Raw genomic sequence first — 288,358 nt, forward strand, 5'->3', positions numbered from 1 at the left:
TAAAACCAAACCAAACCAAACAAGCCACTGAGGACTATCTGGAAAAACTAACAGGGCTGTTAAAAGACACTCCATAACACATAAATGAGAGGCCATTTAGAAGAGCAATCTCATGTCTTTATAAGCAAAAGTGGCTCATTTTCCATGTAGTGGCATGCTTCTGAGCCTCCCTCTTGCCTCCCAATTTTATGCTTGTCAAACATAGAGCCAGAAGGTCACAACCACTTTACTCTCCCCACTGTACAAACCAGCCAATCAAAACTTCCACTTCTTAGTGGATTTCAATTATTTATGATACCAAACCTAGTTTGAACAAATACACTTCTAGTCCTGAATCTGGAAGCTAAATAGGAAAAAAATGGCATAACAACTCATTACAACTGGGCAACACCAGACTGGAAAATAGAAAGTTCTCCTAGCATGCCTTTGTTGGACAGCAAGTCATGGGGAACATAAAGCATCTGGCTTTCTTTACACTGTTTGAAGTGTTCATTTGAAACTACACTGTCCTGATATACTTCTTAATGTTCTATTTGGAAGTACAGCTGAGACACATGCAAACACATGAATATCTCCCAAACTAATAGACTTGGTCTAACATGTCAGACTAGATGTGCTAGATATCTCAGCATCTAGCTCCTGCTGAAGCCTTGATGGGAACCAAAACAAGCATCTTATCAGTTATGTCTGACCTGATCTATATACTTGGAAGATGCCTTTGAGAATTTCTCAAAAGCAAGGATTGGAGCAAGCCATTCTTGTTAGGGAGTGCTGAGTCTGGCAGCCCCAGAATGGGGAACTTGCCACAGCTCCCTGCCTCCCGACCATGAATTCATGTGCCCCACTCCCAGAGCCATTCCCCTTGGCTCCCAGGCCAGGTGCCTCACTTAACTGCTGGTCTGTCTTGATGCTGGTCAGGGACAAGCACCAACAATACACCCTTGTTGTGCCCTGCGCTGACACCATGGGCACAGAGTCCCTGGTTCACCCCTGGCACTCAAGCATTGTGCTCTTGGGTCTGCGGATATGAGCTTTTCATGGGCCAGTAACCCTTGAGGCATCTGGATGAGTTGGCCAGGAAGGTACTGGGGTTCCCCAAGCTGTGGGGTTCTTTGAGGGTGTGTGTGCAATGTAACCCCGCATTCCCTATCCTCCCCTATCCAAGAGCACACTAGATGACTGTTGGCTCAGAGGGACTTCCAGTTGGATATCACATGGTTATTGTGGCTGTAAGCCATATGGGATTCTGGATCAAAATTCTCATGTCAGAAGTCAGTTGTAATGAAACCTGTAATGACATGAAACGTCACTGAAAATGAACGAGAGGAGACAGTCTTATGAACCTCTCATTGATATAATTAATTTTTGAAGAAAAATGAACATGCTTCCATCAAAGGAAGCAAGTGTCAGGTCCTGTGAAACTTTCCAGGACAGAACATGTTGTAGCTAAACAGTTGTTCTCTCCTGAACAGCAAAACAGAGTAGAAGGGCTATTCATCAAAGTAGTGACACAGTGTTTTGGACACAGTATTTCAAGTAAAAAATGCAGCAGACCTATTCTCCTGTTCCTGGGAGAGCCCTCACTCCTCCTTGGCTTTGGAAGGACCCACTTACAAAGAAGAAAACCCAACTGTACAATCCAGCTAAGAAGAAGAACCTCATCCCTAATGCCTGTTTGCAAACCACTGATGAGTTGAGGGGACATTCCCAGGATGACATGGGCACAGGAAGTCCCCACCTGCCTTCGTGGAGCTCAGACCCAGTTTGGACCTGCAGGAGACCTGCATGGGAAGGCACAGAGTTTGAAGGGACTGTGGGCTTTTTGATCTTGTTACAGGGGATGTGCATGATGTGCCCGGGAGGTATCCACAGACCCTGGTTAGCCAGCATATGCCCCATGTTCTCAGCTTAGTGCTGGTCAGGGTTGGACTTCACCTGTCACATATTTTCTTCACATTAGATGCATGTGCAGATGATGAGGCTTGTTCCCCGAGCTTTCGTTGTGAGGGTTGTTTATGCGAATTGCTGGGCTTGGGTTTTTCATGTTTCATCTCCTCTCATATGATTGCAGGGTCAGGATCACTCTGCGTTTACCGTTGGTTTTTGGGGGGAATATTGAGGAATGTTCCCACTTTTGAACTGGCTTGCTCTGAAACATCTCCCAGAAAGCTGCTTGTCAGGGAGAGCATCACGTTCTCCACAGTGCTCTGCTGCCCATGGGGATCCACACCTTTCACTGGGGCCGTCCTGCCGGGGCTTTGTCCTTCTCACTGGCAACACTTTTGGAAACTGAAAAAAGCCTATTTATCCCCTTGCTCATTTATATGCAGAGAGGCTAATGCTGTGGCTATTTAAAGTAATGGCAGTCAGCAGAACAGATGCTTAGGACGTGAGTGCTGGACTATCATTAAAAGATATGGTTTATGATTAAAAGATATTTTTCCTATGGGAAACTGTTGCCCTCTGGGACTTTCTGGCTTATTACGAAAGTTTTGAGCTACCATGTCTCTCTAGCAGAGATAAAATAATGCAAACTTGCTACTGATGCCAGGAGCATGTTGTTTTCATTCCCACTAACATTTCTGCTTTGATTCTTGTAGCTAAGTGACTTTAATTAGAAAGACTGAAGCATCTTATGTTTTTGTATATTGAGATCTTAATTTCTTGCAAGTACCTACAGGTAGTCTTGATTTTACGTGATTTCATAATATAACATAATGTAATATAATGTAATGTCATACATCATAATATATAATAAATTATATTTTCCACTCTGGCTTCCTCTTGTACACTATTTTCTAGATAAGAGATCATTCTGGGTGCTTAGATTGATAATTTGAAGGATACAGAATGGATTTGGCTGCACACATTTCCTTGAAATGAGCAGCAACTGAGTTTCTAATTTAATGGAGTGATTCTGAAAAATTCCATACTTACAGCTTATTTTTAACAAAGGAATTATTTCCTTTCAGGAGCAAATTCTCTGTAGCATGGGAAGCTGCAGTATGCAAGCCAGTTCCTAACTACGTCAATTCTCACCAGAAGCAAATCTAGCAGTGTGTGTTCTACATTTCTCTGGTTAATAATGTGAATCAAGTTTCATTTGGTAAATAAAAAGATATGTGTTGCAAAAATTTTCCAACATCTCATTTAGAGTGTAATAAACTATGCACTGTTTGCTAGCCTTGTGGCTCCTCTAAGTTTCCGATTGTATAGTATCAGAAAAATCGATATCTCATTTCTCACATCAGCCAGATGGATAGGCCACGCAAGGGCTTCAGCCAAGCCTTTGTGCCATTCTGACAGGGGAAAAAACATGTTTTCCCTATTTCAAGCTCTACTGTTTACAAGCAGCTATTGACAGCTTTGCAGTACTTTCTCTCAGTAAGATCTATCACAGTAGAACTTTAAAGTCTTTCTGCCTCGACTGTATTTCTTATACCTCCTCACTTACCAAGTACAGCTATAAATTCTTAAAGTGGTTACTTCTGCATGTGCTCACTAAATGTTGAAATTAGCCATGTAATAAAGGAAGTGTTCTGAATTTATGGTCAGCCCAACTTATGCTGATTCTTCCAAAAAAATGTGTCAGGAGATTTCAGCTTACAAAAACCTGGCAAGTACACTGCCAAGCCTGCTGATGAAATTAGTTTCCCTGCATGGCTGTATGGCACAGCTCTTTATATCTGTTGCAAAACAAGTTGGTGGAGAACCAATTGTCAGTAGAAATGGTTTATTTTTCTGCTCTGTGGATGTCACGGCACACATTAAAATAAAGGGTAATTTTTAATACAAGGACTTGGGAGAATAATAATATTCATATAAAAAGTATTTTAAAAATTAGAAGAGATATGAAAAAAGTTATATTTTGTAATTCATTCACTAAATTTAAAATGTTATTAGTGAAAGCATTGATTTTTGACTTGTATACACAATGTATCATAATCACATCCAAATAAGATATTAAAAGATAATCAGATCTTGTGATTGCCAAGTGAATCATGCAATGTATGGGAATATCAAATAAGAATTATCCTTTTAACTCTGGTTGGCAGTCCCACTCACAGTGCTTATTACACATTATTTTTCCCACAGAGACACTGCTTGTCAAAATAAAACCCCTGAAATTACTTTCCCTCTGTATTAACAGTAGCTGAGTGTATGAAAAGTCCTCCACAACAGTTTCTTCATGGTTATGTCACTGCATATGAGATGGTTGTAAAGTTGGCTTCATGAAAGCCAGTGCCGGCGTTTAGTGAATCTAAAGCTCTATCAGTATAGTAATAGTAATAGTAATTCCCATGTAATACAAGAAATTTAAAATTCAAATGCAGGTACTCCATTTTCCACATGTCACCCTCAGGAGAGCTAGAGAGGCATCTAAACTCAAAAAGGGAATTTGTGTGCAAATGCAGACCCTTCATAGACTGGTGGAAAGCAGCAGAATACCAACAAGACCTATGCAACACTTTTATATTAATCCTCTTAAAATGCTGACTGGTCCAAGCCCTGTGATGAAACTGGAACCTCAGTCTGGGTCTTCCCTCTGCTTTGCCACATCCAGCTGGGAAGCCAGCCCGTGTGCAGACCCAGAGTGACAATAGCCCCCATGGGCTGAGCCTGCTCACTCCGGGGCCTCGTCAACGCAACCCTACATTGTGTGTTTTATTACAGTGCAACTCTGTAAGATCAAGGGTCTTACCCTTCATTTCCCATTGAGGTTTTAGGTCCAAAATTTTAAACTGAGACCAGGAAGCTCTAATCCAAAGCAATGTTCCTGTGACTCTCAGACAATGAAACCAGGAGTAAACAATGCCACAGTCTTCTCTGATGCACGAAATTATGAAATGTAGTGGGACTGCATAGAGCTTCTGAAATGACTGAGAGAAAGTTATGGGAGCCAGGTTTAGGTTTAAGGAATTAAATATAGTGAGGTATGGATCCATTTTCCTTCCAGTTGTAACTTCTGAAGTGCAGCTGATTCAGAAGAAAGGTTCTGTTTTGTCTGATATCAGTTGAAAGCTCAAAATCAATGACACCATACATCAACACAGGCAAAGACAGAACATAATGTTCTCTACTGTACTTTTTGAAGCTTACTTTTGTTAAGCATAAACTGTACTGTTCATCTGGAAATGAAATTTAAAGATCATTTTGTCAAAGTCCAAAGAAACAACATTTGCACAACTCATTTTTAGCTGTTCTAAATTCAAGGCAGAAATCGGAGTTAAGGAAGGAAAATAAACCATGATATGAAAGCAATGCTTCCTCCTTTTCTGGATGATTGCATGCTCAGATTGCACTTAAAATTCCCAGGGGGTGTACAGATTGCGATGAAATATTGGTTTGGTGTAATGGCAGCATGGAGATCATAGCTATAAGCTATTTTTGTAAATCATAAATCAGTGTCTGAGCACCAAACCATGGGAGTCTAGCATTCAATTCATATATTATCACTAATTATAATTTTTTACTTGACAGTGTATCATCACTCATGCAAGTAGCTATAAGCTATTTTTTTCACCCATAACCACACAAATTGTGCACAAGACAATGACTCCTGAAAACTGTCAAGCATAAATAAGAAAAAGGATATTTTTGTTATTGGTAATTCTGTACCCAGTTGAGAAACTGTGTCTTCTCACTACAGCCCAGGGCATTGAACAGTTCTTTTCCCAAAGAGTTTATTTTTCAACAAGGCAAGGCAAGCAGAGATTCTGAGAACAAGACACAACAGCCAAGAATTGAGACTGAGTGACAGTGTGCAGTCAGCATGTTAATTCAGTTCTTTATTTTCTTAAAAGAGGAAACACCTGAACATGCTCTAAGTGAGGATGAGGTAAAGAGGCTGTGAAAGAGAATCTTGACAGCCTTGTAACAAGTGACTAATTAGCATGGAGGAGGAAATACTTAAAGTTCATTGTGCGGCTTTGACTTGTTTCCTAAACTGTTGGCCGTCTTCATCAGTTAATTTTCAGCATTTCTCAGCATGTGCCCTCATCTTCAACCTGCATCTGAGAACATTGCCTCTGGAATTGGGTTCTGCAGAGCACATGCCAGCGCTTTCTCTCTGAACTCACAACTCATCAGTCGCTCACAGATGTCACCTGGCATCAGCCGCAGGCAGCCCTTGCTGAAGCTGCCTTTATACCTGCTCCCCTGGCTGAAGATGTCTTTTTGATCTCCTGTGCTGCATCCTTTTTCTTTCCCGCATCTATGTGGGCCTGAGCATGGCACACTTATTCTGTGCAGGTCTATCTCAAATCACTCTTACAGTTTTGGGGTGGGTTTTTTGGGAGGCATATGTCCTTCCCATTAACATTATGATCAAGCTACAGCAGCTCCAGCTAGCTGAAATCACTCTGATATGACGAAGAGGAGCTCAGGAGACAAAATGGGCTGAGCTTTGTCTCAGTCCCTTGCCTTTAGCTGTGTTCACCAAAGCCTCCTACATTACAATAAATCTTGCCAATCATCCTACATTGGTGAGTGAGATCAACACTGCCAGCAGCAGCCTGCCCAGACAGTGTGAGCCAGCTGTGTGCAGCCAGCATGGTGACATCCATGGGCATTGTGGGCTGTGGGGGAATTTGTGGGTGTGTTCTCCTGGTAGATGAATTAGTGGGCAGGGTGCATGTAGAGCACCCATGTTTCCCCAAGGTGGATGCATCAACAAACCAGCACTCCAGAGGAGGGATGGTACACCTAACCATGCATATGTGTGTGTATGTGTGTGTGTGTGTCCCCATGCTTAAAAGTTTGGGGGAATAGTCATGGAAGGGTATTTGGAAATTTTGATGTGTTTCTCAATATTTGCTGTGTCTTGAATGGTGGTTTATCTGCTGTGTCACTGATACCAATCCTAAATGTGTAGTTGAGTGCTTGCAAGTTCCTAGATGCTGTTAATGATCATGTCTTCTATCCTCTCTAACGTATCTTGGAGAGCTGAACATCCTCCTTGTGAGACACACTGCACTGTCCCCCATACTGTAACCTTACAATCCCTGAAGTCACGGAGTGGGGTTGCAGAAGATGACCTTGCAATCCAACCTTAGGAGCCCAGCAGCATCGCTTCCACTCTTCCCTCACTTTGACAGTGAGAGTAACTAACCTGATGCTGTCTGAGATTCAGGAGCATTTGGCTGGCTCCAGCACAGATGGCCAGCTGGTTTTGAATCTCACGAGTACCCTGGTGGACAATGTCATGAAGTTGGAGCTCACAGGGAAGAGGTTTCCTGAGGTGGCTTGAGGAGGATAATCCTGAGCTGGACTATGACTAGAGTACAGCTTGCACCAACCAGGCTGTCTACATCTCCAAAGCTAGGAATTTCCATATAGAGCGTAAAACACTGGAATGAGGCTCTGGCTAACTGAACAGCATCTTTGCACTGGACTAAGAGATGTGGGGTCAGAATTATTCCAATGTGGAGGAGGTCTTCCTTTGCCAGTGTCCCTGCTCTATTTTTATCCCATTCTCCTTTTCACATACATCATATGGCAACCAGGGCTTTGCAATGATCAGTGGTGTTGTACAGAAAGCAGTATTTGACAGTGTGAGTGGTTCCCCACGAGCAGTATCTGCAAAGTGAACATTTGTTGCACAGAAATCTATAACAATCTTTCTAGCAGCAGGTAGGAAACTTTTAGTCACAAGCAGATCACTGAAACATTCTTTGGTCATCTAAAATGCTTGCCTTTGGTGTTCTTGACTAACATCTCAGTAAGTACCACCAGCTATATGGGCTTTGTTTTATTTGCAACTATAGTAAAGGCATTATTAGAGTTACATCTGAATCTTTACTGAGAGACAGGAAAAGTGTGAGACAAACACTGAAAAAAGTGTGAGACAAACACACCTGTAAAAGTGAGATAACTTCACTGAATTGCAGATTCACAAAGTGGTTTAGATTGCAAAAGAACTGTGCAGGTCTTCTGGTCCAACTCCCCTGCTCAAGGAGGGCTATGTAAAGCCTGTTGCCCATGACCATATCCAGATGGCTTTTAAATTTCTCGAAGGAAAGAGACTCTACAACCTTCCTGAGCAACCTGTTACACAGTGAAAAACTGTTTCCTGATATTCAGCGGGAAACTCCAGTGTTTCAATTTGTGCTTGTTGTCTCTTATCTTGCCATTGAAAAGACCCTGATTCTATCATCTTTGCACCTTCCCTTCAGATACTATACAACCCAGCATGCACACACATAAATGTGCTAATTATGAAAATGTACAAATCTAATAAAAAGAGTGAAGTCAGTGGGATGTAACAAACAGTGGGGTGTAAGACAGTGAATTATTCCAGGAGATGCTTAGAGCAAATGGAAGCCTCCTAGAAGGTGCTTCCTCAGCTTCTCTTTTTTAGGGTGTGAGAGACTGAAATGTAATGATTAATGGCTCAAACAATCGACCATTTGCAAAAGCAGGGGTGCTTTGATGACAATGTGCAAGGTAACAGCCCAGATGCAGAGGGGGTGAGCACCAGAGCATGACCACAAGTCAATCTTTGTTTAGCAAAAAGCTGGGTTTTGAGCCAGATAAGGGAAGGGGCCAGTAAGAAGCAGATCCTGCCAGGTGGAATAGTGCTTTTTATCATGTCCTCCCTTACACAACTAGCTCAGGTATGAAAATTCTCCTCTGTGGAAGTACCAGGACATTCACACATAGGTCTGAAGGTATTCATCCCTTTTGATGGGGCTTAACTTGATTAACAACACTGATGTGAGAGGCAGCTGTCATGTCTTAGAAGGTATCATAAATCATCAAAGACCCCTGAAGCACCCACAGACTCATTTCTGGGACCTTCCACAAGAGGCCTGCACATGATCCACAGTGTTGCATCAGACAGTGTAAAACTCCCCCCCAGGGGAGGTACATGGGCATTCCCACCTATACCTGAACATACATTAACCCACTGAACTTTGTGTTTCACAGACTCCCCCCACCCCCACCCTCTACTGGATCAAGGCTGTGACCATTGCTTTGACCAAGGGACATCTAAGTTTCAACAATCAGGTCTCATCACTGGATCCATGGGTGGTAATAATCTTATCCTCTCTTTCTCTCTTTCTCTTTCTCTTTTTCTCTTTTTCTTTCTCTCTTTCTCTTTCTCTTTCTTTCTTTCCTTTCTCTTTCTTTCTCTCTTTCTTCTCCTAACTTCTCAAAATATATTGTAAGCCAGATGTCCTGGGCTGACATTATGAAGCCGCTTTATTCCTCACCCATCCGCTCAATGCCCGAGGACGCTGTGCCTGTAAGAGGGACCCGGGGCCAGAGCCAGGGACCGGAGGGGGCAGGTGAACGGCTCAGCCCAAGGGCTCCAGGCTCTGGGCAGGGCTGGGGAGGGAGTGCGCCGGGAGCACTGTGCTGCTTTTTGGGTTTCCTTTGTGTTCCAGCTAGCTGGGGAAAGGTTCTGTTGGGTTTTTTCTTGCTCTTTTTTCCCTTTCCTTCCCCTTCCTTCCTCTCCAGTCCGGGGAGCCTGTGGGTGGCCCTGGCAGGCCTGCAGGGTGGCCCCGGCTGGTCCAAGCCTGTGTGTCTGTTCCCTCTCTGGGAATTTGTTGTATTTTGAGGGGTTTTTTATCCTGTTCTACCCTGGTTTTTTTGGTGTTAATAAACAGTTTGTTTTTTCCACTTTCACTTGCTGTCACCCACTTGTCTCATTGGTGGAGGCAAAGGGGAGACCCTTTTCCCTTTGGAGGAGACACTCATTCCAGAGCGTTTCCTCCTGAAGTTTTGTCTCCAAAACCAAGACACCAGAGTAAAAAGTTCCAGTCAATGCCTTGTTGTGTCTGGGTAAGTTCAAGTTGGCTAAGTTTAAGTTTGCTAAGTTAAAATTTGTAAAGTGCCTTACATTGTCTGGATACTGTTTTAAAATTTGCCAGGTACCTTATTCTAACTTAATAGTCTAAAGTTTGCAAGTAGAAATTTGTTATTGAGCCTCCTGAGATTTTTTTTGTTTCTCCCACACATTACCCAGAATAAATCAAACTACCTTCCCCTAAACCTGCTGAGTCGACTGGGGAATAACATAGGGTCTGTTGGGAATCCTGAAATTTAGTCTACAGGTCATTGGTGGTCGCTGCCCTAGACTAGTTTAGTACTGAAGTTAGACTGTGCCAGTATGTGGAAACTGTGCTTTCAAGCTAGAAACTCCAGTGGTCAGACTTCATTTCTTCTCTGACTTGGAAGCTCTACCTCATCCAAAGGTCATTTACCTCTTACACATGCATTAGAGTCTTAGCTTTGATGTACTGCAGCAGGCTGATTCTTCCTGTAGGCTGTCAGATGTCACAGTCCTGGCAGAGAAGAGGAAGAAAGGCTGAGAGTTGGAAAATTATTTTTTTCATTATAAGAACAAGTACCTGTAAAACACCTCAGTTCACATTCTTTTCAGCTAAAGTTCAAGTCCGTATTTTGCCATCTACATATACATTCATGTTCTCAAAAGGGTTGAGTACCCAATTCCATCAAGACATGCCAATGCAGTACCCTTTTACAACAGATTTTTACTACTGTAACTCAGTCCTTTTCCTCCGTTTCCAGCATTGGTTACATCTCACCTCCCTGTAGAAGTGATCTAAAAAGTCCAAGAAAGCCATTTCAAAGCATGAAAGAAGTTATGGTCCTGACCCTTCTTACCCCAAATACTCTGTGCCCCTCACTGCTGTTTGAACAGATTGCTGCTTTAGACACTCAGCTGCTGATATGCTCTTGGTAGTCTGTTCCTGTCTGGTGTTTGATCCTCCTACACGCCCTACTTGTGTCACATCTGATGTCTCTCTAAGAAGAGTATATACTTGGATCCAGGTGCCTGCTGACATATTACTTTTTAACCCTGGTAAGCCATGACACTGCACAAGAAATTCAGTTTGGTCTTTCTGTGAGATAAAGACTGCTCAAGCAACTGATTCCTGCAAATCATGGAATATGACTGGTAACATCTCTAGGTTAATTAGATCCAGAAAAGAAAAAGATGAGTTTCAGTGCTACCAGGCATAACCATCCTCATCACTAGGAGAAGCCTCGCAGTTAGAGCAAACTAGAAGTGGGAGCTCACAACACTATGGCAGTTTGAAACTCCTCAGGCACTGCTGTGCAGCTTCAGTGACACCCCAGGAAATCCCTCATGTCCTTCATAGAAAGGTTGTCCCTCAAGTCAGTCCTACCAGCATCCTCTTTGCACTTCCCCCCATGGCTGCAGCCATCAGCTCCCTTGCTGGGATATGCAAGGCGCAACACTTTTTGGATTAGGAAACACAATCAATTATCTGGAATTGACTTAATTTTTCCAGTGTGACTGATGTTCCCAGTGCTGCTGAAAACCAAGTGTACGGTATCCCTGGGTGCCTCCTGGGAGCTAACTCCTGGGAGCACCCTCCAACCCATGCAGCTGCTCAGAAACTTTCTGTGGTGGGATTAATTCTGTTTCATGGTTTCAGGGGGTTTGTGAGGAGGTGCTTCTCTGTAAGGGGGCTCACATCCCTCAGTCAAAGGGCGTAAGGGAACACAAATGCACCTTCGCCTCTGGGGTGAATTCAGGGACATTGCTTAAGGCCACTGTCCTCTTGAGTCTGTGTAGGAAGTTAATCATTGATTAGACAGCTGGTACAATTCAAAGAAGTGATGCAAAACAAGCCAGAGAAAGTGTGATCAAAGCTGTACATAGAATGCAATAAGTATCTGCAAATCCTTTTGCACCACAGGACCTACATCAGCTCCGCACACAAAGCTGGGTTCTCAGGCCACCTGCAGCAAGGACTGAGAAATTTGTTCTTTTCCTGTAAATCCCCAGACTGTACTGGGGGTGCAAACCAGACCGCTCACACCAACCCCAACTGCAGATCATTCTGGGAGGGGAACACTTATTTCTTTCAAAATTAAATTGTGAATCTGCTCACAGTTCAAAGTCATTCCTTCTACCAAAACAAGAACATTGCTGAAATAACTTTGTGTCATAAGATGTAAGCTCTTCAGGTGTCTACAAACTGTAAGACTAGAGAACACGATTTTTTTATATTACAGTTATCTGAGAGGCTGATGAGTTTTAGTTTCCTCCCTTTAGATTCTTTAGGCATTTTTTTTCTCCAGAGTTACAACTCTGATTGAAAATGTTGCTATGCTATCTGGTAGACCTCCCAGGCTGTGAGGAAAAAAATATCCAGGCTTTTCTCTCAACAAGAGTATCCAGTTTACATTATTAAAACTCTAGGCATCAATGAATTAATCTCCAAAAAGATTCAGTCAGTAGGACAAAATTCTAGCAGTCTCGCATCCCCCAATATTATTCAAAGTAAAGTTTCAGCTCAAGCAACTAGGAGGAAGAAAATCTTAAGTCTGGATGATAAAGCTGCCAGCAGATACATGTGTTTAAAAATGTAAGTCCCACCACCTACCTTTCACCACTCTCTCCATCTGCACAGATTGACCTTGATCGGCAAAACGCTCCAGCCTGGCTGTGTGCGGACGGAGATGTAGCACAGTACTTGTCACTTTCTGCTGCTCACATGTGCTCTCACTGGGCTATTGTTTCCCCTCATCTTGTCCCTAAAACCAGTATTTATTACTCTGATACTGGCAGACTTTCACGTCTCACATGAGACTGTGTATCAGGACTCTAGGTGCAGAATCCCATTACAAACAGATTGTTATTTTACAGGATTCTCTGTTTCATCATTCAAGCAAAAATTAATGCATTCACGGTGTACATGACAGGAACAGATTAGCAGAATACTTTCTGCTGCTTGTCTTTTCAACTACCAGCATTGCTTCTCAGTGACACTTGATAGAGTTGAAGGAAAAAAACAATCCAGGATAAATTTTGAAGTTTCCATCACAAAAACACTGGCAGTCCTTGCTATTACTATGAAAAGGAATTTAACTACTTCATTTTTACAAATGTCTCCATTTGAGGGGATAAAAGAATGGCTTTGTAACTTCTTTGCATGTTACTTGCTGTTACTTGAAGCACTGTTGAAGTCTGTTTTCCAGATCACAGTATGTGAAACCAGACTCGTTTCTTCTGGAGGAAATCCCAAAAGGCAGCTGAGGAAGGAGTGAGGTATTTCCACTTCCAGTGGTGGTTACCCTGAGGCAGTTTCATGGCATGACACAATGGGGATCTGATGCTAGCAAAACTGCTTTCTGATTTCAAAACTTTAATTTCTCCATCTGAAATTTATGCAAGGGTGAAATATCCCTAATCCTGTTCCTGGGCTGTTCCATGCCATGTCCATGTGTATGTGAACCACATGTAGCAAAGAAAACATTTGACAGCAACAAACTAAAAAGACTAATGTCCTAATAAAATAGGGAAGCAGGGGTATACCTGACATGTATGACATGGAGCAAATGATTTCATGTCTTAGCCTTTTAATTTTCCTCTCTACTTTTTCATTTCTTTTGCATTGCAAAGTCTTCAAGCAGTTCTTTTCCAATCTCTGTAGTTATATTTGTCTGAGAGACTTACATGTAACAGTGGTGTCATTACAAGTGCAATACAGTGAGTGGGTAGTTTTAGTAAAATATATTTTTCTCGTGACCACAGAAAATGGGGCAGAGAGATCTCTAGGAAATGTCTTGTAAACTGCTTGGTTCACTTCTCCAAAAAGTTGGTGGATATTTCTGTGATGTAAAGTTGGAGCCTTTAAAACAACAGGAGGGACATTTGAGCTATCTGTATTTATTCCTCCGTGTGCACTTTGAAAAGCACTAAAATATATCCAAATGAAGCAGACACCTTTGAAGTCTAGCCTGACCAGTATTACACTGTGTCTTTGTGACACTCCTCAGAGAAACAGGGCTACACGGTTTAGGAGCAGTGCCCTAAGAGAACCATATAGCTCACGTGGATCTGAGCTTCTATCTTTGAATGGTCCTACATGACTTTCAAGGAGCTGTTGGCACAGACTGGTTGCTAACTAAGGACCTGTCACTGTGCTCTCTTAGGTTAGAGAGGTACCACCTGGGCTTGAAATCTGAAAAAAACCCACTCATTTTTTTAAGTGCAACAACACACATTTCCATGGAGGTTTCATTAAATACTACACACTAAGCCTACCTGTAGCTGACAGGTTCAACAAATAATTATACTGGCCCTTGTAGGCAGGCTTGCTATTAAAACAGAGCAGGAGGTTACTGCCGACTTCTGCTGCATCTGCTTTAACAGTTTTTATATAAATAACAAACTCTTATACCTTGGAATCTTTTTTTATTTTATTTTTTTTATTTGAATGAATGATGTCTGAAGTCTCTCCAGGACCCCACAGAAAGTGTTTGATTGCTGACCCCTTTGGGATTATTTTTGAGGAGTAGCTTTACTGTGGATCAGCAGGTCAAAAGTGACAGAAGGGGTGAAAAGGCACTAAAGAGGTGGCACAGATGAAGCAAAAATGGCTATATTGTCTACTCATAATTTAACTTTAACCTTGCAAAGATTTTGGAAGACATTCTGGTTTTTTTATAGCTTCATGAAGCAAAAATAGAAATTTCTCCAGTAACCATGGAAACATGGAAACAATGATTACTGGAAATTATCTCTACTTGTGGGATCAGGTTTGTGCAGTCATGGGATGACACTAAAGTTAAGCCAAATGTGCATCCTGAGCAATGCTGCCACAGACAACAGGGAATGAACCTCGCAAAAGTCCTCAAACATCTGGAGCAGCTGGAGCCACTGTAGTTCTGGAATATATTAACTCTAGCTGCTGTTGGCTCAAGCTATCCCTGCTTTCAACAAATGATTCTGTGAACACTTAAATACTGAACTCTAACCATGTCTGAGTATGTGTTCTGTTGACCAAAAGACCACCAGCGCATCAACTGCCCTTACATGCCCTCAAAGCTCTCAAAGGAAAGGTCAGCAAGGCATGCAGTGTCTCAGAGCAGTCACCATCGACATTTATCCCTATTGAAAGGGAGGGAGAGTTATACAGATGGTACCGAATCAATAACAGCAATTATGGGCCTTTGGAGGGTAACTTGTAGTTTAGGTCACTAACAGTAAAAGTTTATTGGAAATAAAAACAGAAACATGAAATGGACTTTTGGGGGGAAAAACAAAGAGAAAAAGAAAGAGAAGAAGGAATTAGATATGAAGATAAGTGTTCCAGATGTCGCAAGCAGCATGAGAACTGGGTCTATAACCTGCAGGAATCAGATAAGCTGCTCTACTGTACACCCCAATTGCTACATATTAAAGGAAAAGCATGAGATTACAAGTATCTCTGTGACTGTGCTGCTGATAAAAGATACACTTTTGAAAGGATTTGATTTTGCTACTTCACTCCTCTTTGCAAAGCAGCTGGATTCATGCTTTTCCTCTCTCCAAAAAGAAATTTGCTGTGGAGAGTACCAGCCTCATGGAGCTTCTCCCTTCTAATTTCTTCCCTACTCCCTTTTCAGAAAACTACTCCCTTCCCCCAAACTGTGAAAAACTGTTGACATCCCCCATGCAGAGGAATTGTTAGGATGGAATTACGATGGTGCTAAAAACCTAGTTACCCAGAAGAGCTACTCACCCAGAAGTCATCTGGAGGCTGGGAAAAGTTTGTGAGTATTTGGGAACAGGGACTTGCTGCTTCTGTTTGAATATCTGAGGGGGATGGAAAAGATTTCTAGTGATTTCCTGTCTCTCCATTTGTCCCTTTGTGTTCCTATGAAACAGGACTTCTATTTATATTGATTTGCTTCTGAAATGGTCCCGTAAGTGACATTCACCTCAAGGCTGTAAAACGGACAGACCAGACTCCCCCCTTTTGCCTATCCTTTGTTGTCCTTCTTGGAGTTGTATATTAGGCATTGCAATAACATGCCACAGCACACTCAGGGAGCCCAGGCTCCCCATAGGACACAGGGAAAGGAACAACTCCTTTGTCATTTGCAAGTTAGAATGGATGGACAGGACAGAGACCGTATGACAGAAGAGCTGGTCTGTCTGGTGCTGGCAGCGGCACCTCTGTTGATAAAGGGACTGCAACTGTTTGTTAACAAATGCAGTGTGAATCTTTGCATGTCACTATCCATAATCCCAAGCACAGGGCCATGCAAACATCTGACAAAAGTGTGCTTTCTCCATCCTGTGCCAGGAAGCACGAAGTGAATCACCTTCATATTCTTACTCACAGTGTGGTCTAAATTTTATGGTTCTTGCAATCTGCTCAAAGTTTAAGCTGGTTATTTTAAATGCAACCTAAAAAGTTGAAACCCTCTGCTTGCAGGACGTAACTACTTCACATTTATAGTCTGAGATAAAAAGTTCTCTCCCACTGAGCCCCTTCTAGAAGGTTGTTAAAATTAGGGCCAGTATATTAAAAATCTGTTATATCTTTTACTAGTGAGTCATAGCCTGTTCACTTGTGGGAAAATGAGCTTGCCAGTCTACTAAGGAACTGAATTGCTGCCTTCCCAGTCTTTGTGAGGTGTCTGCTCTTTGTTTCCAGGTGGTTGTCATGATGGATGCTATTCAATGCAGAAAAAGCAATAATTTAACACATACTGTAATACAGTCCAGTAGCCCAAAGTATGATAATACTAGCTGGAAAAGAAAGAAATCTTTTAAAACAGAAAAAAAAATTAGTTTCTGCATAAATTAGACAAAGAAATAATCTGGGGAAGCAGATAGTGCAATTAAATGCTCTTTCTTTGGTCTTGTATTTTCTCCGCAAAATAAGTAGAGGCAGAGGAGATGAAACAACCTGGAATAAGTAACTGATGGAGCAATGTAGCATAAAAAGGACAGTAGTAAATTGCCTTGAGAAACTCAGCAGTTTTCCCCAAAAAATCAAGTAATCCCTAGGCTCCTAACATATATATACACATATACATTTTATACATGTGGTTTTTGAAGATATCCATACACTTCCATAAGCATGAATATTTTAATTAAGGTACTTTCTACAAAAATTCTTACCATTTGCTTCATGTCATTTCCATCTCAGTAAAGATAATTGTTGAGACTGCTAAGGCAATTTATGGGCACCTGTGGGGTCATAAATCTTATGTGCTTATCCTAGAGATGTGTCTTCTATATATACACTATATTAGGTGGTTTCTATCATCCATCACTGTGCAATGTATCTATGGTAAAAAAAAGAGGTATTGTACCAAATCTGATCTTTGACAAAGCAGAAACAGGCCAGCCCTGTAGTGATGGCAGCTGCTAGAGGGTTCATTATAGAGGGCAGAAATGAGATGTGTAGTTTGTGAAAAAACTGACACTTCCTCATTTCTCCTCTCCTGTGGATTTTTCAACTTCCTCAGGAAAAGAAATAAAAGCCTAAAAATTTTGTCCAGTATTTGGGCTTTCAGGAAAAGGTCAGATTTCCATATTAAGGTCCCAGTTGTGGGTACAAGACTAGAAAGCCGTTCAGACTGTTTTGAGTTAGCGAAGCATTTCAGAATATTCAAAGTGAACAACAGTTGACAACACTGAATGTGCTTGGAGAGGAATATTTCCATTTTGGGAAGAAGACTGAGAATGACTCTGCATTAGCAGCACAGCTCAGGAATGCAATTGTGATTGTGCTCACTTAGTCTCTTCTAACTCAGATCATGTGGTCTCTGCATGTACCCTGGCCACTATCGTTCAATCACTCTATTAGGACCAAACAAGAGCTAAACAGATGTAAAACCCTGAAATACACAACCTGTGGGCACTGTTGTGCACCAACTGTTTCACTCCACAAACCTGTTCCTGCTGGGTTGCACTACTCAGTAATGCAGAGTTAGGCACTGAATCTTTAGGGTGTTCAGCTCCCAAGTCTCTGCCTCTTTCAGAAGGTGCTTAGGGCAAGCCTGGCAACCTAACTCAGGCTTCTCAACACTGGGAGTGGAGAATGGAAATACTCCTCTCTTCTTCCATCTATGTCTGTGATTACAAATGAGACTCCTATATGACTGAGAAGTCCTTTCTCCATTAATTAACTAGATGAGTTGACCATGGTGAGTGGTTACACTGAATCTTTAAGCTTCTTATGAATTCATGATATAAGCAGTCTCTATGCTTGACCATTAATGTAAATACTCATGCAAAATCTAGGATCACTTGATGCTTTTCTCTCTTTCATGGCGGCTTATAATGACCTTAAAAGCATTAACTCAATACGAGGTCAAGGAATTATTTTAGCTGTGAAATCAGTTGCTTAATAACAGTTTCAAGAGTCAAGTAATCATGCAGGCTGTAAGGCTCAAGTAATTCTTTCATTTTTCTGCCTAAATATTAATGTATTTAACTACTAGTCTGCACGAATAGAGAAATGCGTTAATGAGAGATTTTCAGTACTTGGTTTTACAGTGTTCAAAACATACAGAGAAGCATGTATTTGCAAAATTAAACAGCTATTTCTGTAACTACTTAAGAAATTAAATGCTGTTTGAATATCAAACATCAGTATATCACCTCTTATATAGTACAAGCAGGATCTCACACTGTTTTATCATTACTTATTAATGGCTTGTCTTTGATTATATAGTAAGTCAATTAAACAGATTTATAGGCTGCAGTAGGCAAAAGTGAGTAGATTTTGGTTTAGTCATAATTTTTAATAGATAAAAAATTAGTATGATTATAAAGTGAATTTTTTAGTGATAAAATATTAAATATTTCATAAACAAACTATTTGATTTTGACATCACTGTGATGCTGTCTGTCTTTTTTAGTGTCAGAAATATTTGTGAATTTAAATAGGGCAATGCATGGGTAAAATGTTTTAAAAATTGCAAAACTAACAGAATGTGTTCCTGCCTCATAATAAACAATTGTTGAATGATGGTTATTAAAATTGGCTCTCAAGTGACAGTTAATAAATGCATGGTTCTATTACGCATGCTAAATTCAGTATTCTAAAAACTTAAAAGCAGATAGATCAAAACCAACAGAGATAAAAAAGTCACAAAGACAAAATACAACACCACCAGAAAGTGACAGGGAAATAATTCAGTCTTAAAAGTGACTTATTATTTAGTAACTTGTAACAGCAATTTTATAGAACTAAATTAGAGGCAAATCAGTCCTTCTGATGTTTTAGATATGCAGTTTCTCTAGTGCACATAGTTTGATCATATAACAGAGAAATTCACATTACGAAGTCCCCTTCAAAAAAGCAAAACCCCAGTTTCTCCCTATTTCTGATTCCAGGTTATGAATACTCATGGATAACAAATGAAGGAAAATAAAAGGAAAAAAAAAAGAGCAATAAAATTCAACTATTAATTTATTTTAATTAAAAGCCTTAAACATTTCTTCAGTATTTTGGGAAATTAGACTACATGCAGTGTGTTCTTATGTACGTTTCACATATACCCAGACCATATCTGCACTCGATTGCAAAAATACTGGATTTAATGGGCTTTGTGTCCTTTACTGTAATCACTCCATTGGCTCTTTGATGTTGCATAGGGTTGGTGTGATGATGGAGAGAGTTGCTTCAACCATGTATTTTCACCTCTGTTTCTAAAAGGTGAAGGGCAAAACTTTTAATCAAGGAGCAGTTTATCTTTAATTAAGAAAAACATAATTAGGCATTATCACATAATTGCTATTACTGATGGAGAAACTCATATTTTCACAACTAGTGACCCATGCTGGATTATGCCTCTGCTGTTTACTGCATAATAAATCTGTATTTGTGTTTGGCAGCTAGCCAGAAAAATTAAAAGGTAATAAACATGCTTCTCTGCAGTCTGGTCTTCAAAATCTCTGACTTCACAGATGAGTGAATAACAAAGTCAAGTTGTGACGCCCTAACAGAAAGCCTTCTTTAGGAATAACTACATTTACCTACTCTGTCAAGACATCAAGTGATACTTGAAACAACCATATACAAAAAACTTTGCAAAACAGATGAGAAAAACTGTGCTATACATCTAGTGTTGAGTTAAAAAACAGTTTAATGTCTCAAGGCACCACCACGGTAGAATTTTATACCTGCAAGTAATCATCTAATACACTATTATACAGTTAAGGTAATGTATTAATAAATAGCTTGTGCAATTTTTGGGAAGCAATCTATAAAGGAATGTTAGATATACAATAGGCACGTACTATAATACAAATAAAAAACAAAATTCCTAGAAAAAGCATGCTGAGCACCTCTTGGTATAGGTTGAGTTTCTTATTCTAAACACTATGTAAATCTTAACTTACAAAAGGTAAAACTGAAATCTTAGAGTAACTGCTTATTTAAACTGATTTTCCTGTGCCTCTATGTCACAGGATTACTCTTAGGGACAGAGGGCTCTGGTACTGGCTGTAAAGGACTGTCTTGTTCATTCAGTTGTGCATTCAAGTTTTCAGAAGTTAGGAGAGAAGAATTAAAAACTATTTCACTTAAGTCTGATTTTATGGATACCAGATGGGGTTCTTGAAAATTCAATGGTTCTTCTAACACCTGTGTATTTTCTCGTGTCATTCCCATATCTGATGGTGACTTTCGTTTCATTCTTGTGTATGATTTGTCTAAATTCTCCATGCCTTGGTCAGTTTTCTGAAATCGTCCAAAGAACCAGATGAAAAAACCAAACAAAGCAAAAGCCAGCAAACTTGGAATAAAAGCCAGGCATTTGACATCAAGGCTAGAGCCTGTGAATCTGCTGTGCAGGAACATGTCCCCTTCCGCATAGGTCCGGTTCGTCAATGGGTTAGTGTTATTGGATCTCCACTCCCAAGATAACTTAGTTCTATTAAGGTCTTTCAAGCTCTCTGAGTCCTTCACTGTGTAGATCTTCTGTCCAGGGCCGATATACTGACCATATTCATGAGGTTTGTAAAATATTTGGTTCTTCCACATATTCAGATCCAAGATTAAAACAAGGAAGATAATTCCATAGTTAAACCATTTGCCTGTTTGGAAAAAGAAAGTTCTGTCATCTGATACATCCATTTTAGAAGCAGTACAAATGCCATCATACTTAAAAGATACTCAGAGAAAAAAAGTTCTTTTTTATTAACCTGTAAAGCAAAGTTGTAAATAAATTTCCACCACAGTCAGATTTATGCTGAATATCCCTTAGTATTTCACAGTTAGGTCTGAACACAAAATAATTTTGTAACACAAACACAGCAGTATATCTATTCAATTGACATTACAGTTTGTAAGTGACCTGTTGATTAGATCACCAGGTGTGATCACTAGATGTGTTCTAGATCAATAAACCTAAAAAGCATTGATTCTAGGGCTTTAAAAATATTCATATGGAAATTTTCCATGGAAAGGCCATATTTGATAGAACCACATATTCCAGAAATTACTGAAGTGACTGAGGTTTTTGAGGTTGGTAATTACGTGAATTTTAAGAGTATATACTTATCTTGTTGGATATACCAACCATGGTGTGCAGGTATGTTCAGGTACGGGCAATCAGACAAACTGATTTAGAGATATCACACCCTTGAGAAATAGCAAGGGCTGGTTGTAGACTTCAGAGTCTAATCAGCTTAGCTTTTCTTATAATCTGTGTCTATGAATACACAAAACAAATTATACTATTTTCATAGTCAAAGCATGTCTCACATTCTAGTTGGACATATGTTAAGATCTCACCTCTGCAGTGATGACTGCCACCAGCCAAGAACCTGGAAAATCTACATGTCAGCATTAAGTGAAAATACGTACATGGAGGAATGTTCCTGGTAGTGATGAATGATCTTGGACTCTGCTAGAATCATATTTAAGTATGCTTCAAGTGAAAAAGAAAATGTATCAGAGGATCTATCAAATTACTTAGGCTAGTGACTTGCAAAGAATTAACGGATTCCAGTTCCTGAAAGTATGTGTGCTCAAATTGTATAACCAGAATTCTTCAGGAGGGTAAGGAGACTAATTTCTTGTATTCAGCAATTATGTTTAATAGTTATTTTCAGTTTAGATTAAAGAGATTGAAAATGAACAAGAACATTCATTTTCCTGTGTTATTGTCACTGTCCAGAAACAAAACTGAACTGAAAAGACCTTGACAACCATCCTGTAATTCCTGAATAGCTCCTCTATCAAAGTCAAGTTGGATGGGACTTTGAGCAAAATAGTGTAGTGGAAGGTATCCCTGCTTATGTCAGAAGGGCTGAAACCGAATGATCCTTAGGGTCCCTTCCAGTCAAAATCGTTCTGTGATTTCTCCCTGGGATTTTGTCAATATGATAAATGACATGTTAAAGAAAAGTATCTTTTCAGAATATCATCACCACATTTTATAATATTTAAGTTTCTTAAATCAACACCAAGAGACTGAAAGTGATGCTAAAGTATGAAATAATATAACAAAAAATACAATGTAACTTGATGTTTCCTGTGGATGTTTGCCATGTATTTCATGTTTCTAGTTTCCCCATCACGTCTATCTTTCAACAGAAAGACATAGGATTCATTGATCAATAGCTGCTGTCAAGTAGAATATAATGGCTTACTTCTTGCTTTTTCCTCAGCTGGGCACTAACTTAGATGATTCTTCTTTACCTTACCACCTTTTCTTAGGACACAATGATAATATTGCTATTTTTCATATTCTCACTGTCTGAAAATGTTTTGAAAATGGTTGCGGGTTCAAAAGTTATTTGATGCTGAGTGTTTGACAGAGTGAAACGAGCCCACACACAGAAAAAAAATCACATAATTCTCATTTCCTTAGGAAAAATAGGCTAAACACAAATTACAATAAAAATTAAAAAATCCTCCACCCCTTTTACATTAAGAATTTAAGTGCTCGCCTGATCTAAGAAAGATACACTGTTCCTGTTTCATAAAAACCAGGAACTTGAAACTCCCTCATTCAGCTTCTAGTCAAAATTAGGCAGGCAGAAACAAAGCTCTGAGCTCTGCTGCTGGGATTGTTGGGTCTGTGTGGGCTATACAAACCACTTAGGTCCATCACCCCATCTAACAAAGATGAACGGCGACCTGAATGTCTAAATGGCAGCTCGACTGAGAACAGCTGCTGTTCTATAGTGGATTTTCTCCAAACTACTTAAATTTCTCATTTCTAGACAAGTTTTCCATCCTCTGCATCACTGTCGTGCTTGATGAGCTCTATGACTTTTCCTTTGGAATACTGTTGTCACCAGAACCAAAGGCTGTGTATGAGTAACAGTCTCACTATAACCATATATGAGCACAATGACATCTTTCTGCTCCTACTCAGTAATCCCTGTAGCCAAGGGCTGCATTAATCTCCTTAGACACAAAATGACTGAGTTAGTGCTGTCCTGGGTACTTACAGAAAGTATTTACCTCTTTCAAGAATGCAGCGTCCTCTGCCATCTATCCCTCTCCAAGACATGTACTTCACTGCTGTACTTGCAGGCATGACAGCCAAATAAACCAAGCAAACAATCCTTCTAGATCCATGATGTTTTGGAGCAGAAAGGTGTCATTGTGTTCATTATGGTTATACAGAGACTTAATATATTGAACAAAGTCTCTCAATGTTGTCTCTCAATGTTAAACCAAAGTTTAACATTATAACTTTATATGTGTATAATCTATGTATATTAAATGATTATCTATTGCAACTTAATTTTAGCATAATCATTAGCAAACTTTAAGTCATATATCAAGCTTATATAGGAAATAAGCTAGGTAAATTAAAAGTCAATCATGACCTTTGATTTTGAGCATAAACAAATTCAAGTTTGTAGTTTTGCAAAGGATCATAATAAATATCCTATGAAGCTAGAGATATTAGTTTTATTTAAAAATATTTCAAGCTTCATTCCAGGTGAAAAATGTCACGGGAAAATGGAGCCCTACACTAGGAAGCCATTTAATTTGTCTCTTAGCCAATTTCTGTAGCATTAGTATCACTGCTGCTTTAGGGTTGGCTCTACTTCAGTGAAATTTGTGTGGCCAAGAATACTGGCATATACCTGACCCCACTTAGCCCTTCTTGGGTGGAAAATGATTTATTCAAAGACAAAACTTGAAATGGAAGGATGCAGTAAGATCAGCTCTCAAGACTGGAAGGCTAGTCAACCATTTCAGCAAACTGAAAAGGATTTTATCCAGTCTTCAACGAAGTTAACAATGAAGAAAGTCATGTGGGAAAATAGGTTGTGTCGTTCAACCATGTTCTACCTAAAAAAAAGACCTGGTTAATAATTGGCTTTCACAGCACTGACATTCCTACATGCTACACATAATATTTGGAGAGTTCGGAATCTGATTTGGTGTATTTGGAAATGTGTTACAATACAGCAATTTGGTGCAACAAAGATCCTCTGAAAGAAAAACTGGAGGTATGCAGTTAGACAAGACTAACTAGACTAGTGTCCTTGCCAGGTTGTAACGCAAAATGTGAAATGTTTTTATAGGAATTGTAGACTACAACCAGTATTTGGGGATGAAAATTCATTCTTGTTTTCTGAGAAAGCATGTCTGTTGAAGAGGATTGTATCCTCCTGGCTAGAGCACTCACCAGAAGGGAAACATTGACTCTAGAATAATCTCCACTTGTGGCAGTTTGGACCTGCATCATAGGACCATGCTCTGAACCCCAGCCTTTACAGAACTCTGCTTAGAAACAGTCTCCCCTCCCTGCTGAAGCTGAACAGCTGTACACTGCACATGAATGTCAGGGGCCTTCTCATGCTGAAAGAAGTACGAATTTTTTATTTTCCCCTTTTCCAGAAATTGAACAAGACTGTTTCACCATCAAAAAAGATTTTTGGGCAATCCCACACACAACATTTGGAATATATCCCAATATTCCAAACCAGCTGCTGATTCTGGAGCAGTTTTATTTTTGTATGTATTTTATTTTTTAGTCTGGAACAGACTATTCATTTCCCAAGAAAAGGATCTCACGTAGAAGCCAGTCCTCAGCATCCCTCCTGAAGTCAAGAGGTAATGTGAAAATTCCATTTAATAAGGCTAGATGCAAGCAGCCTCATGCTGTGCAACCACAGCCAGAGGCTAGCGGGGGAAATGTTGACTTTAGACTCCTATCTCAACTGTAATTTCTGTCTAAAACCATTCAGACACTGCTGTAAAACGTTTGAAATGTTCTTCCTATCTTCTGTCACATTAGTGTTATTAGCTAGATAAACGCATGCAGACAGACCACTCGCAGCTGATCTAAGACGTTAATCCTCTGAGGTTTTTTTCACGTCTGTGTGCATGGCCAGCTTTGTTTTTACCTCTAACCTTTCTATTTTTGCCTACGGACTCCCTCAGGCTGCTCTGTGTAGGCAATGCTTGGGCTGAATCTAGACACACTGCTGGTTTAACTCCATGAGCCAGCCATGCCAGGAACACCCCAGCTATGAAGGTGATGATTTCTCCTTTGGGTGGAAGGGCACTTGGGCTAGATCAGCCCTCAGAAACATGTTATAAACAGCCAGAGAAATTTCCCATTTCTTTTCACACCTAAACCTTAACATTTTCTGTTTGAACATTATCTGCATTCTTGAGAGCAGATGCCCTTGGATTTCCAGTGCTGCTATTAAAGGGTACGAGGCAGGCCCCCACAGTGCCTTTTAACCATGAAAGAATCTGAAGTAACAAAATTTACTTTTAAGTTTTACAAATTTCCCTGGGTATTATAGAAACTAGGATAGACTATGTATTTTCATAAACATCAGCCTAAAAAGGAAAACACATACTTTGCAATGAACCATCTGTCAAGGGAAATCTAGATGAGCTAAGCAGATGCAGGAATTGAAGTTATTTTTGATGTTCATAAAAAAAAGTGGCTATCAAAACAGGATGAAAATATTTAATACTCAGTAGATGCTTGCAAGGAGTTCCTAGATGCAATGAAATGTGAGTAAAATGAGGTACTCAGTTACCAGTAAAAATAAGATAAGCTTTTCATAGTAAATTTAAAATTACACTGAATCATATCAGCTAGAGTCAGATGTTAATTCAATATTACCTCCATCCAACTTACAACATTCAGAAATCACAAGTCAGGCCTAAGAAAGCATGTTATGAGTCTAAAGTAGTATGGGTTAAAATAGTATAGTTAGTAGTGTTGTATTTATCTGCCTTTTTGGACATTGAATTATGCAGAAGCAAACTTCAATTTTTTTCTCTGCAATCATGATCTTTATATTATGAAATCTGAAATTCGCATTTAGTCACTGAATTCAGGAGATAAGTCTTTAAGACAAAACAGTAAAAAAAGAAAAAAGAAAAGGAAAAAGAAAAAGAAAGAAACAAAATGAAAAAAAGAAAAAGAAAAAGAAAAAGAAAAAGAAAAAGAAAAAGAAAAAGAAAAAGAAGGAAAAAGAAAAAGAAAAAGAAAAAGAAAAAGAAAAAGAAAAAGAAAAAGAAAAAGAAAAAGAAAAAGAAAAAGAAAAAGAAAAAGAAAAAGAAAAAGAAAAAGAAAAAGAAAAGGAAAAGGAAAAGGAAAAAGAAAAAGAAGAAAAAGAAAAAGAAAAAGAAAAGAAAAGGAAAAGGAAAAAGAAAAAGAAGAAAAAGAAAAAGAAAGAAAAAGAAAAAGAAAAAGAAAAAGAAAAAGAAAAAGAAAAAGAGAAGGAAAAAGAAAAAGAAAAAGAAAAAGAAAAAGAAAAAGAAAAAGAGAAAGAAAAAGAAAAAGAAAAAGAAAAAGAGAAAGAAAAAGAAAAAGAAAAAGAAAAAGAAAAAAGAAAAAGAAAAAGAGAAAGAAAGAGAAAGAAAAAGGAAAAAGAGCAACTGTCTTAAGACTTGTGATAAAATCAGGAGAGCTGGCAACACAGACCAAGCAACTGAAATTCTTCATCTGTACAGAACTTTCACAAAGCCATTAAGGACAGACCAACAGAATGGTGGCTTGAAGTCCTTTACTCCTCTGAGTGTCACTTTCCTTAGAGCTGCTTCTTTGTGGGACCATTGCTTATTTGAAAAAACACTATTGGATAGGGCTGCTTTTATTTAGATCAATCAACAGTGACTAAGACTGTGTAAGAACTAATAAAGAATAAAATTTGCCGGGAAAAAGATGGCAAATGTTATTTCAGCCATGCTTTCTTTCTCCTTGCTACTTGGGAGAATATGGTTTCCAGTTTCTAAAAATTAGAGCACAGGTCATAGATTTACAGCCTAGATTTAGCTATATAGCTAGTGCTAAAATAAATGTTTTTCAGGCCTCAGTGATCTTTTCCTGTTTGTTACTTAAAAGAAGTCCTATGGTTAAATTTAACTTCTTGATTCCATGTATTAAACAGTGCTTAAATAGAGTGAGCTCCCTGCCGTTGTCATTGTCCTACCCCCATGTCACCTGCTGCAGTTGCATTCATTCTCTACCCTCATTTTAGATTGGATTATATTCATCATTATATAGATCTATAAAATATATAATTTTATATAAATATATATATAACCAGCTTTTTCTTTTACTAGCACCTTGATTTGAGTAGAATATTCAAGTATCTGCACATCCAAACAGTAACTAGAGCTTGAAACTTATCCAAGATGATGCCTTAACCTAAGACAAGAACTGATGGCAAGAACAGATGGTTCAAGCAAAACCTACCCAAAGGGAGGTTCTTGTGCCATGTGTTATGGCTGTTTATTAGATCTCCTAAAGGGTGGTGTAGCACTGAGATAAGACAGGCACTCAGTAGACAGGATACGTGATGTGCAATCAAATGGATTGATTTGTCTAGCGAATCTAATAAGTGGATCTTGTTAATGCTGAGCAGGGAAAAATTTTCCTCAGCCTTCATTCATTATCTCATCCTCATTAAAAGAATGCCTTCTCACTAGAAAATCAGGAAGGACTCCAGTCCTCTCTGCAGAAGACTACAATGCATAAATATTGGTTTTATTTGGTTGGCTTGTTTTCAAACAGCAGCACTGCTAGCGGTTGCATTTCCGATCACTAATTTATGTTCTTTGCTCTTGTTCATTCTCTGATTATCCCTGATTATCATCAATGTCCCTGTCTCTATTACAATACAAAAATGTCTTTTGCTCTTCAATTCCTCTTCTACCACCCATTAATTATATGCCAAGTTTCTGTATCTGGTGACACAACCCAACCTGCCATGACTCAGTCATTTTTTCTGCTCCTCTGTGCATCCATTCCACTACTTTTCCCTATACAATGGAATAACAGTACAGCATCTGGGAACTTTGTGGTACTGAGCCCCTCCAAATTCATTCCCTAGTCTTGAGAAAAAAGAAAAAAAACCTATTTTGCTATCCCTGAATTCCATACCTATAATTCACATAAAATATTTGATGCTTAAACATTTTTTTTCCTCTTCTCCTTTCTCTTTTTGCTCATTTGGGAGAGAAAAATGTGTTCATCATGTACACATCATATCTCCTTTCACCCTACAGCTTCTAGTCACTGACTGGGCCATCATTTGCTTTATCCTGTTCCATAAACCACTAATGGCTCGATGGTCTCCCTCCAATGTGTACCTGCTCTTCTTTCTCCTTGCTGGCTGGCTGTTCTCTGTCAGCATTCCAGCAGGGCACCTACATCCGATTTTGAAAAACTTTCTATCCCTCCCTCTGTAATTCCTGCTGGCCCATTTGCCTTCTTTCAGTCAATAGCCAACAGGTAACTTCTGCACTAATTTTATCTTCTTTTCTGTTTTTTAATCTCACTTCTGCATTCTCTGCTGAAAATACCTTTTCTGAGGCCTCATTCAGTCTACCTCAACTCAGTGCTGGCGTAATTCTTTCCTTGACACATTTTCTTCCCTTGGCTTCTGCTGTTTGCTGAGCTTGTGACTCACCTGCTAGCTCTTGGCCTTATCTTTGTATCATCTCTGAACACTCCTTTTGTCCCTGGTCTGCAGGAGTTTCATATGGCTGTGTCCTTGGTTACCCTCATCTATCTTATTTCTGTGTGGCGTCATGTGCTGTGACCTTTTATATTAGCAGTTAAAGACCCCTGCCAATTCACACCTGCATTCTTCTGTTATCTATTATTATCCATCCATTCTCAATGTAGAGAGAGGAGCTATACTCCTTTTGTATAGCTTGAAGGTAAAACCAAAATATTTATCCCTATTTAACCTTTTTCTCTTTTTCATTCCCTACCATTATTAAAATACTGACTCACAATATGCAAGGATCAGGTACTTTTTATCTGTATGTATCATCCATTTGAATAACTGCAATACTATTTTATTTGAGGTTATTTAACTGTCTGCTTCTCGTTAGATGACTGATGAAAGTATGGTTATGAGTGGCCTTTGCCAGATGAGAATGACCGAAGTTATGAAAAGATATTAGCATAAATCATGGCAAAGGCATCTGAAAGCATAAGAGATTTGAAGATGAAATAAGCTGCTAATTTCCCTGGGAGAGTAATTTTAGATGAAAGATGTCTGAAGCTACATTGTGTATTACTTATTGTCACAAGAAGTTGCTGAAATCCATGAAAAACAGCAGGCCTCTCTGATTTGTAAGATATGGGTTCCTCATTTCCTTGAGATGTTTATATATGGAGAATATGGATATGGACAGATAAAGAGAAAAAAAGTCTGGGGCACACACACACAAAATACATGTTTAAGACTGTGGTAGCATACATTTATTACACAGAAGCAGTTCACTCTGTGACTGTGTCACAATCTGTAAGATTACACACCTGTTATATGTATGTGATATTCCTCTTTCAGTATCTTTTGGAAATAAGGTACTTTAAATTGCATGTGTGCTGAGGGCAAGCCTGGAAGATTCACTTCAACATCACCCATAAAATGCGGAAACTCCCAGTCCTGTTAAAAAAGAAAAATAAGAGCATAAAAGTAAGCTTTCATGGTATATTTTTGCCTTTAAAATGGCTTAAATTAATAAAGGAGAAATATTCTATATTTAAACCTCTCATTATTGGATTTTCTTACTTTAAGTTTGACTGACCCACTTGAAATAGAATGCCTTATTTATGTTAGATATTACAATATAATTTTTACCTCAGCTCCAGGTAATTATGTTTTTAAAAGTCCACTTCAGAATGACAATACTGAACCAACCCTATCAGCTGATAGTACAAAACAGTCTATGGATAAGAATATCTATTTAAAACCTGACAATACTACAAATACCTATATAAAAACCTTGCTATGCTACTTACAATTTTAGTTACTTGTAATTTGGCAAACATTTTACAGGTACAAAATTGGCAAAGAAGGCCTGAGCCTTTCAAACATTACATATATTTGTATTCTACTTGTTCAACTTGCAGGGTATTTTCTGTATTTTGCCTTCAAACATTTAAATAAACAATCACTGCAAGTGCAGGCCCTTCAGCATTGTCTGCCTGAATCAACCCAAACACAGTTTTCTCCACTGCCATATTTCAGCTGACAAGGTAATGTTGGAAATGTGGAAGCTCTTACCTAGCAATATGCATATTTTGGTAGTGTGTGGTAACCCAGCTGGGGAAGAGCTGCATTTAAAGGAATTTTTCACTTGGTTATCTGCACCCACCTTCAGTCACTTGAAAATGGGTATGATAGCATGGCTCATTAGAGCCCAAACTGAAAGCCTAGCAATAGTGCTAGAATCAGTATGATTACTGCCAGTGTCATTACTCTGTGCACTGCAGATTGTTGGTGATCTCCTGTTACAAACACACTGACCCTGTTCCCATGCACACCTGGATTTGTAGCCAATAAGCTAGTGCAACAAGCACCTGAATTACTGAAAATAAAGGAATCCGAAATGCGAAGAACTCTGTGAGTGACCTGTGATTCCTTCACAGGAAAACCATTCCAGCACAGACACCTCCCCATGAGAACCAATTCCATGATTTAATTTTCAGTTTTGTAAGGAATGGTAAGCTTCCTTTTTTTTTTTTTTTTTTAATGTAAAAAAATAAATATTCAATGCTAAGAATCATCTACCAAATTGGGAGGAACTGTTGACTCCCTCAAAGGCAGAGAGGTGCTGCAGAGAGACCTTGGCAAATCAGAGGGCTGGGCAATGACCAACTGTATGAAGTTGAACAAAGACAGGTACCAGATTCTGTACCTGGGATAGGGCAATCCTGGATGTACGGACTGGGGAATGAGATGCTGGAAAGCAACGCTGTAGAAAGGGACCTGGGGGTCCTGGTTGATGGGAAGTTGAATTTGAGTCAGCAGTGCCCTGGCAGCCAGGAGGGCCACCTGTGTCCTGGGGGGCATCAGGCACAGCATCACCAGCCGGGCAAGGGAGGGGATTGTCCCGCTCTGCTCTGCACTGGGACAGCCTCACCTCAAGTGCTGGGGGCAGTTTTGGGAGCCACAATATAAGAAGGATATAAAGCTATTAGAGAGTGTCCAAAGGAGGGCAACCCAGATGGTGAAGGGCCTTGAGGGGAAGCCATGTGAGGAGGGACTGTGGTCATTTGGTCTGTTCAGCCTGGAGAAAAGACTGAGGGGAGACCTCATGACACTCTGCAAATTCCTCATGAGGGGAAGAGGAGGGGCAGACTGATATTCTGCTCTGTGGTGACCAGTGACAGGACCGGAGGGTCACAGCCTGAAGCAGTGTCAGGGGAGAATTATGTTGTATATGTCAAAAGGTTTCTCACCCAGAGGATGGTTGGGCACTGGCACAGGCTCTCCAGGGAAGTGGTCACAGCACCAGCCTGACAGAGTTCAAGAAGTGTTTGGACAATGCTGTCAGGCACATGGTGTGACTCTTGGGGTTGTCCTGTGCAGAGCCAGCAGTAGGGCTTCTGGATCCTTTTCAGCTGAGGATATTCTGTGATTATATGACCTCTGAAAGATTAATCACTACATATAACTTAACTTCCAAGACTTGCTAAGCTCTCCAACATTTTCTACAATGGAAGGGAAATTGAAGAGTTTTATGATCTGGGAATAGCACAGCCGAATCACGAACAGCTGATTTGTGCTAACTATTTGTGATACTGAGTTAAATGGATTAACAGGAACACAAGCCAGGAGAAAATCTGACACTTTTTGCCTGGTTCTTAATGTTTACAGCAATGCAGAAAGTGCCAATTTACAAATGTAGAAGATAAGAGAAATAAGGATGCTCTCTTTTAACCTTATCACTAATGCAACACATGCACACCTGGTATACCTGCCCAGCTGCACAGTCCCTTAGCCTGCATCTGTAGACATCCCCTTGCAGGTGGTAGGCATTCAAAAAATACCCAGACATAAAAATTTTATGCATGCACACTTTCATTTCACAGTTTCTAATATACATCTCTGGACTGGTGTCTCTGGTTAACACATACATACTCTCACCCAGGAATAAATATGAAGAAATACATTACATATTCCTGAAAATAAATGAATGGAGAACTGTGAACTCTGCATTAGTTATAAGTAAACATGGGTCTATAAATCTGGCCTCCTGCTCCTGCCTTGCCCCAAGGCTCCTACTGTGCCTTTTGCTGATCTACAGATAAAATTCCACCATGCAGAATTTTGTACTGGACTGTGTCTTTGCATCTGAGTGTTTTATTAAAAAGGCTTTTTTCTCATCTGGATGAGTATTACCTGATAATAACATTTTCTACATATATGCCCCATAGTGTATGAAGCACGCCTGAATTGTATCATGACCTTTACTACCCTGAAGCACTGTAATATGGCGTGGCCATAACTAGAGAGATGGGCACAGGCTGGTGCTGGAGAGCTCACAGCTGTAAACAACTCACTGGTTTTCAGCTAAAGAAATGCAGATCTGGGCTGGGCAAAACTACTTTTAGGGGTAACAAGGAGAGCAAAGAAGTATCTAACACGAGGCACTATCTATAAAACCTTATCTGTAACATGAAGCTTCAGATCAAGGAGGAAACGGCAAGGTCTAAACGTGTGTTATCAAACATAAAGATAGCCCCAAGCAGCTCCTAGCATAAATAAAAATAAACCATCCTGATGAACACCATATCCTTCCCAGCAAAGGACTCCAGATGCCAATGACATGCCATAATGCTCCCACTGAACCCCATAGACTGAAACTGCCCATTTCAGGACCCGCAGGAACAGAGGGAGGGTGGATGAAACATCAGGAAAAGCAATAGAAACTAAGAAGTGTGTGTATAAGAATTTAGACATTATTACTATTATTATTATTATTATTATTACTGCTACTACTACTACTACTGAAACATCTTTCTGCACAAAAGTATTCTTTTCTGTAATGATTCGGTCTCAACTGATAATGATTTTTGGGTTATACTGTTTAAATTTAACACTAAAAATAAAATCTTGGCTTTATATATAAGGGTCCTTCCTCACCCATAAATAACATTTTGAATACAACACCTTTATCAGAATGTTTATACAGTCTGTTCTTTAAGAACAGTCCCATGATATTACAGAAATAAAATAATAAAAAAACCACCCCCAACAAATAATAAAATGTATTTTAAAGCAATTTTAAGAAAAGGAAACTAAAATAATGAGTTAAACCTACTGACTTCCATGGAAGTCACCACAGCTGCAGCAGTTAGGAAAATGAAGCTTTAAGTTAGGGATTAAACAGTCTTTGGAGCTTCATTTGACTCACAGCTTTGGTAAGTGTGAGTAGTGTCACAGAGAGACATTATCACCTGCAGAAACATAGCTGTAGTATTATTACTGTGCCGAAGAAAAGTAGATTATTATTACCTTTTCAGACTAATGCCAATATCAGGCTGTCAAATACAAACCCAACAAAGTGGCCATTTTACTGTCTAGATTCTAAGAAAATATTGTCCAAAATATTTTGACTCTGTTATTTTAATTTTTTTCCTTACTGACAGGGAAAAGACAACTTAATTTCAGCAATATCCAGAAAACCATTTTCCTAAGAAATTCAAGATGCCTTGTAGGTATATTCCATCTCACTTTACAGCTACACTCACAGTGCAAATGTACAAGCCCATAAATCCCACTTCCCACTCTGGAACATAGGTCGGGCCTGCATCATGTTTTTCCCTGCATGATATTTTCTCTCTGTGGCCTCTGATATCAGTCTGTGCTCACCACTGGGACATGAGTGCCATGTGCAATATTCTTAAAGTTCTCAGCTTATAATTATGCAAAGTTCACTTCATCAGCTTTAGTTCTTATTGCTGAAGTGCCTGTACTGTGCCATTTCTGGGATCTCATTAGGAACAGGGCCCAAAATACCAAATTTGGAATGCATTGCAGAATTTGAAAAATAAAGCCATACAACCATACTGTTAGCTCATACATGTACCTTTCATACTGCATGAACAGATTTTTTTCTCCTTTAAATCCATCAGCATCAGATTTCTAATATTCATCCACTTCAGTGGTTTCCAACCTGGGGGGGATGGGACTGTGGCATACATCTACTCAGTGTGTGCACACGAAGCCAACCCAGAACCAGCAGGCTTAAACCAGCTGCACAGAGGTCTCTAACCTCAGCAGAAAGTTTTGTGGCATGTGCAAATCTAATAAGGTTATTGCCTCATTTCACTCCAGTCATTGAGGAAAGGGCAGCCAGAGGAAGAATTTAAGATCACTGAGGGGCTCATCCTGGTGCTTCAACGGGCAGACAGCACCTCTGATTTCTATCAGCCACCTCATTAAACGCAGAATCACAGAAAAAACCTGAGAAGACCACGGTATTTTGATTATCTTCCCTTTGGTTCTAGCTACCCAGATCAAACAAATGCACATACTCTCTGCTGCAATGCCAGGTGTTAGTTTAAGACCCTATGGTGCAGCTGGCAGCACCAGTTTGGTACCTCTTTAAGTAAAGACATTTTTAGCAATGGTAACCAAGCATCAAAGCCAGACTTTCTGATATGATCTGGCCCTTTTCTGCCATCATCTGAGGAAAAGAGAAGGCATATCCTGGGCAGCCCTGCCCTGACCTCAGGCCAGGACACACAGCTGTTCAGGGGTGTATTGGCAATGCCCAGTGCCCTGGCTGGATGCAGGATTGCTCCTTGGTGTTTTTTGTTGCAGGTTCTGAGCCATGTCTCCAGAGCCCAGAGGATGAGGAGCAGGTGCCAGCAGGATTAAGTTGGGATCATTAGCTGTCTGGGAGGGGGATGCTAGCCCTCAGCAAACCACACCCCATGCTTCATGCACACACAACCCCGCATCCCTCAGCCACAAGCCTCTTTCCACCCAGGGAAAACTGCCACAGAGAAGGTGGAACCACAAATAGAAAACATTAGCAATTAATGGTGAACAAATATGCCATGGTTTTATCTCTCTTCCTGTTTGAATATAGCTCTTGGTGTGTTTATACACGCCAAATATGAAATAACACTAAGAATAATATAAATACTGTTCAGATATAATAGAAGAAGAGGAATAATTCACACTGAATATTTCTGCTGTAAGTAGTGATGACGTATACTATATTTAATGCTATGAACACATTTGTACTTTAAAAGTCTCAAAATAATAAATGAAAACAGGGCAGGAACTGAGAAAATGCATATATGAATGTGTATATGTGTTACAGAAACTGCCTATAGCATTTTTTATTTATTTATTTATTAAAAACTTTTTGAGGTGAAGTGTTTTCAGGTATCTTTGCATCTTGGAACATGACAGACAGATATCTAGGAGAAATCTCAGGAGAGGCAATGCTTTTGTATTTTTGCAAGTGTTTGAATTAAGAAATGAACAGCTGGGATTCCTCTGTGGTTTTTTCTAATTTCATTGCAGTGCTGCAACTTGCAGTGATCTCTACAGCTGAGATCTCTGCAGCTGTGAGCTGCTAAAATTCAAATATATTTATAATACTTCATTCAAACATAGGTAAGAAAGGAAGTCAGCAGCCATGACTAGAACCCACTTTCATGCCTGTGAGATCAAACTTACTGCTCAGCTTCTGTTCTTTGACAAATAGAGGAAGAAAGTTTGATAGGCATTGCTGGTTTTAGTCCTTGTTAAACAAAAACTTACATCTACTCTTAGCGTTACCACCTGTATACTTGAATGGCTTCAGTGGGGCTACTTAGCTCCCACAGTGAAAGATGACATGTTATTCTTCAGAAGATCTCCTCCTTCATGTTAGTACTATCAGCGCTAATCGATTCATAGCTTTCAAGTCCAGAAAATTTTATTTGATCTGGTCATCTGTTTTTGCTTCACCTGTCTGGATTGTTACTGACAATAACGATAACAAAACCCCATCAGGAACTGTGGCACCAAGTCCCTTACTGAAGACACTGCTTCACCTTTTATCACTTAGTCTTGATTTAAAGAATTCAAAATATGGAAAAATCACTGTAGTGGTGGAATAACTGCTTTGGTTGAGATCCAAGCTGCTGAGACAGAAGACTGAAGACAACTTCCAGGACCAGACACAGGTATAGAAAGGCTATCCCTGCACTATATGGCAATGTAAGGCATGAACATACAACCCTACTATTGTTCTCCATCATCTTTGTGCTCTTCCCTCCTCAGTCTTCACTTAGCTTCTTCAGGCTCCTGGCCTTTCTCTAGAAAGACCACTACAAGTCTTTCTCTTTTTCTCTCTTATTTGAGAAAATGATAATGAGACAGCAATAAGTCCCTTTATGAGACTTAAAGCAGCAATGCATGCTTGGCCTTGAATGACCTCTTCCATTAAAAAATCATTACAGAATCCTTCAGTCCATTATCCATTTCTACTTATTTAAAGGCAACAATTCCCAGGCCACATAGGATCCAAACAAGCCCTTTGCACTCTGCACTTTGAATCTACACATTAATGCATTTTGAGCACAAAGCAGTGTATGCACGTCCTCAAAACAGTACCCCTTGTTACTGAACTGTCTGAATTGGTATTTAGCCTTTCCACAAGAAGCTCCAAGTAATCTCAGTATTTCAGTCCACCTAAAATAAGAAATGCTTGCATTTCACTGAAAGTCCCATATCTATGCCTGTTTCCATGAGATGGCACCTCCCTCTCTCCCCCCTGTGACTATGGCTTGGGTATCATCATCAATTCACTCCCCAGAACCATGTAGTGCCTTGATATAGCAGATCTGTTTTGCATAACATGTCACAGATATGAAAATTCCTTCCAAACCTCACAGCTAAAATGGTTATCAAGGCTCTCATCATTTGCTCTTCAGTTATGTTGACACTTTTCCTCTGGCCTTCATGGGTTCAGTTGTTCTCCACTGATACAGAAATGCTGCTGCAAAGACCATTCTCCTAGTCTATTTTTTTGACCATGACATCTTCTCTTTCATACAATAAATTACAGGCCACTTCCTTTCATTCAAATTCTTTTAGATTTTTCAATGCCCTATGTACAGACTGTCTATATGACAGCTACTCCTTCAATCAGTCTGTAAGTTCAGGCCATATTTTTTTTCCCTATTTAGAGATTATTTTTTCCCCTGAGCAGTTCTCTATCAGCTGCAGAGCTTTATCCTGTCTCATTCTTCTCTATAATTCTCTTTTGCTATGACAAAACATTAGGATGTCATGCATTAGGTATCCTGGATTACCTGTCATCCTGACCAATAAAGTTGCTATTGCTTGTACCCGCCTGTCTAACCAGTTATAACTCTTGGATTTTCTTTAGCAATGAAATTCTCTAGGACTGGAGTTGTATTTTGGTTGTCTTTGAGCATCATCTAGCACAACACTGCTCTAGTCCTTATTGATCATTGCTAGTTCCTTGATAGGACAAATATTGCTAGTCATGTGAAGAGTTAATGGCTATCCATTCATTTTCTTACATTAGGAATAAATTGCTTTTAAAAACAAGCCTGTGCACAAGGAAGGACGGACACTAGAAGGTCTCAAATCTTGAAATATGTAGTGACCAGGAACAGCAGTGGTCACCATTTCGTCTTGAGGGCAAGGACTGTTCTGTCCTACAGCTACCCTCTAAGTTTTAAGTACTTATTAGTGTCCAACAGGAGCAAGGTGAAACCACTTTATCCATTCCCGAGGAGTGGCAGGCACCATAAAGCACAGCCTCTGTGCACTTAATCCCAGGATGTCCTAGGAGCAAGTCCACCAGTTTTTCCACCAGGTAAATGTGAGATTTCATACATCTAAGATGACATGCTGAGGTTCCTCTTCATTGTAAATCACGCTCACCTGTTGAATAGCTATTCACAACTGCTGAAAATGCTGATTAAAAAAAGATACTCAAAAGTAAATGTTCTTTGATTTTCTCTAAGTTTCTCCAATTTTTGTAAGATTTTACTCTTTTTTTAGTGTCTTAGTCATGTCTGATCTCAGTTGAGATGAACAGGTAATTCATCTGGATTAGAAACACCAGTGAAAACTTTTCCAGTTAATTCTTGGGTCTGTTAAGCTGATAAATAAAGTGGTAATGTTACAATATTGTGTATCTCTAAAAGACAACACCAACTGTGTCTTGCTCTCTACTTGAAACTTCCCAAAACCACCAGTGAGTTGTAATGGTTTTTCTAACTACCTCAGTGACACACTGTTGCAGTGGGGATCCTGCAACACGCATCTATCAAACCAGGAGTCCCGTGGAAAGGAAATATATATGGACAGACAGATTCTTGCTAGATGTTTCAGAGATGTTTATTTCTCCAGCCGCAAGGCCGGAGCTCTGCCCAGGAACTGTTCCAGTCACGGGACCAAGGGTCCTTCTGCCCGCGCAGGGAACACAAACCAACCAATGGGAACGAGGCTGAGCAGGGGCAGGGAAGCCCCGTGTCTGTGCCCTCAGGGCCCCTCTCCCAGGGCTACACGGCGGGGGAGGGACCCCAACACCTCACCCGTTTTATTTTAATAAAAGGAGAATGAAAACAACTGGATAAACATAACAAGAACAGTTTCAAAACAAAACAAGCCACCCTCCTGAGTCTTTAAATGTCCAAACAGATTCTCTGGAACATCTTAGGGCTGACAGAAGGGAGACAGGACTCTCTGAGCATGCTTTGTGGGGAAACTGAGGCAGGAGAGGGTTTAACTTCTTCCCTCCCCCTTTTCATCCCCCACTCGGCATTGGAAAGGGATTTTTGGGGAAACAATTGGCAAAAGCATGGTTTTGTGAGGGAAACCATGGATGAAAAAACGGATTGGGAATACACTGGGGGTAATAGGACATAGGGTAAAAGGGAAAGGTGGGATTAGGAGAGGGAGACTGTAGGGGGGACTTACAATGGAGATACTGTCTAACATGACTACGATTTTTTGCATATATACTGCCTTTTACAGGAACACCATCAGGCCCAGTGACCTGCGATGCTTGTAACCCTTTTCTCCCTAGTACAATATTAAATTCCACCACCTCTCCATCTCCCAAGCTTGGGATGCATTTTTCAGGGTTATTCTTTTTAATAGCAGTTCTATGCACGAATATGTCTTGCTGGTTGTCACACCTTGTTATAAAACCATAATTTTGCTTAACATTATACCATTTTACTATCCCTAAGATCTTAGTTTCTATGATCTTTTCCTTTTTCCGAGTGGCTGCTGTTTTCTGTCTCGCTGCGTCTTTGCTCTCTCCTTCGGTCGCTCCCGTGTTGGAATTGTCGGGGCTGCTGGTGCCTGCGCGCTCTTCCCGGGGTCGCGTTCGGGGCTGCGCGGGCCGGGCCGGGCCGCGCCGCTCAGTTCTCCGTGCGTCGCCTCCTCTGGTCGCAGCTTCGCTGCCGATGCCGGGCGCTGCATCCACGTCTCGGCCAGGCCCCCGAGCGATGACCCCCTCGCGCCCTGCTCCAGCGCGTGTTTCGGTTCGGCGCGGCTCCGTTCCACCGCCGCTGCCGCCAGCCGCCGCCCGCGCGCCTCCCCTCTCAGTCGGGCATTCCCGGGGCTCGCTCCACCACGCGCTGCACGCGGCCGGGCGGGCACCGCCGGGTCCCGCCGCGCCTCGCTCTGCTGCCGACACTGCGGCTCGCGTGGCTCCGCCCGCGCGCGGGAACTGCCTCGCTGCTGCTCGCAGAGCGCTCGGTGCACGTGGCCTGGGCCGCACGGTCCCTGCGCCAGGCTTCCCTTCGCCAGGACACAGCTGACACTGCTCAACAGTCTCAGTAACTAAATAATATTCACGAAAATATTCTTCCATCGGCATATATTTTGACTCCAGTATTAACTGTGTCCAAACGGTTTTCCAAAAGCCCTTGGTAAGAATTAAATCCCAAGAAACATAGAAAAAGTTCTTAAACAACCATGCCAGGAAGTGTTTCAGTTCTTTTTGAGCTTGAATCAAGCTAAAATTTACAAATCGTTGTTCAAGAATCATTTTAAGTTTAAGATAAATGTCCATATGCGGCTCTGAGAGCCAAGAGTCTTCCCACGGTTCCTCCATAGTTTAGATATGGAATAGCAAAGCAAAACCAAGAAGAGGAATCCAAAGTTTCCAGGGTTTACTCACACAAATCAGTCGCTTAGGGATCGGGGATCGTTCTGCTCTCAATTCTCCACCATTTGTTGCAGTGGGGATCCTGCAACACGCATATATCAAACCAGGAGTCCCGTGGAAAGGAAATATATATGGACAGACAGATTCTTGATAGCTGTTTCAGAGATGTTTATTTCTCCAGCCGCATGGCCGGGGCTCTGCTGAGGAACTGTTCCAGTCACGGGCCCAAGGGTCCTTCTGCCCGCGCAGGGAACACAAACCAACCAATGGGAACGAGGCTGAGCAGGGTCAGGGAAGCCCCGTGTCTGTGCCCTCAGGGCCCCTCTCCCAGGGCTACACGGCGGGGGAGGGACCCCAACAACACACTTTATGAAAGCAATTTCTGTGGTGAATAGGATAAATGAACATTCACTAATAATACACAATACTTATATTTACAGATATCCTGAGACTACAGCCTGCTGTCAAGGGAAATCATGATGGAAAAGTCAATCTTTCTGGTACCCTAGAAAACCAAATATCTGACTACGATGTGGAGAATAATAATAAATTTAAAATATATTGCTGTATAATCATCTTCAACAGTATCAGAACATTACAGAAGTACATGCAATGAAACACATACCAGTGCATTGTGAGAAATATACCCACATTGCAGCTGAAGAGTAAAATGGTATCTGGAGCATTTCAGGATTTGTAAACACTGCTAATACCATTTGTACCTATTTGAGAACAGCAAGCTCTATTTAGAGTTCCAAAGTCATTTTGCATTAAGACAACTGTCTCCAGGTAACTTCAGCTGTATTAAAATGTATATTGTTCCTTCTCTTTCCAAATATCCACATACATGAATTTCCTTGTTGCCTGATATTCAAATTTTTATGGTGTTTTTTAGTATTGCCTAAACCTGAGAAGAAACATTTGCTGTAAAATACCTGAGCAGGTATTTCCTCACTGTAAGCTCTGCAACACAATAAAAATGGTGTTATAGAAATAAAGAGCATCTGGAGCAAGGGAATTACTGTATGTTGTTCACTGTAGGTGGAAAGTAAATCAGCTGCATCAACATTAGAAACGGATGACTGAGGAGCCACTCTGCTGTGGACAAAATTCCTTCAGATTATATGTGCTCTAAAGAGTTTTACCATCACCTGTTCTGAGGCCCCAGAATTTGGGTCTGGTTCCAAAGAGAACTATAAACTCGCCCTTGGGTATTTAGTATGATCTGAAGTGGCAGATTTCAACCAATGGTCTCAGTTTGAAACTTTCATCCAACTTGTTTTGGTTTAGGTATAACTAAACCAAATAGCTTGTGCAGGGTTCAGCTTGCTGTGATTAAGGTAGTGAAACAATAATATTACATTTCCATTGAAGAACAAAACAGCATTACGTGCTACATTTGACTAATATTGAAAAACAATAGAGCCTAGGAATATGACTGAAAGTAAAAACACTGAATGCATATGGAACAGAGAGAAATGTCTCATGAATTTAAATGTGGGGTTTGCAAATAAGTCAATGCAAATTCCCTTTTCCTTAAAAACAATGTAATAACTCTTTCCAAAATTATTCTCCTCTTCATAACTTGTGCTAATTAATATATCAGTTTTAATATACAAAGAAAGATAAAGGAAACTGTGTGCAAATGCTGTAGGAAGAAAAGCTGACTTTACAAAACATGGACATCTGTACTTAACTTTTTGTTTTGGGGACAAGAGTAATATGGAATATACTTGGTCTTCCCAGCTCCCTCTTGTTTTTTTAAATTGAAGTTCAAATAATTTTCTGTGTCCTGAGTTTTAGCCTTCTAATAGGACCACCACCAGCAGCATACTGTCTGCAAACAGAACTTCATTTCCTGAAGGCAACTTATCCCATTCCTGAACCCCACCTCCACGCTACCCCTCCACCTCCAGTTTTATCCTCAAAAGCTGTGGTGTGGCCATTAGGCACATCTGTTCCAGGAGCTGAGAAAAATGAGAAAACAGTAAGTCTCCCAATGTAAATACAGGTCTACTAGTTTTACTATTTTTGTAAAAATAAGAGCAACACAAAACTAGTGTGCTGCTGGGATTACTATACTGTATCTTTCATAGAGTGCACAGCATTACATTAGTCACTCGCTGCAGTTCACTGAGATGAAATATCCTCTTATTAGAGAGACTGTATGTCACTTAATAGTTGCAGAATTATTTGCTTAAGCTCTCCTCTTTCCTATCTGCTCTCCCCTCTCTAAAAATCCATTCATTTTCTTATCCCTTGAGGAAGTGATGCTAGTACTCTCTGTATGTTATACATACATAAATTACATCCCTTAGAGAATGAACAATATCATAACCCAAAAGTATAGTCTTCAATGTGAATAAAAATTAGGGAAGATAACTCTTTTCTACAGCCTCTCTGATACCCAGTGCAAAACCTCACTTCCTGAGCCTGAGAGAGGCAAAATGCAATTTCAGCTTTTTATACTGGAGCAATAGAGCTTGCCTTTGCCAAGCATATGCAGAAAACATGAACTTCATCCTAAAAGGTTTTCAGTGTTTAGAAACCTCCTGGGAGAGCTTGTCAAAAACACAGTGAACCAAGTTCTAATTGCACAAACTCACCCTGGTCTTGGCAAACACAACTGTTTGGTCTGAATTTCAACTGTTCCCATCAAAATCCTTGGGAGCAGAGAAAATGTTATTAAGGTGTCTTTTTGAATCTCAAAGACAAAAATCAAAGCCTGGTAGTATGCAATGAATTACAGTGTTCTCCTAGTGACATTTGAATCTAAATATAGCAACTATGCTGACCATAAGGTAAGACTGAATTGAAATTAAAAAAAAAAAAAAAAGACAGATGAGACAGGGTGAGACAGGGTAGACAAGCTCAAAAGATTTGGAAATTCAGTCTAGATAAGAAACCATATATACAGCTCTTGGCAGAAGGTTATCCAAACTAACAGATGCTTCTGAAGGATGTCCTCCTGCAACCCTCCTATTTAGTCTTTACTTTTGATCTTCAAGAAATTCCTTTTGCCCCTTGCTGCTGATGCTACTTTTGGAAGACAACTTGCTAATTTCCATTCAGAGAGAATTTTCTTTGAGGAAAATCATAAGTGCCCCATGAGCCACTCTTTTTGGAAGGGAAGATGATCTTTTACACCATCTGTTGCTTCAGAAATTTTGCTTTCTTTCACCTACCCACATAACCTTGTATCTCTCTAACCTTTGCCACGAACAATAGCACTTATGTGCTTTTCCCTTTACTGTCTTTTCTCCCACAACTTCCTCCGTAACATCTACAAGCGACAGACTTAATTCAGAAGTACATATTTTTAATTTTAGGAACTTTCCTGACAAAAATTTTGGGAAATGATATGTTGCCTGTTCCCAGAGACACTTTTACAAGGGCAGTAAGCAGACACAGTATCTCGCCTGGAGACAAGTGCGTGGCTTCCAAACTTAGAAGTGTAACTCCAAAACTTTTAATTATTGCCATCAATGAATCAGGGGAGCTACATTACAGCAGCTGAGTGATTACTCTGTCAGTCTGATTAACAGGCCAGGTGGGGTTTTAAAGCAAGGTTCTGCTTGTGTATATGCATGCAGATAAGAGGTAGATATTTGTGTTTTCTGGAGGAGTTTCAGTTTAACTAGTCAAAGCCATATAATGGACACAGTTACTGAAACTTTCTGAACAGGAAAGTATAGAAATCAAGCATTATTTTCAATAGTTTAAAGAAATGCTAAATCAATTTTCTCATCAGAGGAGCTGCTTTAGAGCAATTCACCAAGTCAAGATAATGAATGAGCTTTCTTTCACAGCATTCCTCAAGGAGGAATTATCCCAAATGATATGGTTACTTAGTGCGAACATTTATAAAGGGACAGTCATTATGCGAATTATGTATTTTACATAATTTATTTCAACTTTCAGTCTATAGCAGCGCTTTTATCTTTCTTTCATTCAGCGATAAAAAAGGCATCAATTATAATTCTCCTAACATGTCTAAAGAACAAATGTCTGCTGTTGAAGTTGCTGCGCTCATTCAAACATATAATTATTCATCAGAAGGTCCTGGGCAATCTACATTCACCAAAATAATGAATAGATAAAAATTGCACACTTAAATGTAGCAGTTTAGGTATAATAGAAATGCACTACAAAACATCTTCAGAGATGTCCTGGTCTGTAGCAGTGCTACCTACTGTGTGTTGACATGGCTGGGTACTTCAGCTGTTAATTATGCAGATGCGCTTAGAGCCCAGAGAACAATAGACTTGCTGCCATGTTTTTAAAAGAAAACACAGACCATGCTTTGATGATGTCTCCCCAGACACAGTACATTTTTACTGAGGTTTATCTAGCTTGCATGTACAAAGCACGGTTTCAAGATATGCAAGTATGAAAGAAATATGAGCAAACCAGATCATAACAAGTATTATTGCAATTTCAAAGAATCTATAATCAGAGTTGGAGAGTTATAATGCAGGGAAACAATTTAGAACCCCATGATAGGTTATTACAGGAATGTCCTATTTAGAAATTAAAGACTACTGGGCTGTTTGTCTGCATCAGCATGCCTGACAGCAGAGGTTGGCCAAATAGTGTGATCTGCCCAAAATGAAATTTCACTAGATTCTGCAAGCAAAATTTCAAAAGCTGAGTTGGTAATAAAATAACATTTCTCATGTACTATAGTGGAGACCCGCTAGACCCTGCAGATGCTGAAAAGAGCTGAAAGCTCCAGCTCATTGTCTTTCTACTTCAAATCTCATTCACAAAAGACAGACTTCCCTGATCTAGGCTACAAAAACCATTGACCAGAAAATAATTTTTTTTAAGTTTTTGCTCAAGTGAGCCATAGAAGATTAGAAGCTCCTGAGGAATATAGCATAGGGGGATACAGGATGATCAAGGAAACAAAATTAATTTTAACATTTCCCTGTCTCCTTGTATTCTTGACCAATATAAAGATTGATCAAAGTATTGAGTACTCCTTAACAATCACTTAGAATGACCATGCCTTCTGTTAGAAACTCAGAATAAGAACTTAAGGAAACAGTATTAGTAATTAAATGCTCCTTCCTAAAATATTCCTGAATTTTCTCCCTCTCATTCCCAATTCTCTTCTGAGTTTTCCTGCATGCAGTCAGCTGACAAACTTTTTGCTTTAAATGCTGAGTCAAAATACGAGGAAAATATCTCTCATTTAACTCTTGTAGCAACCATTTAAGAAGCAAGCACTACTACTTCCTTCTGATAAACATACTATTCCAGTCTACATTGCCTCATACCTAACTCTAAATACTTAATTGTTTCCTGTGAACTCCTACCAGATACATGGAAACCCTTATGCTAATAAAGAGAGTGAAGCCCCATGAAACACATTCTTTGACAGAAAAGAGAGTTATTAGGGGCTTGCTACTTAATTGGGACTAATGACAACAACATTCTACTTCCCTGGAAAAACACGGAAAGTGTTCACTGATTTTCATGGTATAAGGGCAATTACCAATCATATAACTGATGTCTGCATTTATCTTTTTATGAGTATGATTCTGCACAATGATTTCTACCAGAATTTGTTACCTTTTGGAGCTAAATCACCAAGGAAAACTAAGTGCATGTTCTCATTCTGACTTTAATGTTATAGAACTCTATGATTTAGCCACAAAACACAGTAATAATTTAATTTACTTTTCTTATACAACCTGAAGGCCCATCTAGCCTGTGTGGTTCTGTGTGTGGCTATACAGACACAGTTATTCCATCCCCAATAGAACTTGTAGTTTAGCTATTGGTTTTTAAGATTCTCACAATTTTTCTGAATTTCCAGGAGCAATGTGTATCTTATAAACAAAGAACCATTAATTGACATAGTAGATAGAATGCATTTGCTGGATAATACTGTCCTGACAGATTGCCTCTCACTGTCCCAGTGAGCAGTACTCACTGAAGCACTCTTTGCAGAAGAAACATCAGAATTGTGTATATTTGCATTGGGACACACTGTAGAAATTTGTTTACCATCTCTGTATGGGGAATAAAAACTTCAATTTCCAGATCTTTTGACAGTTCAAAGTTAATTATACCTACAAGCACTGTGTAGAGGAAAAGCGAGATTGTTATGGCTAAAAAAATGAATGCAAAGATTAGGTTGAGAAAGATTGCATGGAAGTGGCTACATAACAACTCTGTTTGGACTCTGAGCATCACCAATATGAACTAGGCATTTTGTCAGCAAATCAACACAGTTGTGTCAAGCTGGGGTCCCTGTCTCAGTGAAGGCTAAAAATGGAGCCAGGATGCTGGAGCACAGTCCTGTAGAGCTGGGAAAAGTCTCACCTCTGCTGATCTGAAATTCAGCAGGTCAAGGGAGCAGAGGCTGTTCTTCCTTCCAGACCCCCCCCCCACAGAGCGACAGAGTGAGAAAACTCAGTTCTTAGGCTCAGAAACAGGCATCTTCCCAAAGTGTGCATCACTCAGCATGCCTAAGTGTCCCCCAGCTCCTAGACCTCATCAGGCTCTAGTGAAACTGCCAGTCTCGGAAGAGAGACAGAGCATCCTCCAACCCCTTTTTTTGCAGCTGCTGCTGGCAGGACTCTGAGCTGCTCTCAAACAGGGACTGAGCTGACCCTGCACAGCAGCCAAGAGACAGAGAGCCAGCTTTCCTCTAATTACCAATCCCAAGTACTCTGTGTGCAGCTGGAGCTAGTCAAGTACAGCTTGAGCTAGGCATCTGGACCTAAGGGAAGATGGAGGCAGAAGGGCACTTGGCTCTGGATCTGAGACTGAGCCTAGCAGGGACTATTTTTTAAAATTAACTTTAATTTTTTTGTCTTTTTTTTTAGAATTCTGCACATAGCACAACACAGCAGTAGGTGGAATCAAAGTAAAGATATTTAAACCTTTTTCTGGTTGTACATAGCTAGAGCACAACTTTGTATTATATGCAGTGGAACAGGTTGCCCAGGGAAGTGGTTAAGTCCCCATCCCTGTGATGCCTGAGATGGCCACCTAAAAACAGAGACTAGACAAGAATAAGGGAATAAAGGTAGGTATTTCTTTGAAAGGCCTTCAAAGGTACACCCTGGGGAGTCAAAAGGCTACACCCAAGATGGCCCCTGGGTCACGAGTTCTTCACACTTTTAAAAGTTTGGTTCATTTACATATAAGGGTTAATTGTCCAGTTATAACCTCAGTTCATGATGTAATTACCCCAAGTTTGCCCCCCTTCAGAGGCTTTTAGTTTACACATTTTGGGGCCTGGTGTCCTTGACGTGGAAACCTAGAGAGGTTTGTTATGTCTAACCAGCATGAGAGACCAGCAGCTAACAGGCCACAAGAAAGTTCAGAGTTACACATTAGGCAGTACACAAGCTTTAGTGGTGGACTTGGCTGTGTTAGGTTAATGACTTGATCTTAAGGGTCTTATTCTACCTAAATTATTTTATGATTCTATCATAAACCCTGTCCTCCTCCCTCCCCACCAGCCCTCTTGAAGAAGTTGAGCAGAAGGATTGGCATATCCATGTGCAGCCACACAGCCTGGGCCATGCTGTGAAAGGAAATGACCACAGAGACACAGGTTTGATAGGGAAATTGGAATAGACTACACAAAAGGAGTGGGAAGAGGGGAGAGACTTAAATCAGGGAAAGAGGGTAGGGATGAGAGCAGGAGGCTGGGACTGGCTGGCTAAGGAAAAAGGGACCAAATTAGGGAGAGAGAGAAGGGGGACAAGGAGTGATTTTGGTTTCAACAGCAGCTGCAGGGTAGATGAGTAGGATTCACTAAATGCGGAGCCTAGAAATGAAAGACATGGAGACTGAAAGCTGGAATTGGATATAAGTATGTCACAGAACCAGACATGAGGAGGACCCAGGATGGGGACAAAAAAGGAGACACAGAGAGAGGATTTTGAAGTGACAGGAAGGAAAATTCACTTGGGGATATGATCAGAAAATGTCAGTGCCTCACTGGCTCTGGAGTTTGGACTGGTCACCATGACTCTAATTATCACCACTCTGTCGTTAACAAGCAGATGTGAAATCCAGAGGCAAAGTATGTTTCTCCTCTTTCTTATGAACTGTCTCATTGAAAGAAGAACCATACACTGCTGTTAGCAGTGCTAACATGGCAAAACATGCTCACATGGCAAACATCCCTGCAGGGGAGGTAACAGTTCCAGTACCCTGATAAGACACATTGGATTCATATGGCAGGCTTTTGATTTTGAAATTGCTATCTTTTTGTAAAAAAAATCAGATTTATGCACACAGAAGGTCCTGCATTAAGGCATCTGCCTGAAGATTTCAATGGTAAAGACTCAAGAACAATGAGATATCAGGCTAAGGTTATCTGTACCTTGTGAGTAGGCATGGTACAGTCCTTTCTTAGTTACTGGATTATACACAGTCTGTTGCAGAAGACATAACCTTTTTTCATTAAAGAGTATCTAACTTATGATTGTGAGGTGGAAATATATAGTGACAGAGACCCCTGTAGTTCTCCTGCACGCTGCATCTGCTGCACAAGCTGGAAGGTGTGTGGGAAGAGGGATGTAAATGCAAGAGACAGCAGCAGATGTGAAAACATTTGCCTCCTGTTACATAAGTCAATTTTTTTTTTTTTTTTTCTGGTGGTATTCCCTCCCCATCCCACCTATGCTTAGATTTGTTCAAGTGGCAAGTGCTCATGGCTGGTATTGAAACCAATGAGAGCTGGGCCTTAATATATCACCACTGGGGAGAAGAGGAAGAGTTGACAAAATATCCATGGGGAGAGCAAGAGTCTTGTAGTGCATGGCACTATCCAGATAGGACTGCACTGTACTCCTTTAAAATCAGCATAAAAAAGTAACCAGACTTTTTATGGAGCTAGATATATGACAGTTATAGGCACCATTCCAAGCAAGCAAAGAAACTGCTTTTAAAATCATTTGAACGCTACAAGAGAAATAGGGCTGTCAATATAATAACAAATAAGATTACATCAAGTAAATATGTGGCTCTGTCTATTACTAATGAAATAATATGCTAGACCCTCCTCTCTCAATTAGGTAAATGCTCAGATAAAAGATGGGTAATAATATGAATTTTCATAATAATGTCCTCAGACATCTCAAATTAGGGGCCCTTTGGCTGGAATTTTTTTGTGCCTCAGTATAAAATGTGGACAATAATGGACAATACTACTCCTGTTGTGAAGGCTATTGTGAAGATAAATACATTAATGCTTAAGAAGCCCCTAGGAAATACAGCGATGAGTGTCACAAAAAAGTCCACAAGGAAATGAACGATTTCATCTTCATATCAAGGTTCTAATCATGTGCAGTAAGTAAGGCCTGAGGCCACAGGCTGCACAGAAAAGGTAAACCAAAATATTGAACAGCTTCTCATTAAGTGAACACCATTCATCCAGGGCAGCAAGTGAGACAGAGATCCTGTGGAAAAATGGAATGTGAATAGATAATTAAAGATTGTATCATAATGCATGCACAAAATAGGGGTGAAAAGTTTATACTGGTGACTTAATTCTGACATCTAATTCCTGAATGCATGACACTGCAGCTTCAGTAGTGTTGCATTTTTAACACCATTTTTTATGTGTCACTGTGTTGCTTAAATTATCATCTGCTCATTTCTGATATTAGGCTTGTTTGTGTGATGCTTTTCTTTCTCTAATCCCCTGTATTTAGAACACATTGTCCAGATATGAAAATCTTTGCAGCCTGACCTTGAGGAATAGTAAAAGTTTGTATAATTTAGATTAGTGCAGTAATTGTTTGGCCCAGATGCCAGAAATATCCCCAAGGGTATTTAACATTCATTCAGAAGATGTAGCTGTTGTTTTTCAACTTAAGGTCAGGACAAAAGCACAACTTACAGCCGAAAGAACATGCTGCAGTGCTTGTCTTGGAGGTGGCAGTTGCAGGTGGCTGGGGCACCACCAAGCAGCTGCCTTCAGAAATGTCACCCGGCAAAGTCTGGGCAGCTTTCTCCAGCACACAGTCTGCAAAAACCAGGCCAAATCAAGACCAAAAAATGTACACTCGTACTCCTGACATGGAACAGCAATCCTTTTTGTTTACTCTAACTCTAGCTGTCTGATAAAGCAGATCACTTAATCACTTCTTTTCTGCCACCTATTCCTAAACAGATTGTGTGATATACATGGGATCAGTACTGCTGTTGAGAATTACTTTTTTCTCCACTTTGGGCACATGGTTCTGAAGTGGAATGAAATTTCATTATATGCCCAATGCGTGCTGCGCATTGTATATAGTCAATCCCAAAAACCACCTGAGTGAAACTAAAAGTAAAGAGCCATCCAAGAAGGATTATAGGATTATATCCTTAAATCCATAGTGAGATACATTACAAAGTGGTCTACACTGTTTTCTCATTTTCATCTATAGGCAACAGAATGGATTACCTAGCCACAAGTTTCCATCATTTAACTCCGTGTGTGGTATGTGATGCGGGAAACAACATCACAGCAAAGCTCAGTGAGAACTGATGGAGAGTGAAATTGAAGCTGGGTTTATGTGAAAGGAAGAGTTTCAATGTCTCCCTGAAAGATGAAATAAAATCACAGCCAAAATGACCATTACCAGCCAGAACAACTACAGTGCGGTCTTCTGACTTACTGTATCACTAAATTATTGCTGGCAGGGGTGCAAGCCATGAATGCACTGAGAAGTGCAGTGCTCCAGAGGCTTCTACGATATTCGAAAAAGATGGAAACAGAGTTGGCCAGGATAGAAAAAAAGCTTCTTGAAGGTGATGGCCAAATTTGGCTGGCCAAAGCAGAAAAGCAGCCCTGCCAGCATCACTGGAACCATACAAGTACTTGCCCAGGAGTGGGGCACCACCAGCAACTGCCTTTGGTCTGTGCCTCCCCCTGTGCCTCTGGTGCACCGTAAAGTGCTGTTGGATTGAGGGAGACCATTTCAGGGGATTAAGGCAGATTCAAGTCCTTCTCTCTGCTGATGTGCTGCCCTGCACAGCAGGACCATCCTGCTGCCACCATTACCTTTATGCAGAGACAGGGAACTGCTTGCAAATATCTGCTATGAGCTGGAGGTGGCCAGGCTTGGACTGCTGGGCCTGGGCTTCTTTCTCCCTTATGACCCTCCTAAGTGCTTCAAACCACTCCCAGCATCAGGCTGCCTTAGGACACACACTGTCCTCTCCAGGGCCAGTTCTGAAAGCAGCTCTTTAATTCAGCTATTTTCATCCAGGATTAAATGGATTCCATGCCTGCTGTGACTGATTTCAGAAGCTTTGACAGCTCCACCTTGCCTTGGTTGCTATTGGATAACCTCCTCCATGCCTGTGGCTGCCCTCTCTGCTAATGAAGTGGGAGATGAAAGCACATGGTACCATCACACACTGCCTGAGACTCTGTCATTCTGGCATTAGAGGTATCAAGCCAAGTTCAGCGTTGCCGGCTACTGCAGCAGTCAAACAAGTGCTGGGGACAGTAAGGTGAAAACTAGAGCTCCTTCCCAGTTTGATCAACATCACCTTTGTCTCTGTTCATACCATTCCAACAACAGTGATGATGTGTTGATGTGCATACAGCACCCATTGGCTCAGGCAGGGATCTAAGGAATCTTAATGAAAAATTATATTGCAAATACTATCTGAGTCCTAGGAAGAGACAAAGAAGAGGTTAATTTTTTGGGGACCAGCCAAGGCGTAGTACAGTCCAAAGTCAGCTGCAGCACTCTACTGAGACCATTTGGGAGACTCTGTAGACATGTTGATTTACTTGTTTTGCTGCTCCAGTGGGAAACACAGATTCACACTGTGTTATGCAGTCCTGGTGCCCAATCTCTCTGTCAGATCTGGTGTTATTCTGGGGTATCTCCTTTTCCTAACAAGCACTACAGGACCGAGAAGAAAGCACGGTCAGATTCCAGAAGAGGGAAATTTTTTAGCTTCTGACCTCTAGGAAACTAGAAACCTGGTTGACTGAAGGCCACACTTACACAACAGCTATGATCCAGAGGGACATGATGTCAAACACAGTATAGCTGAGTAATTAAATGGTAGTTGAAACTCAGAAACCATCGCAGCTATAATTTCAAATCACTACAAGCACTAGGGAATACCTCCCCTCCTCTATACATATGAAAACAAATTATTATTGATGGGCTCAGTAAAGTCTGGATTATAACAGATGCAAAAATATCTAATGTATTTGGTACCTCAAGACACTCAGTGATTCTATGTCTGTTTTGTTATACAAATGAAAGCAGCAGCTTTGTAGCATATTAGAAAAAGTCAGAGGCAATAAAAGTAATTCAGTCTTTTTGTTAATGTTTCATATTACAGCCCTCAAACTTTTCAAGAAAGTATAAAATCTGCCATTCAATCAGCTTTGCAGAAATAACGCAGCTAGACTAACAATATCAAGCATATTTTTGCTTCTTTTCCCATCTGAGGTTTGATTAAGAGCAACCAAGCTAGTCTTCCTCCCTCTTCTTACTTGAACTCAGTACTGTGGATAGGTGGATCTATCTACAGATAGGTGGATCTGTATGCTCTGTACAACCTGTCCCTAAGTCTTGTATATGCAGTATGCCATGTAGCTAAATGTAAGATATGGACAGGCATAACACTTGTCACAAGGCAGTGCTCTGTCTAATGAAGGCAAACCAACGTTTATCTTTCTCCTTTTCATTCACTGCTTGCATTTAAAAATTGCAAGCAATTCTATCACTTAGAAAGAAGCTGAACCTGTTCAGTCTCATCTCAGATTTTTCATTTTCAGATGAAAGTCTGTGTAACACTCATAACAAAGCAGATTTCTACAGTAAAATAATACATTCACAGAGCATTGCTGTGAAGAGTTGAAATTATCTGAATGTCACCATTACTTTTATATAAACATAAATCACTCCAATATACTCTTAAGCAATACAATATTTCTCAGACATACACCCCACAATAACAAAGCCTACCACACACTTACAGCAGAATCTATGAAAAGGCTCTCCTTGCTATTAAAGATGAAAATAGTCCTGTGAAAGACTTGCAACTTGCAAACATTTCCAGATTTTCTTATTCCTATAAGTGCATGGTTTTTTGTGAGTTTGGGCTGGATATGTTGGTTTCCAGGGGCAGTATGTGAAAATGCTGGGTCTACTTTTGGACAACTGCTTTGTTATTTCAGGCAAATACATGCCCTGCCAAAGAAGGGCCTCAGTGTCACAATGTACCCATTGTCAGGGTAAAAGGGAATGACTGTGACAAATGAGAAGCTTTTTCAGCTAATTCATTTTGTGTGTAGTCATCTCAGAGCCAAGAGGCTCCAGCTGGGACTGGTGCCTGATTACACTAGAAGCTGTACCAAGTCAGACAGCTTCCTTCACTGAGCACCTTGGGGGATTAAGCAGACAATCACACAACTAGTGAAAGAAAAGAACTACAGTTGATCCTTTTCCACAAATGAGGAACTAAGTGACAGAGCTAAAGAAAGGGCTCAGCCCTCAGCCAGTGTAAATTGGCACAAGAGGATTCAGGTCAGCACAAATACACCAAGTTACAGCAGCCGAAGAAAACACTGGGGTTGAATTTATGATGCCTGAGATAAATATAATGCATCCGAGCAAGATTTAACCATCTGCAATCAGTAAAAAGGATGAAATGTACGTAAAAATACTGTACTTCACACGTCTTCTTTAATAAAATCCACAGCATAAAATGATGGCACCAGTTATCAAACTAGACAAGCACAGAATGATAACACTGCAAGGAAAACCAGACTGCTCATTAAAATGGTGAGGTATATAATGTGCAATAAGGGACAAGATGCCCCCACCTTTTCTCAGCACAAAATTATTTTGCTTATAATTTCTTTAGTCCCAAAGTAACTGAAAGACTTGAAGAAATAAACTGTACTTTATAGTGGGGTCTGGCAAGGGGGCAAAAGAAGGTTTCAAGGATTTTTAGAAGGAATTTTTACATCCCATTGGATCTTCAAAATATTTCAACAGAAACTTCTGGGTTTTAATTACACATATCAATGCTGCACTTTTTGCCCCTCATCACCCTTTCACATTAACACTACCTACACTTTCATTAAACTCGAAAGCCTTTTCCTTTAAAATAAAAGCATTGGATTATCAATGCATTATTTCATTCTCTGACATATAAGTATAATACATTTCTATTCTCTTTGCCTTGTCCTCAGAAAACAACAAAGTGAAGGAGGTGTGGAGGCTTCATGCCCTGGTTACTCAGAGCCTCACTTCCCTGACAGGAGATGGGCAGGGACATTTCACTCTGTAGGACACTGCACTTCTGTGTGCTTTTTCCTGAGCTGGCCATTTCTGGGACCACACTAACTTGTCCCTCTTAGTACACAACATCCAGGAAATAACTTACTCCCTTGTTACCAGCCACAGGGAGATGATACAGGAAAGTTAAGAGAGAACAGATGCCTGATGGATGAAAGTGGAGCTCAGGAGAGCTACTGTTCTGTGTTCAAAATTGAAAGGTGAGAGACTCGATATCGGTCAAAGCAGTGACTCTCAGGGAAAAAAAACCAGAGCACTTTGGGACCAAGAAATTCAGTGCAGCTATAAATCCATAAGTAGCAGCTGTAGGGGCAGATTCAAGAAAAGAAATCTAGGATAGGCAAGAAAGATCCACATCTGACCCACTACAAAGAAATGCCCATGGTGCCAATAATGGCATGAGAAACATAATTTTTTTGGTTAAATGGTATTTAGGAATATACTCAGGTATGTCACTGGAATTTCATAGTAAGTACAAATGAAGTGAAGCTGTAGATCAATACTGTTCCTTTCTAGTCTTTTAATTCAATTTTATTTTCAGGATTATTTTGAATATTTTACATCAGTACTGATAAGGAACACTTCCACAATCCATAGATAGATGAGGATGTAGAAAGGACAAAAGAAGAGGGAAAAGTCTTTACTGTGTGAGAGACTGCAGGAAGGAAAATCTTTTACTTGCTACAGAAAGGTTTCTTCCAAAGTTACCTCACTTGAACTTGTCCCTTCTCCTTCAGAGACCTGAAGGCCGTGGGAGATACACTTCAACAGAGCCAGCCCTCACAGCAGGATCCTTCGGCAAACATTGCACAATTAGCTTAGTACAAGCGTGTCTTCAAAATGGTTATCCATTTCTGTAATGCTGGTTGACAGGTGTGTCTAAAATCTGCTAGTGAAAAGCAATATACTCTGAGTGGAATGAAACACTCCACATAATTCTGACAAAAGTAGTCCAGGGTATATGGCTCCTCCCTGTAAAACCTGCAGGCACCAGTAATGGAGCTGGATCTGTCACCAGTTTTGTTAAAGGTGAATTTCCATCTACCCTGACTCATCGGAAAAACCTCTCACTGGTCACCTGCCCTTATTGCTAAGTTCACATCTTGAAAGGGCAAGTAGTGCATGAATAAAAACCCATAGCAACCTCTCACATAGAGAAATTCTGAATGTCAGAGATGATGCAAGAGCTATTTGCTAACTTAACACAGATGTTTCTTACAGGTTTGGACTTGTCTTCTATTAAAATGTTTTCAAATGCTACAAAACCTAGAAAAGATACAATGGAAAGTACCTTGACATTCACATGCTTACTTCTTCAGAAGTTTTTGTCCTTAATGGGAGGTTTTTAGAAGGATGTTTTCCTTCAAAGTTTGGCAACTTCCAGAACAAGCTATACATCAGTACTTAACACTTGTTAGGAAACAAAAAAACTTATATACCACTCTTGAATCAAATGTACATCTGAGAGAGTTTACTCTGACAGGAATGAAAAATTATTTTATATATCCTGTTTTGTCTGTGAACAAAAAATCATTTCTTGCTTATCTGTTTCAAGGGAAAACCACTATACCTGTATATTCTGTTTAAAGTGTAAGTCAGGATGCCCTCTGGTTTGTATACATGTAAATGAATTCTATCAAATTACTGAGTGGAAATCCAGTAAGTCGCATCAAATTACATTTCCAGACTTACATAGATTTTCTAAAAAAAAAAACCAAAACAAACAAACAAACCAAACTCTAAAAATCAAGTCTTCATACACTTTATGTAAACAAGACCATATTTCTACTCAATCTTTAACTATCCAACCAAATTATATCTTCTTCTATGCATTTGCTGTTGGGTGCTATGTTTTTTAATGTATTCAAACATCCCACTAGATTTTAATCAAAACATTTTGATTGATAATATTTTTGTGTTACAGTTTAACAATGACATCTACAAAACATAATTAACATTACAAAGTAGATAAATTAAATGGTTGATTTGTGGGGGTTTTGCCTTTTCTTTTGCCCCAGAAGATATAAAGAACTAGAAGCAAACATACAGGAGATCCTAAGCATTTCTTAATCTTCTAATTCCCTTTATAAAACTCTATGACAGACAGAAGACCAAACATTCTGCAGAAAACAAAACAAAAAAGAGAAATTAAATAAGTTGATTTTCAACTGCAGTGTCATGTTAAAGCATGACAGTTACGTGTTAAAGCAATTTACATACAAAAATTCTATGAAAAAGATTTGAAAAATCCACCTGCTGATATCCCTATATCTACATAGGCAGAGATCCATCACTAGTCATAAAGTAATATTGTTCATCATCTCAGTCTCTTTGACCTTCATTTCTTTCAAGCTACCGTGGAGGACAAAATACTATTCTCTTTATTTACAAACGTAATCCCATTTGATATTAATGGAATTATTTTGCTAGTGTAGTTAAAGATTCACTTACAAGAGCCTTTTCAAAGAATCTTTGTGGTACATAAATGCTGTCTGGCTTCTGTCTGTTCCACTCATCAGCTGCAGAGTTTCTTCAGTTTGTTGAAGAATAAATTCTTCTTCTGGTATCAAATACTATTTTCAGGTAGTTTTTAAATCACTCAGACATTGTATCTGATTGTACTGCCAGATAAAAAGTTGCAGTAAGTTTTAAGAGTTGCCATGGGACTTTCAAAGTGTTCAGCAAGTGAGCTACAGTGTGTAACTCCACACAGTACTGAAATACTCCATGGTCTTTCACAAATCTGTAGAAACCTATAACCACTCACAAAAGACACTACAGTGATGAAACTATTCAGCCACCTCGGACACATGAGGTTTAATAATTCAGCCACAACCGTCTTCCATCCATCACCAAAGTCACTAAGAACATGGCATCATAAAAGTAAAAATAAATAAACAAATAAAAGGCAGTATATAGACTAATACATGAGTTACTGTCTACTTGCTCAAATAGAGGTATTTGCAATATGGGATTATAATTCAATTTGTTTTTGTATTTACTCCATTAATTGACAGCTTTTCCTTTACATCTTTGAGAAAGAGAACTAAATACGAGAACTTTTCATTAAAATAGTAAAAAGTTTTATTACATGTTAATAGCATTACATTATACACATATCCAGCTTTAATATATGTGGTCTGGCACGCAGTCTGAAGCTAATGCTAAAAATCTAATGAGGTCCATGCACAGCAGTGAATGCTATGGGGGCCAGGAATATTCATATGTTGGCATCTTGCCATCTCAGTTATAAGGGTAGGCATAATTTGACCCATTGTGAAAATGCCTTCATCACTTCCATACTGTGAAGAAAACCCAACAAACCTGTAGGGTTTTTACTTTCTTACTATAAGCAAGCCCATGTCCTTTAAAATGAACTAATGCTCACCTATATTTGGACTAAGTTTGACCTGTCATTTTTCAGAGAGAAAAGACACAATCTGTATTTATTACGAAATCTCTATAGTTAAGAAAAATCAGTGTTTGTATTTACACTGGATAATATTTGGAAAATCACAACTGGAATATAGGCCTCTCTGCTGCCTCTCAAACAGCCTAAAATAAGTGTTATCTCTGATACACTATCCTAGACCCAGTGAAACTTAAATTCCTTTCAAACCATGGCCAGGCAGCAGAAGGAGAAGTGGAGATCAACCTGTCTGTGTGAATCAGACACCATCTGAAGATCTCAGTGATAAAATACTGGCAGAGAAATGCTACTTTGTCTCCTTTACCAGCAGTGGAAATAGCTGAGCAGAATCCTTGCAGAGCTGCAGCTCTGGACTCAAGCCATGCCATCTTTATAATCCTTTCTCTGGGTTTGACTTAAGAGATGGTTATTGGATTCAACATATCAGTATATTGAGTCTATTTTCAGTGGAGAGAAATGTGCACCTCTAAGAGCCTGCTGCATCTTACCCTACTGTAGATGTTTGAAACCACCCCAACTATACCTCGATGGCTCTGCTGACTGTAAAGATCAGCAAGTAAAATCAGGTGGAGATGTATCTACAGCAGCCACCTAAAATAAGCACTCAGGGTCCCTTTCCTTCATTCCAGGGACAGCAGATATGAAGAGATGTGTCCCAGCAAGGTATGAGCACAGCCTGAGCGAAAAGCCAGTCACACTATCCAATGAGGTCCTGCTGTTGTCCTGAAATCTTCCATGATCTGTTCTCTTCGATTGTCTTAATATTTTTGTAGTCATAACTTTCATATTGACATTTCAGTCACATGTCCCTGTCTTCTACTGTGTTTCTCATCCCTGATCCATCCTGAGAATATCCAGTGGCCCAGCTGGACTAGAGGAGACTTTGCACACTTCAAGAAGGGTGGGACTGAGAGGCAGATAGAGTTTGTTGCAGGATGGAAACCAAAGGTAAATTTGTGCATACACTTAAGCATCACTCACATATAACTGTCTGTAAGATTTAGCTGTCTGTGTTATCCTCTGTACCTGTCTGGCTAGGTTATGTTAAATTGAAAAAAGGCAGCTTTCCAGGGCAGAGATTGCTCAGGAATTAATTTTTCTATGCTCTATGGAGGGCTTAGACAAGTATTAAATTATAATAATACTAAGAAGGCATAACCAACATTTACAATTATGTGAATATTTTTCACAGCTTTAAAAATGGATTTCCAAACTCAGTTGGTTTTCTCTTGCTGCTGAACAGTCACATGCTGAACACACTTGCAGTGTGGATGCTACCATTCAGAGGGACAGAAAATGCCTGTACTCAAAAACTAGAACTGAATTAATCTGTGCTCTTACTTAACATTAGCCTCAAAAAACCCCTTCTTAATACTAAGCATTCCTTTTTAGGGTTTTTTTCCCTAATTTTGCCGGTTTGTTGCTAAAGCTTGTTAAGTTATGAAAAAAATCTGTGAAACAGACAGAATTTCTAAAGACATGTAATTCTATAGCATACTTGAGTCAAAGGATCATGATCCTGATGGTCTTCACTTGTGGAGGGCAACAAAGATGATTAGGGAACTGAAGCATTTCTCTTGCAAGGATGGGCTGAGAGAGTGGGGCTTGTTCACCCTTGAGAAGAGATGACTGAGAGGGGACCTCACCAGTGTCTACAAGTATCTGAAAGGAGGGTGCCACGAGGATGAAGCCAGGCTCTTCTTGGTGGTTCCAAGCAATAGGACAAGAGACAATGGGCAGAAACTGATGCACGGGGAGTTCCACCTGAATATGAGGAAGAACTTCTTTACTGTGCAGGTGACTAAGCACTGGAACAGACTACTGTGAGAGGTTGTGGAGTTTCCCTCACTGAAGATATTTAAGAACTGTCTGGACACAATCCTGTGCAATGTGCTCTGGGATGACCCTTACTTGAGCAGGGAGGTTGGATCAGATGATCCATTGTGGTCCCTTCCAAACGTCCCCATTCTGTGATTCTGTGTGATTTAATACTTTGCTCTCTCAACATGAGATTATTGCAGTAGCAATGTTGAACTACACCATAAATAAAATGTGCCAACATGTTTTCACAGTCCAAATAAATAACTTCAAGTAAATAAATAACTCCATCACACAAAATCACTTAGAAATGAAATTAAACAGAGCCTCTTGCTTTGTATTATAAAAATATGGAAGAGTGCTCAGGACAAGCTCTTTCACATAAGATTCTTCTCTATATTCAGCAACTCCAAAGTCAAAATACTGGAATTTTATTTTTCAAAGTCAAAAGGATAGTTTAATAGTTATTTTGTATGAAGACAGCTCTGCTTTTCTACCCAGCATGCAATATCAAATAGCTTGATACATCCTTTATTTTCATTCACACTTTCATTACGGCTCTGTAAAGTACAATCATTTAGTACACATTCTCCTGAATCTTTTTGAAACATCAAACAAAATGTAAAATTCAAAAGGAGAGAAAACAAAGCACCAGAAATCTTACAAGAAAAACAGTATTTCCTTTCTAATCCTCCCAGTTCTAACCATGAACCACAGTGAGCACTGAACAGTGGTGGACCTTAGGAAACAAAACTGAACTATAGGACTCTATGCAGCTTTAAAGTCCTTGTACAGCAGTGATAAAGTGAGTGTCCCCTTGAGTAACTAATGATAGTTACTCAAGTAACAGATAGCTTTTTAAAGAGAGCTAAGTGTCTCAGAAATACTCTCCGCTGGCAGAGCTAATAATATACTGGAGAGTAAGGACCCATTGGTTCTTCTCAAATTCTTTTCTGACCTTCAGTTCAACAGTCTAACATGTCTAGGATTACGAACAAAAGTCATGGGCCTTCAATGCTCCTCTTCCTTCCCGCAGCCCAAATGACCTAATTTTTCACAGAGCTTTGGGTGAATTCACACAAGGCTCAAACCACAGACAAACACAAAGGGGAGAGCACAGCACCACATGAAGAAGGTTTTTGGCCACATACATGTGACCCAGATTCCTTTCTTAGCAGCTAGATTCAAAGGAGCACACATCAGGCAGATTACAATGAATTATCTTCCCACTTAAGCTTTCAGGCAGAATTCATTACACTACAAGGACCTGCCATCAAGTAACAAAATTTTCACATGAAAGTGGAAAGCTGAATCTTAACAGCAATTACTAATTTTCATCTATTAAAGTATCTTAGTGTGTGTATACCTAATATAAATGCTTGAAATGGGAAAGTCTTTCTTTCTTGTTTGTCCAAATTTAACTCATTTCCTAAGAGAAGATTTGAATTTACAAAACAACCAGCTTCTGTTTCTTTTCCTGATGTAATTTTTGCAGAAAACACTTTCTAATTTGGAAAGACATGCAGTTCTTACCTAGTACCCTAAGAAGAGAAATCAGCAATATTTTCACAATAAAAGGCCAGTGGCCTTTTCTGCAAAGTTAACTGGGAATGATGTTATAAAATGCCCCTACTAATAGTGATTGCAAACTAAACATTTATTTAACTTTTTGTAGCCTTATCTAAACACCATTTGCTCTAGAGGAAATAGAGTGACTAGGCAGCCTCAGCAGCCTGAGTGGAACATTAGGAGAGTGTACCTGCATGACAATAAGAAGGTCAAACACCAAGATGAAAGAAGCCAAGAAGGCTCTTGAGACCTCATCACTTGGCAGAAATCCACGATTCAGCTTGTCCCAGCTGATCCAGTCAGTAGTGATGACAAGCACAACTACAGAGGTCAGAGTAAACAGAACCGTCCTGGAAGGAAGAAAAAAATAGTTCAGAGAGAATACGATAGTAATGAAGATGCATCATTCTATTTTATCTGTCTTCTAATGGTCAACTATTATTTTATCAGTACTTTTCCAAGGATGAAAACAGACCGAAGAAAATTAAGTGCACAAACAAATCTTTTTAATTTAAAAAATTATTCTTAGTGAAAAGAAATTTAGTAGCTAGTACTAAGCACGTTGCAAAATTAGGCTGGAGTATATCACTCTGGTTCTTCATTCCATATTTTTCACTGAAGATGAAAACCAATTAAGTAAAATAGGGGAGAAATAAAATAGGAGAGAAGTAAAATGTACCAAGGCCTGCATGATCTAGGCCAAATTCAAATCAACTAATTGAGAGAACATTGTTTAAGGCACCAGAGACATTAGAACCTTTGCAAATCTTTTCTAAGCTGTAGGAGCTATAAGACTCTAACTGTGAAGTCTAATTTTTATACAGAAACATGTCTTCATAAAAAAAAATTTCAATGCACTAAATTAATGTTTAGCAAATTCTGGGCATTTTAGAAAGATTTTGCTTTGTATTTTCCCAGATGTCATTTGGACAAGTTTTCAACAATTTTATGACTTTTCTGAGAAGTCAGTGAAGAGTGAATCAAAAAAGTATTAAAGCCTCCATATAAAAGCTATGAGAATTCCAGAAGATACATGTGACTAATACATACAATTCTGGAATGCAGTATTTAAGAAAATACCTTTCTCACCTACCCCTGAAAAATACCTCTGCATCATTTCCAGGAGAACTTTGGTGATATCTTAGAGTTGGCAGCAGTGACTGATTGAATTTCTGGTTCTGTGGAAGCTGGAAAATTTAGCTGGTAGTTTAAGGGTGAGCAAGGCTTCTTCCAGTAGCCATAGCTGTCAGTAAATCTGTGCTATAATAGTCTTTGATATGCCCATATCAAAATCTGAATGCGTGCACATGGCTAAATAATTGTGGCAGGGTGGACTTTTTTCTACAGTAATAATATCTCATTTTCTTCATCTACCAAGGGCTGTAAAATAAAGTGAAGAATATTTCCCATGACACTTCTAAACAGGACAAATACTCAGCAGAGGAGAAAAAAATCTGTACACCAGTGCTCACAGGCTACCAGTCTGTATGCATTTCTTTTTATACAGCAGCCTTGTCTGTGTCTGTGAGGAAGTGAAAACAAATATGCATATAGGCAATAGTATAATACATTTGGACTCCTAAACATCATTCTTCTGTGACATGATGGGCTGCACTTCTTCAGAATGTATTGAGACACAAAATTACTTGATTGCTACCACCTTTACCTTCGAACATTTATTTTTGTTCTTAATAAATTAACTCAGTTACATGCAACACTATGGTTGACACCCTAACAATTTCACTCGAAAGAATTATGAGCATCTGGGCAAACAAAAAACCAATGAATTAGGCATATTAGATGTAATTAGACCTAAAATAGTCAAGCTTCTTATCCCAAAACATTTGCTTAGCTACCATCCCAACTGTCAGTACCTGAACCTGACTGTCTTTTCTACAAGCTCCACTTTGGCACAAACCCAGAATAGTTTACTGTGGGAAGACAATTCTCTCTCTTGCATATAGTCTCTTGAGACACCCAGAGGTGTTTTCTCCTACTTATTTCACCTTCATATCTGAAATTCTCATGGTTAACGTTCTCACTTTACCTGAAAAGTTCTCCAGAAAGAAAACAATCCTCAGCGCTTGTCTGCTGGCCAAGGCAGACTGCCCCAGCCACTAGGCACCCTGAATTTCCTTGACCTCATTCTGTGGAACCACCTCTCCTGGGGCAGAGGAAGTTTAGAACCATAATTCAAATTTGAGTATTTTGCTATAGGAAGCATATACCCAGAAGTTATGCTCAAGACTATTCTGCCTCAGTCCTCTTGAATTATGCATTTGCATTTGGAGCAAGAGTTCAAAGCATGGAAGGTCAGACTTTGGCATGTAGACAAGCAAAGCCAGACATATTTTTATTCATGCTTCATTGACATGCATGCAAAGACTGATGTGTGTGCTCAAGTCCTGATTTCCTTGAGGAAATGCATATGCACTTAGAAAACTGCTTCGTTATTCATCCTGAAGTGTCAAATAGGGAGGGAAGGGAGCAGAAAATGGGCTGCTAATAGAATAAGAAAATGTGAGACCAACAAAAAGGTTAGAAATAGACTTTTGAAATGGTTGCACTAAACAGCGTAATTAGCACTTGGTTGTATTTTTGACCTATGATACTGGAACACAGCAAGATATTCAATATATGTTTTCGGAGTTGTGATAAACTGAGCTTGTTTGGGTTAGAGTTCAGTTCACTTCCTGTGAAAGTACAGTGCTCTGGAGATTAAGAAAAAAAAAGAAAAGATGAGGGCTTCATTTAACTTGACATAACTTGTATTGGATAAACCAATGTGAGCTGCCCTGCAATATCTAGCCCAGCGTAATTTGCCCTTTATTCTGCAATGCACATTATTGAGAAAGAGCTACACTGTCAAACTTTTCACAGCATTGCTGGCAGGACCTCTCCTCATTACAGAAGGGGAAAGGCTACAAGGTGAAGGGCAAGAGAGGACTGACTCTTCTCTGTACCAGGCATTAAGAATTGCAATTTCTATCTCTAGTTCACAAAGGAAATACACTTTTATATTTCACTTCTAATTCTAGCTTACTGTATTGAATGATTATGTGCCCTGGGCACCTATTCAGCTGCAATAACACACATTTTACAACCTACTGCATAGTCCTTAAGAGTGTAAATAAACACTATCCAGACCAATAGCATACTGAATAGTTAAAATTATTAGGCAGGTCCAAAAAAGTCACTACTGTGCTTATCACTGCCAGTGATGATTTAAAATCACCAGTGCTACACTGAACGGGGGGGGACAAAAGGGAGGAGGCTGAAAGAGAAGAATTTTTACTGCCAGAAACCTCTCAAAAAATAGGCAAATTTTTAGACTGTATATCTATAATAATCTTTGATTGCCAGGACTGAGTTTGGTCTTGAATTTGTCAAACCAAATCACTCATGCTGAACTGAATCCATACTACAGGCCCTCATTTGTCAACAGAAGACTAATCTAGTTCTCAAAAACTTGGCAAGGTCCAAAACAGATGTATCTGCCTTTCTCCTCCTTTCCACAACACTTTCTTGCACTATAAGCTTTGACCAAACTGACCAACTTTAAATCTATCACCCAGCATATTATACGTTATGAGAGGTTGTGAACCACATGGACCAGAAGCCTGAGAAGGTTTTGGTCACTAGTGGTGGTTCCCTTGTGGCAGACAGGGTCATAACCTAAACCCTGTAGAGAGAAAACACAACGAAATGCTGTGATCTTATGTCCTGGGTGCTTGGAGACACGTTCTTCTGCTGTTCAGCATGTCCTACCTCCCACACCAGGAACTTCCTAAGCAGAGCCCATGAGGTCACGACTCATTCTCTTGCAGCCCCAAGGCAGTACCACAAAACCAGCCATAGCACACCCTCTCCAAACCAACACCAGAAGTATCTTTGACTCCATGCAGACACACCTTCAGGAATCAGTCTGTTATTTGCCTGTACTGAGCGAAAAACTGAACAATCTGGAATTTGTCCCTGGAAAGATAAAAGACAAGCTAATAAATGCATACATGTTCACAAAACATTTAACGTGGGAAACAAGAACTGTTTCCAGTCTGAGTCTCACGATTCTTCATGTCTAAATCAGCAGGGCAAAGTATATCAAAAACGGATTCTGGTGTGTGATGGTACCTCATTTCTCAAACTGTAACATAAAGAAAATGAAGTTTTTAATTCAAATGTTAAATACAATTCTTTGCACAACACTACCTTCTCTTACTTGTGACTTTGAGCTGCTCATTTTTAGAGATATTTAGAATTTTCTTGTCTTATATGACCCTCTGCCATATCTTTTATGATGCTACAGCTTTGATGATCAGATAGTAATTCTGTTGAGACCAACTGAAGAGATGAAAGACAAACTTTAGTTGTTTTCCTCATTTTCATTTTGTCCTTTTTGAGAAGCAAAGAGCATTATCTTGCCCTTTGACTACACCTTTTCCAGAAAAAACCACCTACCTGTGCCTAGTCAAAAGTAGCTCTTAGATTTGTATGACACAGTATTCTGAGAACTTTTCATCATAATTTCACACATAATTGTCACTAAGCTAGATCATTTGGAAAACATTAGACATTGCTACCACGGATTCCAAGTATTGCTTAATACAATGTTTGTTTGGGATGGGACACTTTAGACAGGACCAAAGAAACAGTCACGCTCCTTAGGGCTGCCCTTTGTGGGAATGGAGTGTCTGACATTACTCCTGTCCCCACCCACATCATACTGCCAGCTCCTGGCAGGTCTCTGCACTTCCCTGGGGTTTCCCCAACTCAGAAACCACCCCCCATATGTCACAATCCCTCACTCTGCTGTGGAATGCACCTGCACTGGTGCTGATTGCCTTGGCAGTTTCTCACTACCCAAATAGCTGCAAATACCCTGTGAAAATAGATACAGAGAGGGAACAACAAATTTTACCGCTCTTTATATTTAAAAATGCTTTCCAGTCCTCAGGAAAGAAAGATCATCCATCGAGTCAAATACTCTACATAATTTTTAATCTCAGATTCAGCACTGGCCAAATATACAATTGCACAAGGTACAATAACTATAAAGAACAATGCTCCTGCAGATGTTCACATACAAATGCCAACAATTTTTATTTTACTTGTTTTAATTAAGAAAGGCTCTGTTATTTAATATGTCAAAAATAGCAACTCTAAACCCATTTAAAATAAAATATTTAGTCTGCCTGTTGCTTGGTGTCAGAACCACTTCTGCAACTAAGCAAATATAAGGGACAGATGCTCTGCTGGTGAAAAGCATCTGTGTTCCCTGGAGCAGCATAACTTCAATCCTCCAGCTGGCCACTGCTCTTCTGCCCCCACGGGACAGTCCTCTGAAAGATGAGAGAGCAGGGACTCAAGATTTCTGCCTTTATCAGCAGCTACTGCAGTGCCACAGAGTGACACAGTTGGTGCTGAGGATCCCGTATTCACTGCATTTGTGCAGCGTGGGCTGACCTGAGCACCCATCCATAGCTGTAGCACACCAGGTGTGATCCCAGAAAGCAGTGTCCGCTTCAGATGTATCCAGAAGAAATGCCACTCGTGCACCCCAGAGCAATCCATACTATTAACCAAAGGGCAGGTGGAGAGATAACTGGCAGATCCTCTTCAGAAATCTGCTACTGAAGTGAATTGACAATACAAACAGACCCTAGAAATCTAGGAATATTTGGAGAGTTAATTACATTGGATCTCTTTCGCTAAAATAAGGTGCTTGAACCTGATGGAGACAAGTACATGGCAGACATATGGAACAATACTACTGCCAGATTTCAGAGCACTCCCCATGGCATGCCCTGCAGATGTGAATAAGTGGGAGAAATTATATTAATGCAGATTACCACCAATAAGACCTAATTATCTGAAGTTAAATATCAATTAGAAGAAAATGGTTTATAATTCAAACTTTGAATTGCATTATCTTTTTAAAGTCCTTGTCACCACAATAGTGTATGTCTGACTTCTGTTCTGTTGAAAGTAATGGGTAAGTAATTCAGCATTTGCCACTAACTACCAATTCTGAAACACCTGTTCTGAAACATTCCCTATGTTCTCTGTGGCTCATAACTACTTATTAATAGCAGATACTGCACATTTTGAGAACCATACATTCCCAGTTAAGACTTCTAAACAATGCTTGTTGTCATTCTGACTGGTAAGCTAAAGAAATAGGACACTGCAGAGTATAAAGGATGCTCTGAGTTTGGCGAAACTCGAATTGTTTATTCTGCTTTTTTATACATTCACTTACTAATCCTATGGGTTTTCCAAACCACAAAGATGCAGGAACAGCAAGGTTGGGGCCTTGCTGGGATCGCATTGGCATGCCTTTTCCAACCCCAGTGTTCCTAGTGCTCTAGGCTCTTTGACTCTCTCAACCCTAACTCAAACAAACTTTCCCGCAAACCTTGCTATCTTTTGACTGTAACAGTTGCGATTTTATTAGAGTGTATCAATATGATTCCAGAGCTATCTGGGATTTTGCACAAAGATTTGTATAAAGCCTGAAATTACATTTATGTTAATATACAAAGGAAACATTTTGCTATGTTTCCTGTAATAAAATTAATAAGATTAGGTAATGTAATCACATGGTGAAATATTAGCATTCTAGAGAGCATCATTTTTTTATTACAGGTAGAAGCATCTTTGAGTTTCCTTTTGCCACACCATTAATTTACTAAAATGAAATTGTTATCTATTTCAAACAGCAGCTCATTTAAATTAAACTCATCACCATAAGCTTTAAGTTTCAAATGCCATTTCCTATCTGTGACACAGAAAAGCAAAAACAGTTTATGAAAGTTCATGGTCTTATTTGTAAAAAACATTTTCTTTCACCCTATGTCATATGCAAGTTAGTATAAGACTCACATGAATCATATCCAAGGCACTCTAATTCATGTTCAACTTCCAAAGTTAGAAGTTAATTGCTTAATTCCAATAGAAAGCATTTGGAAAAAAACCCAAGCCAAAACAAAAGACCAAACACAATTCTATATAAGATAAAGAGAAGCCATTTTTCTGTTTTACTTTCAGATGGATACATCACTTATTTTGTCAATGGAATGGGGAGTTGAAGACAGCTGCTCAAAAAACAACAGAAACAGGATTTTGAAAAATATTTTCAGAGCATCAAATGTGCCTTAGGATAGACCTGCCTGGCAATTTTTCAGTGAAAATGGTTTATATTCAGACAAGGGCAGTTCATCAATATGCAAAATTTACCTGCGAAAGGGATGATTTCTGTAACGTGAGGGAAGCTGTGTCAGAACTGGGCACAATTCCTGCACCTCACTGTGGCTGAGGAGCCAGGAGTTCGGGCAGTATCTCAGTTACACAAGATGATACAAACAGTGCGGGGGCCATTTCCTGTTCCGAGTAAGTCAGACCAGCTATTTGAATATTAGTGCTAATGAGACCAGCTGGATGCACTAACAAGTAGGTTTTTGCATGCTGCAGATTACTGTTTGTTCAGACTTTCTCTAGCTGGAGCTGGTCTGCTTGGTATACATGAGTCAACATTAGTCATGACATGAGTCAACCATTCTCTGGACAGAGATTTCCTACACCCACGTGTCTTAGTGCATAGGTATTCCCATGGTAAGTCCCTGGTAAGAGTGAGGTAAAGGCTGTTCATCAGAGCAGCAAGACATGGGATCACATGCCCAAACATACAAAACAGGGTCTTTGGCTTTCAAGTTTCCAGCATCCTCAGCAACTGCTAGAAACTGGTTATGAGAAAAAAACGTTATTGTCCTCCACTTCTCAGTTATCATTAAATACTCAGTAAAGTCTTAAAATCGTTGCAATGTAGAACAGAAAAAAACTTCTGAAATGGAAAAGACATATGTCTTAACATTTAGAAGGAAAATCCTATTCCAAATGCATTTAGATGGTAATTGAAATGCTATTCTAAGAGCCTAAAATTAAGCTTTTCAGACCTAGAGCAGGAGCTAGAAGTATATCTGAACACCGCCTTGATTTTCCTGAGTTGAAACACATTATTAAATTCTAGTTTTAGAAACAAGCAAGACTGTAAGTGTGGATTTAACACCATATTTTCAGTCCTATGATCTGCATTATTTGGATTTCTAGATGATTGATTTAAGACAAACTGATTTTCAGAAGACACAATTAAAAACAACCAAGTCAGAAAAGTGGTAAAAACTAATTAATTAATAAATCAATTCTTTCATTAATAAAGAACTCAATTACATCTCAATTTCTGAATTTAGTGGCACTGTTTGTACTCACGATTTATTTCATCATTAAACCTGATCAATGTTTTACTATATAAACAACACTCTGAATGTTTCCTTCAGGATATTCTAGACTAATATTTATTTTCTGCATTTAAATTATTCAAATTTTTTCCCAAATCACAGTGAGGTCAGCTATATTTTATCTAGAGCCAAGTGAAAAACTGATCATTACTTTTTTAAAAAGAGATTATTTTTTCATATGGGTTAATTTAGTACAATTAAAACATTTTATAAGGAATTCAGAATCAGCCAGAAATTTATCCATAGAGGTTTTTTTTTCAGAAGTCTACATGTGAGTTAACATATCTAATCTTTCACTACAGTCGATAGAGATGTAGTGTGAGATTTTGTTGCCTAAACCAAACTTAGTTTAATATGATTTGGGCCACTGTGGAGTACCTTGGTTGGTCTTCAAACCTTGCAACAGAAGGTCTCCTCTGAGCCCTGTGTCATGTCCACCAGGCCTGTGCATGATTTGAATATACCAAAGCATTTCAAACTGTAGTCAATGCCTGTGTTTAGGCACCTGAATTCCATCTTTATTCAAATGATGGAGTCTGGAAAATGACACAGGTGACTATAGGTAAGTTTCGGCTTGTGTCAAGCTGCATGACCATCATGTGCATTGGCGAGAGCTCCATTGGCTGTGGTAGGAGCTGGCATGTTGACAGCCTTAATCAAGACAAAACCCACCAGGCACCTGAACCCAGAGCTGAATCTCAAAACTGAAGTCAGTTCTTGATTTTTTAATTTCTTTAAAGAAAACAGTGAAAAGCCTGTTTGAATTGAAAAAAAAATGCATTTTATGTAGGAATTAGCAACACTCATATTTGAATAAAATAATGGAAAATTTCCATTTAGAAGCTATCAAATGAAATCAGTCACTGAAAAGTTGGGGTTTACTTGCTTTTTAAAACACATTTTAGAAAACTGAAATGATTTCACATAGAATTTTGATGTGGCAGTCTTAAAATTAGCCTTGCAAGTTTTTGAAAAAAAAACAAGAACAGTCCCCATAAAATTTCCCATAGTATGTGTGATAATAAAACTATCCCTCAGTCACCAATCAAGCAGCTCCAGAGCCAGCACAATTCCCAAATGGAGGAACCTCAGGGGGAGTCAAGAGAGCTGCCAGAAACCCTCAAATATCATAACAGCTGCTGAAGGGACCAGGGCAGGGCCAGGAGCACCAGCATCCAGGCCTTCCCATGTCTGAAAGAAGCTAGGAGGAGCACCAGTGACCAGGAGTGATGCCAGCAGGGTGGGCACACGGGGAGTAGAGCATCAGTTCAGGCAACACTTGTCATGGAAGGATGTACAGAAAGGGCACTTTAGCCCTGCAGCTCAACCAGGGAGCAGTGGCATCCACCCGGCAGAAAGCCACGGCCCCTCTGACCTCTGCAGCCACCAGGAGTGACACACCTGCCCAGACAGAGCTCCAGTGGGAACACGCTGCCGCCACAGTGCCAGGCTGTGCCCGGCTCCCACGCCAGCACCAGAGGGCAGCAGGAGGAGGGGTGTGGGATGAGGGGTATCAGAGAGCGAGCGAGAGAGAGAGACTGCTGAAATTTCACCCAGCCTTCCCTGATAAAGGCCCAACAAATAGACAGGATGCATGATTTGGAGGATTCCCTGTCCTCCCTCTGCCTGTCTGGGCACAGTGACTTAAGGGACAGGGGCAGTGGTGACAAGTCCCTGCCCTGAGCAGCAGGTCTGTCTCCTCTGTGACTGCCCCACCTCCCCAGGTGCAACAGGTGCGAGCCCCTGCAAATGGAACCCATCAGTGACAAGGACAATGGTTCATCCAGCAGGGAGGTGTCACCAAGGCTAAGTCAGCCTATGCCCTGCATCAGTACCACTTTGATGATCTTAAAGGTCTTTTCCAACATGAATGCTTCTATGCTTCTATGAGTTACAAAGAATAAAGGATAAAAATGGGACTTATTTTATCTAAGCAGAACATACAGAACATGTTGTCCTTGCCCAGACACTGTCATGTTGCTGCTCTTAGAAAACATTTATGATAAGTGGGTGGGAGAGCTGTACAGTATACACTTACATTGTCAGGGCTTCTCAGACAACATATTATATCCACAACTAAAATTAAAAAATACAGTTCAATTTTAGAATAAACTAAACATAACAGTTCAATAGCTTTCTAGGTTCTTGATTAGATTAGCTGTATAATTTATATATACAGTACTTCTTTGGAACAAGAAGTTTCTCATTATTTTAGGCTTCATACACCATCATATCTATGGGATATATTTTCTCATTCATCAAGATGTTGTGCTTGTCACAATTATATCTGTGAAAACCCTATCAAAGTAAAACCTAATTGCAATTGTTTTGAACTGCTCTTAATTTTTTTTCCCCCAAAGCATTTTAAATAAATACAGGGTTTTTCATCTAATAGCTTGATTATATTTTGATTAAATGTACTTCCAAAACAACTCCAACATAAAAAAAAAAATCTAAATCTTTAATCTTGCTTCTGGAGCAACACATTTTTATGTCAAAAATCTTTCAAAAAAATATCAATTTCTCCTTAGTGAGAAAAGAGCATTACTAGACAGCAAGCTGAGTGCATGCCGGGCATGTCTGCTGGCAGCAAAGAAGTCCCAACAGTGTCCAGGGCTGCAATAACAGAGGCAAAACCAGTAGATCAAGGGACATAACTTTACTCTACACATGGTAGACCATATCCAGAGTATCACATCCAGTTTTTGGCCAACCATACATAACAAGCACCAATAAAGTTAAGTGGAGTTTTTAAAGTGGAGTATTTTAAAGCTTTACTGGTTGGGAGCTGAAGCACTTGTCCTGTGAAGAGAGCCTGGGGGATGGGAGAACCTAATAGCTTCCCCCCACCAAATGTGTCTGGGGAGGTGAGCAAGAATGTGGAACCAACCTCTTCAAAAAAAGTGAATGACAGAATGACAAGAGAATTGATACCAACTCAAAAGTTGTCTAGAAAATAAAGGTTAATATGCCTTATTTTTCACAAGTTGAGCCAGTTCCTGTATAAGCTTGACATGTCTTCTTAAAAAACAAAGAAACATACCATGCAAATTACTGTGATTTTGACCTCCTGGAAAGTTAACCTTTCTAACAAGAGAACAGGACTAGAAATAAGACTAAGCAAAAAGAAGTTAATGACCACTCACCAAAATACATCCTGACAGCCAGTGCTGTTCCAATAATTATATGCTCAGCTCTGTGAAAATATTCATATTGTCACTTTTTCAGTGAAAAATAAACTTTAGACATTTCCAGGAAGAAAGTGCACAAGAAAACTTGGGAATTGTTATGGCTAAATTCACTAAGATGCCCAGATACACATTTGGTTAAACGTTGAGTTTTCCAGGAAATAGTTATCCCCCTCAAACAGAAACTTTTCAGTATTTTAAGACAAAGTCCTGGGTTCTATCCTGAGACTAATCTGCACTCTTTTCCAAATTGTTCCAGTGAAGAGAAACCAGATAAATTCTGGAAGAAATAGCAATATTCAGGGAACTCAGCAAAGATGCTGTTTTAAAACCATGCAGGCTGAGGCTTGTCCCGCACCTGCCGCACAAAGAGAGGTGCAGGGGCTCAGAACAGCAATCATCCATGTAGATTGGATCCTGATGCTACTGGCTACCATGAGGAGATTGGGGTCTCACTAGTTCTGATCAGGAATTCCTTCCCATGGATGAGAATCATTTATCAATTAAAGTTTAATCAATAATCATGCTTATTTGAAAATTTTGGTTTTCTTACAAAACAGCAATCAAAAATTTTATTGCAGGATTTCCAACAAAGTGTAAGCAAAGATCCCTTTCCTCCAGAAATAATTTGTCATCCTTTACCTTCCATCCTTGGTGTCTTTGACTTCTAACATTCTAACAAGTAAGACAGTGTTAAGATGCTCAGAATTTACCACCTCAGTCACATATAATTTTATATTGGAAAAAAACCCATTTGCTTTTAGCTGACATTCGCTCCTGGCTGTTAGTACTCTTTCAGTTTTAAACCTGTTTCTTCCTTCTTACCTGTCCACTTGACCTGACTTAGTTCTGAATGGATTTCCATATAGTTTGTTACTTGTAATAGAGCCTCTTTGGCCCTAAGATCTGATGGTTTTTTGTTGATCTGAGGCTGATGCAAAGGACTAAGGATGCCATAGCACAATTTAAGGCAGGGGAGTAGTAATGGACTGCTGAATGACACTGCAGAGTTCAGGCAGTAGGGATTGACAGGAAGTGCTAAAAGCCATCAGTTTTCATTTTTTTTTTTTCTGGGGTATAATCAGAGGCATTTGTTTCTTCTCCCATAGTTTTCTCTCGTGGATCTCCTTAAGGGTTATAACCGCCTTGTAGAAAGACTTAAAGAGTGATCAAAATCACACCTCTTATGCCTATCCAGCAAGGTAATTCTTTCACCAGACCCAGGCTACAAGCTGGGGACAGGCCTTTTATCTTGCCCAAGGAATAGATGAGCTGTCTGGACAAGGGGACACATCTAGGTGAGGTTAGATATCCACCCAGTTTATCTCCAGAGACCCAAATACTACATCAGATTTTGCTTTGCCTGCGTGATTATACTGTGCTTAAAATAGTTTAGGTGCTGCTAAAGAGACCCCAAGTTTAACAGAGATTGTGCCGACCAAATTTTATTAAACATATGTTTCATGTTTAATATTCTCTTTTACCCCCCACTGACTGAGTCCCCTCTAGTTTTACAGGTATATGATCCTTTTCTTCCTGTAAAGCACTTCAGCACGTCTGTTTGACAAGCATAAAAGCCTACAGGCTGCCACCCCACCACTTATATGATTGGTCAATTAATCTCCAGCAAGCACCTACAGAGAGAAGCTAGAGGAATACTTTTGGAAGGGCTGTATTTTGGAGTGTGTCACTTTCTCTCTAAACAGGGAACCTTTGTATTGTTGATGAGACTTTGAAACAAATCAGAATTTGGAATAGATGGACGCACTTGGCTTCTTTGATCAGCCACTGGAGAGACTAGAATCAGCCAAATTTCCAGACTTTTGTATTGCAAATAACTACATCCTTTTCACAAAGGTCCTAAGAAGGAAGACAGCTTTGGGAACTAGATATAGCATCTCAGAAAGCTTCGTTTAGTCATTTGGATTAACTTTGTTAGTATTATCTTCAGTTTTCACCTAGGTCATTCAGTCATTGTACAGAGCTGATATTAAACTAATTTGACCAGTTCTTCACTGAGGTTTTTGGTTTTATGTTCTTCCTGGGAGCCCTGAAAATAACTGTCATCTCTAGCTAAGAGGCCGTGAAAGATGAATGTGACTTACAATCATCCCTGGGACTTTCCACCCATTACTGGCAATCTATCACAGACCACAGATGTCTCTGAGTTGATAACCCCATCAATGCCTACTAAAAAAAAAAAGAAATCTATTTCATCTGAGGCAGTGGCCACCTTCAACTAAGTTAAAGCAGGTTTTCACTACACAGTGTGGGTATTCTGATATTTTATTTAGGGAGGAACAGACTTTACATTTAAAACTCCCCAAATATTGTTAAATACTATATTAGATCAACTGGGTTTTTTTAGTTTGAGAAGCGTTCATAAATGCTACAACCAATGGTTGCTATTATAGGCATTTCATTCTGCATTTAAAGGTGGCTTCAGGTATGGATTATGCAGGACTGGGGTGACCACCAGTTGTCTTATGAACAGTAATTGCCGAATGCCACAACATCTTTTCTGAAGCCACCTGCCTGCTAAGCAAGATGTCCATAACTGCATTCAGAATATTCTATGGCCCACAAGTTCTTGAGAATATGCTTCTAGAATAAATTTTAACAATGCTTCCAGACACTAATGTTGTTACCAATTTCTCTGTCAATCAAATTATACTTTCCCTGAATTTGCATAAGTCTAAATGCTGGGAAAACACATATTTAATTCTATTTAGATTTCTGGAATTAAATTTGCATCAAATTTGTTTAAAGAATGGGATATGTGCCCCTGTAATGAATGACACTAGCAAAACCTCTGTTGCTTTACTTCAGTGGGAATGACTGAACATATGAAGGTTTTTGGTTACAAGGCATAATTCAAGGAGAGTATATAGATCACCTCTTTCTTAAGAAAAAAAAAAACAAAAAAGTGGTTTTCATAATTCAGTCGGAAGAATAAAGACTACTTTATATCTGGACTGACCATGTGGAAAAGTATCCTCAAATCTCTTTCAGAAAGATGATAACAGAACAGCTCACGAAGTCAGAAAGTTTGGAACAAACTAGTACCTTAAGATCTGTGAATGCTGATTAAAATCTCAGCTCCTGCTTAACATACTATTCTGGCAGTATACGCCTGCTGTGTTGACACCTTGGACCTTGCCATCAATTTCATTCCAAACAGCTCTGACCTTGGTGCTCTTTAAAAAGGAATTGTTTAAAAACACTTTCAAGAGTTTTGTACTTACATTATTACACTTTGCAGTGATTTTTAAATCCCTCTCTTTTTGCAACCCAAGGCCTGCTAGTGATTGTTTAGTTTTCTTTCATTTATACTGGAAAACTTAATATTAGGTAGCAAATAGAAATTCTTCTTTAATTTTGGGTTGTTTTATAATGTAGTCACACCTGCTGGCAATAGAATGTTATTAATGCTCTTTCAGTTTGTTCATGTTGCAAAGAGAATGACAAAACTGAGCCCTAATTGCCAGTGTCCTAATGAGCATAGCCGTGTCACAAGGCCAAAAGGTTCCTGAAACAATCCAAAGCCCAGACCTTAGATGGCATTTGCAAATGGGATAATAATATCTTTTTTCCTCTTTCTGCTTATGCACGGAGAGACACGAAAGTTGAATCCTTCCTCTCTCAGTTCAAGGAGCTCTGGTTTTGTCCTTGTACTGGGAATTATCTCAATCACAGGAAGTCGTATCACTGCAGATATCCATACACCATGAATGACCTTAAAAAAAAAATGATAAAACTGAGGAGGTAAAATGAATAATAACACTACAAAGTAGAGATTCCTCTCTCCTAAAATTTTTTTAACCTGTTTCTATTTCCAAATTGGTCAGAAAACACAAAAATTGAGCATAATAAGATGGCTTGACAAGATGAATGGATAGTTAAAATTTTCACAAGGTCCATAGGAAGACCTTAACATAAAACTTTAGTTTGTGGCTGAAGCTAGGATGCTAAATCCTTAGCCAGGGAATTATATTTAAATGGTCTGATTATCTGGAGTACTGCAAGCCCCACAAATCTGATGGAGGTCAAATTCAAGATAAATTTTTATATATTTGGATGCTTAAAATAATATTATAGGATAGTAAGTTCAGATGGTTAAGGTATGAATATTTTGGCTATGACTCATTTTCCTGGAAGGGTAAAGCATTTTTCCTATGCATCACTTTCTGACTATATATGCCTAGATACTAGTGTCAGCTTTCCTTATTAATCTGTTCTTCCATTGAGAGGCAAAACCTGCTGTCACAAGACACATTAAAGTTTAGAATGCTGCATTACACAAGGTATGTAACTTCTGACACTGATAAAGCCAGATTATTTGCCCACATATCACAATCGAAAACCCAATCAGGTTTCTGATACAAGAATGATAAAGATATACATGTTGAGAATATTATTATTATTCAAAATCAGAAAATAGGTCTTTAAAAAAACCACGAACCAATAGCAAAACTCATTAAATGAATGTAAAAAGGAGTCTGATAAGGTGGAAACAAAAAAAACATGCACCAAGCATCAGAATTTTGCTTATTGAATAATGAGAAGATATGAACCAGCACTGTGAAGAACGAAATATAGAAGTTGTAAGAGGGAAGTACTGTCAAAGGTGAGAAAAGAGTTTAAGACTAAACAAATCAAGTGGGACAGCTGTCATCGTATGCTTCAGTAATCTATTTTTATGGATGCCATGGAGTTTATTAATCACTTCAAGGAAAACATCCCCTACACCTAACTGTAAAAAAAAAAGATCTGTCAGTATCTAAAACAGGATTAAAATTTCATTGACAACTACTGGGCTTTTATCATTGATTTGCAAAAGATGAAGGTCAGGTGCTTATTTTAACACACTTATGAGAATGTACCTTTTCACTAAGAAAAGCCAATCATCTTGATGGTTAAAGTCAGTATCAAAAGCCATTGACAACAACTGTTCAGAAGCACAAAGATTTTCTTAATTTTGCAACTTCACCAAGATTGCTTACTCTATGCCTGAATTGAAGGTCCTAAATTAATTCTGCTTCCTTATAAAACTAAATTACATGATATACTACTGACATCTCTGGTAACAGGGGTCATGTTAACAGCGTATTTCTTTCATTAAAATTATTGATATTATTAGCAGTTATAGATTTACTATCGATAGAAAAAGATTTTCCTCCAGACCTAAAGAAAATCTACTGGAAGCTCTGAGGCCTCAAAACCCCATTGCATTTAATAAAATAATGCTAGTGTCACTAGAAAGTAAATTTTCCTTCAATAGCAGCCTTGAAATTATATAAAGAAACATATCTGGCTTTAGTTCAGTGTTTACTTCACACAAATGCTTTTGCTTCGCTGTGCCATTATCCACCAGCAGAGTATGCCATTACTGGAACACAAGCTCTCACTGCACGAATGTTATTGCTTAAAGAACGTATTAAGATGCTGGTGTTTTCATTTGGGAGATATCCGTACATCTTCCAAAAGTAATTACATTGCCAGTAATCCTTTTAAAAGGCTCTCTTTGCTCAGTTGCTTTGCCAATAGCTCTAAGCTTGGTTACATGACAATCGCACTTCCTCATAGCGCATGAATTGGTAACAGATGAACCAGCTAATACACCGGTGCTCTCTGATCAGCCACAAACCATAGGACCTAGACCCATCAAAGGAAACAAACATGCTTTACAAAGCCCCAGATACTTTGGTTTTATTTATGGCTGAAAACAGCACAGAAAGCTGAAAATAGCACATGTCCTTTTACACATTTTGTGAAGAACAATTATCAGGAAATACAGACACTAACTTTTTAAGGACTGCTGGCATTCACAATGATATAATACAAGTAGCCTCTAACTACAGGACAAGCATCTGTTTCATGAAGGATAAAAGCAGTGATATGAAGATATGGGATACAGGGCATATCATGAAATACTCTAATAACACCAACAGATTCAGACTAAGAAGTTCTGCTAAATATTCAACCACTCCCTGAATTCAATCTGAAGACTATTTTCCATACTGTGAATCATGTCAAATTCATTAATGAATAAAAACTGTTAACCTGAGTACTAACCCTGCACTTTTCTACTGCAGAGTCCACTCCTTGTTCTTGAGATAGTGATTAAAAACAGCAACTGTCACTGCATCTGTCAGTCAGTGGATACATAGATGATGCAGGAGGCAGTGTGCAGAAGTGTTTTTGAATCATCAAGCAGCAGTACACAGAAAGGCAGAGAATAAATTAAACCAAAAAATAAGCCTCAGGCTGATGTGTTTGAACTTCACTGCAAACATTCTTCATACATATTTAATTGCTCCATTGAGACTGTGACTGTTCTGGAGATGTTCCAGGCATTATTTCCATTCCATTAGTACACTTGCAGTATGTGTACTCCTTAACCCAAAATGATTGATTCTATAAATGTCTTTCCACTTACTGACCTGAACACTAATTGAGGTTGTGTATAGATTAAAAGAGAGTGCATGCTTTTTGAAACCAGCCAACGTATATTGTAGTCACTTAAAGATCTTGTGGCGCAAGAAGAAAATGGTACTCCTAACTAAAAACATCAGTATGTGGTTTCACAGAAATGTTTCAGGTAGGAAAAGTTGGAAATCATACAATAGGTTGAAAAACTTTGTTAGGCAACACTTTAAACAGGAGCTTAATTCTAAGTCACACCTTTCTGAAACACAAAACAATAATTTTTGAAATACAATTATCACATACCAGATGCTTTTGTCTGTGCTTGCACCTTGTAAATTAATTCGCTTTGGGAGAAAGTGTAAATTTTTTACATTCTATAAGAACAAAACTTGAGGAGTTCAGATAATTTTATCAGTTCAGATGGACACAAGAGGAAAAGTTGAACATTTTAAAAACATCTTAATTAAAACTAAGATAATGTTATAAACTCCAAGTTATTCTACTATGAACTAAAACTTTTCCTGTTCAAATTATTAAAGGTAAGTATAATTACAGTACATCAGCTAAAATTTTGAGTAAGCCACCCTGAGGAAACAGTCCTTAAGATCTCCATAAGCACTGCCTTGATTCTGGATTAACCCTGAGGCGCTGGAGCGTATTCGAAGAAGGGCAACAAAGCCTGTGAAGCGTCTGGAGAACAAGTCCATATCACAAGTATATGGAATGGCTGAGGGAGCTGGGGTTGTTTAGCCTGGAGAAAAAGAGGCTCAGGAGAGACCTTGTTTCTCTCTACAGCTGCCTGACAGGAGGTTGTGGACAGGTGGGGTCAGTCTCTTCTGACTAGCAACAAGTGACAGAAGAGGAAACAACTTCAAGTTGTGCCAGGAGAGGTTTAGACTGGCTATTAGGATAAATTTTCTCACTGAAAGGGTTGTCAAGCATCGGAACCGGCTGCCCAGGGAAGTGCTTGGAGGGATTTAAAAGATGTGTAGATGTGGCACTTAGGGACAAGGTTTAGTGGTGAACGTGGTAGCACTGGGTGAACAGTTGGATTTAAAGGTCTTTTCCAATCTAAATAATTCTATGATCAACCTGAAAGCTACAGACAGTCTTAAATCCTTAGTACTTAAGACATTAAAATCAGTTATAACACAATTTGAAAGAAAAAATACCTTTTAATAGAGGTATGCTCATGCAGCTTGGTCAAGCTTATATCAGACATTGAAAGAATTCTTGGGAAACACTTATATTACACTTTATTTATAATGTTTACAAATGTGAGTATGTTATGCTTCATGTGACAGAATACTGGAGAGAAGCTTAGGCAAGAAATCTGGACCTGTCTTTGAGAGAAGTTTCATCCTGAGAACTAATACATTAAAAATGACATTGCCGGTGCTGTCTTCCACCAGACCCTCCAGATCAAATTTATACCATTTAAAACTGGTTGTTTCCCACTTAAATTCCAGCTCTTTCAACTCAGTATATCATTTCAAAGTCATATAAGATATTTCCAGCTTGTTTACTGTCATTGAAAACATGCCTCACTCTATTTCCTTCCCAAGACCTATGCTTCCTGTGCTATGCCAATTGGCCTTGAATATTTCAATAGATGAGGTCAGGTCAAAGTATGCAAATAACTGGAAGCTGACCAAGTGTTGAGGTCGATTTTTTTACCGGCACACCACTTCTGTGAGTGGCAAATATATGTTTATAGACGAGGGATTTAGTACATTTCTGTGCCATGTTTCTTTTTAAAATTAAAATTCCGGACAGTAACCTCCCTGGAGCAGTGAGTTCACTTCTCCTGGGCTGTGCAATGCTGGCACAGTGGAAGTCCCACGTAAGGGCATTTACAATAGCAGTTTGTTTTCAAACCGTGGTCAGGGGTGTTTAAAACCATAGAAAATTAATTTTCTAAAAGTTATAAATTTATTGTTTCAGTTTATAGTAGAGATCACAGAATCAGAATGACTTGGGTTGAAAGGGAATTTAAAGATCATCTTCTTCCAACTCCCCTGCCAACACTTTTCACTACACCAGGTTTCTCAGAGCACTGTCCAACCTGGCCTTGAACACTTCCAGGATCACTCTCACAGGAAAGAATTTCTTCCTCTCATTTGGTTTAAACCTACCCTCTTTCAGTTTAAAGCCATTCTCCTTTATTCTATCATGGCATGTCTTTGTAAAAAGTCCCTCTCCATCTTTCTTGTCAGCCCCTTTAGTCATTGCAAGGCTGCTACAAGGTCTCCCTGGAACTCTCTCATCTTCAGGCTGAACAACTCCAGCTCTCTCAGCCTCTCTACCTAGAAGAGGTGCTTTGAATAAAAATTCAAACCAACCCATCTAAATGAAAAGTACCATGTATGAAAAAGGAGCTTCCACTGGAGCTACCAAAGGCGCACAATCTCAAAGAGATTTGTTCAGAACTGGGACGAAGCTGTATCTAGTATTTTTATAATAAGAAATACCTTCCTTTTTCATTATTATTTTAAGCGTAGAATTGAATAAATTAAAACTGTCATAGCAAGTCACAAAACTGAAACGAAAACCTCCTTCATTTTAATGTAATAATTTGATAATTTCTTGGCCCTTGCCCTTTTTCCTTCTCAATTCTAAGACAGTCTTTAATAAATGAAATTGAATTCGGATTTTTCTATAGCAGAACGGGCAGAATCTCATAGGATGTGTAAAAAAGAAAAGGGGAAGCAGCAAACAAGGGTACGCTAACAGCAAAAAGCAGTAACAAAGCTTTGAAAAATATGAACCTTTCTCAAGGCTGAATAAGTTGTTTTCCAGCTGTTTTCACTGGCTTTGCTTTACCTCTCAGCCATCACAGACAAGGGCTGATGCCCTTCCCACTGAAATCCAGAAAGATTTACTCTTTGTCTGCATGAGAAACAGCTCTGTGCTCACCAATGCGCCAACACAATCAGTAATACAAAGCAAACAGCAGTAAACTGGAGTAAAGGTGGTTTTGACTGAAGGAATAGATCTATCATTTCAGTACATAAAAAATCTGAAAAGACGGAAAATGTCTAGTACTGTATTAAAAGTACTGTTATTTACACACTATTTACTGAAGCTCTTTGATTAGTCAGTATCACAAAATCACAGTGTTCATCAGGATAACTTCCTGCTAGACAAAGCATGCTCAAATATGCATGGTCTGAAATTTAACTGGCACCTGGTTTTGTAAGGGCTTAATTGCTAACATGATTTTTTTGCATTAGAAGAAGAAAAATCTAGCAAAGACACTAAAGTATCAAAACATACATTACGAAAACAAGATCCCTGCAGGGTGCCTTTTGTTAACAACCTTTTGTTGTGATTTCATTGAAAGTTTAATCTACCCTTTGTTTTAGGCCTTGCTTTTTCTACAGTCACAATTACAGACAGACAACATGCAATTATCAGAAACAAAAATATAGCCACAATATTCTCATTTTGGTACCCAGTCTCAAAAAGATATTATGAAGTTGAATGCCTTGATTAAGGTAGCTGTCAGCAGATGCATTTAATTTTACAGCCATACTGATTTTTTCAAAGTACAAAAGCAAGTAAGAAACAAAAGGCTCCTTGCATCTAAATTGAGGTTTTATACATGGACTAAATAAGCTTATTCATCTTTATAACTGTTTTAAAAGCATATCCTCAAAAAATAGCTATAATTAAGTTTTCATTTTTATTGAAGGGGGTTCATTCTGATAGTGGTCATGGGGTATAAGAATCTGAGTGGGGACAGACTGGGATAGAAGATGAAGTCTGGCAGCACTCAAATAATTACTTCTTGCTCCAGTTTTAAGTCCAGTCTTTGCAAAAGACAGAGTACTATAGTTCTTCTCTTAAGCCTAAATAACTGAATTTGATATACCAAGCTAATTTTTCTTTCTTTTAATGCATCACAAGTTAGAATGTACAGCCACATTCTAGTCATGTGCAGCACTTTGAATTGGAATATGTGATTTCACTGGAACCATTACTACTCTGTGGCTGTTAGACGGTTTGCATCAGAAAACAGGTGGATATGGTGGAGAGTTTCACTAATTGTATTCTAAAAATTGATGCCCAAAACACAGCAGAAGTCACATCATGAAGAACTATCAGGAAATCAAGAGGAACAAAACTTTTTAATCAGACACTCAATGGACGACAATGGCCATATCCTCCTGAAACCTGCAGAAGACTAATGATCTCATCCAGAGTGTCCCCAGGGAGGCTGATTTCAGTTTCCACTGTTAAACAATCCCATAAATGTTGGTAGAACAGTTTCACTGTGTTAGTGCATCCAGTTACACATGAAAACCACAGGTCTTAAAAACATAGTTTCTAAGCTGACCTTCACGGGACACAAATCAGTTTCAAATTGCTTCTTCAGATGGATCCAAAAGCCAAACATTTGCCATGATCATGTGTAAATACTCAGTATTTACAGAAAACAGAGAAATACAAATTTTTCTTCATTAAGGGGAGATTGGTGCATGACAATTTCAGTGGTCTTCTATGATGGCGTTACAGCATTGGTGGATGAGGAAAGAGCAACTGCCATCATCTACCTGGAACTGTACAAAGCATTTAACATTGTACCACATGACATCCTTGCTCCCAAACTGGAGAGACATGGATTTGATGGATGGACAACTGGGTGAATAAGGAATTGGCTGGATGGCACTCAAAGAGTTCTGATCAGTCACTTGTGACGAGTTATGTTCCCACAGGTCAGTACTGGGACCGGCACTGTGTCACATCGGTGTCAGTGACACGGACACTGGCATCGAGTGCACCTCAGTAAGGTTGCCAACATCAAACTGTGTGGTAGAATCAACAGGCTGGAGGGAAGGGATGACATCCAGAGGGAGCTTCACAGGCTTGAGGGGTGGGCCAGTGCAAATCTCATGAAGTTCAACAAGGCCAAGCGCAAGGTCTTGCACCTGGGTCAGGGCAATCCCAAGCACAAGTACAGGATGGGCAGAGAATGGATTAAATTAAATCCTCTCCTTGGCAGAGGAGCCCTGGGGAGAAAGACTTGCAGGTGTTGGTGGACAAGAAGCTCAACATGACCTGGCAATGGGCACTTGCAGCCCAGAAAACCAAACATGCCTTGGGCTTCAAAAAAAGCAGTGTGGCCAGTAGGGCAAGAGAGGGGATTCTGGCCCTCTGCTCCACTCTCATTAGACCCCACTTGTAGTGCTGCAACCAAGTCTGGGAGCCCCAAAAGAAGGACATAGACCTGTTGGAGGGAGTCCAGAGGAGGGACACAAAGATGACCAGAGGGCTGGAAAACCTCTCCTATGAGGACAGGCTGAGAGAGGTGGGGTTGTTCCAAATGGGGAAGAGAAGGCTACAGGGAGACTTACTGCAGCCTTCCAGAACCTAAAGGGAGCTACGAGAGAGGTGGAGAGGGACTTTTCACAAAGGCATGTAGTGATAGGACAAGGAGGAATGGCTTTAAACTGAAAGAGGGTAGGTTTAGACTATATACAGGGAAGAAATTCTTTCCTGTAAGGGTGGTGAGGCACTGGAGCAGGATGTTCTGAGCAGTTGTGGATGTCCCATCACTGGAAGTGTTCAAGACCAGTTTGAATGGGGCTTTGAGCAACCTGGTCTAGTGAAAGGTGTTGGCAGAGGGGTTGGAAAGAGATGATCTTTAAATTCCCTTCCAACCTATGCCATTCTACAATTCTATGAGAAAGATGAGTCAGAAGTTAAGCTAAGTACATCAGCAAATTCTAAGGCACAAATTTAAACATGCCATTAGGGAGAAATACGATTTAAAAAAAGTACTCCAGCATTCCAGGAAGGAAAATAATTTCATTACACTAATCATCACATTTATTTTAGAAAACTCAATTGATTTTTGGAATCCAGCCATGACAAAGTCTGTGAACTCTGGCTGTGAGCATGAGCAGCTGAAACACTCATTTTTTGATCTCCATTGAACCTTGCGGGCTTTCAGTGTTCACATCTTGCACAAAACCACTGCCTGACACTGCAATTTCTCTATGCACCATGTTTTTGGTGAGATGGAATCTTTACAGCTTTCCCAAAGAAATGAGAACTGACCATGCTTTGGGCTATGATTTTGCGAGGCCTTTGCACACTGAAGCAAGGATGCAAGACTGAATTTCTACATCGATAATCTGAAATGTTTCCTTCTGTTGTATGAATAATAGTCCACAATGTGCATGCTGATGTAATTGCAATACTTGGAACTTCTATCTTGGGGTAGCTGTCTCAATTATCTATCTATTTATATTTATATGTTATATATTTATCTTTGAGCACTTTTTTCTGCCTGTATGATCACATAATGCATATTATGTGACATCTACACTCATCCTGATTTTGGAGTGGACCAAGAATGAGGCCTAGGCTAGCTGTAAATGCTAAAGATAAAAAACAAATTCTAATAACAAACAAAGGAAGAAAGGTAAAGCACTCAAGCAGAAAGAGGTCAAAGATATAGCAGCAACCACGTCACTGATTCTGCTCTTCTGGAAAATCTTCTAGTGCCTGAGTGGGGGAAGAGGTGTCTCCCGCTCAGAAAGATCTCTGCAGAAAGTGGAGAGAAGGTGCAAAAAAGGACTTGCTCCAACTGTGGTTGAACTGAGAACTGCAGCTGCTCATTCAGAGAAAAGAACTTTTTGGAATTTCCTAGGGAAAATTTTCATCTAAGAATTAGAGCTTTTCAGTTTTTTGCATTGAATGTGATTTGGTGAAAGTATTGTCATTTGGGAGTACTGTTATTACTGAAACACTGGAGACACTGCACTTTAAGAAGTTTTATTAAAGCTATACACTGGATGAAATATTTTTAGTAATTCGTGATATACCTCTTTCTCAGTAACAGAGATGGAATAAAATGTACTGTTAGAAAGAGGTGAAGATGGGTTGCCATATCCATCCAATTACAAAGGCTACACTTAGGAATCTAGCAATTACATAGGAATAAAACCAGGCTATTTTTCTAACAGGCTATCAACTACTGAATTGCAAGTATCTACCAAATATAACTCAAAAAGCTTAAACATGCTGAGGAACTGAAAAGGTATGGTATGAAATACATACGTACTACAGTGGTTCAGAGAATTTAAATCCAAATTAAAGATGAAATTTATGTCTATGGGCCCAGTCCAAAACCCCATTGTAGCTAATGGATGATGCTTTTCTCTCTTCAATATAACTATCTTTTAGCCAGATTGGTCTTTGAATATTGTTTTACAACCACAGGACATTAAATGTTTCCACACTAGAACTTACCAGGGGAACGGTGTTAGTGCAGGGGTGTTAGGAGCTCCCTTCCTCTCCTCTGTTACTGTCTCAAGTGCGTGGTTGTGCGTGTGGATGTAGATGAGCACGTGTTCTACCTCATGTGAGAGGAAAGCTGCCACTCTATACTCACTCTCCTCCTCTGCCAACCCTTCTCTTATTCATGCAAATACAAATAAGAAACAAACTGTGTTTTTGTTTGATCTGTAGGAGTCTCCATCAGGAAAAAATAGGATGAGATCACTTTATGTAACTCAAATGAGACAAATAAAGAACCTAATCATCAAGCTGAAGTGATCTGACAATTACAGTTTGTTGCTTAGGTTTTGGGTTATCTATTTTTGAATCTCAGAGCTCAGAGCTCCCTAAACTTAATTGTATCTCCCTCAAATGCTTTGCCTTCTGAGAAGAAAAGTGACATGAAGAGTGATTTGTCTCACTATTCACGACTAGGGTGTGGGAAAACACATGACACAGCCTTTCCAAATAGACTGGCACAAGAAAGCTACAAATTTCTTCCTTGATAGTTGAGACAGATGGGAGACTTCCACCCGCATGCCCTCCCATATGCACACCTTTTCTCTGCTCATATATAAGTCGTGTCATGCAAAGCATCTACCCCTCATGCAGTGCATTAATAGTCTATGAATAACATGCTCCATGTGGCCACATGGGAGGCCTGTGGAGTGACTGCTGTCTCTAAGATGCTCCCAGAAAAGCCAGGGGAAGATTGAGACAGACCACAGTGTTAGAGCAGCAAATGCTACCTTGGAAGCCACCCTCCCCACAGCTGACCTAGGGCCCCAGATCATCCTTGCCCTTTCTCTCTTGCTTCTGCAAACACAGCAGCATTTTGGGCTGTTGCTGGGTGGGAGGAAGGGAAGAAGGAGAAGGCAGACATGTTCTGCTAGGGACTGAGTAACACTTCCAGCTGAAAGCCGTGCCTGCTGAGGAGAGCAGATTGGTGAGAGAACCCTGAATTGCTGACACAATAGTTTTCATGCACTGAGGAGTGGGGGCATCTGAGAACAAAGTCCAAAAATGTGTCTGACTCATGTGGTTGCCAAGCTTCAACCATTCTGGTGAATTTTCATCATTTTTACTTTTCCATACTAGACACTGTAAAAGCACTTTGTTATCCAAGTGGAAAAGTTTTCCTCAGGACACAAACCGGAGCATTTGTACAGGATCAAACATAGATTTGAAGAAAAACTTTTGTGCAAATATTTTTGATAATACAATATTTTTGTATTTATGCAATGTTTTCAAATATTCAAAATAATAAATAATGAAAATTAAAAATAGGCAGAAACCTTAAACAACTCTCATTTATACAAAAGAAAGTTCAGCACTCTGTATTAGGATGAATTATTTTCAAAATTTTTTCATGCTAACAAATTGTATTTTCACAGCATAGCTTACCAAAAATACCCAGAAATTAAATAAATGCTCTCAAAAATATTTTAGTCATCTCTTGAAAAATTATAATCATACTTCTTGATGGGCAGACTAAATGTAACGATTACTATGCATGGACAGTTTTATCCTGACAGAATATATTTAACAATGCCACATCAGATTAGTAGTCAGATCACTCAGTATAAATCATCAATGGAGGACCTTAGTAAATATTTTGTATTGAGACAAAAAGGAAATAATAAGAAACTCATTTATTGTTCTGCTTAGGTTATTCACTTGAGTTACAGTATAAGATTTACTTTGAACAATAATATTGGAAAATATTTTTATGTTCTTTTACACTATTTATGCTATTTACCAGGAAATCTGCCTCACCTTTTAATGATTCCAGGTTTCTGTCCAGTAGCCAGTACCTTATTTCAAGATAAATTACTTAAATATTAAATAATTAATAGATAAATTTAAAAACCTCCAAACCAGGGAGAGAATACCGTATGTGTATCTAAATGCACATATATTATAGATACAATAATTTCATTGCTTCATGCAGTTTTATTTGTGGGACTGCATCACAAAAACTTTTACTCAAACTTAATGAAAGGTTTGGTTTATTTCAGTTAGTACACAACTTAAGTTGACAAAGCTCTAATGCAGTTAGTTTTTCTCAGTGCAGCCTATAATGAAAAGAATGAATATTTTGAGAAGCTGTCTTTTGAAACAAATTTATGAATTAAATTCATATATGTGAAAAGAACATAATTGTCCAGTATAAATTTATCATCTTGATTATGAAAACATTGAATATGGAAATATAAATTATCAAACCAAATGTTCAAATAGGTGCATAATAGAAAATCTCTTCTAGAAACTGTTTTATTTCTTTGTGGGAGATGTGGCTATCTCATGAGGAAGCTTTCTCTTCTTCCAGGACAAAATATTGTCCAATTAAAAACACTAACCTAAGCTATGTTTGACACAATCCACCATAAATATATGTACATGAATTAGAACTCTCTAGCAATTCTGCACAATTACTTTGAATAAAAGCTTCTAAACCTATACTAGGCTGATTTGCTAAGTTAAACTATTGTGATTCTTAACACATATTTCTGAGCATGTGTAGTGTTATTTTTTATTAAAGAAAGCTAACGAGAGCTTATGGAAATACATACTAATAGAAGAATATTTAGTTTTTGAAGTCAAACAGCAAACATAGAGAATCACAAATTTACAGTTATCCGTATTACTTTATTTGTTTTCCATGTTGGTATCTGTTTTGCATTGTTTCAGACAAGAATCCTGTGTCAAAGCACAATTGTCTTTATTGCACCGATAAAGACAAATCATTGTGTACACATACAATGAATGTCTAGCCAGAGACATCACAGAAATGGATTCCAGCCTGCAACTTGCATATTCAAATGTTCCGCTTGTATAAATTGTTCTGTCACCCTGTCTGCAACCAAGATTCAGCTGCACAATCCACTGTTATCGCTACAATCCCCCATTTTGATAATCTACCTTTGAATATCAATTTTCTGTTCCCTGGTTACACAGACTTCAGCAGCTCTTTTCCTCTGTTCCAGTAAACTGGTTTCTTTTTGACGGTGCTCTGTTTTTCCCTATAGCTGAAAGTTCACATGAAGAATTCTTTATGCCTTGCTCATTATAAACCCTCCATGCTGTTAACATAATTTTTGTCTGTTAGGAAAATTTTGAGGACAATTAATGTTGGAGCAGTTTGTCAAAAGAGAATATTCAGGTCTCGCCTCTTGAGCAAAGCGTGCACACAGCGCAGAGATGTCCTGATGAATTTATTCCAACTACTATGCTCGGTTGTCCACAGGACGTGGCGGGTCACTGCAAAAGACTCTAAGGAGGACACAGTAATTTCAGGCACAATTTAGGCAGAGGTAACCCCAGGCCTTGGTGGCAGAGAGCTGTATGTTCACACAGGCAATGCCTATACAGCCTGAGCACATACTGTGGCATTGGTGTGGGCTGCCTCTAACAACATCACGTGGGCATAATGCTGGGGAGAGCTTGCTCCTGTGCAGATGTGCAGGGGAGACCTTTAGCGCAGGTTGGACTTATTAAATGTTTGCAGGAAAATAAAAAAATTATTTGCAAAACAAGCAGTCTTCTCAAAGTCTAATTCTGCCTCTGATTCCTCTAATATCCAACACCAAAATTAAGTACAGTTCTCTATTGTCTTATTTATTCATCTTACCACTAGCTATAGCTATTGGCTTGTCATCAGTCTTGTCCAAGGTCTTTATTTGACTTCATTCAACAAACTTCTTTTCTTTTTGCTTCTTCCAAATGCCAATCCTCTCATGTCATATATAATTTGTCTCTCCTAAATCAGCCAAGTTACCAACATATCCAAAAAATATAAATCAGCCTGTTTCAAGTCATGCTTATAATTTTTCAATACTGATGGTAATGACAAAGCACTGGAGACAGTGGTCAGTAGAGAGACTCATCTGACTGCAGGTGGTGCAGATATTTAACTCCTTGTGTGTATCTTTCTTTTGCAACCCACAAACATGTCTGCACATCTTGGTAATTCCATCAGGGTTCAAGATACTTCATTGCTTCCTAGACATCCTCTTGACAACACACTTTCTTAAATCCATGGGAAAGTGTGTTTGTATTTGCATTGTATCACTTATCAATAAAAGTGTTACGCAAAACTGCCTCAGAATGGCGGAATTAGCCATGAGCAGAGCTGGAAATTACCAAAATGGAGACCTTTTTTATGAAAAAAAAGACAACCTCTGACTTCAAAAAAAGTTGAAGGCACTTCAAAGTACTCCTTAGTGATGGGCTACACAAAGGCAAATAGCAACTGATCATTCTTTAGCTAGATGAGCTACGTGGAAGAATTATATTGTGAAGACATTCAGAAGTCAGCCAGAATCCTCAGGAGCAACCAACAAGCGATTGCTGACAATGTTTCCAGAGAATGATTTAAAACAGGACATGATAAGATAAATCAAAACCTTTGTGAATTAGTTGCATTGGAGAGCTGTAAACATTTCCACATGAGAAACAGAGCAGCCACATCATTAACTACCATAAATAAGTGGATGGTGCCTTCACCCTCTTTACAATCCCTCTATCTTTGGTACATTTATAGAAGGTTTCTAATTTTGCAAAGTAAACCCGAAAATAAAAGAGGCATTAGCAGAAAAACAAGTCTAGTTTGTATCTAAGGTTTTCATTTCATCAACCACTTTAGACTGTGTATCACATATCTATACCAGGAATAATTAAAACACAGTGCACAGTACTACACTAGCTCTAAACAGTACTACACTAGCTCTAAAAAGGTGTGCTACTAGAAAATGTCCTGAATAAATGGGTTTTGACCCACTGGTATCTGTGAAGGACATATTGTTGAGGATGTTTCATTTAGGACATTTCAGAAATGAGGCTATACACATCACATTGCTTAAGCAACAATAAAGTAAATGCAAATACCCCATGTTACCATGCATAACATTATCGCTCCTTTATTTTTCCAACCTAGTGGAGAAAAAAAAATCTACTTTTACTGATGTCTAACTTGCACTATATAAATAATGTCTACAGAATATAGACTGTCATCCAGGGCTATTTTATTTCACTGCTTAAAGCCAAAAATAAAACCATTTATGTCATCCTTTAGGTTTTGAGCATACCTTTTAGTATGAGACTCATTCATGAAAACCCATATTGTTTTTATTTATCTCCATATTAAACTTTTGGTAGGATTTGTTAGTGTGAATATTATTTGAAATAAAATACTGATTTGTAACATTTCAGAGTAGAAGAAGTCAAAAAATCGTTTGCAACAATATTTAAGTAATTTTAATACTGTTTTATAGGTCTCCCTGTCTAGCATATAAATTTGAAAACTATCATGTCACCTTGCTTTTAATCTTTTTTTTCCCATTTTTTCAGTCTTTTAATGCAGTTAAGTTTTTTTCTTTTCAGTCTTTCAGACAAAGCTATTCTTCAGACAAGGGTGAAAAAAATCAATGATGTTTTAGACTGAGCTTTTTGCTCAGATGACACTGTAATTGTTGGTAGCCCACTTGGCACCTGTCTGTGAATTTTTTCAATACATCTACTTTACCTTTTTGCCCACCCCTGAACACTGAGACACAATCTTCCTCTGCACATCCTGCAACGATGACAAGGAGCTGTTCGAACCCCCCCACCCCCATCCATAACTCAAGAATTCAGTCACATTATTTTTTTCACCTAGTTTTCTAAGATCCCTCTTTCATGCATTTTTCAAATTATTAACTTAATCTTTAAATTCTGTCACATCACTAATATTTATGATGTATATAAATAATGAAGACTACTTCGAACATTAAATAATGGAACTCCCTGGCCTTATCAACGTAGCAGAAAATTATTATTTTATTCATAACATTCACTGCACATTGCTGAGATGATTTCTAAACGTTAGCACACTTAGTCTTACTAGTTTTCTTAATTGCATTCAGCAAAGAACTTTGTCAAACCCTTGGGAAAGTCCAAATAAATTAGATCAAGCATTTCTTCCTCGTCCATTATTTTGATGACATGTGCAAAGAGTTCTAACAGATCCGAGAAGGTTTTCCTTCAGCAAATATTCCCCAGTTTCCTTTAGCAGAAATTAATCTAGAGTTTTGTTCATAATTTCATTATTGACGCTATATTGATATATAATGATATATAATATACAATTATATAATATATTCAATCGATTTAGCTAAAATTGAACTCAGACTTAGGATAGACTTAGGCCAGTAGGATAATTCTAGTTTGCTGGGAAAAAAAAAAAAAGGCAGAAAAAGCAAAACAATATCCAAATTTTAATATTCATTTTTTCAATAGGCAATTAAGTGCTAATAAAACTTGCATCAGCTCAACCCCTTCAGCTCCTTATCAACTTCGTGTGTAGCCGATCAGCCATCTGATTCTGCTTTCTCTTCAAATTTCTCTTATTATTTCCTTTATTGCCTCAACTTAACAGAATAGCTCATTTTTATTCCTTAAAAGTACGAGATACTTCATTGCATTTTCTGTAGAGACTCCATACAAATAAATATCTGATATCTGATAGATATTTTGATTGAAAAAAATCTTTGCTATTTCTTAAATCTTCAGCCATAAGGTATTCAGACTGCTTCTTAGAATATACATTTTCCATCTTCCATTTTTCCTGTCATAATTTGTGTTCTGTTTCAATCGCTACACTTGTCTGGAATTTATCTGGAAGAGGCTACATTTGAGGTGAAATAAACTCTTAACCCTCACAAATATTTGCATTGATTTATTAATATTTTTCTTAATCATCTGAGACTGACTTGACATTTTAAATCCTATTCATGTGGTAATTCAAGGAATTACTATAATTAATTTCACAAAAGGAAATTCACATATCTATTTTATTACAAGGAATGACAGTGGGACACCCAAATGTTATCATATATAGCAAGAATTTTGCAACTCAATTACAAAGTGTCAAAATAGAATAAAAGAAAACATATAAATCAATCTAATAATTATATTTCCACACCAATTATTTTGATTAGGAATTCCTTACTTATGTGCCGTTTTTGCATTGTTTAATATTTTGTTAGAAGAGTTTTACCTCTTTTTCTTCAACATTATCTCTTTCTGCCACTGACAGTCAAAGAAGATATTTTTTTGCAATTTTCTATAAAAGGTTTATTTACAGTAATTTGATTTTACTATTTTCCTACCAGAATAAAATGATCCTAATGTTTCCTTTCTTCCAGAAAGCTCTGGCAGACTTTCCCCAGTCTGGGTAGGGTTTGTCCTGAAGCATCATATCTGTGACCTATAGGGAAAGAAGAAACAGTAGACAGTTACATGGGTGTCACATAAGACAGTACTAGCAAGGACTTTAGGAACGGTTTTATTTTATGTATGGGACACTTGCATCAGTTCTGGTAATTATAATAAACAGTAGAATAATAGTAATAATTGTGTTATTTACAGTCAAAATAACCTATATTGGCCTACATATTCTGCCTCCAGAAGTGCATGCAGCTCCTTAAGAAACAATGAAACCTGTAGAGGTCCAAAGATAAGAAGGTAAGAGGAACCAGTCTAAAAGTTACAGCAACCTATAGGACACAAGTTACATCCCCTGCGACTGTGAAGCTTTCTGGCCCAATCTGGGAGAGGGAAACCACCTCCCTGAGAGCAGCATCAGCAGAATTTCCACTCTTGAAATCAGAACTGCAGCTAGGGAGTGGAAGCCTGTGAATTAAGCGCTATATAACATTTATAATCTCCTCTCAGTTCCTGCTAGCAGTATAAAAAGCACACTTGGGACTGGCAACAGAAAAAAACCTTAAAACTTGCAAAAAAATTTTAAAAGTATGAAATATTTATTCTCATTTTCATAATTCCTATCTAAAGAGACCATCTGTTTTTCTGTCCAGAGATTCATATGTATGCAGTACTTCTGGGTGGTACATGAAAGTATTAAAAATTACTTTCAGCTTGGTGAGGGAGGTGAATACCCCTCAGGCATGTGCTTCTTTGGGGAGCTCTGCTTTCATATCCATTTACTTCAAATTAACTGTACTAAAAAGCACCTAAATTTACATCACAATAAACTCATAAATTCCATTGTGCAAACAATCGAGAGTGGAAAAACTACCCATTTGTAAAGATTAAAGAAATAACTAAACAGATAAAGGACATGGGGGTGACCACCTGCTTCAAAACGCAGATAAGTAAAACAAATTCTATCTCTCATTGTTATCAGTACAGAGTGGGAAATTACTATGTGTTTTGATCAAAATGAAAATAAGTGTTAGGGTTTCAGAAGGAAATAACTTCAATCTGAAGGCAAAATTTCTTGCTTTTACTTTCTACACAGATGTTTTAAAATCTAGTTTACCATCCAGAGTGTAAGCTACGACTTTCAATCAATGGCATTAACAGTGTTTATCAAAAAGAACACGTGGCACATGAATAAATTAAAAATTGATTCAGCTTCTGAATGTTGGCTTCAAGTCCATTTGGCGTTAAAAGGGCTCAGTATATTAGCCTGGGCTGGGTCCAAAGGATAATGACTATGTTAAATAAATAGAAATGCACATTCTAGGATTTTATTATTCCATCAAACCTAACCTCAACAAAGAACAGATAATATCCCAAAATACTACCTTTAATAACTATATTATGTAGGTAAATCTTTTCTCAGATCAGCAAGCTATAATATTTTTTAACATCCCTATTATCTAAATAAATATTTCTATAAATATTTAATGCTGAACAAGACCCCTGTAAAGATTTAATTCACTACTTTAGTAACACTTTTTTTCCTCTTATGAAGAGTCTACTTAGTAATGAATATTTGCAAAGAAGAACAGATGTTTCAAGATTTTTTTTCAAGTTTCAAAATAGTTTCTCCAGATGCTTTCTGGGACATTATTATTATATTTGGGAGAAGGATGCAATTTGCAGCTCTATGACCAATTATTAGAGGAGCATGTTTCATAAGAATGACATTTGTGATGGAGATGTTTTCTGAGGAAAATGGCAAGATGAGGCAGGAAATGTTCTTTCTGATATCAAATAGTTGGTCTTTCATCTCCCAACTTTGGCATTTATTTAAAGTCATATCACCAGATCAATGTCAGGTTGGTTGCAGCTAAATTGGCTGAAGCAGAAACGGTCATTAAAGGGATGCATTCCATAAAGAGAAATCCAATTACCTTTTGCATTAGAGAAATCAAATTCATTTTCTGGTTTGGTCAAGGACAGTCACTGTGGAAAACAGCTCACAGGAGAAAAGCACTCAACACTGTCATACAGCAGACAAGTTTTAGATATATATGAAACATCCATTGTTTTCAGAAACAGAAAAAAATATAAATTTTAATTTGATTTGCAGAACTTAGTGTAAAGAAATGTGTGAGTGTGTTTTTCTTTCTCTGTTCATATTTCCAAATCCAATTGCTTGACAGCATACATTTATCTCTGCTTTACTGGACTATGTTTGAAAACATTGCTGATGCGTGGGAATAAAAAATAATTGATCACTTTAGTAAATGCCTGCATGCAACTTACATAATCAAGATAAAATAAGGAAAGCCACTTACAATGTAATTAAGTAATGTATTTGTTTCTTGAGCTAGTAGGTGCAATATACTTTAATCAATAATTACACTGCTTCAGTTCAGAAAGGAATGGCCCGTACATACAGTCCGTGTATACACTTTCATTTTATTTAGTGTCTCATGAGGGAAACAGTTACCCTGTACTAAATTTCAAAAGCAAAGCTGTATCACACACATTGCCTGAGTTTATAAGTTACACAAATGCCACAAAAAAACCTGTTTCTATTAATAATTAGTATATCACATATATATGGCATGTTAACCTTCATTTTGCCATATAAATATGACTTTATCAACTATTCGTATTAATCACGTTATATTAATTATGAAGCTAACCCATCGTGATTTAAAAACATCTATTACTATCATTAAATTAATAGCAAAATGTATGACTAACATTTTTCTGTTGCAGAAAAGTAAAATTGTTCCTTTTGATGTTTTTAACATTTGATACAATCGTCAAATCATAGAAAGGCTTGGGTGGGAAGAGACATCACAGACCCTCTAGTTCCAACCCCACCCTGCCAGGGGCAGGGACACCTTGCACTAGACTTGTTCAGAGCCCCATCCACCCTGGCCTATGATAAATACTACTATACAATATATAATTCAATAATTTGAAAAATGATGCCGTATCACATAGAAGAAAGAATCTGGGATTCAAAATCATTCAGAACAAGTAACTTACTGAGACAAGAAGTGCAGAAAACAAAATCATAAAAAACTTTAAAAAAAAACCCAATAAAAGAGTAAGACACCTAAGATACCTGAGATATACCAAGTGGAGCAGTAAGATACCTCAAGGATCATTTATTCCTTCCATTCAGTTACTCTTTGAGCTTATGGTTCAGGATACTCTGCACATACTTTACATCTCTCCTTAGATCCTCATAGCAAATGATGCTGCCTTGTACCTCACAGGGTCCTTCCCAGCAGAGGCAACCTCTGCACTGGGAGTTTCAGGTAAGGCAAGTATCTCTTCTGTTATAACTGCAAGTGAAACTTCCCTTAAAAGAAAAAATAGGAGAAAATGACCAAATACTTTGGTCATGCCCACAAAATATCAACCGAATACTTCACTAGCAGGAACTATGCTATCATCTTCAGAGCACAAAGAGATGACCCACAGAAAACTGATGCAGCTCAGGCTGGTGGCCAAGCTGTTTTCATCTGACAAATTGCATTTTAGAAATGTAGAAATAGAAAAGTACATCAGTTGGTTTAATTGTAGCACTTCTTCATATAAGCAGCTGTAGAAACTGTTTCTTGCTAGAGAAATGGACTCTGGGCTTTAGGACACGATATATTCTATGCTGCAGTATTCATGAAGTGGAGACAAGCCCTAAACAGTGGCTTTTCATTGCTTTATTCATACTTGGATAAATCATCAAAACAGGGTAAGAGTAGCCCTCCAGAATTCAACAGAAGCAAAAGAATCTAAGACCCAGAAGAAAAGCCTGAAAACACAAACCAAATGGTGAAATATGACATTTTTTTAATGATTATTTTGATAAAGCGATGAGTATGCAAAAGTCTAATGGACAGTAGAACTCCAACATAAAATATCAGTGAAGAAGCTGTTTGTGTGCAGCTACTCAGCCAGGGGGACATGACACCATGGTGTTATTGCTGGAAAATGGAGTACCCTGAACAACTGCATTTGCCAAAATATATCTATCTACCACTGCTAAATATACAACTCAAATATTAGAAGGGTTTTTTTTCAATTTTTATAATTTTACAATTTTAAATATCTTATTTTAAATCATAAACCTCTTAGTAAATAGCACTAAATTAATTTCACTTGATACTCAGCCTTTAAATAGTTTATAACTTGCACATCTCCACTCACCCCAAGCTCTAAACAAAAAGCATTATTTTCAGTCCTACAACTGGGTCATTTCATTGATAAGAGTGGATGTCATAAATTCTAAAAGCTTCCAGAAACTGTAAGGAAGGCATAGTGTCAGGACAGGTCAGAGGGCAGTTTCCCATGGCAAGACCATGAACATTGCATTCCTCATCAAAGAATCCATCAATAGTTTTGCAAAGACTGAACAAGACTGAACATTGCTTGTGTGTTTCTGAAAAGTATGTGAGTTTTTTCTAGAAAAAAACTGGGGCTAAATCAGGTTAAAGTAATTATGTTTTCTGAAGTCAGAGTGTGAAGTCAATGAGAGCTAATGCATACCGCTGAGGGGATACACTCCCCTTGCTTTGCTGTTATGTGCTTTTAGGTAGGAGCTATATATAGGTGTCCCACTAACTGCACATTAATTCTTTATCATATCTCAGTCTTTAAGTACTATACTACATCACAGTGATCATATACCAAACTAGGGAAACATTTAGTACTCAGTCATTAAAAGTTCCTCTCCATCACTTTTCTCTTCTTCTTCGTGATATGTGAAAACTGTGGAGCTGTCCACCTGATGTTTAAAAGCAACCTATATCGAAAATATTTTTTTGCTTTTTCATCTGGATTGCTGGGAGAAAATTGTCTTCTCTGGATGGTGACAAATCTGATAGCCTTCTATGACGGCATGACAGGATGGGTCAATGAGGTGAGAGCAGCTGATGTTGTCTATCTCAACTCCAGCAAGGCTTTTGACTCTGTTTCCCATAATAATCTCAGGTAAGCTCAGGAATTGTGGGTTAGATGATCGGACAGTGAAGGGGGATCAAGACCTGGCTGAATGGCAGATCTCAGAGGGTCGTGATCAGCAGAATAGAATCCAGTTGGAGGCCTGTAGTCAGTGGTGTTCCCCAGGGATCAATACTAGGACCAGTCTTAACTTTTTTATCATCAGTGTGGACAAAGGGATAGAATGTACCCTCAGCAAGTTTGCAGATGATGCAAAACTCAGGGGAGTGGCTGATACACATGAAGGCTCTGCTGCCCTTCAGCAGGACCTTGGTAGGCTGGCTAGTTGGTCAGAAAGAAACTTAATGAGGTTCAGTGAGGACAAATGCAGGATCCTGCATCTGGGGAGGCATAACCCCAAGTGCCAGCACAGGCCAGGGCTGACCTCCTGGAAGCGGCTCTGTGGAGAAGGACCTGGGGGTCCTGGAGGGTGAGAGCTGACTATGAGCCAGCAGTGCCCTTGTTGCCAGGAGGGCCAATGGTGTCCTGGAGTGCATTGGGAAGAGTGTGGCCAGCAGGTCAAGGGAGGAGACCTTGCCCCTCCACTCAGCCCTAGTGACGCCACATCTGTAGTGCTGTGTCAGTTCTGGTCTCCACAGTTCAGGACAGCAAAGACCTACTGGAAAGGGTCCAGGGGAGGCTACAACGATGATGAGGGGTCTAGAGCATCTCTCTTATGAGGAGAGACTGCAGGAGCTGGGCCTGTTTAGTCTGGAGAAGAGAAGACTGAGAGGAGATCTCATTAATGCACATAAATACCTCAAAGGGTATCAAGGGGATGGTGCCAGACTCTTTTCAGTGGTGCCCAGCAACAGGACAAGGAGCAATGGCCATAAACCGAAAAACAAGAAGTTCCATCTCAACATGAGGAAGAACTTCTTCACACTGAGAGTTGCAGAGAACTGGAACAGGCTGCCCAGGGAGATCATGGAGTCTCCCTCTCTGGAGACATTCCAAACCCTCTGGGACACATTCCTGTGTTATCTGCTCTAAGTGACTCTATTTTGGCAGCGGCTTGAACTAGATGATCTCCAGAAGTCCCTTCCAACCCTTAAAATTCTGCGGTTCTGTGATCATACTTCAACAGTTACACAGCTTACACATGATAATATGCAATGCCTCTTTTAATTCTGAAATTGTTTTGGCAGTTGAGCAGAAGTGTCAAGAACTTTGTTACACATCCTTCTGAAATAACTGTTAATTTATTTCAATCCCCTCTGCTGCATTTTAGAATATAGAAAATGTGTTTGAAAACAAATTTAACAAATATTTGTAATTAGGCTTACAGACCTATAGGGGAGATGATATTTTTCAAGCTAAACATAATTAGTCAGCTGTAAATACACTGCTAGATTTTAAAGCTTTTTCTGCTTCCTCTATTTTGGAACATTCCTAATTTAGTTGACTTCTATCCTAAAAAAAATTGAAGTTTCTTTTAGGTTACTTCTCCTTCAATTTAATTGTAATAATTTTTTTTTATATTTGCATTTTCAAAGCAACAGCAATCAGAGACAAAATGGCCCCTTCAATATACTCCTTATTGTTTTCTCATTTTAATCACAGCCAGCAAACTGTTCTTGTCTTGCCAACACATACCATTCTAACTATAAGTAAATCCTGAAAAACAACATTAAATTGCTGTCACAATTCAGTAACCAATATGAGTGATAAAGAATACTATGGTTCACTTTTGTGGCTCCCACAATGGTCCCCACTACAATTTTGTGCATTTGCATATTTCCCACGTTGTTTCCTAAGTATTGCTCTTATGAGCTCTTATTCTCCCAATACACATCATTTGCACATGTGCACTGTCTTACAATCGAATTTCCACCAAAACCAGTTAAAGAAATCCTTTTGTACAAACACGAAGGAGGCCTATGTTAGTTATTGCCATCTTTATTGATCCATGCAAGTTTATTTCTCCACCCACTGAGGAAGCAGTAAGCCTCTTCTTTTTTAGCTAGAAGATCTTGATTTGATTCTGAATAGTATCATAATGGTTTCTGCAATCCATGCAGGGATAACAACTCAACAAGATGGCAGGACAACTAAAAACATATACACTCTAGGTTCAACTTTAGAAAAGTTACTTCTGCCAGCACTTCCTTTCATTTTCAAATTCAGTTAGGACAGAATGCTTCACAAAGCCAACACCTACCCCACAATGAATTTCTGGTAAAAAACTTTAGATATCAAAAGGTGAATTAGGGAGAAATCTGGTCTGCAATTAGTTTAAGTTTGTTCAACTTATTCTGGAAATTATACTTTGTTTTTCAATACCAGGAGAAATAATTTCTTAAGAAATTCTGCTTTTCTTAAAAGCCAAATACAAAATTCAAAAAAATTTTAAATTTTAAAAAGAAGATGAATTTTCTTTTAACTGGGAATTCCTTGACAGTTCATAAATATAAAGAACTGTTTAGGAACAATTTTACAATTGAAGCAGAGCTTCTGCAGAAAAACTCTAAGCTGTGCCATTTCATTTCCTACCATGTTTCAAGTCCCTACTGTGCGCACAAATCACTATATACGTGCAACAAAATATCCTGGCTGCCATGTGGCAAGCACTTGCTGTTTATATAATCATTGACAGCACATTTCAGAAGACTTTTTTCTTTGCTTTACAACTTCCTTATTAGTGTTACAAACGCAGAAGCAGAGGTCTGGGTAATGTCATGTATTACAGACAAAGTGTGAGACATAAAGCCACATCACGATTTTTATTTAAGGCATTCAGTTCAGTTCCATTTTAGGTTGTTGTGGCAGCAGAGTTTGCTTTACTCATTTAGAGAGCTTGGTGGTGCAGGTGAAAGGCCAGAGACAGAAGCCATGCCATGTTTGGTGCACATGGCACACGCATTTAGATCAATGTAGATTCTTTTTATAGTCAGTGAAAAGAAAAAAGCATTTCTGGGGTGAAATTCATTTCAAATTAGGTTCTGTTGTAAAGATGTGCATATTTTTCTTCACTCTAAATCAGAACTTGCTCAGACGATTATAGTGCTGGCTCTGGAAATTCTAGTAACCTGAATCCCAGCATGGTTTCTTACATTTTTTAGTGTTTCTCACCAAAGTGTCATTAACCTAGTTAATGAAATACATGATGGCTCATAAGAGATGAGGTTTTATCATAGGAAAGGGCTGTTTTCACACATCCCATGCCTAAAAATTAGGCTTTTGCCCTCAGTAGGCTGTTTCAGACAAAGATACTTAGAGAGTCCTTAGAGTTCCTTGGGCAGGTCCTGGAGGGAAGCAAGCAAAGGGTTTTAGAGAATGGACAAGTCGTATCACAAAAGGGTAACCCAAACCAGAAGCAGAGACAGCCAAAGCAAATATCAGAGACAGAGGTGCTTTCCTAGTCCACAGGAAGTGTTTCTCTATTTTTGAGACTGCAAATTGCAAAGTTCTCTAGGGAATGATACCAAAGGTGCATTGGTGTACTTTTGTACAGTAGACTGTTGCTTAAAGCAGTCAAATCAGTGTGCCCATGTTTAGTCTTGTATCTACCAGTGCTTATATCTTAACCACTGTTATAGGCATTATCCATTGACTTTAATTCTAAAGACACACCTAGACAAAGTATCAGCCTTCAGGTCTCCCCATCCTCTGTAGCTGCAGAACCAGACTCTTTCACAACTTATCCTTTCTTTAATCCTGTGAATCTTGTACAGCTATCTACAAACCAAAGCACTGAAGAAAGAATTGAGCCAGCACATGATTAGTATAGAGACGGCCTGTGGCAGAAGGTTCTCAATGAGTTCATGCTGAAAGGGAATTTTAATGCAAAATTCAAGTATCAATTTTTAAATTAGGGTGGGATCCATAACATTTTGGAATATTGGAGGAATGCAAGCATTTCCTCATTTATCTCCAAACTACAGCAATGTACAGGTTCACAGTTTCAAGCTGTATAATCACCTCACATAATCATAGAAGTTTTGTTTTAGCATATATGTAGCTATATACCTAAGGTGAGGTTCATCCTCTGAAACTGTCTTAATCTAAGCAAAATTTCTGATGTCTGAATGTACCTGCAAGTCACAGACAAACTCAATTGCCTGGTTCCATAAAGGACATAGAACTCAGGAAGGTCACTATCTGCAGCAATGAAAGACTGGGAACAAATTCTGGTTTGATTTGGCATAATACAACACAGATGCTGAGCTGTTCTGGATAGATTGCCAGCAATTCTGGATATATTGACAAGGAATACTTATGCCTCTGAAGAAAGTCCTTCTGAACTTTGCAAACAGAAGCTTACTAGAGTACCTGCTGTAGAGCACAGTACCAGCTTAGGCATGGAATAAATATCAGTTCCCAAGACATGAAGGAGGCCCATGCCAGACAGGTTCACAAGACAAAGGTTTCTACTGATCAAATTTAATTTCAGGCCTGTCTTCTTTCAACATCTCCATCTAATAATTTTCTCAGTAACACTTGCACGTACTCGTGTGCTGTAACAGATGCAGACAGCTTTTTGCATGGGCTGTTAGCTATTACTCTTGAGCAGTGCCATCATTTTTATTTGTATCATGATGTCCTCAGAGACTCACAGTTAGAGTTGTAAACTGTCAATGCAACTTTTCTGTAGTCTATCTTTTGATGTGCCAGAAGGTCATCATTTGCTGTTCTGACAATTGTAGTTTTGAAGTTGTTGCTTTCAGAAAAAATGTGACAACACACATGTCATTTGGTGCCTTTCACATGCCTTCTCCTTTCCCACAAATACTTTATATTTGTTGAGTTAAGGGATGACAGAAGACCAACAAATGTATAAACAAGACTTGTCCAACACTTACGTACACAGTGTTAGTGTGAGTCTGTGGCAGGGGAGGGAGTAAAAAGAGTAACCTTAGTGACAAAAATTTGTGACAATAGCATATTTCTAATGAATTATTTTGGGAGGTTGCTATTTTCTTCTCTATTTAACTTCCACTTAGTGACTAATGAGGAAGCATCTTCTTATGAATGAATGAATGTGAGATACACTTGATTTTTGGGAATTGATTTCACTTTACACAGTTTGTTACAGATCAACGGTTAAATAGAGTAAATATAACTTACATAAGCATATCTTCCAAAATTCTCTATTGGTGTCTACATAATGCAGAACCTAGTAAGAATGAATGAATTTGTTCGAATGAAGAATATGATTTCAAGCTCTGATGTTTAATCTCTGCCTTCCACCACTCTGCACCCAGGCACACAACCACAGGACAGCCATCCGAACACTGGGATGCCCCTGGTGACAGGCGGGAGGCACACAGGCCACTCTGCTGAGATATTTGCCTGTTTCCTCTTGCCAGAACAAGGCACCTAATTAAATGAAAATCCATCTCCATGCTGCTGACACCGTGCTGCTTTTCCAGTTGATTCAAAGCTGTGATGTACTGACAGCTCAGAGTCGTTTCAATCCATTTCATTTCTTTACGAGAAGCTTTAACTTCAGAGTAAGTAAAGGGGAACTTGAAACTTCCTTTACGTGGCCTTTTCTGTTCTGCACTCATGGCAAACACAGCTACTATATGACAATATTTTCACCCTAAATAGAGAATGAGAACAATTCTGCACAAAACAAGTTTCTCATGAAAACGCTTACTGGAAAAAACCTGAAAAAATTCATGAAGCACTTTGGAAAAACTTTCCTTGGCTCTTTTCCATATTTTCTTATAATACTATTAGGGGTTATACAACTAGAATAAAATTTATGTGCAGCTGGTGCTTTGACAGATTTACAGGTAGCATCATCAATTGTTTTTAGTTACCCTTTTATACTGAAGCTACAATCACACTGAGAACATAGTTCATCAGCAAGTTATAAATCCTTCTATTTGTCCCCATTTCCTGTGCAATTCCGCACTTAAGGTGCAAGCATGGCCACAGTTTTGTTCAATCCTCTTTAAATGGCAAAGCGTTACTTTGGTCTTACTTCCAGAATAAAGAGTACACATGGAAGGTATTCAGCAGAAGGTGATTAGTAGCAGTTTCACTTCAACAGAAGAAAATCTCCAGACTCTGTTGCAAAGTCATTTGCTATTCTGAATAACAAACCTTTTGTTTTGAAAAGTCAGTCAACTATTTCTCCTGTTGGATTATGTTCTTTAAGAAAACTTAGGCAATTTTTTAACAATTCTCAGATAATAATTAAAATGTAAAAATACCCATCAAAAATTCACAGGAGGATCTTATTAGAAAGCTGAGAAATAATGATTACTCTTAAACTGTATTGGCATTGTTCAAGGAATTCTCATTGCTGAAAGAAGAACACAAAATGAATGCCCCTATTCCCTGAATAGAGAACTTTTGGGATTAAATAATCAAAAAATCGGAATCATAACTAAAGTCGTCTCTATTAAAAAAACCTAATATTGAAGGCCTTGAGGATTTCAAGTGATACTGCTATTGCCTTAAAATGGTGTGATTGGCTCAGCTCAGATATACCAAATAAAGATATAACCATTAAGTTTCCTTTTATTCTCATTCAGGTTTTAAGGTTCATGTTTTTGTATATTTTCCACCAAATTTGATGCCTTGAAATAAAGTAGAGGATGACACTCTTATATCACACAAAACTCCACTTTGGCTTTCAGATAAAATTGCTGCTACTGCAGAGTCAAGAAAAATATTACAAATTTTAACAGCTCCAAATATTGATATTTTTTTGTACAGTAAGCAGCAAAGGGAAAGCTGGTTATTAAACATTAATGGATACAACTGAAAATGTTTCACACTGAACGTTGTTTGGGAAGAATATTGAAGAAACACAGGGGATAATGGTTTGTGAAGAATTCTTAAGTACTTGTTGGGTTGCTAGAGAAAAGGAGGCACAGCAAAAAGAGAGCTGAGAGAAATTGCAGTATCTCTAGGGACAGAATGTTACACTCCCTTCTGGACTTGTGCTGAAATATGTTCCACAGCCAATTTGACAGTAAGTAGATAAGAGGTTTTGCAGATTGGGAAGTCAAGGATTGCTAGAAATGATTGGTAGTAACATTGCCTTCTCACATCCCCTTGGCTATAGAAAATAGCAGTCTTTAACCAAAATGCTTAGTTACTGAGCATAGGCAGAACTTTGTACTTTTGTTGGTTTTGTTCAATAAGGAGTGAAAGAACACCAGGACCTCTGGGCAAAGAGAACATTCAAAGAGAATGGAAGGAAATTTGTTCCACTTCTAAGCACACTTGAGAACACAATCCTTAAAATCCTTAAAACTTCAGCCCCTAGTATACTTTCATGTGAAATTTAATATCTCTTATATAACCAAAGAATCAAGCTTTTTTCAGGTTTTCTTTTTGGCTTCATATGCATGCCTATCCATCTGCAAACATTTGTCCCATGGGGAAGCAGGATTGATGTCACTTCGAAGAAAACAAGCAACATTAGATCATGGCTGCACAGTTATTTGCCATTAGTTAGACATGTTTATTTTTTATCTACTGTCTACACACAAGACCATGGGAAATCAGCTAATGGTCACTCATTAAAACATACTTTTGGCTTATACATATTCATAGGACACACTGTAGCAAAAACCAATATATTCTTTCAAAAAAGAACAAAGGAGAAAAAGCTGAAGGAGACCAACTTCACATGAAAGGGAAAGTTTCTTTTCTTAAATGTTCAGATGTTGCAAATTAAAAAATGCTGCTTTATCAGCATGGTGTAAAGCAGATTTTTTTATCAGATTCTCTTTTGAACAACAATTTTTGGTCAATTACTACTTCCCAGGTGGACATTTCTCAAGGCTGAACCATACTGTGTGCACAGCTGATATGGTACAATCTTTGCTCTACAGCTGGTCTTGTTTGTCATCTTAGCTTACTTGATTAAGTATTTTAATCAGTGTTTTGCTTAAGATCGTGAACCTTCTGTTGAAAATTGTCTGGCTGGTACTTAGCTAAAAACCAGTTGATTTCTCAACATCTTACTTAGACTTTGGCCATTTCTCATGCCATAATTTTTGAAAAGTTTATAATTAGTATATTAAATGTTTTCCTTCTTACAAAACAATAATGAGTGTTCTCCAATATCTGCAAATTCTCTACTAATAATGACAGTAAGCAGCTTCCAATGAAGCTGCTAAGCTGCTTTTAATATAATGCCATGGAGAATATATAACAAGACTGCCTTATTTTGCTTTAAACTTTGGCCTTTTTGCCTCTAAAAAACATAATACTGGGTTTAGTTAAATATTTATCCCTTATCTTCTGACTGTTTTGTTAAGCCACCCCTTTTATTCAGCCGGATCAGGTGTTTTGAGCATTTTTTTGGACAAAGTAGTTCTGATTTTTCTCCCAGAGTTCTCAGGAAATGAGATACAGATTATATTTACATGCTTGAACTAGCTTCGATGACAATCTAAAATCACTTTTATTCTATTCGTCCTGCCTATGTTTATATATTTCTCCCTTATGATATCAACAAAACCCGGGAGCATTATCATTTGGGCTTTTCCGAGCAGGCCGTTTGGCTGAGCTCCAGCTCTTTGCCTTTCTCTCTTAGCACAAGGAGGGAAACACCGTATTTTGGGAAAATGTAAATCTGCCCTCCAGAGCCCACATCATATTTTCTTTATATCTTCTAGAAATTTGCATTGATAAATGAGAAACAAAAGCTCTCAAAGCATAAACAGAAGGACTCAAAAAAAATTTATATCTTTGCCTTATAACTATAAAGAGAAGGCAAAGATTCAGTTAGATTATTAGTGTTCTCAAGGAGTAACTACATATTCTCAAGGGATATGAGAAAAAAAAATCACTTTAACCAGGAAAAGATAAAGATACTATATTTACTGGATATCCGCTACTACAATAGGCAAAGTAAATTTATATCTACAGCCGATTTACTTTAAGTTATATCACTTCTATATCAAATACATAGATCCTGCTTTACTAAAGTTTCATCCTCCCTGCCTTGACTACATTAGGTTACCTTTGAACCAGTCCTTAGACTAAGGTTTTGATGCCTCTCAATTCTCACTGTAATCATAAGTCCTTGCTCAGAAAAATATTTTTTAAAATTACTCAGCCCAGGACTGAGTAGCCCATTTGTACAAGACCACTTTGACTTTGTACCTGACAACTCCACTCTAAGTCCAGTGAAAGACACTGTTGAAAACTAAGCTAGTGCTGATGCACTTGCTTTTTAACCTAAGTACATACTAACCTAGGCAGCATACTGCTGGTTTAACTACTACCTAGCCGAATCAATGTGGTAACACTTCAAGCACAAATGACAAATATGAGTGGTGATGCTTGGTGTATGTATAATGCATGAAGCTGAAATACACATTCCCTGATTTCTTTTGTCACATAAGCAGTAATCTCATGAAATATGTCCGTGTCAGTTGGCTGAAAAATTGGAACAGAATTTTTAAGGTTTGTTATATAAGCATATAAACATTATCTATATATGCTTGAAAGCCAGTAATACCTGTAAACACTTTTATTAAAATTGCAGCTCCTCTCTGTATATTGGAAAAAACATTTTATAGCAGATGAATAATGAAACATGATTACAGTTCTAGATTAGCTAAAATTGCTACGACCTTAGGTCTAGTATAAAGTATTTCTCACATAAAAATACAGTATATACAGGCATTTTAGTTTGCAATAGGACTTCCTGAACCCTATGAAAGCCCAAAGTTTAATAAAGACCTTTATCAGTTTTGAAAACTTTTTTCATTTTTTGATAGGAAAATGAAACAAGAAAATAGACGGTCAAAGATGACTTAAACAGATTCTAGAAAGAGAGTGAGATGGTAGACCGAGAGTGAGACGTGGAAAAGACAAAATATTAAAAATGAGAGTATGAGTTGCAATAAGCTTAGTAAATTGACATAGTAATGTATAGTTGCAAAAGAATGCAGATCCAATTCAGGGCTTAAAAGTACTTGTTTACACTTCCTTCAAAAGAAAGGAGGATTGACACTGACAGGTAGATTATCCTGAGATTATAGAAAACTACAGCTTTAAACCAGGGACTAGAATATTTCATAGGACATCTCAGATTGACTATTAGTTCCTGAAGTGTTTGAAAGGGAATCCAAAGAGCTGTTCAAGTAAGAAAAAATACCAACCCACAGGATGAGAACCAAGCCAAGGTAAACTAAAGACACAACTTCCAGGAGCAGAAAGTTCATGTCTAAGACCCCAGTGTTATCATATGCCTGAGACACAGGCAGAAATTTGATACTACCTGAAGTTATTAAATATAAAATTCTCCTAATTGGAGTAGTCTATAGATTTTTCACTTTCATAGGTAATTAAGACATCTTCAAAATACACAGAATCCAGTCCTGTCATATGAATCATTGAAGAAACAATGGATAATTGCTTAGTGATTTACAAGCTTTACTCTCTCTTTGGATAAACAAGTGAAGAGACTTTATATGAATCTTCAAAGATCTTTGGTCCCCTATGGAGCACTGCTAGAACACAGCAAGGAATACTCTAAACTGGCATCAATACAATCCAGTGTGTCTTCTCAGTGGACTGCAGTGCCCTCTACACACACTGAGCATCTACACACACAGGCAGCTGACATAATGTGCTTTGGTCTCCTGAGATGAAGGCAGATTAATTTTGATGAAGGACCACAAAACACTGCTTTCATTTTTATGACCCAGGCCTGACATCTATCCATTGCACCCTTGTGCTTCTTATGCTGGGTTTGCAAATATAGATTTGCTACTTTTTTTTTCCTGTGCCAAATGAAACATAATGACGGTAAACTGATTCATCATGTGAATTTTTCAGTCAAGTTACTAATCATTTAAACTATGTTGTAGTCCTGTATTCAGCAGACAGCAATTAAATTTAGTCTAAAGTGAGAAGACTTGAGGTTTTTTTTGCTCTGAATGGTGTTCTATCAACTGTTGATTCATTGGGGCTTCTTCTGTACTACTGTACACACAGGAAGGTGATTAGCACTGTTGAATGAAGGTTCTCTGTGTCAGATACCTCTGATGATGTATCTTCACCCATCCTAGAGACCATGAAACTTTTGGATTTCAATAATGTTGGACATAAATTTGAACAGCTTTTGAATCTGGTATTGCAAAGCTACCTATCCTTGGCTTTCCACATTGATGTGCCTACTATCAATCATTCTCAATACAGAAATAAGGCTATGAAATATCTGGGACAATCCTGGAAACAATTTATACATAGAATTTGCAGGCAAGTTAGGAACCAGGCAACGGAAAGACTGATGGCAGAATCAAATTCTTCAGTCTCAGTTCTTTAACCACAGCACAGTTACAAAGCAATATTTCTACCATTTTTAGTAAAATTGTTTTTTCCATTTCTGGCACAATTACCAAAAAAACCACAAAAAAGCCAAATCAAACCAACAGAAACAAAAAGCTGAGAATTACCAACGATGGTGAACAGGACATATTTAGAGCAAATTACTTGCAACCTCATGCATACAATTGATGAAAATAATCAGAAAAATGATTACTTGTTAGCTGTTTCAGTATAACAATCAATGTAGCATAAAACCAGCAAATGAGTGGTTGATTTCCTGTGTCATATTATATATATATAATGTATCTACATATATGCATACTTCCTCTGTCAGATACTTATATTAAAGCCCTCTTACGAGGAGAAAAAAGGGGATGCAGGCTTTTGGGAAAATAAATGACTTGATGGATTAAAGTTTTTAAAATTACATTAAAGATTAGTTTATTTTTAATGGCACACTAAAAAGCAGTCACTTTTTAGTGACTACACATGCAAGCACAAAAATATTAATTTATACATAAGAAGAGGTACTTTTGTCTTTCTTTCCTGAACAGTGCTCTTATGATCTGACTGGCAAAATCTAACACCCTGAAAAATTAAACTGGGACTTAGGTCCCAGTGCCACAAAGACTTTTATATGAGCAGCAGTTTACAGACTGCAAAGTCAAATGCAGTCAGCATTCCCAGGCTCAAGCTCTTGCCCCAATCTCTAGGGCAGGGAAGTCTATAACACTGGGCTATCTACCACTCTTACTGTCCTGCTTGACACCTGCCTCCTGGCAGCGTGCCCTCCTCAAATTTGTGTCACTGAGTATCTTCCCATTCCTATAATGAAAGAACTTTATCTAACAAATAAATGAAGGCTCTCAAGGCTTAAGACTTTTTTGTACAAGCTCAAAGATTAATTTTGTCCTCCATGGGTTTTTCTCCATTAATTCTTCTGGTTACACAAAATGATCTAAAAACATTATTTGGGAGTGAATGAGAAAGCTCAATGTATGTCAACTTTCTGGCAATCTGCATTGCCCCTACACTGCCACAACTCCACTGCAATTTTTCAGTTACAAAATAAAATCAAAATGCTAGAAAACAGAAATGGGCAGTAAGAAAGAGCTTCTAGAAAGGAGGTTGAAGAAGAACTGAAGACAATATGTTGCTGCAGAAATGTTACCGAAGCAAAGAACCTATTCCTTCAAATGGAAAAATTAGTATCACGTAAAAGGGCATACACAAGCAAACCAAGGCATATTTATATATGGTTTTTAAGCTATAGCATCACAAAAGTCCTCATTTGAGCACTGAGCAGGATATTTTTGAAGGGTGCTATTTATGAAGGGCATTTCTCAGCCAAAATTCTTATATGACATTCTAAATATATGGTATGTACACATCTGTACTATTTTTACAGCAGAATGTCCAGTCAGCACAGACAGCATACATATGGCTGCCCTTACCAAATTATTTCACAATACTCATTCTGCTGCAGGAAGATACTGAAATAGAGCTAAAATATCTTTTGCCTCTGGTCATTCTTGTTTTTGTAACTGTTGTTTGACTATTTGGTTAGTTTGAGTGTGTCTTCTTTCACATTCTAGAGTCTATATTTTTCTGATCCAAGAAGTTTCTGGCTTTTAAATTCTTGCACTATTTTTAAATTATATTTTATATATGCACGGTACATAGTAATGTTATACAAATGTGTCACCCTTTAGAGAAATATCATTAATCATAATTATTTTAGCAGTTTTTAGAAGTTTTATAGGTAAGTAACTTGCAACTTTTTTTTTCTCTCTCTTTAGTAGTGTGATAGCATCAAAATTCCATCTTGAAAATAAGTCCTGTGGTTTCTGACTATGCTCCTTTCTCATTAGCTGCACTATAAATTAGAAGCCCAACAATAAATATTATGGCACAATAATTAGGAATAGATTAAGCTGTCAGTTGGAACATGACTAGCAGCAGATTCCTATGGCTTACATTGTTTCATGACCTTTTCCATTTATGAATAAAACTGGGGACTTTATAGTTTACAGTTAGCTTCCTGAGATCAAAATAACAAAGCTTTTGGCACCATTTTAAGCCCTCTGACCTTGTACTGAAACTGATGGAGAAGGTTTGTATGAGCCCTTCTGCTGATTTGTGTGTGTGGTCATAATATCTGGAAGTGATACGTGGTACAAAAACAATGAAGAGGCCATTTAAGAAAATTCTGCATGGCCATGACCATCTTCATTCCTACACTTTTATTTGGCCCTCATATCATCATAGCAATAAGAATATGACGCTTTATAGTTCCTGGAGGATACAACAAAAAAAAACAGACAAGCCAACAAAAAAAACCCCCAGTACCAACTACACGGAAATATTAAGGAAGGCAAATGAACAAAACCCATTTAATTTCAGCTCTTTGAGTTCAAAGGTACTTGCTCAGACAGCTCTGCCAGTTTGCTATACTGGAGATTTCATTGCTTTTTCATCACAGTAAACATCAAATTATGGGCATATTTTGGATATGCTTTATTTTTTCTGGAGTTGACTTTGCAGATACATGATATTTGTCTTCTGTGTGAAAAACAGTCTAATGTGACTTTCATTTAAAATAATTTTCTAAGCTAACTATTTATTGGCCCAGATCCCTAGTCTGAGACTAGGGCATAAGAGGACAGTAAAAGCTTCAAACTACGTTTGTACTTTTCCGCTCCTACATCTGCTCAAGCTCTGACTGGGCTCTCAGTGCTCACACTGTTAAACACCAGTGTTGTTTGGTCAGCTCTTCAAGGCATCGCCATCATATCAATTTGCTGTCAATCTGCCAGGCAAAGAGTGTGACCTTTTTACACCTGCAGCTCCAGTTACAAACGTGCAAACTTCATTCATCTAAGAGCAGTGAGGTTTGCACGGCTGGATTGATGAGCTATGGCTTGCCAAGGACAACACCTTTTCTTCTGTTTTTTGGGATGGTAATAACAAGATGCTGCAAATACAGTAGATAATGGAAGTATGGCTTACTACCCAGATACCTACTGGAGGGTGAACTAGTGTGAGAATCTTCCTGGAAAAAAACAGGATGTTGCACATGCATGGAAAGTATAATATATCTCTTTGGAACTGCCCTTTGCAAAGTTAACATTTTGATGTTTGATGTGGAAGAAAAGCCTCAGCTGTTCTACACATGACAAGAGAAATGTCTTTGCAAACAAAAACAAAAATGGAGAAGTTTATGATTCACATGTGATCCCAAAATACCTTCTGCTCATTTTGAAGGTTAACAGCAATCAGGAACTGCCTCTTGCCAAAATCAGTGGAAAGTTACTATGAGAAAGGATTAAAGGGCTAAATTCTGCTCTCTTTTGCACACATTAGGGGAAGTCCATCAATGCGAATGTATGGCAAGAAGGACCATTGTTTTATATCCAAATAAAAGAGAACAGAGTTCAGCCTAAACTTTACAGTTCTGCCTGCATTCTTGTCCTTCACAAGGCAGTCAGGCTTTCCTGTCACAGTTTATTGCACCCTCATCAGATTTGTTTGATGCAAATTACAGATCTGACACTCTGGGTGTCTGTCACTGCTCCTCATGAACAATATGCAATGAATATACCACAGTTGGCATCCCTGGGGATGGCATGCTCAATTTAGGAACAGGTATGCTATAAAGTTGCTGGAAAGTACATATGAAATACAGAACTTAAAATGACAAAAAATCTTCATTAACTAAATTCAATTCCAATCATGGGACACAGTTTAAAAAATTGGATAAATAGTTTTAGAAATTATGCCAACTGCAAAATAGTTTCTAAATATTAATTAAAGGTTCTATTTAGAAGTATTTAATGCATGATTTCCTTACCACCTGTATTTGTAAAGTCTGAAAAGAAGAAAAATGTAACATCTGGTTAAAATTACTTGGAGGTACTAATACTACACTGCTTGAATCAAAATTCAATAAAAGCATTCATCCTCCTATAAAAACGTATTCTTTCCTAGATGAAAAGACTACCAATACATTATTTTTGTAAACTTGTCATGTGTCTACAAGCAGTGTAAAACTGTATTTTTAGCTATGGAATTTACCTAGTCCCACAAGGCTTTATCTTGCCTTTATGTTGACAAATGAACAAGGCTGAAATATACGGGATCTGAGCTTCTGTCAAGATACACCCTGTTTCAAAAGTCATTGTCCTTGCACAGCTGTTTCCTTTAAGCTATTGACTTAAACACAGTTTTATTATTCTTCTGGGCTTATTACTGAATTCCTCAGTAGATGCAGCTAATTGCCTCCAAGCTTTCCTTTGGTAGACAAGGCAAGAGAATGCAGCAGAATTATAACATGATATACCAAGATGCAATGAAGTGACTTGGGTAACTAATTTAACACACATGGCTGTACTGTGGCTAGGTTTTCCTATTCCCATGTTCCTTTTTTTCAAAATATACTTGCAACATATTACCAGATTAAAGTGAAAATGCTACCTGCATTTCTTGTAGCACCTCTTAGCACAGGCAGTAATCATTAGTAGTATTAAAATAAAATTCTTGTTCATGTCTCAGATTTTATCTTTAATGTGTCTCTACTGAATCATGGAAAAAGACTACCAGCTCTCTGCTTCTTCTGTACTCATCAACAGTACATCTCAGGATTTTATAAACAAATATTATTAATTCTAAAAGATAAATATGAAATTTTATTCTAGGTTATATAGTAGATTTTTTCCCCAAACTATTAAATTATTGGACTAAATTAAGCCTGGACCATTTTTAATACAATCACAATGTTGTGCATGTATCTATTTTAACACCAAAATAGATAACCTCTGTCAGACCTCATCTTTTTATGAGAAGATTAATCATGTAGTTCTGTAAAGTTAGTAAAGTTGTATATACAACAAATATGTTCATCTTACCATCATCACAAGCCAAATCTTGGACTCTTTTCTAGGTTTCCATTTATGTCAAAATAAAAAAAACTATAATTGAACTTAAAGAACAGGGAAATAAAAATGTCCAGTATTGTTCTGTACCATCAAGGAACTAATAGAAGCTGTTTCACTGATGTAAGACTTGCTCTGAATGACTCCTTTGTACGATCAGAACAAAAGGTTTTCCTTTGTGTTACAGAAATAAATGACCATGGGTCCAACTTGCCAGTTTGATGGCCCTGCATGGGCCCAGAGCACTTGTACTGGGTTTGCATGCCATGGTGAAGCTGTCCTCCTGCAGCCCACAGAGGACCATGGGGATGCAGATATCCAAATGCAGCCCATGGAGCAGACCCATGCTGGAGCAGGTAGATGCCTGAGAGAAGGCTGTGATCCTGTGGGAGACCCATGGAGAGAGGGCCCTCATGGGAGCAGCCTGTCCTTGAAGGACTGTGCCCCGTGAAAGAGTGACCCACGCCGCAGCAGTTTGGGGAGGACTGCTGCCCATGGGATGGGCTCACGTTCAGCAGTTTGCAGGGAGCTGTTGCTTGTGAGATGGACTCACACTGGAGAAGTTCATGGAGAACTGTCTCCCATGGGAAGGACCCCACGGTGCCACCAGGGAATGACTCCTCTCCCTGAGCAGCAGGAGAAGCCTTGGGTGGTGAACTGACCGTAAGCCCCATTCCCTGTCTCGAGCCACTGGAGTAGGAGGTAGAGCTCAAAGGAGGGAGGGGTGAGGGGAAGGTGTTTTTCAGGGTTTATTTTACTTCTCATTATCCTGCTCTGATTTTGTTAGTAATAAATTCACTTCATATCTCTAAGTTGAGCCTGTTTTGACCATGACGGTATTTGGTGAGTGATATCTCCCAGTCCTTATCTCATTCCATGAACCCTTCATTATATTTTCTCTCCCCTGCCCAGATGCAGAGGAGAGTGAGAGAGCAGCTTTGCTGGGTGCCTGGCATCCAGCAGCATCAACCCACTACAGCACTCCTGTTTGCTTTGCATCACTTCTGGTAATCCATTGCCCTTTCCAGTCCTCAGTAGGCTATGAGTGTGTTATGGGACTCTGACTTGCTTGGAGCTACCTTGATATTGGTGAAGGGACAAGAAGCCAATGTGATTCCTTCTACTAGCTCTGGAAGAAGGTAGCTCTGGAAGAAGGTAGGGAATGAAGGAGGAAGAAGGTAGGGAATGAAGGAGGAAGACAGGCACCTACTACCAGAACAGGCATGTATTTACTCTCAAACAGAGTTTTCCTCAGTCACCTCAAGGTAAATTACTAAACTACAATTGCCCTGGTGCAACAAAATAGTTTATAATTCTGTGAGGGATGACAACATTGTTTCCACTCAGCAGAAAGAATGAAAGAACTATTTGGATCAACAATGAAAGACTCTCTTTTTTTGAGTCTGACTAGTGTAGAAAATCAGCAAGTGAAAACTGAACATTCCCCAATTCTACCAACACACAGAGATGTCCTGATAAATGGCAACATCTGTACAGCATGAAGGGGATTTAAGCTCTCAAATATTTTAATAACTACCAGTATAAGCACAAGAAATATATGAATGAATGTTTAATATAATAAATTAATGTTTCTCCCCAGCACATGCATATACAGCCACTGCTCTCCCCTCATCTACCCAGCCAGTCATTCTGCCACAGAAGGCTATCAGATTGATCAAGCATGATTCCCCTTGCTGTTTTCTTCTTACCAATAATGCACACAATGGCCTCAATTTCTCTCACATAACTTTAGTTTAACTGCTGCATTCGATGACTCTATAACCAAGACAGGCACCATCAGAGGACACTCAGTCTTGGACAGACTAAACTGCTCTCTGAATGGAGACCAGTTGCGGTCTCTGTCCACAATCTAGAGAGAAACACAAAGGTGTTGACACTTTGCACATAGGTGCTGCAGTCAAATGCTGAAGTTAGCAAGTTGGCTTGCTGAACATAGCATGGGAGACAGATTCCTTACCTTGAATTTCCATGTCCTTTCTAATCAGCATTCTTCACAAAAAGTTGTTTCTCCTGGGTTTTAACATTTATGATGAATGAAGGGTTGGTAGGCTGCCTATAAAAGTCAGTAAGGTGCATAAATACGATAAAAAAAGTGGCTTTCTTACTGCTACCAACAGAAGCCAATGCAGGAACATCATAAAATGCTACAGTAATGTCAGAGGTAATAGTAGTGTGTTTTCTTCCTTTTATTCAGTATCTGTGTGTAGCAATATGTTCTCTACAGAAACATGATTCTGAATAATCTTTCAAGGTCTTGTTAACTGCTCTGTGTAAAAATATTTCAAGAACATGACACGAAAACTGTTTGCACAGAGTAGTTAGTCTAGCTGTCAGACATGCTTGTGAGTCTCCTCTTTTTTTCTTTTAGAAAAAGGATACCCACTTTTTTTCTTAAAGCACCAATTACTTTAATAGAAATACTTTTTAGTTGTTATTTTCAAGAAAATTAAAAGCTAAAGAAAACACTGGAGAAGCACAGAAAACAATAAGATTACAGACAGACTCTCGTTCTTTAGTTACACAGACATGAATAGAGAGATAAATTTGAACTGCTGTTCTTAACAGGAAATTCTTAATCATCTAGTCAGCAGCTGCCATCCTATGAGCAAAGTGGGGAACCCATAAACCTGCATCTGTACCCATGGAAACTGAGTATTCTGAAGATGTATGGGATAGATGGAATACAAGAACTACTCCTAAATCCTGTCAAACTAATACTTCTTCCTCTTCACTTGCAATGAAGACCACAAAGAAATGAAGAAAATCTGCCTCCTTACTAAAAATCAACTTATTGTTGAATAAAGTACTGAAAAATATATTTCTCTTCAGAATCCATCAGACAGAGACTTGGCAGCAGGGATCCACAAATGTATGACCTCCAGATTGATTACTGCATCTCACTGTATTCAAGACCGAAAAATATATACTGTGAAAAGAAATCCCACTGCTACAAAAAGCAGCTGCTAGTCTGCTTAGCAACACAAGCCACTGTGAATGCATCATTCTGGCACACTGGTCCCTGCACAAGCCCCCTCACGATTTCAGAGTCCAGGTGGAGGTCATTGCCATGGTCCTCAAAACTCTCTGCGGGACTGGCCTTAGGTACTTGAGAGCCTTCCATCCCCTCTGCAGTGATGACCTTTTCTGACAGCTCTGTTCCCTTGAAACAATGAAGCTGTCAGCCAAGGGAAGAAGCTCAGCAATGCAGAAGAATTAACTTTACAGAAGCTGAATCTTGGTGAGAGTGCTACCATTCAGAAGAGAGGGAAATTTCTAAATCTCACCAGCTGAAATCCTCAGACCTTTGGCTTGCCTTCCCCAAGTAAGTTTCTTCCCCACCAAACTGAACCCTGCAAAATGTGTGGGTGGATTGGATACCAGCCTTCAGTGTATAATCATTGCCAGATGTAAATACAAAATAGACATACATAGTGAGAGGTGTAATATACTCTAGTAATTGCTCTTTATTGTGTGGTTCCTAGACCAGAAAAAAAGCCCAGAAAACTGCCTATTTACCCTGTCCCAAACATACCCTCTACTGAAGCTAATGAAAATTACTGAGAAGTGAGTTTCAAGACATTCTTCCCAATTCCTTGCTCACTGAATTAGAATTATTGGTAATTACAATTTAAGTTCTTTCCCTAGAAAGACAATGGTCCTTACCACCAGTAAAGACACTTCCCTTCTCCCATAAAGTACTTCTGCTTTTACTGTGGGGAACTCAACATTGACAGGAAATTCAAAGCAGTCCACTTAGAAATGCTGTTTTAAACAGTGCAGTGCTTCAGACAGACAGAAAAATATCCTCTTGAATATTTTTGTAAAAGGACAGGAACATTCAGTCTCAAAAATTTTAACGCACTTTAACAAGAGTTTTCAGCATCTGAAAGAAAAATAGGCTGTCATAAACAGTTATTAGGATCAGAAGGAATGAGACTGAACTTTTAACACTCTTTTCATACTATCACGATGTCACACTTAAGTCCTGGGACTTTATCCTTAACTGAGATATGGGTGTGACTGAAGAAGAGTGCTGCACAGAGTTCAAAAACGTGTCAGCTAGTGGAAGCAACTGGACTGACTAAAAACCTTAGGGTAATAAGAAGACCTGGCATGAATACAAATGTATATAATTCACTCAAGGGATTACATTTCTGACATCATACACTACAAAAACACTGCCTGAGTGCTTTATGGACAACAGCAGAGCCCCAAGAACAAAATCAACACTGCTCTCTGAAGTCATTCAGTATATTATATAGAATAAACTGTGAACTCTTCAGCATTTGTAGTTCAAAATCTTTTAAAAACACAATGAATAATTCAATTTTTCTCTCAAGTGACCTCATGAAATGATGCTGGGGGCTGGATTCAATGTTCATAAGTGAACTGAAACTGGAGCAGCAGCTAGTAATGCTACAGCACAAGGAGTGGGAGTTCTCTTAGAACTTTTAAAGGGCTCCTCCAAATTTACTGGTTTGTAGGCTTGATTTGGACACTACTTTTTACACAAATACCACTGTAATGCTTGTGGGACAATCATTATCACATTTTCAAACTAATTTTGGTAAGGGGGCAGTTAAATTATTGTAAAGGTGGTTGTGGAATAAGACTTTTCTTTTAAAAATATCTTTGCTCTAATGTCATCAGTAATAAAATGGTTTTTCTGAATTTATCAGTACTAATGCTGATAGTTAGCACACTTCTTTGCACAGAGGTTCACAAGGTATAGTCACATGGATGGCACACTGAGTGCTTCTGTAAGGTTGACGTTTTGCTACATGGTAATGTTCATTAATGGACTGTCAACAAGTTAATGCAGTGAAGAGAGTACATCTTTACTCTGCTACTACTAAGTTTTAGAATTTATTTTCATTTAAATACAAGCTATTCAATCTACTCCTCTTCCAAAAATGAAATGATCATTTGCTTCAATTGTACACTTAATTCTCAAATGCATTCTGTTTTTATCAATTAATTTTATTTAATGAATCACAATTTCTAATGCCAATTTGAGTTTTCTCTGATGAGTCTTACCATGTTGCAGTGAATGCATGTCATCAGCATCTGTGCTTCATTACTAAGAGCAGGTGTAAAGATGTAGTTTAACTGCAGAGAGAGGACCACTTTCACCAAGGCTCGCCTCATGCAACTCTGTATAGATAAAAGTTACAGCTAGGCTAAATTCAGCCTACTCTGTCTCCTGCAAATTCCTTTAATAGTGTTATGAAATTATAGCCATTAGAACTGGCTAGCAGATTGCTGTGGTCATGCCCCTGCTGTATTCCTATCAATCTCCTAATTTCAGTTTCTTTTGTGTAGTTTTGTGGGTCACTTTGTTTAAAACCTCAGTAAAAGGGATTCAGCCTTCTACATAATATTGACACATTTGACAGAGAGGTCTCTCCTGGGCTGAAGAGGAGCATGTAGAGATCAGAGAATATGCATCAGGACTGCACAGCCAGCACTGTCCTTGGTGCCAGTGCGAGCTGTAAGCTTGTACATGTCCCCTCTGAGCATTAAAACAGACTACATCATTGCAACAAGAAAACAGCAAGCATGGGGGGTGTGCAGGACTTACTCCATTGCCCATGATACAAGAGGAGAGTGAAGCAATTGTGCTAATGCTAAAAAATTCAATCTGCACTAATGTTTATCATTGCAGCACAGCATTGTGCAGTTTGCAAAAAACCCACACAAACAGCCAATGAAAGACAGTCAGTGCCTTTTTTACATCACAGAGGTGTCAAAAAATGAAACACAGAAGATAGAATGATGAATAGATAGATGAAGTCATCATTAATAAGTGGTCAGAATTTTAATTCCATGTGAAAGAACTGAAGTTTAATGTGTATTGCGAGGCTGTTCAGTGTTAAAATATTGGGCAAGAGACTCAGAATGAACAAATGACAAGACAGAAGGAAATATGAGGAGTTTAAGATATTGTGTGATGTGAAGAAAGGATGACAGCAGGAAGAGAGACAGGCAGAACCAGAAATAAAAGATACTTGGGGACCACTCAGAATACCCCAGAATACTGACACATAGAAATAAGAATAGAAAAAGATAATCATTTTTAGCAGCTATATTTTGAAATAAATGACAAGCAATGAGTTAAAAAAAAAAAAAAAAAAAGCTGATTTCTGAGGTAACAAGTAGAGACAGCATCATTCAATGGCTGGATTTCAGAGCTTTTAATACAAACCCCACATTACAGATAACTTCTCAGTACCTTCCCTGTAAAATAACTGGATTTTTGTAATACTTCTTAGTAATTCAGATTTCATCTTTGCAATGCAAGGGTTCATTCCACTGAGTGCTAAATAGTTTTCAATAGCCCAACAGAGCAGCAGCATGTAACGTTAGAATGGCTTGGAGGTCTCACCATACCACGTTTCCAACTCCATATCTCAATGCCTTTCCAAAGGAGAAGGAAGGCATAGAGTTGACCAGATGAGAAGTCAGAGACACAACCTCACAGATGCCAGTGTTGGCAGCTGCTCTGAAATCACTCCCAAGTATCTGGCTTTGAGTATCATGTGGCTGATGCAGGCCCTTTGTGCTACCCCAACTCGTTTAACAGTCCTTCATCTACCAGTTAGGATAAGATAACCTTGTAAATAGGTTAAATCAATAAAAATAGTAGGTTAGCAAAGCATGAACAAACTTTGTACATGATACAGGCCCCGTCTGGCTTTGGTCACGCCAGTAAGAATATACATGGAAATCGCCACAGGACAGGAAATTCAGGGGAAATCAATGAGCCAAAGTTTTGACCACAGATCAGCCTAGCCATAAATGTTTGTCTTCAATTGTCCTACAAAGATTAAGGCTGTTTTGTATCAGTAACAACAGAATACAAAAAGGCTGCCTTTCAGGAACACACACAAGCACAAAAGATTTTATCTGTTAATGCCCGAGACCTTCTTTGAAATGAGTCTTGAAATTTAGATAACTTAAATAACAATTCTTAACAATTTTGCGAACTTCAAGGCAAAATTCAAAGTTCTAGAGGATACACTGACATGCTTGTTCTCATTACTGTCCATACAATCCTTGATTTCACATTGCTGTTACATGTGGATTCTTGCTGGTTTATTTGTGTTATGGTTTAATTTATTCACTGCTGCATAAACTTCTGACTTTATGTGAAGTTCTTTTAATGTTTCGTCAGCAAAGCCTTGACATTCTGGAAGTATTCCTTTACCTTCTTTAATTCCTAAGGGACATTTAACAGTAAGCCATCACATGTTTTTACTCTGCTGGTTTGTGGGACAATTTCTGACATTTCTATACCCCCTATAAAACACAAAATCTTAATACCTTGAATGTAAATATCTAAATACGAGTCGCCTTATAATTCCTTTATTACCAGTGGAGAGAAAGAAGTGATTTTACAGTGTGATTCATTTGCATTGTTTTAGATGTCAAACACACTCCAGTGACTTAGCAGGCCTTTTTCTCTTCACTGATCACTAAGACAACTTAGAAAACCAGCTCAGAACAAAATATCAAAATGTCCAAATGTAAATCTTACCAATTCTGATGCCAAGCCACTAACTGATCACACAAATCCTACCTTCATTTTCTGGATGAAGTATTGACCCAAGTAAAACACAGTGTAAAGCCATACAAGTATAAAGCTTGTTCCTCATCTGCCATGGATGTTCTGCAGGTCTATGAGATACTAAAAAAATGCATGCAAAATATGTCTGCAGTCTGAAAATTATGGTCCTGCCTAATACTTCAGTGCTGCAACTTGAGGTGTGCCTTGCACTAGTCCTGGACCTTTGCCAGCAATACACCAATGTAATCATAACTATATGATTTGTCCTCATTCTGATAATGCTTTTGACAGGACTCTGTCCATTATGAAGTAGATTATGTTGTCTAATAACTCAGGTTGTTTCTTTACAATAAAATTGGGATGTTGGGTGGTAAAACTGATTTTGTGGCATCATGTGATGAGCCAAAAATTTAAGCAAAGAACCTCTTCAAGTTAAGAGAAATGGAATACGTACCTTGATTCTCAGCAAACACACATTAATATGAGCTTTATCCCTTTGGTAGAGTTATACAAGCTACATACAAGTTATAAAAGAAATACAAAGCAGAAGAGAAGACAGGCCAGAAATGAGCTTGGAACAAGCCATCATAGAAAAAACATGTACTCTGGGTTCATACACAGCTGAAGCCAGGGGAAGGGGAAGCACAGTCCAGGGTATTCACAACTTGGAAGTATCTCTGGTGCACATACATGCCATTGCAATTTTCCATAGAAGAAATTATTCAGTATCTTTGCTGAGGTAGCTACCTTTTAGAATGCTGTCATCAATGGGGATAGAGAAAATAGTTTCCCTCAAAGATTTGAGGAGAGCAGGGTCTTGTCTCAGCTCCATCACCAATTCCCTTTTTTCTTGTCCCTTTTCCTTTGTTTCAGCTCTTTATTGTAAAACAGGGGCATATTAGCATACGTATCTCCATGAGTTGCTATAAAGATCAATCCCTGGTGTCTGCAAAATGCAAAACCTTTTTTATTACTGCCAGTGTAGGAGGCAGTGATTTCTTTTGTGATTTGGAGAAGCATAGTACTGTAAGAAATTACAAAAATAGCTTTTTAATGGAGGTTTTAAAAGTACTTAGAAAAGTTTAAGTGAAACTCGACAATCTCTTTATCCATTAAAAAAAGTACTTCAAGTTCCCACTTCAGGTAATGTAAAATAACAATAAAAAGAGACCAAGAAGAGATTAGACTCATCTTACTGAGTGCTTTCTGTTAAATTAAGTTTTATAATGAATTTTAATTCAAATCCATTGAAACTTTTTAATATCTCAGTTTTTAAGAAGCAACTGTATGAAGTCTGATACAATCAGCAGAATTGCACCCAAGCTGGACTTGGGTTTTGGCAACAAAGAGCTTTTGGAAGCCAACCTATCCAATTTTTTTCTGTAGTAAGTGTGTTTGAATATACTGGATTTTCATTCTTTCTTGAGCACAATCACAAGAATGGATATCAAAAAAATGACCTTCTGGCTGGACTATCATAAGTCTGACAGTTCCTAAGATTTCTCCATAGATGCAAGATAGATTTAGTGATTTCACTTACAATTCAGGATTCCTTAATCAATTCAATTCAAGGTTCATAGTGTGTTTGTTAAGAGAAGGCTTCTCCCACCATATTACAACTAATTCATATATTATGCAGTACTGCACAGGAAAATTAACTGCACTGTAGTTACACAAGCACTTGCTTAATTACTCTGCTGATACATTGTGGGTTGAGTTGACCTATAACAACATGGAATACAATTTTTAAGGTACTGTAGCTGTTGTGGGAATAATCTTTCATTTTTAGGCATAATTCAACACAAAATGAATTATATTCTGGTAACTTGAGTGTTTAGGCCATTACTTTCTGGACATATTCTAAATACATTTTCGCTATAAAACAACATCAGAGATAAAGTTTCTCAGCTGAATGCCCACCCATCAAAATTATGCAATTTAAGACCAGCAATAGTGTCTTCCTTAATTTACCAGTTTCAACTCCACTCTTCTTTGTGGAGAAGAATAGACTGTGCACAACATTCTCAACATTATTTTAGGCAAGAGCGCCGTGATATGTTTTTTCATAATAGAACATCCTTATTTTCTTTTTTCCCTTTACACAGTGTCTAATAGTTCATCCCTCAGATCCTGAACAAATTCAGAATTAAAGAAATGCATTGCTGTGTACCAGTGCCATCTGCTGCTAATCTCTCCCTGTGGATACAGAAGGTCTTACTTCACCATATATTTAATCCAGTAAAGATTTTCAGCTGAATGTGCATGGTCAGTCCAATACTCCTTTCCTAATACTTTTTAAACCATCTCTCCCCATTTTATCATAGAGCTCCTCATTGCATATCTTAGCAGATATACTGAGGCGATTGTTTTAATTTCAGTTTCAGAAGGAAAATTATTTTCTTCCCCCAGTCAGTGAAAAAGGTTTGTGCCTGAAATCTCATCCAGAACCAGACTGTTCCAGAGAGGAAGTGTCCATCTTAGAGACTCCAACAGTTTACACATTTGCCATCTGTACTCAAAGATCTTCAGTAAGAACATGTTATTTCTAGAGTCCCACTTCTCCAGCACTTCTGACACCCACTCATTCACACCATTTCTAAGGAGTACATCATGTCAGAATGCAGAATTGCTGCACAGTTACTTTATATGCTACTCTGACTTCAGTTTCTAAATACATGTAACCAGGATATATCAAGATCTGCTGCATAAATATCATGAAGAAGCAAATACCATTCTACGTGAAAAAGAGCAAAGGAGAGTATGAAAATGAGGAAGAGAAAATAGAGGACCCCCAGTCTCATTTATAGCTGTATGACTGATTGACACTACAATACCAATCAATTGGACAAGATTTGAGTTGCAGGAACACGTATCTTCTCCCTTACAGCTTGTCTTTCGAAGAAGATGGAGCCATATCTTTCTTCTACAATATTTGGAGAACAGAATATCTCTTATTAATATTTGATATGACCCTTCATGTATTTTTAGGCAGGGATCCAGACTGCACAGAAAAGTGTGTGCAAGGTCACAAAAATATGTATATGAGTTCATAAGCATTGAAATTTAAAAAAAAAAAAAGTTGGGAAAATGTCACACCTATTTGGAAGAACTCCTACTACATTTGCTTGTCATTGAAAGATGTCAGTAACTGCTTTGGAGAAACACTAGTAGATATTTTGGGGCCCAACTCTGGGGTTTGCATTTTTTACTCTTGAGCTCTGAGGTAGAGCTTGTTGTGGCCTTCTTCAAAAACAATCCTGAGGATTTTACTGATAGATATACTAAACACATAAAGATAGAGCCCATAAAATTATTATCAACAAAGATACTTGCTGTAACAATGAGTTGAAGGAACTCACTGGCTGAGAAACAGGGATGAAGTAACTCCTCTGGCAATGCCTGGTCAGAATTGAAATGACAAAGTAACAGGGGAATACAAAAAAAGATCAAGCTTGAAAAGGCAGATAATTATAATCTAGAGCATATGAACAGATGGCAACACCATCAATCAATGAATAAATAATAGTGCAATCTGACTTGATGGGACGACTGGATGAGCTCAGATGACACCAGGCACACTCCACCTTATATAACTAAGTGGCAGTCATGAAGCAGAGCAGGATATGAGCACATTCATGCCCCAGAAAGTGGAAAAAACAAAATTAGCAGGTCTCATATGACTGAATATATTTGAACTGCCACTGTACTGATGAATTTACTTGTGGTTATCGTCTGGAGATAGAACCACTAGCTACAGAATGTTTCTGCAACTGGACCGGCCCTTAACAAGAGGACTGGAAACCAAAACAAGATACACAGGTGCACAAAAAGGGCAACTGGCTTTGTGCATGCTTCTCTGAATGAAAGAAACTTGTTGCCACTAATAATGTTATTAGTCACATTTCTGTGCAACCCTGGCAAGTGAGGTGTCAGGTAACAGGTGTCATCCATTTTGCTCCTTCCAGTTCATATTTCATAGTTCAATTTCATTTCCACTACTCACGTACAGCAGAGTCGTTAGCTGTACGGCACTTCAGATGCTGCAAATTCAATTACAGTTTTATTTTATAATTTGATATGTCAGTGGAATAGAAACAATCAAGAAGATTGACACTGATCATAATCTAAATTGTCATGCCCAGTCCTTGACAGAAGCAAGAGTTAAAATATGTGTCAGTCATTCAAGACCCTGACTCTCTAAACTACCTTGTAATGTGCATCAAAATGGATTCTTCACTGCTTGCAAATAAACCTATACGCTATTCTTTGCTAAACAGAATTTCCTGGATAAAAGAATTACTTCTGAAGACTCACATAAATTTAAGAGTGAACATTTGTGGCTATTACTTTAGTTTAAAAGTTGAATACAAAATCCCAGAAACTTTATTATTTTTAATAATGATGTTATGTTTTCATTCAACATAGATTTTATGCTAGGTTCCTTCCCTATACTAAAGAAAATTTCATTTTTTAGTCACATTAGTATTTTATTTTCTATGTATTTTTACTGCAATTATTTTGTGTGTCTGCTATTTTCAGCAATATGATAGTATTTGCAGCATCAATGTTGCTCACTTTGTCTGAACATGCCCTGGAAACACATACATATTATGACATTAAATAAAATAAAGAAGTAAATCAACCTAGTTTCTGCAGAGTGGTAATGAACCCTTCATTACTCCAGGATGTTGACATAGATAGTTACATCTCATCAAAAGAGGACAAGAATAATATTCACTCTTAATGGACACAAGGAAAGCACTTCAAAATCATTGAACAGCTTGCTCTGCTATTCTACAAGTAAATGTTGTTTGTCCTGATCACAGAGGCAACAGTTGAAAGCAAATATCTCCAAATACTTTTAAAACTCTTGCCAAGAGATTACAAGCCATTAAAAATGTTTTAATGGCAATAAGTAAACATCTATTCTTATCACAAAAATTAATACAGAAGAAAGTACACAAAGTATATTCTACAGGTACCAGGTATCTACCAGACAATAACATCAAGTGATGGGTTTATTAACGTTAATGCATGGGCTTCGTTACTTCCCCCTAGACTGTACAGTGTATTAGACCATTATGCTTCTATTTTATAAAGAAACACCAGAACAGCATTTACAATGTCCAAATGAAGCACCAAGTGAAAATATATTTGGGGCAGTTGAGTACTTCTATCTTAAACTACAGCAATTAGATTGTGTCCACTCTCTGTACATCAGAGAACAAAAAAAAAAGCTGTTTCTCAGCAAGACTGTCAAGAGGGGCCCAGATTCAAAGAATTACTTTAGCAGACACATGTCCATGTGCTCAAAATTATGATTCAACAATTCCATCTAACTATGAAAGTATCAAAAACTTGTTAAGGGCCTCCCTGTTCAGCCAAAGAAATTCATAGACTACATAAGATTTCAGGAAAGAGAGGTTATGTATCTACGGTTGATGTTCTCTGAAACATGGAATCCAGGCCCATACTCATAATATAGGTCTTAACACAAACAGTGACATTTCTGGCTTCAGGATAACATCAACAGCTATGTTCAGGCTCTGCTGAACCTTCTGCTATATGCAAGAACATACAAAACAAAATACAGCTTAATTTTTGTTCACCTGCAAAATAATGTCAGGCCATAAGACAAAGAGGTGTTGAGGAAAAAGGACAGAGAAAAGTAATGATGAGGAAAGATGAACATGAGAAAATAAGCTCACTGTCTTTCACTGATAATCCAAATGAAGATGGTTCCATACTCTTTCATACATTCACAGCTCCTGAGCTGTGACTTTGTCTTTCCTGCAAACGGCACTTTCAGGACCAGCCAACATTGTTAGAATACCGCTTTAGGAGCAGAGGGGAAATCTGAGGCTGTAGAGCTATGTGGCTGGCTCTGTAAGCAACAGGACTGCAGATATTTCAGAACAGAATTACTGAATGAGGTCAACAAAACTCATGGATAAAGGAGATGTGTTTAAAATAGGCAAAGCTGAATTTTCTAATAGGCTTTTGAAAAATTCCTCGTCACAGGCTTCTATGGAAACTCAACATTCAGAGCTTTAGGGAAGGTCTTTATGTTGATAAATAACTGATTAAAAGACAGGGAACAGAAGGTAAGTAGGTTAGCCAGACAGCTCTAGCAATGGAGGGAGGTCATTAGCAGAGTTCCACAGGGATTTGTGCAGGGGATGCAGTTATTAGTCATATTCCTAAGTAACCTGGGAAAATGGATGAGCAGTGAGGTGAGAAAGCTTTATAATGATATTAACTTATGCACAGTAAAAAGGATGATGGCTTGCTGAATGTTAGGAATTAGGAAAGGTGCTTATAGAAGAAAGTCCCTAAACAATAAAATGGCAGATGAAATTCTTTGTAGTTGAATGCAAAGTGGTGCACAGAGAGCAAAACAATTCTAAGATCAAGAGTCATTATATACACAAAATTGAATGCATTTCAAGAGAGCATGAGAAGACCCTACCATATACCATTGGCTTGTTTTTACTCTTCTGGTTGCCTTCTGCTTATAGTCACAGTTTGAGGTAGGATGCTAGTCCGGATGGATTTTTGGTCTGACCAGGTGGAGAAACTGGGCTTTTTTTCAGATGTAGCCTGAGTTCTAGTATGGTGCATGTGACAGAAAACATTCTGGTTTAGGACTCTACAGATTTACTGTGTGCTTGCATGGCAGTAACCATCAACTTAAACCTGTCAGCTATTGATATAAATAGTATTAAGAATTCCGTGGAAGGTTTCAGCCCTTTAGAGTATTCTTTACAAACCAACCACAGGCCCCTTTACTGGCTACACTGGGACTGCCTGGGTAAGACATGTTAATCACACAGAATGGGAAAACACAGAAAGTTTCTTCACCAGAGGATGAAGACAAAAAAGTTTAGCAGAGAAACGTGAATGAAAAAAAAAACATGGACAAAATCTCTTTCTTTCACAATTAGCAAAGCCAGAACACAAAATAGTGTGAGGTTTTCCCCTGGAATTATAGGGCTGAAAAACTGGAGCTTTTATAGCTAATCCTGAAAATCTCAGAGAACAGAAAATCCTTCTTGCATAAAGTCATATAAGCTTTATCAAGGGGAGCAGCATTCCACCACAAGTTATATTTCAGAATGTCACCTAATGGAGTGACTCTTTTCACTAAAAGACTTCACAGAAGGCCAGGCAACTTGTGTATATGGGAGTCATTATCCAGTTCCACTACTGAGGAAAGGGAGGTGTAGATTCAGTACTAACCTTTTGAAATCCCAATACTATGTCCTGACAAGAAGTCTTAGGTAGAAGGTCTCTACCTCCATATCCATCTGTTCAAGTGGATATGATGTGTCTACGTCAGTACTGGATCAGTGGAACCATAGTGATCTATCACTTTGCCATCCAGACCATGCTGGAAGTACTACTTCCTAACTTCCTACTAATTCATCTGCTAAGATGATGAAAGAGAAATAGTCCTGGAAGTCTTCATCGTCCCACACAAGGGAGAAGTCAAACTGAAATCAAGCAAAGGTGTCAAAAAGAACAGTCAGGAATTGCTACAATGATTCAGTTCACACTCATTGTGTCAAGTACTCTGATAAAGCACAGTGATGAAAAAATTCCTGGCTTCTCTTATTAAAAAGAATATGCTGGTACATATGTGGCAAACCCTAGTTTGATGAATAATATACTAAACCATCCCTTGAGTTTATCATTGTTTCTGATAATAGGAGCAGGCAGAGTCTCTGCTGTTCAGTGATCTCTCAAATGTTCCCAGTTCTCTCTAGCAACTAACATGGGAAAAGAGAATCTCAACTAAATTACCATTCAGACAGAAGGTAAATAGGAATAGGATCTCTTGTCAGGAGGATCAGCCTGGTATATTCATAGAGATCAGTACCAGACACTGGCTGAAGATAACAGCTCCAGCTTCTGATAATCCTAACAAGCAAGGTCTAAGAAAGATACAACAAACTTCTAAACTACTGTTTTGACTCTTACACATGTATGTAGGGTCTGTAGGCAGCAATATGTCTTTAATGCAAATGGCAATGGCAGCTGGTAAGCAAAGCTCTCCATGTGGTATGAGTATAGTTCGCAGCTCAGGGCCAATCCTTGTAGAGCCCAAAAAGCCATCACCAAAAGGGAACAACATTTTTGACAGTCTGAAAGCCAACACTACTCTGCTCTCTTCAGTGCCACCCACTCCTGTAGGTATCCTCTGAGCGTGCCTTGCCACACATCCTCAGGACTGTGTCCCTCACAAAAACACAGCTGCAGCAGGTTGCTCGTCTTCACAGAGAGGCCACTCTAATCATGAGAGATTCTGCCCTCGAATCAGCTCCTTCCTCAGCCTGCTTGCACTCTCCCAGAAGGCAGCCATAATTGCTAGTTTATAGGCCTGTCTGGGTGGAATCCAGCCTTTTATTCCAAGGTGTCCTACTGTGCAAAACTCTGTGGTGTCTGCCTCAAAACCATTCTCCATGAGGACAATTCACTTTTTATGGGAGCAGGAGGGCATGTCAAAGCAGGTGCAAGATTGCAAGATATACTTCCATGGCTTCAAAGAGGGAAAAGTGCCTAGAGACAGCCAGTTTACTGAACCTATTCCCTTCTTCACAGACTTTAGAACATCTAACACCTATTACAGATTTCAGCAAAGATGTTTATTAGTAGCAGACGCTCCTGTCCAGAGGGACAAAGGTGAAGCTTCTGTACACCCAAAGCATGGCCCCATTCTCATTACACACAATGGAAATAATATCACTGATTTTATTAGAAATTGAGTCAGATCCTGTCACCAAACTAGTCAGTGAGATAGGAAGTGTTGAGGAGAAAGACTTACTTCTGCCTTTTCAATCCAAAACAACCAGCAATCCAAAATATACTTTCCCATTTCAATCACTTTCCTGATTTAATAAGCACCTCCTCACTGTCTTAGGGTAATATATTGTTTATTGATTACTCATTTTTCAATTTAATCCCATCTGTTTTATTTTTACTTATCCCCAAAGTTTCCAATTAAATAGGGAATAAGATCCTAACTCCCATAGTTCAAACACGGTGAAGTGAAGGCTACATCTTCGTTTTTATCTTCTGCCTTGAAGTCTATGGATGGATGGTTTCTTTAAAAAAACTTAATAAACATTAGAAAATACAAACAGTGTTGTGAATGGGAAGATGTGCAAACATTTCTTTACATGTTTGTTTTTTCTTTCCTGTTTCGAAACAGGATGTCGAAACTTCACAAAATATAATACTGCAGAAGACTCATATCACTTTGACATCAATTCCATGCTGGGCTTTATAAGCATAAAGTCAAGCAAATTCAAATATAAATAACACAACAATTTCTGTTCATATAGCATAAGATAGATTGCTTAAGTCAGACGCTGTGGGGGATGATTTGCACCAATGCACATGCCCATGCACCAGCATGCATGCCCAATCTCCTCTCTTACTAATACCTCTCTACCTGACATTGTAGCTTCGTTTGATGTTCTCAGGCTCAGCTGCCCTTGAACACTGTCATTTCCATTGCCTGGTTGATATACTTTGCCAACAGATTTGCATTGAAGAAGCAATATTGATGCCTTTTCCTGGTCTTAAAATCAAGAATCAAACACGGTTAGAAGGGAAAAAGGGGTTTTACCTTGGCATTTATTTTAAGGATCCTTAGGTGCACACGTCCAGGTCAAATGCACCAAAATGCACACTGCAATGCCCACCTCTAAAAGATCTGGTATAACATTATAGGTGTTACTAATTAGCATATCTATCAAAGATTCCCCAATGAGAGGCTTGAGTGAGCCCCCCTCCCCAAGGAGCCTTCCCCTGGATGGTTCTATCTTAGCTTACAGAATGTGTTCTGGAGAGGACCTTGGGGTCTGGGGCTTTCTGATCTCTAACTACAAGGCTTCTAAGATATTTAGATTCCTAGCTTGACAAATAATTCTAAGAATGTAGGCAAAAAACCACTAAGAATATAAAAGTTATAAAAAGGTATATAAAAGGAGTATAAAAGGAAAGGCAAAAAATCACCATGGCATCAATATCACTATTCACTTTTGCTCTGAAGATCTAAACATGAATCACTACACCTCTTAATTCTCCTCATGCAATCAAAGCATGTCCTAAAATACACTGACCCTCCAATTCCATGTTCTCTACTCTTCCTGAAAGCTAACAGAACCAGACTAATTTAAACAGTCTCCTCTAATCAAACCACTTCTGTAGTTTCTCCTAGTCTCTCTCCCCTTCTTCAGTGATAACTTCATCTGCCACTGGAGTTTGCTGTGACAAAATCCAATTGTGCCTCCACTGCTGAAGAGACCGGAAAGGGCTTTGAGTACACAGAAAACAATCGGGATTCTCATGCCTCTTGAATCAACCATTTCCATGCTTTATACAGTGTTGCATATAATGGGTTTTTTTGTGGAAATGAGAAAAGAGGGACTGAAAAAACCCCATATTACCTAATGCAGTACAACTTGTGTGCAATCTACCACTAGAGCTCTAAGTCACATATGTATTATGTATATGATCTCTCTCAATTCAGCTTAGCTTATGCATCATCTCTTCTTTGATAGTGGAATAAAGATGTGGAAGCCCATGAAAAAAAAGCAAGCTAAAGGTATTCAGAAGTACCCATGACTTTTATTACCAATTCAGAAGTCCACATTAATTGTCAACATTAGTCAAGGCACCAATTCTGCGATGTCCTTACTGTAAAGCATATATAAATTATTTTCTCTGTGCTTGCTTTTCATGGCCACCATTTCACAGAGTACAGTTTGTCTTGGACAAACCACTGACACATACTGAACAACATCCTGAAAAGTTCCTTGATGGATTTTTTCCCCCTTCTGTCTGTTGTACAGTATGTTCCAAATATGGAGGCTAGAAGACATTGTTAAAATACAATTGCTAAAAATCTTAGCTACACTAATTATAAAAAACTAATCTTAAAAAATTATTAAATTCACTTTTTATCACTTTGTGTTTAAGTAATGCCTTTTCTGCACAATTAAAATACACACATGCTTTATTTTGCTCCCAAAAATTAACTGTAATTTTCTGGTTCTCTTTTACTAAGCTGATCTTTGGCTTGCACATATCTCAGAAGAAAGCCTTTGTAGCAAGTATAATCCAAGTGAAAATTTAATTTTTCCAAGTCCTAAATTAGACACAAACTTAATCAGGTAGTTTCACATCAGACTATCTTCAAAAGCTGGCACGTAACTGGCTTGCTTTCCCTCATCTCCATTGTTCTCTATCACATCTTTCAGTTTAATTTTTCTTCTCTTTTTAATTCTTTTCATCAGACTTATTTATTTTTAGCTGTTAGTCACTGTTTCACAAGATGGCAAGTTGTGATGCTAATTGATAGCAAAGAAGGGCCACCATGCAGAATTCAATGGCAAAATTCCCACTCACAGAAAAAAAAAAAACACTCTGATACATTTTAACTGAAGCTCTTCTGGACAGTCAGCTAATTATATACCTGCCATTATGCATTTGTTAACTTTTTACTTTTCTGGGGTGAAACACTTAGAGAAATTGAGTTTTCTCTCTTCTCCTCTCCTCTTTCTCTTGAAAGCAACAAACATATTCCTTTCCTTTTAAAATGCAATTATGTTTCTTACCATCCATGCTGTGACAAAATCTCCCATCCAAGTCCCAACTGCAGCTACCTTCATAAAATTTTCATTCCTGATGCCCATGAAGTCTGTTATAATGTATGCACTGTGGAAACAAGAACACAAAAGTAAGATATACATATTTGCTGAATGTAGTTACAAAGAACTTGCATTAGTGACAAAAATAATTATTATCTGTGAAAGATTTCCCATTTCTTTCATAATAACCTTTTCTACTAGATCTGAGTCTTGACATAGAACTGAACTCATATAGGTCGATTCCAATTAGAAATGCAATGTGAATCTGATTTTGAAGTCCATGTGTCTTTTGAAGGTGCTAAAATAACAGTTGGCAAAGACTTTAGGATTATGTAAAGCTTCTGGAAGTAGAAAATGTTTTACAGTTTTTACCTTCTTCCTTTATACAAATAAAATTGCAACATTCTTGGAATCGGTGACTTTGCAAAATCCTCATGAAGAAAAATGAAAATCTTTAAGGTATCTTTAAAAAGATAATTGAGCTGCTTAACTTTTCACTCTATCAGTTATACAACCACATTTTTTAACACATCAGTATAAGCAAGTTTTGCAAAATTTCAGTGAGATGTCACTGTCTCTAGATTCTTACAATTTATTTTCACAGACATATTTTACTTAAATCCAAAAGAAGCGTTTCCATTCTGCTTAAATGATGCAGATAGGATTTACAACTTCACATGATAATTTGACTTCTAACTTCGGGTTCACCAAGATGCTATAAGGACAATTAAGAAGGTAAAGTTACTTGCTCCAGATTAAAACCTTTCTGAAAAAAACCCATACCTTTTAATATACTGATATCCTTTTCTAAAAAACTTTTATAGTGGTCAACAAGAGGTGACTTGTAGAGGGATTCCTTATGGAACAGGGGCATATGATACCCCTGGAAAGATTGGACAACCCAGGATTGCTGGGAAAGCCCCTGAACAGCCCCTGGCTGCAGGCAGGCCTGGAAAGCACCTGGCTGCAGGCACCCCTGAGAGACCTTGGCAAGGTATACACTGGTCGGCTCCCTCACTGATTAGAGACTGTCCTAGAGGGACTGGGTATGAATCTTTGCAAAAGTAGATCTAAGCTTGCATAGTTGAACAATAAAGGAAGAACTATGCTTAAATCGAATTGGTGTCTGTGTTGTTTATCTGGCCAGCTCTCCAGACTCGGTCCCTAACGGTGACTCTCCTCCAGAGCTAATATTGATGATAATGAATATGAATGGCAAATATATTTTAATCTTACAAGTGATATCTTTGTTTTCAAGACACTTGTAAACATTGCTTATGTAATGTTATGCCTATTTAAGAGTGCACACAGTGACACAGTTACTTGTAAAAGTGTCCTTTAACATTGTGCTATCCATTATTCAAATCTTACCACTACTACATACCAAATATTGCAATGTCTAGGAGATAACAGACCCTATCTCTGCAACTGGATCAGTGCAAACTGATCCCACTTTCTGGGCCTGTTCTGTTAAAATCTAAATAACTGATCAGTGTGGAAGGTCTTGCTAGCACAAAGCCATGCACAGCATGGCATAATTTCTTAGACACAATTTAATATGTTGTAGAGTAGAAATACTATCGTCATCAAATAGTTTCATGACACATGAAAAATGTCCTACAGTAACAGCCATTTTCACTATACACATTATGACCTTTCAGCTGGTATGTCACTAACAAAAATGCCATCTTTTTTTTTTTCTGCAGAACAGCACATAAATGCTGGCTCTGATTTTCTGCTGGAAATAAAAAAAAAATTTAAAAAAAGAGAAAAAAAATTTCCAAGCCTCCAAAGTATTTTTAATAACATTCCATGGAGTTAATAAGATCATCAGTATCCTAAATTGACCATGTTATAAATGAGGGTGTAAGAAACCAAGAACAGTTACATCGGGTCAGCCTGAAGTCTCCCTTTTGCAATGCTCTGTCTCCAAGAGAGGGCAATAGCAGTAACAAAGGAAGACTGAGAACAGGCAAGAACAACCCTCCCAGATATATTCTCCCGGATGCTTTCTAACTGGAAAATATATAGAATTCCTTTTCTCCTGCATCTTGGGCATGCCATTTTTGTAACATCTGTGAAGGCAGAAAATCATCAAGTCTGCACTCCTTAAGAAGGTGTCTTATTCACAAAGAAGGCACAGCAATAAGTGTCATTTTTAAGGAATGGCCCTCAAATGCAAAGCACATCTTAGTCTTCTCCATCAGTGGGAGACACATACAAAACCCCAGGCTTCTCACCTTTTCTTATAGGCACTACACATTCTCATATGCACTATACATGATTACAGGTGTACAGTAAGCAAACACTTGCATAACACCCCCAGAAAATGAGCCACTTGGGTGATTCCTATAGCCCTGTCATACAGAGCAGGCCTGCCAAAGCCACCACTGGCAGGCTGCTGGACACAGGGGGGGCTAACCAAAAAGGCTGAGAGGTCACTGATCCCTGAATATGGGTGTTACCTAGTAGAAGAGAACTCAAACCAGATATAAGTGATTCTTTTTAATGGAAATTGAAATTCTCAGTGTAACCACTTGTTTTTATGAATGTTAGAAGTATCAGAAGGCTTATAATAAGGTTGAAGGATCCGGATAAAATACTTAAATACACAGAAAGGCCTTGAAAGTATCACATCTTCCCAAGAGTTTTTTTTGTCATTTCAAATATGAAAGCACCAAAGAAGCCTGTATAAATTGTGCATTCCAGTCTGCAAGTAATTAATGTCTGAATTAAATATGCAAATTGAAAAACCTTCAGTTAGTGTCAAAATAGCATACTATTATAAAGAAACTGTTAGGAATATGATCTGTGCATGTTTTAAGTGCATTTACGGATTAAAATACAGCTACAACTTTTTATGAACAGGAAGAATATTTTTAACATTGCTGTCTTATTAGAAATAGCAATAAAATACATTACTATTTCATTAACTGTTAGCATTACACCCTGTGTCTTTTATTATCTCTGCAGTATTTTTTTTATTTCAAAACACAAAGAGAAACTGACTGTTTTAAAATAGGGATTTGGGGCTGCTAAAAATGAATTTTTAAAAAAAAACCCTAATCCTCCAGTTTTCATTTTCAGGTTTTAGTTTAAATAGAAATGAGAACACTTGACATTTTCCAAAAAGCCACACTTTCTGATGATGTTATCAAGATGTATAGTATAAGAGTACCGAAAGTAAAGTTAATTCTATTGTGGAAAATCCTCACATTTTTCTACCTTTAGATAGTGATTAGAGTAGTTTTCTTTAATTGTTAAGTCTGCTTCCTGGCTAGGACCCGTGTCTGCACCTTGCAGGAGGACTAAGATCTGCTGGGTTCCAGTTAACTGTCATGGTCAGCCCAGATTTTCTATAGCTTGTCAAAAGGCTTCTGTTTGCTTCACCATATGTGTATTCTGCAGTAAGGCACAAGCATATTGCATGAGCAGCATAATCTAAGGAAACACTGAGTGAAAAACACAGCAGTTATAGCTCGGAGTAAAAATGCTCTTCTAAAACAGGGTAAGTGGAAACAATTAGAGGCTGAGGAGCCAATACTTGTGAATAATATAGATAAAAGGCAAATTTGTGACTGGGATTTGGGAGCTGTTCACAGTAAGACTGGAAGCTGCAGCTCCAGGGAAATTGCTCTTAGCAGGCCAAAGTTTAGGGAAGGTAGACCAACATTTTAACAGAATAGGACAAAACAGAGGAACCAAAAGACAAAGGAGACTTGACACAGTTCTAAAACAGATTAAAAATAATAAAAATCAGAAGTAAGTGTCTACATCCATGTTGACGCAAAAGGTATGTTAATAACCATGAGTCAGAAAAAGACATATGAGCCCAAGGTATTTGAACAGTTTCTGGAGTTAGCAGCAGTGTGCACAGAATGGATAAAGAGGGAGACAGCAACACTAGCCTGGTGATTTTGTTCAAAGGAAGGTATCAGAGCATTTTTGCAAAGAAGGATGACACTTTACCAGCTGCTAAAATGAGTAACAATCTGAAAGCAAATGGAAGGTTTTAAATTTCACATTGGATAAAGATGCACAAGTCACTGTAGTGCTATCGACACTGTTCCAAGCTCTGGAAAAAACTCAGCACTGAGACTCAGTGCTGAGACCGTGTTTTCTTGACCATCACAGGACCTAAGAATGGGCTATAGCTTGAATAGAGACGCTTAAATATAACTGTAAACCAGGAAGTCAAACTCTCAATGGAGCTGAGTCAGACTGGGTCAAGGATTTACTTGCCTTAATTACTGCTTGATGGCTAGCATGTCAAAAAAAAAACATGTCCACGCATCAAAAGGCATTGTTAAACCTATGTGACTAAGTAATTCCCAGTGATGTGACATAACTTGGTCTCCAGATCCAAAGAGATCTGGATCTCTTGTAAGGCCTGTGACACAACTGACAACCCAGACACATCTGAACTGAACCCTGGGTGTCCAGGGACAGCAATGAGAGCACAGACACTTTGGGGAGGTTTTAATAGCCTTTTAAAGCAATTTTAGCAGCCTTGATGCATCTTAACTAAGCTTCAGCTGGTTCTTTATACACTCCAGAGTACTGAAGGCAGTGGGCTGGCACATAGCATGCAGGGCATATTCTGTACAGAGCCAACAAGAACTGCACCCACAGAGTGGCAACGTAATGCTCTTTAAAAAGGAAGGGATGCCTAAATATCTTTTATGTTGAGTAACAAAATGTCTGTACATGTTCTGCAGTCTGATATGCACTTTTCTGAGGTGGTTTTATCTGGCCTTCCCCCTAAATAGCTGATTATCTGTATGGAACTCATCTTCCTTGGTGTATCTAACAAGGTGAAATGCTTTGACATTGGCAAACAAGTGACAGCACGGGAGTTCACACAGGCTGCAAAGAAGTATGTGTTTAGATGTGGCACCACAAGATTCCATTACTATTAATTTAGAAGAGGCAGAGAATGTCAGAATAACTGAAAACATACATAAAAGACTGCAGATACAGTTCCTGATCTGTATTTGTCACTCTAAAATGACAGAATGACAAATGAGACACTCGGTAGCACTTCACTCAGTTGTAAAGCTATTCTTCTAATGTTAGGAATTGAAGTCAGAGCCATGGGGAACTGGAAGGTGCCCAGAGACAGCAAGACCTGCTGTCTTATAAACTGGCACATCACAATGAGGATGGCATAATGCATAGCTATCAGCAAACAGTATAGAGAGCACAACAGCTATTCATCCAGTCCCTAACCACCCCCAGCGCACGCTTTAGAGATACAGAGGAAATTTCTCCTATGACACCAGAACAGAGAATTAAGAGGCACTGAACCAGGGATTTTGCTTGACAAGACATCAAAGAGGTAACAGCCACAAGAGGCTCAGCAGGCTAATCTCCAAGACACACAAATCTGAGAAGCAAAATCAGCTTGGCTATAGCGAGGCAGATCCATGGCACAGTGCAGAACACCTGAGACTGATGGACAGATGCTGTAACTGAGCATGTCTGGTAACTTATTTATACATGGTTTTTTTAAATCAGGCAGGAGAACTGTAATTCTGTGGACCTCTGCTCACCAGTCTACAGGCCCGAGGGCTGTGTAACTTACTCTGGGGACTTTGCTTGTAGAGCTTGTAGAGCTTGCTAGGATACACAGGAGCTGCTCACTGTCCACAGGAACAGACCATTTAGTTTCTATCTTTGCAAGCCTGCCTTTAAGACAAGGTCCATTGAAAAATGCAGCAATTGCAATTCTGTCTGTTAATGTAGAAGAGGTATGTGCATGTTAATTAAATGGTAGGGTACACATGAGATCCAGTCCCTGATTCCAAGGGACACTGGTTTAGTGCCCTTCAAAGTTAGGGAATTGCACCTCACTGTTATTCTCAATATGAAAAGGTGATGACACAAGAGGACGAGAAATATGTTTCAGACTCTCTTAGGTGAGGTGAAACTGAAGTTGTATATTCCATATTTTGTAAGTATCATCTTTCACATATAAGAAATATATTCCCTTTCCTTCACTTTTAGAATGGATGCCAGTGGTCAGTTTTTTATTAGATCATAACTACAGTCCTAATTAAGATGCCTAAGCAAACTGGGACAGGATTTTGAACATATTTTTTGTCCTCAATGTAGCTTTTTCTATTGCTATTTGTAGTATTTTCCTGTGTGGGTTTTTGTGGATCTTACTCCAACAAACCAAGCATAAAGCACTTGATGACCAATAGAGTCTGGACCTCTCTTTAGAGATCAGGTTTCCATGACCAATGGATTACACAGCAATTCAAAGCAGGATGCTAATTTAGATGATTTTCTTGTATGCCATAGTGATATCATGTATGAAAATGGCCAACAGCTTACATCTAACAGAGTTGCAGAATGTAACTCATAGTGACAAGCCTACTGCCAGAGGCTGTGAGAGTCTGCATCTCTACTGGGAAATCTTAGGGATCTGCAAATTCAAAAGTGTTAAGATCCTCCATTATGGGAGAAACGCAGCCTGCCTGGGTAAACTTTGGTGAGTGCTGGCACATACTTCCAGTGAGTTAAAATGACAGGATTTGCTACACCTACATTTTTGTCTGTCAAACCCTAAATGACAAATAACATTGGAGACAATGAACAGACAAGCCAGGAATTGAATCCAGATTTCTTCCCTCAGATGAGCACCTTTCTCCATCATTACATAAGTGCTGTAGTGAAAATTACATACTAACCCTACAGATTCCACTACAAGGCACTTAGGATGGACAGGATGGTCTGGGGAAAAGCATAAAAGGTACTTGACAAAAGAATAAAACAGACAGATTTTTTAAATTCATTATGTCCATGAGGTATCTTTCACAAATTTTCCAGAATTTTTGCTGTCGTGTGCAACATGTATCATAAAAATATATATTCTGTTGAGTCAGATAGATGAAAAACAAAGGCTTCATAGTGCATTTAGCATTTTTCTGCTGCAAATATAGGCAACAATACTCAGCCAAGGATAGGTTGCAGAAACATTTCTAATTCTACTGTGCTAACAGGTGAATGCTCACCCATACACACACAGCACAGCCTTACCTGTCCCCACCACACACTCACACAAGCACTGCACCTGTTTATATGTAGTTGCTTATGCTTCCATTTCAACTCTGTGACCGCTGCATAAGTTGTTTTTACTGAAGCAATCACACACAGGGTTGCCTCTTACATGCCACTTTGACACTGCAGGAGAGGATTAAGGTATTTTCTTACTGCTAAGTGAATTTCTTGTAGAAAATTATTTTAGTGGATAATGAAGCAAGTTAGGAGAACTGTGACAAGTTCTCCTAACTTGTCACAGTTAGGAGAATCATGTCATTTTTTAGCATTTTTGACAAGAGAATCATGTCATTTTTTAGCATTTCTTTTAATAGGCTAGTAAAAAGTGCCAAAATGCTAGATAAAACAGATGCCCAGGGACACAAATAAGACAAGTGGCCTTGGCCAGACCAAATTTGAGGGTTTAAGGGGGATCTTGACTCATCATACCGTAATATGCTCTGCAGGCATAAAAGTTTGCAATCTCAGCCCTTGCCATATGAATCCTGAGAAGGACAATGAGTGCTAATTTTTAACAAGAATGCTAAACAGCAACCTAAATCGGACATGTGTACATTGAAGAGAAACGTATGCTCAGGGTTACTAGAATTTAGAAAAATGTTGTAAACAGTTTTTTTGGTGGTGGGTGTCCTGGGTTGCAGTGTATTCTATTACCATCCCCATGAGCTGTTGAAACCAGGTGGGGCAGTGTTTCCTTGCCTCCTCCCCCCAGACTATCTTGCTGTTAATGGCCCATCATTGTCCTGCCGCCTGACTCAGAGATAACTCCCTCCGGACTATCTTCTGTTAATGAGCCTAATCAACACTTGGCCTCATGACTCATCACCCCATTGTGAGATGCTCCACCCAGAGGGAGGAACCAAGCATCCCATCGTGGATATAAGCTGAGGCTGAACACCAGAGACACGGGGCTTCCCACTGGATTTCCAGAGGACAGGAGCTACACAGCCACCATTGGACTTCCTGAGGAAGAGCAGACTGTTTCACTACAGGATCACTGCTTCAGAGGACTGCAGCCACCATTCTACCAGACTGCTACCACCACCCTGCCTAACAGGGTGTCAGGTTGTACCTTGACTCTGTCAGTTTGATAGTGTTTTCTTTTACCTTTTTTTTTTCTCCTTTTCTTTAATTTCCATTAAATTGTTATTCTGACTTGGTGCCTCCCACTGGTTTGTTTTCAAACTAGCACATAATTTGGCGCCCAACGTGGGGCAGCTCTGAGAGAAAGTCAGAATTACAATTTTGTGTTAACGGAAACCTATTCACCATGGTGCTCAGCTTGTCTATGTGGGTACTGTATCTTGCTCTCTATATTTTTCCTCACATGGGGAACTACCTGCCTGTAGTATTACTCCTGTTAAAACCAGGGAATGGTATGAGAATTGCTTTAATGGTTTATTATGTCTACAGCATAATAACCTGTGAGGCGATGAATACCATTCGGAGTATATACTCAGTTTTGTTTGGCTGTCCTAGTCTGGGCTCCTATGTCTGGGATCTCCTCAACAATCGCACCCAGCCCCTGGTGGGAGGAGTAGAGAGTGGTTTCTTCCAGCCTTTCAGGCCAGGCACAGCAGTTTTTGAAAATATTGAATTCCCTCTGGATGTCAAAGACGGCATAAACTTGCTGTCAGTTCTGCTTTGTCTTCTCTGTACAGCCTGCACCATGTACACCATGCTTAGAATCAGAGCTATGGCACAGCATCCTCAGGATGAGGGAGGGAAAAAGAGCAGAGCAACAAACACCATGCCTACGCAGACTGACACAGAGGAGAAAGGAACCAAATGCAAAGCAACAGCGTCCATGTCTACGCAGACTGTCACCGAGGAGAAAGAACCCAGATGCAAGACAACAGCGTCCATGTCTACGCAGACTGACACAGAGGAGAAAGAACCCAGACACAAGACAACAGCGTCCATGTCCACGCAGACTGACACAGAGGAGAAAGAACCCAGACACAAGACAACAGCGTCCATGTCCACGCAGACTGACACAGAGGAGAAAGAACCCAGACACAAGACAACAGCGTCCATGTCCACGCAGACTGACACAGAGGAGAAGGGAACCAAAAGCACTGTCAGCGTCCCCACGCAAACCATCACTGAACCAGAACAGCCTAAACCGATTGCAGTTGCCCCCGTGCAGAAGAAGAAATCAAAAAGCAAATCAGTCCGCATAGTGACTGACGAGGATGCAGCAGGACCTTCGCACCCAGCAGAAGAGGCAGAGCCAGAGATCATCACTCGGTCGCTATCCCTGGGTGAGCTGCGAGACCTGCGGAGGGAATTCACCCGCCAGACGAACGAGTCTATCCTGACCTGGCTGCTCCGCATCTGGGACGCTGCAGCCAATGACACCATTCTGGACGGAAGTGAGGCCAGGCAACTGGGATCTCTGTCCCGGGATGTGGTCATTGACCAGGGGATCGGGAGAACCCAAGAAACCCTCAGCCTCTGGCGGCGACTGCTTACAAGTGTAAGGGACAGGTACCTTTGTAAAGAAGACCTCCAGGTGCACCAAGGAAAATGGAGCACAATGGAACAAGGTATCCGGTGCCTGAGGGAATTGGCTGTGCTGGAGATCATTTTCTCAGAAGATGAGAGATTTCCTAAGAGCCCAGATGGTGTCCAGTGCACGTCACAGATGTGGCTGAGGTTCGCACGCCTTGGACCAGAGATATACTCCCGTTACCTGGCAACACTGCAATGGAGGGAAGGCGAGGACAGGGTGGGCGTCTTGGTGAACAAACTGAGGATTTACGAGGACACCGTCACAGCCCCGTTTCGCACCCATGTCTCATCCGTGGAAACAAGTCTTTTGGCTGAGCAAGTCCGGAGCTTGATTGAAGAAGGCCATCAGAAACTGAAAAAGGAACTTAAGGAAGAGATTTACCACATCCCACCAGAACCAACAAGAGTCTCTGCCATTAGGAGCCGGCGACCCCCAACCAGGGAGAGAGGATACACCCCACGAGGTAATCTCTGGTTTTTCCTTCGGGAACATGGAGAAGACATGAGTAAGTGGGATGGAAAACCCACCTCCTCCTTAGCAGCTCGGGTACGTGAACTAAAAAGAGGGACAACTACCACAAGAAGCGCATCTAGAGTCAACATTGCTCCGGTCTCCCGCACACAGAACTCCAGACGGTACCGGAATGATACTATGACCGATCCTCTTGAAGGGACCTCAGGAACGTATTCACCGGAAGGGAGCAACATGCAACATGACCAGGAATAGAGGGGCCCTGCCTCTAGCCAGGTAGAGGAAAGGGAGAATCGGGTCTTTTGGACTGTGTGGGTCCGATGGTCTGGCACATCTGACCCACAAAAATACACGGCTTTGGTTGACACCGGTGCTCAATGTACTCTGATGCCATCAAGGTATGTGGGAGCAGAACCCATTTCTATTTCTGGGGTGACAGGAGGATCCCAGCAGCTGACTGTACTGGAAGCTGAAGTGAGTTTAACTGGGAACGAGTGGCAGAAACACCCCATCGTGACTGGCCCGGAGGCCCCGTGCATTCTCGGCATAGACTATCTCAGAAATGGATATTTCAAGGACCCAAAAGGACATCGTTGGGCTTTTGGGATAGCTGCTGTGGAGACAGAAGATATCAGACAACTGAGTACATTGCCTGGCCTCTCAGATGACCCCTCTGCCGTGGGACTGCTAAGAGTTGCAGAACAACAGGTGCCAATCGCCACAGCAACAGTGCACCGTCGGCAATACCGCACCGACAGAGACTCTATGGTTCCCATCCATGAGATGATTCGCAAACTGGAGAGCCAAGGGGTGGTCAGCAAGGCCCATTCACCTTTCAACAGCCCTATATGGCCAGTGCGTAAGTCCAGTGGAGAATGGAGGCTGACGGTGGACTACCGTGGCCTGAATGAGGTCACGCCACCACTGAGCGCCGCTGTGCCAGACATGTTGGAACTTCAGTACGAGCTGGAGTCCAAAGCAGCGAAGTGGTACGCCACTATTGACATTGCCAATGCCTTCTTCTCCATTCCTTTGGCAGCAGAATGCAGGCCCCAGTTTGCTTTTACCTGGAAGGGTGTGCAATACACCTGGAACCGACTGCCCCAGGGGTGGAAGCACAGTCCCACCATTTGCCACGGACTGATCCAGACTGCATTGGAAAAGGGTGAGGCTCCAGAACATCTGCAATACATCGATGACATCATCGTGTGGGGAAACACAGCAAAGGAAGTGTTTGAGAAAGGAGAGAAAATCATCCAGATTCTCCTGGAAGCTGGCTTTGCCATCAAAAGGAGCAAAGTCAAGGGACCTGCCCAAGAGATCCAGTTCCTGGGAGTAAAGTGGCAAGATGGACGACGTCAGATTCCCACCGAGGTCATCAATAAGATCACTACGATGTCTCCACCGACCAGCAAGAAGGAAACACAAGCCTTCCTAGGCGCCATAGGTTTCTGGAGGATGCACATTCCCGAGTACAGCCAGATCGTGAGCCCTCTCTACCTGGTTACCCGCAAGAAGAATGATTTCCACTGGGGCCCTGAACAGCAGCAAGCCTTCGCCCAGATCAAACAGGAAATCGCTCATGCGGTAGCCCTTGGCCCAGTCAGAACAGGACCAGAGGTGAAGAACGTGCTCTACTCTGCAGCCGGGAACAATGGTCTGTCCTGGAGCCTCTGGCAGAAGGTGCCTGGTGAGACTCGTGGCCGACCACTGGGATTCTGGAGCCGAAGCTACAGAGGGTCTGAAGCCAACTACACTCCCACAGAGAAGGAAATCTTGGCAGCTTATGAAGGAGTCCAGGCTGCCTCAGAGGTAATCGGCACTGAAGCACAGTTGCTTCTGGCACCCCGACTACCGGTGCTGGGTTGGATGTTCAAGGGAAAGGTTCCTTCCACGCATCATGCCACCGACACCACATGGAGCAAGTGGATCGCCCTCATCACACAGCGTGCCCGTATTGGAAACCCGAATCGCCCTGGGATTCTAGAAATTATAACAAACTGGCCTGAAGGTGAGACTTTTGGATTATCTTCTGAAGAAGAGGAAGAGCAAGTGACTCGTGCTGAGGAAGCCCCACCATATAATGAGCTACCAGAGACTGAAAGACGTTATGCCCTCTTCACTGATGGTTCCTGCCGAATTGTAGGCGCTAACCGGAAGTGGAAAGCTGCAGTATGGAGCCCCACACGACGAGTTGCACAAGCTACCGAGGGACAAGGTGGATCGAGTCAGGTTGCAGAGCTTAAAGCCGTCCAGCTGGCTTTGGATATTGCTGAACGAGAGAAGTGGCCGAGGCTCTATCTCTACACCGACTCATGGATGGTAGCTAATGCTCTGTGGGGATGGCTGGATCGCTGGAGAAAGGCCAACTGGCAGCGCAGAGGGAAGCCCATCTGGGCCGCTGAGATTTGGCAGGACATCGCCGCCCGAGTAGAGAAGCTGACCGTGAAGGTTCGACACGTGGATGCGCACGTACCCAAGAGTCGGGCTAATGAAGAGCATCGCAACAACGAGCAGGTGGACCGAGCTGCCAAGGTGAAAGTATCACAGGTGGATCTGGACTGGCAGCACAAGGGAGAATTATTCCTAGCTCGTTGGGCCCATGATGCCTCTGGTCATCAGGGGAGAGATGCAACATACCGATGGGCCCGTGACCGAGGGGTGGACCTTTCCATGGACAGCATCTCACAGGTCATCCACAGTTGTGAGACCTGTGCTGCAATCAAACAGGCCAAGCGGGTGAAGCCTCTGTGGTACGGTGGACGATGGTCAAAGTACAGGTATGGTGAAGCCTGGCAAGTTGACTACATCACCCTTCCCCAAACCCGCCAAGGCAAGCACTACGTGTTGACCATGGTTGAAGCAACCACTGGATGGCTGGAGACCTACCCTGTGCCTCATGCTACAGCCCGGAACACCATCCTGGGCCTGGAAAAGCAAGTCCTGTGGAGACATGGCACCCCTGATAGGATCGAGTCAGACAACGGGACTCATTTCAAGAACAGCCTCATCAACACCTGGGCCAGAGAACACGGTATTGAATGGATATATCATATTCCTTATCATGCACCAGCTGCTGGAAAAGTTGAACGCTGCAATGGACTACTTAAAACTACCCTAAAGGCACTTGGTGGGGGGACCTTCAAAAATTGGGAAGTGAACTTAGCAAAGGCCACCTGGATGGTCAATACCCGAGGGTCCATCAATCGAGCTGGTCCTGCCAAGTCTGAACCCTTGCACACAGTGGATGGAGATAGAGTCCCTGTGGTACACCTGAGAGGTATTTTAGGAAAGACTGTTTGGATTAATCCCACCTCAGGCAAAGGCAAACCCATCCGTGGGATTGTCTTTGCTCAAGGACCTGGTTGCACTTGGTGGGTAACGCAGAAAGATGGGGAAACCCGTTGTGTACCACAAGGAGACCTAATCTTAGGTGAGAACAGTGTGTAGGTTTCACTGTGTATATATATATATATATATATATATATGTATGTGTGTTTTAGAGTTTAAGAAGGTATTGATTTGGGATAATGTAGATGGTAATAGAATAAGGGGTGGATAATGTCCTGGGTTGCAGTGTATTCTATTACCATCCCCATGAGCTGTTGAAACCAGGTGGGGCAGTGTTTCCTTGCCTCCTCCCCCCAGACTATCTTGCTGTTAATGGCCCATCATTGTCCTGCCGCCTGACTCAGAGATAACTCCCTCCGGACTATCTTCTGTTAATGAGCCTAATCAACACTTGGCCTCATGACTCATCACCCCATTGTGAGATGCTCCACCCAGAGGGAGGAACCAAGCATCCCATCGTGGATATAAGCTGAGGCTGAACACCAGAGACACGGGCTTCCCACTGGATTTCCAGAGGACAGGAGCTACACAGCCACCATTGGACTTCCAGAGGAAGAGCAGACTGTTTCACTACAGGATCACTGCTTCAGAGGACTGCAGCCACCATTCTACCAGACTGCTACCACCACCCTGCCTAACAGGGTGTCAGGTTGTACCTTGACTCTGTCAGTTTGATAGTGTTTTCTTTTACCTTTTTTTTTTCTCCTTTTCTTTAATTTCCATTAAATTGTTATTCTGACTTGGTGCCTCCCACTGGTTTGTTTTCAAACTAGCACAGTGGGGGAGTTACATTTGTTAAATGTTGTAGATATGCTTATCTTAAAATACAGATAATTTGTTTGGTGTGTGATATTTCAGAAATAACTACTAAAATTTGGAAATAACAGGTTTGGAAATAGCATTAACATTTGAAAATAACAACAGAAACTGAAGAATATATCAGGTAATGTATTTATAAAGGTGAAGCTAGATTAGTAATTTAGAAAAAGAGATGCAGTGAAACATTTTTAAATAAATAAATAATGCTTTGTTTTTAAACTTGGTGAGATACAGGTAAAAATCGATTTGAGTAGCGCTGCTTCTGGCTCTTCAGAAAGGGACATGGCTTGCACATGTCCATGCCTGTTTTTGACATTTTAGTATGGCTAAGGAGGGACAAGGACAGATGTGTAACAATATTCTCAGAATTGGCAGCTCAAAGACCAAAAATTATTCACATTAAAAAAAAAAAAATGATAACTGTTCATGTCATCAACAAAATATAAACAAAATTAAATAGAATAATAGAGCTGGAACTCTATCATTCTAACCAAGTGCTTTTATAACTTTAAATTTTCAGTGAATTTCAGGAAAAGTTCGTAATTTTTATCTGTGTCAGCTGTAGGGATGACTGAGAAGCTTAAATGCATTATTACAATGCCAAATAAACAAGTAACTGCAGTATTACTGCTATTCACAAAGGGGAAAATAGGACAATTTGCAGTTGTTACAAAACACTGGATAGACTCCGCTTGTAAATAGCAGACCAACTGGGAAAGCAGAAGCAGAAAAATACTTTATTTAATTTTAGTAAAAACTTGTAAGTATTAGCAGATGATGCAACTTTGCATATTAATCATTCTTCAACTTACTAAACTTCCCCAAAGAAATGATAAAAAGATTTGGGTTTTTTTATTTTAAAATAACGAAATGCCAGAAAACTACAAAAAACATGCCATAAGTTAATGAGTTGGAACAGAGGGAACAAAGAAATGTTGACACAGAATCTCTGCTGACAGATCCTCAGTGATCATAAATGACGAGAACCTGAGCTGGATCTGAAAGGACTTGTAAGGCACAGGTTTAAAAGGGATACTACACTCTGATATAGCCACAAATGAACCCTAAATAGGAACCTTCTGAAGCACTTTCTCTGGAAATGGTTGGTTCTAAAGTGTTATCCAAGTTCTACAGGCTGCAGACACATAGCTAATATTCTGTGGATACATCAAAATTAATTAGGAAACTGTTTTAGGAGTAAAAGTTGTTATTTAAAACTACTTACAGGTGCAAACGGAGAATACCTTTCAGGTTGAATGGGGCTTTGAGCAAGCTGATCTAGTGGGTAGCATCTCTGCCCATGATAGGGGGGTTGGAACTGAATGATCTATAAGGTTCCTTCTAACCCAAACCTTTCTATGATCCCATGATTCTGTTATGTGTGTTTGGGTTTGAATCTGTTTAAGATGACTGGTGTATATCTGTTTTGCTGCAGTCTGTAAAACCAGACCAAGACACAGAAACTAGAGTTGTTAAACCAAAATTATTTACCATGCTCCCTGGTACCTTTGAGAAGAAATGGAAGGAAAATGAGGCTTGACAACTCAGGAGCTGGTCTGAGGATTTGGTTGGCTTCCCTCATAATGTACTATCAGCAGCAGATTGCAGAGCAGATGGAAAAGAACTAGACTTCAAGCAATGTACAAATTATGAAATTGAGGAGATTGTTTCTTTACTGTATTACTTGAAAACTGTATATAAAGCACAACTGTGTCTAGGGCCAGTCATTTGACAAGAGCTGGCATGCAATCGCAGAGAGTTTCACATGGAAAACACAGCAAAGAAGACAGCCTGTTCTTCCACTCCTTGGCTGACAAAGCAAACACCTTTGCTGTGACTTCTTAACCATCCAATAGTTGATATCAGTCCAACACTTGATATAACTTTGTTCTGTATTGTACTGACTGCTTTATTTTCTGGTCCCTACAATACTCACTATTTTAAATAAAGAATCATTGAAATATAGAGGGAAAAGTGACAGAAGGTTGGGGTTTTTTTGTCCTCAAATCAACAACTCTGTATTGCAGACTGTCATTTTACAATAGTCTTCTTTTAATGTATTGAAAATGAGTTATTGGAAGACAGACACATCAGAACCATGCACTGCTCAGATTTTTGCTCTGACACTGTGACTTTAAACACAACTGTAAGACACACAAATGAAGAAAATACACAGTTTTTGGTCTGAACTTCATTGAAAAGAATATTGTCCTATTTTCCCTAAGAACTGGCACATCTTCAAACAATGGAGAGAGAGAGAAAGATGTATACACATGCATTTTTGATACCCAGACACTAAGCTTTGATGGTTTTGCCTACATTTTTAAGGTCAGTTAGTCACAAATACTATGTTTCATCTCAACTACAGACTTAAAAAAAAGTCTCAATTTCAGCTAGTAATTCTAGGATTCCCTGGAAGAGCCCGCTTCTCTCCAGAGTCAATGGAGAGGAATAAGCACTTTACAGACATAATTCATGTGATTTTTCTTAAACATCTGCACTGGGTCTGGCTGAGATGGAGCCAATTTTCTTTATAGCATCTCATATGGTGCTGTCTTTTAGACTTGTGACCTAAAGAGTGCTGATAACACACTGATGCTGCCTACCTGTTAGCTTACCTTGTTAACATGCAAGAACACCTCTGAATCAGATGAATCGTCTTCTGGGGATTTCAGTTCCGTTAAATGTAAAAGTAGTTAGTTAAATGCAAACTCATCTTTATTGGATTCTTAAACTATGAAATACGACCAAATAGGTATTTTTGTGTTTTAAGACTGGCACAGTTCAGGTTACTAGAGTGAAGGTCTAACATTCCTTGTAGGCCTACACACATCCCAGACTGCAACTAAAACCAGTGACTTCAGTTAAAATATGTAGTCTGGAAAATACCATTGTAACTGAAAAATAAACCTTTTTAACTTCTACATAAGATTGAAAAAGACATTTCCAAATCATGTAAAAGATTACATGATAAAACATTGTCAATAAGAAACATTTAAAAGAATGAGTAAACTGCAATTAAGATTTCATTAAAATATTAAGTTAAATCTAAAGTTGAAAAGATGACAGTGGGACAGATATAAACATAATTAAATAAGGTGTGGAGTAAATATCTTTGCCTGATGCTCACTGTGGAAAACATTTTAAAATGCTACTCTTCAATGACAATTTGATCCAGAAATAGAATTTTATACTGACTGAAAGTTATCATCCACATGTTACCAGCTAAAGCAAATAGGGTCCTCATTAAGGAGACCTTGAGATCTTTACCTTGGATGTGCCCAAGCTTCATGAACACCACCAATGTATTTTACAGTATTTCCTGGGTTTATTGTTGATTATATTCTACACTGATGAATGGAAGAAGGTTGCTGGATGGCTTGGCAGAGCAATTCTAAACCCTCCTCTCTGCTCAGGAACAACCAGTGCAAAAATTCTCCCTGCATTCTGAAACCAGTTGAACCCATGAGAATGCTTAGAAGCAGATAAGATCAAATTCTCCAGGTAAAAACAAGTATTTTAAGCCTTGTACAATAATATTTGGTTTTTTAAAGGAGAAGATAGAAATAGCAAACAGCTCACTTTCAAGCAGCAATGGTCATACCATTATGAAGGTACAAGGCAATAAAATATTGTGAGACCTAATCAATAGAAATTAGTCACTACAAGGAGAGTATGATTAAATGATCATATTTCAGGACTTTAAAATCTCATTTGTAATTAACATTTAGATACACTTTACTTTAAACTTTTATTATTTTTCAAAATATTTTTTTTCTAGCTATACATCAGGTATATTGCCCACTTCAGTTTTTTTAAAATGTCTTTTTCACATGCTCTTGTGAACAAAAAAGTATATGCATATATAAATACAGCTTTAAATCACACATAATACTGCACATCTCCTTTTGTTGCACACATTGGATTTGGTTGGGGTGGACTTAACTTTCATTTTAGCAGCCCATGCAGTGCTGTGCTTTGTATTTATAGCTACAGGGGTGTTGGTAACACACTGATGTTTTGGCTATTGCTGAGCAGTGCTTGCACAGCATCAGGGCTGTGTCTCCAACCCACTGCTCAGAAGGCCAACAGGCTGTAGATGGGCAAGAAGTTTGGAGGGGAGACAGCTGGGACACCTGATCTGAACTGACCCAAAAGATATTCCACACTGTGTGCATCATACTCAGCCATGAAAGGGAGGGTGGGAAGGAGAAGGGAGGGATATTTGGGGTTATGGTGTTTGCCTTCTGAAGGAATTGCCATGTGTACCAATTCCCCACTTCCCAGAAATTCACTGGACATCTGTCTGCTGGCATGAAATGGTGAATAAATTTAGTCTTTTTTTCTTCCTTTTTGCATGTGACTTTCATTTTTCTTACTAAACTGTCTTTACCTCAGCCCACGATCTTGTCCATCTTTCTTTCTGTTCTCCTGAGGTGGAGTGCTGGCAGCCAGCCAAAATCAGCCCTCCACAATATATTCTGTTCATAGCGACTTTCTAGTAACAAAAAGGGTCCACAACTGATAAAGTAATAAGTACTCTGATTTAATATTAATTTAAATATTCCTAAGCAACATTTCAAATACAAATCATAATGCAAAACTTCTGGTAGGATTTTTGGAGATCCCCAGCATCTACATTAATCATATTTTTCTCTCAAATATATACTGTATAAATAAATAAGATTAGAGATTTTTAAAAAATTAATGATCTTCATTTACTAATATCAATTATTTACCAAACCAACAGCTCCATAAAACTAAATTTTCATGTTTTTTTCAATTTCCCTTAATCTAGATAGAAGTACTGCATTCTTACATATAGATTAACTTTGTATCATCCACTTCTGGCCACTGTCTGGGACATTTATAATATCTATGTCTTCAGTTCAAAATTTATGAACCAGAAAACTTCACAACTATATTTATGATAAATGTGTCAACCTAATGAGAAATTTTAACATTAACACGACAATGCCGATGATCTACAAAGACCCTAAACGTAAGTATCACCATGTCTGAGTTATCTCCTGCAATGTTTAAAGAACATTTTCTTGTCTTTGTTTGAAGCCTGTTCAGTCAGTAGTCTGTCACATTTGTGAACTGAAATCCCATTTCTTGTTCTGTACTGCAAATGAAAACAAAATCCTCTGCTAGATAAGAGAAAAAAGAATGGATTTTGACACTGTCTCTTTTGATTTACTGGTCATACAGGCACACTGTGCATTACACTGAGTCATCTCTTTAATTTCCCCAAAGATTGTATCTCAGAACTGTCAGATCTCCCCATTGCAGGAATCCAGTTCCACTTTTTCTCATCCAGTTTTCACATTTCCTATTATACTGGAGTGGGGTCATTTGCCAGCACTTAAAGCTGATGGATTTTTAACTCTTTTCTGTAGTGACTGGAATTCAACTCTTCTACAGGTGATCCTTTATTCCAAGTAAAAACCCAGACAAGTAACACTGCAAAATAATGACTTTTACATATTTTCCTATTTTTATACTTCTCATGAACACACAGAATAATTTAGGTTGGAAGAAAACTCTGGAGATGACCTAACGCAAACTCCTGCTTAAGTCAGTGCTGATTTCAACCTGAACAGGTTGAGGGAAGTTGAAATCTTCCCTCAGCAGCAGAGCATAGCCCAAACTGTTGCTGAAGCTTGAGACCTCCACAGCTGCTGTGGTCAGAGGTGAGGAGTAGCACAAAGCAGAGCCACTACTGTGTTGAAGGTGCCACTTGGGAAACTATTTAGGGTTTTATTAGGATAATAGTACAAATATTCCTGCCCTCTTTTGCAGCTTGGATGACCAATTTCAGGAAGACTGACAGCAGCAAGAACTCCAAAAGAAAAGTTTACTCCATGTTCTGCTGATTGAATTACTTTAAATACGTTCCAACTGTTCAGATTTGGAATGACAAAGACAAATACTTTCATCTAAATTTGAAGTGGAAGTTTTATCTCCTTTTTATTCTTTTCTCTTTTTTTGTCAGAAATGTATAAGTCTGCTACATTTTTGTGGGGGGTTTCTTGCAATAAGCATTTTGAACTGATGAAAAAGTGCACTCAATTTCTGAAAATTTCAGATTAACTACCTTCCTCTTGGAAGTAATCGTGCTGTTATATAAAGAAAAACACAGTTCAAAGTACAACCAAATGTGTTAACTGGTTTTGGACAGAGAAGCCCACAAATATTTCTTGTTAAACAAGGATTTACTAACAGAATGACAGATAAAAAGCTCTGCTTTTGGATAGTGTCCTGGGTTGCAGTGTATTCTATTACCATCCTCATGAGGTGTTGAAATCAGGTGGGGCAGTGTTTCCTTGCCTCCTCCCCCCAGACTATCTTTCTGTTAATTGCCCATCATTGTCCTGCCGCCTGACTCAGAGATAACTCCCTCCGGACTATCTTCTGTTAATGAGCCTAATCAACACTTGGCCTCATGACTCATTACCCCATTGTGAGATGCTCCACCCAGAGGGAGGAACCAAGCATCCCATCCTGGATATAATCTGAGACTGAACACCAGAGACAAATCCTTCCCACTGGATTTCCAGAGGACAGGAGTTACACAGCCACCACTGGACCTTCTGAGGAGGAGCAGACCCTTTTTTTCTACAGGATCACCACTTCGGGAGGACTGCAGCCACCATTCTACCAGACTGCTACCACCACCCTGACTAACAGGGTGCCAGGTTGCATCCTAACTCTGTCAGTTTAACCCAGTGTTATCCGCTTTTATTGTTTTTTCTTTCCCCCTCCTTTTATTTCCCTATTAAATTGTTATTCTGACTTGTTGTCTCCCACTAGTTTGTTTTCAAACTAGTACAGATAGTCAAGAAGAAATCTTCACTGTCTGGCTTTGGTCTTCAACTGAACTGCTGAAATAAAGACCAATTATAAATTTTTTAAGTACGTATTTTTCTATCCCCCTTAAGGAAAACAAGACTTTGGCATTAGTTCATCACATTGTCAGGAAGCTTTCCTAGGGCTGAGAGAACTCCTTCTTATGAACAGACCACTCAGGAGTGAAAGAAACCCTGCCACTGATGAGGAGCATATGGGTGTCCTCTGCAGGACAGTTGGATTCTTAATGCAGTGTGGATATGATACAATTTCATTTACTTTTCCAACACACTGTTTCACCTTGTGTTCTCTCTAATCTGTTGCAGGCTTGACAATATCTGGCACAGCCCCATATCGATCCTGTAAATAGTATGGCTGGCTGTGACAGTAAGCACAGTGCTGCCTTCCTATGCAAAGGTACCTGCAGGAAGACAGCACAAGCCACATGGCTTTTTCCAGATAGCAGAACAAGTTAGTGTTTGGAAAAGAAGTACATGAACTCTGCTGGTATCATGCCTTCAGTCTCCAAGAGAAACAGCCAACAGAAGTCTTCTGAGGGTTTTACACCACTTTTCTTATTGCCCTTTGTTTACTGCACTCCTATCATTACATGCATCTCTCTGTATGTCTCTAAAGTAAGATTTAGTTATCAGCGCTTCCTTGTCTCACAAAATGTTATATGACTACCATGAGATAAAACTGAAACCTCAAAAGAAAATTTATTTATAGAAAATACAGAAATAGAGCCTTTTTGTCCACAAAATAGATGATCATTAAACCAAATAAATTATTGTTCTTTTAGCCAATGTGGAAGTAAGGAAACCCCCTATGATTTGGCCAGACTGGCAAGATACAAAATAGCTATGCTTCAGATGTACTTCCTTATCAGGGATTTGTTTTCATTAAAAAACATCATGCTTTCCCTTATGGAAACTTTGTGGCAGAAGTGTCTCCTCATTAAACAAATGCAAGAAGTTTGCTTCAAAACAAAGACAGAAAAGATTATTTTTGGAGTAAGACCAATAAATCAATCCTATTTCTTTAAAAGCTGAATAGACTGTAGAGACAGTCAGTGTTTTTAAGTCCTTCAAGAGAGAAAGTAATCAAAAGAGTAAAGTTTTCTTGATGCCACCAGCAGTGCCAGTTTGGAACAAATATTAGCTTTCAATAATATCAGATGACCTCCAGGGCATAGAGAGAGCTGAAAGTGGAATGGATCCTGTGTTACCAGGAGAACTTTTTTCCCCCAGATAGTCTGGGGATAAATTCCCCAAAAGATGAGAAAGAGAAGTAATATACGATGACACGTTTGACAAGCTAAATTTGAAATGCTGACACTTTTCATTCTTACTGTTGCAAGATACTGCTGTCATATGTTTGTTAAGGATTGTTTGAATAATTTCTCTGAGGCATTCTCAAATAATTATAGCCGCTATGGTCAGCTTGAATATAAGGTAAAAATGGGGTCTATATCCAAACTATTTCATCCTGAAGTACTTCTGGGCAGGACTGCAATAAAGCAAAAGAATCTGACTGGATACAGAAGAGATCAGCTATAAGAAAAAATTGGCAATGAAAAAGTTTGCCGTCAGTCTCTCTTCTCTTGGGCAATGCAGGCACTACAGTAAGCTTTCTTACTGCAAGGAGATTTTTGCCACAACAGAGGCCTTCATTATTAATTGGTAGTTCTTTCAAGAGTTGATGACTATGGCTGCAAAAAGAAATTTATGTTTAAGGCAGGCCAAGTGAGTAAGTGACTACTGCTTACTGGAATGACAGCCATGAAAAAATAGCGTGGCAAGTGCCAAAAAGAGAAGTGATGCTGAAAGAGAGGAACTCATATATTTGTATTTCAGACTTTGTGTGGCCTCTAGTCTCACTTATCAGTCATTTCTTAATGGAGTGAACCTACTCAGAGCCAATCAGTTTATAACTGGAGAAAAAGGAATGCTCATGCACCTTGGGTTTTGTAGTACTAATTTCAGGCTCTGACTACTACTTCCTCGCAGATGCTGCTTACATAGCTTTGTACTTACGCATGATGTCCACATCAGATGACTTTGTTTCATATTTCATGCTTTAAGCTACTTGTTAACAATATTTTGACTATAATATTTGTGTTTCAGTTTAAAAATAAGGTATGTGTTGATTAGCAGTATAGTTACTTAATTAACAGAATTAAAGATTCTAAAGTATAAAACAAAATAATCCACTCTCATCTGCATAATACAGGTTATAAAATTCTATATAATAATTCTTAGCAGAAATGGACTCTTCTAGATGAGGATAAGTCCAGTAGACAGCATCTATTTCATACTTCAAGCATACATACAGAGAACCTATACATTACCTATTTTTTTCTGAAAGAAAAAGCTGTTACTTATCTCTCTTCTAAAACTGTGAAGCACTCCTCTCTTTCCATTTTGTCTACTTTCCTCCTTCTTCAAAGGCAACAAAGAAGAAGAGGTTATTATAGCTGACCTCAATCCCACCAAATTTGTTTGTGAGGTTTCATTTGGATGAAAACATTAAGTCATCCAGCTTCCCTCAAAAAAAGTTCTATAGTCCTTGTCCTCTGAACAAAATCAAACTTTACAATGGAAACAACTAGCAAGGCCAGATCAAAGCTGCAGAATGATTTAGGATCACGTGCTCTTCCTAAAACCTACAAATTTTGATCTACAATATTTGATCTACAAGTTTTATCTACAAGTTCAATACACACCTAATAAACATTACCAGAAAATATTCATGCTTTTTGCACTGATTTTTAGAGGCTTTTCTAAGAACAGCATAAAGTGATTAGGTTTCTCTCCTTTTGGCAACCAGGAACCTCAAATGTCCTCACTCAGCCCAGTTTTAATTTATGAGTAAGGACTCCTGATGGCACTCATGAACTCCTTAAACAGGAAGAGGGGGCTCAGAATTCGAAAAATTGAAGTTTTGGGGAAAAAAGTGAAAACAATTCTCAAAGGTCAGTGCTGGGATAACAGACCAAACCTAAAAAGGTTAGCACAATAGATCGTTAGTTTTTCAGATCAATCTGCCATTTCAAGAGCAGGAATATGAGCTCTGCAGGTGGGCACAACACTTTCAGTACAGTGGAACACCAATCTGCTACACTTCCAGTCTCCATCAGAGAATTTTTGAAAGACTAAGATCCCGAAGGTAAAAGTGGGGAATAGCAAAGTGAAGATGTCTCTGAGAATGCAGGTGGTATAAGCCAACATGCTTTGGTTTAAAACAAGTGCTTCTTACTGAAGCAGATGAGGATTCAACTTCTGACTGGGAAAATGCTTCCTAGAACCAAGTTCTTCTGACTGGAGGAGAACTCACAGTGGTAACAAAAAAAAAAAAAAAATTGGAAATAATATTTAAAGCAGCATAATACAGATCTACCAGAGTACAAAAAGCAAATAGAAATATTAATAGCAGATATCATTATCACTGTTTTTCAGAGCCTTGGCTTTTTACTTTGTTTACTGGTTCTAGAAACATGCTTTGTTGGTCATTAACTCCTCTCTAGAGGTCCAACACTTTTTGTCCTAATTAGCATTCTTACAGTCTTGAGCAATATAAAGACAACTCACATGGTAATCTAAGGAGGATCCACACCAAAGATGGATGTGTAAAGTTAAACCAAAAATGAAGCAAACACACATTTAACCTGAATTATGTTTTATAATCTAATTACCTGAATAATGTTCATATTTACCTTCTAACATCAGTGTGTGTGACACATTCTGAGCCTGATTTTATCTAAGTTCTTTATGGAAACAAGCTCAAGTCGCCTCTGTTCAATAGCATTGTTCCCTCCTCTCTTCCTGACAATATTTTTCACAATCTTCTTTAATGATGTTGACTACAGTGCATTTTGATTCCTTTTACAATTCTAAATGTTGCACTGCATTTATAAATACAAATTATTAAAGGTAATAAATAAATTATTCACTTCTGAGCAGAGGTACTTAAACTCATTTCAGACTGACATAATCCAAATACGCTTTTTTTATAACACTTTGGACAGAAAGGCTGTTATGATAAAAATTAATGTTTCTCAAAATCTCAGAACATAAGTTCCTTTAAACCAATCATGTACAGAACTCAAACTATTCTTGTATTAGTAGGACTGCAACCTTGGTCCTATACAGGCAACTTTATCAGAAAAAAGTTCTGTAAATTCTGCTTTTCACCAAATCAATACTGCTGTTAACAGGAAAGATTGAGTAACATAGTAACTGCATGGGTTACTATTTAATGTCACCAACAATTAAAATGGTTTGTGCAATGAGTTTTTAAACAACTGCCTTATATGGCCATAAAACAGCCTAAAATATCAGTATGATATCCATTAATTTATTCTGACAGGATTTCATTAATGGAATTGAAAGGCATCAGGTTATTAATCTGCTAGGCTTCCCTGAAATAACCTGACCAATGAGATTAGGGATTTATGTGTGTACTCTGTCCCAAGGCTTGTATCTTGGATCCATTCCAGCCTTGAAATAGGTCCCACTGAGAATTATTTACTTCCAAACTGGTAATAGTCCGTAATTCTAGAAGCTCAATTCAACAGTTTCAAGTCAATGAAATCTTACAAATAAGTTCAAAGTTTAAGATGCTTGCTTAGTATTATCAGGTTACTGGAGTCAATTTTTACAATGTTTTGAAATTTTCAGCTAACCATCTTTTTAACTCTGTTCTAACCTTTGTGTTTTAGAAGCCTACACACAATGTCTTAATAAAACCAATGCATACCTGAAGCAACCAATATCCCAGCAATTAGAGTATTTCCATGGGTTTATTAATTACAAATAAGAACAAGTTTGGAGACAAAATATGTAGCAGGGATCCAGTGAAAGGATAGGTCCAAATACAAGATGCACTAAGGATGTAAGGAGTACATTACTGCATGTAAGAGGTAGTGAAATACATGACTGACCCCTACATTCATGTAACTCCCAGAGAGAAAGAAGGAACTTAGGTATTTTACTAGCAGTTAGTTATTGAAATGTACTTTTTGGTTTTGAAATAAATTGTGCTGCAAGCTGGCTTTTATAGTCAGCTGCAGCAGAACACTTACCTTCAGGTATATCACTACAGCTAGTGATATCAGAAAGTGTGTACTTAAATTAAGCATGGGTTGCTGAACCACAGTATCCCGGTAATACCAAGTTCTTTGGAAGCAACCTAATAATTCTGGGGAAACTGAGGCCTCTTCTTATCAGTCACTACTCAGCAGATATTTCTCAGCTGGCTTAGGTGATAGTCTGCAGAGTGTCCTCATCATTCACATAGGAAAAGTGAATAAAACCAGAGTTGAATAAACAAACAAACAAAAATATTTTCAAACTACTGTTATAAAACTACAAGCATTAGAGGCCTAGTTCTCCACTACTTTGTGTCATATACGTAGGGCTTCACAGAAAGCGATTATAAAGTTACTAAGGAAAGTGGTCTACAATTTCTTTAGCAGATGACTGGACTACTCTTGGGATAAAAATTCCTTATACACATAAGTAAACAATACAAACTAAGAACAAGTCACAATATATAACCAGGTTAGGAACATACAAAATCAGAAATAATCTCTAAGAAGATGATATCAACTGTAACAAAGCAAAATGTAACACCAGATATTCATGTCAAGAATTCCATGTAGAGACTTGTTTGAAGAAAAGACAAATGTAACTAAAAGTCACAAATACTGGATCAGATTGTCAGCTAAGGAAAGCAGCATTGGATTCACATTGGAGTCACAAATTTAAACAACCCATGGTTTCATCTCAGCTGGCTCTCCTTTAAGTGGACTCCTTACATTTTCAGGGTCATGTAAGTTGAAAGTAAGTAGCAAATCCAATTTGATCAAAAAGGGCTGAGGTTGAATATGGACTTCTAAATTAGTAAGTGCCATCCTAAAAGCTTTCACCTAATCAATCTGATACTAAACTACCTATTTCTGGACAACACAAAGGGTGAAATTAAAAAAAAAAATGCAGAATTCAGGACATCAGTGCCAGTTGATCGTAAGTTTTCAGTAATTACTTTCAAAACTAATTAATGAAGTAGACAAGTATGCAAAAGCAAGAGATCACAGTGAGACAGTATCTGTTCCTTATTGATTCACTACTGAAAGTAGTTGTCAAATAAAATATTAAATAAATAGGTATAGCTGTAGTTCTATTTGGAATTTTCAGTTTCAAAATAAAACTTTTTTCATTGATACGCAATTTTGAATGTATTAATTGAACTACTGCCACCTATTAGTTTTATCAGTCAAACTAGAGCTAAAAGAGTATCAAGAACTTAATAATCAAGTATGTAATTCTAAATCTCTGTGCAGGGTCACGGAATACTGAAAATAGGTGTGAGCTCATAGGTACCAAGTGGACTGCTCTAATTTACATTCACTGACGAGCTGACCCTACCTTTAACATTTATCTCGTTTCATTAAGATATATTAATGATAGAGATTATCCAGTAAAGAAACAAAGAATTTCAGGATGAGATAGATGGTGGTTGTTAACGGTGCACATTACCTTGTTGTTGTACTGCATACAGATTGATTTCACCAAATACTAGCTTTAATGTATAATAGAAGGCCCAAACAATAATACTTAAGAAAATTGCTGCAAGATGAAGAATGTAATATCTACAAATTTGGCGCTATTACACATTTCAATTTGCTCTGCTGAAACATCCTCATCAGCAAAGTATCCAAGGGCACTTTTAACTTACTGAAATTTAAGAATTAAATACATATACTTCTAAGACTTTTTCATTCAGACCTAAAAACAACAGTCATTTTAAGGAATTTCCCCTCTTTTATTGCATTTTACAGCAATTGGCACTGTGTACAAATCTCTGTCTGTTAGTAACACAAGTGTGGGGGAAATGATTCCTTTATTCACATTACGATTCCCGAATCTTTATCTACACTTTTTATTTACATGCTTAGTTCTGTCATCGCAATCTTTTGGTTTTCTGTTATTTTTCTTTATGCCACCATGGCTTATGACTGCTTAGACTGTGGATTACAGCACTGGCGTGTGAACCAGGAGATGCTAACATTGCAGAACTGCCTGGCTGAGGAGGAAATAATTCTGTTATGAATTAATATCCCAGACACAGACCAAAAAAAGCACATGGAGCTGACAAGAGATAAATATGGTCATGCTGCTAGAATCACTTGCCTTGCTCTAGAGAATGCCAAAATGAGAAGCGCTGACATTCCCACTAACATTCCAAGGTTCCAAACATAAATAGAAATAATTTACTTTAACTCCTTGTAGACAGATATTCACTCTCACAAAAGTGCCAAATGTAGTTGAGCCATTTAACAGATGCCATTTTAAATGAATCCTAAGCCTACCGGGAAAAAAAAAATTGGTTCCATACATATTAGCAGAAAGGTACAATTCCAGACAAATTTTGCATCCTAATGGGATATAGAATGTGATGTGTTTATCTTAGAACAGTTCAGGTTGTTGCTTATGTTTCTATCAATTCCAAACTAATTCTAATGACAGAAGAGAATTTATGTATCTTTGGAATAATACATTTTTTATTTTCCAATAAATGACAGCCTGGGTTTCACCATCCAATGAAGAACAGCAAAGCTACACCAAATGTCAGATGTAGTTGGGCATTTGGGGACATTTCACAGAACCAGAGAATCACAGAATTATTTGGGTTGGAAGGCCCCATAAAAATCCTCTAGTTTCAACCCCCCTGCCATGGGCAAGGACACCTTTCACACAGGTTTCTCAGATCTCCATCCAACCTGATGTTGAACTCTTCCAATAATGGGATATCCACAACTTCTCTGGGCAACCTGTTCCAGTGTCTCACACTCTCATCATAAAACAACTCGTCCTTGTATCCAACTGCTTTCAGTTTAAAAGTGTTGACCTTTCCCCTGCCATTAAAGGCCTTGGTAAAAAGTCTCTCTCCATCTTTCTTATGAGCCACCATCAGTACTTCACTGACGGTGCTGGTTCAGCAGAGCCAATTCAAACATGCAATTGGCAGAAATACTGAAAGGCTTCTATAGGGTCTCTCTGGAGCCTACTCTTCTCCAGGTTGAAAAGTCCCAACTCTCTCAGCCTGTCTTCACAGGAGAGGTGCTACAGCCCTCTGATCAACTTTGTAACTCTTCACTGGACCTGCTCTAACAGATCCATGCCTGTCTTTTACTGGAGCCCCACAGCAGGACACAGTACTCCAGATGGGATGGCAAGAAAATTGAGTAAAGGGGCAAAATCAAACCCCTCAACTTGATGGCCACACTGCATCATTTTGATGCAGCCCACAGTAAGACTGGCTTTCTGGGATGCACATGCACATTGTTGGGTCATTTTTTTTTGGTATTTCAACAAAGGAAACCCAGAGATCTTTCCCACATTTTTATTTATAAAAATGTCTGGCTTTAGAGCCACTGACAGCAAAAAACTTAATAAAGAACTAAATACAGACATGCTTCATACAAGCAACAGTGTTAATTAACTGTTTGCATTGCTTGAAGCAGGTTAGGGCTATTAAGCCTTTGTTGCTGCCAAATATGGCAGATATATTTGTTATCTCCCTAAGAACTTGTCATAGTGTCTCATGGCAAAGATGTTTTTACATTCTCTAGTTACTGGTTAGTAGGTAAAAATTATTTCCCTGAGATCACTGATAGATTATACATGTCACCTATATGGCAGCAGCTTAAAAGTTGGATTTTATAAATGGTCTATTGCTTAAGGATGACTAGTTCTCCTCCTCCTCAGCACTTAAGGGGCTGAACTTGATCTCAGCTTCCTGGTTGTGCCTACTTTTAACAAGACAGTGAATGCTCTGGCAAGTCTTCCCACAGATGCCTGAAAAAAATTCTGAATTAGTCAATTAACTTTATATGCATGTTTAAGCTGGCAAAAAAAAAAAAAAACAAACCACATTTTTTAATAAATTAAATACTTCAATACTCATTTTTCCCTGGAATAGGGGCAAAACATTGATATCAGAAAACTTTCCAATAGAAGATGAATTTTGAAAACTCAGTTCCAAACCTTTGTTTTGAAAAAATATCTTCTAAGCTGTTTTATGGACTATCCCGCTACCAGAGAAGATTCAGTACATCGTAAAGTTATGGTCTGCCTGCTGAGCATTTGTGACAAGGAATTATGAATACGGGAGTTATCCAAACTATACCTCCTATAATCCCATAAACCACCACAGTGACCTAGATTTATGCAAGCAGTAATGGAAAACCCTTTTAAAAGCCACCATTTTTAAACTACCTTTCCTTAAAAGTTAAAACAAGTAAAGTAGTGTCCTGTTGAAAATTTTAATTTAGCAGAAAATACAGTATCTGTAGAAAATTCTTAATTAAAAGTTTTATCCACCCGTAATACAAATTTTTGAGGGTGGGTTGGTTGCTTTTTTTCTCCTGCTGGGTCTGTCTGGAGTACCAGTTTTTGGTCAAACAGCACACTTGAAGAGCCACAGCATTTTTCCACCTCAGTTTAGCTACAGTTGTCTTGACAGCAGATGTCAAGAAAAATCTGCCACAGGGAAATCAGACACATATGCAGAACAAATTTGGGCGAAGACTTCAGGAATGGCAATGTGCAAACATTTTTAATGACATACTGCAGGAGTGCTGAAACCAGTAGTTCAAGAGTTTCAACCCACTTTTGAAACTAGTAACTTCTGTAAATACAGATATGTCACCCAAGTTCTCTGCCACAGTTTCTGCAGTAGATTTAGTGGCTGATGGAAGATATAGCTACATAACGAATAACATCTCCTTGTAGCTTAAAGAAATTACGTAACTGCCAAAGAGAATTACTTTTATTACTAGAAAATTTATTTATTAGAGGTTATAATTACTTAAAGTTTCTGTAAGGCCTCATTACTAAGGTATCAGTAAGAAAACACAAGCAGAGCTAACCTCGGGGTTTTTTTCCACTGCAATGGTCAAAATGAAACCAAGTAAAAGCAGAAAATGAGATATTTTGAACATGGACATCCATGAGTATCTACAAGGACATGTGAGGCAGTTCTATTACATGAAACCCGATTTGGAACTATTTATATTTTGCTATTTCCATTTCTCCTCTCTTCCCTCTTGGCCTCGCACAGTTATCCTCTCCGAGCTTTCAGTGTCTTAAGTGTCTTAAGTAGCCTATCTTCACTGTAGTTTTGCAGCTGCTGATGCCAAAACTCTATATACATAAAGCATGGGTAAGATTCTCAACAATGTGCACAATTAGAAATAAATGTACCTTCCCTTCTCCTGTTCCCTCCCCTGAATATATAAATCCACAGACAGATGTTGCTCCTTTTCTTTCTCAGTGGTCCACAGGCAGGAAGATATCCTTGGAATGGCAGTATTTTCAGTCAGACTGTCCCTTTCAAAGCCTTCATTACTGAGCAGTAGATAGAATAAAGCCTTAGTCTTTCTGCAAAACTTCCAAAGAGAGGACATACCTTGAAAAATTAATGCTTTCTTCTGAATCTCAGTCATCTGATGTGCTTGCACAGAGCAACCCTGGTCTAAGCAGAACTCATCACCAACTTCATAGAAGATCATACTGTATTTTTACTCCACCACACTCTGAACTATTTCAGTTTACTTCATTTTCAAAATGCCAACAGCATTACAATATTACCCCTGAATTTCACTGCCTTGTACTGTGTTCAAGTCATTTGTTCATGAAGGTTTCTTGTTGCCTAAACTGGTTTCACCTGCAGGCATCAAGATGAAATTCTTTAAAATTAATATTCTATGATGATATAAGCGGGTGGGGAAAAGCTTTTGATATAGGTATTGCCACTATGCAAACCAAAACAAGTAGGTCACATTTTGGCGGCAGACCTTTAATAACATCCTTTCGATTCACAAATAGATTGAACAATATTTTTAAATGTTTTGAAAAGAAGCAACAATTTCAAGTACATGTGGCTTTTGTATACTAAGAGTTAGAAATGATGGTACAAGAGATGAAAAACAAACAAAATATTCTTTGAAGCACTGTTTTCATTATGAGCATTCCTCCCTGAGTCAAAACAGCACTGCTGTCCAGCAGATTTAATAACTCCATTTTAGTCATGATGAGACCAGGGATATATAGGAGAGATTATACAATTGAGGAAATATGCAAAAAAAAATCATTTGCTTTGCTCCACTTCACTACTATCTGGGTGTAATAACAATTCTTTTTTCAATGGCAGTAAACAGAATTTTAGCTTTCTTTTACTAGGTGTCTGGTGCCAGCTAAATTGCTGTACTAATACATAAGGAACAGTAAGAAATTCTAAGGGAGTTACCTGCATATAAATGTAAAAAAGGGAAGAAAAATGCAGACCGAGACAATTTAGGGAATTCATCTACCTAAAGTCTATGAATTTCCCTTAATGGTGTTTTCTTTTTTTTTTATTTTATTTTGTATGTCTCAGAAAGTAAATTTCATTTTATATGCATTTCCTCATGTAATTCTTCCTTCACTGTAAACTGAAGTTTCACCTGGTGATGACCCTGCATGTACAATAATGTCATTAATTGAAGATGGCCATTGTCCTCCCTGTCCTTATCCTGCTCTGTTTTTTTTAAACAAATTAGTCCCCACTTTTGTTTCCTGGATACCACTGAAGATAATGCCATTTTTGAGGCTAAAGTTGAGCATTTAAGAGAAAAGAAAGTAAACAGCAGCAGAAGACATACATAGGATTATAAATTACAAACTTATAAAAGGAGAAACAATATGAAGAAAGGGTGTAATTACAACTGTCTCCTAACACAATATCTAGGAAATAGCCAATATAATTATCAGGAACTTAAAATAAGTGTTTTCCAGAGTGCATAATGTAAGCAAAAAATGCAGGTAATTTGAAAGAAGTGGAATTATAAATTCATGTAAGAAAACCCATACTACTATAACTAGTATAGGTTAAAGTTGCATTAAGTGCAGCTATGTAGGTCCAGAATATAGGTCTGAAAGCTTCTAAGCACTGCACTGGCAAAAAATATGAGGGTGCACTGCAAGAAGCATCATTGTATCTTTTATCAGATGTCCGACCACTGACAGAAATAGGATGTTTCTAAAAGTTAGACAGTCTGGTATTTTACAGCCTTTCTTACATCCTTATTACATGGCAGATATTTGCAGGTAATAAAACTAAACAAAAATAACTTCTATGATGTGTGTAAACAGCTGTCACAAATATATTGGCACGGTTTTTTGACAAGGTTACTTACAATAGGTTTAAACTGGGGTAGAAAAAAAAATAGTATCACCACAGAAGTTTTTTATTGTTTCTGGGTCCCAGTGAAAACAAACATACAGCAACAGCGTTTTATCTATGTATATGCTGGCAACAACACTGACAAATAATTTATTCATGTCTTAATGTTCCTCTTGGTACAACACAATTTCATCCAAGGACACTTTGGAAAATTCCACAGAGCAACTAACCACTATTTGTTTGAAGTGCGGACAGTTTCAGAACATTTTTTTAACATTTTGTGGTACCACTGTGCATATTTTAACCATAGAAAATTACGCCAATAGCTAAAGAATTTTTTCTCCCCAAAAGAACAGCAGAGCAATACAGTCCCTCTGAAGTTGTAATGGTCTTTGGGATACAGTATCAACAGGAAATCATAACTTGGTGCATTTACTAAACAAAAGATACTTTGACAAAAAATAAACATTGTAAGTAGACAGAAATCAAAATTCAGCTCTCTCAGTTTAGCCCATACTTCTCTTCTGCAGTATTGAATCCAGAGAGTCACTGGTTTTCACGTCTCATTTTAGTGATCCACAGAACTTCAGAGAAACAGCACAAAAAGAAATTATTACAACCAGCCTAATGGCCTGGAAGCAATGTGCTTCCTTACTTATCCTGAGACAGACCAAAACTGGAGCTTTAATTTTATGTGATCAAATGCTGTTCCACATCTCTCTACAGAACATCTGTTTGTCCACAACACAAACCATTTTCAAGGCTGCTGTGCAGAATGGTGCTGTTTTGGATCCTAGACATCAGCTGCCTCCCAGTGGTAAGGAATATAGGAACTGACTGGAAAAAATTGAAACTGAAAGGGAAGGCTGACCACTACTGAGGTCCCAGTGTCCTACTCAACTCCCACCTTCTATGCTCCTGCACGGGCACTCAATCCAGTACCAGACTAGAGCCAGGCTGAACCCCCTCACACACCCCAAATGTAGTGAGGATGCTTGGCCCTCAGCACCTCTTTTTTTTTTTTTTCTTTACAGATCTGATCTTGTTTTGCTAAGCAACTTGCTAACACAGATACCGGCTGCACAGGTCCCTCTTGACTAGCTGGAAGCAAGATGAGTCCATGTTTATTCTTATCCTTTTGAGAAAGCTAGCAGTTAGTCCTAGCTTAGCACAAAGCCTGTTCTTGCCATTTTGAATTTATCGAACTGTGAAAGAGGTTATATTCCATTACTTTTCATTTTCTAAGCAAGGACAAATTTTAACCCGACAAGATAAACTGGGAAAAAGTATTTTGAAATAGATATAGACTCTCAACAGAAGAGGGTTTTGATACCCAAGGTCGAAAAATATATACTACATCAGGATGTAAGTTTTCACAGTAGGTGTCACAATAAGTGCCCAGGAGTGGTAGATCCCACCCATGCAATGTTGAGTCCATGATGTATAAGCACAGCAAGACCAGCCTAAGACCTTCTGGAAGATGCAAACAGATACGGGGAAGCAGAAAGAAAGCCTCCATCAAATAGGTAATGGTAAGGAACAAGACTAATCAAAGTACTTCTTGACCGCACCAATTAAAGTGGCCCCGTGAAGATAACATAGGCCAGAGCACATCAGTTAATTAGGCTATTCATGTGAAACACCTATAGATAGTAATAGATAGTTCTTTTTTGCTGCAATATTGACAACAAGGAAAAGAGACTCTAATTGGTGGCCCTGAGGTGGCCCCAGAAGAGAAGTCAGACCACAGGAAAAGTCCATCATGTCTATATTTAAGAATTCAGCTAGATTTAATGTCCCAGCTGAGTCATATTAACTATAATACTTTAACTATTTGAGTACATAAGAAACATTTTAAATCCCTTCTTCTCATGAGGTAATGAGCAAATTGATCTGTCTGAAGAATTTCTACCTTGTGTGGTCAGCATGCAGCTCTGTAACCTGGATATTCCACTCAAATTTCCTGCCTAACAGTTAGGAGGTGGTGGCAGAGGGCTCTGTTTCTCAGGCTCTACTCCTTCCCCTCTGTGAATCTCTTTTTCCATTTTTCAGGTGGGATAGCTCACCTCTAGCCAGAAACGAAAAAAAGGTTTCCTGAATTAACCAAGATATCAAGTAACCCTCAGCAGTGTGCCTGTCTCTGCTTCTTCCCTGAACCTTCCCTCAAGCACTTGTCTCCTGAAAGGCAGGGCAGTGGCCAAACAAACCCAAATGCTCAACAGTCTGAAGGAAAGTTACAGTACAAATGGCAACTCACACACAAATAAAGTCAGACCCAAAGAGGAGTTTACAAAGCAAAAACAGATTTTAAAACCAGTAACAGGCACATCTTTTTAGTAGCAAATTGCTTACTATTTAAGAAAATCTGTGACCTGGAGACCTGAACTACACTTGTTGGTCTCCCACAGATATTTTCACTGCCAAGCTATCTATGTGCTTTGTTCCCCTGCTATCATTCCTAGCTAATGAATTAATTGCTTCCAATTAATTGACAGCAGCTTCATACTGTATTACTGAAGGATTACAAATTAAATATTAATTATGCTTCATTGTGCAGGAGAAATCAAATTAAACATAATCACACTTCATTATGAAGTAAGTACACTAGACATTTTTCAGAACAGATGCACACTGTCCAAATTATAGTCAATTCTGATCTATTGTAAACAAGCTAAGATTCATTTATTAAACTGAAAGTATCACACCTCCCACACAGAAATGCATGAGACAAATGTTTAAAGCTTCAAATTTTCACAGATGGTAGCAAGGAGAAAACACTCTTATCAGACAAGTATTTCATGCCTGCAGTCTTTAGCAGCCACTGGCATTCCACTGAAAGGAAAACAAAATTCCCAATATAGTTTTTCCTGTACCTCAGTATCAGTCAAATTGCTTAATTGTCACTGTGAGTTTGGCCTGACATCATACAGAACTTCATCCACAACCACGGGTTGCCAGGTACCTAACTCTAAATTGCTAAATTACGTGTCTGAAAACAAGTTTAATGGTTGTTCAGGTCATAAAATAGTCTTTGCAATAAGGGCACCCGTGCTTGAATGAACAGACTGAGAGAAGAAAGCCTAGAGAAGTGGAGCACATCACTCAGGGAAAGGGTAATTTCATCAGCGTGGTGCCTTGGAAAGGACAGCTCTGTTTTCTTCCTCATGTTCTCATGTGAAACTTCACCCACTCTGGGAGAGCAAGTGGAGTATTTTTGGAGGTAGTGGGTGGAAGAAGGATAAAGGAGAGACAGATATCTCCAGAGCAACATTTTTTTTTCTCTCAAAAGATTGACTTCAAAACATCTGATTGTCGGCCTACCCAGTGAACGGAAGATTTATTACAGAAGCTGAGCCACATCCTTAGCTGATAAAAATTTATTTAGCTCCTTGATTTCAGTAACAGGAGAGATGAGCTTTTGGGGAGCCAGGACAGCATCTTTCTCAAAAATACTGCCTATAGATTGGATTCCTTTTAAAAAGGGTACTTTATGCATAAGCAGGTGGGTAAAATTTTTAACAAAAAAGACTCCCAAAACAACCAACGAAACCAAACACAACACAATCCATATTTTGAAAAGGCTTCCAAGGAGTTTTTACTCATCACTATTTCACTCTACTCGTTATCAACCTGAATAGGACCATTTCAGCATACGATAGACTTCAAGGAGGTAAGTATTTTCAAAATACTCATGCAGGTGAGTCATCTCAAAAATTCTAATTCAAGAGCCCCACCAACCAGAGGCCATCTATCAAACATGTATATCATGTGTAGCAGCAACAGAATACAACCCTTCAAACTGATCACATCTGAATGCAAAACCAAATCAATTTTTCACAAGTGATATCTAAAAGAATACACAGTGAATTATTTTGCATTATAAGATGCAATTGTGTACATTTTGTTCTGGGGTCCTGCAACATCAGCTGTCATTGATCTGAAAAGACTGTAAGTTTATTGTTAAAAAAATGGCAGATGACACAGAGCTATACTGAAAATCAGAGGCACAGTTATGTCATCTGTATCACTGATTACATTGTGTTCATTCAAATAACATTTTAATATTCAATAAAATAATCCTAATCTGTAAAACAAGAGGGATATCACCTGGGAAAACACACTATGAGCATCATTACTGCTAACAAAACACAAGATCCCAATGCAGCATTACAGCTAATGGATAACAACATCCCTGGGAATATAAGCAGAAGAATACCTATCAAGACTTCATTGATGGTATTCCTTGTCAGTATGGAGGTATTTTTGGACAGCGGGTGTATTTTCAGAGTGCTATTTTGGGTTCTGATGCTTTGAAGGAAAACACCAGTAAAAAAAGGAAAAAAATACTTATACTGTAACCACTATATAATCAGAGGGCTGTAAATCCTGTCTTACAACAGACTTCAGAATTTGTGTCTATCTCAAAGTAAAGATTAAGAGGGGACTTGATTACGCTACAAGTACTATGTAGTGTACAAGTACTTACATAGGAGATTATTGATAGCAGAGAGCTCTTTAATCCAGCCAAAAAGCAAGTAACATCATTAAAGGATGGAAAGATTAAGTTAAACACCAAAATAGAATAAGGTAGCAACGTTTAACTGTTAAAATTATTAACCTTGGAAATGTCCTGGCTCCAAAAGTCTATGAATTACATACAACATAAATTGGTAGAATTTATGATGGCAAAGAGAGATGCCTCCCATGCACCTCCATTTTTAGACCTGCCATTTTTTTAAGAATAGTATGAGTCAAAAATCTTTTTGACACTCTGGTATAAGTAAAAAAAAATCAAGAACAAACTTCATGTCATCTGCAATGTAATCTTTTGTAATATTTTACTAATCCTCTGTGTTTATATTATACAAGTGTAGCTAAAATTTAATTTATTGTCCTGCATCCTATTCCTGCACAGGTAATCCTTGAGACTCAGGCACGTATTTCTGAAAACACGGGTACACATTACTAGCAATACTGAAAAACTGCCTTTCAAGACCTCAATTTTTCTACATGTTCTACAATAGGAGCAGAACTGTTGATATTCTTTCTGTGAAGTAATATCATTTAGTTAAGTAACAGGAGGGGTGACCAACTCGAGGTCATAATACTGTCACTGGTCTTTGTGGATGATTTTACATCAACTTGCCTACAGACATATCAAAAAGTAGTACATGCACACCACAATCAGACTATTGGTGACAATTTTTCAGGCTATACTGCTGCAACTTTAAATGTATTCATCTTCAGTTCTCATATGGGACCTGCAGTCTATAACAAGATGCAGACGCTTCACTGTCATTTAGCAGTCTGACAACAAAACCAAAATTATACTAGTTACATGCAAAAAAAATGTGTTACCTACAGGATGTGGAAAAATGAAAACATAGTATGTGTACACTTGCGGTGATAAACAGTATGGAAATTGCAAATACGAGGGTGGATACTGAATTAATTTAAGGGTTTGAATGTTTAATGTGTTCCATGACACATGCGTGTGTGTACGTATGGGTGTCAGAGAAACTGAGAGGAGCTGATTTATCCTGTTGAGCTTTCCAATGTTTCCTTCTTTGGATATTTATAACAATGTCACTCTTTAGGGTCAGGGTACTGATGGCTTATTTAGCTAATAATTTATGACTGTAGAGAAAACATTTGATTGAGTATATTCAGTCCAGTGTCTGTTAGGTGCTGTATGAGTGAATGATTGAAGATAGACTGAATGAAACTGGCAGCTTGTCTTTAGTATAGATTTGTCAACAGGAGGATTTGGACAGAACAAGAAATATACCCCAAGAAATATACCCCAAGAAAGGTACAATGTTATCTCTATTGTACCTCAAAAAAACTTTCAAAACACCTTTCTGTTTTCATTTTCTTATGTACATGCTTTGAATGTTTCTTTCACTAGCAGTGTCTTTTAGAGAAAAGAACAAGATTTTATAGTAAAAGCGTAGTAAATGGTCTGACAGAAGTCAATTCATAAGTTTGCTGACAAAACTGAAATATCTTTATGAAGCATTCACCAGCCTTTGATCTCTCTCTCACATACCACTTTAGCAATACACAATCTCACTTACTCTTTTGCAGCTTTGTTACATTTTGCATATGATCCTTCCTATGTGTTTAGAAGCATTGTGAGAAAGAGAAAATATTCATTCCACCTCTGATGGATATTTAGTTAAGTTTGATACAAAGGCCCTGTACTTTATGCAACTCTTAAATAATATATACTGAATCAAAAGCTACTATTCCAAATAGAATAGCACAGAAACAGAATCCCAAATAGACTTAGACATGACCAGAATCTCAGATGAGTACATAAACACAGGCCAGCATTTCCAACCAATCTTCCTATTTGTAAGCCTATAGTCACTCTCTTCCTCACTTTCTTGTTAATTTTCTTTCAGTGCCAAAGCATTTTCACATTTTTAAGGTCATCACTCCTTATAGTACCTGAAAGAGAATTTCTATCTTTCATGAGTTTTGATTCATGAGATTTTTCATGAGATCTTTCATGATGGTATCTGGAAAAGAATTTCTATCTTTCATGAGATTACTTAGAAGAAACCTCAAAAAGCATGAATTTTGTGTTCAGAGAATGGTAGAAAGGGCACATTGGGATGTGATCTGCAACATTCTTCAGTGTGTTTTTTTTATACAACTTAATGCAAACATGACATTTTAAAAAATATCTCTTTAATTATGATCAAATATTTGAGAGACACATACAACCAGAACTGTAGGATATAATAACAATGGCTCTACTTTGCCAGATCAAACATCCGTCTGTCCCAATATTTCACCTCTGTGAGACGACCAAGGAAGTATTAGAACAGAGAAACCCTATAGGTTTCACCCTATAGGTGATACCTCCCCATCACAGACTCCCAGACATCAACAGTCTGAGGCTGAAGGACTTTCTCAGACAAAGGTGGTAATATTGAGTGTAAAACACTAGTATACTTTTGTTCCACGAGTTTATTAATTTGTTTTGTATCTACACAGACTTCTGCAGTTTTCTGTGCAGATGTTTTCTGTGACTTCCGCAGCATGTTTTTGATATCACTTGATATAGCCTAAATTTTATGGCAGAATAAACAGTTTTCTTAGCTAATTCTCTCTGTGCCATCCATGAATTTATAGACCTTCTCACAGACTTTTGTCTACTTCACAGCTTCTAACACAGAAGGCATTCCTTTGATCATCCTTGCTGCACTTTACACATTCTGGAGCTCTTCGTACTATTTTCTGAAGGGGGGATAGAACCATGTATATTATTCAAGATGCAGGAGCATTACTTGTATGAGCAGTTGCCCAATAATTTGTTTTGTTCTAAATGCAATTCCTTGTTCTCTGCTCTTTTTCTAGTAATTCTTTACATTCTCTTCCCTGCCCTCTGTTCACCTTTGCACAGACAGTTTTTATACAACTACCTATATTAGCTTTGAGCCCTGTGTCCTGTCATCTACTAACTTAGTATTGTGAAATCCTTCTGTATCTCTGCAGTGAGCTTTCATCTTTGCTACTGAATAACTCGGGACTGTGAAAACCTTTGCCATTCTGCTCCTTACCCTCCTTTCCAGTACACTTCTGCAGATACCAAGCAATGCAAACATCAACACAGATCCCTTTAAGACACTCCAAAAAATATCTTTTCCTTTTACAGCTATCTGGAACCTCTCAGAATACTGGATTTTTAATGAGTTTAGTAGTTTAGGCCACTTTTAGTTGTTATAATGCAGCAATCAGAAAAAAAAAGTATCATATATGGTAAACGAGGGGGGGAAATTAAGCAAAACAAAGAAACAGCTCCTACTGAACACCAAATGCCCGCAGCAGGGAACAAGGTAATCTCCCATAACTGTAAAGAGCTTCAAAAGGCCTTAGTAAACACTGTGAGAAACTCATGGATGAAGGAAACAATTCTATGTGAAAAAACCCTATCGAACGCGAATACATGAAATCCAAAATCCACCTCTGAATTTCTTTACTGGCATGGGAAGTGCCAGTATAGGGGATTCAAACATCCTCCCTGAGCTTTGTGGCCCTCCTACACAAATCTTATTGTTATCTCCTTCCCATGCTCTTGCAACACAGTCAGCTGCTGGGCACTGAGGGCATTTGACTTGCACTAATTTCAGAATTTTTTTATCATGTATTAGAGCAAGTTACAAGAAGCCGACTACTGTGGTCTGCCTCCAAGGCACTCACCTATGCAGCCTACAAGTTTCATTACTCTCCCAACTCTTTCCTGTAGCTCCAGGAGTAGCTCATGCCAGGCAATGTACACAGCAGTACAGAGATGACACTCATTCTCCTTCATAACACAGGCACTTTTGTTACAGACATTGGAGAGGCTTAAACTAGAAGTCCTTCTGGCCATAAAAAGCCCCAAAAGAATGGAATGAAGTTGAGCAGTGCAAGTTGTATCCTGGTATTTATCAGCTGTTAGATCAGCACTGATGAAAGCCAGGTGCCCCAAACACCTTCTCTTTCAGTACATCGTTCAGTCCTAGTGCATGTCATCGACACAGGACAGGCGTCTCTGGTGTAGGATATTTGAGCTCTGCCAAATTCCTTAATGTTCAGGTGAACATTAAAAGGTGATATCTAATAGCCCCCAATATACAGGCAGTCAGACTGGATAAAGGGTAAATAACATCTTCCCAGACAAAGCTCAGTGGACTGAGAAGAAGGCTCATTCCTAGGAGTGGGTTAAGGGAGGGCTTTCACCTGAATCAAAGGCATAGTGAGAACTCTGCGACTGGGCACTCATACCCACGTAAATGCCACCTACACACAAGAGAGGAAACTGGATATACACTATTCTCTTCTAACATTTTGTTATTAAAAATACTGCCTGACAATCCACCTCTGTGTCTTCATTTACCTGGGAAAGACTTTTATCAGTATAAATCAGACTTGGATCCACCCTGCCTTTCAAGCCCTCTATTTGGCTATGATGCACAAACAAGGAAAGAACAGGTGCAAGAGAAGGTATTTCTCTATGTTTTGTCTTATAATACCTGGATGTAAAGTACATTGTCAATAATAACAGAGAATTAATACAGGGACAAAAACTGCTTGCTGGGTTAAAAGATTATCAAATAATCAGAATAAAAGCAGTTTTCAGGTTTTATTACATGTGCATGATATAACAGTTTAAGTAGTCACAAAAAATTTCTACAGAGCAGTAATTCTCCTGGTTCACATTAATTTTCCTTAATAATAAAGGAAAACCAATTCTTTGTGGATTTCTGGGATTATACAAAATTACACTTATGAAATATGTGTTTTGCAGAATGAACTGCTAGGAGGACTTTTATTTAAAACATGCATTGTACTGAATCCCTGAGTTACTCTTGTTTTGATCTTTATATCACAAAACAGAGGGGAGCCAAACAAGTTTCCTGTTGGACAGAGGAAGGTAAAAGAGAGAAAATCAATCCATTGTATGTTAAATTGCCTCAAACATAGCTTAGAATCGACGAAGCATTAATATAGAGAGCTTACTTTTACCTTAAGACTCTAGATTTTAATGAGAGGAATCAATTATCCTCTCATCAATTATCAGGGTAGCTTCCCTGTAATCTAAGGATTTGAGCAAGTCAATCTGATTCTTTCATACCTACCTCAATAAATGTTCATTTCTTTTTGGTGGTTTATTATACAGTTTTCTCACTGAAAGTAAAGAACAACCAAACTGATAAAAATCCGACAGCTTCAATTAAAACTACTGAAGGTTAAGGTGGTGTAAAATCTTACAAATCATGAATTTAATACACTTAGTGCAACCATTTGTTTAAGTCAGCACAGTGGGTTCCAATTAACATTTTTAAAGTATACTTTCTGCAATAGTCAGAGAAGTAGAATAGCTATTGGTAGGGTGACAGAAATTCAATATGTATATTTAATGTTTGCAAGCCTACTGGAAATTCAGATGTTCTACAGGATATATTCAGTGCTGCTGTAAAGGTGCAGACATACATTTTTCAATGACACTGGAAAATAACAAGTCAAAAAATCAGGAATAGGCTCAACCATAAGCAGCCCAAAAAGGAAAAATCTTACTCCCTCGGGACAGAAATCATTTTATCTTTGCCTTGAGCATGCATTCAAGTCACCAATAAATCCAAGACCGATAACTGGCTCAGCTGTTACCTATACTGTCATCTCCCTGAACAAAAGAGGGACAAAAGAGAGGAGTTAAGTCATGGGGCAGCTGCAACACCCAACATGAAACTAATCCCAGCTGAACAGCACAATTGATAACAGTTACCAGCACACAGCCAATTAGGTGGAACTAATAAATTACTCCATCAAATAGACAGTGCAATTAAATAACAGCAGTTAACTGGTATGTGATTTATGTAGATAAAAACATTCAGACATGTCAGATGTAAACTTTGCATTAATGAACCTTATACATAGCCATTTTGCATCCTGGTGAAGTGTTAAGCCAAGAACTCCAGAACTGTGAAAAATAATGTTATACATCCTTTAATTGTCAACATTTTGACCCAGAAAACAAAAGCTAGCACTCTGAATCACTAATTTTAAATTTCATCAGCCTTACATATCTCAAGACACTTTTATGTATAAATTTAAAAACATGTTTTGTAAAGATTATGTATTTTCTTCATTAGCTGTGCATGTATCACTTATGCAGCAAGGATTACCTTGTGATTTAGAGTAGATTATCTGGCACCTGAATGATTAATTCATAGCAGTTCAGCTATGGACAGACTTGGTGTACTTTACTCACATGAGAACCAATTCACAGTGGGTTGTTCTCCTGGTTTAAATGAGGTCACAGGAGGGCAAAGGCACTCCTCAAGGAAATCAATACAACAAAATCTGACTTTAAATCTGGCCTTATGTGTTCAGGAGCTGCCATTCTCAGTACGTCAGAGTCTGGAATCTTTCTTTGCTAAAATTTCCAAGAGAGAAATATTGCTAGTTCTATGTGAAGGAACTCAGCAGGTTACAGAAAATTATTACTGCTTTACTTAGTTTCCCAAACATGCAGAGTAAAGACCAAATAAACTCAAAAAGCAATATTTTATTCAGTGCACTGACCCCCTCCTCAGGGAAGCAACTTTGGACATATATAGCAGTATCTCATCTGTCACTTATTTACAGACATAAAGATTTTAGTATAACATATGGATACCAACTTCCTTAAAAATTATTTATCAATTAGACAAATGTGAGTAATGGATAGAAGATTTCAGCATCTGAAAATGTGCAGATGGCACCGTAAATAACCATACAGTTTATAGTCAATATATACTTTTGTGGGACTTCAGTAATACTCAGTTCTGTATATTTTTGTCTCTTCATTCAAAAGCTCATGAAACACAGAAACAGCATTTTTACAGTAATTTTGATGTATTCTACATGTGACAAAAGACATGAGGGGTAACTCTAAAGCTAGTGTTAATTCCAAATTACAATTCATGGCTGGCAAATAAATCAGGTCTTCTTAAACAGCAGATTACAAATGTTTTGCCACAGTGCCCTCTAGCTGTCTTAATTCTTACTTTAGAATTCCTGTGTAGTTTTCATGGAAGGAAAAAATCTCTGCATGAACCACCAGCTAGAGAGGTACAGGTATAGCCAGCTGTGATCCATCTACCTGGTTTTCCTTATCATGATGACCCACCCACCCCACTCCCAAAAAGCCCTTTATCTAACATCCAATGAACAAAATATATTTTTCTTTTTTAATTTCCCAGCCTGAAAAGTACAGATCTGGAAACCAGTCTGAAGAAAATAGAACTGATTTGAAATTTTCATTGGGATCTAAACAACCTCAACAGAAAGAATGGGTTGCTATCTTATATTGCTTTTTACTTCTGTGTGCAATCCATACAGTCTGTTTTGAATTTGAAGCACCAGTAAAGAGCAGCACATTTGGGCACACCTGTAAAGGTGAGTTGTAAGATAAAAGAATGAGGGCCAGGCTCCCTTCTCAGATGACACCAGTCAGTTGCAAACAGATAAGAGGCAGTTTATCATCTGTTTTCCTAATCCAGTTGGTTTAGGGAACTGGGTCACTTTTCAAAGGTTGTGTCTTTCATAAACACTCACTGATGGACACTTGATTTTCTCCTCCTCCTTCCTTCTCTTGAGACTACACTTTGTCCCCTTCAGACCTCTTAAAGTATCGCCTTCAAATCAAACCTGATATATCCAGTGTCTTACTTAAATACTCCTTCACAACTGCATTCTCTATAACAAGACGCATTCAGCTTCTTTCTTAACCTTTAATGGACAAGATGAATTATATATTGGAATTTTTTAACCACAATCACTTTTGTTCCAAAAACCCACCAGGCAATTGCAGACCTTCACAAAATAAGGATCTATTTAAACTATTTTGCAATGAATCATCTTCAGCAGCGTGTCCTCAGTCCCTCTGTAATCCTGAAGTCTGACCAGTGCTTTGGACAAAGCAAAGTTCCTTCTGCAGCTTTTTTTTTTTCCAGAAAAGGTAAAAAGAAGGGGTGAAATTGGAAAACTTAGGTTAAGAATCACAGAGGTCCTAAAAACATTTTTAATTCTCTATCCCAGCTTACTGTAATTTTTAATGTATAAATCCTGAGAATAAATTTGTGATAAAATTTTATTTTTTTAATAGCCATTTTCACTCTGTTCCCATTTTAAATGAAAAGCAGCTGGAACTAGTAATACCAGAGGAGAACAATCAATCTTTGCAATGTTCAGAGCTACAGAATTCAAGAAATCTCTCTGATGCTGTGTGCAATCTGCTTATGTGATGCTTATGTTGCATTTATGGAGCTGCAACATAAGGCAAAGCAAAACTAGGAGAATCTGGATCTTAACATCCACTGTGTGGAAAAACGGTGGGGTATGGCCTGTCTCCTGGACATAGGATGCTTTCAGCAATAAATTAAAAACAAGGTTTTCCTCAACCCTGCCAATATGAGAACTGAGCATTTACTCTCCAGTTCCTTGAGAAGGTAGACAGTTCTTACTTGAAAATGTCCCAAAATGAAATACCTAAAAAGGTCAATGTTTCTGAGTCACAAGAACTGATCATAGGGTTCTGGTGGTGTTATGGTCCAGCTTATAGAATTTTGGTTTCACCTTACTAGCAGGGGTTTTTTTCTGCATTTTTCCTATCCTAACCTCCATTCACCTTTTTGTGTGCATATATGGAAATCACGTCAGCATGGAATGCTTCTAGTGCGTAAATGTTACGAGAAAACCATTTTTAATTATCAACTATATACTTCTGAAATAGACTAAAAGATATCTTTGTGACCCCAAGTGCTACATGTTGCTACACATGACCAGAGGTTTAGAAGAATATTTTCAGCCCTGGAAAATTTCAGGCTTTTGTGATATGTTTCTGAAGTCTGTAATGTGAAGTTTCTTTTTTTTTTTTTGGTTGGTTGGTTGGGGTTTTTTGGGTTTTTTGTTGCGTTTTTTTGTTGTTGCTGTTGGTTTTTGTTTGTTTGGGGTTTTTTGTTTGTTTTTTTTTGTTTAGTCCTGAGTCAGTCTTGCAAGCTTCAGTAAAGAGCCCAGAAAGCACAGCATAGGCAGGTTGCTCATAGCTGGCGTCGCAGAGTCACAACTGCAGGTTTCTGCCTCTGCTGTCACACTGCTTGAGGGTGGACATGCCACCAAGGGAGGCCCTGGGAGTGCACACAGGACTGGCTTTCACTCCTCTAGGACAAGAACAAAAGCCCTCTGCAAGTTCCCTCACTGTACTTCATACAGAGAAAGGTGTCATCCTCCTGCTACTGCAGAGTACTAAAGGAATATTCCCTTTCTTAGCCTCATGAGCATTTAAAGGCTAGAAAAAGGTTCCTTTGGTACTATCATTTATTCATCTCTGTAGGACTAATTGTACATGTCAAATGCTGCTGTTACCTAGCATCAATTTATGTTCTCGGCTACCATTATGTGTTAGACTGGAGGTATTACAGTGGGTCACCTGAAAGAAGGAGAACCTATTGTTCATCTTGACTCTGTTTTTCAGAGCATGTCACTGAAAGTAATTTTATCACAATTCATTTTACAGGTTGATTCCATTTAGATAGGTTCTAACCATGTCATTTTCAATGTTTCATTATAACTTTTACAACCAGCAGTGCTCTCCATCACAGTCATGCTGATTCTTTTACAGTAAAAATGTCTCTAAAAATAAATTCCTAACCTACGCTTTCCTAGGTGAGCATTGGTAAGTGGCATAACATTTCTAACCTATACTTAGAGATTTTCTGTAAGAAATCTTTGCATGGAGAATTTTTGGATTGGAAAATGTTTGAATCCTAACCTATATTAACCTTTTTGCATGCCTATATGAATACTACTTCAGCATGCAAACTTGGAATTCTTGCACTCAGCTATTTTTAAGTTCTTAATTCCTGAAATGGTGAATTGCTTTAAAAGTTTTACCTACTTTAAAAAAAAGGAGATAACTTCTTGAAATAACTACTCCCAGTAATGCATTTAAGGGAAGTTATACGCCTATAGAATTAAAAGAGTGTCTTTTCATTTTTTTTAGAAAGAGCAGTACATCACAATTCCTCTGAATCTACATATATATATGCACAAACAAAGTCTTCCATACTTAAATATACCGCCCATTCCTTCTTTCACAGAATATTCCTGCAGAATGGACAAGGTAAATATCTCAGTGGACGTAACTGCATTTAGTCTGAATAATACTGAAACTTTCCTGTTAATTTTAATGCTTTAACACTAAATTTTGTTGAAGAATGATAACATGGAGAAAGCTTTGGGCACATTAATTATTAAAAAAGCTCTTTTCATTAATTTAGCAAATTTTTTCTGCCAGCTGGTACCACCATAAGTAGTTATTGGTACATTATTCAAAATTATCTTTGAATTCTTGAAGAATTTTAGACTGCTTGTTAACTTTTTTAAATCAAGCATTCAATTTTTTATTGAAAATATCTGCTTCAATTTGCTGTAACTGGTGCTTTGGCCTCTTATTGGAATGTGAAGGTCCTTTGGGTGCTGAAACTACATAATACACAGTTCTGGCACAAAAAAAAAGATAAAAATAAAAGAATGGGAGTAAGTCTTTTCTCAAAACTTTGTACACTGTCACTGCACAGCAAATAAAATCATTCACTTCAAAACCTATAGATAAGTGTAGTAGGGAAAAGGCTTAAAATGTGTAATGCTGTGAAAAATGCTGAAGACATGCTAAGAGACTATTTCTTGTTAACATGCAAAAGAAGGTAGAGGGTTGCAGCTACTATCAAGCAAAACATCCTGAATCCTCTAGTGGGTATTCTGACTAAAGAACTCAAGATTTGGCACAAAGACTCACAGAGAGAAAAAAAAAGCAATATGAGTAATCAACTGGAAAAAAATAAATATAGCAAGAAAGCCTTAAAGGTCCTGAGTACTCTTGTAGACTAAATTTTCTTTATCAAATCTTGAAAATTTCTTCTCCCTCTGCAAATTTACTGTCCTTTTTCCAGTTGGAGGCCTAGTATGAAGGTTTCTCCATACTACAAGTATTGCTAAGAGAAGACTAAGGATCTAAGTCTAATTCCATAGTGAAAATACTGCTAGTTTCATTTTAGATTAACTTAGGTAAGTATCAGATAAAATAATGCAAGTAGCAGGAATGAGATGCTGTACTGCTCTATCATCTTAATTTGTGCCCTTTACTATCTGGTAAATATTTCCAATCTGTCCATGTCATTCATGGAGATTAAAACTCTTGTATATTTTTAACCTTTTTTCTCTCACTGGAATATACCTGAGGGTTTTCTAAACACTCAAAAACTGCTCATAGCTTCCATTTCATAGCCAAAATTTTAGAACTCACAAGCCTGCATAAAAAAAAGCCCATAAGACTTTCATAAAAAATACATATTTTCTAGTTTGGAAAAAGGTAATCAGTTTTTAATTTGCATCAAACATTTACAACTTGACATGCACAAGCACATTTCTCAGTCTGCTGATATGTACAGGTATGGATGTATTAATGAAGAGGTGTCACCTAGAAATGATATCCTGTTTTTAAAAAACTGCATTAACTCTGCAGGTTAATCACTAAAACACTGTTTTATTTACATCACATTTAGAGATTCTCTTTAAGAAGGCCTAGAAAACAGGCAATTGCTGGAAAATGCAGGTAGTTTTTTTTTAATTGACTACTTATTTTTGTTACAGTTGTGTTTTTAGGGTGACTGATGGTTACACCATCAGATAAAGCAACAGGGAGACATGCATTATCATGTGCTACATTTAGACATTTCTATAAAAATGTCTGTGCAATGATTTTTCAAAATGACAATAAAATGTGTTGTACAAATGCATGTACTTTTGGGAGGGACTGCAATCTTAAATGCTTTAAATAAACTCAAGTCATATTTTCTCAGAAAGCAAACCTGGGTTTCGATTTTCTTCCATTATCCCTTGCACTACTAAATGATGAATAAAACAGATACTTTAAATTTCCCTCTCTAGCAAGAGCAGGTTAACCACTGGCATTAGGGCCATAATCTCGCAAGAATTACTTCAAATGCTCCATTTAGTTCACACAAGCAGTCACCTTCAAACATGAGGTGGCTGATGTACCCAGGACCATCAGAAGGGCACTACAGGGCACCATTATCCTGTGTTACCCCATCGCAGCTGAAAGCCCAACGTGGGCCAAATGTGTCTGAATCCCATCAGCTGATGCTGCTGCTGCCAGGGGAGACCAAACGCCTACAAAATTTCTTCCTGCACTTTCCAATTCTTTCTCTTCCCTGCCACAGCTTTCATGTTCAGCAGCCTCCATCACAACTGCAGCCTCCCCTCCAGCAGCCTAACAGGGCTGGGAAACAGGCTGCCTCCCCATCTGCTGGTACCACCTACCTCGCTGCTGGCAGGCATGCTGGGGACAGGTGGGCTCTCTTCTCCCCAGTTCTGTTCTGATGATAAAAAAGAGAATACAGCAGCAGTACTTAGAGCAAGCAAATGTCTCACTAGGGTGGCAGCTGGGCTACAGATTTTTCCGTTCCAGGTACTTGGTATCTTCAGGGTTTTCAGCCAAAACGAAAAAGGAAGTGTCAAGAAGCCTTTTCTTCTTAAAAAACTGATTTTATGGAAGTTTTCATTATTAAATTTCTATTTTTAAAACAGTATTTATCTCAATGTCCTCCTATAAGCTAAAAGCAAACAAGACAGTAATGGACCAGCTTCTCAGCTAATGGAAATTGGCAGTAGTTCCTCTCAGACAATAAACCTCAATTTCAGGTTTCCCTGGCAAAGGAAAAACCTCTTAGAAGTGCAGATTGCATCTTTACAGATTTTTTAGTTCAAGGTGAGATGACCTATAGGTGATATCCTATATAAGAAGACACTATGCTTTACCCAGACCATTCTGAAGGGACTATATCCTATCAGGCCTCAGGAGGTGTCTTTGGACTCCAGCCTTCTACACAGAGATATTACCCACAGGCTCGTGGCCTCACTTCATGAGCTGCAAATGCAGGGCAACCCACTAACTTGCTCCTCAGATTTTTCTTCTCTTTGGAACTTAATAATCTGGGTTAGGGAAAAGTATTTTTCAGTCTTCAGGAGACTCAACTCGTGTGTGTCATGGGCAAGAAAACCAGAAACAAATGTAGCAGCAATGCTGTAGCTCCTGATATGGCAAGAGAGCTGATGGAGCAGACCATTTTCATACAATCCTACTGGAGAATGCCACAGCAACAATGTCATAGTGTTGTTAATGGAAAGCACTCTCAATGTCTACATGTCAATTCAATACAGAGGGATATGAAATAAGAAAAACAATGTTGTAGCCATTACCTGTGCCTTAAGAAAAAGATATGTCAGTGATTGCCCACACAAAAAGCAGAGAAAATCTGCCTTGTTATTCTGTGATGTGAACAGAAATATTTTTTAAATGGCCAACCTAAAAATAACATCAGAAAATTAACAAGTTTCTTCCTGAATCTTACATATAAAATTTTGTATTAATACAAACATGAATTGACCTTTTGAATATTTTAAATTTTGGGGTTTTTTTCACTTTAAACAAGCATGATATTTAAAAAAATAACAGAATAAAAAGCAAATACAAAATACGTAATAGCACCATCAATTAACTTTTGCATAAGGTTTACCAACATTGTGCTGTGATGAATTTACCTAGTCATTAATCCCTACCACTGGAAAGGATATTTATTTGAAAGGAGGAAAGGGGAATCAGTCTATTAAGCCCTAAGATATTCCCACAGTCACATTAGTCTCACCATGGCAACACCACAGGACAGCTAGGACACAGTCACAGGGTTACTTGTCCTCTGTCTTGGGCTTGAGCAAGACCCCTCTGGTGCTGGACATGCCTTTGTCTCCCCCATACTTCTCCCATTGCAGCTTCCAGCAACCTTTGTACTTGCTGTTCATAGCTAACAGGTCTGGCTGTGCTCAGTTCTTCCCTCTGGCATCTCTTATCAGTGACAACCTTCTTGAAACCAGAGTCATCAATTTTGGCAATAGGAAGAAAGCTCGTGCCGGGGGTGCGGTGGGGGGTGTGGTTTACAGCAGTGCTACAACTCTAATTCTTACCTAAACACTTACAAGTACCTGAGACTAATTCAGTCAGCCCACACGACAAGTACCTAACTCCTGAGCTCTGTCTTCTGCCTGTATCTTGACAAAGAACTCCTTCCAGAACTGATACGTGCCACTTGAATCTCTGTGGTTTGGCCTTTGCCTGTAAGCTGTCTAAAAGAGTTTACAGGAAAACAATTTGGCTTCGATTTTTTTTTTTCTCACTGTTTCGTGTTCTCCACAAATTCCTATTAATTTCAGTCATTCTATCAAAGTGATCACCACTGCACTCACCCTGATTGACCTGTATTATGGATACTTTGGGATAACAGAGGGCCAATTGTGCCACAGGGGTTTTGGCAGCCTTTGATCCCAACAACCAGAAGGTACTCCTGGGATAGCTTTACGGATAAGAGAGCTCTTCGGTATCCTGTCTACATCCATCCTCCCTGGGATCAGTGATGATTCTATGCCAACTGTTTTGTGATGTGCAAGACCTCCTTCGCCCTTTTTCTGCAGAGTGTTGTTTGGGGAATGAGTTTCTTGGTTGTTAAAAGGTTTGGGTTTTCAGAGTCATCATCTTGTAATTACACCTAAATTAAGCATTTTCTATTCTCTGCCATTTCCTGTCTTAGAAGAAGGAAAAGCTTGATGAAGTCTACTTCACAGAAGGCAGAAGCAATATGGCAGATTTAGCACATGGAGAGGTACTTTTTGACCAGGTAGGAGTAGGTTTAGCTATAAAGGTTGAAACGCCATGAACTAGCTTGGAATTTTCAATTACTTTGATTTTCAAGTACTAATCCTGGCTCAAGACACTTTCCAGTCACAGTGACTTGGAAAATACGGTTTCTCTTGCTGCTGTGATCTTACTAGACACCTGTGACTTAGGATCCCAGCTGGGAGGACAACCTGCTAAGGTTAACTTGAAAACCTCTTAGAGACTGCATTCCTAGGGCAGTATTTTACATCTGTAGTTTTTATAACTGTAATAAACTTTCTGCCTCTATATACTTTTACATAATATAAGCCTGTCACAACTTATGCTGTTTAGAAGCTATAAATATTCTAAGGGAGTTCCTGTTTTCCACATACAATTTGAGAAAGACTGGTGATGGCCTCAAAGGATTAGTGTCTGAGAACAGCATAGGGGGTTTACAGATTTGGAACATTTCCTTCCAGCAGTTCACAAAAGCTTGAAGTTTCTGAAGCTCACAGTATAACACTATAATCATTGCCAAATATTAAGCATGACTACGGTATAAATACACAGCTACACCAAATATACACAAAGGATACATCAACATAAAGCTCACAAAACATATGGCTAGGTAAACACAGCTATGAAAGTATCTTGGAGGCCTAATATAGATCCACTGTGGGCCTCACAGTTCTGTAGAATAGCAACCGTGGTTAGGAAAACAAAGTCTTTGTTGTCCCTAAATCTTGCTCTAAAATTATGCTAATGATGACTAATCCTTGACTGTAATGAGCAATCAAACAAACTAAAGCACAGAATCCTGAACAACACATAGCTTAAAGCTTTGAGTAAATACACATTTCCAGGGACGCAATAATCTGTGTCTTGGGGAAAAAGGAAAAGGAGCAGTGACTAATTTGGATAAGGGTAAAGTACTTAATAGAAAGCTGTTATTGTGGCCTTTAAATACATAAATAGCTGTTTCCTTGTTTCAGCTAGTTAAACAAAATGCTAACCCACTTTACATGCATTTGTCAGCTGCAGAGTGTAATTGGGTCCCAATTCACTAAATCACTCACACCTTAACTAAAATCAATTACAGTAGTATTTTTATACCTAAGGAATTTCTGCAAGTAATGTAAACTGTATTGAAATTTCACACTTTTTCTGTGAAAGAAATGAGCAGTAAGAGAAGATAAAACTACACCAAAAAAGAGGTACTCTATCATAGCACTTAATAAAAACAACCAAAGAATAACAAAAGAATAACCTTTTGACAGCACCGGTAATAAATTCACACCAAACCCTCTCCTGACACATGCAACACTCAAAGAAGACAATCCCAACAATTTGTATTATTGCTACAGTAATATGACAATTTGCAGCTAAAGAGAAAATGGGTCTGTGTCTGTTATTTCAATGACACTTTACAGTGTTGAATAATGATGCACCTGAACATCCTTTGGACAATTGAAAATCTCTTCCTCTGAGACAGGACAGATGACATTTGTGAGACAAGCAGTCACAACTTTGATTTTTGGACGTCATATGAAAAATTCATCGCTGTGTTGTAATGTTAAATGTCAAAACATTATTTACTGATGCAGGCTCCCAAAGGAGATAATGGATTTTCTTTTCTTTTCTTTTTTTTTCTATAAAGCAATACAATTGGGAAAACTTCAACACATGTAGGTACAGACTTAGAATACCTCAGTATGTTAACTGTACAAAAGTACCATATAAATGACAAAAAAAATGGGACAGTCCCTGGACAGTTCCAGACCCAGAATTCCTTTAAAGAAAGAGACAATAAATAAAGGGCTCTGAATTTCCTTGTGGAACAGAAAAACATAGAAAAAAAAGTTTAATAGTGAGGATCCCCGTATACTTCCATGGGATTTAGCTTCTTAAACCGTGCCCTTTGCTGCCACCACGTGGCCTTGCCGCAAGACACTTTCTGATACAGAAAAATAAAAGTTTCCCCCTTTAATTTATGTTTCAAATAGAGCCTTTAATAAATAAGCCATGTTGCTTATCTGTTACACGCCTCAAAACCACTGCTTAATTTCAAGAATCTAAATGATCTAACATAACAAATAAACACCCAAGTCCCTCACTTTCTAAAAAGTTTTCAAAGGCATTTTGATAACAGTCACCAGATATTCACCAGATATTCAGATATTCAGTGACCTAATGTACAGTGGATCAGTGCCCTACACTGTGAAGTACCTAAAAGGAAATGTCACTGAAAAAAAATAGTGACTTTAAATTTAAGAAGATACATTCAATCTGTCACAAAATTTTTATCTCAAATAGTCACACTTCCACCCAGCAGAAAGCTGTATAATACATATTCAAATACCAGCAACTTCTTCATAGAATTATAGAATCATTAATGTTGGAAAAAGACCTCCAAAGATCATCAAATTCAACCTGTTAACTTAGAACAAGTATATTTACCACTAAGCCATATCCCTAAGAGCTACATGTCTTTTGAACACTTCCAGGGATAGTGATTCCACCCACTTCTCTGGGCAGTCTGTTCCGGAGCTTGACAACCCTTCCTTGTGCAGTACTTTTTTCCTAATATCCAATACACCCCACCCTGGCACACTTGAAGCCATTCCCTCTCATCCTGTCAGTAGATGCCTGGGAGAAGAGATGGACCCCCACCCTTGCCACAGCCTCCTTTCAGGTCATTGTAGACGGTGACAGGGTCTCCCCTAAGTTTCCTCTTTTCCAGGCCTAAACAACCCCAGCATCCTCAGCCACTCCTCATATGACTCGTTCTCTAGACCCTTCACCATCCCTCTTGCCCTTCTCTGGACCTACTCCAGCACCTCAATGTCCTTCTTGTAGTGAGGGACCCAAAACTGAACACAATATTCAGCTTGTGCTCTTGCCTGCAAACTACAGTCCCTACTGCTACACTTTTTTAAGGGATATATTCATACTTTTTTGGTTTGCTGCACTAAGACACATGTGAAGTGTCTTTAAAAATAACTTTTTAAAAAAACCCTAATTTTGGCAACTGTAAAATATACCTTTTTTAGATATGGTTATATGACAGAGCTTTAAATCCCAGGTTCCTCAAGCCCTCAAAAGGATATTGCTTTTGCTGTAATCATCCATGCTGGCATAATGCACCATGTATGACTTTCTCACTAGTATGCCAGAAAGGGATTTTCATTGGTGAGACGAAACATCTTACATAAAGAAACTTGTCAGAGTCCTTTTCCTGCCAGCACCCAGGGAAAGGTAAACCAGAGACATTGCAAGAAGAAAACAAAAAAAAAAGAGAGAGGAAAAAAAGAGTGCTTTTCACTTAGTCTTGTAGACAGGAAGGCTTTCACAGCCCTCGTATTGAAAGATGTGCAATCTGGGATAATCTGGGATGCCTGTGTTTCCTAGGAGCCCAGAGGCACAAAGGTCAGTTTCTCTCCATAAACACCATAACCTTCATGCAAGCAAACTCTGACCTTTCATTCTGGAAACCAGTCTCTCTGGTGACAGTCATTTCAGTAAGGCACTATGGCAAAAATATATAGATAGGGCTGTTTTTTCTGCACAGAAGTACAAACCATGAAGCAAATAGCTTTCATAAGGGTTACATTTACCCAAGAAAAAATAACGCACACCTTGAAAACTTTATTAAGGCAACATGGAGCAGCTGGCTTTGATGATGTTTGTTGTAGAAACCTTCTTTTCAAAAGTTTTACACACTGTTCTACCCCAACTTTGAGGGGAGAGATCCAAGGGCTGTGTTTTACTGATGATTTAAGTTCTGTTGTTTGAGACTGAAATTGTTTGTCCCCATATCTTTTCTTGCTGGAATGGAGAGCCAACGTGTCTGTAATGAGCGCTCAGCCCACTTGTGAAAAAAGCCGCGGGTCAGCTTCCCAAAAGAATCACAAATCCAGAGCTGGGACATAAGCTCCAGGAAAGGAGTGGCTTCACCCCACAGAAAGCAAGAGGGCACATTGTCTGACACCAGCTATTTTAGCAGTAGGCTGTGCCCTATTTCCATGGATGTGGATGCTGATGGCCACACAATCTCCTCAGTGTAGCTAATGGAAGCTTGTAACAGATACAGGAAGCAGGAATGTGAACAAGGACAAGTGAAATATGATTTCCAGACATGAGTCAGGCTTTCAAAATTCTTAATGCTTTGTCTAACAGCTAGCTGGTTTTAGTTTATGGAACATTAGAAATACCAAATATAAATCTTAACATAATACCAATAATAGTATGACTATGTAAACAGAGAAGCCAGAAACCTGCAATGCTCCCACCTTCCTCATCCTAATTATCCCACCTGTTATTGAGCACCCATCCATATTTACCCCGTCATTACTGTGATCGTTCCATGAAACAGTCGATGAGTCTGCAGCTTTACCTGCCTGGCTCGAATCAATACATTCTGTCTTCATGTCACAATCTCACGATTATCCCCAGCTGGTCTGTGCTTATTTTCTTTTCAGTGACAGTCAGTCTGCCTCCTACTCACCTTTTGCTTTATGTCACATTTGTTTACAGGACTTTAAACACCTGCACATTCTGCTGACATGCTTAAGATCTGTAACACACCACACGTCAGCCCATTAAATAACTCATCACCAGACTGTTGGTATGGCTCTGATATTCTGCTAGGAACAAGGAATTTAATTATTTGAGTTGTTCTTCAACTCATACATACTTTGGATTTCTTATTCCTTGCTAGGAAGTCTTCAGATGCTGTCTTGTCTTTAATAAACAACATCACTGTCGTTTTTTGTCCAATGAACTCATTTTCTATGTATTAGATGACTTATAATGTAGGTTTTCTCAGGAAAATCAACACATGAAAGTGGTGTTAATTTTGAGATAATAGGAGAAAGCAGGTCTTAAGATAGAAAATTAATATGAAGAGGTCCATTTAAAATAAATCCATATAAATAGATAGCTGTTCATCCCTCAGCTAAACAGAATTTTGCTCTGCCAGAGCACCTTATAGGAAAAAAAACTAAGAATATTCTAAAAAACTGGATCAGCAAATATTATTGTACATAACCAAAAGAGAACTATACTATCCATTTAATATTCATGAGCTTCCTCAAATTTAGATGTTTCAATTTCTTTTAACCCTGAACTTCCTCCACAGGCACAATAATAATGCTTAATCTTGTAAACCACTCAGCCCTAACTTCAAATCAAATTGTTTAGCTATAATTTTAAATTTAAATAAAATATATGATGTTCATTAGTACCATGATTTAACAGTTGCTAACATTAGTCTAGGACTCCCATTTTTTATAACTAATACTTTTATCCTCTTGGCTAATTAACCAATCAAATTACTATTCTACCTAAATTCAGAAGGTAGAGGAATAAAAAAGTTTACAGTAAAGTATATTCTAGAGCAAAAGAGACAAACAATAAACTGTGGAACTTACCTCATATTCCCTGCCATAATGAGGAACAGGTTATAAATGTGAGAAAATATGAAGAGGAAGAGGATGGTACTGAAGAACATTGTCATCCAAGACCCATGGTCCTCTCGAAACATCTTCAGACGGAGCAACTGACCTGTGGTACAAAAATTATGAGAAGGCGTATTTTAGTCAGTCAGTAAATACATGTTTACATCATAATAAAACCAAAATAAAGTACTAAACTCTATTTCTTCCTATATCCAATTATTCCACTGTGTGTGAGGACAGATTTAGCATCATGCAGACAAACTACCCTTCTGTAGTTCAGAATGAATAGATATTATTCCTACAAAATTACAAATTACTTGCAATCCAAAGGAGGAAAAAAAAGAATACAACAATAACTTATTAATAGTGGTATACTGCTATCAGTAAGATGATGAGAAAAACCACAGGCCACAACAATGCATTTCAAATGCTAAAAAAGGTTACTGATTCATACACAATTTTCCTTTTTCATGTCTAAGACAGCTTTTCTTGTCTAAGACAGTGTGAAGTATTTGAGGTATGTCCACTGACAAATATTATTTGCTTCCCTAATTTAATTCGGAACTCGAATTTGAGTCTGTGTAGGCTCTTGTACTGTATGTTTCTCTTAGACCTAATCACTTTGGTCATATGATGTGTTATTATACTTAATTCTGCAGAGACTACCTTTTTTCAAAGAACAGTGGTGTGTCTTATCACTTGAAAAGAAGCTCTGCTTACTCTCACCACTGGTGTTAGGTGAAATATTTATGGTGTTTTTGTCACGAACATATTTTTCAGGGCTAGCTTTTCTTCTCTGTCATCTCTTACCTTTCGAGAATTGTTTAGAGTATTGAAAACCCCATCAGCACAAGAGATGGGAATTTGTTTCTGCAAGGCTGGGAGTGCCACGGCAGAAGCCAAGCGGGGGTAAGGAAGACAACAGATAATTCAAGCAGCAAGGTGAAGAACAGCATCTAACAAGGACACAGTGCAATCTGGTGCTAGAAGATGTCAAAACAGGGAAAATAGAAGTAATATGAGGAGCTGGACAGGGAGTATCAAGAGAAGTGATAAAGCAGACTGAGATGTGAAATGGTCTGGGATGGAGGCAATTTCTCTGAGCTGCTTGTGGAACTGTCCACATTTAGCATTGATTAGAGCTGGCCACAGGGGGAAGATATAAAGTGGGAGAAATTCATAAAAAATTTGAAGTGGTCATTCAGGCAATCAGACAGGAAGATCCCAGGACTGGTGTGTGCTGCTGAAGATGGAGATGCAGGTTTGGGGGAGGAAGACTTGAGGACATGGAGCAGACATGGGCTATGGGCTGAAGAGGTAGCAGGTGAGCTCAGGATTAAGCAGCTGGAGGTTGAGAGTTCTTTGACAAAGCTGAGACTTTGGAATGATGTGGGAACCATGAGACAAGAGAAGTGACAGGCAGGTATAGGGGGGCTGAATGAAGCTCTATGATGGGACAAGAGCAACATAGGTCCACAGACCAGTCCAGTAGTAGGGCAGCAACAAGGATTCTGGGAGTGAGGAAAGGTGAAGAAAGGGAAAGTGTAAACACACATGTATATGCCCCAAGCCCCTGGACTCTTCTACTCTCACTGCTGGAAACAATGACAGCCTCAGGCCTAGCTCGACTGAGGATGTCCAATAAGTCTGTCCTTCCCTAAAGAGCAAGTGGAGGCCACTATGGCAGTAGCATATTATCCTGACTTACTGAGAGGAGGAGCTAAATGATAAAAGGTATTTCCCTTGCAGTTTGATACCTGCTCTCTGAACAGCTGCCATTGCATATGGAATATTACCGAGACCTTGGATTATAAACAGTACTCGCAAAATAGAGTTGTGATTCAGGAAGTCCAGATTAATGGAGAGAAAAAACACAGCCTGGAATCTAGACTTCTGTAAAACAGATAACTCCAACCTTTCTAAAACAGGTAAGAGAAAGATTTAATAAATATTCATTGCACCTCTACTTGCCAAGGCAATGTTTTTTCCTATTTAGTTATTACCCAATGATTAATACCTACAAATATGTATAAATATCATATTTTTAAAAGAACTTCTTCATAAATACTGTCTTCAGTAAGCAAATTTTTCCACTTCAACTTTCCTTCTACTCTAGCTTATGTTTGCCATATAGGACTTCATTAACTCTCAAGCAGGGCTCATCAACAGAATTTTTTAATGAAATAAATAGCACTTTAATCACAATACTGATATATAAAAAAGAAAGGAATTGGATATTGGCACAATCTTCTTACCTAACTGCATACAAATATTGCAGATATTACTTACTGTTCCCACCATACCAGTATGTATAACATGCTAAATGCAGTTGAACTAAAATTTGTTAAATGATCCACCTAACGCTCACATTGTTTTATATATCCTTTCATATCAGTTCAGTTGAAATAAAAATGGGTTGCAGCAGATGACTACCTAACACGTAAGTTGTTAAAGTAAAAATTGCAAATACTGCTTATTATTTTTATAACAAAACCTAGGACTCAGTATAATGCTTTTTTTTATAAAACAAGCTAAAAGGTTACACTTGGAAAGCACACATAACAGAAGTATTATGGGGTTTGAATGGTCAGAAATTTGGAAAACCTATCTGGTAACTGGAATAGACTTGTACTAGATTAAAATACAATTGCAAACAGCCAAACAAAATTCTCAGAGAAATTCCAGAAAAATAGAACATTTCATGTAAAATTAGGTCTTTTATTATAAAGAATAGCAAACAAAAAGTAGCAAGGGGCAAAGAGAGTAGATAAGGAATAATATTACACAAAATAAACTTTTAATTCATCTTAACTTTCTTTTTTTGTTTTTTTTTACTTCAGGAAAATTATGCTTATTATGACCTTGTTAAAAATGTGAAATAAACCCCTGCAGGTATGACAGAGAAGAACACGGTTATTAGGATATATTTACACATACACAATTATATACTTAAAAAACCCCAAATAAATGTGCTAAGCCTAATGGACCTTTACAAATACAAGTTAAATGCCATATGAATGACAACCAGTGATAAACTGTGAATTAACTAGGTACAAAAATCAAGATTCTCCTATCATAATGTTTCCTAGCTCCAGCAGAAATTTCCTCAAAGTGTAATTTTTTACTGGAAACAGGTCTTTTTATCTGCTCCAACACAGAGAGAGAGCACATCAACAGTACTATGGGACACAGGGTAGTAGAGATTTCAGGGTTTAGGGTCCTGCAACAAACCAGGCAGAACCCAACCAGTATTTTTCTTCCAGTCCAAGAGAAGAGATAACTCAATAGGCAGATGCAAAAAACAGAGTCAAACAGGTAACTTTTTTTAAAAACGAAAGCTTTTCTAGTATCTTTAGATCCACAGCCCAAAAGATGGTTGCAGTCATTAAACTGCAGAAGCAGAAACAAGAGAAACATTAAATTCTTACCCATGCGTTTAGCATGCTTTCTTGTCTTATATTGGGAGTGATGAGTATGAGTTAAATATGAGTTCAACCCTTTCCTGGGCATATTTGTAATATTCTAATACCCAGGTCTTCACTGAATCAGATGTGTTCCCTTAATTCTGGGTGCCCTATCGAGGGATTGCTCTTTCTGCCCACTTAGTGTTCAAAGTCATCTCCATTAGTGGCTGAAACCGTTCAAGTGAAAAATTAACCTCAATAAATGGGAAGTATTTTTAACCTTGAAAACCGGTTCTACTTTTGTCAAAGCTTGGCAAGTCTGATTTTAGTCATGCACAATATAATGCCATGGTGCTGTTGCTCATTCTGCCCCACTACGATATGCATATGTGTGTTGGCAGGCTTTGCTTAAGAATACATGGACTTAGCAGTGAATACTTTAATGTTCAGAAAAATAAAGTTTTCTTAAAATACAGATGCAAAATTTTGGATTTGAACTGTGAAGACAACCTAGTCATATCCTGCAGCTCGAGTTATTCTGTTGGTGCTAAGACAGTAGACAGAAAACTTGCTATTGTCTGAGATAAAAAAAAATGTCACTTCTGAAAATTATTACAGCACATATTCTCTGAACATTAGGGTAGCTCCAATGGCCTCAGCATAGAGCAGGGCACGCTGCCTGTCTTCCTGCATGCAGTCAGACTGCATCCTTGATTGTATAAGGCTTTAAATTTTTCTGATGGAAGACCAGGAGATCCTGGAATAGCACCAAGCTGGGGGTCAAACCCCTTGTGTTCTCCCCTTGCTTATTAAGTTACCTCAGGAAAGGTTCTTTTTATTTCTGCACCTGTTCCCCTGTGTCCACCCTGTAAGTCGCTCACTTCAATTGCAAAGCACACTGCTTCAAGAACCTAGTCTCATTTATGGTCTCTAAGCTCTACTACAATACAAAGAATTAACAGGAGACAGCAAAAATATTTTAGAAAATTCAAATAGGAATCCCAGGGTAGACATGTGGGAAATGCCTATACAAACAGACATAATTTCTCATGACTCTCTGAGTTCCAAATGGACCTTACACAGCTGGGCAGCTCCATCCCCTCCAGCTATGTAACTAACTTCACACAGCTCAGCCCCAAGTGCAGCCCAGTAAACTGAAGGTGATGAAGGAGATAGGGGATTTCGTTTAATTCAAGTCTGTGTCTGCCCTAACAGAGTTATAAGGCTACACATCCAGACTTTATCTGGCCAACTCAGAGCAAAGCAGAGCAGGTGGCACAGCTGTTTGCCTCCCTCCATTTAGACCTACCTATAGCCCTTGTCCAGAAACTTAATGAGATCAGGAACCTGGCATTACAATTCCCTCATGCAGCTATGGCCATACTGTTTGTAGCTAGTCTGTGATTTATTTATACTGTCAGCACAACTTGGAATCAAGCGTCTTGTGCCTTCGTTTGTAAGTATTGAAAAGGAAGGCAGAGAGGTAGGAAATACCATTCAAGTCCAAGAACACACAAACTCTAGCCAAGAGGATTTTAGGAAAATATGGATTTCCTATACATATTCAAACTACTTTTAATTGAACATATCATGAGAAAATGTTACTTAACTACGTTTCACATTTTTAAGAATTCACAGGGATATCTTATAAAGTTCAGCAGAAGAAAAACATTACACAGTTTGTGTAATCTTTTATATTCACGAAGGCAAAGGAGAAGGGAAAGTATAGCTACCGTAGGTTAAAGTCCAGTACTTCAATACTTTAAAAAATACATTTATAGAACAAACACTCCCCACCTGTGAAATACACTGTCAGTAGAACAGATGGTTTTCTATCTACATTCATTTCCTGGAAAGTCATTTGACTGCCTTTGTTGCTGAGCTTCTAGAGAAACCACTTTCATTCCTAATTTTGTTGAGTACAGTCTAAACCAGCTTTTTGTCAGGGAACTGAGTGGACTATAAATTTGCTAAGCACAATAATGCAGTCTTTATTTAGCAGGTCTTCACTGCAGCTCCTCTTTGTTATATTTTGACCCGTGTATGTGAACATACCTTTGGAAAAGTCTTATTGTAGTAAGCTTGACATGAAAGCAAAACATTAAGTTAGAAAAAACCCCACTATTACCAACTTAATGGTTGAAGATGCTTCAAAATTTTCAATGAATCAGTAACATTCTGTAAAGGTCCTTTCTTCCATTCAAGTGTGGCCTGTACTAATGAAAATTTTATTCTGTCATCCTAGTAAGCACTGTAGTGGACTCCAATCTGTAAATGGCTATTTGGATGATTTTCATACAAAGCTTCTCCTTGGACAGACCTCACTGTTTGGTATCTACTACATCATTTGGAAATTTTCTAGAAACATAAAAAACTGCAGTGGGTGACAGTGCATTCTGACAGAATAGTCCAGCCTTTGGTTTTATCAGGAGTAAAAAAATCATTGGAATTAAGCATAAGGCTTTACAAGCATTAAAAACTTGCTTTGAAAAATACACTGCAGATCTATATTCCACACATTCCATAATGGGAATTGATACAAAGTAGGCCACAAAGAGTTAGACAAAAAGAATATTCTCTAACCCTACCATAAGCAAAATCTTTTAATCCTGGGACAAATATTTACAGAAGAAAATCAAATAAAAAGATCCAAAAAAAGCACTTTGTCTAGCACTATAGATGGAAAAGTTTCTACGGCCTTCACTAAAAGCAGAATTTCATCCTCATTTTTTTTGATGCTGTTTTCTTGATCTCAGTCACAGCTCACTGCACAGCTGCCCACATTAAAATTGCCCCTAGGCCCCATACGGATACTCAAGGCAATCAAAGCAATGATGGAATGAGCATGGGAAATTACTGTCCTTCTGTCACCTCCTCTGCTTTTTCCAAAGAGAGATACAGACACATTAGTGGCCAAGGGACACTGTTTGCACTTCAGAGTGCATGCTTTTTTTTCTCTCATCCATCGTACACTACAGTAAATAGCAGAGAGGAAAGTATATAAAGCATTTCATGTAGGTTCATGAAGATCGGCTTGTGTGGATGTTGTAGAGTAAGCTGTGTTACCTACTTAGACTTTACATTTTTCTCAGATAGAGGAGAGAGGTTGTACATTATACTATGTTCTGAATTCTTTTGCCAGTTCAAATGCACTGAATTTAACTTATAATTTTTGAATTTTAAATTCAATGTATCCAACTCAATTTTTATTCTAAAGGCTGTTGTTCTCTCTTTTCCCTTCAGGCATACTCCATGGACAGATGATGAATGGTACATGCATTATTTTCAGTTGCAACAGAAATCCTAAGCCAGAGTGGTACTGTTATTTGCTGATTCTGGTTTGCCTTTTCACTTTATTAACAGGATTTCTAGGCAATATACTCGCACTACGACATTATGTTTACTGCATGAAGACATGGACTACCAATACCATATTTCTCTTTAATTTGGCACTGTGTGACTTTACTTGGACTCTCATGGCACCTTTTTCAGTATATTATAACATCCAGAAGTTAGCTGTCTATTTCAGCCAAGTGTTTTATCAGATCATAGAACTATTTTTTAGTATTAATATCTATGGAAGTGTGTATTTCCTGACACTCATCAGTTTGGACAGATACATAGGTGCTGTTCATCCCATCACTTCATTAACATGGTGGGACAAAGAAAAGGCCGTGTTTTGTACCATCGGGGTATGGATCTTCATAGTGATTGCATCGATGCCTGAGATTTACTACACAGTTGCAGCTAGAAGACAGCATAACATCATTCATTACCTGGACAGCACTGAAGAACCATTCCAATTTGCAGTGCCGTTCATGGTCTCCAAAATTGTATTGAGATTTCTTCTTCCAGCCTCAATCATCTTTACATGCTATGTGTTGACTCTCAAAGCCTTACTACAGCTCAGTAAACGTCAGCAAAGAAGGAACAGACTTGTTAGGCCTCTGTTACTGATTTCAGCTGCTATGATTGTATTTGCTGTTTCTTTCACACCTTACCATGTTATGATGATGGTGATACTAATTTACAGAATTACTTGTCAACCACCCTGTGAGAATATAAGCACACTAAGTGCCATTTACAAAGTCACAGAGATCATCTGCAGCATCAATAGTTGCCTTGACCCAATCATTTTTACAATAGCAAATAAGACATTCTGTCAAAGAATTAAAAGTATAAAATGTCATCCCAAATGCCAGTACTGCTGTTGTCTGACAGGAAGGGTAAGGGACATCCCTCTGAACCTGAGAACAATGACTTAAACACCAGTCTAAAAAGACTTGTATCTCCAACTGCTCATTTGCCTTTTTGTCATCAGACCTATTTAGTATTCGGCCTCTTGTATTCTACAGATATCTCTTGAATAAGCAAGAATACACAGAAATGCAGAGTAAAACTTAACATTAAAAGAAACACTAGCAGCTCCTAGCTGTACTGAATTGGCATTTTAAATATTGTTGTCATACCCTAATTTATTGTGAAATAATACTTCTATCTGTATGTACATACAACATGGAACAAAAAATGATGAAAAGTTCTGAGTAGCTCCTTTAATTCTGGGTGAGAAAAATACAGTGAGATTAAGAGCAGGCAGTGTTGAGGAGCCTTCTTATAGTTTCTGCGAATTATTTCTTCATCTGTTTGTAAGTGCTGCTGCAGTTGTGATTGTGCAATTAATAACTGTCATAATGCTTACAGCTGGGCTGCTTGAGCATTTGCAGAGAGGCTTTCTACAAGTACTTCATTTCAATGCTGCTTGCACTAGAGTTCCACTGCCAGTAGAACCTCATTAACCCAGGAAAGTGCAGCACATTTCCAAAAACAAACAAACAAAAGATAAATAGTAAGATAAAAGTCCCTGAGGATAGTCAGAGCCACAGTGAATCTGCTCGTGAAATAAACAAGCATGGATTAGAGAGCTTTGCTAAGCCTTTTCCCAGGCAGCAGGGGTTCTCCCAAATCCCGGGCAACTACAGCTGCTTGTAAATAGTGTTCTGCTTCAGGGAAGCCTGTGTTCTGCCATGAACTCTGAACTCAACAGAGAGAAGTGTGCACTGGAAAAGCTCTGAAATAAAAAGGTGTTTTAGCTCCAGAAAGGTAAGAGATGCCACTACACAGAAGTGCTTCTCCTCTGTTCCTTTGGGGTCTTAGCATCACAGTTTCAGGACAGTCCAAGATAATTAGACTATAATGAATTTTAATCATTCATCCAGCACAACAGTCATCAGAACATCCACCTTCAAGAGTCATTAAATATGTGTTCTTTCATCACATTGTATGGGCAAAAAAATCGTGTTCCAATAATCAGCCACCTGCTGACTTGTTTTCTTGCCAAGTTCCACACATTACCTTGTTAATGATGAAAGCCCATGTACCAGTGAGCACATTAACTTTACTTTCAGAAGTTATTGATGATGAAGTAGATTTTATTATACTTCGTACAGTGTCTTAATTCTTTAATTTCCACAGTTTTAATATAATTTTCTCCTTGCATGTATTATTCTAAATTATTCTATTCTACACGGGTATTGAATCTCTCTTGTTCTATGTTTCAATTGCATTGACTAAATATATATGTATAAAATTTAGAACTACTTTTTTTTTAATTGTCTGTAACTGTGACAAGAAAAGAAACTGGTCCTGATAATCTGAAACACTTTACAAGTGTTGGGATGTACTAGTACACTCACAGAATCCCACAGAAAAATTGCATGCCTATGTGTACTCACCTCATTCTAAGTACTGCTTCTTTCCTTTGATATTTCTTAATACTTCAGTTTTTCTTACTTTAAAAGAAAAATATTCTTTTTTTTTAAATTTAATTGTCTATTGGAAACATGAGGAAATTATTAACATTGCATTGGCTTCTCTGCGTAAAAAGAGAGCTTTTTAACTCATGAATGGGCACGCATGGGCAATTAACTACACGTATACATGTACACCTCAGACCGATACAGAAACAAAGGCAATGCATTTGCTAACAAGGGTGATCTCAGCAGGAAGGGGACAGAAAAGGAGAGATTAGCGTGAAGCTCTGAGCTAAATGAGTTTATTGCTCCCACCAGATTGCACCCAAGCTTGTAAACTGTAAGGTATTACCAAAATCAAACACCTGCCACTTTCACCTTTCAATCTACCTTTAAAGGCACAAATAATCTGGGAAGCAGGAATTCTCAGTTTTTACTCAGTTTCTAATGTGCGAGCTTTTAAGAGACAACAGTAGCTTAGACCAGAAACTTGTCTAAATTTCTTGAGATTTTTAATAGAAAAAGAGTTGTTTTTCAGTTCAAACAGCTAATTTTATTCTCACTGGGTAATCTCTACTATATAGAAGTTAATGTTACTATTACATAATAAGCAAGTGTCATTAGAAAGATAAGCTGTTAAAGAAGAAAGAAACACTCAAGTCCAAAGAAATTGTAAAAAGCATTACCAAACTCACTTCTTGAATTTGGAAAAAAATTGGATTTCTTTCCTCTTGCAAGTGCTGCCTTACAGAACGTATGAATGAAGACTGCTCAAAAGTACCCAGAGCTGGAAAGAATAAAATTTAAAATTTTGATTAAAATTTGGATTGAAAGCCTCCAGTGAGCTGATGACATACAATCATTACAGAGCTTCACAAAAAACCCTTTCACAATTCACATGCAATGGCTTTTGCTACCAGCACAAATGCATATTGCAGAAATTGTCAAGAAAAGTCTAGCATTTCTCTGCCTGTATTTCACAGTGTACCAAGAAAAATTAAGGCAACAGTAAGGAAATGCTTTAAAATCAACGAGTCTGACAAAAAACCCAAAACAAGATTAGGTAGAACTTTCACTCCAGTCAGGTAATTAGAATATAAAATGCATTTAACTAAGTAAGGATGACATATTTTCAGTGTGACTGAACTGTGCAGTGTACACAAATAGAAAAATGCAAAATGAGATGCTTTTTCCTCTTCTGTCGGCATCACCCTACCAAAGAGCTGTGTGGTCCAGGGCACAAAGGATGTAGATATGCCAGCAACTGTCATCACAGGCCTGGGAGAGTATCAAGGAGCACTTACTGCTCTGTGCTAGTGACCAGGGAAGGACTGGGGAAGCCAACAGGCAGGGATCTGTTTTTGCAAGAGTTAATCCAGACCTCAGCTAACTCAGAAGGTAAAAATTACAATGAAATAGTATATATCTAACCCAGTTTCCTTCTATGACAGGGTCACCTGTTTGGTGGATGAGGGAAATGCCGTGGATGTTGTCTCCATGGACTTTTGTAAAGCCTTTGACAGTTTCCCATAGTATTAGCCTGGAGAAATTGTCTGTAATGACTCGGACTGGTGCCCAGTTTTCTGGGTAAAAATCTGGCTGCATCGCCAGACCCAGAGTGGTGGTGAACAGAGTTACATCCAGTTGGCAGCTGGTCACCAGTGGGGCTCCCCAGGACTCAGTATTGGGGCCAGTCCTGTTTAATGTCTTCATTGACGATCTGGATGAGGGGATCAAGTGCACTTTCAGTCAGTTTGCAGATGATACAAAGATGGGTGGGAGTGTTGATCTGCTGGAGGGTAAGAAGGCCCTGCAGAAGGATCTGAACAGGCTGGATCCATGGGCCAAGGCCAGTCATATCAGACTCAACAAGGCAAAGGGTTTGGTCTGGCACTTGGGTCACAACAACCCCAGGCAGTGCTACAAGTTGAGGGAAGAGTGGATGGAAAGCTGCTCACAGGAAAAGGACCTGGGGGTGCTGGTTGACAGCAGCTGAACATGAGCCAGTGTATGCCCAGGTGGCAAAGAAGGCCAATGGCACCTGGCCTGTATCAGCAATGGTGTGGCCAGCAGGACCAGGGCAGTGATTGTCCTTCTGTACTCAGCACTGCTGAAGACACACCTTAAATCCTGTGTCCAGTTCTGGGCCCCTCACTACAAGAAGGGCATTGAGGTGCTGGAGCTTGTCCAGAGAAGGGCAACAAAATTGGTGAAAGGTCTGGAGCACATGTCTTACAAGGAGCAGCTGAGGGAGATAGGAGTGTTTAGCCTGGAGAAAAGGAGGTTCAGGGGAGACCTTATCACTCTCTACGATTCCCTGACAAGAGGTTGTAGAAAAGAGGGTCAGCCTCTTCTCCCAGGTAACAAGTGACAGGACAAAAGGAAATAGCCCCAAGTCGCACCAGGCAAGGTTTGGATTGCATATTAGGAAAAATTTATTCACCAAAATGTTGCTGAGCATTGGAACAGGCTGCCCAGGGAAACAGCTGAGTCATCATTCCAAAGATATTTAAAAGACATGTAGATGTGGCACTCAAGGACATGATCTTATGGTGGACTTGGCAGTGCTGGTTGAACTCAATCTTTCCCAAGTCTTTCCCAAACTAAATGATTCTATGGCTTTATTGTGACTTTATCTGATTTCTGTTGTACATCCTTTGATCCTCCCTGCCCCCTGCAAACATATGAGCAAGAGATAGAGGCAGCAAGACCCCAGCAACCACTTTGCTGGGAACAAGGAGGAGCAAGCTGGAGACTCCTCCAGTTCATTTTTGTGAGACTGAGTAATGTGCGTATCCTAAGCTCCTCAGTTCACTGTTCTGGGCTCACCGGCAGAACAGGGACAAACTTTGGATTCTGAGATGCTAATACAATCCATTTTTCTGCATTGCTCCTTTTTGTGTCCCACTTACAAAAAAATATGAAATAAACTGTGTTACATACGCAAATCCTTGCCTCCATGTCTGCTTACCTGCATTGTCTGTGTCCACGCAGTTCTATAAAGCTCATTAATTATCTATCAATAAAGCCATCTATAACAGAGGTCCCAAGATGCTCACATACATAAGAGAAAAAGGGGAAAGAAAAGAGAAGAAACAACCTCATGCTTCTAAAAAGATTAGTCTCAACTGATCTTGAATAATGAAGAACAGAGGGGAAAAACAGATGAGGGCATTGCTACAAAACACATCTGTGCCATGGTGCCTCTGTTGTCTGTTCTCCCAGCCTGGAAATCTCACACAACATGCCTTTGTCCTGAGACGAGTCTAAAAGCACTGCATAATCTTTAAAAAACCATCTTCAGGACACAAAACTCTTGAAAAATCCTTCCATCTCTTACCCTCAGCTATTCCCATTTCTCATGATACTCAGCTGGGAATACACTCTAGTAGCTGACAAGGATTCTAGACATTTGTTTTCCTGATCATAAATGGTTATATGATCAATTAAACACACTTTTTAAAAGCATTTTTGCTTAACTAGACTGATCTAATGCTAATGCTGTCCTGATTGAAATCAAAGATTTTCTGCAAAGTAATGGTTAAAAGGCACAGGACATCTGCTCATATTTACTTGGTCACATCTTTACTTTGAAATAAAATGTTCCTAAAATGTTTTATTATAACATTACCCAGATAGAATGACATAAACAAATAAAATTAAATGCTTATTCCATTTTGCTACAATAAGTGAACAATAAACTAAACAGCCAAGAGCCAAGTATCTTCTACTATGAAAAGTATGTTGCAATATTGGTTTCTCACAGATCTTTGTTTGGATTAAATCTGAGGACATGGTATCCAGTTAAATGCCTAACTATTATGAGTTTGAACACATTATTGAATATTGTAATAATGTATTAGGCTACAAAACTGACTGCAAGGTCTAGGTAGCTTTTGTGTACCATAACTGGATATTCTAATACCTTCATAATACATTCAATGAACACAAGATAAACCATGACCTGAAAGATTTGACCTTTTATGTATGTGCTCAGCTGTTGTCAGAGAAACAACTTTCTCATTTACTATTGTAAATTCAGCATTGTTTTGTAAGCAAAAATTGTTAAACCAAAAGTCTCTAAGTTGAAGACATAAATTTTGCTACAAATTTCCCAAAGTTGCTAAAGAAAGCAATCTTTGTACTCACTATTTGTCTTTATAATACTTTCATCTCACAGAGAAATTACTGAAATTTTTACTTCTTAAGGCAGGAGCTTACTTTTTTAAATAATAATGTTCAGATGTTCCTAAAAGTTTGGTTTTCACTTCAATATGCATAAATGAATGTATTCTGATATCAAAGTTTTTCTTTGCCATGCTTCAGAATCATCTCACTTGGCAAAAAACTGTAACAAACAATACCACAATGCTATTAAAATACTTCACCATTGTACATTGCTTTCATCTGTGGAAGTCAAATCTCTTTGGGCAGGAGAAAAAATATACCTAGACTGATTCTACAGCTGGCCACAGCAGAGGCAGGTGATATGGCTAAATCCACTACCTGCCTTGTAAAGAAATGTAGCTTCTCTGCTCCTGCTTTAAAGGAACATCCAAGGCTCTGAGCAACCAAGTCTCCTGTGCTCTGCCTGGAGCCTGCAACCAAGAGATGATGGGATGTGCTGCCCTCATGCAGGGACCTATCAAATCTACAGTCCTCCCAAGTTCTCCTTTCAGGACTTCTCCCAACTTGGCACTTACCAGCTCTGTCCCTTCCACTTCACATGACTCAGCATAGATAGGGCTTCCTCCAGCTGGGAAAGGTGAATCTTAATCAGGGAGCACTGCAGTTCTCAGCTTTTGCAGTCTGAGGAAAAATGCAGCCTAATGTCACAAAAGGTAACAGTCAAGGTCTCAGCTACTGCCCCAGCTAGAAAACTGATGTCCTCACAGAGAACACTGTGTGCTAAGACAATGGGAACTTAGGATCTCCAGTTTCCCACCAGTTCAGCCAATACTGGTCAGAAGACTGATGTCTGTAGCCAGATGTCTTTTAACTGGGTTTCTTGTGCAGCCTGTCTTACCTGATTTTGGTGGTCTCAAGGGCCTGATCTGAACTAGGGACTGCAGGTGAGTGCACACAGGTGAAATGCGTAGCACTCTGCCTTCCTTAGAGAAAGAAATGCCATTTTAGAAATGCCACACAGCCTTTAAAGATTGCTTGCTATTTCTCAAAGAAGAAAAGAATAGAATTGCTCAAAAGAATGCACATTCATCTTTTAATACCAAAACAAGAACAGGAGGATGGACTTCTGCTGCTGCAAGGAGAGAGCTGACATTTTCTTCTCTCAATGGATTACCCAAAGGCAAGCAAGAGCAGGGTGGTGATGGTCAGTGCCATCTGCCATATCAAACGTTGCATGGGGGGTCCTGAAGGCACATCTCTGCTTTACACTAATGTCATTGCTATTACCTAGAAGCAGTACTTCAGGCTGCTGATTTGGAAGAGTTGTAAAATGCAGATAATGTGGGAAGACCTAAAGCTATGTCAGAATTAGTGTGTAGGCGGGCTTAATTCTGAATTTTTCTGCACCTCTCAATTTTCATTATAGAGATTTACCATATAACTTTAATTTTAGACTTTACTATTACTGATGTGATTACTTCAGGTTTAGATAGTTGTGCTGATGCAGATAAAAGGAAACCTATAAAAATAGATATTGATTTCCTGTAACGTTTTAGAACATTTTTTTAGTGGGAAAGTAACTGAAAACGCCGCATTAGCAACAGAAAATGCTACTGCATTTGTTCCTGAGGTGTAGATTTTTTAATTCTATGTGACTCAATCCCAGGTTAAAAAATTAATGTGAAAAAATAATTCTCTCTTTAAATGGCCTTATGGCATAATAAAAAAAAGTTGGTTAAAGAGCATATAAGCATTTCCTTATATTTTCACACTCTTTATTCTTTTAGAATTTTTGGCATTTTTAAGAAACCTGGGGTTTTTTTAACTGCCAGACCTAGAAAAGTAATTTCATGATCCTCCCTATTTTTTTAATTTTAGAGCTTAAATGTTTTATCACCATATATGTCATGCCTCCAGAAACTACATTTTCTTTCTTTGAATTCTTTGGAATCCAAGCTTCATAGCAGATAAAATAAACATAGCAGTATTTATAGCCTGTATAATGCTGATGCTGAACTCTGAAGGGCAGTGCTGAAATCTCTGTTCTTCAATACCAGTTTAATGATGCTCTGCAGGCAACTTGTCAAAATAATCAGGGTTTCTTTCTATACTATTTGTTCTTTTGTCGTGAAGCCAACTCACAAGTTTATTTTTAATAGTAAATAGAATTGCTTACAATGTATCCACTACACAGCCCTTTAAAATAAACACTTACAAAGAATTTTGAGTCAGAAAACAAAGCAGCTTAATCATGGGGTTTATTTTTTGTCTTCAATAAATATTTGCAACTCTGCTGTCTATTATGGAGCTGTGACTAGACCTCACAGGGGACAAACAGGGACCCCAGGGGTTACTGAGCATGTCTGTGTTTCCAGTGCAAAACACAAGTGGAGAATTGGTTTTGTGAGACCAAGAAGAAGCACATTCCAGTGACAAAAAAGACACTCTCTAGTCCACAGTGGGGTACAGGGGTATGCACATAGACCCGAGCCTTTCCAGGCTCGGTGAAAACTGGTGTTTCATAAGCTATACATCTCTCAACTGGCACCTGTATATGCATCCAGATCAACACTTGCCTGAGCACCAAAAGGGATACAATCAGTTAATCCAGTCCTATGCTAGAACCGGTGTGGGCTGCAAGCTGCACAGATCTTACACAGGAAGGCTGATTATTATTCTGCCAGACTTGGACCAGTCTTACGGTTAGGCAGTTGTACTTCTAACAAGTGACTGTGTAGCACTTGCAATATTTTGCAGAATATTGTCCCTGTGGTTACAGAAGTGGTTGAACAACCCCAAAAATCCATTAACTTTGTCTTACTGCCCCTTTGCCCTCCTAGCATGGGATGGAGCTTGCCAAATTACTAGCTATTTCAACAAACCTATTTTATAATGGCACCACCAAAACAAATTATACAAAATTAGCTTCCATGGGTTAAAATGTTCACAAGACTTATTTCAGCTTTGGGCTGATGTTTCCATATGCTGAAAATTTTCTTCAGAAAAAAAAGCCAAGTTCCCTACTTTGAAAGCTGAGGAAAATGTTATAGTGTTTATAGCATCAGAAAGCGAATAGTTATGCCTTCCTTTAATCTCCTGAAAATCTGAGTTTTTGTACTTGACATTTTTTCACCCAATTGCAAAATTCAGAGAAATGTAATGAAAATCTATGTACAAATATGTTTCATATAGTTAGCTTCCACTAATGCACAAATATCCTGCAATGACATAATATTAAGCACTGTTTATTAATCTTAATTTGCCTTTCTAGAAATAGCACATTATTCATTTGTACTATGTACACTATATAAGCGTGTCCAAAAAGGATTATCTACTACGTGCAAACTGAAAGAGACCACAGACTAGACTAAAACATCATAGCCACTATATTTAGTAGTAACTTAGGAAAAATTGAATTTTAAATAATTTGGTACTATGTGATTTGCAAAAGTAACCAGGGCAAATACTATATTGCAAAACTATATTTACTAGGAATACTCTGGCTGGAGAAACCACCTTAATGATCAGCGAAACTGAACAAAGTAACATTTCCATGGCAAATTTCCTGTGGAGCTGGTGTATAATGAAGACAAAGTTTCATTACTAAGAAAGCCAAAGGGTAGGTAGGTTGCAAGTAGAACATACAAAAATACCATTTCAAGGTAACTTTATAAAAAGCTAGTAAACTAGTAGGTTGGTAGGGAGGAGGGGAGGAACAGGAAATATTGCAATTGAAAAATGTTTTCACTTTTTTCAGTACATGCTTTCTCTACTCAGGCTTTTTTCCTTTGTTTTTAAATGAATTATCAATTTAATCATAAAAATAGTGTACAGAAATATGCATTGCTATTCATAATCTAGCATATTTAGCTTTCCTTATTTTTAAACTGTTTAGCTAGCTGCCATGTTCACTCGAGACCACTAGAAGGTGCTGCTCTGTTGAAAGATAGTTATTTCTGTCTGAATTGCTGTTAAAAGCTAATTTTAACTGCGGTTCTAGCCAGTTGTTTACACAGGCTGTAATTGCGGCAGCCACCCCTGCTATAAAACAGCTGGACCTCGTCTGCTACAACCATTATCACAGCATGAAAATAAGAGATCTGTTATCACTGATTTTCTGATAAATCAAAATCCCACCTGAGCAGGACTCTAGTTAGTTTTGCTGGAAGGTGAGGCATGGAAGTTGTGGTGGAGCTAACAAACCACACATTTTGTAAAGTTAGGAATCACAGAATCATTTAGGTTGGAAAAGACTTTTATGATAATTGAGTCCAATCATACACCTAACACCACCAAACCCATTCCTGGAGTAAATTAAGGCAGAACACATCCCTAATGAAAATTTGCACACTTGTCTGAGGTCTGACGGCAGAAGGAGAGTCCAACATAAAAAAAAACCAAACCGAAAAAACCCCCAAACAAAACTAAGACAAACACACAAACACAAGCATATGATCTACACCAATTCCACACCACCAACAGTATTGGGATATCAAACTGCATCTAGAAATACAAGGATCCATAATTCATCTTTTCTACACAAACTTATATGAGCCTCAACCAAGTTCTGGTTTAGTTTGATACCCAGAGTGGCATTCTGACAAGCTCTGGGTACACACAGGCTGCCTTGGTCAGCTCTTTGCATAGGCAGTGCAGCCCTTACCTCTGCAGAGCCCCCCAGCGCCTGCATTTGCTCTGCTGTATGCCCTAGCAAGGCAATCAGAAACGCAGCCTCAAGAGAAGTTTGCTTTTTATCCGCAGCCTAAGAGATGGAAATCTGTAGACATCCCCAAAAGAGTAGCACTCCTCTTCTACTCTGGATTTAGACGAGTCATACAGAAGTGACCTCTAATTTAGATAAAAATTGCTCCACCTTTGGCAGCCACAGAGACAAGACCCATGGGATGTAAGCCCCAAACCACTTCAAAGTTATCTCATCTGGAACCTATCAAGTATAACATGAAGCAAAGTGGTAGACATGGAGGAAACTGTTTGTAAAGACTTTTTTACTTGCTGTGTGAAAGTGACACAAAATTGAATGTTGTGCTAAGCCCTGAATTCCCCAAGTCAAGAACTCCACAGACATTCCACATAAAATACTAGTTTTCAGTTCCTCTTACCTTTTCTATACCTCCATCATATTATACTGTCAGGTGTGAATTAAGGTCCATATTTTTTGTCACTTACATCTACGAGCATAGATTAGCAAAAGAGCTAGGATTTTTGCAGGTTTTTGTTAATTAAAACTGTGGTCTCTCAATTTTTAGGCCCTTTACTCAAGTAAGCTAAAATTAAATATTGTTGCTGCTGTGACTCTCTAGAAATGTTTTTCTTCATCTTGCCTCATGTCTTTACTCCCTCACTACCCTAATTACTGTTTCATTATCTGTTTAGCATGCTTGACTTTACCTGAATCTTGTACAGATTTAATTTCTTCTTTGCTTTACTATTAAATGAAACTGTGCTTCATAGTAGACAGACATTGCATCAGTGTCCCAGAAACAGAAAATACTATTTAGAATGTACATAAGTGAGCCTAAAAAGCCCTAAGGAGCTGGCCACTTCGAAAGATCACAGCGCAGTGTTGCAGATGAAAGATGAATTCAAGGCTCTGCTGCTACCTTTACTCTCAGATGTCCTGGATGCTCCTGGGAGACTCCTTTCCAACATAAAGGCACCATGGAGAGTAAGAATCCTCAAAGCAAGAAATTTTTTGCTGTTCCTGCCATCCCCTGGCATGAGTTACTCAATGGGGAAAGGGGCACTGCCCCTTCTGATGAAAAAAGAAGCAAGCAGAAAATTCTGTTTTCCAGCATCTGAAATCAGGGCATGTGCCTCTCATGTCTCAGCAATCACATTTAGAAACTCTGCATTTCTGCCCTGCCTGTGTCATAGGGAACAATTACTGATCTCTCCTCCTTGAAAGTCATTCTGGTTAGTGAATACATTTACAAATTCTTTTTATTTTTGCCATATGTAAAATATCTATGAGAACTATTATTATTTACGCTTATTATTTGCTAAATAGCTCTTAAATCCTGAGAATGTATTATAAGTTTTTTAAGGCCCAGAATGTTGGGGTTTTTTCTTTCTGGAATTAAAAACAAACAAACAAACAAACAAATAAATAAATAAAATTTTATAAGGCTGGTGCACAGGCTGGGGAGTGCACAGGCTGGATTCTGCTTGGGGTCCCAGCAGAATCACACAGAGATAAATGTTGGTTTGTATGTGAAGGACCTTCATGCCACTCTGACAGCCTAAGAGGACCTTCAAAAGGGTACAACATGACCAAGGAAATCATGTTCTCCTAGGGACTCTCCAGCAGGCACATGGCAAGCTGATGTTCCACACTAATATCCTCTACATCTCATCCTTGTATGGGATAATGATACATGAAATTTGCCCCTGCAGTAGGTTGCACCTGCGCTATGCCCATCAGGATACATCTACTAAGAATAAGCTCACTTCTATTTCTGGAAATTGGGGAATGGAGACATATCATTCCTGTAAGTGGCAGGCATCATTCTAAAATCACTCCCAGCTTCAAACAGAAAGAAAAATCTGAAATTCATGCCAAAAAGATCAAAACACAGATTTGACACATCAATATGAAGTAGCAATGAACTTATTTTTAGTTTTCAGTCACTGGATGCTAAACATTATCTAGAGCAGATTATGGAAAATCCGACACATGTACCCCTTCTTGCACTCTTACGCTATTGCTTGGGGAGTGGGATTTGCACCTCCAGTAGAATCAAAGCTTTCATCAAAGAGAGAATAATCTTTTTGTAGCTACTGCCTGTATCTCTCCAATTAAACTCTATAATTTCCTACACAAAGACTGATTCCACAACTAAGGCTAAGTGCAGACAACAGCAGTCTTCTCATTGAGTATGAAAAGAGGAAGCAGTGAGATGTTATGGCTCTTCTAAAAATAAGAGCAAGAGAAGAAATTAGGAGGTCACTTGCATGCTTTTCATTTATATTTGAAAGGTCAGTTGTGGTCTCTCTCATGAATGATGTAAAGTTTAAAATAAACTGATATCTTAATTACTGTCAGCTTGCCAGAGCTGGAATCTGATGAGCCTGCAACTCATTCAGTGGCTGGCTGAGAGCTTTTTCTTTTTATGTTGCCTTTTTTTTTAACTTTTTATTTGAGGATTCTGGCTCTCAGAAATGCTTGCTCACAGTCATTTGTGCGTTATTATTAGCAAACTGTTAGACTGGCCCCTTGGCACACATTTTGTAGGACCAAAATAATTTTATTGTATTGCTTCAACATTTTACTGGAACTAAAGAGGTGAATGGACTGTGAGGCAATCACAGTAGACCTTGAATACCTTCAGCAGTATTAACTTGGTCATTGTTATTAAAATACCGAACAGGCTCTTGAAGACAGTATTTTTTTACCAGCTATCCAATTAGTTGTTTTCTATTAGGCTGAAGTCATAAATGAAAAAGAAACAGCAGGAACAAAGTTGCTGGGCATTAAGTGACAGTTCTTACTGTAATGTAAGACACAGAGATGACAACAGAAAAGAATATTCTCTATCAATCAGGTTAGAATTTTATGCAAGTATTGCCATACACACATCACTTGTTTCTACAGATGGTGGTACAACTGTTCCTATCACTACTATCAAACAAGAACGAGAAACAATCTGGCTGAAAAACAAGCTTGCAAAAACCTTAACAAATCTATGGGAAGCTTCTTTGGCAAAACAGATCACATGGTTCATTAGCTATGTCACAAGCACCACTATGAAAGTGATATGCCAACACTAGCAGCAATACCACTGCCCAGATTTTACGCTAACATGATCCCTAATATATCAGGATACTAATTGATGATATATGTAATATTGTACAAATTTATCCTGCCTAACATCCACTTTTCCTAAGTAGCGCACCATCATCCTGACTAAATCCCAGTCTGCCTAATTTCCTCTTGCAATCTTCATTCAGTTGATTCACCCTTCACTTGATACACCCCTTAAATTTCAGCATAAAAGCAGACACTGAAGGGTCTGCTTTTAACACAGTTGCATGATCTTTTAGAGCCTTCCAGATAACATATTTGACAAAAAAAAGTAATGTTTTCAGACAGCATATTCTTGGTGGGTGTTTTGTTTGAAACCATCTATCCTGAAATTGCTCCCAGCATGGCACTACTGTCCATTAAAAAATCTGCAACATTTGTGTGTACCCACAATTCAGTGCAATTCCTATAATGAGTGCTTTATTCATTTATCCCAGTGTCTATGAAGCTCAGATTATCATTTAATTTTAAACAAATTGCATACTGTGAACATTTGTAAGAGAGCGACCCATTAAATTCAACATTTATAGAACAGCTCTAATTTACTTGTTGTATTATGATCCCTCCATTTTAAGAAATACAGATTTAGTTATATATATCTTGCATTCTGTAATTTTTCATAACACGTTAAGTATTTAGTTTTTCCATCCACACCATTTAGAAAGGAACTTACAAGTATAAATCTAGGCACAATCATTGGCAATTGATTAAAATACAAATACAATACAAATACAGTCTCTGTAACCAGGCTTTTAACCAGACTTTAATACATCTTTATAATCACTTAGAATCAGAAAAATGGCCAGGTAGAAACTTATGTTTTGTAGTAAGTTTTTAAAAACTGATGTATCTAATATGCAGCATAAGCTAAGGATTAGTACACATAAGGACCAGTCAAAGCAAAAATGCTGGACTGAAAAAATTAAGATACTGTTTTTCCAAGTATACTGCCCATTTATGCATACTGCTAAAAGTCTATTCAAATTGAAGACTATTTTAAATTTACATGATAGCTCATGTTTACCTGTCTTGATGCAAAATGCACAGCCTGAACTTGGGGCCAAAAAACCTCCCACTGAACTCACAATTTAGGTCTGAAGTAGTGCAGAGCAGTAACTGTGCGTAGGCTGAGCAGGTGCCAATTAAAACATACACATTCTACACCTTAAACACTGTGCTATTCTCCATACAATGCCCCAGAGCAATATGAAAAATAGGCAAAAACTTATTTAGGAATTTCTTTTAAGTCAAGATTTGAATGCATTTTTTGAATGCATAGTGTCATCAAATGGGTCAGTTTGTAAGCTCTCTCTGGTTTCAATAAAGCAGAAAATTAATCAAGAAATTACCACTTTCCCTTATCTCAAGTAATTCTCTCATGCAGAAAGGAAAATAAAACCAGGGGTATGTATCTTTATTTTTCATTTACCCAAAACTTCCAATATTCTTCTATGACCTTTCACTTTCCATTGCAAAATAAAAAGCCCAGCAGAACACAATACCTAACCAAATAGGAGATATGCTTAGCAATGGATCAAAATAATACAGTGGATAACAGCCAAAAGACAATGTTAAAATTCTACTTGTTCTGACCACATGCCGTGAAGATACAAAGAATGTACTAGATAAGGGCTATTTTCCATGGAAATATTTATCGTGGGAGATGTTTATCAAATGAAGTAAGCTATTTCTTGACTGAAGAACAAGAAAAGAAATTGTTTCTAATCTTGTTTCAAGTAATAAGGAGTGTCTTGAAGGATTCCCTGAAGATGATACTGTTCAAAGGTTGCAACAAATATTATCAACAGAAAACATCCCACTATGTCCTGAGGTTGAGATCTCTACTTCTCATCAATATAGTTTACCTACTCGCTTATCTCTCTGTGAACTCAGCATAATGAGCCCTAAATAAGGTTTCCAGCACCTGTCTCCTCCCACTTTTAGACACATAAGATGCTTGAACTTATTTCTTTTATTTTTTAGTCCATGATAGTCATGGCTATCAGGCAGTGGCTGTCACAGACAGCAAACTGTATTATAGCACAGTTCTAGCTACACTGTTTTTCTAGTTCCTATGCAAATTCAGCAGCAAGAAATACAGAAGACAAGGAACAAAAAAGCAGAAAGGGCATAGAGAGAAAATCCTTTCCTTTCCTCTTCATTTAAAGTGAGATGTGCAGACTAACCCTTTTCATTTGCAATTTGCAGCCTACACTGTGAGCCAAGATCTGACAGGGGGAGATTGACTGGTGCTATTTGGTTTCCTGACTGCAGGAAGCCACAAAAAACACTACAGGCCATAAAAAACAACCAGTCACAATTTCCTCTACAAACAGAGTTTATCAGAGGAAAAAAAAAACAAAATAAATAAGCAAGGATTTAAAACCAGACTGGTCCCAAGCAATTATACATACACAAAAAAAAAAAAAGTTACATAGAAAAAGAAATTACAAAATAGCAGCTACTTAGAAAAACAGACTAGGGAAATTAAAAACAACAAAGGGGTGAATTCATTAACTGCTTGATTCCAGAAGATCCAGAGGAGAGATTCGATGAGGATCTCAATAAAAGGAGCAGTTTCTAGCCAATGAAGTCATTAAAGTAGTATAATAGTAGTATAATATATATATAATATATATATATATATATATATATATATATATTATATATATATATAATATATAATAAAGTAGTATAAATAACAGGCAGAAAATATTTCAGCATGGGCTGTACAAATCTTCTGGAGGCATGGAGATAACTGAAGCTGTAAACCCACGTTCTCATCAGAGCAATCTCTATCCACACCAGCTACACAGCCACATCAGTCAGCAATACAGTCAGCTCTTCAGTCACAGTGCCTGCCATCTGCTCACAGTGTATCACAAGCAACAGCACATTTCCACTGGCACAGTGTGTGGGTGCAGTCCCACAGCACTCGAGCCAACACCAGGTACGGCTGCCACGGCCCCCAGCTGTCTTGGCTGCACAGTCCTTGGCCACTTCATCAGCACTGGCACTCAAGTGATCACATCAGTTCAAGGAGCTGCTGTGGATGACAGCAGAAGCAACTGGTTTTCCACGAGATTGGCTGCCTGAGCTGGCTTGCTGTGCTGTCACATCAACAGCAGCATTGGCTCAAGGGAGGCACCAAAATGATGTGGCTGGTGTTAGGAGGGTGGGGTTGTGACAGATCTACATTGGCTCAAATTGCCACGAAACTCAACGTGCAGCAGCTAGCCTAAAATCAGATAGTACCTACGCCCATGTTGCTTGCCCAGATCACAACCACAAATATCCATAAACCAGCACTGCCCTCAGGGTTATGAATTTCTTGCCTGTTAGTTTCTTCTAAATGCTGATCCCATCTTAGTGCTGCCACAAAGATCAGTATGGTGAGAGATGTGATCATTACAGAAATAGTAGATGGGTACTGCTAATATGGGTAAGTTCCCTATCCTGTTTCACTGAGCCACTGCACAAAGGCACAAAGCAGCAGACACTGAAGGCTGGACAGACCTTCTCTTTTTGGCAGTAAGACAGAATCAAGCCACTTTAAAATTTATGTTTAGCTACATATGATATCCACTTACAAATCCAGAAGGAATTATCATCATAACTTACCTAGATAGAAGATAACTACTCTGTAGTCAGACAAATGTGTTCTCAAAAAGAAAAATTCATGTCTTGATGAGGTCATATTCTATAAAAACTTGTTCCACTGATTGTCTAGCCTTTCAGATAAAAAAAAAATGCTAGCTATTTGCCACTTCCAAGCACTGGACCTTGCATTACATTTTCTGAACTAAAAGTTCTGTCCTTCAAATTTGAACAAGTCACCCTCTACTCTTCCCTTTATCCTCTCAATCCTCTCACTATCGGCTACTTTTCTAAATTTATCATCAGTTTCACCACTTTTTCCTTAAACATCTTCAGTTTAACAAAATCATTTCTCTATTGGGGAAGACAGAAAGGAAAACATTCTTGTGATAGCTCTTGTTCCAGGTAAAATGTCCTCTTTATGAGAACATTTTACATTTACTATTACACTATAGTAAAATAGCCAAGTAGTCTTCATGATGCTTAACTGTTTTTCAGAATAAGTGCCTCAAGAGAAGTCTGTATTAAAAGAAGTCTTTTAATGTGGCTTTGCTTGTTCATTCCTTGACACAACAGCTTTACACTTGATTTATTGAAACAATCGTGGCTCTCTCTTGATCTTAATAGAATGAGACAGACTAAGGAAATGGCCTATTGCTCATGTGCTTCGAGGTATTCCAGTAACCATCCATCCTGCAGCCCTACCAGTATAAGAATATGGGGGCTGTCCATCTAGACCAGCAGCAACACACCCGGAATCAGCTGTTTCAAAGAGCAGTGCAAATGGCAGGAACAAAGGGATCTTTTCTACTGAAGATTTCTAGTTATCTCTAAAACGTAGACAGCCTTGAGCCCTCAGATGCAACATTCTCTACATGTAAGTTATGACAACGACAGATATTTTTGTATCTCTATATATTTATATCTCTATATATCTGTAATTATAAATATATTAATATTTATTTATATATTAATATATAGAGATATACAAATATATCTCTATATATTTACATCTAAGTTCTCAGTCTCAGAATTTAATTCAGGGCCACTTCGTTACTTTCATTTAGTCCATGTACAGTATGTTTCTCAGTTAATCATATCTTCTGTATGAAAGCATTTAAATTCATTTCTTGCCTTTCCATTTTACCGACTTGCTCTTGTACTAAAACAGAGACAGGTCCTGCCCCTGTAGAATTCCCATTTTCACATGGGAGCTCTTGAGCACAGCTCTGCTAATACTTACAAGAGACTTTTTCCACTTAGGTGTCTTTTGACACGACAGGCAGAGTTGCTGCCCTAAGGAAGAATTCCTTTTCTTCAAATTGCTGAGAAAGTTACATAATAAGACCTAGAAACTGGTCTGAAGGTGCAAAGAAGTACTTTTGTAACATGGAAAAATTGAAAATTACTGACCTCCCAAGTATTTAAAACACGTCAGCTTTCACTACTTTTATCCTTTTTTGACTGAAATCATTGAGAATTATGCTCACGTAAGTAGACACGGCATTAGTTTCCACGATGATGTAAGTTTTGGTGTACTGAGCTCTTTACAGCTCTAAACAGTAGAAGCGACTAAAAGCAAAGCTTACAAAATAGCCACGAGTAGAAAGATAAAAGGAAAAGTCAGAAAGCCATTACCAGGAAGCCAGCAGATGCATCTTTTAACTTACCAAACAAGCGCTGATGGAAGAGAAATTTCCCAGCTATCAGTCCTGTGAGAATGGCAAGGAGCCACAGAAACACCTTCAAAAATCTCCAGCCTCCTCCTTCAGGATATTTATTTGTTACAAACGAGAAACAATTACCAACAACAATAACATTGGCTTCTGTCTGGCTGTGAGATACTGGGTCCTCAGCAAATATTAAGAAGTTAAAGAAGATCACTAAGTAAGCCACAACTAAGCGAGACCATGGGTGCTGGAAGTAGTAGCGGAAGTCTTTATCCATCCTCAGATACTGAAGAACTGGTTTTTGCCTGTATGTAAAGACACAAATGCAAAATGTTATAAATACCCCAAATTCTCAAAGCTTAGCACATTAAAAAAATAAAATCATTGCAACCTTGTCATCAGTAATTTTTAACACTTTAGACTTGACTAGAAATGAAAGTTTGAATCAAAAGATTTGTTAGATCCAGGTAGAGAAAAACTGAAATTTCTCCCCATTCCAATACAAAAGCAACAACCAAACATATATATATATTATAGCACAGGATTTTCAGTCTCAAATATACTATTGCTTTCATGCCTCCTCCATAATGGGGCATGAAAACAATAGAATGGATATAAGAACATGGCAGGCTACCTAAAACCCAGACTGCCTTTCCATCCACACAAAAAAATACAACACAGATTTCACACAGGTTCATGCTAAGCCTAAATGGAATCTTTCTCCTTTTAGGAGAAAGATGGAACCAGCCCGTAAGTCCAATGAGGTCTTCTACTGGAAGATTAAAAGCATATAACCCAGAAACATCAGAAACTTGGGTTCCTATGAAAGAATAACATGTTGGAAAAGTTTCTATAATTCATTCTTGCAAGTTGGGCAAGTCTGTATAAATCTTTTCATTGACTTCAGGGCGTACACCTATAGCTAGGCGTATTTTCAAAACCATAAAATAAGACACCCTGAAAACAGACTGTTCTGTATGAATACAAAAACTGTATTTTGAAACCTGCCTACTTATTAAGTACTGCTATGGAAAAATGCAACTGAGCATGGTTAACGTTTTAGTTGCTTGCCATTTGATTTCTTTTTCTTTTATTCACAACCAATTAGTTGTTTCATCCTCTTGAACGACTTTGTATGCACAAAGATACAAGGCCTTTGTGTTGTGGAACACAGAAATTATTCAAGCGACACAGAGTGTAGGAAGAAAAAAAATGTGTCTAGTAATATTGCTTGTTTATTATAGCATGATCCTTGAAAGATACAGTGACAAATTTTTGCAAATGTCACATGCCCTGCAGCAAAAAACAAAACAAATAAACAAAAAACACGCCGCAAAAGATCTAAACCCCTGATCAATTACTCATCCCTTCTTGGACTTCTAACTTGGGACTTGCAAACTTAGAAATTGTACGAATTTCAATGTCTCGCTTTAGTTAGTCCCTCCAAAATTATTTTACTCCATAACCCGATTTATATTTGTAAATTTGCAAGGAATCCTGTACCTATTAAATTAAAGGGATAAAAGAATCTCTCGACAGATTCAGACAATGCATTCAGTAAATAATGGAAAGAAATAATGTCCCATGATGCACAAATTACATATGAAAAAGGAAAAAAAATCACATTACAGAGTTAAAAAGTTGGCACAAGGAAGTGTCAGTCCTTCAAAAAGTTTATGAAAAAAAGTAATTTAAAGTAAGGGTCGTTGCCTAAGAAAATACCGCTCTGGGGAGATTAAACTGCCTTTAGAGCCGTAAGGATGCCCAAAGCTATTTCTTGTTCTCCTTTCTTTCTGTTACCTTTAAGAAAAGTTTCGGTATTGCCTTATGTCCATTAACCGTCTTAAAGCCCGAATGGGGCTGGAGATAAACAACTACATGTCCTGGTATTTTTGACAGCTGCCGGATACCCGAGAGTTATCAGACACGCAGCTGAAGACGCGGCTTCCTAGGAAGCGTTTTATAGCATCAGAAGCCAATATTAGCAATAGCAGCAGTGCCAAAGTGCTAACAAAAATCCTGCTCCTACCTACCTCAACGCCAAAAACGCGGGTGCCAAGAGCGCCGCGGACCACAAGCCCATCGCAACCTGTTAAATCGACCCATTTCCCCCTGCCGCTGGCGCAGACCCGGGGACCCGCGGCCACCTCACCCCGCGCGGCTGCTGCGGCCGCCGCCGCCCCGCCGGGCACAGGGCCACGGGCCCCCGCAGCGCCGCCGCCCCGGCCGCCCGCTGCACTCACCGCCACGGGGGATCCGGCGCCGCGGGCGCGCTGCTGCTGCTGCTGCTGCTGCTGCTGCTGCTGCTGCTGCTGCGGCTCGGCTCGGCGCCCGCCGCGCTGCGGCTCTCGGCGGCGGCCCCGCTCCGCTCCGCTGCCCCCCGCGGCTGCCCGCGGCCGGCAGGGCCCCCCAGCCCCTCGGGCGCTGACAGCGGCGCTGGCTGCCGCGGCGTCCCGCCCCCCGGCCGCCGCGGGGAGGGAGCGGCTGCAGCGGCGGCAGCTGCGCTCCTCCTCTCCGCTCCGCTCCGCTCCGCTCCCGGGCGCGGGCGCGGGCGCGGGCGAGAGGCACCGGCAGTGCCGCAGCCGCGGCGGCAGCGGGCGGCGCCGCTGCGGCAGGGTCCCGACGCCCCCGGCGACCGTGCCCGTCCGTGCCCGCCCCTCCCCCGGAGCCTGCCAGCAAGGACCCGAAACGTGCGCGGTGTGCCCGCGGGTGTCTTTATTCACCCTGGAAAAGGGTGGCCGGGGAGCCAGGGGGACTTATGCAGCCGGCGAGGTGAACGAAACCCGAGAGCACCCAGTTCCCACCGGTCAGACTCCAGTATTATGCAAATTTACAAACACGGGAAAGAGGCGGTCAAATCCGGATATTTATTACCCCAAAGAAAAAGCACAGGGCTGGCAATAACAGCCAGATCACTCAGGACGAGTTAGGAAAACCCTCATATTTGGGAGCGGAGGGAGGTCTACACCCAATTTACTTACTTGGGAAGGGGCAATGCTGAGGCCACGGCCAGGCTCCAGGGTGCACACACAGTCTATATGGTCACTGTGTCGGGCAAAATGCCTCTGTGCAGCCTGCCAGAGTTGTTGACATTGCACTTCAGCCGAATTGTCAACCAAAGCCTTTTAATGTTGGATGTGGTCCCTAGTGTCAGTGTGCTGGTATTGCTGACATCCCAGGAAAACAGGATGCTCTTAGCATTGCATTATGACTGGGTTTTAGTGCAGTATATACTAGTTCTGGTCATTGCTGGAGACAGATAAAACAAACTTGAAGTTTCTAGACACAGCCTCAACAAATTGTCGGGAAAAGTCAGGTAACTCCATTGGAGCAGGTATCTGAAATTTGGCATCAGACATCTATCTGGCTGCTTCAGGCCAAGGCAGACAGGAATGTGGCTGAGATGCACTGAGGAATGTGGAAGGGTCTTCAGAAGAGCCAGATTGCAAAAGACCAGCACAACCAGAATAAGCAGCAGAAGAGGACTTGTGAATCCCTCCTGTACTTCAGGCAATACAGTTTTATGTATCTTTGTAAATAAACCTGTTATTGAAGATCTCTGACAATCACCACATTATCATTCTCAGTGGAATAATCTGAGACCCTCATTTTTATGTAGAAAGATGCAGTACTCAGTATTTCACACTAACACACCCCAAGCTATCTTTACAGTAAAAAGAAAATTCAAATATTCATAGATGAAAAATCATGTGCAATGTGAGAGTACAGAAATACAGCAAAAAGCACTGCCTGTTCATGCAACAGTTCTGTGTATACTGCCACTCCTGCAGAACTGCCTCCTTATGTTCAACTAATGAGAATCCACAGAGGGAGGCAGCATGCACTACAAAGAGATCACAGTCTTCATGCACCTACACACCAAAAAATATTCTCTCCAGCTCAGATTGAAACCCATGCTACACTACAAAGCATCCATGAACATTTTTTCAGATAGTGAATCAGTGAGCAAGTTTTTGAAGTAACTAAGTTAATCAAATGAAAATAATCTACTTTTCTATTAAAGTAACCAAAAGCATAAGTGCACCTTATATCTCCCCCAAATTTCATGTTGCATTTGTTGTCTTAAGAGGAAGCTAATTTATTTTTTTTTAAGTGTAGTGTTTCTCTCATATAAAAAAAGATGGACTGCTCCTATTTCTTTTTAATCAAGCAATCAAGATTTCCTTGATGAAATACATACCTGAATAGCAACAATTAACAAATAATCTCAGTAGACAAGACTAATCAGGCCCGCTCACTGAAAGCCAGGGACTGCCTGCAACAGAAGAATATAAACAAATTCTTATCTACAAAACTGTCAGCAAACAAAAAAGCCAGCAGTAAAACCAGTAAGTTGAACCTAAAAAGCAGGCTGAATCAGGACAATGAGTCATCTTGAAATGTTAGTTTTGGTACTTGTGAATGAAACTAATCTATCAGCACTCCTACTACAAAATAGCGCTTGTGTAAAGGCTATCGTTTTACACCCACTTTCCAACAGAGCTGTGGGTATTGAACTAACCGTATATTGATACTACTAATTGATACTACAGTTTCAATTTCTGTAGTCATTTTACACTCAGATATGAGAAATCAGCCTTCAGCACATTAGTCTGTAACTGGGAAGTTCTCTTTTTGTAAACTTCTTTGTAAACTTCTCATATTTCAGTTTGTGCCCATTGCCTCTTGTCCTTCACTGGACATCACAAGGAGTCTGGCTTCATCTTTACTCCTCCTATCAGGCTTTTAGACACATCAATAAGATCCTCTGCCTTGAGCCTCCTCTTCTCAAGGTTAAACAATCACAGTTTTCTCATCCTGTCCTCCTTCTCCTTTCATCTGTGGATGCACAAATGCCTCTTCCCTGGTTTGCTTCTCATTAAAAGTATTTAATTCCCTCAAAACTCAAAACCCCATTACTCAGAGATTGTGCTCTTAATGTGCTCTTTCTTCCATACTGCTGTTGTGGGTTGACCGTGTCCAGCAGGTAAGCATCCATACAGCTGCTAGCTCACTTCCCCCTGCCTCTTCCCCTAGTGGGACAGGGGAGAGAATAGGAGAAAAAGAAAGAAAACCAGTAGGTCAACATAAAGATGGTTTAACAACTGAAGAAAAAAAAGGTGACAATTCTAAAATGTAAGAAGTAAGGATTAAAAAAAGTATGCCAAGGCAACCACACACCAAAACCCACAAGCAGACCATCAGTCTCTGATAAACAGCTTTGAAAACAACCCCTACCTCACCCTTTTCCTCTACCCAGTTTTACTGGTGAGCATGATGTTATATATTATATGGCATCAGCTGTCCCAGCTCTGTCGTCTCCCAAATTCATGCCTACTTGCTGGTATGGGAATGTGGGCAGAATGGGAAAGAGAGATAGCCCTGATCCTGTGCAAGCATTTCTGAGCAACAGCCCAAACACTGGCATGTTTTCCACAGTGTTTTAGTTACAAACACAAAACACAGCACAATTTCACTGCCATGAAGATAGTTGACTTAATTCTGGGCCAGATCCAGTACACCTGGAAAAACATCCTTGGAACAAAAGACTCCTCGCCTTGTAATTTTACAGTCATGGTTATGGCAACCTGTCTCAGCCATACAGCTTCAGACTTATTCCTTACCTGCATCTCCAACTCATTTCTTACCATCTTCTAAAAGAAGAGAAAGCAGCACAATAAAACATGAAACAAATGGGGGAGGAAAAAAGCCACAAAAGCTGGCAACAGTTAGTGTATAACTGAAGATCTAAATAGTTCAAGAACTTAGAAGAAAGAAAAGGCAAATAGATACATCCCATGGAAACTAAGGATGTTAAGTTAATCAGAGACAATGATTTTTCAAATACTAGTATTGCTTTGCAAGTAGATGTGAAAAATAGGATTGTGTAAAAGAATGTGGAACAGCAGAAAGGTTTCTACTGCATATTTGGAAAACATAAACAGCAACTGTTTTCACATTATGTAACATGAAACACTTTACATTAAATCAATAATATGAAAGGATAGTAAACTGCACAAACTAAATTAAATATTTATTTTTAAATGGCAGGTTGAAGACTTATTAGAAAAATAAATTAAAGGCATGATAGCAATGTTAATAATTGTTTCCTAACTGCTGAAATGCTGAGGAAATTTCACAGAACTAGAAGAAAGTTAATGTTGTAACAAGTGAAAGGGAGAAAAGCAAACACGCACACACACGTGCACACACACATTAAGGCAAAAAAAAAAAGTGAAAAAAGCATTTTGATATAAATTCTAACAAATGTAAGTGATGCTCCAAATAAAAATGTTAATGGAATCTTGGGATATGGGTGATTATTATGTACTTTTTGATCCTTGTCAACCAGGTTTTAGATTACTAAGAGGAAGTTAGGGATGGTTTCATCATGGTTGATAGGTTAAATCACAAAAATAAAATTTTGAGCATAATTAAATATATATATATATATATATATATATACATCTAATTTTACAATGCCAGTGCAACGTGGAACAAAAAAGCAGTAGGAGAACCAGAACTTTACATTACTTATTGTCAAGCAGAACTTTGGTCTGAGAGCCAAATGATATAGGGCTTACCAAAACTGAAGTAGAAGCTATATTGACAATTTTGAAGATGAAAGTCCAGTGACAAGCCTTACACTTGAATTAAATACTGACTTCTGTTCATCCAGACCAGGTTTACTCCAAGTAAGCATGATTCTACTTCAAATAATCCATATTGATTTCAAACAGACAGGCAATATATACCTAGCCTAGATGAAATCACTAAAGAACTGAGTGAGGTGAATTTACACCACCCATTAAATACTGTTTAAGAACCTCTGCTGGCTATATGGATGATTTCAGCAAATAGAACAACTACATGTGACTTCTGCACTAGAAAAAGGAATGAATAATCAACTTGTAGCTACTCTGAAAGTTCCATGCAGAGACTTGGAGAAAACACAAATTAAGAAGAAGTGGAATCTGAGTCCAGCCTTACACAGATTTTATTTCTCCACACTGTCCAAGTTGGTTGCAATGGTAAAGTAAGACTTCAGAAAAATAGAACTAAAGCTGGAAGACAAAAGGTCAGAAAAATAGTAAGCAGCAACATAAGGTCTTTCAGAAAACAAAATATGCGCTAATGTTGCTGAACCCTTGACGTGTGGACCATTTGGGGGATAGGGACTTTGCTGGATGTTGTGGTCAATGGCTCCATGTCCAAGCAGAGGGACAAGGGACTCCTCGGGGGTCAGTAGTGGGACAGAAGTATTTGTTGGTGATATGGGATTGAATGCACCTCAGCAAGTTTGTCAAGGATGCCAATCTGTGTGTTGTGGTTGACACATTGGAGGGAAAGGATGACATCCAGAAGGACCTTATTGGGCTGAAGAGGTGGGCCTATGTGAACTTCATGAAGTTCAACAAGGCCAAGTGCAAGGTCCTGCACCTGGATCAGGGCAATCCCAAACACAGGTACAGGGCGGGCAGAGAATGCATTGAGAGGTGCCCTGGAAAGAAACATAGGTGTTGGTGGATGAGAAGCTCACCATGACCTGACAACATGCACTCTCAGCCCAGAAGGCCACATGTGTCCTAGGCTACATAAAAAGTAGCATGAGCAGCAGGGCGAGGGAGAGGATTCCCCTCCTTTACTCCACTATCATGAGACACGACCTGGACTATTGTGTCTTACTCTGGGGTCCCCAGCATAAGAAGGACATGGACCTGCTGCAGAGAGTCCAGAAAAAGGCCAGCAAGGTGATCAGAAAGCTGGAACACCTCTCCTGTGAAGAGAGGTTGAGAGAGCTGGGGCTGTTCAGCCTGGAACTTTACTCCATACTAAAGAAAAATTTGATTTAAGATAATGAGAGGAAATTTCTCAGCCTCACGAAAAAACACAGGACAAAAAAAGTAAGTCCTGTTTCCAACGTACTGTGCCTCATGATGCTCTTCTAAAGTACAATGAACAACTGTACTGTGTGCAATTACAGTACAACAATGCATTGCCTCTGAAAAAAAAAAATAAATCTGAAGGCTTTACTGTGTTGTCATATTAATTCACTGCATCTTGGTCCTGTTTCTGTTAAAACAAAAATAGGTGTAGCATGACAAAAATTTTGCATCTTGAGAGAAGTACTTTTGGCATCTCGGCAGAAGTATACTTTTAAGCTCAAGCATAGTACGATAACTCGAACAATTAAATTACTTTATTTTCAATTCTCTGCCTACCTGAAACTGGTGTATGTTATCTATTAAAATAAAAGGACTCTGATCGTGCACTGCCACATACAACTGACTGAAATGGGGGAACAGAAATGCAGCCAGAGCAGGGAATGCTATGAGGTCCTGGCTGCTTCATTGGCTGTCTTGATAGAGGCTGTGGCAACCCAGATGCTGCACTAATATAAATGAAGAGAAAATCTGACGCTGCCAAAGCAGACCCTTTCAGGTGTCCTGCCCAAAAAACGGCTGGCCGAAGCAGTGGATCAAATACAAGAATACAAGTGACCTACACTTGCTAACAACTTCAATATGACTGTCCAAATGGTAGCACTCAGTGAAACAGAACTATAATCTCCGTGAAAATAATCGTGTACCAATATTAAATATGAGAAAGCTAATCATAGTCTGAAGAAAATTAATAAGAGCGTCATGTATACACTGCTATGTCTAGAGAGCTGAGGTTTTGCTGTCAGATTTTTAGTTTTGAACAAGTGATGAGAAGGCCAGGTTTTGTGACCTTTCTTTAAAGCTTTTACTTGTCCTTTACAGGGGTATGCAGTATCTATTATGCAAATAGACTTTTTTTCAATGTCCAAAGAATAGCCTGTGGTAAATGCCTGTTATTTTTATCTCACACTAATGCACTGTGAAAAAGCATAGTTATGCAAAAAAAAAAAAAAAAATTCAATGATAAATGTAATAATTTATTTAGCAGCTGGAAATCTATTGAAAATGGACAGGCACTTTGAATAACTGCCTGAGAGAACAAGTAAGAATGTACAATGCAGTCAAAATATCCTTTGTTTTTTCATTGAATATCCTTCCATTTCTAAGAGCAGTGAGTGCACTGTAGAATCTTTTGGAACTAAAATGAAGTACTGGAGTCCTTCAGCTTATGCTGAGACATAGCACACGTCTGAGTTAGTGTGTGCCTGTGAGGGTCTTATTCTGCTGGGAATTAAGTGCAAGGAGCTGAGCACTTAAAAGCAGCCTTAAGTGCTAGAAGGGAACAATGCAACTACTTCAGGTTGCACTGCAATTCTTCTTCCTACCCTTCTTCCACATTTCTATCCATTTCAACAATAAGCACTGCAGAGTAAGGATCTGTGTTAGAGGTTTTTTCTCTAACATCTCAGAAATGCTGTCCACAAACAATTAGTAATATAACCCTTAGCTGGCCCCATGGAACCGTTTTGGGATAAATCTTCCCATGTTTTCTTGCTACTATTTTCATATAGTAATTTATGGGTGGAAACTGCGTGTCACTTCTAAATGACTCGGATGAAAAGCCTGTCTGACTGAATACTTCTCCTGCAAGTGGGACCCCACGAGTAGGAGAAATCCTTTGTCCCATTCTTTCACCTCGGCTTAGACATCCCTCAGAGAGGTCTTAGCTGTCCTCATGATGCCTACATAAAAAAAGTGGAATTATCTAACAACAGTTTGAACCTTTTCCTATTTTCTTTGGAAATTTGGATAAGACCATAAAGCAGCAATAAGAAGCATAAAAGGAGCCGTTGGAAGGAACCTGATACTTAGTGGATAAGGAATTGGCTGTACAGTTGCATCCACACAGTAGTGGTCAATGTCTCAATGGCAGGATGGAGATGAGTGATGAGTGGTGTTCCTCAAGGGTCTGTATTAGGACCCATACGCCTTACTTCTGAGTCAGTGACCTAAACAATGGGATCAAGTGCACCCTCAGCAAGTTTGCAGACAACACCAAGCTGAGTGGTGCAGTTGCCTTGCCTAAGGAATGGGATGCCATCCACAGGGACCTGGACAAGCTCAAGAAGTGAGTCCATGTGAAACTCATGTGGTTCAGTGAGGTCAAGTGAAAAGTCCTGCACCTGGGTTAAGGCAATCTCTGTAATCATTAAGGCTGGGGTATGAGTGGATTGAAAGCATCCCGGCTGAGAAGGACTTGGGGGTACTGGTGGATGAGGAAAAAAGGTAATGAGCCAGCAATGTCTGCTTGCAGCCCAGAAAGTAAACTGTACTCTGGGCTACATAAAAAGAAGTGTGGCCAGCAGGTTCAGGGAGGTGATTTTACCCCTCTACCCAGCCCTGGTGACATTCCACCTGAAGCACTGCATCCATCTCTGGAGTCCTCGGCACAGGAAAGACATGGAGCTGTTTAAGAGAGTCCAGAGGAGGCCCATAAAAATAATCAGAGGGATAGAATACCTTTCTTAAAAGAAAAGGCTGAGAGAGTTGGGGGTGTGGAGAAGACTTCTCCTTGCAGTTTTTCAATACTGAAAGGATGTTTATAAGAAAGATGAGAACAGTCGTTTAGGCCTGTAGTGAAAGGAAAAGGGATAATGGTTTTAAACTAAAAGAGAGTAGATTCAGACTAGATATAAGGAAGATATTTTCTACAATGAGGTTGGTCAAACACTGGAAAAGGTAATCCAGAGAGGCAAAAGATGTCCTATCCCTGGTAACATTCAAGGTCAGGCTGGATGGGGCTCTGAGCAACCTGATATAGCTGAGGATGTCTCTGCTCATTGCAGAAGGTTAGACTAGATGACTAGACTAGATGTCCCTGCCAACCCAAAATATTCTATGATTCTACGATCTATTACATCATAGCCATACATACCACGGAGAAACAGGCAGGAATCTGGGAGCTCAGAAAGACTAGGCAAAATGTCAAAGAAAATATAAAATAAATGATCAAAACTTTGAAATATTGATACTCCTAGGCTACAAAGTAAAAGGTCTCAGCAAGGCCCAGAGACTCTGCAACACTCTGATTAAGAAAGGAAGTGACTTAGGACTTTGTCTTCAGCATGAAGTGCAAACAATGCCTTGGCCAGAGCTGTGTTTGCTTCCTCTGGAATTAGTTTGTCCTAACTGCACCTTATCAAGAGAGGAACTGCCATCCCTATAGTGATGGAAAACAAGATAAACAATTGCATATAATCAGCACAGTGCTGAAGTTTGAGCTGATACTATTTTATGATGACTCAATGCACTCATCTAAAGTAAATATTAAAAGAAAGTGGAAATGGGTATGAAAGGAATGTTGCCCAGCATCTCTCTTTCGAGTTCACCAGGAAAATTACTGGATCCATGCTAGTGTTGCACCAGTTTATCATCCTAGACCACCTGCCACTAAAAGTATTTCACATACTTCCTACTAGTAGAGTCCTGTCTGTACCAAAATGAGTGAGAGAATTCTTAATTATTTCAGTAGGGTTATTATATCTTCCATGTAATGTTAGGAAAAACAGAAGTATAATTTCTAATTTTTTTTTGTAATATGCATTTCACCTTATCAATGTATATGTCTTGGTATTATTTTTGAAATATTTGTAATAACAGGAACATTTGAACGAGGAAATCTTTGAGAAAATTACTACTTTTCAGAGTACTTGAAGCTACCTGCCAGCTCATTAGATCATGCAAACTTCAAATACTGCTCTATGTTTAGACATGACTACTGGCCAGACAAGCTACTCCTGCAGGAGGTAATTAACAATCTTGGCAGGTAAGATCTACTTTAAATCTAGACTGTATTGTGTTTGGTGGCTCTCTGCCAGGACTCACTAGCTTTTTAAAAGCGGTCCTTCTCCAGTCACCATGTGCTGGGCTGTCAGTATGATCATCCAAATGGAACTGAAACAGTCCCAAGCATATTTTCTTTGTCATCAAGAAAGCTAGCAAATCAAATGGAGTGGAAGGTAGAGTAGTCGTAACTGACATGAAAACATACAATAAGAGGCTGCTGTAAGACACACCCTGTCTCTTCAAAAATGAATGGGATATTTAGAATTTTTTTCTAGCTTGAGTTCCAGATTAAAGCTTTACATGAATGCAAATAGCACCTCATGTTTGCCTTGGAGTTTTTTTCCAATACAAGATCTCAATTTTTAATAGAAGTGTTATTTAAGTGAAGTTTCTATTTGGTGGCAGGAAGACTGTTGAATGAAAATAGTAATACGGCTTCAGTTGCTGCTTTGGTATATCATCTTTGATTGGAGCTACAGCAATGTAATACACCTTGCTACAGATAATTGGTGTGTCTCTAGCCACTAGCCCTCCTGGCATACATTATGTCCCTCTCATATTTTCTGTGCAGTCTTCTTCTAGATTCCAGTCAAATTTAAAATCTTGGCATTTATGGTCAGGCATGTGATGGTCTAGGAAGAAGGCACAAATTCACTAGCTTAGTCCTGACAGCTCAAAGTTTAAATTGTGACTTATAAATCTTTTCCAAAGCCCTGAGAGAGCTACCCAGGTCTTTAAGAAAGGGTTTTTTTCCTTTTTCTGACCCAAGAATCACTTTGAACATCATGTAAGAAGATTCCTAAAAAGTTTTTGTGTGCTTTACACATTAGGAAGCTTCTTGGAACATGCCATCAGTAACTAACGAGCAAACATAGGTTTTAAGTAATGAAAACAAATTTTACTATTGGAGAAAAACGGTGGAATAAAGAACCACAGAGACACCAGTCTTACTGTTTAATGCACTTCAGAAATCCATTCAAATAACACCCCATAGAGACAGAAGAGAAAATCTGAAGAGTGGCAAACAGGATAACTGGATCACAGGTCATTTTGCACAGTGATTTTGCAGTGGTATTTGTATGTTAGTTAATCACTACTACTAGGGAAAGTATGTGATAGAAATAACAACATTTGAGAAATTTTGTAAATTAAAAATCACTGAGAGCAGGAAACAATTTGATGATAACACTGTCCATTATGCTGTGCATAGAGAATGCAGATATGTCATGTCTAGTGTCAATCTATAGATTTACCAGATCAGCATAAGGACTAGAAATGGACAGAGATATTAAAAAAAAAAAAAAAAAAGAAGAACGGAATCAACTCCTTCGTAGTCTGGAAGTACTTAACAGAACATAAAGAGGTAAGGAAGATGGGAAGTCCCACCAATTGTGCTTTTTTCAGTTTACTTCACAGGATATTTGCATCTTATTATCAAAGCACAACAAAATGTGAAAAAATTCAATTGTCTACAACCTTTAGGATAGCAAAACCCATTGCTGCTAATCTGTTTTCATTTATGGCAGTGGCTGGGAAAACCCCAACACCCCAATCTTGGCTATTTACTATATTGCAATTCAATCTAAAATAGCTGTCTATCTAGCATGCTCCTTGCCACCCACAGAAATCACCTACTGTGTCAGCTCTTTAAGGAGCCAGAAAGAAAAACCCCTCAGATTATGGATATTAAGAGAAGGGAGAGAGAAAGGAGTTAGATTATTTATTTGTTCTTTTCCAAGAAATGAACAGAAATGCCTCAGAGCATAAAGAGATGAAGAGATATATTCTTACTGCTATAAAGGCTTACTGATGAACATGAACTGAGAGCTGTCCACACTGTGCTGAAAACCACTTGCTGTAATGGCAAGAGAGCAATGGGTTCTTACAGCAATAATTCTTAATAGTAGACTATCTATAGTAGACTATCTCTGTTCATCATTTAGAAATACCTTTTTATTTTATTTGAATATAGAGTGTTGGTTGATTAGAACTACATGTACTGAGACTTACAAACAGGCAACATTGGCATGCTCAAAAATCAAAGTCTATTTGCTAGGAACACCTTTCACATTATTCTCAAAGTTAAAAGCAAATCTGACTCTAGGAGAGACGTGATTTCTAATTTCTGTTTAGGTCCCTCTGAGTGCGTTGGAATGGAGGTAACTAGAAGCAGAGTTGAAGAAATGAAATTTTCATGTATTTCTGAAGGAAGTAGTTGATATTGTATTTTTACTCTATATAGAAGAAATTTCATCTTGCTGATGGACTCTCTCATACTTTAATTATCTTAAAATATGGTTAGTTTTGAAGACCATGCTGATGGGGGAAAAACATAATCTAAACTGAAGTTTGGAAGAGCATCAGGATAGACATCCATAGGCAATGGAGGTCTGCAGCAAGAAACTGAAATTAGAGTAATGCCCAGTAAAAAGAAAGGGTTTTACACTTCCATTGTTGGAAATGTGTTTAATGTTTTAAGTGTCATCTCAAGATAGGTACAAAATGCAGTAATAGAAACTGTATGTAAAAAAGCACATGCATTTCCATTGTGAGGTGGATGGTTAGAGTCAAACCTGGGACAGGCCTTCCCAGAAACATCAAAACAGGAGAAAATGATTGCACACCATTACACAACTATGAACAGCGTGAACTGATGATTCCACAGAGCTTATAACCACAACATTTAATAAACTAGCATAAGTACTTGAATAGAACATAGTTCAATCAGTGAAGAAGTAAATGTATTGTAAAAGACATTAAAGGCACTGAAAACAAGACCCAGAAGTCAGACCAAAAAATGCTGCACCAAAATCTATTAGAAGTATTTCCTCTTTAAAAATGTCATTTATTACTCAGTTAAAGAAATCTTATTATAATTTTGGGAAACTGCAACATGCTGTCTCTACCAAAAGAGCCACAGCCTGAATTAGATATAAAATCCACTGTAAAAGAACAATTCAAGTACAAGGAAGAAATTATTACCAATAAAAAGAAGAAAAGTTACTTAGTGCATAGGCTAACATATAAACATCCCTATTTTTGTCCAGACACTCTTTATGATTTGGACAGGAGTTTAATGATTTAAAGCAGTTTAGTAAGAATCTGAAGGACACTAAAATTCAGAACTGTAGGAATCTTTATTAGATATAAAATCCCTAGTTGCCTGTGTTAGTTTCCACGCAACTTCTTTTCTTTGACACATATCAATCACTGTAATACAGGAAAATATTTGTGATATTGAGATTTTAAAGAAAACACGTTTGACTTTCAGTTTGTCTTTTTACCAAAAAAGGTGCTACAAAATGTCAATGTGTACCAGTCTTGTTTCATATCAAACTGATTCTAAGATCGCATTCCTGCACTTTAGAGCCCTCACATTGGTGGTAGTTGCAGTGATACGACCTCAGACAGACAAATAAGATGATCTGAATATAGTGACAGATGTTATACCACTCTGATATTTCCAGTCTAGGCATGAACTTCCACTCAAAAAAACAGTTCCACAGTCTTAGGCACACATCCTTGTTACCACATTGTGACAATAGCAGTGTCACTGGGAACACATGACTAACTGGAGCAAGGAACTGATCGGTGCTTTCAGGACATCTGTCTATCAAGGAAAACCTTTTCCCTCATAAATTTTCCGACAACTTCATCTTCTACAAGCACTAACACCAAAACAGGGAAAACCCAAGAATTTAGAACCTGGGGCAAGTTTGGGCTCAAATAATTTAAAGTTATTGTGAAAGAACCACATTTTGTTTGCTACTCTGTTTGGATCTCTAGTACTCCTTTCTGCTTGGAAAAGCTCTCCTCCAAGAGTTTCTTCCTTTTTTAAAAAAAACCCCTGGTGCTCCTGGACGCTTACAATAGAGGCACAAGAGCTGACTTTCAAGTACCTGGTAGGCACTACCTGTCTTGTATTTCCTGGTTTCACATGAACTCTTCTCCCTGTTTCTTTCTGCCTCCTTGCTAGAAGAAAGAAGAACTGCAGCCTCTGATTCCCCAACTACTGTTAGTCCCAGCTCATTAGCTGATGATGTGTCTCCACAGTGACTTTGTATTTGCTGGACTAGCATTACACAGCACAGTTCACATAACAGTTACAGTGCTGTTTCACATTTCCCAAATAGGACACTAAATCCCACATGTTCTTCAAACTGGTGATCTGACAAAGCACAGGCACTCACATTTATCAACACAGCTCACTTCAGAAATTCCTGGGCTGCAGCACTCTGCAGGCTGGGAAGGTGAACCACGGAAGGATTCCCGTGTGCTTGCCTTACTCTTCAATTCTTGCCTGGTCGATTGGGTTGGATATTTGATATGCCCCGTTACAGCACTTCTTGTGTTCTCTAGTTGAATAGCACCCCACAAAACGTGCTAACTCCCAGGAACCCGAAGGAATCATCAGCATTAATGCCTACAGCATGCACATTTTGCCTGTGGAGTCCTAATCCAGACCACAGCACAGATTAAAAATGCTGACTACATGACAATGAAGCGATTTTTACAGAATCTTTTTGTTTTTAAGAGGATGGTGCTTCTCAACCCACAGACAGATGAGCCTGCCAAAGAGATAGCAAAAGTAAACCTACTTTTAGAGCATGCTTAAATTCATGAGACACGACTCTTCTTCACTGGAAACTTTGAAAGAAAAAGCTGAGGGAAACTGTACCAACACAGGTTGAAAAGGCATAAAGAAGCTTTGGCTGTGCGAATAGGGCCCTGAGAAGCAGATGCATCCTTTCTAAGCCTGGATCCATGCCCTGCTGAGGCAGACGAGTAGCTCAACAACCAGATCCACACTGAAAGAGAGGAAATCTTCACTGTTTCTGTTGATGCAGTGCCACCATGTACCAAATACCACAAAATTAACAGAGAAAGACTGCCTTGTCAGGGGCAAGGGCCAGAACTGAGCGAGCCCTGGGTCTGGGCTCTGTTCCCTGACTTGTGGGCTCTTTGTCAGGGACTGTTTAATCCGAAATTTAGAATATATGCATGCAGCCGGCTGTCACACACACCTGATGTGCTGCCCCAATCAAGAGCGACATGTCTCCACCACGGACTTCTACAGATCAACTAAATTCACCCCAGTTGTTTTTCAGTACTTCAGTTAAAAAGCAACCAAGGCCGGGGGGCACATGTCCCTTCCTGCCAGGCAGGATGACCGCAGGCTTTCGGCCGGCGGTGCCCGCGGCGGGTCGCGCTGCAGGCTCTGGGACAGCAGGTGAAGGAGGCGACAGAAAGGCGAGGAGAGGGAGAGCAAAGGGAAGGTAGAGCAGAGAGCTACGCCTCGCCCCCGCTCGGAAGCCCCGCTCGGAGGCGCAGGGGGCGCGGGGCAGGGCGGTGCCGAGGCAGGGGCGGCCGCTGCCCGCAGCCCCCGGCCCGGCCCGGCCGGCGGGGCCCGGAAGGCGCCGTGCTCCCTCGCGGCCGCTGAGTGGCGGCGGCGCGTCACGTGCGCGCGGCCGGGCCGGGCCGGGCTGGGCCGGCCGGGCGGGCGGGGAGGCGGCGGCGGCGGTGCCTGGGCGCGGTGCGACATGTCCCACCAGACCGGCATCCAAGGTACCCGCGCGGCTCCCCCGCACCTCCGCTCCGCGGTGCCCACTGCTCCTCATGACAGCCGGCCCCGTCTGCCCTGTGGCCCTGCAGCCGGGCGGGAGGCGGGCGGAGCGCCTCTGCCCGCGGGTCGGGGCGCGGCGCGGCGCGGGGGCAGGCGGCCGTGGCGGGCGGTTAGCGGGCCGGTCCCGGCGGGATTTTTCCCACTACTGTGCTCTTTGTTTGCCGCCGAAGGAGCCCATCCTTTGCGCCGCGGGCTGGCGGGGGGGCGAGCGAGCGGGGGAACTGCTGCTGGTTTCGTCCCCGGCGGGCACCGCCACTCGGGGTCGAAGCCAGAGCTCCGTTCCCGGTCAGGCGAAGCCTGTAGGGTTTATCCGCCCGGCGAACCGCGCCTGTCCGCCCCGGAGAGGCAGGGAGCCCGCCCGAGGAAAGTGTTCAGTGCAGAGCCCCATGAATGGCGGGGAGGGCCCGCCTGGGCTAAGGTAACTCCTCCAGTGCAGGTTCTCCTGCGGTGGCCGAGTGACCGTCGAGCCGGGGGCTGTCTCCTGCTCGGGGTCGCCGCAGCGAGTTTGGGATGGGTTGGACAGCACGGGAAATGCCGAGGGTCGCTGCCGGCTGCCTTGAAGCGGGAGCCCTGGCAGAGAGTCCACTATAAAGCCCATCACTGGGGGCCACAAGGGGAAAAAGTATGTGGGAACCTTTTTTCCCCGTGTTTCCAGGCCTTGGAGGGTGCGAGGAGCAATTAGAAGAAGACGGCGTATTGTTTCGCAGTATTAACGCGTTCCCGTGAATCACAGAATTGCTTAGCAGGGATTATACAGCAGGATTATGGAGGGGTCGGGTTTTACTGTCCGGATTTCTGCAATCTGCGTGTTCGGTGACTAGTACCATGTACTTTGCCTGCACTCCGGTATTTATTGTTGAAGGTGACTTTTGTCCCAGCCACTGCAGCCCTTAGCTGCTCTTCTATGCCCTTTTTTGTCCATTTGCTGCATGTGGTCTGCACCCTTTTCCATCTCTTCTTTTTCTTCTTTTGCATGCCAATCTTTGGTCTTTTTTGCAGCTTCTTGTTTTAAATTCTTCAATCGTTCTCAGGCTAGGGGTGTACCTGGAATAGCTTTTTTTTTTTTTTTTTTTTTTTTTTTTTTTTTTTTTTTTTTTTTTTTTTTTTTCTCCTGTCTGGGGAAACCTGTTAGTAACTCTTAATCCCTTGTTCTCCTGGCAATGCTGGAGGGAGGAGCAGAAGAATACTCTGTTGCTTATTGTAAGCAAAAGAGTGGCTAAGCCTCTTCTGCTGCTCTTCTTCGTGTCTGAGAATCATTTGTCCTCTGAGGACAGCTGTAGAGAACAAACTCGGTAGCTTTCCTTTGGGAACCTGCCTCAGCAGGCACTAATCAGGACTCCTGTTTGCAGCAAAGCATCAGTTTCTGCAATTTGGAAGAGGAATAGCTCTGCTTGTGCCATTGCTGGCTTTAGCTACAAACAGGCTACTGTCACTCATAAACAATTACAAGATTTGGCAGCATGGGCTGCTTTTTTCTGGAAACAGAAATGAAGTCATGGGCACAGTGATATGTACCAGGCAGTTGCTAAAAGGACTGGACTTTTTAAACAGGCCAGTGCAGATAAATACCATAGCAAGTCACAGAATGCATTAACTGTGAGAAGATACAGTTGAATGGCTCCACAGTCTTCTAAATAATTTTAAAATAATATTTCCTGTAAAATATTCTTGAAATACGCCCAAATTTTGATTCTGTGGCCCTCTACTATGCAGAAAGTTTAAACAGAAAATAATATTGTTGTGAATTTATAAACGGTTAAAAGGATAAAACCCCATAGATCACTTGATGGTGAGCTGGTTTCACAAGTGTCTCAAAATATTTTTTCAGGACCTGTCACAGTTCTGGAATTGGTGTAGGGACTGCTGTATTCTGGTCTTGTTTTGGTGTGTGGGGTTGAAAGGAGAGAATAAGGAAAGAAGGATAATAGACAAGAAGAGGACAAAGAATTTTCTGGGGGAACAAAAAGTCTAGAAAATGGCACGATGTTTGGTTGCTCTATGGAATGGTGAAGACCAGCACAGATGAAAAGCTGGCAGCAAATTGCTGTGAGGATCTGTACTGGTTAGTGGGAAGATGACAACCGGGATGAAACTGGGATTGAACTGGTGACCCAATGCAGTTCAGTTTGCTTAATGTGTTCATTTAACATGCTGTTTTGGACTCTCAGGATGGGCCTGGCACCACTTGGATGAACATAAATGTAAAATGTTTTGAGTATGGGCAGTAATGTTGCTGGATACCATCTGTTCACTTGGCCTCCACCTGACTGTAAACAATCGATTTTATTTGTTTCCTGGTTTGACGTTGGTTTTGCTGGCACTATGCTCTATGCTATGGGATTACTTAAAGGACCAGCTTGCAATAAATGTTCTTCAGTAAATCCTTACAACCCTCTGTGTCTGGTATAATTAAACTGATTTGCACTTGGATTATTTAGCGAAGCAGTTGAGGTAAGAATGGTCTTCACGCGAATCGAGCACAGTTCTTCAGTGTGCTTAGGGAAGTGACTCTGCCATGTTGGTGGTATAGTGTCAGTGTGATTTACAAACATGTAAAAATATTTTAGTTACTTTGTAAATTCACTATAAAGCCATCCTGTTACAATAGGTTGGGGCTTAAACAGTGTCATCAACCACAGAAGGAGATAAGGTCGTATTAAAGATGAGCAATGAGTGGCAGCTTTCACTGGTACTCTGCAGAGAGGTGTTCTCAGAAAAGACCATCACTTTTGCCAGACAAGCTCTAACATTTTCCTGGCAGGCATAAACTTTCTCTCTGAAAGTTTGTACTAAGCCTGCAGACTTCATGAAGCTGTTGTAATTTGAGATGTGTCATATTTTTATTGTGTTGCTGTGTTAACTCTGAAACCTGAGACTGATGATATGATGTCACCTTTAGTTTTCACAATGTTGAAAATCATTTGCTATGCTAGAAAGCAGGGCTGTTTTGTAATGTTGCCTTTCATCTTTCTGTGGCATGCTGGTGGCTGGAACAGTATGCAGCATAGCAGGAGCATCACTCCTGTATTTGTTTTTCAGTCCAACTTTGTAGCAAAGGGCCAGTTGTAAGTTTTTCCAGTGTTGTTCTTACCCTCATGAATATTCTTTGTCCTAGGGAAGTGAAATGTGTTAATTTGATTGCTTTTATTTTCTCTTTTTCAGCTAGTGGAAGCGTTAAAGACATCTTTGTTGGAGCCAGAAATGGACAATACAGACTTTTAAAAATAGTCATTGACAATGGTTAGTCAAATTTTATTCTTTTTTTCTGGTTCTTTTAGATATTTTCCTAGTTGCTTTGATGACCTACATGTGCAATTGTTTAAAAAACAGAACTCTGCCAAACTTAATGTTACTAAGGTTTTTCATATACAGAAGGTAAAATTTAAATTTTGGTGATCCTAAGCTTTTTCACCACAATGCTACTGTATTTTTGCATTTGAATTTTTCTCCCAATTGTAATTTCATATTTTACCAAGAACTGCTGTGTATTTAATATGTATAACATAAATAAGCTTATTCTTATCTCTTACTAAAGAAAGAGTAGAGGGAATGAAAATTTCCACACCTGTGTAGTGCTTGGACACTCTGGTTACTTTCATTAGACAGAGAGCTAGTCTTACACAACAACTAATCACCTTAGATGTAGAACTGTAAATTTCATCTGCCTTTTTCCTGGATATATTAGTATAAAAGTACTGCATGTAGAAAGTCCTGCTAAAGTAGATGTTTAGATAGTAATTTGGCTACATAGAAAATACCTTTATAAATCTGTAACTTCATTTAAACTTTCAAAGTTAAAACTGTTTCTTAAACCTCAACATATATGTATAAATAGAAAAATTGCATAATTTCTGTCAGAACTTGGGTTTGATCTTTGAACTTCTTGGTCAGGAATATAGGCTGCAAACATTGAAAGATAGTATATTTAATTACTTTTATTTTCTTTAATAGCAGTGTTGGTTGGTTGTAGATGGTATTTCCTAGTTTAGTCTATCTTTTCAAGTATGTCAGTTGTCCACTTTCAAGTGGTTTGTTCTAGACTTCATTAATTTACAGTACATTAAAAATCTGTTAGCTGGAAAAAGGTACATGTACATGCATACACACTTTTATTTTTAGGTTACTGTTACCTTCTTTGTGTTTGCTTTTCTTAGAAGGTCTTCTGATATTTTAATATAGCTTTCTTTAAGGCAGTGGCAATAGTAAGTTTACGGGCAGGACTTTGTGATAGTCTCAGTAGCACAAGGTAAATGCTGACATACCATTGTTTTGGGGCTTTTTTCCCATTAAGCAAGGCAAAACAATATACTTTTGTGTATATGCTACCTTATAATATGAAATGAAACCTAGAAATAAGATACAAATGGAAGACTTTCCCTATTTTTCATTTTCGTGTGTATGTATACATGTGTATACACATATATAGAGATAAACATACAGACATATGCATTTCACCTCTGTAAGAAGCAGAATCCAGCGTTTGATACGATTTTCTGCAGTTCAGAAAGAAACCTCTAAAACTCCCACAGCACTTCAGAGTACTGGAAGAAGGGCAGTTGCCTCATCTGTCGTCAGGATCTTTTAGTAACAGATAATAGCCAACAGATAAGATTCAAATCAAGTTTTGCTAATCTGAGTTAATAAGAGAAGAGATTTGCTGCTGGGCATAAAGTTCCTCTGGCTGTATCCTAAAGCCAAGTGAGTATAAATCCATCTAGAGTTCAGAATTGGCAGGTACATTTTAAATGCTCTTGGTTTAGGTGTACAACTTCAGGTACTTCAGGTACTTTGCATCTAATTCAAAGAAGGGCCAAACACCCTTGCCCTGAGCTGTTCATGTTCTGTGAGTTACTGTGGTGGAGTGCTTTGCTTGAAGTTTTGCTGTAGAGGCATTTGTGTGCTGTTGTACTTTTGTCTGAAGTTTTATAAATTAAGTGCTAGACTCTCAAAACGTGGTTTGTATACTAGCTACTAGGATGGTCTTCAAACTGTTGCAGGACCCCATTTAAACAAGATTTTTCTATTCCACTTGTGGGGGCTGGTATTTCTCGGGAAACTGGTAACTCACTGTTTTGTGAGACAGTATACTAATACTTTCCTTTGGAAGCTGAGATGTGATATATAAATAAGAGAAAAATCTTGTTGCTACAGCTGTTCACATAATTAAATACCATTGAAGTACTCTATACAGACTTAAGCCAATTATACGGAATAAACAACTTCAGTCATTTAAAGAGACCATAGCTGTGGAGCTCTATTAGAAAGAGGTTTATCTACTTACATAGTCAAGTTAGTGATTAGTGCAAGCATATTTATTCCAAACTCTTTTCACTGTATAACTGGGTTATTGATGCCTTACAATGAGTACAAACACTAATACATTATAGCAAGAGCATCAGTAATTATAATTCTAAAATTTGAAAGCTTACTCTTATCTCATTTATACCTAAGTATTCCAAATTTAAAAATAAACTAACTGGTAGAAGACAGTTCTTACTTCTCTTCTGTGTATGTTATGCTAGAGAAACTAACATCAGTGCTATCACTTCAGATCAAAGAACTTGATGACAACCAGCACATTACTTCTCAACTATCAGTATTTGGGTTAAAGTAAGTTAGAGTTTGAACATGCACAGCTTTTGTAGGAATTCACTCACTTTTAGACTTAGTGTTCTTGTCTTCCATTCTTCTGGGCACAATAATGAAAGATTAAGTGTCCAGTTAACTTCTTATTGTAATTATTAATTTTGACAGATAGTATTGACTGTGTTGTTGCTAACCTGTAGCTTTGGTTATTGGTTACAGAGCAGCTTGTTGTGGGATCCTCTAGACGGCCAGTTGGATCATGGGAAAAGGATTATGATTCCTTTGTCCTTCCCCTTCTTGAAGACAAGCAACCATGTTATATATTATACAGATTAGATTCTCAGAATGCTCAAGGATATGAATGGATCTTCATTGCATGGTCACCTGATCACTCTCCTGTAAGTAATAGTCATCAGAGGCTTCATGCTGTTCATGATTTTTCAACAGTACCATTTGATCTGAATCCAAGATATGAAGGAGAAGGATTTGAGGAATGAAGCATTCCCCAACCTCCCCCTACATTCCCAGAAGAAAACTAGGAAAATGTTTCTTCAAGATGACTGAAGAGCAAATCAGTAGGTCTAGATGGAATACAGCTGATCCAATGTATTTTTAGCCTGACTGGCAGACACAATACAGGGGTTTTTTTGCCCTGTTTGTCTGTCTTACTGTCAGTACTTGATAAAAATTCATGGAAGAGTAAAGGACAGAAATCTTAATGGGTGCTCACATAGAGAAGGATTATAGTGTGAGCTCAAGCTGTTTATTCTGTTTGGCTTGCTGGCTGCTTCTTGGTAGTTTGAGAGCATGGAAGAGAACTGAGGTTAGAGTTAAGGATTTCTAGGAGAAACTGGGGTACTGTGTACAGGTTCTGGGAATGTGAGATGAGGGAAGACAGAAAGCAAAGGTGTTCCAATATTCCTACTGCTTTCACTAGCAATTAGGAAATAGTAAGACACCAAAAGTTGGAGTGCATAGAAACGATTATGTGGAAATGGTGAAGTATTGTGGAGAGGATAGCATGATGGTGAGATAAGGAGGGAAGGTGGGACTGCTGAGACAGGAGTAAGTGACTGTTAGACACAGGTTAAGAGGGAGCAAACCTAATTTTTCCACTTTGTAGTTGAACCATAACTATCTGGAGTCACTATCAAATCAAAGGTAATAATGAGCTGTTTCCAGTCTGCTCTTTTGCTGTCTGTTGTATCAATTAGTACACAGACCAGATGACAAAAGATTCAAACAATTGTGGTTTTTTCCTATTTAAAATTAGTAAAGATTATGTCGATTTTTTCCCATTTTAAAAAAAAGCTCATACTCCAACTAAGGCTGCAATTCAGTTTTGCAACTACTTCGATAATAATATATAGTATCATGACCTTGTGAGTTTAATAGCATGAGTAAGTATCATGATCCAGAGCTCTACAAGTTTATAGTGCAGTTTCAACACTTAAAATACTTGTTCAAGAAAGATGTTTGTTAATGGACTTGGTATACCAACATGCTAGATTCTCTGTGTACAGCAAAATTGAAAAAAGGAACCAAACCAAAAAAACCACTCTTATTGTATGCTAGGTTCGTCAAAAAATGTTGTATGCAGCAACCCGAGCAACGCTTAAGAAAGAATTTGGAGGTGGCCATATTAAGGATGAAGTATTTGGAACAGTACAGGTATGTTTTTCTTGTTAAAGTCAGGACAGCGACTTTAAATACTGAATAAAGTAGCCGATGTTATTGGTATGAATGTTGATTGTTTATGACCTTTTTGGATTAAGGAAAAGAGTTAAAAACTACATGTATTATTCCAGTATTAAAGTGTATTTAAGCTCCTTTGAACAAGTTACTAAGTGTAGTTAACATCTTCAGGCTAAATCCTTAGAAGTCTTTGCTTCAAATGGTTATGAAAACTAAATAACCTGAGAATAATAGGTATATCTCTTAATCTCACTGCATGAGCATGAGTCCTCTAAAAGTGGCAACATTAATTTCCAGGCCAACAGTATACAAAAATCATTTTGGATGTATGGGTCTGAATCAGAAGTGGATCAGTGATCTGTAAGCCATTAACACCTGAAAACAAATGGTTTTCTTTTGAACTAAGGATATGAAGTTGTCAGTTCTTTAGAATTTGACCATAAAATATAACTCATGTGCATTGCTGTCAACTTTTTAACTTAGGAAAACAGAATTTTTGTAGCTACTGATGTGTTCGAAGAAAATATTAATAGTTGGTCACTTATGGTAAGGTAATTGGAAGGTGCATGTATGAAATCTAGCGAGTGTCTAAGGGATGTTGAAAAGGCTTTAAGGGAAATATGGGACTATTTTGTTATCTTAGTTTCTGTGAGAAATAAACCTTACATGGTTATGATGCCTGCCTGTTTGTAAGGCAGACATCAGTCTTTTTAATCTGTTGCCAGTTTTAAAAGAAATACAAATTAGACTTCTCAGAGATAAAGAATTGCTATAACTTTCATGAAAACTGATGATTACTTAGAGGCTTACATTATAAATTCCTCTGTTCCTCTTTCAGCAAAGACTGCAGCAGTTATTTTCTCTTTGACCTGTTAATCAGTTCATCTGAACAAATCTGAACTAAAGCACTGCTGCTATTGACACAGGCAGCTGATGCTGAAGGAATGGAAGGAGTTGGAGGTTTGGGGAAGAATAGAGGATATTGTAGTGGGGAAAAAAGCTGTGAAAGAGAAATGGGCTGTTGTGGTGGACATGAGGCTAACAATTTTGTTGCTTACTGAGTAATTAATTCATTATATTCAGCATTAACCTGTCGTGGAGGTTTCATTATCCTAACAAACATGTAAACAAACTTCTCTAGAGAGGCTGTATTCTAGGGAAGTAGATAACTGAGTTGCTAAGAGGGTTTACTGGTAGCGGTCCTGTTACTTTTTTCTTGTCTGTTCAATCAGCCAATCTCTGCTGCCGCTTGCACCAAACCATTAGCAGTCTATGCAATATGTGGAGTTTGTGTCTAGTCCTACAAGCCTGAGCTTCTGGCTCAGTTTTAAGGAAGGAGCATTACATGTCTTACTGTTGTTTCAGAATGGGCCTGGGGCACATGGAGGAAGGCATTGATATACCTCACTTTTTCCTGGCTCATTATATTACAGCTTATATATCTCTAAATTGTTGGTTTCTGTGTCTTTATAAACTTCTTAATTGTAGCTGGCCTTTAATGTTCATCCATGTGAAAAACCACAGCTTCTTCATGGTGTTCAAGTCGCTGATCTCCCTCAGGACCTTGATCATCAACATCCAGCGGGTTACTTTGTCTTTATTTTGTTAAACCTAAGGAGGGTTTAGTTGCAACCATCTCTGTTATTCTGGTGGAATCCTATTATGGTCCCACCTTCTAATTCACATGTATTAACCTTGATACCTCTGGGCTTCTGAAACAAGACATAATGGAATATTGGAATAGTCAAATAAAATGACCATAATTCTATGGAAGACAACTACTTTTTGCAATGCTCCTTAGAAAATCTTTGAAGAAAAGTTATATTCTAAAAAAACCCTGATAAATATTGATATTGTGCTTTCAGGATGATGTTTCACTGAATGGATATAAAAAATATTTGATATCACAATCCTCCCCTGCACCTTTGACTGCAGCAGAAGAGGAACTTCGACAAATTAAGATTAACGAGGTACCTAAAATGTCTTCAAGCATGTATGGGAAATGGTGCAGAGTTCCAAATGTATTGTAGGGTAAAAAAGGCAGAACAGAAAATGGAAAGTTTCAGAAAGTGTGGGTGGGTGAGCATATAAATGTACTTCTCAAAGGGTGGAAACTGCAGGATGGTGATGGCTGGAGTTGAAGCGGCTTGAATGATCTAACTGTGTTTGAAAGGCCTTGTGTCTAAATCAGAGACCTGGCAACTGCAGAGCTTCATTGTTGCAACTTCAGCTTTTAGTATCACTGGATGCCCTTCTCTTTGAAGGGTGACCAGGCACTGGCGCAGGTTGCCCAGGGAGGTTAGAGAGTCTCCATCCTGGGAATACTCAAAAGCTGTTTGGACAGAGAACTGGGCAGCTGGCTCTAGGTGGCCCTGATTGAACAGTGTGGTTGGACAAGGTGACCTATGGGAGATGTCTTCCAACCTCAGTCATTGTCTAAATGTGATTGCCCCCATGCATTTCCCATGGTGGCAGAAGTTGTAGAGAAAACACAGAATAGCAGTTATTGCAGTGAATGATTGCCAGGAGTATTTCAGCAGCCTTATTCTTAAAGGAAAGGCACGTAGTTCCAGTACCAGTGCACTTGTCTTTAAAACTGAGATGAAGTGAAGAGGATTCCAATAAAAATAAAATAGAAATCCAAACCAAATAGCTAATCTCTTCAAGAGACTGATTTGCTTATGCTACAAACACTTTAGAAAAATCTCTAACAAATGCCTTTAACCAAAAAAATTGATGATTGCCAGCTAGCTAGTGACTGAAAAGTTTCAGAGGATACTTTTTATCACCTTTTTCCATCATTTGAACACTGTTTGTGTCAGATGTATATTAAAATAGGTCATGTGCTGAACTTATTTGTTCTTTAGACTTGTATATTAGAGCTGTGGTGCATGTTTGAAGTATGATTTATTTCTGCAGGTGGATACCAGGCAGCCATTGTGTTAAATACAGCTGTGTATCTTCACTTATGTGTTCACTTTACTGTTCTTTTGCTGCAACTTTGTTGTTTATTGACTTTTTTTTCCCCAGTGGTGTCTTTTGTTAGTTTTCATGCCTGATTTTAACAATTCAATGCAGAAATACATTCACTGTCTTTAAATACTGCATTTTACCTCATCAGCTTTTAAAAAAAACCAATAATGAATGTAAAACTTCTGTGGGATCAGTGATCACTTCTGGTATTAGTGTATGTACTACATACAATGTGTTCAGCAGCTGATTCATGCAGACTAAGTCTTTATGTGGTATGAAATTTCAGCAGCAATACCTGTGCTTTTCAGGGACACATAAATTGTACATTGCTGCCATTTTGGCTTTGTTTGAAACATCTCACAATACATTAACTTACGTCATTTTTCTCTTCATTGTTTCTACCATTACAAAGCATGTAATTAAACTTAAAAAACAAAAAGCTTTCTGATTTGAAAAAGTTTTCCATATGTATATTCTTTCATAATTACCCTAAGAAATATTTTACTGCGCCAAATCAAAGGATCACCTAGTCTGTTGTCAAGTCCTTGAGAGAACAGCAGAAGTCTAGGAAGGATGTAGGAACAGGGCAATAAGGCCATAATGACCTTGAATGCTCTTCTGTTGTCTCAACTTTTTCAGGTAGGGATCTTCCTGCACAAAAGATGACATCTTACTATATAACTCTTCTTAATGGGTTTTTCATCCATCATCTAGCCTTGTCATTTCTATAAATCCACAGAAAGGTTTTTGTTGGCCACAGGTCCTGTGGCAGCATATTCTACATCTTGACAAAATACTATCCAAAGAACCACTGACTGCTCTCTAAAATCTCTAGTTTATTCTGATGCCCCTATGGAGAGTGTGGTGAAGGCAAAGAAGAGTCATTAAATCAATCCTCAGTTTCCCCCTCCCCTTAAATAAAGTCCTTTGTATCCCAGAATGCCAACCATATCCTGGGCTGCATCAAAAGCAGTGTGGCCAGCAGGTAAGGAGAGGTGATTCTCTCTCCCTCTGGTGAGATTCCACCTGGAACTCTGCATCCAGCTCTGGGGTATTCAGCACTGGAAAGACATGGACCAGCTAGAGCAGGTCCAGAAGAGGGCCACAAAAATGATCATAGGGCTGGAACATATTCCCTGTGAGAAAAGGCTGGGAGAGTTGGGGTTGTTCAGCCTGGAGAAGAGAAGGCTTCAGGGAAATCTTAGTGGCCTTTCAGTACTTAAAGGGGGCTTATAAAAAATACTGAGACAGATTTTTTAGCAGGACCTGTTGCAATAGAACAAGGGGGAATGGTTTTAAACTAAAACAGGGTAGGTTCAGATTAGATATGAGCAAGAATTTGTTTTATGATGAGTGTGATGAGGTTGCTGAGAGAGGTGGTGGATGCCCCATCCTTGGAAACATTCAAAATCAGGTTGGATGGGAGTCTGAGCAGCGTGATCTATTTGAAGATGTTGCTGCTTACTGCAGGGAGTGTTGGACTAGATCACCTTTAGAGGACCCTTCTAACCCCAACTGTCCCATGATTCTCTATCGATGGACCTCTGTTGTATTCCTTATCAGTTTTCTCTTCCAGGCTGAAGAGTCCTAACCTGGGTAGTTCTTCCTCCTAAACAATGCACTCCATACTTCTGATCCTTTTGCTTTTCTCTGCAGTTTTTCCAGTTCTGCTATATAATTTATGAAATGGAGGGATGGGGAAGCCAGATCTGCATGTGGTATTCAAGATGCAGGCATGTTACTGATATCTACAGTGCGTAATAATGTGTTCTGTTCTCTACTCTTTTTTCTAACAATTTATAACATTTCATTTGTGGGTGGGGAGTGTTCGAGGGTTTTTTCATTTGCTGGGGGTTATTTTCAGACCTAGTCAGAATGACCTGCGACGTCTTGCTCCAGAATGGTAGTAGCTAGCTCAGGCCCATCACCATACAAACAAAGAAGAGGTTTTTTTTTTTCCTCCTGCATACCTTTACATTTATTCACAGGAAATTTCATCTGCCATTTTATCCAGTACCCAGCAGCCATTACTAACTACATCTTAGTGGAGTGAGCTTATATATTCTTAAGTGACTTAGGTGGTTCTGTTCATTTTCTTATGTCTGGAGTTATGCTGGTTTACTCTCTTCCCTTGTCTATCTCCACACTTGACAGCTTGTTTTTAGTTTGGAGTATTTATTTTCTACCTGTATTTTAATATGGTTTCTAGAGTATGATATTACATTATGTTTATTATTTTTGTGATGCCTATTTTACATTTGTCAATCTGGCTTTTATGGAGATATATATTTTGCAAAACATTTTTTTCTATAACCTCATTCATAAAGTTATCGATCTTTGTACAAAGTAAGCTCTCCGCCTGCTTTCTTTTCCTCTTTAGTTGTTGCTGACAAGCTGTTCTTTAAAATGTGAAGTATAACTTAGTCTTGCCAGAAGTATGATTGTTTTTATTTTTTTTATCAGTTTGTTTCATATTTTGTTAGCATCTCTTTTTAATAAAGCTACACATCTTTTAGGTGGTAGATCTAAGGCCCACACTTTCCATTTGGTATACTTTTTTGACTTTTGCAGCTTCATAACCAATATTAAATGTAATTGTGAAACTATAAAAGGAAGTGAATATACTCAAAAGCTAGTACTTACACAATAAACTAAGACTGAAGAAGACTGGAGGTCAGAGCACATTTTAAGAGGAACTGAATGAATATTAAGATAAACATAAATTCTTGAAAAACAGCTTTAAAATAACTGTCTTTTCTCTCGAGTAATTTGAGAGAAATAATATAACTGGACTATGAACAACTGTCTGGCTTGTCCTGGATTTTTTTTTTTTTTTTTTTTTACTTTGTGTTAGACCTCCTAGAAGTAAGAAATTAGGATTTTGTATGTTTCTTTTGTTTGCTTTGGTTTTGGTATAGACTTGTTGAGGGAGTGTGTTGAAGCAGGAGGGAGAGTAGTAGCTTTACTTTTCCTTCGAGAAGATTGGATTGTCTCATAATTTCTCTCTTCCTTCAAAAATTTTGACTCCCTAGAAATCACTTCTCTGTTTTGATCTAAGATTTCTCAAGCTATAACAAAGTTTATAAGCAATATTGTCAGTTCAAAAGTGTAACACAGTATATGAAAATCAAGATTTTTTTTTTTTTCCTGAATTATTGTGCCTCTATACCAGATTTTAACTTAAAAATTCTTCACTGACAATTGAACCAGTTTTCCATCTGATGATTTGGTTGCTCTGCTAAGCAGACCTGTTTCAGAGATACGAAACTTTTCAGGCTAGCAAACAAACATGACCTGTAAATTAAAAAATGCAGATCTTTTGTGTATGGGGATGATTTCTTGGTGTGGTTTATTCTTGGAACAGCTGCTGCTAACTCTGTGTGTAACCATATGGAATGCATTGTCAGTCACTGTATAAAACCACATGAATGCTTGCAGAGGTTTCTGTTAACATCTCAGCTGACTTGTGTTCCAGGTACAGGCAGATGTTGGTGTAGATACCAAGCATCAAACACTGCAAGGAGTAGCATTCCCCATTGCTAAAGAAGCTATTCAGGCTCTGGAGAAATTGAAAAATAAGAAACTCAATTATGTACAACTGGCAAGTATAAAATATTTTAACTATTTTTCAATAATGAGTGTAAAATAGATTACCCACTTACTAAACAATGTGTGTTGATACAGTATGCTGATAAATTACCATTTTGAATTAGATTAATTAAAACATTTTTCCATCCTGTCATGTTCTCTGGTTTGCTTTTTGTGTATTAACTTCATGTTTGCTTTGTTTACAGCAAATCGATATGAAAAATGAAACTATTATTTTGGCCAACACACTTGATACTGAACTTAAGGACTTGCCAAAAAGAGTTCCAAAGGATGCTGCGCGTTACCACTTTTTCCTGTATAAGCACACATACGAAGGAGACTATTTGGAATCCATAAGTATGATAAAATTTCTCTACATGGAACTTAACTGGCTTGTTTCAAATTCCTTAGGAATTTTGAGGCAGAGAGAAAGATGTGTTTATGATCAGCATGATCATAAACTTCAGGGTCATTTTGTTGTGAAACTGTGAACTTGTGAAGAAGAGCCCTTATGTTTGGAAAGTAGTGAGCTATCCCTCTTGATTATGAACACCCATAAATGTGAAAACATACAGATACCAGCCGTTCTCTTATCTCCTGTTTGAAATGAAACACTCGCTGAAGTAAAAAAGCTCCAGAATGGCACTACATTTTTCGCTTTCAGATTGCATAGTTGATTTCCAATGCCTCTCTGCTTTAAATGATTTTATGATGCAGCTTTTGATGGAGGGTATTTATGGTCTGATTTATGTTGTTTTCTTTTCCTGCAGTTTTCATCTACTCTATGCCAGGGTATACCTGTAGTATACGAGAACGAATGCTCTACTCCAGTTGCAAAAGTCCACTGTTAGAAATTGTAGAAACACAGCTGTGGATGCAGATAGTTAGAAAGGTAAGTGCACTGGGTGTATGGGTATTTTCTCCATCGCTCTCTTGCCTTCTTAATGAAAAACTATGACTGTCTCTGTCACCACTTCATCTAAAGAATGAAAAGTGTGGTGCAACTTAGTTTGTCCTCAAGAGGAAATAATGGTTGATGTAGCTACAGATACAAAGTTAAGTCATGGAAGTTTTACTCTATTTCAAAATTTCAACACTTTTATCTTGTACAAATATATCCTTGTGCGTCAAGGAAGTATTTGAGAGTGCTTTGAAGGACTTTATAGAATTAACTTAATGATTTCTTACTCAAAGTTGTGTCATATTTTGGACCACAACACATTACTGTTGTTAAACACTTAATTTCTTTAAAGCCAAAGTTATGTAGGGATTTTCAAAATAATTTTGAGCTGTAGTTCTGGAAATTAGAACTGCTATCTTAGGAGTCCTTGATGGGGCAAACAAGGATTTGCAAGTAACCTAATATTTTCACACTGTATAGATTTTACTGTGATGCAAAAAGTTGCTTCTCACCTCCCGAGCAGAGACCACAGAAATGGTCCACTTGTGACCTACGGTTACTTTTTTAACACTTTTGTGGAAGCTTAGTTTCTGTGGAGATTGTTTACCTTAAAAATAGCAGAGCTAATACTAATACATTTTTACTGAGATGACATGAATCAAGTAGATTTTTGCTATGTGTTTTTGTATGTAATTATTTTTCTGAAATTGCCTTTCTATAACAAAATAAATGCACTATGTGACTCCTGAAAATTCCTGTAGACAAAAATTTCTGAAGCATGTACTTGTAACAGCAAAGCTGGGGCTGGCAAGTCTGTCAAGTGTTATGGTTGGCAGGGCATGAAGTGCTGAATGCTCAGCAGAGCAAGGCCATAGCATTTCTCTGAATTCTAAATTCCTGCAATTTAAAACAGTGGAGTTTGGCTAGAGAACACTATTTTCTTTCTATTCAGTTTCATATATCTAGATTTTGAAAACTAAGCCACTCCCCTCCGTTTTGTTCATTAAACTTATTTTAGCTTTTCCTTGCTAAACACTTGAATACTTTCTGAGTGGCAGTAGCCAGCTAATAATACAAGCTAGTTTATACTCCTCCCCCTCTTTCTCAAGAGACAACAATATGTATGCACATTGCTTATACAGTTAGTGTTTAAAGCATGCTATAGTGAACAATTTTGATTCTTAAAATGTGTAAATACTTGAAATGAGTAGAGAAGCACTAGTTTCACATGGAATGTGTTCTCCTAGTTAGTATTAACAGATACACTGTGCTAAAGCTTGGGACAAAAAAAATTCCTTGGTATACGTACTGTTTAGTTGTGCTTACATTTCAGGAAAATAATTAAGTCACACTTAATACTGGTAAGAATATATGGGATTCTCAGAAAAACGATCTAAGATTTCTCAGGGCATTAGGCACAAGTTGGAGAACTTTTCATGCTGGACTTTGAACATTATTGCACCATATGGTTTTAATATACTATTGAGTTTCAGCAAAGTTTCTAAATGTTTTTGACTTCAATATGAGTATGATGGTTTTTTCTGCCAGATTGAAATAGATAATGGTGACGAGTTAACTGCTGATTTTCTTTATGAAGAAGTACATCCAAAACAACACGCTTACAAACAGAGTTTTGCTAAACCAAAAGGTCCTGCGGGGAAGAGGGGAATACGAAGACTGATTAGAGGTCCAGCAGAGACTGAAACACCTAGTGATTAGAAACTGTTTGTGTTTGTCAAACTATTGGAGTAAGAAATTAAATACTGGCTTTTGGTAATGAACTAAAATCATTCCATTCATAGATGCTAGGGATAAAAAAAAAAAGCTCTTTTTACTCTTCTCTTTTCTGACCTCAACAGTTTTTATATTGTTACATGATTATATTTGTTGACCATGTTATATGACACAGAGAAGAGACAATTATTTTAAAGCTAGAAGAGAAAAACTAAGCTAGTACCCCTTTATTTTAATTTAGAATCCATTATTTAATAGCTGTACGTGTGATCATAAACTTTGCAGACATAAGACTATGAAGCCCATGTATTCTGTGGGTAAGTCACAGCTGTATTGTTATGCATAGCCTATTAAACCTCTAAGACTTTCCACGGGAGAAGAGATGAAGGACTACATAGCATTGTCCCAACTCAAACTTTATTTTTCTTTGTAGCACTTATGGACAATAGTAAAATAGAAGGTTGTCTTTGGATTTTGACAGGACGCATTGTTGAATTTTGTTGTTGTTTTGTTTGGTTTTGTTCTTTTTTTTTTCTTGTAATGGAAAAGATAAACTAAAATCGGTTATTGTTCAATTAATGTAAGTGTTCAGGAATAGGTGGATGTTTTCCTAGGCAAAAGCTTGGTCATCTCAAATTTATAACTAATTTAATGAATTATCTTTTAAAGAAATCTGACAAAAAACCACCATAGTTTTTCCATATGTCTGTATCACTCGTAAGCCTTACATATGGTACTGAATGACCAAGTAAGAGGTGATTAAAAGTGCATGAGTTCGTATAGAAAAATATGCCTAAAGTATCTCATAATTAATTATCTGTGCACTTGGATCTAAAAATGTGTAAGTTCAGTAAAATTGAAATAGTCTTGTTTCATAATGATGAGTTATCCTTGAGATCCTAGTGTGTTTGCAGTATCAACTGCAATTTTAACTTTCAAGGTATTCTGAAAACGACTTTTCCTAAATGTTTGAACTTCAATAGTAACTTACATCTGTAATTTAAATTCAGCTAGGTCTTGAATAACTGCTGGCAGCAAGCACCTAGTTAGGATTGGGGAATTTTTTCCTCCTCACTTCCCTTCTTCAAAATACTAAAATCAGCCACAATAGTCTAAACTTGATTGAACTGTAAGTAATGTGTTTAACAGGAAGAGGAAAAATAGATTATTTTAATAAATGGATTAAGGAAGAATTAGATGTGGAAATCAAGTATTGGATGATCTTAAATATATGAAACTGTGTGATGAGGCAAATACTGGTGAATAGATTATATTCCCAGTGAGGACTTGCTTTTCAGTGTCTTGTATGTGACCTTTGTGGTTTTTGAGTTTTGTTGGTTTGGGTTTTGTAAAGCTACATGGGAGTTGCCAGCCTTGGTTAAGTGGATATTATCATAGCTGCTGGATATACTCATTATAGAGCTGAATTCGTGTGTTTACCTGGTGGAAGATGGACTTTAATCTAGTTTTGTAGGGAAAAATGTTTTGACACTAGCAGTTCCTGACAAAAAATTGTTTTATCTATTATTTTGTTTGGCAATACTAGCTTGCTATTGACATCTGAGATTGCACTATATAATGTGAAGGTTGCAATAGTTTGTTTTACTGTGTTTTTTTTATATACAGCAGAAATCTGACACTTCAGCTTTTTTAAATTTAATTTGACACACTACATCAGTCAAATTCAATAGCTCTTGATCCTCAGCTAATCTCCTGCTTGCCCTTAGCTCTTGTGTTCTTTTCCTGCCTCTTGGCTTCTCCCTCTAGGGTAAGGAGCTGGTCTTTGAAGTGTTTCTTCTATATTGTGTGTCAGGAAAGTGTCATTGTTTTTTAAATATGGTTACTGTATGTGCAGCTCATTGTACACTGTAATTAAATGTATTTTTAGATTAACTCAGAATATTTGCAACATACCTAATTTACTTTGGAGTTTTTGTTTTTGTTTGGTTTTAAGGAGTGGAGCATTTAAAAATTACTGCTAGAGGGTTGTTTGAATTTGGTATTCCTGCTCATGTGCCAGCCATAGCAAGAGTGCACATACATCTTTATACTCTTTTGAGCCAGTAAAAAGTTCAGCTTTTTAATACCAAATGTTTTAAACAATTTGACCTGATATGGTTGTGTGCATGTTGTGGGGGTTTTGTTGGATGTTTGTTTTGTTGTTGGGGTTTTTTTCTGGGTTTTTTTTTTTGGTGGGTTTTTGTTTGGTTTTTTTTTTTTTTTTTTAATCCTGCTCTAGGTAGATGAGGATAGAAAATGGAAAACTTAATCTGGAGGATGATGAGAGCTGGTTAAATGATAAACACTCTTGTATAATGATGAGCTGCTTTAGAGTTCAGCCAAAACCAGACATTGTAAATTACCTTATGTGAAAATATTCTATGTGGATGTACACACCCTGCCCAGCCAGCAGTCAGTCATGTCCTGAGCATGTCTCCCCCTCACCTTTCCCCAAAAACAGAACTGTATGAAGTCTTGCACTGCTGGCTGTCTCTCCAGGCCTCTTGTAGCTATTCTCCTGACAGCAATAAAGAAGTATCTGTTATTTTTGTAAGATCTATCACGTTTACATCTACATAGTTGCCTCCACTTCTGTTCATGAATGTTCAGAGCCAGCACAAAATGTGGGCATTAATCAAAGTTGCTCCTTTAACTGTCTCTGGTCATTAAATAATTGGAAGTGTCCATTCAAATTGTTGTTGGCCTTCATAAAGCCCAAAAGCAATGCAGCTGCTTGCAGTTAACTCAAGCTATTAAACAGTTAATTAACAGGACAAGTAATTATTTAATAAATGTTTGTGTTGCAAGGTAGGGAGATTTTTATCTTTTAAAACACTCCTATCAAAGGTTAAACTAATCAAGGTAATAATTGCTCTGTTGCTCAGATAGACACTGTAAATCAGAAATTTTGTTTATCAATGTGTTTATGTATTCAACAAAAGCCACCTTCAGATGCTAAAATCAACTGTTTACCTTGTCTATTTTGTAATTTACTTTATAAATAAAGATTGATGCTTTAACTTTGTGTTGTCTGAATCATTTCATAGTCTCTTTAACGAAGATCTATCTTCCAACATGAGAATGTGTAACAGGCAGTTCCAATGGGAGAAGAAAGTGACTGCAGGGTGTAAGAAGGGAAGTGAGAAGAAACAGAATTCCTGCTTCTTGCTATTAGAGGAAAAAGAACTATGTTAGAAACAGCTACTTTTCCATTGCTTTATGTAAGCAGCACTGAGGGCTCCATAGCAGAATTCAAGGGTGTTCTCTTGAGGTTTTTGTGTTTTCAGTAATAAGCCCCTTCAAAAAGTTCTTCTATCCTTTTAAAATGCTGAATTAGTTGACTGGTGATTTAACAGTTCTATCTGTTCCTACTTGCTCTGCATGAACTACTACAATGAAACTACTCAAGTTATGTTGTTCCATTAACCTTTTTTTCATCTAAACTGAAAATAATTTTCTTGAAGACCTCCTGTTGCCCTGAAAGTTCAAGCTGAACATTTACTGGTTTGGCTTTTCTCTTAACTGTCCTGCCAACACATCCCCATGGGGAAATATTTGTGATGCAGCAATTTTGGAATTGAAAGAAGAAAATCTGAAGATGTGAACTAGGATTTAAGGGAATAATTTTAATGCCAAATGCTATCTACAGTCAGAGCTGTAAGAGAACAGGCGTAAGATATGAGGAGGGAAAAGGCTAGGCCTCTATGTAACCAGGAATCACAGAAACAATTTTGTTTGCCTTTTGGTCAGTGAGTGGTAAATAAACTCCCAGCTGGACCCCCCAAATATAAAGATGAAACATCTCCCATTTCAGTAATATGAAGTGCTATGTCTGGTGTGTTGGCTCAGAAGGCAACTGGACAAACTGATCAAAGAAAATTTAATAGAGTCTTAATAACTTAAGGAAGGCCTTACATTCTTTTCAAAGTTACTGAGTTGCAAACTATACAAAGCTATCATAGTCCAGTGCAGTATCTCTAGCTACATATCCTGTTCTTGCTTTTGTTCCTCAGCAGCCACTCCTGGCCTGAGGGCTGTGCAGATGCCTCTGCTCCAGCCTGTAACAGCCATTGTTACCCCTGCTGTAGTCAAGGGGAGAACTGTTGCCCTTCCTATGAAGTTCTCTTAGGCAATTTTCTTTGGATCATAATTTGCTTTCATCCTGCTATTGCTTTCTAAATCTTGGAATTGCAGTTAATCACTCCTGGTATTTTTCATTCATCTGTCCTTCTCTGGGTGACTAAATTGCTTTATGTTACAGTTCTCTAGACCCTTAATGTGCAAAAGGCTGGCTCTTTCACTGAGCATAGTGATCCCCTGTTGCCCTCCATGGCACCTTGCCTGCTGAGACAGGATGTAGGCCAGCCAGCTTAGCCCTATCTCTGTCCCATGTGGAGCTTTCTTCACCCACCAGGAACTGTACTGGATTTCTCTCAGCTCCAGTTCTATGAAACCAGATCATCCCCTTACAAATATCTTGAATGACTCAAGTTACTGATTTGTGTCCTAGAAAGCCTTATCATAGTAATTAACACAAAGGAGTATGTACTCTAGGATAATTTAATATTTCTGTAGGGAACAAAGGAAACCGAAGTCAGCTACTCTTATCCTCTGTGTCTATAGCTGTGGACTTTACTGTATGAAGACCTCAAAAAGAAAATAATTCCCACATAAGTTGGGTAAAACTAGCTAATTAACCCCTCATATTTTCATTCCTTGCTAGAATAATACTAAAGAAGTTCAAAACTTTTTTCTAAATTGTATGAAATGATAGCTAACATGCTTCATTTTCAGTGAGGAAGGGAAAACTACTGCCAAAACCTCACTGCTGAGAGCAGCACTGCAAATAGTAGTGTGGTCCAGTATAACAGAGCAGGAACTCACATGCTTGTAGCTGAAATTCTCCTACTACTGAAGAATATCACGGTTGGTACAGGAATAAAAATGTTCTATCACACCAGAGGTGAACAGAGCTGACCAGGAAGTTGCTACAGCAAATGCACTTCTGGACAACACTATGAATGTACTCCAGCTCCAGGGAATAGTAAAAAGCAGACGTGATCTAATAAGACACTTTCACATAAGTGTGAAGTGTTTCACTTCAAGCTGGAGATGCTTAAAACTGAAGAATGGCTTCAGCAGATTTTATTCTAATTTAGCTTTACAGCAGCTTTTTTCTCGACAAGCCCAGCTTTATTCCAGGCAGTGACATTAGCATAATGTTATTAACAGAAATGCAAGCAACATAAAATGATGATTATTTCCAAGGCTCAAAGTTGTAACAGCAGAAAGAAGTAATAATGCAGAGTTTTTATTTATGTTAACAGTCTTTTACAATTCACACTCAATAAAGCTAGAAGCCATTAGGTAGATCCTTTTTTCTAAATTAACCTAGCAGTTTGAAAAGGGAATACAAAATGAGTTAATAGCCAGAAATCTAATGATATCAATACATTAGAAATCACATGCTTCCTGCAACGAGATATATATATTCCTGAATGAAGTCACACATAATCACAGAATTTCAAATTTAACTGTAAGCCAGACTATTTTCCTATCCCATAGCTATTAACAAAGTTCATGAGGTGCAAAATGAGTTTATATGAAAACAACATCCTTCATTTACAATGGTAATATGTTCCTACTTAGTCCAAAGTATCTGGAATCTTACCAGTCACTTTCATTCCATTTTTAGTCTGCTTTGATCTGTCAATGTCTCTAATTTTAAAAAGCTTTCCATGTTATACTTTTAGAAGTGTATTTTTGTATTTAGTTAATATACGTACATATATATATTAAAAATAGCTTCATTATTTGACTAAGTAAAATGCAGAATTGGTCTTAACATCATTATTCTGACCCCTTTAAGAAAAGCAACCATCTGTATTTATAATCCATATGGAATCCTCTCCTAAAGTACTAAAAATACTCAATCCTCTCCTGAAATAGTCAAAGTAGCTGATAGTCTTCCTGTGAATAAAAATTAAATGGTTTGTCCTCATAGAGATCACTGTAAGAAAGCATTTGCAAGTGCAAATGCATCTGCACAGCAAGATAACTGTTTTGCTCAGGAATCCTTGAAAGGAAAACACAACCTAGAAAATATCTTGCAGCATTTATTTGACTAAAACTAATGCCAAGAAGACTTTTTGATAATAATCACATTCACTAGCACTACCAGACCATTCATGCTAATATGAACTCTCAAGCAAAAATATTAAGTAGAAGCTTGTTTTAAGCAGGTAATACTATTGTCACTTCCCAAAAAGACAACATTAAGAACCATTTATAGCTATTAAATGGTTTTGCCTTCAATAGACCAAGGTCTAGTACACCTGATCAGGAAAGCAATTTGCAGAAAAAACATTTTGCCCTGTTACAGTCATATGCCCTTGCAGCAGACGTACTTGATATTTGGAAATAAAAATAATCAAATAGATTCTAATACGGAAACGCATTAAAAAAGCCGCGGGAGAAGATGATGTACCAGCACTGCTATTTGTTAACACAAGAAAGAGTTCTCATGTTAAGGGCCCAGTGGCTAAGGATATGTGAAAGAGCTGCTGACAGGCCAACAGCTCACCTTACATGTGTCCAGAAAGTTCTGGAAAGCAGAAAAGCTGATAATGTTGCACTAAATACTAACTAAATATTTGGTATTGGTCTCTACTCCATTACAGAAACATTTGTGTATCAGAAGAAACACATTATCAAGTTTTTATTTCTTGGAGATGCTGTTGGACCTGCAAGAGAACAGACAAAAATATGATTAATTGATCCTGTAACCACACACAGGGGACACACACACACACACACTTGCCCAAATAAGCCTTTATCTGCAAGACTACATACCATCTTAATGTCTGGCCTTCTGGTTTTTTTGTCATTCAGACACCGCTCAGCAATTGAATACATTTTATGAATTGAAGGTACATCCCAGTCACTCATCTTTTCATCAACATAATCCTCAATAGTTGCTTCCTCATCCTCAATTTCATCCTTTATACTTAACTACAAGAGAATTTTAACCAACAAGCAGATAAACATTTTAAGTATCTGAACAGCTTGTGAGAGTATAAATGAACTATAAAATTTTATTAATTATTTTTATTGTATATAATTTTAATTAACACAACATCATACAGCAAATTTAAGCTGCACCATACAGATTTAACTTTGTTCCACTTTAAGGCTCAGTTTTCTAGTATTGTCTCCTTTGTAAGAGAAGAGGTACAATCAACAAAATATCTTATGTTTACTTAATAACCCACAAATATGCAAGCTTAAGTTAGTATAATTTTTTTAATCACTTTTATAAAGCCTCTTTCTGTAAACGAATGTCTGTCTGTAAACTAAACTCCTATCTCCAGTCTCAGTGGCTGCTGTATCTATTGGAAACTTTTATTCTGAAATCAAGTTTCAAATCTGACTGGTTTAGTCCGAAAGTCCTCAGTTCCAACACACTTGAAATGTGTTATCTGTAATCAAACATACTGTTTGAGGAAGCATAAATAAATAAATAAGAGGCAATGAGTAGAGGCAGATCTTCTGCCTTTGTCTATGGATCAGTCTGAAATTGCTGACCAACATTCAAATACCTCAAAATTTTCCTTTCAAGCTAAGGATGCCATATGATCTTACAGTGACCATTCTTTTTATGCTCCCAAAAGTACATTACAAAGATAAACTGTACCAGCCATATTCCTTATTAGATCCTATCTCTGAAAAAGCCCACTTCAAAAAACCCAAGTTCTCCAAGGTGTTTACAAGCTCAACATGATAATTATTATGCTACTCCAGAAGATAGACCTTAGAAGGACAAAAAAAATCTATTAATACACAGGTATTCCTAAAGCTGTGGAAGAAAGTGATTTATACTGTTCCAAACAGTATGGAACAAAATCAATCCAGACCTCAATGCTGTTTCATACTTAAGAAATAAATTAGTCTTTATGTAAAAGTTATTCTAGGAAAACCTTGGATTAAGTAGTTCAGAACTTAATTTTAAGCTACATGAAAGGCTAAATTATGAAGAGTCTTGTAAGGTTTTTAATTCAAGAGAGTGAGCTCTCAGACATTAGTTTCCTAATTAGACTGAATTACTAACTGAATAGTAAAGAAAAGAAAATTCAACCCACCTTCCAATCTGCAAAAAAAGCCCTTACATTTCCAACTTCACTAAGGTTAAAAGCATAAGGTACTTGCAAATGATTAGTAAAGTTGAAGAAGATGGAAACTGATACGGAATCATAAGGAAACAACTGAGATGAACAGTTCAAAATGTTTCAGGGAATGAGGAATTATGAGGGTATATGAGAGGATGCTAATAGAGTACAATGGTATTACAATAAGAAGCAGTACCAAAACAAAGAATTCCAGTATCAGATTAGATGACGACGACCTTGAGGGCTGAACAAATCTACCAGCCAAGAGACAAAAGTTTCAGCCTCACCTCTAAGACAAAGATTGACATAAAAGCTGTTTTCACACCTACATATTTTGATGACTAATTTGATTGTCTCAGAACCTGTTAACTATGATTTCACATAAAGTGATCCTGGAGCAGTGGGAGGGGAGGAGAAAGAATAAAGAACATACCAGCAACTGTGGCTCCCGCTTTTCATCTGCTGGAGGAAGACCTGTTATTATTTCTAGTAAGACCTAGGAGGAAGAAAAATCAGAACAGAAGATGAAGCCCAGAATAAGCCTTAGCATATATATGATTTGCAAAAAGGAGCATGACCTCCAGTCTGTCAACAAATACTCCCAGGATCTGTGTTTGTCCAAAGATTTCCTATAAAATTAATTATCTTTGCTCCTACCTTTATTTTCATTAACTGTTATTAGCAGTGTGGCTTACAAATTTCAACACAAGTTATTCTCACCCTACATGGTGTTCCTTCACAGCAAGACTGAAGGATTTCCAAACTGTTCAGACATAGTGTTGGGCATACCTGCCCGTGAAACTAAATGCTATGAAGGAAGTGGTCAATAGTGAGTAGGGTCTTGGATCTATTCAGAATGGATTCATTATTCTTCCAAATAGGAAGTTCATTTCTTTTTTGTACTCAGCTCTAAGGCAAATCCAACATGGACATTGTATTTTTGGTGCTGAATGCTGTAAAACACAATAATTTTGGACCATTTTCTTGAATTTTCTTTTTCAGTCTGAGTTACACTTTTGTGCAATACCATGCAAACAGAAACAATGTTCTACACCACTTCAAACTGCATTTAGCTAGAACTTGGAATATTATTTTACTCTGGTCTTTCATGCAGCAAATGAACATATTCAAATGATTTTAAAACAATCAAAGTTTAGAAACACTATCTTAAGAAAATATCTATTGGGAAAAAGAAAAATTATAGACCAGAGTAATTATTTAACTTCAGATACTTGATTTTGTGTGCTCTTATCATTTACAAAAGAAGTCATACACTGCTTCCCACATTCTACTTACTACTCCAAAACTGAAGATATCAGATTTAGGCGTTATCTCTCCTCGCAGAGCTTCAGGTGCCATATAGGCTGCTGTTCCAACAATTCTTTCAGTCATGATTGTCTGTGTGAATGTTACAGATGCTCTTGCAAGGCCAAAGTCGGAAATTTTGGGCACATATGTATCAGTTAATAAGATATTTGCACTGGTGGAGAGGAGAGGGAGGGGAAAAAACAAAAAAAAAAGAAAATTTTCCAAACAGTACGGTAAATAGGTTTTATGACAAACTAATAATTCTTTAGTAACCAAATGCAAACTGGTATTTTGACTATCTTGAAAGCTAAGATATTTATACATTATTCATATAACAAATTATGTAAATTTGTTTTGTTGGAAATGGCTCATTTTCAAAATTCATTGCTCTAAATAAAGGAAGAACTGACTGCAAGATCCATCCATGTTTTTTCTTGTGTGTGCATGCATGCGCCAAAAAAAAAGGCAAAACAACAAAACACAAGGAAAAAAACTAGACACTCCCCCTACTCCCAAACCTTAGAAATACAAAACTTTCTTGTAACAGACCAATTATGTCACATTTATGGTTTGGCTTTAAGAGGGACAATAGAGAATACTTAGCTCTGATCAACTTGTACTGGATCACAGTGTAATTCTTATAGTCTAAATCTCTGCTCAGAACTAACAAAAACAGGCTTTTTATACCTATTATCTAATACTATGTCAACCATGTGCCAAATGAGTAATAATACTCTTATTCTTGTCTGGAAAGAAAACCAGATAACTTATTACTGCCAGAATAATGTATGTGCTGTGTTTTCACTTTACCCCCAGCTTTTATTCTCCTTTAAAAAAAGCAACCCTGACAAATGAGGCTCATCTCAAAGTCCTTAATGCTTTCATTGAATACTCAGTGGAATGAATTACAGCAGAAATCTACTGGGTTTTAAACTTGTACCATTTAGAACCATTTTAAAATAACTTGATTTAATATTTATGTAATCTTCATTTTCTGATCCCCTTAATGGATCTGTAAGAAAGCCACACAGCCTGATACAACATATAACACTTACTAGAAAGTTGCATTTCTAACTTCCCTCTTGTTCACCAAACTCTAACAAAATTAACACAGCTGTAAGTTACAATGGATCATGTGATGTTAGAACTGCTGTAAATATGACCACTACAAAAGGCCAAACACTTGTCAAGGCATCATCCACCAACTGGTCTCCTGTTTAAAGCTCAACTTCTTAAAAAAAAAAAAAAGAGAACAAGATCACAACTTCATAAATCTCAGCTTCTTATCAACTTGAGTCAAGTCCAAAATGTGGTCATTTTTTTGGATACACCACAAAAAGCACAACAAATGCAAGTTTCAAGCTTCAAAAGAGAAATGGACTATTTCCTAGGCATAACTAATCCAAAAAACTATGAACGACTGTGAGAACATCCATTAAATCAGGTCCCCTCTAGCTTAGAGAAGCTGTTCCAGTGCCTGTGTGTTTATGCTTTTCCCATGTCACAGTAAAATGAAGACTGAAGTTAATCTTCTTAGATGTTTCTTCATCTTAGTGTTATCTGGGAGTGGCAGCACTATTAACAGTACCAATCTAATTAATTGAACTGTTCATACTACAAGCAAAATGTTATCCAAACAAAAAAACCCCAAATCCCAATTCTCTAATATGATCAACTCACAGCAGTTAGAAGGGTAGAGTAAGGTAAAAGTGCATCCCTTCCAGTCTTTACACTTCTCCAGAGGCTTAAGCAGGGAAGAAAGAAGAAATATAAACTGTCAAAGCAGCAAGCACACACATGAGGCAGCTGAAGCAAAAGCTTGTTCCTCACAAGCTGAAAGGTCACAAAACTGAAGTTGCCTGTATTTAGCAGAGTTGCCAGAAGCCAGAAAGCTATTGAAACATTCCTGCATGACACCCAATTGGTCAGTGGCTCCTTCTTAACCCTCAGAAGAAAGGTATTTGGGGCTTTTCTTCCAAGATTTGGGCTGCTTTTTAAAAAAAAAACAGTAATAAAAATCGTAATAAACTGTAGCAGGAAAGGGGAAAGAAACAACAACAACAAAAACACCAGAAAAAAACCTACAACAAAACACTCGCCTTTTCTGAGTCTGATATCCATAGAAAAAAAACTCTGGTATAACAAACAGTGAATATTTATTATCATTGAAGAACCCTGAACTTCATGAACCTGACTGAAGTAATTTTACTGTACTCATAAAAAATAGGAGTAAATCAAAGCATACACTCTGAAGAAGTGTTCTAGGAAAAGGGAAAAAAAAAAAAAAAAAAAGGTGTGTTTCATCTGAGAAATTCCCTGTTTAAAAATTAATTGTTCTTCAACAGCAGCTTATTCATTAGAAGCAGGTGTGAAAGAACGGGACTTTGTGTGTTCTCACTATTTGAAAGCAACAGATTGATGATACAAATTACAATTTATATATTACATTTGTAACACAAATTACAATTACAATGCAAAACCTCACAACTGAAAAGCTGTCTGGTGCCTGAGGGAGCTGGCAGAAAAAGGAGGCTCAGGGGAGACCCTATTGCTCTCTACAACTGCCTGACAGGGGGCTGCAGCCAGGTGTGAGTCAGTCTCTTCTCCCTAGGAGCGAGCAATAGGGCAAGAGGAAATGGCCTCAAGTTGTGCCGCGAGAGGTTTAAATGAGGCGTTAGGAAAAATTTCTTCACCAAAAGGGTGGTGAAGCAGTGAAAGAGGCTGCCCAGGGTGGAGAAACCAGTGCTGGAGGTATTTAAAAGACATGTAGATGTGGCACCTGGGGAGATGGTTTAGTGGTGGACATGGCAGTGCTGGGTTAATGGTTGGACTTGATCTTAAAGGTCTTTTCCATCCTAAGCAATTCTGTGGTTCTAGCCCCATAATTATCTTTAGAAGTCTGTACTGGTCATGTCCTTGTAGCACAGACAAGATTGTAGTGATGGATGTAACTTGCAGAAGATTGTGCCCTTGACTGAAGCAATGCTTTTTGCAGTTTGTTCTCTCTAAAATTATTTTAACAGGGGAAAGGCAAAGTAGAAAAAAAGAAAAATGAAGAAGTGAAAATGCAGCCAGCAATAGTCTGGTAGCTTTTACCTTTTAATATCTCTGTGAATATGACTATTTTCATGCAAAAAGTTGATGCCATTTGCTGTACCTTGAACAATTTTACATCTTATATTCCAAGGAATTGGTGGAGTTTCATCCTTGATTAAGAAGAGAGAAAGGCAAGTAAAAATCTGAAATATATATATATACACGCTCACATAAACCAAAACAAATATACAAAAACTGCCCAACCCAAAAGTGACTTCTTGCTATGTTTTGTTGTTTTCAAGTAGATCATTAAAAATATTACCAGCATACATTTCTTAATTGACTTGAGCAGAAATACATGCATTTGTCACATTGCGTTCTCTCCCTGCATTTTGCCTTAGATTAAGTTGCCAGTTACAAAAAATGTTTTTGGTTAATGTCCGACTCTGACCCTCCGAGGCCAGCTGCTCTGCAAAGACCTGTCTGTATCTACCACACCTCCCACTTCATACTGGCCCCGATACGGGAACCTTCAACCTGAATCAAATAATTCAAAGTAATCCACAGCTTCTACTAACAACAAAAAGTCAATCCTCCAGTGGTTTTGGATTTCTCCAGAGTTTAGCTTTATTCATGCTACTAACTAAACCTTAGAAGTAAGGACACCTACATTTCAAAACCACTTCTGAATCTTGTCAGTGACTAAGGGAAGAGGATTACAGTATCTCACCATTCTATCACTTCCCTCGCCTGCTCAACACCCAGACACAGAGATGACACAAGCAAGAGTCTGTGCATCAAACACATCCAGTGAAGTCACAAAATAAAGTTATCAGCAAGAACACATATTGAAGTAAGTACATTATTCCCCTATCTGATCTTATTACAAAAAGAATTTTTCTGATTTATAGATTCTGATTTAGATTCCCTGAATTATGTCATAAATTTGTCTCTTCCTTTTAAAGGACACAGTTATTTCTCCTTTACCTTTCAATTATCACCAATCTTTTAAGCTCACTTAAAAGATAATGGCCAAAGTTACATGGATGAACATTTTCATATATATCCTTGTTAAGCACTGCTCATTTCTACAGATAAACTTGCACTGTCCTTAGGTAAGACTTAGTCTCTGTTCTGCACTAATTCCGTTAAAAAAATAAAATAATTGCACATGCAGCAGTGTATGCAAGCAAATCAATCAATCTAAACTGAGACAGCAGTGCTACTGAACAGAGCTAGTCTTTTCCCCAAGCACTGCTACTCATTCTCATCATAGCACCACTTCTTTCCCAGTGGGGCAGAAGTATTTGTGCAGCCCTACAGAGGAAATGTCTCCAGGTGAAAATTAAATATTTTTTTCACAAAGTATTATTTTATCAGCCTGATCAGTTCCCTAGCCCAGATCTTTCTCCAACAAATAGATACTTGAACCAGTACAATCAGAGGATCAGTGCAGAAAAAAACCACAAGCCAAACATTTTTAGGTCTGGGGACATGGGTGGTTGAAGTATCACCAATTTAAAATGTTCACCAGATTACAACCTCAGAAGCTGCACCTGCTTAGTATAAAGCAGATTTTTGGAACTCCTTCAACAAACTAACACAGACACTAATCTACTATCTTAAGTCTGGCTTACTATTGGACTGTGTGTCCTTGATACAGTTTCCTCACCAAACCAAAGCAACTTATTATTTATTTAAGGCCAAGGCTAAAGATACACCATTTGATTAAATCAGAAGCATTACACAAAACAATATTTTTTTAAAATGAAAGTGACATTTACTTAGGTACTTCAGAAAGAGATAAGCAGACTGAGCATTGTATTATAACCACTACCACAAGGACGATGAACAAAGAGCAATTTCACAAAGCAGAATCTCAGGAACTAGCAGAGAACATGCCAGTATCAGAACTGGGAACAAGACTGCAGCACCCTCTGCACTGCCTTACAGCCTTACACAGACACAGTCAGTCCAAATTTCTGTGACACTTCAAGTACCGGTACATGACATTGTATTGTCTGCCTGATTTGACTTTCATCTATCTAAAACACTTGTACAAAATCTTATTGGAAGAATACTTGTGGTTTTTTCTAAAACACAAGAAGAAAGTAGTAAAACATCATTTGGCCATCACGGTCCAGCTCCATTTGAAAGACATTCCACGGACTCCTAGACTTTAGCAAAGTAAGGCAAATGGAAGCTAGAAAAGATTTCACTTACCAGACAAGCAAGTCTGTCAAGCAACGAACCATTGGGCATATATTCATACACCAGACATGGCTGAGCACCATCACTTGAGAAACCAAGTAATTCTACTAAATTTTCATGCTGACACCTATTGGGAAAAAAAAAAAAAGGCAGAGAGAACTTGATTCCCAGTTACTTGTTTCACCTCTACTGAACAAAGCCAGGATTCTGTGGTGATGCTTTAAAACAAACAAAATGTGATTGTGCTGTATAAGAAACATTTTTAGTTAACATGAAAATCACTATATTAGAAAGACAAAAATTGTATAATGATGTACTCACTTTGCCATTATGTTTATTTCTTGCTCAAACTGCTGTTTCAAGTCCTGAACACTAACATCGACCATCTATAAAAAGAAGTATTTGACATAAACATCAGTGGCCGTAACAAAATGCAGTTGTTCATTTAAAAAAAAAAAAAAAAAAAAAGGAATTGTAAGCCTCTTAGTTAGGTGTTTACAATACATTTTCTACTCAGTTCAAGTATCAGAACATGACTTTTACTTCCTTGGAACATTGTATTACTGGTCAAATGGACCTAGTTTCAGCAGCCACCAACCTACTCCATTCACTGCAGTTACCCCCTAATAGCACTCGCTCATTACAAAATTCATTATTCACACAAACCAATGAAGACTAAAATTCTGTGACAATACCTTTAGCTTGTGAATCTCACCCATCCTCATCTAAAATGGAAACCTCCTTAGGATCCCTTCACTTCTGCCACTTCTTGAGGGTGGGGTGGAAGACAACTGGGGGAGCAATCTGCTCTTCCCAACAACCCACCTGAGCCCCTCAAAGGAGAGCTACAGGGCAGGCAAGAATTAGCTTCTGCTGACTCACAACACTGATGGGGCTAAGGATAAGGTTCTCAACCCAACTAACGTTTAACATGGTGACAACACTTTGAAATGCCTCATTCAACACTTTCCACGATAAACAAGATAAACAAGTCTGTACTATAAAGTCATTAAAATGAAAAATTCTCAGGGCAACTCACAGCAATGAGCTTCTTGACAGCCACGTTTCTGCCACGGATGTAGCCTTTGAACACAATGCCAAAGCCACCTTCTCCCAGTTTATTACCTCCAGCTGATTCTGGTCGGGCATCAAAATTATTTGTAATGCTTTCCAAGTCACGAAACAAAAAATTCTGGAAATCTGAAAGACATTAGCATTTAGCACAAAGCTACGTGTTCACTTAAGGAACAAGGTCTCCTGCTTCAGTTCTCTTAAAACAAAAACTTGCCACCACATAAAACCTGACACAGTGGAGCCCTACCTCCAGTTCTGTGATGAAAATACCAGGAAAACAAAAGGAAGGCAGATAAACATCTATAATTAGCTATGCATAATTTTCTTCACAACTAGCACTGCAGCACGATCTCATTGTATTTTTATTCATACTCATAATACAAGTAGTAGAAATTAAGCATGTAGCAGATCGCAGAGAGCCACACTGCCTTAAATATAAAAAATATACCAAGATTACATCATGTTTCTGGCAGCAACCCAGAAGCAGACCTTTAGGAAGGAACAGACCAACCACACACTTTCCTAAAATGCCTTCTTTAGTCATCTTTTCTCCAGCATTCTTTGTCATTTTTGACATACAAAATCTAGTTTTAAAGCATAAGATGCTGAACAGTCTATAAAATAAATCTTGGAAAAGGGCAATGGGGTTATGTGCGGCACAAAAAACTGCAACTTAATTAACAGTTAAGTTTTCCCTCAAAGTAGGCGACTTATTGGCAAGACGAAAGATGCTGTTTCCCACAGATGCACCATGACAGGAAGAGGCATCACTCTCATGCATTGCTACGATTTATTTCACATGGGGTGAAGGACAGATCAGAAAAAAAAATATTACTGAATTCTACCAAAGTAAGTGTCTACCTGTGTTACTGGACTGTGAGCTGCTGTTTTCTTCTCTTAAGTAGGAAGGATCTGAATGTTGCTTCTCAGTACTCTGAGCTAAAACAGGCTTTACAGACGCCACTTCTTTTTCCTGTACAGGTAGCTGTTTCTCATGTATAGGCAAGGTTTCCTGTGAAGAAAGAGGTAATGTAACTTCTTGTGGCATCCTTACAGCTTCTGAAAAGGGAATTTAGAGAAAGTGTTAACTACATTAGGAACCAGAAAAAACTAAGTAATATTAATGCCAATATTTTTGAAATTTTTGAAAATTAGAAGACACGTAAATATCACAAGGTTATATTCTGCCACCATGTGTAAACTTCAGCACTCTTGTTGAAACTTGAAACTCTTATTTAAACTGTTATTACAAGTGATAGAAAATGGAAAATACATCCACTTTTGGTCATTTTAACCTAATCCTTTCTTATTTTCAAGTTAGTGTGAAGCTCTTTAGCATCTTAGAAAACTAAGAACACAGTACAAAATGTGCAAGAGTAACAGTTACCTGGAAGCAAAAGGCTTGCTGGTGCTAGGAATTGATTCCTAATCAGCAGATCCACAAGATCAGCAACTGTACAGTTTGTGGTTCCCCAGTCATAAAGCAATTCACATGTGGGGCTCTTTCCCATTTGTACAAATGCCTCAAATCTCCTTAAAAGATAAGACCAACATTAAAAAAAAAGTGACCTCAAGAAGCATGAAGAGAAAGAGATTAAAGGCAAATGACAAAAAACAATCCACATTACAAAAAAATTCTGAATGTACTGCAAAAATCACAAATCTTCTGAAAGTACAGCCAAAAATCCCAACACATGCAAAATCAGGGAAAAACATGCAAAATACAGGAAAAACACATATACATGGCTTCAGCAGTTTGTTCAGGATCCATAATATATTGGCACCTCGGACTAATGTCAGAAAATGAGAATGTCAGCCAGAGACAGAGAGTAAGTCAGACCCAGATCAAATGGAAAAGTAATTGCTTTGCATCCATCTAGCATTCACATCCCATTTTGAATATTTTGAGATGGGCATTAAGAAGAAAATGAGATCCAGTATTCTGACTGATTTAATACTATTACTGAAAGACAAAGAAAGATTTAATACTAACATTACTAGAAAAGACTGGAACCCCAAGGTGATACATACAGCATCTAAAAATCTCATAGTCTTAGAAACAGCTTCAACTAGGATTCAACAAGTCCTTCAAGCAATGACGTGCTCATACAATATTGTGAGCATTACTTCTCAGGTAAATTTGTTGGTTTTAGGCCTCGGGCTCCCCACGTCTGTTGGACATTTTCTTGGAAACAGTGAATTAGGAGTTACAGTCCAGCTGTCTCTTGGGCACAATAAGGTCAATGTCTGCTAGTCTTTAGGCTACAGAAAGTTATGCCACCAGTGCTGTATTGCTAAAAATACCTATGTCTGTAGCTCTAATTAATCCTAATTTCCTTACTCAATTTTCTGCGGCTTGCCTAAAAACTGAGCTGCAGAACAATTAGGAGTAATTACCTTGAGTTCCCTAAGGAAACGGGACTGTAAGACACAAGTGCCCACCGGCACACAAAGTGCAGCAAGTTACAGTAATGGGGTGAAAAACGGGAGTAACGTGGTATTTATGTCAAACGGGCAATGCATGAGTTTACATTACGGGACTTTTATGTAGGACCTTATATGCACTTGGCTGTATCTGCTTTCACCGGAAGGGTTGGTTATATCCACCGCAAGTTTCTTCCACCCTTCCTGCGGGTCGATGAACTCTGCCAGCCGCCTCACGAGCCCGTAGCTCAGGCAGCGGACGTACGTGGAATCCGTCACGGGCTCGCCCATCCTCCGCTCCTGCTGGGACACAGGGTTACCCGCGCGGTTCGCCGGGACCCGGCCGCCCGAGGAGGCGCCACAGCCGCCCCCGCCCTCACGGCTCCGGCAGCCGCCCCCGGCCCGCCCCCAGCGGCGCAGCTCCCGCCCATCATTCCCGGCTGCGAGCGCCCCCTGTACCCCGCAGCCGGCGGCGGGGACCACCCGGACTCCCCTCACCGTCACCTCCTGGCCGCGGCACCCACGATCCCCGCGGGCCCCGCTCCTCATCAGGCGTTACCAGCGCGCTGCTTCCCCTGCACCTTTAACCCTTCCCCTTTAAGGAGGCGGGGCCCAACCCGGGTGGCGCTGACGTCACCAGCGCGGTGAGGACACAGCGGAAGCGCTCTCCCACCCGGCCTTCCCATAGGCGGCCCGAAAGGTGCCCCGCCTCCAGCCCGCACCATGTGCGGCCGCGAGGAGGGGGGTTCGCTGCCTCGTTCTCTTTCCCCGCGGGCCTGGGGAACTTGGTAACGTCCTTGGGCCCCTTTCATGGGAGGAGGAGGAGGAGGTCGTGGCGCCCCCTGGCGGCGGCTTCCGGAGGCTGTGGGGGTTCCCGCTTCCCTGCCTCCATCCCTGCCTGCCTCCATCCCTGCGTCCCTGTATCCATCCCTGCCTGCCAGCCTCCCTCCCCGGCTTTCAGCAGCCTTTTTTGTAGCAGTTGATTCTATTCCGCCCCCCTGCCTTTTTCCTCTCCGCCCGTCGCAGGTGCGGCGGGTCTGGGCGGGAGCGGGGAAGGCCGCCGCCATGCTGCCCTCCTTCAGTTACCTGACCGAGCACACCGGCTTCCGCGGCACTATCAAAAACTCTCCGAGGGACTTCGCAGTGACTGAGCTCGAGGTGCCCGAACTCTTTCTTAGGGACGCCCGCCCTGAATTGCTCCAGAAGACCAGTGAAGCGCCGCCGGGCCAGAGCAGCCCGTGCCCGCGGCAGCACAAAAAGCGGAGGACGGAGCCCCCCGGGCCGGGTGCCCCTGGGCGCCCCCGCGATGCCGCCCCCGGGCCCCCGGGGCGCAGCCCAAGCCGGGCGGGAGGCGGCTGTGCTGCATCCCCTGGCGAAACTGAGCGTGAGGGAGACCCCGAGCTGCAGTCCGGCCTCGGGGAAGCCCCTGTGTTGGAGTCCTTACTCGACAAGCCCGTGAGCGAGCTGCTCAACAAATTTGCCTGTGGTCTGAAGGATGCGTGGGGCTTGGAAAACGGTGCGGACGCTGGTACTAGGGAATTCTCGCTAGGACGTAGGCTGGACAAGAAAATTCGAGCTGATTTACACAGTGCCGTTAGGCAGAAATTCCCCTTTCTAGTCACTGTTACAAAAGACAATGAAATGATTGTAAAAGGAAATCCTGATTACAGAGAACTTTGTCAATTAGTGACTGAAAAGGAAGCAAGTGATTTCTTTAAATTTTTAGATGCAAAGATAGAAAATTCTACATTTTCCTTTGAGCCTGATGGAAACAAAGAGCACAGAAAAATAGTTCATCACTTTATTAATAGAAAATTTGGAAAGCTTTTAGAAACAAAATCTTTTACTGTGACAAATGTCAATGATCAGCCAAATATGTCAATAATGGTACGTTTTCGAGAAAAAAAATGGTCCAGAAAAAGGTCTGCTGGTGGTTTTCAGGAGAAGCAAGATGTTTATACAGGTAAATACTACATTTTTAGTGAAGATGGCAGGCATTATGCTGTTCTGTAGAAAGACTGAAACTCAGGATCATTTTTGTATGACACATAGGCCTGGTCAACCCATTGTTTATGTTGAATGCATCATTATCAATGCAGTGGTGTTGCATCCCTGGAGAATTAAATGCATGAATCAAGTTACTGTAGCGATTTGACATAAACTGCTTGGTGATAATGGTTACAATTCTTTTGATTGTAGCCACTAACTAACTAGGTGGCGTTCCCAGTGTGATAGCTTTCCCTTGAAAGTAATTGTGGGATTTTAGGAGGTGCATCTAGATACTGAACAAGTTAGTAAGGTCAAATTTGACTTACGATCTCATTCTTTAAAGCAGTTTCTGGTACAGAGAATGTTTCCTGCAATACACTAATGCATGTTTGTTGAATTGTGTTGCATTTTATGAGGTACTATTTTTAAAGGTATCAGGGGTTTTTGGTTGGTCTGAGTTTTGTGTAGAGTGTTGTTTTTTTTTTTTTCCTGCTGTGCTGTAAAAGTCCCATTTACTTTAGTTTTGTGGGGTAGGAGGACAGTTTCTTTGCCGTTTCCATGCTGTTACAGTTTGAGGGGAAGAACCTGCCCGTCTGTCATGGCAGAACACTGAAACATAAAGGCAAGTTCCTAATAATTCTGAGATGATTTTTTCAGCTTTCACCCTTCAGAAAGAAAATCTAGAAACGCTAGAAGCAATCGGCTTGTTGGCAGCTGAACTTGATGTGCTTCCTTCAGACTTCAGTTACACTGGCATCAAAGATAAGAAGGCTATCACTTTGCAACCGATGGTTGTGAAGAAGGTGACTCCTGAGAGGTACTTAGAATCTGGGTACAATCAGTTTAGCACATAGTTTTTTGTGTTAATAAGTATCAACATGGTATGGTCTCTTGGAATGTTCTTACTGATTTGTCTTCCCTTTGCCTGTATAGAGCACAGTGGATCTTTTGTGGCTTTAGGGAATTGCAGCTTAGCACTGAAGTCAATGGTAAAATTCCACTGCAAACGGGACTGTAAGGCTAGTTGTCCAAGAGATAATTAGCAAAACATTGCATTAGTGTTTAAATGATGAAGAAGAATAGGTAAATGCATCCACACAGCAGGAGAATAAATAATTTTTATAAATAAGCAGTTATAAAGTTATTGAAATATTGCTTAGAATTTAAGCTCTTATGCTGAAAGTTTCCTTTGATTTGAATGACTTATTTACACATAAGAACAAAGAGGTTGAGTGGATATTTTAAAGGGCAAGTATTTGAACTGTCAGCTATGTTTCCAATTACAAGCATATGTGAGCACACCCAGAGAATCAGTGCACTGAGTTTGTTTTTGTTAAGGCTGACTGAGAAACAGCAATTGTGTTTTGGAGTCTGCTAGAGCACATTACCTTTTCTTTTCCTTTTCCTTTGTCTTTAATGAAAAACAGGTTTTGAAGAATGAAGAGTAAAAAAAATGACTAGTTTTTCAATTTAAAAAATCAAAAATTCAGTGCAGTTTCTTTGAGAAAGTTTGATGAATTGCTTCATTCCAGCATCTGTCAATATCATTTCAGTGCCAATGATGCAAACATTTAAAAAGCATTTCTGGTTTATAACTAAATTTTAAGATTTCTATCTCTGCATTTGATTTGGTTTTCTTATAATAATTGTTTGACATCTCATTTTAATTTAAGTGTTTTTGATATCAGTGCAAAGGCGAATAAGACATTCCTTGGAAGCTGTATAGCTTTAGTAGAGGATGGTTCATAATTTCTCCCAATTATTTATTCAGGTTGAAAGAAATTGGAAACAAAATGGAAAAAAAGGGCATGAGAATATACAACATCCGTTCAGCATACCAGCACCTCAGACTTGGTCAGCTGAAGGGCAATCACTTTGACATAGTTGTGAGAGATCTCCAAAACCACAGTCATGACTCTTCTGCAGATTTGAAGGACAGAATATCTGAAGCAATGGAAAATGTTGAGGTAAGAAAGACACATGGTTGCTGATAATGAACAGAGTTTTAATTCTTTGCTGTTATAAAAAGTACTTTTGAGGAAAATGTTTGTAATAGCACAATAATGGCAGTATTTCCCAAGTTTGGTGCTTTTTGCAGTTTTATGTCTTTCCTGCATTGCTTAAGGGATCAGGAGTAAAAGTGCCTTCCAAGGAGGGACCACAAGTGAATTGATTCTGTGTTACAGACCAGAGACCCCAGAGTGGTGCAGCAAAAGGCAAGAGGAATTCAGTAACAAATGAGCATGGATGTAAGAGCCATTGGTGCACAGACCTGAGGCCAACCAAAGCGATGGGTCTCACTGTGGCAGATGAAGGGGGAAAATGTACTTACACATCTATATAATGTGTATGTAATGCGTGTATATGCATGCATATGCTCAGTGCACATGACAGCTGGTTGCCTTTTTTGGTCATGTGAGGAACATGCTTGGTTGGCTTGGGTGAAAAACATTATTGGTGTGAATATATGTAGAAAGTCCATTTCTGAGAAAGAAGATTCCCCTGAAATGCAGTGGATTTTGATTCTGTTTTCCTTAGTCCCTGAAGAAAACGCCTATCATCAGACATTCTTAAACTACTAACAAAAATAAAAGCAAATAATGGAAGGGAAAACCTGTAGATGTTTTTTACAGTATTGATTTTCCTGCTCAATCTTTCTAAGTAATAACTATAATATAAACTGCTTTAAGAAGATTAATCCAGGAATAAAGTCTTGAATAAAAACTACCCAGTGTGCAAAAGCAAAATACATTACATGTATTTTAGAAATTAATTTTATTATTGAGAAAAGCATTCAGCTGGTACTCTAATGCTTTCTTCTCTCTGCTCCATCTGACTTGTTTTGTTTTGCTATTTGGAAAATGAACACAAATTCCTATGATTGTGTGCCTTGCTTTATTACATTTACCTTACTGGTCAGATGATGTGTGACAAAACAGGATATGTATTAATCCAAAAGATGGATTTTTCATCTTCTGTAAAAGCAGAATTGTGTATGGGACCTACAGATGCCCAAAGATTATAAAATTTTAACTGAATAACCATTTGAAAAACAAATATCATATGTTTTTGTTTGTCTACTCTATGTATACTTACTATTTTCTAGAAAAAGGTGTGCTCCTTGGGTCACATGACTGTGATTTTACTTCTCACATGTGACCTAGAACTCATCAGGAGATTTAAAATCCCAGTTAGCAGAAGTGCTCATTCTTGACCTTTATATTGCAATAATAATAGAAATTATCTCACGTGAAAAAGATTAGTGTTTTTAAGAAAAAGTATCCAACAGTGGTTACTGTTCATTACCTGTGCTGCATTTGCTTGAGTAGAGATTTCATGATCTGACATATTTAAAAAGCTTAATTACTTTGACTTGACCTGTAGTAGTATTTATAATAATTAACTATATAGAAATAATTTTATTTCATTTACTTGTGATCTTTTTAATGATGTGAAGACAATGGTAGAACTTGATAATCTTTTTAGATGTTTCTAACTTAAGTGCCAAAATATGGTAATGAATTATGAGTTATGCTTTTGTTCCATGTTACTTCTGATTTAAAAGTCCTGGTTTTATGCATTTTGAATGTAAATATAGATGTATGTGTGTTGTATGCCTGGTCTTATTAATCATGTTGTACTTTCATGCATGTAGCATATTTATTTATTCTTTCTCATTATAGACAAAAGGTTTTGTAAATTACTACGGACCTCAGCGGTTTGGACAAGGACAAATTGTTCAGACAGATCAAATAGGATTGGCTTTACTGAATGAAAATATGGTATTTCCATCTTGTAATTTGGGTACTTACTGTCAAGAGAATTTCATATTACTGTTGCAATATCTAGCACTGGAGTTGACCTTCTCAGTGAACAATTTCATTTGTGAGATAAACCCATCTGTGTGCTGGAAGCAATTGCTAGATCACAACATAAGCATGAAGCTATTCCTACTGAAAATAAAAACCTTTTTTAAACAGCAAGTGAAGTTTTAAATAGTTCTGGGGTGATAGTTCTGTCTGTGATTGGAATGTGATTGGGATTGTCATCATGCCACTTGGCAGGAAAGTGGTTGCATTCCATAAAGGGTTTGAACACTGAAAAGAATCAGTCTTCATACAGTGTTTATTCATGATCCTGATCGCCTCCAAACTGTAGCTTCTTTATTGTGCTGGGGGTCTGTTTACTTCTTAAAAACACACATAAGTTCATAAGAAAGGATTTGCTTTTTCAATACTGCAGTAATTTATTTTCTATATGAAAGAGATTGCTGCTTTCCGTTATTCCTAGACTATTTTCCCTAACTCTCAGTTCTGAGCTTATTAAGTAATAATTCATAGGATAAGAGTAATGTACTTTTAAATGTATGTGGTATAGTATTTGTCACAGGTGAAAAGACTAATCAGGCACTACAAAGTCAAAAGGATACTTGAGTATCCTTTTCTTCTAATCTTGTTTTGATTCTGAGAAAAGTCAGGAAAACTTATCTTTCAAATAGAAGAGTCAAAATTTGAGGGCAGCCCATAAAAGTTACTATTGATGTATCTGACATCAGATAGCAGTTGAACCAGGTGCCAGTCCCTGAGGAGTAATGATTTAAATCTTTAGTTTTAATGTAGTTACTTTAATTTAAAATAGGTAGGAACTTTTTTTTTTTTTAATATTAAAAATGTGCCAGTATGTGCTTGCACAGTCCAGTACAGAGGAGGACAAGAGCCATGTGTCGCAGGTTGGTAGAAGTACTAGCAAATTGAGCAGCTCCTCTGATGTTGCAAGCAGCAGAGATTCCTATAGTTGTCCTTGTCACAGTGTCATCTGACCTAATACAGATTTAAAATCTGTAAATACAGTATTGAAAAAAAAAAAAAAAGGTTGCCCCTCTGTATGAGACTGTGGAAAGTGTTCAGTGTAAATTTTGCATGAAGCATGCAGGATGGAAGGAAGGAGCCTTCCTGTTCAGGATAAAATGATGACAATTTCAAGTGGAGAAGTTTGAACTGGATGACCAAGAAAGTGACTGGTTTCTCACAGATCTTTGAAAACTGTCTTATGTTTTCTGGGTGACTAAAACCTGTTTTTAATGTGAGAAGGGACACAACACATTGTTCTGTGGTTCATGGGATCTTCTGTGAAAGGGAGAATTTGACTTTGACACTAAAGAACTGATTTAATTTTGAGAGCTTGCAGAATATGTTAAGACAGAATTGGATGCATGATTATCTCTTTAGCTGACAAATAGTTATATTTAACTGAAAAAAAAAATTATTCTTTTAAGGTGAAAGCTGTGAAATTATTTTTCACACCCGAAGATACTGATGATCCTGTAAACAATGCAAAAAGATACTTTCTTCAAACTGGTATGTCCACTTAAATTGTCCATATATTTATGCAGAGTTGATATTGTGAGGTAGTAAGGTGTTGCTGCACAGGGAGATACTTTTTTTTCCTACTCTTTATGCCACTTACACTTCATTCTGTGAAACTCAACAGAGTTGCAAATGCTGTATATCATAATGCTGGAAAAGACTTAAGATTTATCAGAGGAGTTTTGGCCTCCTTCCATCTGTCTGCTTTTGGATAGTGAACTTCTTCTCCCTAGTGAGGGAAGTATACAGGAATGTGGCACCCAACTCATACTCAGCACTTAACACATCTACTTTCTTTCTTTCTTGAACTAAAATCAACGAAGTATGTCAAAGGCAGGAGTGTGCTAAGTAAAGTGCTCTGTTTGCCATATTTATTGCTTTTATCATTTATCTGAACTTTCTCTCCAATTTGAAGTTGCTCTCAACTGCAAATATATTTTTCTTTTAAAATATTCCACACCTATTAGCCTGCTTATCACTGTAGATTGACATAACAACTATGATATATAGCTTCAAAAGACAAAGATATGTTTGGTTTCACAAAAAAAATGTCAGATGAATGATTCTGTTCTGTACATGGCTGTATGATGCATGGAAAAACATTGACATGGACCCTGAAAGCAGCTGCTTGCCTTTTCCTGAAAGCAAATGTAGAAGTCTGTGCAAAAGGCTTTGTTAGGTAATCACTTGTAACATGAAAAAAACACCATAAAATTTTAAATATATTTATACAATGTAGCACAAATCCAATTAAATGTATTTTCATTTTGGTTAAGGATCAGACTTCCCTGAGGCCAATGTAATTTTTACCTTTAAAATAAAGACATGTTTTTTACCTGCTGTGAAAAACATATTTTCAAATGACAAGAAGTAGAGATTTTAATGTTCTTTTATAGCTTGGTTTTTACTTTCAGTTACCTGGTTCAAAAAAAGCCCTTGGAGTGATAAAGTAAGTTTCTAAAAAAAGATTTTTTTCAAACTAGGCCAAATAACTGAATGACAGGTAATTTAATTTATACTGCATGAAACAGAATAAAATTCATGGTTCTGTGCTGGTAGGCATATGAGATGAAATTTGTCTAATATGACACATTGAAGGAAAGGAAATAATCAAAGCATTGAGATAGTAGACTGACACCTTTTTTCCGTATTTGATTATTTCATCTTCTTAAGTGTCAGGTAATATTTGAAAAATCAGGGATAACTGACATGGTTATTTTTGTTTATATCAGAAGATGCAAAGGGCACACTTGTGATGCTGCCAGAATTTAAAGTAAGAGAGAAGATGCTGCTACGAGCTTTAAATCGCTATGGTGTAAATCATGAAGGTTGTACCAAAGGATGGCTCAACATTCCTCATTCCTTGCGCATATTCTATGTCCATGCTTATTGCAGTAAAATTTGGAATGAAGCAGCATCATATAGGCTGAAGACTTATGGCTCAAAAGTGGTTGAGGGTGATCTTGTTTTGGTGGAAGAAAATGATGAAAGCATTTCCCTAAATGACAAGGTGAGTCTTCCCAAAGTAGTTCTTGTAAAAAGAAAACAACAACAACAAAAAACCCCAAACAACTTAATGCACTTGAATACATAAGCAGACATACTCTAATGCCTTTATTTTGGTCTAAACTGGTAACAGTTGTTCAAAAAATGCAGCAGTCTTCTTGGTAAAGTAGTAAAGGGCAAGGTACTTTATATTAAGCATATCTTAAGATTTTTTCATATCTGAGTTTATTTCCCTTGCAGTAGTTAAATAACCTTAGTATTCTTTGCAAGTTTGTGAGTACAGTGCATAATTCCTAAAATACAGCGTATGTTTTTACTTTTTAAAAGGTTGGTGGTTTTTTCTTCTTAAATTTCTTGTCAGGTCCACGTAGTCACTGCTTCAGAAGAATCAGCTAACAAATATTCTATATACCAAGTAAGTCTGTATGAAGAATTCTGAGTTGTTGATCTCTTTATTTGATTAAAATGCTTTGTTTTAAATAATGTGACTAATTTATCTGGTGCAATCTTCTTCCCTGCCAGAATGCTCATTGAAGAAAACACATGTGAACTAATCTTCACTCTCATAACAAATTTACTTGGTAGTGGAAATAAATACAGTGTCATTTGCAGCATGGCAATATTTATCCTGAAACTGAATACTTTGGAAAAGATTTCAGTCTTCTGGGAAAAACTTTCAGAAGCAGTTGACGTTCTAATTTTTGAAAGTTTGAGAGTGTAGTTGTGAAGTCTTGCATGGCAACTGAATATATGGCAACCGAATCTCTTTACTGCTGTATTTTTCCCAGCAAGCAAGAAAATTCATATTTATATATTTCTAGTTTGTTTTAGGAATCCTAATACATTGATTATTTTTTCTGCTTTAATTACATTCAATATACCTGCCATGCACAGCTTCATTTCACAAGAGAAACTGCTGGTTTACTATTTCAGGCCCCAAAACACAAGGCTTGAACACATTTAAAATGATCACATTTATTTAAAGGGGAATGGGTGAGCGTTACCTCAAATACATTTGTTTTGTTTTTTCCTTTGAAGGTGGTTCTTCCAATGGTGGGACATAGTATCAAGTATCCGAGTAATAAAGTTGGACAATGGTACCATGAAAGACTTTCTAAGGATGAGCTGGAGTTGTGCAAATTCAGAGTTTCTCCATTACAGCTGAATATACCTGGATGCTACAGACTCATTTTGAAAAATGTTCAGAATCTCTCGTATTTTTTGGAAGGTAGTGAAAAAGAGACCAAAATTGAGGACAACCATCTGAATGATTTGAAAGTCTCTCTTCATATATCATTTGACCTTGATCCTTCATGTTATGCAACAGTCTGTCTGAGAGAAATAATGAAATGTGACTTTTAAGATTCCACTTAATGAAAGATTGCAGGAATATTGTACACTGTTGATATTTTACATGTAATGCCAAGAACATAAGGGTAAATAACAGGTTCATGAACAGGAAAAATCTGTAGATTGAGATTCATACAGATTAGGAAAAAAAACTTTACCAAAATCCTTTGGAATGTTTCAAAAACACTCCAAACTCTAAATGCATTGAATGCATTGAAGTAAAACTCTGTTACACCAGGCAGGTCTAACAGAACGTAAGAAACTGTGGGCAGCCAGCATGAATTTCCTATTTGCATAGATATCTGGCTTGAAAAGTTAAGTCCTGGAAAAGCATTTGCAGGAAACAAATGTATGTTGTAATTTATAGTATTTTTTAAAAATGTTTTATACTAAATGCTATTTGAGCAATAATGTTACAAGTTTACAGCCTAAAGGTTTCTAACTGAAAAGTTGTTGTACCAAGGTTTGCTAAATATATTGTGTTTTCATTGTGTTCAGGTACTTAGTGTTAAAAGATAAAAGTCCTGAATCAACAGTGACAAGTTGTCTGTTGCTTTATCAGACATTCGATGAATGCCCCAAATTAAGTTAATGCTGACAATTCCAGGATTCAGTAGTGCATAACTGGTAGTGCCTATTTCAATAAGCTCTGCGAGATCAGGCGAGTACTTAAGATCACTGAAAAAACATTTATAATAAAACCAAAACCATGTAACATTGTTTACAGGATGCAGACCCTGTTCCTGTTACTGTGAAGCCTTATGGTAGCACAAAAAAATATTAACCAACTTTGGAAAAAAAAAACTTGTCTATTTTCTTCTTGATTAAGAAAATAAAAGGCAGTTAACTGATAAAATGAGTGGATTTGTGAAAAAGGGGAGAACAAAAAACCATCATTTACCTTGTCTGTTTGCCACAGTACCACAATATTTGTGAAACCAAGTTAGGACAATGGGGTTTGGATGGGTGGACAACCAGATGAGTGAAAATGTGATTGGATGATGAGGCTCAGAGAGGAGTGGTTAATGGGTCACACCTTCCCAGGAGTAAGTGTCACTGGGGTGTCTTCTGGGCCCCATCCTGCTTCATGTCTTTGTCAGTAGTCTGGAGGAGTGGATGGAATTCACCTTCATTGAATCTGCAGGTTACACTAAATAAAGGGAACAAATGGATGATATTCTAGAAGGTCAGGCTGCTGTTCAGGGCAGCCTAGACATGCTGAAGGAAGAGGCCAACAGGAACTGTATGACACTCAACAAGGACAAGTGCAAAGTGCTGCCTGTGGGAAGGAAGTGCCAATGCAGCAGCCCAGCCTGCAGAGCAGCTCTGCAGGAGTGGCCCCAGGGACCTGGTGGGCAGCTGAACATGGGCCCTGTTCAGCTCTGTTCCTTGGCAGCAAGAATGGTCAACAGCCTCCTGGAACAGGTTAGTAGGGACACAACCAATAGATCACGGGAAGGTATTACAGCCAAATTTTCAGCACTTGTTCAACCACATTTAACTTTTACAATCAGTTTTGGTCCCCAGCACAAGAAAAACAGACAAGAACTGGACCAAGATCAGCAAAGGGCCCCTGAGCTCTTAGTGCACTGAAGCCCTTGTCATTTAAGGAGATGCTGAAGGACCTGGGCTTCATCAACTTGGAGAAGACATAGTTTGGGGGTGAATCAACAGCATTTCACCAGTACCTATGAGGAGGTTAGCAAGAAGGCAGAGCCAGGATCTTCATAGTGTGTGGGGCAGGAGAACGAGAGACAACGAGCCTAATTGAAATGAGATATAGAATGGTTGAAAGGAAGAACTTTTTACCTGTGATGACAGTCAGGCAGTGGAACAGGTTGCCCAGAGGCAGTGCAGCCTCCATCTGAGGAGGTTTGTAAGAACAAATGGGATAAAACTCTTAGCAACTCTCCTGGTTTCAGCTAGGGTAAAGTTAATTTCTTCTCAGTAGCTGTTACAGTGCTGTATTTTGGATTCAGAATGAGAATGGTATTGATAACACACTGACGATTTGGTTTTTTGCTAAGTTGTGTTTATCCTGAGTCAAGGGCTTTTTTTCTTGTCTCATGCTCTGCCAGTGAGGAGGTACACAAAGGAAACTGGGAGAGAGCATAGCTGGGGCAGGTGAGCCCAAATGACCAAAGGGATATTCCACACCACAGAACATCATGCCCAGTATATAAACTGAGGGGAGCCGATCTGTGTTCGGGAGGGGACGTCTGGCATCAAACAGAGGGTGGTGAGCAATTGCATGGAGCATCACATTATTTTTCCTTTTTTATTATTGTTATTATTGTCATTGTTTTGTGTTGAGCTAGGGGCCTGAGACCTCTTCCAACCTGGATTGCCTGTATCTTAAGCAGAGTATTGCAAGTGCTTATTCAATCTGTAGATGGCAGCATAACTTAAAGCTACAGTGGGGAAGTCTACTCTTACTGAGCAAGAATTAATAATATTAATTGGTTTCTGTTTGTGGCATCAGTTTTTCAGATGATGCTAACAGCTAACTAGGATAAATTTCCCAAGCTTGAGAATTACAGGAATAGGAAAAATAGAAATAAAGCTCACATAATTTCAATGTTTGTATAAAACTGTTTAGCAATGAAGGATCCAGATAATTCTATACCTTAAAAAAGATGATTAGTCTGTAAGTCTGTATCAGTAACCCAGTATTCAATCCTTAGCTTTTATATGAGGAAATAGACTGTCATGCAAACAATAGCCACAGAGCCACTGCAGGTGTCTTACAATGCTTACTCTATTACAGTGCTTACTCCACACCTCAAGTTTATGGTATACAGGGAAAATGATGGAAAAATCCATTTCCCAGCTATGACCCAACTGAGACATTTTTCTTCCATCTTTCCTTTTTAGTATCACCTCTTCTGTCTTACACCTGCCCTTAAAATTCCCCCCTTCTGGAAAATTATTTTTAACTCAAGTGATTTTGGTACAGCACAGTTCAAAAAGAGTTGTCCTGTCAGCACAGGCATGGTGAAGTACTGCAGTGCAGACAGGAAGCTGCATGCAGTTACAATGAGCAGAAGAAATAAAGTAGCACTAAAGTTCTATATAAGGAGACTATTGTGGTCATCGTCCATGTGGATGAAAAGGGCCTTGAAAACCATCTCATCACATACACGATTTGTATACAGAAGGTATTAAAAGTTGAGCATTGATTTGGAAAAATACAAAAGGTCAGACTAAAAGGTTTTTGACTGAAAGGCTATTTCAAAATAAAAGATCAGAAGATGGTGTTAAAAGAGCTCCCTTATAATCATTTTAGGCTCATTTGTCAGTACATCTATTGAACACTAAAAAACCCTAATCTTCTTAAGCAAATCATTCTTTCAGCAACTTTAAGGTGAAAGAGCTAATTATGTGTGTCTATAGGTTAAATTCCTAGAGTACAAATGTTCTACCAGGGAAAAGTCAGGTTAGCTGTTAGAGTGTTTATGTGATAAACATCCTTCTTACTTTATTTTATTTATTTGTAATTCATTCTCTTAATCCTAGCAGCTATTTTGCAGGGTTGTGTACATCAACAGCTGAATTCAGAGAGTTTTGTATGAGTGCAATACTCAGCCTCCTAAGTATAATCTTTATAAGCAAAACATCTGCACCCCTGCATTTAGAAAAGAAGATTATCATTATGCACTGATCTGAATTTAAGGAAAAGATTCATGTGTTAGTCATCTCTCATTTTACTAAGCACTTCTGTTGCTACCATCCTTTTCTGATAATCCTTAAAGCAATTTGCTAGTACTAATGAAGAGGGGTTCCTGATTCTGTTCCTAACAAAAGGGGTTTTAAGTTCAGTGACCAGTTGATTTTTTTCAGCACATATGATAGATAATTGGGCATTTGAATGGGAGAAATGCAAGTGTTCTTAATCTGTGAAATCCTGTTACTTTTCATTCCCTACAGATTTGACAACTAGTATGAACCTCAATAAGAATGTACAAATTTTCAGATCTTTCAGAAGGAGATGGCTCAAAATTACATTCCTATCATGAAGGCAGTTAGGAAGCCAGGTAGATGTGTGATTATTGGCCCAGCTCACTCATTAAAACTCCATTAACACCTCTCCTAGTACCAGTTCCTGTCAGCTGGGGATTTGACCTCCCACACCCTGCTGATGAGCACAAACCTCCTTTCTCTTGCAGAACTTCTGCCCATAGTAGGTACTCAAGGAAACAAGCTGAGAAACTATTAACACTTTCCTTTCTTTCAGTCTAAGGCCATGCCTTGCAGTGCATTGGTTCAGATCTAGATTTCTTCTGGAGGAAATAAAACCAGAAGGTGAGTTCCAGCTGCAGGCCAAGCATATTCATGTCCAGATGGAGAAACAGGGATCCAAATGAGAGCTTGGTCATTTGGAGAGTCTCAAATGCTACACATGTGTATGTTCTGTTGAGGACCCTGGACAACATTTAGTCCAGAGTAAAACCACTGAACCAAATGTTGTGTAGGTCCAGGGATTTCAATGCTCCAGTATGTTCATCTGTTTCTGTCACACCAAAAAGCTTTCTCATGCAGACATTGTCTGGGAATGTTGTGTTGGCAAGGAAGGCAGAATCAATGAAGTCAGATGTTCAGTAGCTTCATCTGAAGTCAATCTTTTATATTACAGCAGTTTAAATGTATTTTCAGCTTATCTAAAAGTGCTTCTCCCTGCTCAGAACAGTAAGGTTTTTAATTAGCTTTAGAAATAACTGATTTTAAAAAATTGGTTCTGTCTTCCAGAATGTTCCTGCACTAAAAAACCCTCTCCCACACCCAGCAAAAGGCACTTGTCTTTTTATCTTCACATCTCTACTGAATTTCATAAGATATGTTGAGCTCATAAGCAAAGTTTCAGAACTCTGCATACAGAGAACTCCAACAATATGTGTCCAAACCATTCACTATTGAAAGTACAACAAGAATCATTTCGTGATTTTGTGTTGATGTTATTTAGAAACAAACACACAGAATTAAACTAAATTTGGATTTAGTGCTCTACAACACCAGTGTTTTGGGTCAAAGCTCAGTCTTGTACCTTAGCCTGTCTCCAGTGATTCCTTTAAGTGGACATGTAGGAAAGGTCAAAGCTATGCATGATATTTATCCTCTAACTATTTTAAGTTCATGTGATTTCCTGATCCTGAGTGGTGTTATTTAATAACTCTTAATGCATTTATTTCCCAAGTATTTCTTATCTTCCCTTGACTATGTTCAACCTCTTCCCAGGGTTACATGTTTGTTACCTATTGTATTAAGTTCTACTTTTTTGTTTTTAAAACTTGTTCCTTCTGACTTCATTTGATCATCCTTGGCTCCTACATTTCAGTTCAAGGGACAGTAAGGAGCTCATCCCTATCCACCCCCTTGGTATCCAGCCATATGTATATGGATACATATTTGTATGCTTCCCAAATGTATCTCCTAAATGAGGTGCTTAGCACAACTGTGCAGCTGTGCAGTCTCTGCTCCTGTGGAAGCTATTCCACACTTACAATGTTTGTTGTCCTTCTGTTAGCTTTTACTGGTTTTTAATATACCCTTTTGGAGATGAGTGTTCTAGAACTGGATATAGTTAAGGATGTATTTTATTTAATCCTTATTTTGCTCCTAAAGGTCTGATAAAACTTGCCAAAACACATGAAGTTGTGTGGTGGCCGACTGGCCTGTGGCACAAGGGACAGAGAGAGGTCTTGGTAAGACAATCTCTGGTGCCAGAAAATTAGCAGTCATGGCGAGAGAAAGGCTTCCCCCTGGCTGCCATGTTCTGTTTTGTTAATCTATCCCAGTTTGGACTCCCTGGTTGGCTGTTGGCCTCTACCCGTCATCACTCCCCCAGAGCTTCCCCATTGGTCCCCGTTCCCTGTTCCTGCCTTTTCCCCACCCCCAGATAAAACTGATTTTCAGGCTCTCGTTCATATTTGCCTCTGCACCCTTTGACAGTGTAGCAGCAATAAATGCTCCTGCTGGAACGCACACAAATGCCCTTCTCGACTCTTTGCTACCAACTGTAACACTGAACCCACCCGTGCGTCTGTGGGGGCACGTGGTGCCCCACGGAGCCGAGCAGGGACAATATTAAAGTTGCTCCTTGGAGCGATGTGCACACCTTCCATCCACCCCCAGGTTAAAATGATTGGGGAATGCAATACCTACCTTCACCTTAACCTGCTAGTGGATACATCAGATGCTGCATTAAGGCAGGCACTTTTGGTCTTCGGTTTTTATCCCACTTCCCTGGGATACATAGCTCAGATGACAGCTATCCCACAAAGGCGGCTTAAAAAGCATGGGTTTTTTCCTGCAGGAAAGGAATTTCAGGAAGGAGACATGGAGTCTTTCTTCTAGGAGTCAGAATGTGCTTCCGATTCTGCACTGAATTTCTCTGGGTCCTGAAGGCACCTGCGACCCCGATTAGTCCTGATGCTCCTTGTGCCAGATTCCCCCTCTCCTGCCCGTGGTGTTCTGCCTGCTGCCTGGGGCTGGGCCTGGCCCAGTGCCCCCTGGCCACCCTGTACGTGTCTGGGGCGGTGGAACAAGCTCTGGCCATGGCATGGCTGCCTGACAGACAAGAGAGTTGCTCCTTCAAACTCAAGTTTTAACATGCATCGATTATGATACACACTGCAACCAGACCATATAATTAATCCCAACACTTCCTTTGTAAACCACCTTCTTTTACACCTTGCAAATAATGCTTTTTAGCTAAATGGTTGACACGTCATTAAACTGTGTTACTTTAAAAAATCCTGAAAAGCTACATGGCAGAGTTCACCATCTCACACTGTCCACAAGCCTGAAATCTTGGCTAGACACCTGATATAGATAGTACTTATCTCCTACCAGAATGTCCAAGGCAAAGAGTAGTTTTCTGTTTCACAACATTTTCACATAAACACACACTCAGACATTTTAGTAATGCCTTAGCAGCCCATCATTTGCTTATTGTCCCAGAATTGCGTATGATACAATGTTACTGTGAAAGAACTCTTGTCTATTTGGTTTTCTGAAGAGAAAAAAACAATATGCTCCATCAAATTATAAAGCTCTCTTAAAGATCAAGAGTCCTCTACCTCTCCTTTACTCAGAGAGCTTCTCACTGCAAAGCTAGGGAAGTACATCTTGGGATGTGTAGAGCAAGGAAAATTTTCTGGCTAAAAAGAAACCTTTGGGCTGGATGCTTTCAGCGACTGTTTTAAGAGAAGTGTGAAAGAGAGATGATTTTGGAGGATGGGATGACTGCTATATGAGAAGAGATTATTGGTAAGATTGATACTCTGTGGAGTGGTGTTGGGAAAGGCAGGAATGGAGAGAGAGAGATGATCTGAGAAGGAAACAGTGCTTGTAAAAAGAATGATACTGGGAAATGAATAATACAGGAGGAGAAAGTCAGAGATAAGAAACTGTATCTGTGTAAATTGTCATCACCCCATTTCACTCAATATTTCTCAGCATATTTTCAGTGTATCCGTTCAGAGTGTGACTTGTACTCACCTATTGCATCTGCTTGAAAGAAGGAAACCAGTCAGTTTCTGAAATAGCAGTTCTCTTAGAAGCTGGGTGGAGATCCTCGTCAGCTTGACTGGCAGGAGCCAGCTGAGATACTTCAGGGAATATATAGTACAGTGGG

General features: G+C 38.7%; 5 protein-coding genes across 19 annotated transcripts; 3 read left to right on the forward strand and 2 right to left on the reverse strand.

Moving 5' to 3' along the window:
- Positions 1-16,854: 16,854 nt before the first annotated feature.
- On the reverse strand, positions 16,855-221,531 carry TMEM117 (transmembrane protein 117). Of its 7 annotated transcripts, none has more exons than XM_032106940.1 (9): positions 218,468-218,556; positions 205,954-206,059; positions 201,946-202,037; positions 192,070-192,202; positions 134,040-134,139; positions 93,603-93,700; positions 61,447-61,606; positions 29,509-29,638; positions 16,855-20,830 (listed from the first exon to the last, which is right to left on the reverse strand). In XM_032106940.1, exons 4-9 carry the CDS (start codon positions 192,180-192,182, stop codon positions 20,193-20,195), a joined length of 1,239 nt encoding a protein of 412 aa, XP_031962831.1. In that variant the 5' UTR covers positions 192,183-192,202; positions 201,946-202,037; positions 205,954-206,059; positions 218,468-218,556; the 3' UTR covers positions 16,855-20,192. The 7 variants fall into 7 exon arrangements, with proteins under 7 accessions (XP_031962831.1, XP_031962833.1, XP_031962830.1 ...); XM_032106942.1 differs by having other exon boundaries at positions 201,937-202,037; XM_032106939.1 differs by lacking the exons at positions 201,946-202,037; positions 205,954-206,059 and adding an exon at positions 221,449-221,531 and having other exon boundaries at positions 218,468-218,772.
- Positions 198,764-199,765, forward strand: LOC116443083 (P2Y purinoceptor 1-like). The gene has a single exon (XM_032106944.1). It carries the CDS (start codon positions 198,764-198,766, stop codon positions 199,763-199,765), a length of 1,002 nt encoding a protein of 333 aa, XP_031962835.1.
- A 14,140-nt stretch (positions 221,532-235,671) lies between the features above and the next one.
- Positions 235,672-255,316, forward strand: TWF1 (twinfilin actin binding protein 1). The gene is made up of 9 exons (XM_032107920.1): positions 235,672-235,761; positions 238,982-239,059; positions 241,625-241,803; positions 242,981-243,076; positions 244,966-245,070; positions 249,549-249,674; positions 249,868-250,018; positions 250,432-250,553; positions 252,111-255,316. Exons 1-9 carry the CDS (start codon positions 235,737-235,739, stop codon positions 252,279-252,281), a joined length of 1,053 nt encoding a protein of 350 aa, XP_031963811.1. The 5' UTR covers positions 235,672-235,736; the 3' UTR covers positions 252,282-255,316.
- Positions 255,317-257,585: 2,269 nt separating this feature from the next.
- On the reverse strand, positions 257,586-271,681 carry IRAK4 (interleukin 1 receptor associated kinase 4). 7 transcript variants are annotated; one of them, XM_032107916.1, is made up of 12 exons: positions 271,601-271,681; positions 270,645-270,814; positions 269,478-269,623; positions 268,952-269,149; positions 268,056-268,216; positions 267,338-267,402; positions 267,029-267,143; positions 264,866-264,975; positions 261,758-261,941; positions 260,895-260,957; positions 259,149-259,307; positions 257,588-259,039 (listed from the first exon to the last, which is right to left on the reverse strand). In XM_032107916.1, the coding sequence occupies exons 2-12, from the start codon at positions 270,803-270,805 to the stop codon at positions 259,007-259,009; spliced, it is 1,395 nt and encodes a 464-aa protein (XP_031963807.1). In that variant the 5' UTR covers positions 270,806-270,814; positions 271,601-271,681; the 3' UTR covers positions 257,588-259,006. The 7 variants fall into 7 exon arrangements, with proteins under 7 accessions (XP_031963808.1, XP_031963807.1, XP_031963806.1 ...); XM_032107915.1 differs by lacking the exon at positions 271,601-271,681 and adding an exon at positions 271,019-271,157; XM_032107914.1 differs by lacking the exon at positions 271,601-271,681 and adding an exon at positions 271,013-271,157.
- PUS7L (pseudouridine synthase 7 like) lies at positions 271,224-281,575 on the forward strand. Of its 3 annotated transcripts, XM_032107908.1 has the most exons (8): positions 271,224-272,477; positions 273,161-273,320; positions 274,275-274,470; positions 276,187-276,285; positions 277,779-277,860; positions 279,102-279,379; positions 279,737-279,790; positions 280,414-281,575. In XM_032107908.1, the coding sequence occupies exons 1-8, from the start codon at positions 271,325-271,327 to the stop codon at positions 280,735-280,737; spliced, it is 2,346 nt and encodes a 781-aa protein (XP_031963799.1). In that variant the 5' UTR covers positions 271,224-271,324; the 3' UTR covers positions 280,738-281,575. The 3 variants fall into 3 exon arrangements, with proteins under 3 accessions (XP_031963799.1, XP_031963800.1, XP_031963801.1); XM_032107909.1 differs by lacking the exon at positions 279,737-279,790; XM_032107910.1 differs by lacking the exon at positions 276,187-276,285 and having other exon boundaries at positions 280,414-280,803.
- The last annotated feature ends 6,783 nt before the right edge of the window (positions 281,576-288,358 follow it).

This window comes from Corvus moneduloides, chromosome 4, assembly GCF_009650955.1.
Source record: "Corvus moneduloides isolate bCorMon1 chromosome 4, bCorMon1.pri, whole genome shotgun sequence".
NCBI classification, from domain to species: Eukaryota; Metazoa; Chordata; class Aves; order Passeriformes; family Corvidae; genus Corvus; species Corvus moneduloides.

What these genes read in the sequence shown, in the direction of transcription:
- LOC116443083 (XM_032106944.1), top strand. Translation starts at nt 198,764, where the DNA reads ATGAATGGTACATGCATTATTTTCAGTTGCAACAGAAATCCTAAGCCA.
- TMEM117 (XM_032106937.1), bottom strand. Translation starts at nt 220,550, where the DNA reads ATGGGCTTGTGGTCCGCGGCGCTCTTGGCACCCGCGTTTTTGGCGTTG. An exon ending in CTTCCATCAGCGCTTGTTTG is followed by an intron (nt 192,203 to 218,467) that starts GTAAGTTAAAAG and finishes TTTGTACCACAG; the next exon opens with GTCAGTTGCTCCGTCTGAAG. An exon ending in ATTATGGCAGGGAATATGAG is followed by an intron (nt 134,140 to 192,069) that starts GTAAGTTCCACA and finishes TTGTTTCCACAG; the next exon opens with TGCATACATTATAACAGACT.
- TWF1 (XM_032107920.1), top strand. Translation starts at nt 235,737, where the DNA reads ATGTCCCACCAGACCGGCATCCAAG. An exon ending in CCACCAGACCGGCATCCAAG is followed by an intron (nt 235,762 to 238,981) that starts GTACCCGCGCGG and finishes TCTCTTTTTCAG; the next exon opens with CTAGTGGAAGCGTTAAAGAC. An exon ending in GGATGCAGATAGTTAGAAAG is followed by an intron (nt 250,554 to 252,110) that starts GTAAGTGCACTG and finishes TTTTTCTGCCAG; the next exon opens with ATTGAAATAGATAATGGTGA.
- IRAK4 (XM_032107911.1), bottom strand. Translation starts at nt 271,063, where the DNA reads ATGAGGAGCGGGGCCCGCGGGGATCGTGGGTGCCGCGGCCAGGAGGTG. An exon ending in AGCAAGCCTTTTGCTTCCAG is followed by an intron (nt 269,150 to 269,477) that starts GTAACTGTTACT and finishes TTCCCTTTTCAG; the next exon opens with AAGCTGTAAGGATGCCACAA. An exon ending in ATTCACAGAGATATTAAAAG is followed by an intron (nt 261,942 to 264,865) that starts GTAAAAGCTACC and finishes CCTCTCCACCAG; the next exon opens with TGCAAATATCTTATTAACTG.
- PUS7L (XM_032107908.1), top strand. Translation starts at nt 271,325, where the DNA reads ATGGGAGGAGGAGGAGGAGGTCGTGGCGCCCCCTGGCGGCGGCTTCCG. An exon ending in AAGCAATGGAAAATGTTGAG is followed by an intron (nt 274,471 to 276,186) that starts GTAAGAAAGACA and finishes TTCTCATTATAG; the next exon opens with ACAAAAGGTTTTGTAAATTA. An exon ending in CTTTACTGAATGAAAATATG is followed by an intron (nt 276,286 to 277,778) that starts GTATTTCCATCT and finishes TATTCTTTTAAG; the next exon opens with GTGAAAGCTGTGAAATTATT.